Genomic DNA, 288358 nt, shown 5'->3' on the forward strand with positions numbered 1-288358 from the left:
TGTTCTCACAGACCACATTTTTATTTGTTTGATTACTGTATTTTGTATATTTTTTGTGACTTCACGAAGTGTTTGTCTATATATAAGTTTTTTAGCATATAATAATTATTCTGTTGTATGTTAGCATGTTTTGGCTTTCTTCAGGGTGCAGGTAAGATAGAAGGTTTAAATGTGGTGTGTCAAGTGTACCTGCTCCTTCTGTTGGGTGCTTCTCCTGTAGGGGATACGGTGTCTGTGCAGTAGGGGTGGTCACATGGAGCCAGGTGCTAGGCTCAAGTACTTGTGAGCACCTCGTCTCTGCTCAGTGTAATTCTTTCCCTGGCTGTGGGTGGCCACAGCACTGGTTAAGATGAGCACACCCCATTTGGAGTGCCTGGGGTCAGTACCCTGTTCCAGCTCCACACTCCAGCTTTCTGCACACCCTTGGAGGCAGCAGTGATAGCTCAAGGAACTGGATTCCTGCCACACATGGCACACCTGGATTGAGCTTCCAGTTCTTGGCACTAGCCTAGCTCAGCTGCTGTGAGCATGTGTGGAGGGAGCTGGCCCACTGGGGCTCTCTGTGCCTCTCAAATAAATCTTATTAAATTAAAGCAAATACTGTTTTTGGCTTCTGCCTCAGTTTCCAATATCTTTTTTTTTAATTGGAAACTTAGATATACAGAGAGGAGGAGAGACAGGAAGATCTTCCATCCGATGATTCACTCCCCAAGTGGCCGCAACAACTGGAGCTGAGCTGATCCAAAGCCAGGAGCCAGGAATCTCCTTCAGGTCCCCCATGCAAGTGCAGAGTCCCAAGGCTTTGAGCCATCCTGGACTGCTTTCCCAGGCCACAAGCAGGGAGCTGGATGGGAAATTGAGCTGCTCGGATTAGAACCAGTGCCCATAATATGGGATCCTGGCACGTTCAAGGCGAGGAATTTAGTTGCTAGGCCATCGCACCAGGCCTTGAACCATGATTTTCTTTGACACAAAACTAATGCACCAGCAACAAAAATGTTGGACTACATCAAAACCTGAACCCAATTATGTCAAGGCACAAAACCAACAGAATGGAAAGGCATATTACAGAATGGGAGAAAATGCCTGCCACTGTGTGACTAATAAAGGGTCACCGGGAAGACTACCTAAAGAGGGCCGCCTGCAATGCCTGTGTCCCGTAGGGGTGCCAGCTCAAGTCTCGGCTGCTCCACTCCCTGCTGATGCACCTGGGAAAGCAGTGGAAGATGTCCCAAATCCTTGGGTGCTTGCACCCATGAGGGAGACCCAGTTGAAGTTTCTGCTCTGGCTTCAGCCTGGCCCATCCCTGGCCATTGTCATTTAAGGAGTCAACCAGCAGATGGAAGATCTCTCTTTGCCTCTCTGCCTTTTAAGTAAGTAAATACATCCTTTAAGCTTTTTTTTTTCTTTTTGATTGGAAAAGCAGATATACAGAGAAAAGGAGATACAGAGATAAAGATTTTTAGTCCTCAGTGCACATCCCAAGTGGCTGTAATGGCCAGAATTAAGCTGATCCAAAGCCAGGAGCCAGGAGATTCCTCTGGGTCTCCCACATGGATGCAGGGTCCCAGAGCTTTGGGCCATCCTCTACTGCTTTTCCAGGCCACAAGCAGAGAGCTGGATGGGAAGTGGAGCTGCTGGGAGACGAACCTGCGCCCGTGTGAAATCCCAGAGGATGCAAGGTGAGGATTTAATCACTATGCTATCGCACCAGGCCTAATTAAATACATCCTTAAATTTAAAAAGATTATAAGGAGCCTTAACAAATCAGTAACAAAAGAGAAACAACCCATGAAAAACAGGCAAAGGATGTAAGTTTCTCTGGGGAAGATACAGAGATGGCCAAAATGAAATTATATCCAAAGAAACTAATCATTTAGGAACACAAATAAAAACTACAGTGACATACCACTTCATTCCTGTTAACATGGTGACTATTAACAGAAAATGACAAAGTGTTATTAAGGATACGGAAAAACTGCAACCCTTGTGCCCGGTTGGAGGTGAATGAAAACTGGTATGGCTGCTATGGAAAACAGTACAGCGGTTCCTCAAAAAAACAAAAAGGTAATTACCCTGTGATCAACAGTTCCACTTCAGGTTAATAATCAGAATTGGAAGCAGGGTTTCAAAGCTATTTGCATACCCTTGCTCAAATGAACAGTAACAATTCCTCTGGTGTGCTATTGTGGAAGCAAGCCCGGTATCCACTGGCTGCGTGTGTTTACATGTCAGGATGAGAGTCCAATTCAAGCCACCACATGGATCAACTTTGAGAACACTATGCAAAGTCAAAGAATCCAGTCAGAAAGGATGAATACAGCAGGATTTCACTCGTAGGAGGCACCCGAGTAGTCAAATGGCAGAAGAAGGGTTTGAAGAGTGTCTAATCGGTACTCATTTGGTTTTGCATAAACGAAAAGCAGGCATAGGGAATGATTGCGTAACAGTGTGGGTTACTTAACATGACAGAACTGTTCACTTAAATATGGTCAGAAGAGCAGATTTTATCAAAAATCTACTACAATGAGAAATCTTTTAAAATATACTTACAGGCATGAAAAACTAAAAATTATAGGCCTACATGTAGGAGGTAAAAACTACAGAACACTAAGTTACCATAAGGCTGGGTCAGCAGTGGCTTCTTAGGCTATACAGGATGCTCAACTCGCCAAGTCTCCAAGTTTGCTTCAAAGGACACTGTCAGAAAGTGAAAAGACAAGCTGAGAAAACGTGCCTGTCGTTACCCCACTTCGTTAGGGGGTTTGTGTCCATAAGTCCGCACGAACTCCCCAACTGAACACAGGCCTGATGAGCTGTGTAAGTATTCAAAGAGATGCAAGTGGGCGGCAAGCACAGGAAAACATGCCCCTCATCACTAGCCAGGAGGGAAACAGGTCAAAGTCCTAAGTAAAAGACATTTGGCTCCACAGAATGGCTGCAACCAACTAGATGGTAACAAATACTGATAGTGTAGAAATTGTAACCCTCAGTGCTGGTGGGAATGCCTAGTGACATGACAGCCAGTATGGTAAGCTTGGACTACTCCTCAAATGGTTATCGTGTGACCCCTGCAATCTCACTGTGGGAAGAGACCTAGAGAAATGTAATACAGATCCACATAAAATGGTTACTCACAGATGTTCATAATATTAGTCACAATTGCCCTCCCCCCAAAAATCCATCAAATGGTAAATAAATGTGATATATCCGTACCATGGAATACTCATGGATGATGACAAGTAATGAAGTACATATACTGATCGAACCACATACATGAACCCTGAAGCTGAAGAAGCCGGTCACAAAAGGCCATGTGGCACAAGGTGGATGACAGTGGATTCCAGGATTTAATGACGGCTGATGCCTGGAAGGAAACGGGGCCCAGGGAGTGACTACTACTCAGGACAGGTTTCTCTTCATAATGCCGAGAATGTCCTGGGATCATACAGTGGTGCAAGTTGTACAACTCTAGATATACTAAAAACCACTGACTGTCCATTTAAGGGTGAATTTTACAGTATGAATTCCTCTAGATCTCAGCTATAGAGAAGTCGACTTTTTTTAATTTAAGATTTTATTTTTATTGGAAAGTCAGATATATAGAGAGGATGGTCTCTTCTGTCCGATGATTCACTCCCCAAATGGCTGCAATGGCCAGAGCTGTACTGATCTGAAGCCAGGAATCCAGAGCCTCTTCAGGGTCTCCAGTGCAGGTGCAGCGTCCCAAGGCTTTGGGCCATCCTCGACTGCTTTTTCAGGCCATAAGCAGCGAAATGGATGGCAAGTGGAGCAGCTGGGATTAGAACTGGCACCCACATGGACAAGGCAAGGACTTTAGCTGCTAGGCTACTACACATGGCCCAGAAGTTGAGATTTTTATAAAACGTGTCCTAGGGAACTGATGTTTCGTGCTGCAGTCAGGCACTGCTTGGGATGCCCACATCCCGTTTCAGAGCATCTGGTACAAGTCCTGCCTGCTCCACCACTGATCCAGCTGCCTGCTCATGTGCACCCTGGGGCAACAGAGCATGGCTCACATATTTAGGTCCCTTCCTCCATGTGTGACACTTGGACTTAGAGTCCTGGTGTCCCAGCCATGGCTTGTGGGCATTTGAGGAGTCAACAGATGGGAGATCTCTATCTGCACTTCAAATAAAAGGAAAATTAAAACAAAATACACATCTTATTACTTTATCACTTTTAATAAAGGTTACAGCACTGACACGGTGCACAAGTTCTCTCTCTTCCCGATGCAAAGCAGCGCTCAGTGCTATCCCACCCCATTCCCACCGTGTCACAGGTAACTTCCAGAAAGCAAACCAACTACATGACAACCCCAGGGACTGAGATGTATAAAGCAGTCGTGACTTTTCACTACTCTAACATGCCAAAACTTAAAGCGGAAACTTGGATCTGTATTCAGCTGTTGATGAAGTGATGAGAATTAATTACTGTATTTGCAAACAGCTTCACCCACCTTTGCACAGTGCACAGCTGTTTACACCAGAGCCGCCTGTGCCTTTGGAAAGGGGGTTGTCCCTGCAGTGTGGTCTGGAGAGAGGGACCCCCATCCCCATCCCCTTTTCTGCAGAACTGGCCTTTAGTGCCATGGCAGGTGATCCAGGAAAAGCCAGAATTCTTTTAAAGATCTGATTAGTCTGGCTCAAGAAGTAACTGTTCTCCTTTGGGGTGACTGGCTGAGCACACAGGGCAGGACAGCATGCATGGAATCCTGGCAACATGCGGAACGCCCAGCAGCCATTTATGGCCCTGGAGCTATTCAGGCATCGAGGTGGTTACTTTAGCAAATCAGTGCAAATTCGGCATTTCTGTTTCCAGGAATTAAACAATTTATTTTAGAACTAAGTTGGACAGAGGGAATACAAAAATAGTTTTCCTCTAAACTTTCCCAACAAACCTCTGGACAGGCTCCACGTCATCAACTGTATCGGTCCCCTCAGTGGCTTTTACATGTACACGCTGCATATTACAAGGCAGGTTGGAATTGAACGGCATTCCCATTCTTGGATTCCAAACATAAAACCCATTGATTGTGCTCCCACCCAGCAACTATTCCAATTCTTCTAAAAATAACTTAGCTCAAAAGAATCAGTTTATGCATATTCAAAAACAGAACTGCTCATCCATTTTCTCCAGTGCCTGGAGGGCAAACCCGGACTAACACACACATGTAGCAAAAACTACTCTTGTTTTGCCTTCTCCATGTTAAATATCAGAAAAATCCTTTGCTGATTTCATATTGGCTTCAACATTATGATGTCAATATCCTTTTCTTCCTCTGAATCTTGACCTGGCATCCAGCTGAAAAATAAAGGTACAATTGAATCAAATTTGGTTCAACAGAATTAAACTTAACTTGGTAAGAGCTGTCACTATATTAGGGGAGTAAACTAGCTTACAGCCAAGCAAAAAGCCAACTGTCAGAGCTACCAAGAAACGGTACAAGAATAAAGATGGTATTCACCGGAGTTCCTCATAAGGACAATCAACAAGAATTTCCTTCTCAAGTACAATCCCAAGTAACAGTCCTTCCTTTCAGCTATCATCAGTGTATGTCTTCCAAACTCAGATAATTCATTTTTGTTAATATTTAAATGCTTAAATTGCCAACTATCGAAGAGGGGAGAGAGCCCCCGGCAGCACACTGCTTTCCCAGGGTTTAGTCCTGGGCCCAGGTGGCCCCTCCCAGGCAGCTCACTGACGGGTCTCACCGCGCAGCCACTTCGTAGGTAAAGTGAAGAGTCAGCGAGAATATAAGGCAACATCACACAGATGACAGTATCACTTCCCATAAATTCAAGAGGAAGGAATTATTTAGGGCAGCACACATCTAGACATAACAGATCTGCGTGTAATTGCCCACAATCTTTATCCACTGTGGTCAGCATTCGCTTGCACCCAGACAGAACTACTGAGATGCCCTTCTCCCTTCCACAAAGTCCTGGGGGCCAGCAGCTGTGGTCAGCACTGGGAGGGGGTGTGAACTTCCCTCAAGTCCCACCCAGTCTCACTGGACCAGGAACACCATCTACAGCCTTTAACTGTGCCACTACGACCTGCAATTAGTTTCAGACTTAACTCTGTGTAGGTAATTTCCAACACTGTTAAGTATCTTGAACCACTTACCATTGATCTTTTACACTCAAAGAAGGAGTACTTCAATGCTTGGCAGTGGCCTTCCTTCAAACACTGCCGGGGCGACTTTCCTTCCTGGGACACACAGAACAACGTGAATGCCTGGGAGCTCACAGGGTACCAAAATCACTCTCAACATAGCTCTTTTAGAATGTCATACCAAAGACAAAAATAGAAAATGAACTCATGTAAGAAACAGTTTTCTCTTTGTTCTGGTTCACTTTAAGGGGACTCTGAATTCTCGCATACACTGGTTTCTGCACATCATGTGCTCTAAACATGGTCAGTGTTGGCAGATGGCCAGATCTTTCTTGGGGAGTGCCAATCACACTCCCCCACTTACTGAGCCAAAACTACAAGGTACCCTTGTGAGGTGTTCCCAGATCTCCATCCTCATCTCGGTGAGTCTCCAAAGTGGAATAAAGGAGCAGGTTCCTCCCCAAATGAGGGATGTGGGGGTGGACACTTGAGGCTCCCTACTAGTTAGAAGCCTACCCCAGGCGCTGGTGCAGCCCCTGTCCAAGCGGCTGCCTTCCCCACGGTTTGCCAGTTCCTCTGCCAGCTGCCTTGGTGCAGGGCTCTGCCTACACGGACTCAGCTCAGTGGGAAACCAGCACATCACCTCCCCAGGAGCCTGTGCCCAGCAGGGTGTCCTCTGCCTGGGTCCTGGGCCAGAGGGGCTGTGGGAAGCAAGTGTCAACCTCCTGGAGGCTTGTTCCCTCTCCTGACCTCCCTCCACGTCACCCGGCCCAGCCATGTCGGGGCAACACTCCCACACCCCAGCACAGCACCCAGTTACGGGTCAGGGGTGTCGGGGGTCCACGGGGGACCGAGGCACACAACACGACAGACGCAAGCGCAGAAGGGAGAATCCCCGTTCTTGTTACACTGGAACTACATCCTAACACACCCCAGGTTGTTTTGATTTTTTTTTCTTCTTCTTCTCGAGGTCCAAAACCAACGTGGGAAGCGTCCTACCCACGTTCACCGAAGGCCGACGCTACCTGCAGCACGCAGTCCGACTGCAGCAGGCACGCGCCCAGGTCCTCCTTCACACCCGAGCACGCGCCGCCCTCGGGCTTGTCCTCATAATAGCGGGGCATGCCGGACTGGCCTCGCCGCCCACCCAGGGGCCCACCGGGCGGGCCGACGCAAGCGAGGCCGGACCGGGAAGAAGCAGGAAGTCAGGCGGTACAGCTTCCGGGGGTAGGGGAGAGCTGTCGGTCGAAGGAACTACAGGTCCCAGGGGGCGCTGCGCGCGAGGCGGAAGTGGGCGGCGGCGACGTCCAAGAGGCGCGCCCCCGGGCGCCGTCTACGTTGCGGGAAGGGAAGTCAGCCCTGGCCGGGCTGCGTTTTCTGGTCAGAGGCGGCGAACGAGGCCGGACCCGGGTCGTGGCGGCCGCAGGACTCGAGGTGAGGCCCGAGGAGCTGTCCTTCCATGGGGGCCTCTCCCCACAGCTCGCGCGGCCGGCGGTGACCGTGCCGCGGCCGGCCCTGCCGGCTGCACTAGAGTCGTCTCAGGAAATTCAGGACGCTCGGGGACACGGGTACGGCCCGTGAAGGAGTGATGTTTAGGGTACGCGTGTTGGGAATCCCGCGTGGGACTCGCCTCTGGTCCGGTACCCGCCGGTGTACCTGGCGTCATGTGGTAGTTTGGCGGAGCGGCTGGGCCCGGCCGCTGGGCGTGGTGGCCAGTTGGACCGGACGCCCCGCTGCCATTGCAGCCGCCTACCCGGAGCCCTGAGAGTGAAAGCCGAGGGGTTGGAGCTCCGCTCCGTCATGTTGTTCTGATGGGCGAGGGGCTGGCCGGACGCGGATGCACCTGCGCCCACTGCTGTAGGGCTTCCAGGTGAAGAGCGTGAAGCTGGGAACCGGAGTTTGCCTCCTCCCCGTGGTCGTGGCTGCTCCCCTTCGGCTAACAGCAGCCAGCTGGGAGGGTGTCCGAGGGCCGGCAGGTGTGTTCCCGGGGACCTGAAGCGCAAGTGCAGCCCCAAGGCAAGCCTCGGAGGCAGCGGCCTTGGCTTGTGGTCCCGACCCTTCTCGAAGGTTGCAGGGGAAGAAAACATGCAGTGTCTCCCGGTGACTCGGAAGGGGGCTGCTGCTGGTGACCGCGGGTTTCTTCAGCTTGTGCCTAAGTACCTTGTTATTGCAGGTTGGAAATGTTACCAAGCACCTTAGTGACTGCATCAGCCCATGGCAACGGAGTCCTGAGTTCCAGGGATGCAGCAAGACACACGGCCGGGGCCAAGCGCTACAAATACCTGCGGCGGCTCTTCCGCTTCCGGCAGATGGACTTTGAGTTTGCAGCCTGGCAGATGCTCTACCTGTTCACCTCCCCACAGAGGGTTTACAGGAACTTTCACTACCGGAAGCAGACCAAGGACCAGTGGGCCAGAGATGACCCCGCCTTCCTGGTCCTGCTTAGCATCTGGCTCTGTGGTAAGTGCTGGGCGCTTCAGATGAGACCTGCTCCCTGCAGGCTCTTCAGGGCACCCATGGTGGGAAGTGGGGGCTGTTTGGGAGCTGCTCCTTTTCTCTGAAGCCTCAGGAATTTCTCAGGGGAGAAGGCAGTTGTATTCTGTCAAGTACTGCGGGTCTATCTGTGTCTCCCATGTAGGTGGCAGGGGCCATCTTGCGTTGCTTTCCCAGGGGCATTAGCAGGGAGCTGGGACCTGGATGGTGGTGGGCCGTGGCTTAACCTACTACAGCTGACGCTGGCCCACTCCATGTCTTGTAACAACTGTGCATCAATTCCCAAATGCCAACTGACTCTGACCTGGAGTGCCGAGTCTGACAGTATGTTTGGCAAACAGGCACATTCGCAGTGAGTTCTGAAAATACTGCTGCCAACTTGGAAAACCACTTTGAACTTCTCCAGTGGGGTAACGGAAGGGCCCCTTTCACCTGAAGGGTGTTGTAAGATAATGATGTGTTTAGCGGTTTGCACCTGTAACTGGGCTTAAACTATGCGAGTGCTTTGAGCGCAAGGGCCCTCTTCAGTGAACCCCAAGGACCTCACTGGCCACGCTGCCCACCCGGCTGCAGTGCGTTGCCACCTGAGTGACACACTGTGGGGCCCTGTTTTTGTGTCTGTCACCTCTGCTCAACTCTGGGCATGTGGAGGGCAGGGAGGGGGTCCTGTACCGACAGAACCGCAGTAGAGTGCCTGACCGAATGTTGTCATCTTTCTTTCAGTGTCCACTATAGGATTTGGCTTTGTACTGGACATGGGATTTCTTGAAACAATAAAGCTTCTCCTTTGGGTTGTATTCATAGATTGTGTAGGTGTCGGTCTGCTAATAGCAACTTTAATGTGGTAAGTTTCATGCCTTTGTTTTTCTGATACTGTAGAAGCCTTCTTTTGATTCAGAGGTGTAACAGTTGGTGGAAACTGAAGCTAAGATAACTGAATTGAAGTGACCCATTTATCAGTAGTACTATTTTGAGAGATAGCTCCCATCTGCTGGTTTTCTGCCCCGGTTGCCTGGCAGTGGCTGGGACTGGACTAGGCTAAAGCCAGAAGCTAGGAACTCGATTCACGTCTCCCACGTAGCTGGTGGGGACCCAGCTGCTCGAGTCATCACCCCACCTTCCAGGATGCATAGCAGCAAGAAGCTGGAGTTGTCAGGTTCAGAGCCAGGCCTGGTGATGCCAGGCCAAACACCTGCCCTTGAAATGGTCATTTTTGACTGTCAAAATTATTGTAACTTGCCCTCCTCTTTTGGTACCTGCATCCTAAAATACTCCTAAGGGACATTTGGCCAATAGAATACTGTTTATGTCATACTAATAGGATTCCTGAGCTTACAGAAATGTTATGTATTTAGCCAGTGCTGCTTAAGTTGTATGATGGCTCAGCCTTTTGCCTTCATCAGTGGTGGCTACTCCTAAATGCACAAATGTTCCATAGTGTTTAGAATTGTTTAAATCTTCTGGGTATTTAACGGGTCTTACTTAAATCCTTGATACTAAGTGAAGTACACTTGAAGAGGGTTTACTTTTTAACTTTTGTTGCTTTCCTGCTAAGAGCACAGCGTTTATGGGTTATTTTGTTTGTTCTTAAAGCATTACTGGTCTGACTCTGGGGTTGATGTAACAGCAGCATCGTGGAGTGTGTGCTTCTCGTGTTGGGTGTTTTGGTTCTGTGTGACTGGCCTACTGCAGGAAGGGCAGTGGCTGTGCTGAGTGAGCTTAGTGGAGGATCCAGGAGGCTGTCAGAGAAAGGAGTTCAAATGCCAGCTCAGGCATTTGTGTGACATTTGGTCCCTGTCCCATTGTTTGCAGAGTTAATGATGTTTTTCTGAGAAGGTTATAAGATGCAAAGCATCTGGCTCATTGTGGAGTGCTATGTTAGAGCTTGTGAGTAAATGGAGGTGCAGGTGAAGCGTTCTGTGTTGGGGCTGTTGAGTTCAGGTGGCTGAGTGCTCAGTAGACAGGAAGGTCAGTACCTGCTGAGGTGGGTGACCCTAAACCAGGAGACATGGCTGGCATAATTAGGTGAAAGCTGTGGCTGTCTTTGAGCTCTTCGAAAGGACACCCTCATTCCAGACCTCAGACTGGGCTGCGGGAGGACAGAGCGCATCCCCTGAAGGGATGAAGGGAGAAGCAGAGGCCCTGCAGCCAGGATTCTGTAGGATTCTGCAGACCTGTAGTGGCACTCTGTGCCTGGCAAAATGGGGAATGTCTGGTAAGTTCAGTTGTTTGAGTGAAGCAGTGTTATTCTTTTTTTTTTTTTTTTTAAAGATTTATTTTTATTATTTTTTTTATTGGAAAGGCAGATATACAGAGAGGAGAGACAGAGAGGAAGATCTTCCGTCCGATGATTCACTCCCCAAGTGAGTGCAACGGGTCGATACTATGCCAATCCAAAGCCAGGAGCCTCTTCCGGGTCTCCCACGCGGGTGCAGGTTCCCAAAGCTTTGGGCCGTCCTCGACTGCTTTCCCAGGCCACTGGCAGGGAGCTGGAAGGGAAGCGGGGCTGCCGGGATTAGAACTGGCGCCCATATGGGATCCTGGGGGTGCAAGGTGAGGACCTTAACCACTTGCGCCACCGTGCCGGGCCCAGTGTTATTCTTTTTTAATTGTATTGCATTATGTGACACAGTGTTATAGGCACTTATTTTGACATTTTCAGATAAGTGGGACAGCTTACTGTGTCTCCCTCCCCTTACTGTGCATTTTGTATTTTTACTTCTTTTGAAGAATGAACAACTGGCATTTTTTTTTTTTTTATTGATTATGTTGCATTATGTGACACAGTTTCATAGGCTCTGGGATTCCCCCAACCCCTCCTCCTGCCCTCCCACCATGGTGGATTCCTCCACCTTGTTACAGTATTACAGTTCAAATTCAGTAAAGATTCTTTCTTTGCAAACATATACCAAGCACAGAGTCCAGCATCTTATTGTCCAGGTAAATTCAACAGTTTCTTGGGGAGACCATCTCTGGTTTGAAGGCAGAGCTGGCAGAATATCATCCCAATCAATTAAAAGCTTCAACATAATATCAACCACAGTTTACAACATTATGGAATTAATTGACATGGAATTGAGTAATTAGTATGTTAAAAAAAAAAGTTCTTAACCACATCCTGTGACTACTTCATTGACATTTCAATTTTAGTTTATACACAGAACCAGCTGCTATACACCTTAAAATGGCTATAGGGTACTATTCAGCTGTCTGGTGTTTATTTTAATTTTAGCAGTTTATAGTGCAGAAGCATAATTTTGCTGAACTTGGCAGATTTTAGGATAGTCTAAACTGGCTTATAACTCTAACAAGGCATATGTCAACAGTTGAGATGCAGAACAGTTTAGGAGGGGTGTGCAGAGAAGTCTTCAATGCTCTAGTGAGGAGTAATTAATCTTTGTGCTCTACCTACTAAGGTATATATGTGAATCCACGCTGATCATTCCCTGTCTGTTTCTAAGCTTTCCTTGTTGTTCTCTGTCTATTCTAATTTTTTTTGTTTGCTTTTTTGGGGGGCGGGGGTGTAGCCTTTGGAGCGACCCTGATGGTCATTGCAAGAGAGGTTGGGGATCCAAAGTTGGAGTTAAGTAAGGACCAGAGAAGCTCCTCTCTCTAGTCCTAAAGGAAGTTTACTGTTCTATTTCTGTAGACCACTTGGCTCCTGGCTGTTGTTCCGATGACCTTGGATCCTGCAAGGAAGGATTTGGGCTTCTTGCATCCCATGTGCTAGATCCAAATGGGGGTGGGTGACCTCTTGGCCTCTGAAGGCACTCCAATTCCCCGTGGTTTCTTTGGCAATTGGGATTTAGTCCTTGGAGCTCGTACTGATAGTTTTTGGTGAGGATCCAGGAGTCTTCAGGGTTGGGATACAAGCCTCCTCCTGTCTACCTGCTCCACTCTGGGGTCCCCCCTGCTCTGTGCATATGACCTCCTGTTAAGAGGTTGTCAGGATCGCTCTTGATTTCCCCTATATGTCTTTTTTTATTATTATTATTACATTGCATTATGTGACACAGTTTTATAGGCACTGGGATTCCCCCCCTCCCTTCACAAACCCACTCCCCATGGTGGATTCCTCCACCTTGTTGCATTACCACAGTTCAGATTCAGTTCAGATTCTTTCATTGCAAGCATCTACAAAGCAGAGTCCAGCATCTTATTGTCCAGATAAGTTCAACGGTTTCTTCAGGAGACCATCTCTGGTTTGAAGGTAGAGCTGGCAGAGTATCATCCCAATCAAGTAAAAGCCTCGACATTACATCAGTAACAATTTATAATGGAATTAGTTGACATGGTATTGAGTAACCAACATGTTAAAAGAGAGAGAAAAAAAGTGCAAGTTCTGAACCACATCCTGTGACTTCTACATTGACATTTCAATTATTAGTTTATATACAACTGGGTTCTATACACCTTAAAATGGCTATAGATTACTATTCAGCTGTCTCATGTCTATTTTAATTTTAGTATTGAGCAGTTTATAGCGATGAAGCATGGGTTTGCAGAACCTGGCTGTTTTTCCGGCAGTCTAACTCTATAACTCAAACAAGGCATATGTCAACAGTTTAGGTGAACAGTTTTAGGAGGCATGTGCAGAGAAATCTTCAATACCCTAGTGAGGAATAACTAATCTTTGTGTCCCACCCAGTGAGTTATAAGTGCATCCCCACTCTGTTTCTAAGCTTTCCTTGCTGTTCTCTGTCTATTCTAGTTTTTTTTTGTTATTGTTGTTAGTTTGTTTTGGGGGTATCTGGAGCGATCCTGATGGTCATTACGAGAGAGGGTAGGGACCCAAAGTCAGAACCAGGCAAGGACCAGAGAAAGCTCCTCTCCCTAGTCCTGAAGGAAGTTTACTGCGGACCGCTCAGTGCTCCTGGTTGTCGTTCCGATGACCTTGGATCCTGCGAGGCAGGGTATGGGCTTCTTCCATCCCATGTGGGAAATCCAAATGGGGGTGGGTGACCTCAGAGTTCTCGCCTCTGAAGGCACTCCAATTCCCCGTGGTCTCCTTGACGGTTGGGATGTAGTCCTCGGAGCTCGTACTGATAGTCCTTGGTGAGGATCCTAGGAGTCTTCAGGGTTGGGATACAAGCCTCCTCCTGTCTGCCTGCTCCACTCTGCCCTTCCCCCCCCCCCCCCCCCCCGTGCATATGACCTCCTGTTAAGAGGTTGCTGGGATTGCTCCTGATTCCCCTCATATACCTTTGTAGTTTTGCTATTGTCTAATGCTGATTCAAGTCTGTTATCTATGAGTTACCAGTTATGATCCTGATAGGTTATACATCTGTCTTCCTCACACCTTCTAGGGTGATGTAAGATTTCTCTGCTCTCCCTCCCCATTTCTGAGTAGCATAGGTCCTTACAAGTATATTAGGTTTTACAATTCTTTGATATAGATAGGAGCAGTCTGACTAACATTGATTGTTGATTCATTGGTTATTTCACAGTATCTTATTGCATGAGATAAAGGCTGTTGGGGGTTGAAATAATATTACTGTTTTTCGGATTGACATCATTTCATAACAGCCACATCAACAACAACAACAATAAATTCTATCACCCTGAAAAAATAACACGCCACTGAATAATCAACACCTGCATGACAAAAAAGGAAACACAGAAGTCTCTTGGGAAAAATGATGCCATCATATACTTTATGAGCACGTGATGAATTCTACTAGAGAATAGAGATTATTTGGAAGCAACCAAACTGAAATAAAAACATCAAAACACATGGGATACAGCCAAAAAAACAGACAGACAAAAAAAAAAAAAAACAGGATAGATTGGACTGTTGGAGTTACACTTTCCATGTTGGCTTCCTTATATGAGAGAGAATATATGATATGGTGTTTGTTCTTTTGGGATTGACTCATTTCACTTAACATAATGGTCTCTAGTTGGGAGAACCTGGTTGTAAATAGAATAATTTCATTCTTCTTAATAGCTGAATAATATTCCATGGAGTAGATGTACCACAGTTTCTTTAACCACTCTTCCTTGGACGCACATCTGGTTTGTTTCCTTGTCTTTGCCTTTGTAGATTGTGCTGCTGTAAATATAGGATTCCAGATCCCCTTCTCACATGCAGATTTCACTTCTTTTGGGTATATTCCTAGAATCAGGATAGCTGGGTCATATGGCAGGTTTATTTGCAATTTTCCAAGCACTCTCCATACTGATTTCCACAGTGGTTGTACTAGCCTACACTCCCACCAGTAATGAAGGAGGATGCCTTTCTCCCCACATCCACGCCAGCAGGTGTTGTTATTCAAGTTCTGAATGTAGGCCAGTCTCACTGGAGTTAGGTGGTACCTCAAGGTGGTTTTCATTTGTATCTTTCTGATGGCTAGGGAGCCTGAGCATTTTTGCATATGTTTGTTAGCCATTTGAACCTGTTCTTTTGAGAGATGTGTGTTCATTTGTTACCAGGATTTTTTTTTTTTTTTTTTTTTTTTTTTGCTGTCCCTGGGTTTCTGAAGCTCTTTGTAGATCCTGGCTATTAGTCCCCTATCACTTGTGTAGTGTACAAAAATTTTCTCCCATTCTGTTGGTTGCTTCTTCACTTTGTTAATTGTTTCCTTTGCTGTACAGAAGCTTTTTAATTTGATGTAGTCCCATTTGTTCATTTTGGCTTTGATTGCCTTTGCTTTAGGCGTCTTTTCTAAGAAGTCTTTCCCTGTTCCTTTATCTTGGAATGTGTTTCCTATGTTTTCCGTTAATAGTTTGATGGTTTCTGGGTGTAGATTTAGGTCCTTGAGCCAGTTAGAGCTAAGTTTCATATAATGTGACATGTGGATCTTGCTTCTTAGTTCTGCATGCTGCTATCCAATTGTCCCAACAGCATTTATTGAAGAGACCAGGTTTTTCACCTGGATTGTTTTCTGTTTTCTTGTCAAAGATTAGGTGACTATACATGTGTGGATTCCCTTCTGGTGTTTCTATTCTGTTCCACTGATCTTCTCTGTTTCTGTACCAGTACAGTATCTGTTTTGATAACCACTGCTCTGTAGTGGGTCTTGAGGTCTGGAATTGTGATTCCTCCAGCTTGATTTTAAATTTCAGGATAGCTTAGGCTATTCATAGTCTTTTGTGATTCCAGATGAACTGTTGTATCATCTTTTCTATTTCTGAGAAGAATGTTGTTGGGATTTTGATTGGGATTGCATTGAATCTGTATATTGCTTTTGGTAATATGGTCATTTTGATACTGTTGATCCTGCCAATCCAGGAACATGGTAAGGTTCTCCATTATTCAAGGTCTACTTCTATTTCCTTTTTAAGTGTTTTATAGTTTTCATCATAGATGTCTTTCACATATTTAGTTAGCTTGATCCCTAGGTATTTAAGATTCCTCTCCTCTATTTTAAAGGGGACTGTGCTTAAAATTTCTTTTTCAGCCCTGGAATTATTTGCATACACTAGTGCCATCGATTTGTGTTCATTAATTTTGTATCCTCTTACCCTGCCAAAGTCTCTTATGAGTTCCAATAGTCTCGTGACTGAGTGTTTTGGTTTTCCTATGTAGAGAATCATATCATCTGCAAATAGCAATAATTTCAATTCCTCACTTCTAATTTGTATTCCTTTCATTGGTTTTTCTTGCCTAATAGCTCTGGCTAGGACTTCCAAAACTATATTGAAGAGTAGTGATGACAGTGGACATCCCTGTCTAGTTCCAAATTTTAGCGGAAAGGCTTCCAATCTTTCCCCATTTAGTATGATGCTGGCATTGGGTTTTTCGTAAATTGCTTTGATTGTGTTGTAGAATGTTTTTCTATGCCTATCTTGTTTAGAGTTTTTAACATGAAGTGGTGTTGGGTTTTATCAAATGCCTTCTCTGCATCTATTGACAGGATCATATGGTTTTTAATTTTCAATTTGTTGATGTGATGTATCACATTTATTGTTTTTGCGAATGTCGAACCATCCCTGCATGCCTGGGATGAATCCCACCTGGTCCTGGTGAATGATCTGCCTGATGTGTTGTTGGCTCCTGTTGGCTAGTATTTTATTGAGAATCTTTGCATCTATGTTCATCAAGGATATCGGTCTGTAGTTCTCTTTTTCTGTTGTTTCTCTCTCTGGCTTTGGTATTAAGGTGATCTTAGCTTCACAGAAAGAGCTTGGGAGGATTGCCTCTTTTTCTATTGTTTGAAAACGCTTGTGTAAGATTGGGGTAAATTCCTCTTGGAATGTTTGGTAGAATTCAGCTGTGATGCCATCTGGTCCAGGACTTTTCTTGGTTGGGAGGGCTTTAATTACTGATTCAATCTCAGTGCATGTTATTGGGCTGTTTAGATTGTTAATTGCTTCTTGATTCAATTTTGCTGGATTGCATGCGTTCAAGACTATCCATCTCCTCTAGGTTTTCTGATTTGTTTGCATATAGTTGCTTGTAATAGTTCCTGATGATTCTTTGTATTTCTGAGGTATCTTGTTATAACTCCTTTCTCATCTCTGATACTATTTGATGTGTATTTTCTCCCTCCTTTTTTTGATTAGTTGAGCTAGTGGGGAGTCTATTTTGTTGATTTTCTCAAAGAACCAACTCTTTGATTGATTGATCTTGTGTATAGTTCTCTTGGTCTCCATTTGGTTTATTTCCTCCCTTATTTTGATGATTTCTTTTTTCCTACTAATCTTGGGATTTCTTTGTTGCTGTGTTTCTAGTATTTCAGTTGTAAGATTAGCTGATTTACTTGGTGCTTTTCTAATTTCTTGACATAAGCACTGATTGAAATGAACTTTCCGCTCAGCACCGCCTTGATTGTGTCCCATAAGTTTTGATAAGTTGTGTTGATGCCTTCATTTGTTTCAAGCAATTTTTAAATTTCCCCTTTGATTTCCTCTCTAACCCATTGCTCATTTAGTAACATATTATTCAGTGTCCATATGTTTGTAAGTCTTCCTTGATGTTTCAACTGCTTGGTCTCAAGTTTCACTCCTTGGTGGTCTGAGAAGATGCATGGTATGATTTCCACTTTTTAAAATTTTCTGAGGCTTGTTTTATGGCCTATAACATCATCAATTCTGGAGAAAGTTCCATGTACTGATGAAAAATAAGTGTATTCTCTGTAGGATGAAAGGTTCGATAGATGTTGACTAAGTCCATTTGCTGTAGAGTTTAGGTGAGTTCTATTGTTTCTTTGCTGAGTTTCTGGCTTTTTTATCTGTCCATTTGTTTTAATGGGGTATTAAGGTCTCCCACTATGATTGTATTGGAGTCTGTTTCTCTTTAAGTCCATTAATATTTGTTTCACGTAGCTAGATGCTTTGGCGTTTGGAGCGTAAACATTTATTATGCTGATCTCTTCTTGCTGAAGGCATCCTTTGATCATTATGTGGTATCATTCTTCATCTCTTCCGATGCTCTTCACATCAAAGTCTATATCATCTGATATAAGAATGGCTACACCTGGTCATCTTTCCTTACCATTTGCTTGAAATATCTTTTTCCATCCTTTCACTTTCAATTTTTTCCTGATCTTTGTTGGTGAGATGTGTCTCCTGTAAGCAGCAGATAGTTGGGTTTTGTTTTTTGATCCAGTCCTCCAATCTATGGCATTTGACTGATAAGTTTACACCGTTTACATTCAGCATTATGGATAAGGGGCAGTTTGGTCCTGTCATTTTGGCAATGTGTGTTCTATGATTGAGTCTTCTGTTAGCCTTCTAGTGGGATGTTCTCCACATTTGCCTTTGTTTCTGGTGGCTGCTATTTTTTCTTTCATGGGAACATCTTTGAGTATCATTTGTAGGGCAGGTTTAGATGAGACAAAATCTTGAAGTTTTTCTTTATTGTGGAAGAATTTTACTTCATTTTCAAAGACAAAGGAGAGCTTTGCAGGGTAAGTTATTCTGGGCTGAAAATTTTTCTCTTTTAGAATCTGGACTACGTCACTCCATTCTCTTCTGGCCTGTAGTGTTTCCTCTGAAAGGTTAGCTGTGAGTTTGATTGGAGTTCCCCTATATGACACTTGATTTTTTTCACATGCACATTTAAGGATTTTTTTCTTTTTGTTCGACTGATGAGAGCTTGATTATCATGTGTCGTGGTGAAGTTCGCTTTTTGTCAACTCTGTTTGGAGTTCTGTAGCCCTCCTGTATGTTATTTTCCAATTCTTTGCTCAGATTAGGGAAGTTTTCCTTTATTATTTCACTGAATACACCTCTAATCCCAACTTCTCTTTCTGCACCTTCTGGAACTCTCATATAACTCTTATGTTGGACCTTTTAATCATATCTTTTAATTCTTAATTTTTTTTAGCTTGACCTAGCTCTGCTTCCAGCTTTTTGCTTGTTCCTTCATGGTGACAGGAAATATCTTCTAATTCTGATATTCTTTCTTCTGCTTCATCCATTCTGTTGTTGAGACTCTCCACTGTATTTTTAATTTGCTCCACTGTATTCTTAATTTCTGATATATCTGCCTTAATTTGATGTATTATGCTATTTCTTCTTTGAACTCTTGTTTGTAATTCTCATTGTTGACCAGCTTTGGAACGAGTTTTCTGAGTTTTTTTTTTTTTTTTAAGATTTATTTATTTATTGGGAAGTCAGATATACAGAGAGGAGGAGTGACAGAGAGGAAGATCTTCCTTCCGATGGTACACTCCCCAAGTGACCGCAACGGCTGATGCTATGCCGATCCGCAGCCAGGATCCAGGAACTTCTTCTGGGTCTCCCACACGGGTGCAGGGTCCCAAGGCTTTGGACCATCCTCAATTGCTTTCCCAGGCCACAAGCAGGGAGCTGGATGGGAAGTGGAGCTGCTGGGATTAGAACCGGCACCCATATGGGATCCCGGTGCGTTCAAGGCGAGGACTTTAGGCGCTAGGCCACACCGTCGGGCCCTTCTGAGTTCTTTGTCCCCCATTTTCTCAATGTCTTCCTCAGAGACATTAACTCAGAGTGGGCAAAGTTTTTGCTCCTTTGTTGGAGAGTCTTCAGTAACATTCACAGTGCTTTTGTCTTGTCTTTTACCTTTTGTAGTTGCCGATCTGTTTGACGAAATCATCTCTATGGTGTATTACCTACAGGTCTATAAGTTGATTTTTATGTTCGATCAGTGCCCTGGATTTGGAAAACACAGCTGTCCTGAATAATTGCTTTGTCCCTGGCACTGATTTTGTAGGCAGCCCTGACCTTGTCGCCCCCTGCTGGCCGATAAATCTGAGTACCTCCTGGGGTTATTTTGGGTGGAGTTGGTCGCGTGCCTTGTACGAGTTGTTTTCTCTATGGAGCCTGTGCAGTCAGTGCTCTAAGATGGTGGTATTTTTGTCCCCAGGTCAGTTCTTGGGGGACTCAGCTGTCCTCCCTTCAGTGTAACAGTGTCTGGTCCCGTGACACTGTTATCTGAGAGCTGCTGAATAGCGCATGCGCAGTTCACCACTCCTCCCGCTTGCAGTTTATCAGTGTTCGGAGCACTTGCCACAGTGTCCAAGATGGCGCCCGTAGGGGCATCACCAAAGATCAGGGGGCTGTCGGCCATTAGCTCCAGGGATCACACAGACCCTACAGGCTGCAAGGCTGGTGCTGTGGGCTCAGCTCAGTGCAATTAGCTAATAACACGCCCACTCTGGATCTTCACTTGGGGTCCACACCCGAGATGGTGCCAGGTAGAGAATTGTGGCCGCTGGCTTTCAGCTCCAGGGACCACACCGACCCTGCAGGGAGCGAAGCTGGTGCTCCCCTCCCCACTTGGATCAGTTCCATGTGGACAGACAGAAAGGCGCCTCTGTGCCGTTCTGTAAATTCCGCGTTCTGCTGCCTCCACACGAGATGGCGCCCTGAGTCCCTTCCTCTCTCTGCCTGTGGCTGGTTCCAGTCACTCAGCTTGATTGTCAGCTCCCAGACTATACTCACTTTCCTAGCTCCCCACATGGACCCAGGCTCTCACCTGGTGGTCACAACATCTGTGTGGAGGCCACTGCTGGACGCCTGGCTGGTGCTGGAAACAGATCGCTGGAGCCTTGATTCCCCCTATATGTCTTTGTAGTTTTACTATTGTCTAATGCTGATTCGAGTCTGTTGTCTATGAGTTACCTGTTGTGTTCCTGATAGGTTATACTTCACGTCTTCCTCACATATTCTAAGGAGATGGAAGATTCCTCTGCTCTCCCACCCCATTTTCAAGTAGCTTAGGGTCTGAAAGGTATATTAGGTTTTACAATTCTTTATGTAGATCATAAGCCGTCTGACTCACATTGATTGTTCATTAATTAGTTTCATCACAATATCTTATTGCATGAGATGCAGGCTGTTTGTGGTTGGAATAATATTGCAGTTTACAGGTACTATTTTTTGGATTGACATTATTTCATCTTAAATTAAGGCAAACATGTGGTATCTAACCTTTTGGGATTGGCTCATTTCCCTTAACATAAATGGTTTCCAGTTGGGCCCATTTGGCCACAAAAAACTGCATTTTTTTTTAATGCAAGTTCTTTTTTTTTGTTTTTTTTAAAAATATTTATTTTATTTTTATTGGAAAGGCGGATATACAGAGAGGAGAGACAGAGAGGAAGATCTTCCATCCAATGATTCACTCTCCAAGTGAGTGCAACAGCCGATGCTATGCCGGTCCCAAGCCAGGAGCCTCTTCCAGGTCTCCCACGCGGGTGCAGGGTCCCAAAGCTTTGGGCCGTCCTCGACTGCTTTCCTGGGCCACAGGCAGGGAGCTGAATGGAAAGTGGAGTGGCCAGGACTAGAACCGGCGCCCATATGGGATCCCGGGTTGCTTAACCACTGCGCCACTGCGCCGGGCCCCATTTTGTTTTTTTAATAGCTGAGTACTATTCCATGGGATAGATGTACCATAGCTTTCTTATCCAGTCTTCTGTTGATGGGCATTTCGGTTGCTTTCAAGTTTTTGCAATTATTGATTGTGCTGCTGTGAACATAGGGATGCATATTGGTTTCTTGTGTAACAGGTGTTTTGGATATATTCCTAGGAGTGCTATTGCTGGATCATATGGTATGCAGATTTTCAGTTGTTTGAGTGTTCTCCAGACTGATTTCCGTGGAGGCTGTACCAACCTGCAGCCCACCAGCAGTGGAGTAGGATTCCCTGTTCCCCGCATCCTCGCCAGCAAGTGTTGTTGGTGGTTTTTTTGTATGTGAACCATTCTTTCTGGCGTTAGGTGGTACCTCATTGTTGTCTTAATTTGGATTTCCCTGATTGCCAGGAAACTTGTACATTTTTTCATATGTTTATTTGCCACTTAGGTTTGTTCCTTTGTGAAATGTTTGCCCATTTCTTGAGTGGCTTTTTTTGTTTTGGTGTTGTGGAGTTCTCTGTATATTCTGGAGATTAGCCCCCTATCACCTATGTAGTGTGCAAAGATCTCCCATTCTGTGGGTTTTTTTACTTTGTCGATTGTTTCCCTTGCTGTACAGAAGCTTCTTAGTTTGATGAAGTCCCATTTGCTTATTTTGGTCTTGATTGCTATTGCATTTGATGTCCTTTGCAGGAGGTCAGGGCCTACACCTAAATCTTGCAGGATGTTTACAACATTTTCTTCCAAAAGTTCAAACTGGTTTCTGAATGTAAGTTTAGGTCTTTTATCCATTTAGATTTGATCTCAGTGTATGGTGATAGATGTGGGTCTGTCTTTTTTTTTCTGCAGGCTATTAACCAGTTGTCCCAACAGCATTTGTTGAAGAAACCTTCCCATTTGCTTGGATTGTCGTCTTTTTGTCAGTGATTATTTGGCTGTATCTGTGTGGGTTCCCTTCTGTTGTTTCTATTCTGCTCCACTGATCCTCCTCTCTATCTTTGTGCCAGTATCAGGCTGGTTTTGATAACCACCACTCTGCAGTATAGGACTGGCATTTTCTTAACTGTATCCATGCCCTGGAATGGAGTGATATGTCCTTGGGTATTTGTGGTATACATGATATTTTTATAGTCTTTGAAGATTTTTTAAAATTATAATTCATGTGTTCACTGTAAATTAATGCCTGAACAGTTGTTCTCACGGCTGGATAGATGTTCCATTGGCTACTCCTTTCCTGCTGTTGCTTCTGATTTTCCTCACCTTTTTGTGGGGTTGATGGAGCTCTTAGACCTTGGATCTCATTTTCTTTTTCAGGTTCATTTTCATTTTCTTTAAAAGGCTGCAGAGGAGGGAGGAGAACTTCCATTCCCTCCCCAGATGTCCACAGCAGCCACATGTGGACTGCATCTGGGTCTCCTGCACAGGTGGCAGGGGAGTGACCACAGGTAGACTCGAGGGAAGGAAGCTGCATGTTTGTGAAATGGCAGTGGCACCTGCTCTTGGCAAGTTCAGTTTGTTTGAAGCAGAATTTTTATGACATTTTCAGATAACTTAGTGCCACCCCGCACGATGCATATCAGCAAGAGCTGGGTTGGGAGCAGAACATCCAGGAAGCAGACAAGGCACTCTGACACAGGCCATGGGCACCTCAAGCCACATGCCCACACCTGCGTGTGTTACTTAGGTGATGGCAAACACTGATGAGTCTGTACCTCCAGTTGGGACCTATGCTAAACTTGAGGTTTTGTGAACGGTGTCTTTTTTCCATTGTAATAGGCAACTTCAGTATGACACGTCTGACTCTCAACTCTGACGTAGTCTTCAGAACCACTGGAGAGTGGTTTCGGGCAGGCAGGCATTGAGTTTAATAGGTAAGACACCCACACAGCAGTACCTGGGTCGGATTCCTGGCCCTGGTCCTGCGGAAAGCAGCTCATGATGGCTCAAGTGACTGGGTTCCTGCCAGCCATGTAGGAAACCTAGATTGAGTTCCTGGCTCCAGCTCAGGCAGGGAGGAATGAACCAGCAGGTAAGCGCTGTCCATCCTGTCTCTCAAGTGAAACTTGACAGAAATGAATCACAAACTTCCTGCAGTTACCCCTCCCCCCCGCCCAGCCCACCTGTTAGTGGCACCTACATGTTCTGTTGAAAGCAAAAATCTCAAGTCACACTGGATTTTTTTCTCACTCCATATATATATTTTTAAATTTATTTTAAAGGCAGGCAGTGTTACATAGATAGAAGAGAGGGAGAGATAGAGTTTCCATCCGTTGGTTTACCCCCCAGATGGCATCAGTGGCCAAGCCTGGGCCAGGCTGAAGCCAGGAGCTTCTTGCAGGTCTCTTGTGGATGCAGGGTCCGAGGTAGCAGAGCCGTTTCCACTGCTTTCCCAGATCATAAGCAGAGAGCTGGATTTAGCACCTGGGACTCGAATTGGTACCCATGAGATGCTTGTGCTGCATATGGCAGTTTAAACCGTTGTGCTATAATACCCATATATGCCAGCCTTTGTTTCTGGGCTGTCTAGTCCATTAGCCCATGTCTGTCTGCAGGCCAGTGCCCTGCTGTTCATGGCTGTGGCTCTGGAATCTGTAAAACCCGCCACAGCATTTGTTTACAAGGCTTTCCTGACTACCTGGGAGCCCTGAGAGTCCTTGTGAATTGTAAGGTGGGTGTTTGTTTCAGCACAAGCATGGCTGGGGTTTTGAATCTGCATTGTTCTGTCATCTACAATAGTTTGTCTGTCCATGTTTTTATACCATCTAGTGTCAAATTTCAGCAAATTTTGTAGTGTTCAATATGCAAGACTTTCGCTGCCTTAGTTAAGTTTAAGGGCTTTCCTAGGCTATTAGCAGGGAGCTGACTCCAAAGTGGAGGAGCTGGGACGGCCAAGTCCCTGTGGGATGTTGGTGCTGCAGGTGCGAACCTCAGCCTTCTGCTTTCATCAGCAGTGTGTCCTCAGGTTAGCCAGCAGGGAGACTGTAAAAGCCAGCGGTCTTAAAATGGCCACAGGCATCACAAGATGTGGCCCCTGTTTCTTTTCTGGCGTCACCTGCTGCTTCTGAGGGGCACACCAGCCATTCCTTAAACAACATGCATGTCACTGCCCGTGGATCTTCCAGCTGCTATTTTGTACCCACCAAATTTCAGTCTGCAGTTCAGGTTTGTACTCTCCTCTCCCTCTTTCCAGTCCACAGTACCACTGGGCCTATTCATGGGGACTTCAGAAACTTCTTGCAGGATGCATAGATGTCAAGCTTCCTGCACCAAAATTTAATTACATTTGCCTAGAACTTTCTGAAGTATCATGTTTGTGTCGCTCTCTTCTCGGAGATTTTGTTATGGCTGTCTCCCTGAAATGAAGAATGCCGTCTGCCCCATAGGTGGTTTGTGAGTAGAGAATTTACTTTATTGCAGCATGAAACATTTTAATTGTTTTCCAGGTTCATCTCTAATAAGTACCTAGTGAAACGACACAGCAGAGAGTATGATGTGGAGTGGGGCTACGCCTTTGATGTGCACCTGAATGCTTTTTATCCCCTCTTAGTCATTCTGCATTTCATCCAGCTTTTTTTCATCAACCGTAAGTAGCAGTGACTTTTCAGAGTATCTCCAATGCCTTCATAATGTGTCATGGTAAAGACTGACTGTATTCCTCTCTTCTGGCAGATGTCATCCTAACAGACACATTTATTGGATATTTAGTTGGAAATACCTTATGGTTGATTGCAGTTGGCTATTATATCTATGTAACCTTCCTAGGTTACAGTGGTAAGTAACTTTAAAGTTAGTTTTGGTTATTGACAACATGGGAGGAGGCAGTTGTAACGTGACACTCTTAGCCTCACTGATGGAACACTTATATGCACTGTCCCAAGGGTACTTAAACTTGTGGTAAATGGAAATAAAAGATGTTTTGGTACAGTTTCTTTCATGAACTTTTTGAAGACCTCCTGTAACAGCATCCTCTTTACCTTAAGGCTTTGGAGGTTTAAACTCACCAGTTTTCATTAGCATTTCTGGTGTTTGTCCTTCACTTCCCCCTTAGCCTGTGGGCTTAAACAGCTAAATGAAAAGGAAGCAACAAATAGTCCTATAGCTCTGGCTGTAAATGACATTATCTTTTTGGAAGTAACATCTTATTCCCACATTCTGGATGTTTCTTTTGCAGCACTACCATTTTTGAAGAGTACAGTCGTTCTTCTCTACCCATTTGCACCTCTCATTCTGCTCTATGCGCTGTCCCTGGCACTGGGCTGGAACTTCACACACACACTCTGTTCTTTCTACAAGTACAGGGTGAAATGACTGGCAGCAGTGTTGGCGTAGTGACGACTTCTTGTAAAATCTGTAAATAAATCATCTTTGTAGATAACTGATGTAAAGTTTACGAAATTAAAGTATATTAACACTTGTTGAGTACATTCCTTAAAACTAATTAAGTGTACACTTCTGTAATAAATTTTAAAAAAGCAATACGTTATTCAGTTTGCTCATTCATAAATATAAAAGATGTGAAATTTTTAATAAATTATTTTTTGAGAACATGATTATGTATCTTTTTTGCCTCTAGTCTACCCCATTTTTGATGAGCTCTACCATAAACATTTATGTAGATCACATGATCCCAGTCTAAAAGCGAACACTCCCGACAAAGGCCTTGTGACCACTCTTATTTTGGGAACTAGAGCGTGCACAATGAACATCAATGAAATACTGATGATCAGGGCTGAAAAAAAATTGGGTAAGATGGTGACTAAGTTTAAAAAAATCAACTCATTTCAGTTCACCTGTTTTTATTAGAAGAAATCTCAGCATGACTTTTTAAGCTTATTTCAAATACAGATGAATGGTTGTGGCACAGAGAAAACAGTGATGAAAGGCACAGTCAACAGGACCAGTTATTTAGGTTTTCAATTATAGCAGCAAACTTCAAAATAAATAATCTTCCTTTAAAAATCCAACAGGTACCTAATAAAATATTACTACAAAGATTAGCCATTCAACCAGTGAAGATCTTTCAAGGGAAATATGTACAATATACTTAAGGAAAAAACAGCTAGTACATCTTGGCCAAGAGATTCCTCAGGCAGCTTCTGAAGCAGTGCTTCCAGAAACATCCTCGAATGTAATGACAGCCTAAGGGAAGTGTTTTGAATGAGTCACACCTTTTTAATTCCACAAATAAAAACATTAAACCGAGCTGATTTCTAAATCTTCCTCAAAAATTCTATCTACACTGGAATGAAAAGTAACAAATCTGCTGGCAGTGCATCTTACAGTACTGTCGGTATCAACCATATTTAAGGCTCAGAGAATTATGTCTTCAAAAGGTATTTTCACCAAATTTGAGCAAACAGCATTTCAAATAAATAATGGAATGCCAATCAAGCTATAAATACCAAACCTTTAATCCAAGACAACTTGAGTATTAGCACAAAACAACTAGGAAGCAAGTGACATAAAACACTCTCCCTAACATTCATGGATAGTAAAAGATTCTCATGTTAGAACAGTTGTAGCACCACTGGGTTTTTGCACTGCACTTACTTTCACAGCTCAGCTCACTGTGGCCTGCTAGTCCTTCTTCCTGCTTGTCCCTTCCACAGTGTTCCAGTTACATGCCCAAACTGGTGAAATGAGTGTTCTGGATAACAGAGGCGCTCCATGTACCTGCTGCTATGGATTCATTTAGCAAAATCCTCCATTTGGTTGCTTTTTTTAAAAAAAAATACTGTGGTATTAGACTTTTTTGCAATGTGCACATGGATCTATGAAACAGCAGTCACAGCATTGAACTGTTAAGATTAAAATGTCACAATTAACCAAATTTTCCACTAAATTTTATTACATAATCAACTCCAATCTCTGTTAAAAAAAAAAAACTGTTCCAAACTAAGTTCCCTTAACATATGATTGAGATTTCTGATCTTTGACAGTATTTAGCTTAATTTCCTTTCCTCTAGTGTATCTCATGTCAAGACTGACAGTAAATAATAACCAAAATACTAGTGAGTAAGCCAATATTAACCTCATTGACAGTTAATGGTTTGAAAACAGGTATTTTGGAAAATATTTGCAAAGTACAACACTCATTTGGCACATGCAGGATTTGATCTGTGCTAGATAAGCTAAATTTTGATTTAAAAAATTATAAGACCTTCATCCAGATTAGAATATCTGGTCTCTGCATTAGGACCGAAGTTATTTTTTCTCAGAATTTCACTGGCATTCTTTAGTACACTTCTCATAGTCAAAGCAGTGTTGATCACTATCAAGTAATATCACTAATTATATATTACTTCCGGTTCTTTTTCTGCAATCCCATTTTAGTAGTTTATAAAACACCACTAAAATACTACGGCTTTTTGTCAGCACACTTCTAGTGAAGACTATTTGAGTTCTCTGGCAGAAAGCATCCAAGATGATGCTTCAGTATGTGGTAGCAAAGACTATTCATGAATTCATCACAAAATACCCTACAGGAATATCTTTAGGAACTCAAGAATGAAGATTCTGCCTCTTTTGCACAATGCATTTGTTTTCTGTAACAGATTAGGACAGAGCAGCTTAAAACAACATTTACTAGCTCACAGTTCTGTGAGATCAGAAACCCAAGCGAGCGTACTGTACCTGGGTCCTCCACTCAAGCAGGATTTCATGAAGCCAGGATCAAGGTGTTTGCCAGGCTGGGTGTTTCATCTGCAGGTGACTCGACTGCCAAGCTCACTGTGACTGTTCCTATCTCCTTGACCGTCAGCCCATGCCTCAGCTCCTTAAGGCCTTCCCATCCGCCCCATGTGGCCCCTTTGACCCAAAAGCAGCAACAGTGCTTGAGCCAGCCTGAGAAAATCCTGTTTCTGAAGAGCTGAAGATCTGATTAAACAGCCCTAAATAATCTCCCCTTTGCTATGCAATTGGATATCAGCTTGGGTCACATTCACGGGTTCTCACACTGAGGGGATATTTCTATAACTGCCTACACTATTAATTAGAAGAATCTGCAAACCCAAATATAACCCAGCTTTTTCTGAGGGGCAGCACTGGTGGAAGACATTTTTTCATTCTCACAATAGATTTTTTAGAAGCTTTCAGAATCTTGCTGATGATTTTGAAAATAACCATATCATATAATTATTTACCAGTGCATCCACTACTTTGAAAAGCTATGCGGTACCTTTGTTCAAATAATCTTCAGTGGTTGACCATACAGCATTTTAGTATACATTTTAGCTGAAATAGTCCATTTGCATTAGTTTTTTCAAAGCTTTTCAGTTATACTATCTTTTGACTACCATGTATAATGCATGCAGTGGAAAATGCATGAGATGACAGCAAAAAACTTAGAAATCCTACATCCTAAACTTTCTCAACAAACACCAACAGTACACAGGATATATCCATGTATGTGCTTTAACCTCACTATCAAAATTTCCCAATTCTGACTTCTAAGATGTCTACCCTAGCACTCTGGGCACAGTCCTCTCCAACAGCACTTTCTGCAGTGAGGGATACCTGTGGTATCCAGTGTGCTGGCCACTGACCCCCTGTGTCAATGAGCACTTAAAATATAATTAATGTGACTGTAGAACTGAATTTTATCAAGCAGCCACCATGTCATGGCTCAGCCCACCCAGCATGGAAGTCTGAACAGTGTATGTGAGTTACTGTCAGATCCCAAGCTATGCTATATATATATTCTATTGTTTGACACTTTCCTCATTTGCAGTTTTGGTAACAGTAGTTCTACGTTGGCAGAGGTCAAGAATTTAACTTTTGAGTTCCAAGTACTCTTAATATCCAGTCTTGTGCCCTAACACTAATGTACTATCACAGATGCTTGTTATTGTCTAGTGTAGAGTTGGGCAATGAGGAGGCCACTGCCAATTAAGTCTGAGCACTTGCTGCAGTAGAAGCAGGCAGAAGTATGAATTACAGCCTCACCTCTAGAGCTTGAAGTTTGGGAGAAGAGAACACATCCCACAGATGCACCCATGACGAAACAACTAAACCAATGAGTACACCTGTACTGTGTGTGGCAAGGATAGGAGGGAAAGGGAGCTGAGAGACAAACAGGATAGGCAGACCAGTTGCTCACTGGACACCTGCCATGTGCCAGACACATCCCAGGTCTAGAAACAGCCAGTTGGAGGAAGGCAAAGGTGGATGGAAAGGACGTGACTAAAAAGGGTCTTTAGGAACAGGCTGCAGAGGGTGGGGGTGCAAGTAAACCTGGGAGGGGAGAGAGCCATGAGGACAGCTGGCTAGGCAGACTGCTTAAAGTAGCTGCAACAAATGGTATCAGGAGTCCTAGCATCTCTTCACTACATCTTCAGAGCATGACCTTTCTTCCTGAAATCAGAATTGGCTATTGAGACAACCAAACAATTCCAAAACCCCAGTAATTTAGTATGCTAAGCTGGTGCCGATATGGTCTTATATACAGCAGATATTCTGCTTGCCAGTGAAGTTTGTCTGTAGTCACTGGGCCAAGGAAATCTGACAAGAAAATCTGAACTTAAATAAAAGGCCTAAAAAAATGCCAGTTAAAAACTTCAGCCGGATATTAACTGACACAAAAATCACTACAAGCATCAAAAGTAATCCAAAATCAGAATTATAGAATAGTGGCAATAACTGCACTTTACCGATTTTTTACTTCATAACAACACATTGAAAGTGACAGTGTGTGAGTCTGCCCAGCACACTGGGCAACCAGCTGACGCCGAGCCCACAAAGCCCTCCACCAGGAGCTCCTCTGAGAACTCAGCAGGTCCATCTCTGCCCATCTGTAACATCCCTGCGACTGGGTAGTCCAAGGAGAATGGGAACTCACGTTCATCATTCATACTGTTCTCTTGTACTTTAGAAAAGATCACTGATTGCTGGGACTGAGAATATTCTTCATTTACAGTAGTAATACTCGGAATTACGTGCTTAAAAGAAACAGGCTTTTTTTGGACATGGAATTTATATATAACAGAATAAATCATTTTGGGAAAACACAACTGTTACAATCAATACCTTTCACCAAAACACCAATGTTACAATCTTGTTGCTTTTTTTTAAACTAAGCCACTTAGGACCCTTGCAATAGCATTACCTAACACGTTTCATCACAACTGATGTGTACAGGTATAAAAATGATCAATAAGAAAAGAGATAATGCACCTGAATTCACAGATTAAAAACAGACTAGAAAGGACAAAAGACACTGTCATCTTACATATCAAGAAATGGAACAAGTATATGTAATTCAGTATGTTGAAAGTTATCACCCTGATTTTCTGTGACCATAAGCTATTATGGTTCAGGTGGTTTGGATGCGGAATATCCTCCAAAGGATCAAATAGTAAAGATTTGGTCCTCAAAGTCCTATGTTTATGGTGCTACGGGGTGGGAACTTCATCCAGTTATGCTGTCTCGAGAAGAGGCCTTTGGAAGGTGCTCAGATTGGACGGGGTTGTCAGGGTGAACCCCTGTGGTCACATTCCCACGGCTTTCTAAGAGGACTCACAGACACACATGCTCCCTCTCTCCAGGGGATGCCTTGGCCAGTAACATCACCACCAGAGACTGAACCAGTAGGCTCTTCCCAATCTTGGACTGTAAACCTGCAAAACTGTGAACCCAAATAAACATATCTCCTTCACAAATAGATTGTATCAAATTTCGGTATAATAATGAGAAGCTGACACACGTACCACACACAGTATGGTAACATAACCCTCAAGAAGGATGTTGGTTTTTAAAATCTTGATTTGTAGGAATGACAAATGCCTTTGAGAATAGTTTGTTCAGAATCATTGCAATTATAAAAGTACTTCATTTAAGAAATCCATCTATAATCAATCTGAAATGGCAGTGCATTTGAAAAATGGCATTGATTTGTAATGTTTGCATTTCCAAAGAAAACATAGAAAGAACTTAAAAAAGCAAGGTAACTGGTTTTCAAAAAAAGTATCAGTCCAAAAATTTACTGCACAAAAATATGTACTTCTAAGGTGTTTCTAATAAATTAATTCCAGAACTTTTTATGTATATTTATATATTTATATATAATCCCTGATAATCTATAAAAGAGGGCCTATAATATTAAAATAAATGAAATTCAAAAGTACCCCCTTCATAAAATGTATTTAACATTAGTTTTTCTCAAATTTAAGGAATGTAACAATATGTACAACTCTTATGTATTAGTATAATACCAAAATAGTACAAGTCATATTAACAGGCTGTCATAATTGTAAAATGTTTGAGATAGTTAAAATCAGAGGACAGCATGGTTTCAGTTGTGTACAATTATCCATGGGAGATTCACTTTCCAAGTGGAAATGACAACCATATCTACAGTAGATCTCACAAGAGGTAGTGTTCAAGTTTAAAAAAAAAAAAGGTACATGCTTAACTGTCTTTAACAGATTCACAGGAAAAACTGTTTTGGTTTCATTGATGATCAATTTGTGACTTTTTTAATATGAATCTGAAATACAAAATAATGAAAGGCATAAGACAATTTTCAATTCCAACATGGCCTTAGATACAAAATCATAATGTCATTTAAAAATGTAGAGCGTGGCTGTTTCCGAGATTTAATATATTCTTACCTCATTAAGAATGGCCCAGACTGCAGAATTTTGAATAACTGAAAGTCGAAAAGCTGAAATGGGATTTAGACTAGGATCCACCATTCCTTCTGCAATACCATTCTCAAATTTTCCTTCAAAATAAAACATCAATAATTACTGAACAGACTGACATAAATACAACATAAAATGTCACTTGCTTCACATGTAACAAGATCTTCTAGGAGATGTATGTAGACAAAGCATGAGTGATCTCCCTCTCTTCCCAGTTCCATTTTCTTCCAACTCCTAAATTTTGGTATGAAGCAGTACATGCTTAAAAACATTAAAATCCTTTTTAACCTGGCAGAACTACGCTTTTTCTCAGAATTAAAGGCAAATTTGCATATTTTAAATGAATTTTGACTTAACCAATCCTTACCAAGTTATAATATATAATCAAGACATTTGGCATTTTGAATCTTAAGTCAATAATAACCAATTTTAATGTGAATCAGACACATGCAGTGTTCGACTGAGTAGGGGCTCAATCCACACATACTTTCTCATCGGCATTTCTAGAAGGACTTAAGAGGTAATATCTCCTCTATAAACTTTTTCTACAAAGGAAAGTCTTTGTGAGACTAGAGGATACAAGATAAATAATTACATATAGAAAGAAAAAGCCAATTTCCCCAAATTTTTACTGATGGAAAGTTGATAAATAATAAATGAGTATTTGGTTTACAATAAGCTGAGAATAATTTGATTCCCTTTGTGGAGAAATATTTCACTTAACTTGGTTTCAAAGTTGGACTATTATCAAAAAATGATTGTAACTGTTTATCTGTTTAAAAAAGCATTGCATAAGATACCAAAAATATATAAACAAACCTCATAGCCCCATGGTGGAACAGACTGATCCATTCACCCATGGAAATCTATACAGGAGTGAAGTTGAGTGAGCCAGACACATCCACATGGATGAATCTCGTGGCAAAAGTACAAGACATTACAAATACTGTATTTTCTCTGAAATGTGCAATTATATAGAAACGCACAAAACAGTGTAAGAAATGACAGGGTCACTTTGGGGGACTGTCATTTTTATTCCATGTTTACACTCCAGTGGAAATGTGGTCCTGTGATCTCTCTAGTTTTTACTTCCTGAGCATTACGGTTAGTGGCAAATTAAGCCCATGAGTATAAAGTACAACAAAACTATAACTGAAAATGCTGCTGAGGAGAGGGTGTCGGGGGACCAGGAATGAGGAAAGAAGTGTGCCTGTCTTCTTGGAGCTGCCTATGGAACGTATACAATATATTTTCTTTATGGTACTAAACAAGTGAAAAAAACACTGTAAACCAGAGAAAGAGTTATGTCAACTAATTAATAAAGTAGGACTGTGTGCCAGGGTTATGACTATGTAGTACAAGCACACATGGAAATGGCAATCATACCGTTCAGGACAGTAGTTAGCGTTGGGTAGAGAATGAGAAGTTATTAGGGAATAACTGAATTGGCAAATTTTGACCTGTTCAGATACAGAGATATTCATGATGTTACTACCTTTATCTTTTTATCTATAATATTAAAACATTTTTATATATTCACATTCCATATGCACCCATGTATTTTGTGCAATGAAAAACAAGATGTAGAGCAGTTATCGTTTGTGTGTGACTTTGTTCTTTTTACAAGAATACCCTCACATGAGTTTGTGTGCAACAAATCATACTGAAAAAGCATGTCATTTCAGGAAGTGTCTCTAGGAAACAGTGGGTGGGAGAGCAGAGGAGGGAGGGGTTCAGTTTCCTCTGCTAGGAAACAACGGGAGGGGTGGAGTAGGGGGCTTAGTCTCCCCTCTAAGTTTGCAATCTGCTTCAAGTGCACATAGGATCTTTTCAAACAACAATTTTAGCCTTTGTTCTTAACCCAGTGGTGTAATGGGTAAGCGCTGCAAGATGGAGGGAGAGGTGGAGAGAGAAAATTCCTCATGAATGATTAGAATACCCTAATGGTGGCAGTGGAAGACAGTTCAAGAATCCCACAGAGTCTGGATTCCCTGACCAGTGGCTGTCTCCCTCATCCACTAATTCCCTGCAGAAAGCTCTTCTGAAATGGAACTCTGTCACAAGTCCATCCATAGCTGCCACCCCACACACCCCTAGCCTACTCCATACTTCATCTACTGATGACCAGCTGGCTGACTCTGTTTCTAGCAGTGCCCTTGGGCCCTCAGGAGGGCAGTATGGGTGTCTATTCAGGATTCACAGGAGCTATCCATGCTTCTTGTTAAACTTCTAGCTGGATTTAAGTTTAGTTTGTAGTCTGCTATCACCTCCTACTGGTTTACGGCTAAAACCTTGAACTTCGCCCAAGTTCTGTCTCAACAAGTTAGTTGCTTTAGGGAGAACTATAAAACTCAGTTCTGGCCTGCCTCTCCTTGACAAAGTAAAGATAGACAGACAGACAGACAAAATAAATGAAATCTGTTGCACTCTTCTCAAGGTTGTCAGCAGGAACAGTAGTCCCTCCTGCTGGAGTGACACAGTACCCTATGGGGCAGAGTGCCTGGCCCTCTGATTCTATTGGCTTGCAAGAAGCAGTGTACAGGAGGAAGTCAGCTGGGCAAAGGAGACTGGGACCAAGGCCTCTCTCCCCGCTGTGGCTGAGGTGAGCTTCTGCCCTGTAACTGGCATTTGGGTTGAGGGAGGGGGCCCCAGATACAGGAGATGCTCCTCCAGAACTCAGAGCGGGGGGCGATAACAGATGCTGTGGCCTGCCCGCGGTGCTGAGATAACACAACTGGCAGGAGAGCAGGTCTCACCTCCCGCAGAGCACAGAGCTTCTGTCCTGCTCAGTCAGGTGACATGGCTGACTCAGTGGTCATGGCTGAAGTGCCACAGACTCTCCATGTGCTTAGCGACAGGTAACAAATCTTCATGAATACATTTTCCTGCATTTGTTTTATGCCCTCAGGACAATATTCAGAGATTTAAAATACTTAGTTTTTTCACAAGTCAGCCAAGAAGAAAGTCAACAAAAGGCCCCGCACTCCCATCCTGTAACACATACTTCCTTTCAAGTGAAAACTTTTTATATGCTGGTGAGACGCCATTATTTTTTATGGGTGTTTTTTGTTACATGAAGTCCTAGGTTTGGCAACCCATAAGTTTTCTTCTAGAAGAAGATGTCTTGGGTGGTCATTATCTTCAAATAACTGCAGGATAATAAATGTCTTACATATCAAACTTATTTTTATGCATATTTCTAGAGATAGGCAATATGAAATACGAAAACAACTAAATTCACCTATTCTGCAAAACATAGAAATTAGGATTAACATGCAAATCTTTTAGTAACAGCTGAATGGCATCAAATAACAATGTATCATATTTATCAAACCTTTAAGCTTAAAATGCTCTAGTGATAACTATAGTAATGTGATGTGTAGATGTACAACATCAGTTACTAATTTTTTTGCCAACTAAGAAAAGGATTGATGTTTGAAGCTAAAGGGAAATGTCGCATCATTTGTTGAGTCAACATCTAGCAAAGAGACGGGTCTGTGTTCACTGTGAAGACACATGAGAGGAAACGGCCTTCCTCAGGACTGCACACACACGAGGCTGACAGGACACAGCCCCACAGTAAGCACAGAGGACAGGATAGCACAAGGATAGCGGCTCATTGGGTGAGAACAGTACAAGGAGCAGCATCAAACCATCTCTTTCAGCAGGGAAAATGGCTGGAGCCAGGCATTCACGACAGGAGTGACAGTACTTAGTGCAGAGTTCAGAGGAAAGTAGTCAGATAGAGGGGGGAGTCAGATCCTGGGAAGTCAGTAAAATCTTCAGCCAGGGTCAGTGCTGTCACACACCCATTCTACAAAAGTAACTGTAGTCAGCAAAACAAAAGAAACAGGAGATTATCATCTTTTCCGTGATGCTGAAATACAGGCAAGGGGTATTTAGCACAAGCACAGTTGAGGTGACTCCAAACTCTGAAATCAACAGATTTTATGCCCAAGGACAGTGAGAGAGACAGAGTTGTTCAGAGTGACTCCAGAGGTTAGGCTGGAGTGACTAGATGTTCAGGGACAGCAAAAATCATGGTGTTCAATAGAGAAATGTATGGGGCCCAGTGCAATAGTGTAGTGGTTAAGGTCCTCGCCTTGACCGACCCGGGATCCCATATGGGCGCCAGTTCTAATCCGGACAGCCCTGCTCCACTTCCAGCTCTCTGCTTGTGGTCTGGGAAAGCAGTAGAGGACGGGCCAAAGGATGGACCCTGCACCTGCGTGGGAGACCCAGAGGAAGCTCCTGGCTCCTGGCTTTGGATCAGCACAGCTCTGGCCGTTGTGGTCACTTGGGGAATGAATCACTGGACAGAAGATCTTTCCTCCTCTCTGCATATCTGACTTTCCAATAAGAAAAAAAAAAATCTTAAAAGAAATGTATGCTTGTTAAATGCTCCAAGTAGGGGCGGAGCAGCACTGGAGTTGAATGTTCAGAAGGGAGGCATGAGCAAGAAGCATAAAGACTGACAGATGGATGTTACTGAGCCCATGGTAGGACAGATGGACCGAGAAAGAGGAATCAGTAAATAAACTACGCTTACACCTTTGTTGGGTCAAGATAATTTTAAAAATTACTACGATACAAGAACAAATAAAACTTGGTGCACATTGCTATCTGGAATCTTCACGTTGCTTCATATCTGAAAATAACTTGAAACAACTTTAAGGTGTAAATCCAATGAAGGACCTTTTCTGAAACACACATTACCTATTCTGAAGTAGCCATCTTCTAATCGTTTGTCTTTGGTTTCTTTGCTCACTTCCAAACCATCACTCTAAAATAAAACAGAAGCAATCTTATAAATAGTTCTACTTAAAACAAACCTAATATCTGATAGTTGTGACAGCTATTTTTGACCTGTCATTCCAGACTTGAATCTGAAAAACAAACCAACCCCCTCTTTTTTGGATTGGGCTTCTGGCCTAGGGGTTAAGAAGGCTGCATTTCCTGTTGGGGTACCTGGGTTTGACTCCCAGCTCTATCTCCTGCCTGCCTGCCTGCCAATGCAGTCGCTGGGAGGCAATGGTGATGGCTTAAGGGACTGGCTCCTGTCACTCACGAAGGAGGCCTGGACTGTGTTCTTGGCTGCTGGCTTTGGATCCACCAGATGGGTACATTTGGGGAGTGAATCAGAGTATGGGAGCTTGCTTGCTCCTTTTCAAATTAAAACATTTTTAAAAAGGCTTTTCAAAAACTATTATTTGCATCTGTATAATATATACACTAACATAACATTTTGGTGATTGGGAAATGAAATATTAAGTCAACTTAGCAAAATATAAAACTACAGAAGAGCTTATATGTTCACTTGAAAAAAATCTAAGCATTTTGTAAGAGATCAATAAATTAATTTTGTGGCTTATAATCAAGAAATTTTACAACACTCTGTAATTTGGAGATCAGATTACAAACAGCAAGTAAATATTAGCCCAAAGCAATAATTCATTTGTTTCCCTAGTAAAAATAATGTAAAAATGTATATTTTTCAAGAAACATCTAAACAAAATGAAGGATCTTATGATGGTGGCAAATGGGACAATGTAACAGGTATTTCATATTTCAAAGACAATGAACAATACCCACCACTAAATCTAGCAAATATTGAGAGGTTTTTTCCACCTCATAAACAAGAACGCCTTAAACCAAGTCTACTGGCAATCAGTGCCCAGGGAAATGTAAGGAGAAAAAAATCACCAGACCTTTAAAGGCAAAACTTCCACTGTTGTATTTAGCAGAATATCTCCAGGATGCTCTTGGTTGCCGCTGTGGAACAAATAACTGAAAACACAAACAAAAACAAAGACACCAGGTTTTACAGAGACCCAGGAAATATCCTAAGGTAAGCTTCTCCAAATACGACCCCAATTACAAAAAGCTGATGTATGAATATATATGCTTAATAGCTGGAGGGAATGTGAAACATGATCAACAGGCAAATTTTCTGCTTAACTTAATAATGTACTTAACAGTTTACAATGCTCTAAAAAGACAAATCTCTTGCTGGGGAAAAATTAAAACCATGGCTGTTACATAATACTGCCATCTCTTGGATGAAGAGAAGGACACAACTAATGATGAGCTCTGTGGCTTGTTTAATCCAATCTAAATAATTCTTGAATGAGATAACAAAAATAAGTTAATACCTTCCAAGTATCTCAATAACTCCGTTTGTCAACATCAAACAGACATTTAAAGAATGACTAGGTATGTTCTATATCATAAGTCTAAAAATATCTGGATATGTGTATAATATTCTTAGGTTTTAATGTATGTATGGGCAAGGGTGGAAACTATAAAAGACATGTGAAGGGTGATCACATCTAAACCTAATTTTATATTATGTTAAATACAAGTTTGGGGTTAGGGGGGTCAGAAAGAGCTATGTCTAAATCTTAAGTCTCTCACTTGCTAAATGTTCACCTGTAGCTTGTTACATTAGCTTTCTGAGTCTGAGTCTCTTCTGTCAATGCAGATATTCCCACCAACCTAACATGAGTGGTTTGAGGAACTTATGAAAACTGACAAAAAGCACCTTGCATATTAAAAAAAAACAGTCATCCAAGTCACAGCTACCATGTGACGGTCATATAATATATGTAATATAGGTGTTAGTGGTCAAACAGCACATTGTGGTAAGGACCGGGATTTTCAAATGTTAAACACGACAGGGGAACCCTGATAAGAAGCTCTTCCTGAATTATACCAGCACTGTCTGGTGAGAGATAACTTCCATTTCCCTTTCATTTATATTTATCTGAAAGGCAGAGAGACAGAAAATAGAGACAGACAGACAGACAGACAGGCAGACACAGAGCTTCCATGCCCCAAATGCCCACAACAGCCAGGGCAAGGCCAGGCCCAGGCCATGACCAAACTAGAAGTCAGGCACTCCGTCTGGGTCTCCCATGAGCATGGCAGGAGCCCAAGTACTTGTGCCTCAACTGCTACTTCCCAGGCACATTAGCAGGAAGTTGGTTTTGGAATGCACCATAATCGCTTTTTGGCCTTTTGGCTAAGATCAAGTGAAATGTGCCATAGTCGGGACTTGAACCAGGCAATTCGACATAGGGGCCCCAAGCAATGGCTTAACCTATTGCATGCTAGATGCTTGCCCCAAGAGATTATTTATTTATTAGAGATTCCTTTATTTATTTTTATTTGAAAGGCAAAGTTATAAAGAAAGATATATACACATACAAAAATTCCCATCCACAAGTTCACCACCCAAATAACTGTTACAGCAGCGGCTGGGCCAGGCAGAAGGCAGGAACCTGGGATTATATCTGGGTCTCCCACATGCAAGCATGGATCCAGGCACATGAGCAGGGAGCTGGATTGCAAGCAGAGCAGTTGGGACCTGAACTGGTGCCCACATCGGATGTTGGCACTGTAGAAAGTAACTTCTTATGCCACAATGTCAGCAGTCCCCAGGCAATTGCTACAAAGGCACTCTCATCTTGGGATGCTGATTCATCTAACTATGGGCTACTACTATCTCAGTTAAAGATGTTAAAGTACAGAGCAAGGGAAGCCATTATGGGTATTATCTGGAATTTAGATAAACTGATCCAGAGATGTTCACCTCTTCATTATTTATAGTAAAAATTTGATATCACCCCCCAAAACTTAACATTTGATGAAGTAAATGATGAGCTGCTATACAGTCATTAAAATGTATGTGAATGGCTGGTGTTGTGGTACAGTGGGTTAAGCCTTTATGATGCCAACACATTTTCAGAGTGCTGGTTCAATCCAGCTCCCTATTAAATGCATGTGAAAAGGCAGAAGATGATCCAAGAACTCGGACCAGCCACTCATGTGGCAGTCAGGACGGGGTTGTTGGCTGCTGGCTTCAGCCCGGCCCAGTGCTGGTTCTTGTCGCCATTTGGGGAGTGACATTGCTGGTAGATGGACAATCTCTTACTCTCTGTTGCTCTTTCAGATAAATAAATCTTTTTAAAAATAAGTTTATGAATCACTTATGATAGAATTTGATAAAAATACCACATGTAAGATTACATGTAGGGTGTAACATTTTATTTCATGCATTTGATAGGCAAAAGGACACAGATGAGGAATTAGAGTGTTCCATCTGCTGGTTTGCTCCACAAAATTTAAAACTCAATGCAAAGGCTCAACAGAGAGTGGAGAAGACAGGTAACAGTTAAATAATTTCGAGACAGAACAACAGAAAGTACATTATCTGAAGCACAAAAAGAAAACAGACTTAAAAAATAATGAAAAGAGCCTTAGGGGCCACCTGGAGTAGAAGCAAATATATTTGTGTCACTGGAGTCTCAGAAGCAAAAAGTAGCTATGAAGTCAAAGATTTGAGTAATCCTACTACTATTAAGGAAACTGAATTTGTATAAGACACTCTACAAAATTATCTCCAGGACTAGATTCCGGACTAGTGTAGAGAATTCTTCCAAACACTTAAAGGAAGAATTAACACCAATTCTATATAATCTCTTCCAGAAACATAATCTCTTCCAGCAACTTACTTCATAAGGGCATCTAATACCACAACAAATAAAGTCAGTCTAAAAACAGAAAAGTACAGATCAATAACCCTAGTGAAAATGGACACAAAAGTCCTTAGAAAAATTTAACAGATAATTCAAAAACATACAAAAACAATTAAATGCCATTACTAAGTGGAGTTTATTCCAGGTATACTTGGCTCATTCAATCTTCAAAAAAAATTTCATTAACATAATCCACTGTACTAAAAAAAAATAAGAAAAATAATACTTATACTAACTGGTGCAGAAAATGCAGGTCAAAATTCAAGACCCAGTTATGAAGGAAAAATTCTTACGACAGCTTCGCAAGGTAAGTACACAAGAGTCAAATGTATTCCCAAATATCAGTAATGAACACATATATGCTGATATTAAAAACATGACATAATTGCTGAAGAATTCATATGATTAGGCCTAAATCTAAAAAGCATGTAGAGGACTCATGCTCAAAATTACAGTGTTAGTTAAAGATCTAAAGAAAAAAACATACTATGGTGACTCAATAAAATCAAGGTGTCATTTCCCCCAGACTGACATACAGTTGCTGCTTTTAAGATTTATGTTTTGGGCCTGGCAGTGTGGCCTAGCGGCTAAAGTCCTCATTTGAACTCGCTGGGATCCCATATGGGCGCCAGTTCTAATCCCGGCAGCTCCACTTCCCATCCAGCTCCCTGCTTGTGGCCTGGGAAAGCAGTCAAGAATGGCCCAGAACCTTGGGACCCTGCATCCACGTGGGATGCCCAGAAGAAGTTCCTGGATCCTGGCTTCGGACTGACATAGCATCGGCCATTGGGCTCACTTTGGAAGTGAATCATTGGACAGAAGATCTTCCTCTCTGTCTCTCCACCTCTCTGTATATCTGACTTTCCAATAAATAAATAAATCTTTAAAAAAAAAAAAAGAGTAGGAGACCACCACCACCACAGGCAGAATCCCTGGCTTCAATCTCATTCTGTCGACACACTAGCCCTGAAAATGGACAGCAGGCTAAAACACATATACAAAACCACAACAAATTAAGAAAAAAAATATGCAGGAAAAGAATCTTTGAACCTTAAAACTAAGCAAAGAACTCTTAGACTTAACCCCAACAGCCTGATGTATAGAAGACAATTCTGATAAGCTGGATTTCACCAAAATTTAAATATTTGTTTTGCGAAAGATCCTGTTAAGAGATTGAAATAATTTGAGCAAAATATCTACAAATCACACATCTGACAGAAAAATCTCTAGTATCTAGAATATATAAGGAATGCTCAAAACAAAACCTAAAGCCACCAATTAGAAATAGAGTAAAAGACAAGAAAAGACACTTCCCCAATGAAAACACAGATGGCGAATGAGTACATGTGAAGATCTTCCCAGAGGATTTGTCACTAAGGAAACACAAAGGAAATCTACAGTGGACTCTCACTTATACATTTTATCTGGACAGCTAAGGATTTTTAAATGTGGTAACACCCAATACTGGTGAGGATGGGAATATTCATGCCATAGAATATTACTCAGCAATAAACAGGGATGAACTATGAACACACAAAACTATTTCAAACAAAATTTCAAGTACAAAACCAAGAATGGAAAGCATTTTTCTGACAAGGGTCAGGCAGATATTATATTATCACATCATTGGCAGATTATACAAAATGATCAGTTAATCAGCTTGTTACTTATTCATTGAATTCTGAGTTCCACCTGAAGTTGCCTTGGCATGGCCAGACCTTCCCTACCCATTCTAGACAGCTCTGTTAAACGATTAAAGATTACACACTGAGTGAGTTCACTTTTGCAATATTCTTAAATAACAAAGATCAGAAATGGAGAACAAGTTAGGATTAGGAATGGGGCTCTATAGGACAGAAAGAGGCATGGCTATATAAAAGGTAACATGAGAATTCTTTATTTATATTTATTGGAAAGTCAGATCTACAGAGAGAAGGAAAGACAGAGAGAAAGATCTTCCATCCACTGATTCACTCCCCAAGTAGCTGCAACGGCCAGAGCTGAGCTGATCCAAAGCCAGGAGCCAGTAGCTTCTTCTGGGTCTCCCATGTGGATACAGAGTCCCAAGGCTTTGGCCCGTCCTTGACTGCTTTCCCAGACCACAAGCAGGGAGCTGGAAGTGGAGCAGCTGAGACACAAACTGGTGCCCATATGGGTGGCAGTTGCAAGGTGAGAATTTAGCCACTAGGTTATTGCACCAGGCCCAAGAATTCTTAAGGTGAAGAAAACGTTCTGTATCTTGTCAAATTATGACTTCACAATATTTTACTATGGTTTAAAAGACATGGCAAATGTAAGATATCTGATAATTTCTGATTTTTAAATAGCTGCATGTGAATGTCTTTTCTCAACAATCAAAGCATTGTAGAATAAAAGATGAAGCTGTTGCCTTTGATAGTAGCATCTCATATGGGTGCCAGTCCCTGTTCTGTCTGTCCCACTTCTGATCCAGCTCCCTGCTAATGGTCTGGGGAAAGCAACAGAAGACGGTCCAAGTGCTTGGGTCCCACACCCACGTGGAAGCCCATGACGAAGTTCCCGGCTCTAGCTTCGTCCTAGCCTAGCCCAGCCACTGCAGCCAACTGGGGAGTGAAGCAGCAGATGCAAGATCTCTCTCTGTAGCTCTGGCTTTCAGATAAACTAATAAGCCTTTCAGAAACAAGAGAAAGAAAACAGTAGCGAATAATTTTTCAAAACACAGTGTTATGTAGTATAAAAGTGTACACTAAATGACAGTAAGATACACATATATTCATTTATATGTAAGGTATTATTCAGAAGTGTTTCTATGTGTTTCTTCAGCGATATTCCCATTGCTTAAAACAAAATTTCAATCTCTCTTTGCAATCATTTTAGGATAATAAAAAAATTTGTAACATCATGTTCAACTATCCATGTTTTTGACATTACAAAGAATTGCTCCAAATGATTTTGGATGCATTCTAAAAATCAAACTGGTTTTCATACAAAGACATATTACTTGCCTGTTAAGAATGCTACATAGAGTCTGGTAATGAACAAAACTTGGAAGAATTATGCAAACACCTATCAAATCTCTCATGGTATAAAAATAATATAGCACTTGCAAAACCATTAACTAGGAACAATCTTAAGGTCAAACTTATAATTTTAATCAAATTACTGTGAACTAATCAATTAGTTCTCAAAGTTTCATGATTCACATATAAGGATATGAAAACTAATTTGAAATTTTCAGACCTGCACATAAAATTATATTAAATAATTGTACTGAGTTTAAGTCCACACATACCAATAAATTTACCAAATACATTAATGTTGATATTATATACCAAAGCATTCATCCTATTACTGACTTTTATTAAATGTGTTTTGTAACACAACATCTTGGGACGATTTCCTCGCATCATGAATCACATTATGAGTCAGAGGTCTGGATTACATTTCAATAACCACCAACCTTTCTACATTGACTGGCTTATCAAATTTAAACAAGATGTAGTCTCCAGCTACTGGGGTTATAGCCCAGAAGAAATCCTCTCCCATGTAAGTTTTCTCGAGTGTATGTCCTTGGTAAACCTTCATGGAAGTTGATACCTCTGCAGGTGGGTTTACGTGGATTTTGAGAAGCAATGGCTTCATGTAGTCTTTATCCTAGCAGGAAAGATACACATGCTATTTAAAAACATATACAGCTCAGTACATTTAAGAAATTGTAATCTATAAGAAAACAGATCACCAACCGTGAGTTTCTGAATTTTTCCCGATAATGAGGAATGCAGACCAACATGTTGGAAAAGGGAAGGTCTGAAACGAATTCGCAGATTTGCTTTTTGTCTATCACAATGTTTCTAAATGTTAAAAAAAGAATTGTGTTATTTTTAAGCAATTATGAGAAATCATGCTCTCACCTGAAGCAAGAAGTCCTCCAGCAGTGGAGTGAAGACTTCAAATCGTCATTCCAAACTGCACTTATTTTGATGTCACCTTTTCTGGTATATTAACAGATTTGCTGCCTATCTGATAAACAGCCATAATCCAGAAACTTAATTTCAGCCAAGGGAAGAGTATAGGTTTAATTTCAACCATTCTCCAAAACATGTTAGTAATAATGATTAAATTGCTAATATTAAGATGCAAAAAAAAAAAGACTACAAGTTTGGTTCAAATATATAAATGATTAATTAGATAATAGAACAGATTAGAATTTCCAAATAAAAGGCATATTTTGTGACATAAAAGCAATTTGAGAGGTGAGACAAAAACTTGACTAGAAGCGGAGATACTGGACAAATCCATATCCACATAATTAAGGGATCATTCTGTATTTCAACTTGGGAATGTCTTGCTGCCCCAGTATTACATGGTAACCCATCTCATGTTTGGGTATATGGTACTGGATGGCTGCCAGATAGTAAGAAATTGTAACACTGGCAAACAGGCTTGGGTGGAGTGCTGCTTGAGTCTTGGCATGTGCAACAGGCAACCTTCGCAGGTTGTTACTCTTCATGGTCAATGACTTATCTAAGTCTGGGGCCAAATACATTGAAAAGGCATTCTTAAAACATACTTATTTTTGGAGATTTCCAAAAACTACTGGCTATTCAAATACTTAATTCTTTTCAAGAGATTTGACTTTGTTAATATTGTCATTAGATAACTAACAGCAAAGAAGTAAGGCGATACAGTGTATTTTGTTTTTGCCAATATGCAAGTGGGAAGAAGATAGAAAGCAAGGAAGTGAAGGAGAAAGGTGGCTCCAGTGAGCTGAATTGTGCATCTCAGTGATTTGATCTCATCAAGCCTAACTAAAGGGAATTTTTGGGTACTTGTCCCAAATTAGGCTTACATTAAGAAGGGGATATATGAACTACATTTCAAATATTTGAAAGTATACAGCAATGTGAAGTCCTTCGCTCCACAGGCAACGGAAGCAATCAGGCTTGATCCAGCAAGGCAGGTTGATGAGCATTGGCAAGAATGTGTGATGAAGGGTTTCCCAGACCATTGTCAGAGAATGCTCGGCTGGCCAGCAAAAATGTGGTAAGGAAGGCCTGAGGGCCACAGAGAAGCATGGACTAAAGCAGAGTAAGCGAATAGGTAACAATATACAGAGGGTTGAGACTTAAACTTATGAATGATTTAGGGAGTTTTCAGCTTTCTAATTTCTGTTATTTTTTTCACAGGCTTACTTTATAACTTACACACATATTAGATAAAAACTGTGCCAGATGAGTTAAATTCAGGTTTGGTACAGAAGTGTCAAGATAATAGTAACTTATCAGGATTCAATAATGAAAATTCCAGTAAATTACAACCAAAATATCAGAGTTTAGATCTTAAAAATGATTCAATTTGAATTTATATGTTTTTCATTGAAAAATACTGTTATTTTGCAACATTCAATGGTTTCCTCTAAACATGTGGTGCTTGACTTTCTTAACAAAGACAATGTAATTATAGCTTATTGGTACTGGCAAATGGTAGGTAGGGCATCAAAATACAGAATATAAAGTCATAATGTGAAATTAAATACGTGTGGGTTACAACGAATAACTCAACCCTACAATGATACGTGCTTACAATGTTTGCAATGTTATAAAGTGTCAGAAATCTGACATTCATTTTCAAGAACATGTATGTTCATATTATTTATATTTATACCAAATAAATTAAAATTTGTATTTTTCTAGATCAAAAAAAAATCAAGCTGGACGAGGAAAACCCATAACTTACTTTTAATAATATGATACTTTCAGAAATAATTACCAGTTGAACAATCAAAGCATAAACTATCACTTATTTATAGACCTGCCACCATCACCCTAATGGTAATTACACTGGACACAACACACTAAAGGTTGTGATCTGTCACTGTGTCGTTTACATTGTACTTTTATTCCTTTACGTATTCCCTTGAACAGTATTATTCCTTACTTCCAGATGTGTGGGAGTCTGATATTATCTCCCATAGCAACTTGATAGATACTTGACATAGATACTTGAAAGATACTTGACATAGAATATTAAGAAAAAAAAACCTGAAATAAATACCCAACTAAATTCAGGACAGATCAACATCTTTAATCAGTAGTAACTAAATATCAGAGCCTGAAGGGACTATAAACAGCAGTTCAGAAAATGGCTATTGCCCTACCTGCAATAGGCTTTCTGGCTTTAAGAGACTTCCCATTGCTAGTTAAAAGTCCTAATACAGGCACTCTTTTATTAGTTGGCAAAAGTGAACAGCTGAAGTGTTAGGTGGAAACACCATTTCCTTTTATCCATCTAGTTAATTTTCAGTTGGCAAAATCCAGCCCCGTAAAAGTCCCTTTCGAAGATGAAACATACTCGTCAAAAATAAAACAACTGTTTTATCCTCACAATTAGTTAACTTACGGCATCTTTTTCAGGGTTGCAGACTTTCACCCAGAGAATATGATCCAAGAGCCAATCAATGGGTTTCTCTTTATAAAACATAAATATGAATTCTACTATCAGAGTGAGGTCTGGTGCTTGAAACATTTTACCTGAAAAGATATTCTCAGTCAATAGCTGAATAAAGAAAACAGACTTCAAAACAAATGCTATGCAAGCAGTTGCTACATTATACTGTTCAAGAGAATAACACAGGGTTGCGGGGGTGGGAGGTGGAGTCTGTACATGTTCAGAGGCAGACAACATTTTTTTCCTGAAAATTTCCAAACCCCAGTGGGTTCAGTCCAGATCCAGAAAGCGTGCATACACAAGGCCTAAAAAGCCTGTGCTTTCATCTACATATAATTTTGAGTAATTGCCCTATTTCTATTTCCCCAAAACAAAGTAGCTTCAGCTAAAATATTCTCTTGAGTTGTCATGTGGGTAAAATAGAAGTGAATTTTTGAAATGATCAAAAAACTCACCAAATACCCCTGGCTCAGAGGATTCAACATGTCAGAGACTTTTCCTTCATGCTTTACTAAAATTCTTTCCATTAAAAAGGACAACACTGGGGTGAGGAGTGGGCCACACTAGTGCAGTGGGCTGTCACCATTTGGGGACATTTGCCTCCCAAACTGAAGTCCAGGTTTGAGCCCCGCTGCTCTACTTCTGATCCAGCCTCCTGATAATGCATCCTGGGGGGGGGGGGCACCTGCCATCAGCCTCCTGATAATGCATCCTTGGCGGGGGGGCACCTGCCATCACCCAAATGGACACCCAAACGAAGTTCTGGCTTCTGGCTCTGACCTGACTCAGCCCTGACTGTTGCAGACATTTGGGGAGTTTGAAAAAGAAAATGGAAGATGTTTTGTCTGTCTGTCTGCTATTCTTTTCAGATAAATGAAAAAATACAGAGTGAAAAAAAAGGAGGAGGGAAATGAGAGGTTTAGATTTAAAAAGTTATCTAAGCTGTAAGTGTAGGAGAGATTCCTAATTTTATTTTTCAAACCTTTGTAAGTTAAAATGTTTGACTTTTAAATTAACTTTTGAGATAATGATCAAAGGCACAGTCTCTAACAGTTAAAGTATTAAAATATTATAGTAGAGAAATGCCTCGAGTATTTTTGAAAACCTATAAATTTTCTTCCATTGTAGTTATATTTTTGGTTAGTTTAGAAACTTCAGTGGGTAGAGGCAGGAGTTTCAGAATGAGCACCCAACTATCCAACAAAAGAAACAATCAATAAAGCTTAACTCTCTGAATGACAACTGCATGTACTGCATAGAAATTCCAAGAGACTATGTATAAAAAAAATCTTTCTCTGGAATTCTTAAAACAACCCCTTTTGTGACAAAACAACTGAATAAATCAGATATACTCAACAGGACCATGGGGGGGAGAGCTGTAGAGATCTAGAATAAATTATACAATTCTACAAGTCTTCAAACTCTGCCTTGGGTTGACTTTCAGTATTTCAAAAAACAAATCAAATTTCCTTAAAAAAAAATCAAAGAAAACCAAACATTGCTATGGGGAAAAAAAGACAACTTTAGAATAAACAAAGCAGTTGATTTAATATTCTGAAAATTAGGGCTAACTGTGCAGCATTGTAGGTAAAGCCATTGTCTGCCAGGCCAGCATACATAGGCACTGCTCCACTTCTAGTCCAGTTTCCCACTAATGTGCCCAGGAAAGCAGCAGAGCATGGCTCAAGTACTTGGGACTCCTGAACCCAGGAGAGAAACTCAAAAGAAGCTCCGGGTTGTGGCTTCAGGCTGGTTCAGCCCTAGCCACTGCAGCCATTTGGGGAGTAAACCAAGTGAATGAAAGACAGCCCTCTGCAACTCTTCCTTTCAAATAAATAAATCTTAAAAATATATATTTTGAGTCATAGCTATTTTTTGGAAAAGTGATAAATATGGCAATTTTCTTACCAATGAAGCCCAACTGGGAAAACTCTAGAATCATCCAGTCCTCGGAGGAAAGTTGGAGTGCAAAATTTTTTATGGTGTTAAAGTAATTCTGTTTGACAATAATATCATCTTCAAGCTAGAGAAAATTAAAGTTACATTATTTTATCAAAATACATACATAAGACATTCTTGGCATGCAAAAATTTAAGCACACTTCTATCATGAAAAATCAATTAAAATATAAACATTTGGAAGCTGGCTTTCAGGCTAGAGGTTAAGACATACATGTCCCCTATCAGAGCTGCACTGATTCTTAGCTCCAGCTCCTGACTCGCGTCCTGCCAAGGCAGGCCCTGGGAAGCACTGGGCTCCTGCTCCCTGTGTGGAACACCTGCCTCCTGGCTCTTGTGGCCCAAGCCTGGCCATTGCCAGCAGATGGTAAGTGAACCAATGAATGAGAAAACTAACTCTCTCTTTGTCTCTCAAATTTTAAAAAATAATTTTAAAACAAAGAAAACAAAACATATGTAAATTAAGATAAAATAAATAAAAGCAGAAGATGCACACCACAGGTCACTAAACCACTCTGTGCCTATAAGAAATGAGGCCACTCTAAAGCATACGTTTATAGATCTGTCTTTTCTTTTTCTTATAGGAAAAAAATGTCTGAAAGTATTCAAGATTTTCTGCTTTTCACAAAATATATGCAGCCAATTGAAGTTACAGAAAAGCCATGAGCTTTTCTTCTCTGTCCTGTGCTCTGCTAGTCGAGGTTACCAAGATGCAAAGCTATAATGGATATGCAACACTTGCAGATCTATATAGATAGTTCCCATATTCCTTTTCCATTTTAATAAAAAAAGGTTATGTCATTGATATTTTTCTCTTATGGTATCACTACTATTTTTACAGATTAGTAAATATGTGTTTAAATTATGGAATTCAATAGCTGCACTGTATTCCATAAAACAGACATACTATAATTTATTCAGCTCCTCCCTTGCCATAGGCGAACATTACCTGATTTTTACCAAGCAGTATTGCAATGAAGAAACTTGCATCTACATAACAGTGCACTTCATCTCAGTAGGACAGATTTTCTTTCTGTATTATTATAGATATCCACACCATATCTCAAAAGAAAAGGTAACTGAAAGCCAGTCCTGTGGCACTCCCAGCAGTCTGTGGGTGGAGCTCTTATCAACTTAGCTGGGAGTGACAGAGATTAGCAATCCTGGCAACAAAGGTTTTCCCTTTGTCCACTAATTTTTAAAGTCAGAAGAGTACTTTAATATGTTATAAAATTTTTCCCTTTTCTAAATTTCACATCATTCTTTTTTACTACCCCATTTTGGATTTGACTTTTCATGTATATATGTGCAATGAGCTTTCTTATTCCTATTTGTAAAGAAATGGTAGTATTATTTGAAAAGATACAAACTGATCTACTTGCCAACTATTTGCTTTGAAAAGAAGCCGAAGGGACAACCAGACAAACCACAGACCTATGCTTGCATTTAAACTTGCTTTTTATAGGTTAGATGGAGGCAAATGTTTGGCATAGAGGCTAAGATGTTGCTTGGGGTCTTTGCATATCATTAGAGTCCTTGGTCCCAATCCTAGCTCCACTTTTTGTCCAGCTTCCTTATAACAGGGGGAGCACTATAAGACCTTGGAATGGTTCTTGGGTAAGATACCAAAAACACAGTAATAAAAGAAAAAAACAGGTCACAGGATGGGGCGTCTCATGCCTGGATCCCAGATGACAGCCACCATCTGCACATGGTGAGCTGTCCCCGGGCCTGCCTGGGCTCCGGGGGCTGCTCCCTTCGGGGTGAGTACACCGAAGGGGTAGGTCTCTGTGACTGGGCAGGTCTGGGACCCACCCGCCACCCTCACTGGGCGGTGAATGGTATTGGGGAGGGGCACGACCTTGGACCTGGGAGTTTAAATTTCCAGCAGCCTCCCAGCTGCTGGTGGGTTTCAGGACGGGGCGTCTCATGCCTGGATCCCAGACGACAGCCACCATGTGTAGATGGTGAGCTGTCCCCGGGCGGCCAGTGCGCCATGTGGTTCCAGGCTCTGCCTGCTGGCCGCCCGGCAGGGAACTCTGGGGTTTTGGTTCTTTGAGTTGCTACATAGTTAGCTCCAGGTTGAACCCATCATGCTTCTAGGACATGAAGCATTTGTAAAGATTCCCATTGGCAGTAACTCTTCCTTTGTAAAACTTGTAATCAATGAACAATGCTGACCACCAAATACCAGTCCATGCAAAAGCTATGGCTTGGGGCTTGTCCTGCAGAATTATATCATGTTACATGACATGATGATGGATCAGGAGAAGGGTCGCATTAAGCAAGCCATTACATTAACTAGCACTCAAGAACCATAACCCAGGGAAAATTCTGTGAGGGATATGTGGACCACATCCTGTGAAAATTCTAGCCCCACTGGTTATCTCAAGAGTTGGGGCGGTGATGGACTAAGCTAGGTGTGACCAAGGAGCCTGCCATCAATCACAGGCAAAGGAACCCCCAATAGTCTGGACTGGTCAAGGCAGCAGCACCCGAATGTGCATCCTGATTAGGGTGTGGGATGGGCCAGGCTGTAACGTTCACCAGCTCATACAAGGCCAATTAGAAGGCCAGACTGTGCCGGGCACTGGCCTAAACCCAGTGGCATGTATGAGAACTGGGTCTGGGAGTGGATTAAGTGGAGGAACTTGGGAAACTCCCCTGGCGAGTCATAACTCCCGCTGGTGAACATGTGGTCCAGAACTGGGGGTCGGACAAGCTGGGAAAAGTAGCTCCAACAGCTGGCTAATGTGTCAACTGGTAATGGAACAGGGTAGATCAGGCAGGACTGAGCAAACCTTAGCCAACAAGCAAAACTAGAGACCAGGACGGAGCACAGGTCATGCCGAGCTAGGCTCTTGCACCTACTGGTCTGCGTGAGCCAGGAACGCTAAGCCACAGTGTCTATGGCAGAGGTCAGGACAGGTGAGGGGCTGTGCCAAGCTGAGTCAGAGCAACCACTAGCATGCATGTGATCTATGGCTGGGAACAGGCCCGGCTGGGGAGCTAAGGGGACAACCCTAGCTGGGTTGAGGTTCCCACCAAGGGGTGTGTGACCTGGAATGTGGGCTGCGTTCTGATCGGGAAATGGTTGTAGTCTCCCTTGGCACAAGTGTGGACTGGGATTGGATGCACCGAGCCGGGCCAGACCCCAACACCCTCTGGTGTCCTGGAGGACTGGGATAGATGTGGGATGGACTAGGTCTCAAACCCCTACTGAGCCATGTGTGAGCCATATGTGGGTATGGACAAACCATGGCTGGGCTGAAACATCCAACAGCAAGGACCAGTTTGGGTTGAAGGCAAGTCAAGAAAAGCCATTGTTTCTGCTATGACAGGAGGTGGACTGAGTTGGGCTGGCTCATGGACCCACTGGTAAGCGTGAAACCTGGCATTGGGAGAGGTTCTGATGGAGGAGCCTGGGCAACTCCTCTGGCAGGACACAGACCCGGCAGGTAAGCATAAGAAACATGATAGGAAACAGCCCAGAACAGGCCACGGAAAGTTACCCACTGGCATACAATTGGCAGGGGTTGGGGGAAGACCAGGCTGAATCTGTCCACATCATCCACTGCAAATCCAAGCACCAGAACAGTGTGGGTCGAGCCAGGTTCGTTCGCAACAAAGACTAGTGCACAACACGGAATGCCAAGGTGAGGTTGCCTGTACCAGAAGGAACCGCAGCGCCCAACCAGCAAGCGTGAGAACCAGGAATGGAGGGGGCAGAGCTGGCAGGAGAATAAGGGAGGGTTCCTTTGCTGGACAGCTACTCCTGCTGGAGAGCGTGGGCTGGGATGGGGACAGACCAGACTAGGCAGGGCTACAACACCTGTGCGCCTCATGTGGACTAGATCAGGGAAAAGCCAGGTTGGGCTGATTATTCCTGATGGAAGGTCTTCTGTCTCTCCTTCTCTCTGTAAATCAGATGTGCTTTTCCAATAAAAATAAATAAATCCTTACTGGTGCAAACAAAATTAGAGTGGGTGAGGGTTGTTTGGGCTTAGTCACAGCATCAGCTGGAAGAAGCTGGCACTGGGGGCTAGTTCTGTCAAGTCAAACCACAGAACTATCTGCAGAGTGCATAATCTGGGAGTGGGAGAGGCCTGGGAGGGAAATAATGGGCTCCTCCCTCTTGGGTTACCACTTCCACGGGAGGGCATAAAACTAGGACAGCGGCTGGGGTGGAATGGGGTGTGGGACAGACTGGACTACTGCTACACATACTGGCAAACCAGGGTAGGGGGCGGGCCTGGTGGGGTTATTGTGGGTCGCTCTCACGAGGTTGCAGCTCCCACTTGTTTATGCGAGGGCCGAGTATGTGCTGGGCAGAACCAGGCTGGACTGCAACACCCATTGGTTCCAGGGGAAGTCGGGAGTGAAAACAGAACCAACCCAGCGATTGCAACCACCAGCTGATTGGGGCAATGGACTATGCCTGGCCCTGTACTTGGTAGCACATACAAGAATCTGGTTTGAGAACACCTCAGACAAAGTTTCTTTGGAGATCTCCCCAACAGAAATGCTGGTCTCAGAACCCTAACCAAGAAAAGAGAGAAGATAGAACAGGTCAACCAACCAACTCAGCTATATGTTGGCATCGACATACAAGGCAAATGGAGACTCTATGATAGACTATGTCAATCAGTGGATTCTTCAAAGACCTCATTGTGCTTGGAGTGACAAGATTGGCAACGATTCATAACTGCTGAAATATTAAAGCCACTTGAGCAAGAACCTCAGAGCATACCCTACATCCGGGACCTGGGGAGGGTGGGAAATTGGGTGGGCCTTCTCCCTTAATAACCCCCTTTAAACATGAAGGAAATAGTATGGAAAAAATAATAGTCTTACCCACTTTCCTATAGCCCTTGAACCTTTTTTACCCTAATTAACTATGTAAAGATTGTCAAAATTAAAAAAAAAGTAAAAAAAGAAAAAACAAATAGGATTATATCAAGCTAAGAAGTTTCTGCACAACAGTGGAAACAATTTACAAAGAATTAACAAATAGAGCCAGAGAAAAAATTCGCAAAGTATGTGTTTGATATATCCAGAATATATAAGGAGTTTAAGAGACTGGATGACAAAATAATATAGTTAAGAAATTATCAAGGATATAAATACTTTTCAAAAGTAGAAATAAAAACGGTCAACAGACACATGAAAAAATTCTGAGGATCACTATCAGGAAAATCCAAATAAAAACCACAATGAGGCATTTCACTTCATTCAGAAAGGCTACTATCTGCCCCCCAAAACCAACAAACAAGGCTGTAGAAAAGAGGGTGTACTAAAACGGTACTGATGGAAATGTAAGTACCATTCAGGAAAAAGTATGAAGTTACTCAAAATAGACATATTGCATCATATATCATACTTCAGGGAACATATCTAAAGAAAATGCAGCCAACAAATGGAAAAGATACCTAATATTTTATGGTTATCAGTAGCTCAATTCACAATAGTGAAGCCTCAACTTGGATGTTCACCAACTGGTGACTGGATAAAGGAAAATGTGGAATAAATACATGATCAAGTATTATTCAACCATGATAAAGAATGAAATCTTGACATTTGTATCAAAATAGGTGGAACTGGAAATTACTGTTTAGGTGAAATAAGCCAACACGGAAAGATAAATATATATTTTCTATCATGTGGAAGTTAATATACAGATTTAGAATATAAAAACTGTGGATGGCATACTATTTGATATTTATAAATACTGTCTTCACTAAGTTATATCAATTATATGATAATACATCCTTCTTTCACTTCTAATACTTGTTGTGCATCTTATTTTATGTGATATTACTTTTCCTATTTTTCAAGAAAAATAGTATATTTGAATAAGTGCATCATATCTTCTATATGAAGTGACTATGGCAAATGTTAAAAACTGTAAAGTCCTAAATTTTAAAAATGCCTCTAAAGGCACAGATTACACTGTGTTCCATAATTATGTTTAATTGTTAATATTTTAATGAAAACTTCGTGAGACAAAACTTGTACATATGTACATGTATATACTCAAAGCATAAATACAAAAAATCATATACATAGAGAAATTCAAGACCCTTTCAATCACAGTACCTTGACATTACTGTCTGTTCTAATGGGAAAATAAGCACAAAGGAAATTTCATTTAACAGTTTTAATGCTAGTAATAACACAGATATTACTACTGATATTTGGAAACTGTTTTGTATATACCTCAGAGTTTAAAAAACAAACAAGCCAAAAAAATTAAAAAAAAAAACTTATTTCATTAGCAACCAAGCCTTTTGGGCAGGAATTTAGTCTAGGAGTTAGGACTGCAGTTATAGTGTGTCTGGGTTGGATCCCCAGCCCTGGCTCCTGGCTCCAGCTCCCTGCCAAGGCTGACTCTGGGATGCGTCAGTATTCCTGCAACCTGCATGGGAGACATGACCTGAGCTCCTGACTCACTGTTTCGGTCTGTCCAAGTCCTTGCCACTGCAGTACTGTGAAATGGCAAACAGGAGCTCTAACTCTGCCTCTCACATTATAAGAGGCAAGAAAACAAAATCAAGACTTTCAGTGTAAAATAATACACATATAAATTCAAAAATATGGAGAATTCTATAATATTACATTTGAGTCAGAAATATCAAGACAAATTTGTAATCTTTTCCTCTGAAATACAGAATACCTTTTTCCCTGATGAAACCCTACAAGCAAAGACAGCACAACAGCAATGAGCATCTCATTCCTACACACCACACACCTCTAAAAGGACTAGTGCTGCCTGGGCACCGACTGATCCTGGATCTGAGCAGAAGATGTGTGAGATGATCAGAGAGCATTATAGTTGCTGAGGAAGCATATAAGAGCAAATCTGGACAGATTCTCATTGAATTATGATGCACCAACAAAGAACCATGACTGCAACACACTGCGGAAATTTTAAAATCCATAAGTTCAAGATAATTTTGAAGTGGCTACCATTAGAGAATGGCTAAAGTGCTACCTTTAAAAATTAATAAATATTTAAGTATTTATTCTTCTCTTTGTGAGCTGTTTTTTAAAGGTAACCTAATGGTTAATGAAGAAAAATTCTTTATAGAATTCAAGCTGATGAATGTACTACAGAATTAGAAAATCACTATTTAGAAACTTCTAATGATCTAGAGTAACATTATCTGTGGATGTTGAAATGATAAGCAGAATGGCTACTGAGGTGGCTGATGACAGAAGAGGCTGGCTTGCCCAAGCACTCATTTGTTGCATTATCACAGAAGGTGGGGCCATCTGACTCAGACATGATGCAAGGAAAGGGCTGCACAGTATACCCACCAAATGCCCGAGTCATCTAGCAGCTTCCAAGGAGACACTCCAATTCTCGGTGAGGCCTTGTATGACACTATCAGTGGAAACCTCATTCTAAGCCACAGGCATAGCATTTGGGATCATTATTTTTCCTTTTACCTTTGGGCACATTTCTGCGATGATCATAGAGTAATTCCTGACTCACCTGCCTTTGTATCAGTACCACTTTAAAGTCCAGGATGCGATATGTTTCCAACACAGGGATCTGTGAAGTCAGAGCCCTTACTATGCAGTCTAGGATAAATTTTGCTGCTTGTTACCCCCCAGTACCTCCCATTCTAGTTTTCCCCAATCTTCCCAGGTGATCCCTATCTTTTATAAACATTCTAAACTGGAGCCAACACTGTGGGGTAGTGTGCTAAGCTGGCACTTGCAGCGTTGGTATCCTTTATCTGAATATGGGTTTGAGTCCTGGTTACTCTTCTTCTGATCTAATGTTTTGCTAACACAGCTGGGACGACAGCAGAAGATGTCTCAGGTACTGGGGTCCCAGCCACCCACAAAGGAGAGCCACAGGAAGCTCTAGACCCCTGGCTTTGGTCTAGCCTACCACTAGCCATGTCAGCCGTTTGGGTAGTGAGTCAGCAGATGAAGATCTCTATTTCTTTGTTTCTTCCCCTGTCCCATCATCTTACCTTCCAAATAAATAAGTCATGGTTTTTAAAAGCATCCAAACCTAACCTTCAATTGAGAAACTTTCAGGCTAATAGATTTCTCCCTCAATGATTTGTAGCTTATACTAAACAAGTAAGAGAACTTCACACAATCTGATAATGTGTGAAGACTTAAATGTAAAGTAAATATCTCCCAAGGCATAATTTTTAGATAAATATAATTTCAAATATATTCACTGAACCTGGCTTTGAGACAGTTGGTAAATTAGGAACAATCTATACAACCAGCAATAAAGTTATAATATCTGAATAGTTAGCATTTCAAGAAGCAATTTAAAATACATATCAACCTTACCTGGCAAATAAAGCCATCGACCCTATGTCTACTGACAGCAAAAGGGGTTATCAGACAGTATGTATTATTGTGCAATATTTATTTTAGTTATATATTGGGCAACAAGATGCAAGAAGAGGAAACTCGGGCCCGGCGCGGTGGCACAGTGGTTAAGGTATTCGCCTTGCACGCCCGGGATCCCATATGGGCGCCGGTTCTAATCCCGGCAGCCCCGCTTCCCTTCCAGCTCCCTGCTTGTGGCCTGGGAAAGCAGTCGAGGACTGCCCAAAGCTTTGGGACCCTGTACCCGCGTGGGAGACCTGGAAGAGGCTCCTGGCTTCGGATTGGCATAGTATCGGCCCGTTGCGCTCACTTGGGGAGTGAATCATTGGACGGAAGATCTTCCTCTCTGTCTCTCCTCTCTGTATATCCGCCTTTCCAATAAAAAAATAATAAAAATAAATCTTTAAAAAAAAAAAAAAAGAAGAGGAAACTCTAGGCTTCCCTTCCCCCTCTCCAAGGGACACAGATTTAAAACCATTCAGGAGCCAGAGCCCCTCACTGAAGCACAAAGCCACATGATTAGGAAGAAACACATGACTTCTTTCTGGGCAGACAAAGCAGACAGACAAACATCCAACATTTCCACTTTTGGAGATGCATTCCATCTATCTTGTCCAAATCAAAGCCGTGACAAACAGGACACCTGGGAGGTCACCAAGAACAAAGGCCACCCACCAACTGACACCAGAGGCTACAGCAACACATACAGACACTAGGTGGAGCTCCAGCACTATCATATTACTTCAATATAAGCAAGCCCGCAGACATTCGGAGGAGCTCCTGAAGAAAACCAGCAACTCTCATCCCCAGATTATAAGTACAACTCCAGAGTGGATACCACCTTAGAAAAGACACAAGCTGGGCCCAGTGCAGTAGCTAGTGGCTAAAGTCCTCACATTGCACGTACCGGGATCCCATATGGGTGTCAGTTTATGTCCCCACAGCCCGCTTCCCATCCAGCTCCCTGCTTGTGGCCTGGGAAGGCAGGCGAGGATGGCCCAAAGCCTTGGGACCCTGCACCCACGTGGGAGATGGAGAGGAAGTTCCTGGCTTCTGGCTTTCAATCAGCTCAGTTCCGGCTGTTGTGGCCACTTGGGGAGTAAATTTGTCTTTCCAACAAAAATAAATCTTTAAATTAAAAAAAAATTCCTCAAATAGCTCAAATTTGTAATTAGAATGTTACAGTGAATGCTACAGAACAGAAAAACTGAAGAGATCCAGAACAATTATATCACAACTAAATACTAATTCTAGAAGTATATCACAACCAAATTCTAGAAGAAATGAATTCCTAGGAACACATAACTTGAGAAGACTGAATCATGAAGAAATAAAAAATGTGAACACTATGTGTGAAGAACTTAAAGGAGAAAAAAAATCAAGTAAGGGAAAGCAAAGGCCCAGAACATTTCACTAGAGTATTCTGATAAACATGCAAAGAATTAAGACCAATCCTCTTAAACCTCTCTCCAAAAACAGAAATGGAAAGAAGTTTTGCACATACTCTATGAGGTCAGCATCACTCTGAAACCAAAAATAGACAAAGATGAAATAAGACTACAGGCCAGTAGCCTCATGAAAACCAATACAAAAATCCTCAGCGGAACACCAGCAAACAGAAGGAAACAGTACGATGAAAATATTACACACAAAACAAGACATATACCTGCAATACAAGGATGCTTCAACAAGTAAAAAGTAATTAATGCTGGGTGTTTGGGGAGCAGGTAGGGAAATCCCAAACCCTATGGAATTATACCATAAAAGTTAAAAAAAAAGTAATAAAAAGTAATCAATGGTAATACATGTTAACAAAACAGAGAAAACACATCATCATCTCAACTGATATAGAAAAAGCATTTAACAAAATCAAACATACTTTCATAAAATACTCCACAATTTAGAAGGAAATTATCACCTCAAAATAACAAAAGTTCTATTTTCTTATACAAAGCCTACAGCTAATGTCACACTAAAATGGTGATATGGTGATTCATATCAGAGTTTCATTCTAAGGTCAGGAGTAGTATGAGGATGCCTATTCTAACTATAATATGGTACAGGAAATCCCAGCTACAGAAAGAAATTTAAAAGGAAAAAGAAGCAATCAAATTAGAAAATAAGATCACTGTTTACAGATTGCATGATCTCCATACATACAGAAGCCAAAAATAAATAAATAAATAAATAAATAACCCTATCAGAACTAGTAAATAATTATGACAAAGTTTCAGGATACAAAATCAGCACCTAAAGATTGGTCATATCTCTGTACATTAACAATGATGAACTACCCCCATCAAAAAAAAAAAAACAAACCTGGGAAAACTAAGCATTAAAGAAGGATAAAATATTTAGGAATAAATCTAAGGAGGTGAAAGACCTGATTACAATAAAAACTACATGACTAAAAAAATCAAGGAATACAGAAATGAAAAGACATCTCATATGAATTACAAGACTGAATATTAAAAATGTATATACTACTCAAAGTTATTAGATTTGGCCTTTTCAAAATCCCTACAGCATTTTTCATAGAAATAAAAAAAAATCCTAATCCTAAAATACACATGAAATTTTAAAGTATCCCAAAACCATCAAAATAATCTTTTTTTTTAAAACAGTATATTTTTTATTGGAAACTCAGATATACAGAGAGGAGAGACAGAGAGGAAGATCTTCCCTCTGATGATTCACTTCCCAAGTGGCCACAACGGCTGGAACTGAGCTGATCCAAAGCCAGGAGCCAAGAACTTCCTTTGGGTCTCCCACGTGGCAGGGTCCCAGCCTTTGAGCCATCCTCGACTACTTTCCCAGGCCACAAGCAGGGAGCTAGATGGGAAGAAGGGCTGCTGGGATGAGAATTGGCATCCACATGGGATCCTGGTGCATTTAAGGTAAGGACTTTAGCCACTAGGCCACATGCTAGACCCATCAAAATAATCTTGAAAAAGAGCAGAACTGGAGGACTCACATTTCCTGACAGCAAAATATCCCAGAAAGCAATGGTAGCCAAGTCCATCTAGCACTGGCATACAGACAGACGGATCAACTGAATGAACACTATCGCATATGTAATCATACAATCGTTAACAAGGATATCAGATTACACTGTAGGGAATCAACAGTTTCTTCAGCAAACTGTGTTGAAAAACTGGAAAACTCACACACCTAAGGAAGAAACTGGAACCACCCTGCTTTGTGCCATACTCAAAAATTAACTCTAAATGGACTAAAGCCTTAATTATAGAGCTAAAACTATAAAACTCTTGGAAGAAAACAAACACTTCGGGATTTGGAAATAGGCAAAAACAGACAACAGGACTACAAACTGAGATACTTCTGTTGTCAAAGGAGAACTGGAGAAAACATCTGTAAATCACGCATCTGATAAGGGGTTATTATCGAGCCCTCAAAATGAATTACTCCAGCACAGCAATGGAAGTCAGTACTAACCCAACTGAAAAATGGGCAAAGGACTTGAACAGACAATTCTCCAAGGATGGTCAAAGGACCAACACATGGAATGATGCTCAAGACCACTGATCATAAAACAAACGACAACGAAAACCACAATGAGGTACCGTCCTAAATTCATTAGGATCAACTCTATTAAAAACAACAACAGAGGACTACAAGTGCTAAAAGGATGCACAGTGCTTGGAACCTCTGTGTACACTGTTAGAAGGAATGTAAAATGGTAATGTCACTGTGGGAAACAGTAAGGAAGGTGTTTAAAAAAATGTAAATAAAACTGTCAAGCGACCCAGCAGTGCTACTTTAAGGTATATATGCAGAATTCAGAGTGTGATCCTGAAAAGGTATGTGCACACTCATGTTCACTGCAGCATACTTATTATAGACAAGACAGCAAGTACCCAAATGTTCCCCACAAGATGCCTGGGTATATAATATATACTCTATCTATCCATAGTTGGTTATAAAATATGTATTTATATATATTACCTTAGCCTTAGAAAGGAAAGAAGTTCATTACAAGTTACACAGGCATAATCTTGGAGGAGATTATGAGTAAAATAAGCCTGTCCAAAAAGGACAAATTTAGGCCTACAGCTGTGGCTGTTGTTACAGATTATTAACTGACCCTGCTTTGGGGAAGTTTTCCTTCAATTCCTGAATATTTACTCTTTCTATACTCAACAACAAAAAAATCAAATTTCTATTATTTCTTTCCCTGAAGAGAAACCTAAAATAAATTTTAAAACAATGTAACTACACTTCAAAATTCTCTATATGAAGGTCTTAACTATAATGTACTTACTTATAAATTTATCCTAGAACAAAAACAGCAATGCTCAACTGCAATAATACTTGAGACATGCTAAAGTAAAATGTTTATTATTTTGAAATTAAAATAAGACTTCTTCTAAGCTGTTTCAAGGAAATGTACTACTCACATCAAGGACTTTGTGTTTTTACATGCAAAACTCTTCAATGTGAGATCTCATCACTTCCTTCTCTCCCCATCCACCCTGTCCCTCCACCAGTTGCCCAACTACTTCCTTTTCTGAGTCAGGCACCAACATCCCTTTTTGGTACCTTCACCGAAATCTCCCTCAGGGAATGATACAACACATTTTTAACATGTCAGACTTAGTGTATTACACTTCTCCAAGGTATTTAATTTCTAAACAAGGGATAAAGATCCTATTTGGATAAAGAATGAAGAGAATTGTGGAATTTAATGAAGCTTAGAAGAGCTTCCTAGAATTTGTTAAGGGGTTGTTACCTTATCATTAAGGAAGTAATCTACTCAACACTGTAGCATCATGGAGATGCTGCTAAAATTAGAGCATTACAATTAAATGTCAACTTTATTACAACATAAATGTAGTATATTGTATTGTGATCTACAAAAATCATTTTTGTTATAAGACCACTTGAACAAACAGAGAAATCCTTCTTTTAAAACTGTCAAATAATTAAATTTTAGTTCTTTTTAACAGTGGAGAGGATTAGGAAAGAGGAGATGGAGGAAGGGGAGAAAAAAAGGAGGTGGAGATCAGTACATGTCACCCCTCGAGGGAGCTGGTGTCTGCATGGTCTCGGGAATAGAACCTCAGAGCCTGCCTTCTCAGGCATCACCTCTGAGGGGACTCCGAGCTTACAGAGCAGAGAGGGCTGCTTCCAAAACTGCTTGTTTCACAAAATGCTAGCGCTTAGAGGTATGGAACTTACCTGAATGTAATATATGCCCTTCTCCTGAGCATACATCATTAGAAAACAATAATCTAGATTTTGCTTTGTTCTCCATCTGAAACATTTAAAAAAAATTAATCAGAAAAAGAAACCAAATTATACAATTTAAAAGTTGAAGACAGATTAAAATGAAGTGAAATAAAATTAGATGTATAAACATCAACTGTCTACATAAAATACACATGACTGCATACATGATTATATATGTGTGATATACATGAATTTCTCTATATATTTATATTTGGGATTATGAATCAAAGACTCACACCTTTTTTCTAATGAAGACTTCATTCAAATATATGTAAGAATATGAAATCTCAAAAATGTCCTTCAAGAGGCCAGTGTTGTGGCAAAATGGAAACACTGCTACGTACAGTGCCAGCATCCCACCTGGGCAGTAGTTTGGGTCCCGGCCACTCCACTCCTGATAGAGCTACCCTGCTAAGGCACCTGGGCAAGCAACGGAGGATGGCTCAAGTGCTCAGACTCCTGTACCCATGTGGGAGACACATAGGAATCTCCTGGCTTTGGCCTGGCACAGTTGTTGTAACCATTGGGGGAGTGAGCCAGGGGATGGAATACAAATCAATCAATCTTTTTTCTGTCTCTCTGCCTTTTAAATAAATCCGTTTTTAAAAATGGCCAAAGGAAAAAGGGATACACTGTAATTAAGTCTGAGAAACACTATGCATGTATTTCCTATCTAGAAAAACATTAGCACATCCCAGGCACTGAAATATGCAGCAACGAAGGCCTGTGTTAAAAATAAAACTTTAGGGGCCCACCCTATGGTACAGCACTTTAAGCCACCACCTGTGACACTAGCATCCCATATCAGAATGCTCCATTTCTGATCCAGCCAATGATGCCCCAAGCACTTGGGCCTCTGTCACCACCACAGGAGACCAGAAGGAGTTCCAAGTTCCTGGTTTAAGATACAGTTTGCAGCCCTTTGGGGAGTGAATCTGTAGACAAAAGATCTCTGTCTCTTTCTGAGGTTCTGCCTTTCAAAGAAATATTCACTTTTTAAAAAAAGGGGGAAAAATACCCTTTAGACCACTATTTTTCCAAATATCATCAAATTGATGCTTCAAAATTGTATTTTTGGAGAACACTACCCTATTATCTAGAACAGAGAATCTAGGCATACATTTGTAACATTAGGTCTTTTCAGTGAATTCCTGGTTCCATCAGAAATACACTGACCAAACTGAACAGACATGCAGTCCTAACAGCCAGTTTAGCAAAAACACAATAAAACAGAAGCTTATGCTTTCATTCACACTAAGCAAACTTCTCCAGAATATCTCACACAAGTTGTCCTGAACTTAATTAAGCTCAGACAACTGAGTCTATGAAGAATATTTTGCCAAATTCAACACTAACATTTTTTTAAGATTTATTTTATTTACTTAAAACGCAGTTAGTCACAGAGAAACAGAAAGCTAGAAAGAGAGATCATTCATTCTGTTGGTTCACTTCCCAAATGGCCATAAAAGTCAGGAGAGGGTCAGGCTGAAGCCAGGAGCCAGGAGCTTCTTCAGGGTCTCCCACATAGATGCAGGGGCCCAAGCACTTGCACCATCTTCTGGATTTGAAGAGGGGCAGTCACGACCTGACATTGTGGGTGGTGGCTTAACCAGTTACACAACATGAGCACTCCCCCTTCCCCCCTCACCCCCCTTCCTCCACCAAAATGTTTCAAGCTTGATAAGAATTCCATTCATGAGATCTTACACTTACAAGGATGGAGGACTCTACCTGGCTCACCTGATTCTCTCTTTAGAGTCTCCAAATGTCTCCTTTAAATTTGTTAAATCAGGATAATAACTTTCAGGAGGCGATATGACTTCTAACAAGCCAGAACTGATTTCTTTGGAAAATCTGTAATGAGAAAGGTTAACTGAGTTAAGTTCTGTTGGTTTTTAATCTTAATGCTTTTACTGTTACTTAACAGAAAACACATCCACAATCACTTGGAGCAGGATATAATATTTTGGATACAAGGTGTTAAATTAAGTAGTTCTTCTATGGTTTTATTTGTCAGAAAATGCAAGCTTTCCAAAGGCTCAAGGTTTTTGCTTAATATTTTTGTAGCATAGAAAACCTAGCCCAACTGCAGACATTATAGTCTTAAGAAGTATTAGAACTTTCAAAAAATAAAGTCCAGAACATATGTAACTAAAGAAAACAAGTGTGTGTGCGCATGTGTGTATATTTATGCTAAAATCAAAGCTCCTTGATTTTCAGGTATCCTTTGTAGGTAATAGACTGTCAATCTAAGCCAGTATTTCTCAGCTTGTGATTCCTTCTCCAGATGTTTCTGTCATCACAGCTGTGGGCAGCACTTATATCTAGCGGGGCTTTGCTAAACATCCTACAACACACAGGGTAACTCCCACAACAAAGAATTATCTGGCCCGAAATGGCAACAGTCCTGAGGTTGAGAAACCCTTTCTAAAGGGATGGGTGGGTGTGTGTTTTAAGAATTTTACTAACTCAAATACGATTTCTTCCATATTTGCACGAGTCTCTACAATGTATGAATGGCTTTACAGAAATGTTCTAAGGCTTAGCTGCACTCTTTCTCTGGGCTTGCTTTCCTATGAATTTAGAAAGAAGTAAACTGACAATCGTGTTAGTCCCATAGACCTTTCCATGTCATCTATTGGAGAGACCAATAAAATGTTACTCTGTTCCTTTACTGAAGAAATCTATTCCAAAATGCTATGTCCAAATCTTGCCTCGTAATGTAGCACTTGAAGAAAATTTAAGCAAGTAGATCTTAAATTATGCATATTTTAAAATACTCAGTTATGAATTTTGATAACCAAATATGTTACATTATTTTAAATCTACAGTGCCTTCCAAATTTTTGCTTTCCCTTCATCTTCTTTTTTTTTTTTTAAATAGGAGGTAGGGCTCTTAGGGATGAAAACATACAGAATTCAATGAAGAAATCAGTTATCAAGGATAATTTCATATCATCATCAAAAGTACCAGGCAATATTACACGATAATAATATCCCAAATTTACTAAGCTATCATTTGATACCTGCTGTGTGCCTTACTCATAGTGAACTGGTACTCCAACTTTGCCAAACAGAGGAACTGATTTAGACAGTTTTAATTTGAGGTCTGTAATAATTTTAAAATGGCAACCTGACTGGATTGAGAAATATTCTGGATTTTAGCAAAGCATTATTTGAAGTATGTCTGCATTGAATTTCCAAACAAGATTAACGTGAGAGTCTGAGCGGACTAGGCGGAAAGACTTAGCCTGAAAGTGGGCAGGGATCCTGAATGTCTGGAGAGCCCAGAGAAAGCAAGCTGACTGTGGGAACTGGACACCCTTGACTTTGGCCTTAAGCCTGAGCGGCTGGCCTTTGGACTTCCACATTTACATCACTGGAATCTCAGTGGGCAGTCAGGCTTTGGCCTCACACTTGCACCCTAGACTGTCCTGGAGAAGCCCTTTGAGCTGAACTGAGCCATGCTACTCCAAACTGCTGATGATCTTTCAGGGACTTGTCAGCTGCCATAATCATAGGAGCCGATTACCCCCACAGAGCTCCCCTCATGCCCTAAATGCATATCCCTTGGCAGCTCTAACTAGTACAAAGCTTGAAGCTGAATGATGAATATCTTATCTGCCAGGAGAAAATTTGTTTCATACATTGGGTTGGACAAAGATTAAGTAATCTTGTGTTATGCTGTGTTCATTGGCTTCAAGATTAAGTACTATTATTTGACAATGACAAATGACAAACTTACTAACAAATGACAATCAAGTCTTTTTTTTATATAATGAAATACACCATCATTCCATGAGATGGTTGGATATCAACACCAACTTTACAACTCCATGAAAGTCCAGTGATGGGTGGTCTAATAATTATTAAAACTTGGAGCAATGAACTACAAAGGGGACATTTGCTTTTAGCAAAAAGCCATAAGATAACAGTAATTAAAATATTTTCATTGCAATAATTAAGACAGACTTACTCTTTCTCCAGTTTGGCTATAACACCATGTACATAATCAATATCTGTCTGGGAAAGAAAAAACATTGTACCTAAATTCATGTTTTTAAAATTTTGTTCAACTTTTAATATTGATCTTAAATCAATGATTAAAAATTTACATTAATTTTTCAAACAGCATATGTGATTTGCATTTCCATATTGTTATATTGTGTTGCACAGTTCATTGTGTACTTATTGATACTTACTGATACAGATCTAGATTTTACAATTTCGGTTGTCTATGTGCAATTCTGTAGAATAACTGAGCACAGTAATTATTTCCTCTAAAATAATCAAACTCGGTAGTAATGAGTAGTGGCACTGATTTATATAATATCAACAAAGGTTTTCCTACTTGGACTCATAAAAGCTAGATTCAGATGTGCCTGCTATTAGACTATCCAACTTGAAATAAGGCATTTCTCTGAACTTAACAGAATTTCCCATTCTATTAAACAAAATGAAGAAGGTGAATGGAAATGATATCTCAGGGACCATAAGATGAGTTGATAAAATTATAAAATAAGGGTTCTATTGTTATACTTCAGGCAGTAATAATTAATATACATTAATATACTCATACTGAGAATTCAAATCAAGAGGTTAGAAATGTTTATCAGGGGGCCAGAACCATGGCTCAGCAAGCTAATCCTCTGTCCTCAAGCACTGGTATCCCATATGCACATTGGCTCATGTTCTGGCTGTTCCACTTCCTGTCCAGCTCCATGTTTACATCCTGGGACAAAAGTGGAGGATAGTTCAACATTGTGGGACCCTGCACACACGTGGAAGACCTGGAGAAAAACTCCTGGCTCTGTATAGGCTCAGCTACAGCCACCTGGGAAGTAAGCCAATGGACAGAAGATCATTCCTTCTTTGTCTCCTTCTCTCTGTATCAATCTGCCTTTCAAATAAAAAAATACATCTTAAAATGTTTATCAGACCCGTATACTTTTAAACTATGAGAAAGTGAAAATCTCACATTTACTACTAATTAAAAATACAGTGACAACTTATATTTAATCAATTAAAATGCAACAAGACATAAATATGGTTTATGTTTAAAAAAGACTGCAAAACCGTACTGAGGAAAGCAAACACAAAGTTACAACTCAATCGTAGAAATTATAAAGCATCAAATTATTAGAAAGACACTTTATGACAGGTTTTCTGGAAAGATGTTTTACTATTAATTTGCTTATTTAAAGTAATATCAACTTTCATTGTTGAGTTTAAAAACTTAGGCAACAGGATTACATCCTGGAGTCAGGTGTCCCCTGTGGGTGACTCTTCCAGTCCCAGCTGTTTCATCTATGATCCAGTTCCCTGCTGGTGGCCTAGGAAAAGCAGAAGATGGCCAAGTGCTTATGCCCCTGCCACCCACACGCAAGCTTGGGACTTGACTTTGACTTTGACCTGGCCAATCCCAGGCCACTGCAGCCATCTGCGGCGTTAACCAAAAGATACAAGATTGATCTCTCTCTCCTCTCTCCCTCACTCCCTCCCTCAATCTGTGTGTGTGTGTGTGTTACACATGTGTCTCCTGCTGTCTCTATAACTCAAATAAATAAATCTCTAAAAACAAAGACCCTATCCTTCAATAGCATCAGCATCATGACACAGAGGTTTAAACAGCTTGCAATTCCCTGTTGGAGCATCATTTCAAGTCCTGTTGTCCTACTTCCAATCCAGCTTCCTGTTACTGCACCTGGGAAAGCAGGAGATTGCCCAAGTACTTGTGCCTCTGCCATGTTTGTGGAGACCACGATGGAGTTCCTGGCTCCTGGCTTCAGCCTGGCACATACCTGACTGTTGCAGGCATTTGAGGAGTGATCCAAAAGATAGAAAATCTCTTTCAAATTCCCTTTCCCAAATCTCTCTCTCTCTCTCTTTCTCTCTATATCACTCTCATAAATAAATCCTAAAATGAAAAATTATAAACTTCAGCTCTTAATAATTATTAAAATTAACTGGAATATTAATCAAAGCACTCTGTTTAGTGATCTCTTAACGAATTATCAGCCATATGTTTGACCAACAAATATCCACTCATCAGGCTATAATTTTAGTGCATACAACTGACTACGTTTCATACAAATTTTACTGTACTTAATAACTCAAAACTCAATTGGATAAGCATTTGATGTGCTGATGGTCTGCCAAAGAAACAAGAAAATAAAAATGAATGAGACCAGCTTCCTATGCCCAACATACAATCCAAGCAGGGCAGCCAGAAGAAGCTTCTGTGATCACAGATGTGTTCGTTATAACAACACATAATCAAGTTTACAAAACAATGTGATCCAAGCACAATACACATAATCTGTTTGCTGCCTCTGAGTAACATTTATGAGTAAGATTCAACTAAACAATGCAACTGATAGTGCTTTTATCAAAGAGAACCAAGCCTTGCTGGTAGGTAGGACCTGTGAGGACTATTCTCAGACTCCTCTGGAGAAAGTCAAACTTACACTAGGTCTATGAGCACATGACCTTCCAGGGGCAGATACTAAGATCCTGGGCTTGCTTTCAGAGAATTTGAGGTAGACTTTTTCCGCAGATATTTTAAAAGGCATGTGGAGACTATTCAAAGGTAATATCATTACCTGAATTCTGAACGTGTATCTGTGAACTTAGAACTGGGATATGAATATTCCACTAACAGGTGAACATTATGCTTGGGACAGGTGGAAAGGAAAGCAGGTACACAAAACAAAAAGAGGAAAGAGCTTTTTCCCTTTCTAGAATATCAAGTGCTTTTAATAGTTAAGTAAAAGGAAACACTGTTATTTTAAGATAAAGAGAAATTAGTGATGTGTGCTACAACATGAACCTTAACTACATCACACTAGGCACCAGCATTGTGGCACAAAGAGTAAAGCCACCACCTGTAATGTCAGCATCCATGTGGCTGCTGGTCCCATGAGTACCATCTCAGATCCAGTTCCTACTAATGGCCTGGGAAAAGCAGGAGAAGATGGCCTAAGTTTTTATGGCCCTGCCATTCATGTAAAAGACCTGGATGAATCTCCTGGCCCCAGCATGGCTCGACTACAGCCACTGCGGCCATTTGGGGATTGAACCAGAAGTTGCAAAACTGGTTTTTTTTTTAATCTGTTTTTCTTTCTGTAACTTATTAAAGTAAATAATAAAATCCTTTAAACACACAAATACACAAAAAAAAGCACACTAAATGAAACTAAATCACTAAATCAGTCACAAAGGACCAAGTCATATTATGTGACTATATTTTTATGTTATATCCCTAATAGAAAATCTATAGGGAAAGAAAGTGGATGCCTAGGACTCAAATTCTCCACCATGAGAAGTTCAACTAGTGTCACCACAGGTCAATATATCTTTTGAAGAACAATGGTCCACAAAATTGAAGATCAACAGAATAAAAATGGTCTCATTGCTGCTCCGCCACTCCTCCTTGTATTCCAAGCAGATACAGTGCCAGGCACACTATGTTCCTAAGGCCAACTTATACAAGAGAAAAGAACCAGATGCAGTTCACTAACATTGAGGTGTGTCCTGGAGAGCCCTGCCCAGTCTCACTTCATGAGGAACACTGGGAGTGGCAGCACAAATGTACCATCTGGGGCTAAATGAAAACAAAGAAAGGAGGCAGAGGCCTCAGTGATGAGCATGCGGGTTTTCGTGACACTCTGTTCTCGGGCCAGCTGTGACCCTTGATCGTAGACAACCACTGTCTGCATAATCCATCCACAAAGCTGAGTTGTTTGCCCACAGAAAAGTGGGCAGTTCAACCTAGCTTGAATTTCTAGAGGGCTATTCTCCAGGTCCTGCTTTCAAGTTCTCTCCAACAATCTCACCTAAACACAAAGATACTCACTTTCACTCATTTTATAGAATTAAAGGGGCCAGACTTGTTTGATCAGGACTAGGAGGAGCAGCAACTTCTTAACTCAGCCAAAAACCCACACTGTGGCTCTATCCTGCTCTGCCTGCTCAGGGCTCATCACCAGCTGGCCCTTCCAAAACCACAGGTTAAATAGTGAAGTTCTGTCCCTGCCAAAGAATGCTCACAAAGGCCTCAGGAAGGGGCTGGCTCCTCAAATGTGGAACAAGCAATACAAAACCACAAGGATCTCTAACAATTAGGCAATTAAAAAAAAAAAACTAACAGAGCTCTACTAACGGAATAAAGAAATGGAGCCGTGTGAAACAACTGCCAACAATTTAAAATATCCTCTTAAAGTAGTTCAGCTGTGGTGTAAAAAGTAAAGCCTCTGCTTGGAACGCCAGCATCCCATGTGAGTGCGAGCTGCTCCACTTCTGATTCGGTTCACTGCTACCGGCTTAGGAAAATAAAAGGAAGTGGGGAACTGGCCCAAGTTTTTGGGCCCCTACTCCCACATGGGAGTCCTGGCTGAAGCACCTGGCTTTTGCTTTGGCCTCACTCAGGCCTGGCCACTGCAGCCACCTGGGGAATAAACCAAGAAATGAAGGATCTCTTTCTCTGTCATTATCTGACCTTCAAATAAATGAATAAACTTTTTACCCCCCCCCCAAAAAAAGTAGCTCAGGGAGCCACAAGGATATACAAATATAAAATTAAATGAACTCTTGAAAATAGATAAAAATATAAGAAGTTGGACAAACAAACAGGAACAATAAAAATGAACCAAATAGAAATGCTAAGGAATTTGGATTGAACTTACAACTGTTGCTGGAGGACTACACCACTGTTATAATATGGGAGGAATGGTGGGGTGGGAAGGTGAGGAAGAGAGCAGGGAATCCCTACACCTACAACACTGTATCATGTAAAGCAATAAAATTTTTAAAAATGAATGAATTGAAAAATGCACTAGAAGGCTTAAAGCATAGACTCAGATAAATGAATAAACGAAAAGCATTTGACATTACCCAGTCAGAGAAACAAAAAGGAAAAAGAACTGAGGGGCTGACGTTGTGCCACAGTGGGTTAAGTTGGTGCCTGAGATGGTGGCATTCAGGTGCCAATTAGAGTAAGAGTTTCCCCACCTCCAGTTAAGTTCCCTACTAATGGCCTAGGAAAGCAGAAGATGGCCCAAGTGTCTGGGCTCCTGGACCTCACATGTGAGACCCAAGTGGAGGTCCCAGGTCCTGGCTTGAGCGTGGTTCAGCCCTAGTTGTGGCCATGTAAGGAGTAGTGTGAATCAGCACATGGAAAATCAGCCTCTGTCTCTCTCCTCATAAACCTGCCTTTCAAATAGTTCTGTTGTTGTTGTTATGCTTTTTAAATAAAAAATATCTGAAAACCATAGGAGATCACAAGAGACTGCAAAACTGGAGTTGCAGAAGGAGAAAAAGGGGTGGCAACATTTGACACCAGTGGCCCATAAAAGCACGGGTTCCAGTCCTGGCTGTTCCACTTCTGATTCAGTTCTCTCTAATGTGCCTGAGAAGGCAGTGGAGGAAGGCCCAAACCTGTGGGCCTATGCCACCCACAGAGCATACCCAGATGGAGTTTCTAGGTCCTGTTTTGTCCTGGCCCAGCACCAGCTATTGCTGCTAGCTGAGAGATGAACTCTGTCTGTCGGTCTCTGTTGTAATGCTGCCTTTCAAGTAAATACATTTTTTTTCAATTGCAAAAAAGAGATAAAGAAGGCATTTATATGACAAAGGGGTCAAGAGAATATAAGAATTGTAAATATATTTGTTCCTAATATCAGACATCTAAATGCACTAAACATACACAAAATCTAAAAGGAGTGACAGACTTCAAAACAAAAATCATGGTTACCAAGGACTTGCTGTTGTGGCTGATCATAATCTTCTCCTATGTGAGCACTGCAATCAATCAGCATGCAACTGCTTCTTCATTTCTTTACCAGCCTGTGAAGTTTGCCTTATGCATGTGTGGCCTGATACATCAAAAGACTCAAAGGGTGTGTGTGTGTGTGTGTGTGTGTGTGTGGTGTGTGTGTGTGTGTGTGTGTGTGTGTGTGTGTGTGTGTGTGTGTGTGTGTGTGTGTGTGTGTGTGTGTGTGTGTGTGTGTGTGTGTGTGTGTGTGTGTGTGTGTGTGTGTGTGTGTGTGTGTGTGTGTGAGATTGTACCTTCTCTAACTCTGAAACTTCCAGATGCTCTGTTTGAGATTCTCCCTTCTGTGAGGTGAGCTGGAGAGCACTGCCCAGCAGAAAGCTGTAGCAACCACAATGCTCACTGAATTTCTGCCTTACTCAGGAAATGACACGTATAGGTGCTATCCAATGTTTCAGAGTGGCTTTTGCATATATTTTCTCCTGTTTTTTAGCTGCTTGTATCAGGGAGATAAGCCCAGTTCTTGTGAACTCCATTATGCTTGGAAACATGACGTCTACATAATAAGGAACCAATGAGAACTCAGTGAAGACAATTTGTACAAGCGACAAATCAAAGCCTACAAGGATAAGCAAGTGCCAGAATGGGGCTGGCAGCTTGCAATAAACTTTGTTTGCCTAGGACTCAAAAAAGAAGATCCATCAAGTGATGGATCTTTATACTTTAAATGTGATGCAGACATACGCACACAAATACCAACACTAGCCTTGTTTATGAAACCCACGAGTTGTTGAAAGACAGCAAGAGTTAAGACAGAGGAATCTAAAAGGTTAGGCAAAAGAAAAAAAAAGACCACTTCATTTGCAATGCATCTGTCACCAGCCTTTCCTTCCACCAGACAGAATGCTGATGCTACAGCAATGGCTCTCAAATAGCTCAATCAAAATAAAAATGTCCATCATTTGACTACCTGTAACCACCTCTATGAAAATTATCTTAATTCAAATATCACCTGGATTACAAAAAAATTTCCTAAGCATTCTTTTGCTTTTGCCTTTCAGAAAGCAGCCAGTGAGATCCTTTCAAAAGTACTTCTGTTATTCTTGCCCAAAATGCACAGCACAAATGTCATCATGAGAAAACACTAGATCATTCCAAAGACATTCTACAAAATATCTGGCCAGTACTCAACAAAGTGGCCACATTCATGAAAGAAGAATCCCCTCTCCTTTCAAGGCGTGGTGAGCGTGTCTGGCAGTTTGTCAATGCTTCTGGATTCCATCAACTGTGCACTTGGCTGCTTGGCACATCTGACCACAGAAATCCAAACACAACTTGTCAAGCACACTAGACAACCTCACTTACACCATACACAGTCTGTGACAGCAAAGAAATCCGGGACAGAAACCTTGTCCTACCCCCTTGCAGGTTTAAGTATATATAACTGTTCCAGATCCCTCTGTATACATGTATATATAAATATAAAACAGAATGTATAATATATACATAGGACTCTAACTACTTTGCATTTTAATAGTTTCATGAAATAGAAAGGTTTAGCCAAGAGGAAACTTTGGCTTGAATGTGGGCTTGGGATTCTTTTTTTCCTCCTATGCTGGATAAATATGCCTTAACAATCAACATAATTTGGGAGCTGGGTTCTTGTTTTGAGTGCCAAGTGCATCTCTTTATGGCTAGTTAAATTTCTTTCCAAGCTCAGTTACGCCTTCAGACCCTTCACTGACCATCTGCCTTATTTATCTTACAGCTGCAAATGTGACTGAAAAGATGAAGGGAAGAGGCCAACAGACTCAAGGTACAAAACTTTTTAACTTGAAACTTTTTAACTTGAAATTACCTAGGTAAATGATGAGAAAACTATTCCCACTGTAGTTATTAAGATGGCCTGAGTGAACTGAATAGGGAGTTCACTCCAGTTCTTACTTTACAGGTGGCCATATCTCTAAACTTTTTAGAATCACTGGCAGCTTCAGTAGAGATCATGAAGCACATGGAAGGTCTGGCAGCAAAAATTAACAGCTGCTCCACTTTCGATCCAGTTCCCACTAATGGCCTCTGTAAAGTAGCAAAAGACTGTCCAAGTGTTTGGGCCCCTACCACCTATGTAAAAGATTCAGACAGATCCTGGCTCAGCCCTGGACATTATGGCCATCTGAGCAGTGAACCAAAGGGGGATAAAAAATGTCTCAACTGCTTTCTCTCCCTCTAACTCTGACTTTCAAACAAAATTACTGAATATTAGGGAAAAAAAGCAGAGAAAGAAAGGTTTTAAAACAAGTGAGGACAAAGAAATTCTGGAGAAAAAAAATCAAAAGTAAGTCCAGGGTACAAAAGCCTTATCAAGACTTTTCAAAGTCAGTTTAAAGTAGACATTGTACAGGTAATGTTCTCACACTCTCTAAGATGAAATATGATTACAGATGTTGGGTAACCAACCCCAAAAATGGACAGAAGAAATCAAGGGGAAACAACATTTGTAAATACAGCTTTTTAAGTAGTTTACTTTTAGAAGCATGATAATGTTCACATACTCAGCCCCACTGCCCCCACCCTTTGATAACTAAGAAGTAGGATGAACTAAAAATAGAAAACAATAATCAACTTAATTTTAACCACATCAACAGAGACAGAAAGGAAAAGAACTAACACAGAAACTGCAAAACAGTACTTTGGATACTGTAAGGCTAATGACAAAATAAACATAGATAAATATTATGCTCTAATTACTAGTACAAACTATTCTAGGGGATAGATGTGAGCAACTGAAACACTACCTAGGACTAAAAAAGTCAAACAGATACATTGTGAATCATGAAAGCCAGGTCTCTCATTGTTAGAAGAAGAAAGCTGAAACATTAAGGGCTGGGGAAAGACTGAATGATTCCTACAGCACTAGAATCAGAGGTATCACTTTAAACTAGTGACTTTTTTTTAAAAGATTTATTTTTTTATTTTCATTGGAAAGGCAGATATACAGAGAGGAGAGACAGAGAGGAAGATCTTCCGTCCGATGATTCACCCCCCAAGTGAGCACAAAGGCCAATGCTATGCTAGTCCGAAGCCAGGAGCCTCTTCTGGGTCTCCCACGCGGGTACAGGGTCCCAAAGCTTTGGGCCATCCTCGACTGCTCTCCCGGGCCACAGGCAGGGAGCTGGAAGGGAAGCGGGGCTGCCGGGATTAGAACCAGTGCCCTATGGGATCCCGGGCGTGCAAGGTGAGGACTTTAACCACTGCGCCACCGTGCTGGGCCCTAAAATAGTGACTTTTAATATATACAAAGAGATGGACACACTTACAGAGATGCATGCACATGTATTCATGCACTGAAAGTCAGGGACAGAAGCAATGATCCCTCAGGAGCAACAAGCATCTCTAGCAACCAGGTTTGGTTTCCAATGGCATCTTCAATTAAAGATACCAATTTCTTTGGGGAAACAGCTATTTCCAGGGTTGAGATAAACCTAGAACACTTCACACTCCCAAATGCAAGGAAAAATGATGGGGGCACACCAAAAGACTCTAACAGCTAATTATGGAACACTTTGAGCAATAAAAGAAAAGAAGAAAATTATCAGCAACAAATTAACAGTAACAGCAGTTACCAGCAACATAATTAAAATGGAGGGAAAGGATAGTTCTTCAAAGGAGTCCAATTCTTTGGCTTTGGAGACACTGGTAAACACAACAATAACTGTCACAGGGAAGAGTCACCAATTCCAATTTGTGCTAAATTAATTGGTAAAAACTTAATGATGAGAACCACCAGGGTATTTGTATGATCTCTGAGAATCTTCCAGCAAGTCGGCTCTTAAGTAACTTGGCAACGTACTAGCTATTCAAAAACACCTGGCCACACCACCGTCATCACATGATGGAAGCTAATAGAAAGCCTGGAACAACGATCACACCTGCTTCTCCCTAACCCTAGATCCTTCCCACCCTGACTATGTAAACATCATCTTTAAAAAAAAGAAAAGGTAACGAGAAAATCAGCATCACTTACATCATGTAAATTTTAATACAGAGTGCTGAGAAAAATTCCACATAACTTCTGTGGTATTCCAACTAAAAATCTACAACTTCAATTCTGAGTAAACAGCGGGCAGGTAACCACAAACTGAGACATTCTATAAAAAATCTAGTGTCAAGGTCACTAAATGCCATTAGCATTATTCAGAGAAACCCAAATAAAGTGTAAACGTGAACTGCTCACTTCCTGGTACTGATAATTATGGTTATAGAAGTTAATATCTGAAAACACAGGCTGAAGACTTTTGGGAACTCTGTACCATTTTAATCAACTTTTTGCAATTTAAAAATTATTTCAAAAAATTTTAAAAACTAGATGCAACAATTTTCAAGAAATAACCAATCAAGAAAACTAAAAACTTTATGAATTAGATGTTTGAAAAACTCCATTGATCAGCTCAGAGAGAAAATACACACTAAAAATACAGCCTAATAATAAAAATATTACAGATAAACACCTACAGCTAACATGGTGGTCAGAAGAAATTCATTTTTAAAAAATATTTGTTTTTATTGGAAAGTCAGATATTCAGAGAGGAGAGAGAGAAAGGAAGATCTTCCCTCTGATGATTCACTCACCAAGCGTCTGCAACTGCTGCAGCTGAGCCAATCTAAAGCCAGGAACCTCCTCCAGGTCTCCCACGCCAGCGCAGGATCCCAAGCCTTTTGGTCGGCCTCAACTGCTTTCCCAGGCCACAAGCAGGGAGCTGGATGGGAAGCAGGGCTGCTGGGATAAGAACCAGTGCCCACATGGGATCCCGGCATGTTCAAGGGGAGGACGTTAGCTGCTAGGCTACCGTGCTGGTCCCGAAATTCATATTCTTATATGATCAGGCTTATATCTCAGCCTGGCCAGACCTGGTTGTTGTAGCCATTTGGGAGTGAAACAGCAGATGGGAAGAGCTTCATTCTCTCTCTCCCTCTCCCCAAATCCATGCCCTTCAAATACATAAATCTAAAAACTAAAAATTTTAAATTATATAAGAAATACTACATATAAGGGCACACACACACACACAAAAAAAAAAACCATGAAGGACTTCAGCTGCTAGACTACTGTGCCGGGCCCTATAAATTTTTTTTGAAGTACCATTATACTACATTGAAAAATATTTAATAAACAGTTGGGAAATCTAGAAAAGTAGTAGTTTTGGAAAGCCAGATTAATTTAGCTATGGAGACTAAGAGCTGTCCACAAAACATTGAAATAACATTGTCAAGCAGACAACTAGAAATGGGTGTTCAAGGAAGCCCTTAAGATTCTAATCCAGGGCCGCACATGGTGGCTCTGGCGCAAAATCCTCACTTTGCACAGGCCAGCATTTCATATGGGCCAGTTTGTGTTACGGCTGTTCCACTTCCCATCTGGTTCCCTGCCTGTGGTCTGGGAAAGCAGTAGAGGACAGCCCAAAACCTTGGAACCATGTGGGAGACTTGGAATCAAATTCTGGCTTCTGGCTTGGATTGGTTTAGCTCTGGCCATTGCAGCCACTTGGGGAGTGAATCAGAAGGCAGAAGATCTTTCTGTCTTTCTCTCTGTAAATCTGCCTTTCCAATAAAAACAAATAAATCTTTTTAAAAAATCTCAATCTAGGGGCCAGCATGGCATAGCACGCCAATCCTCCACCTATCACACAGACATCTCATATGGGAGTTGGTTCTAGTCCCCACTATCCACTTTTGCTTTAGCTCCTTGTTAATGACTTGAGAAAGCAGAGGAAAGTAGAAGAAAGTAGCCCAAAGCCTTGAGCTCCTGAGCTCACGTGCGAGGCACAGAACTCCTGGTTCCCAGCTTCCGACCGGCACAGCACCAGCCATTGCAGCCGTTTGGGGAGTGAACCAGCAGATGGAAGATGTTTATGTTTGTCTATGTCTACATCTCTCTCTCTGTAACTATTCCAAGGACAAATCTTAATCAGAAAACATCCTGAAAGTGGATCACAGTCCCAGCCACAGGATATTTACTCGATAATAGTGTTAAACGGGCCTACGCCCACCAGCTGAGAAAATTCCTAATCAAGGTAAAATCAGATTAAGTAATTGATAATTTTTAATTGGCTGATGGCAATTAACGGAAGTCTTTAATTCTTCTGGCCATGACATTTGTATCCCACATTTTCAGCTCCCAACTGAATTATGTATTCCTTATATATTTTACAATATACATGCAGAAGCTATACAAATATGTCTGTATGCTTGAATATATTCCCACCCTTGCAAACTAACGAAGGGATCAGTGTTTTGAAATAGAATGTTAAATCACAGTGTATACTTAATAGCTATTAAGTATATCTTAATAGCCACTGCCATGTTCCTAAGAAGATTAAATTAATTTCTATCTGTATTCAATAAATGATTGAATAAATTTAATTACTTAAAATGTGAAACTTCTACAAAAGGCCAAAGTAAAATAAGCAAAGTAAATACAAGTAACAAACTGGACAAAGTATTTCAGAGTTATTTCCCTAACATATATATGAAAACTTCTTAAAATTCAAGTTACAACGAAACATGAATACAGGTTATAAAAATACAAATGGTAATAAAACATCTAAATCCACATTGTAATGAAATCCAAATTAAAGAAAAAGTATTATTTTTTAAACATCAAATTGGCCAAAAAAAAAATCAGTAATAACAACAAAGACAATGGTACTTCCAAAAAGCCTGTGGGGAAATGGAATTTGAAAGTTTAGTTTTGTGTAAAACAAAAGAAATTTGGAATCCATGCATAATTTTTTCCTAATATGTCAGTCCATAAACACTTATGTTACCCTTGGGGCTGGATAATCAAGCTCTCTCACTGATTACCAGAAGAGAGGTAAGATGATTCAACAACATGGCATTTGGCCTACATGCTGTCACAAACACTACTACTCCTGGTTTCAACCCACAGGAGAAAAGTGAAGGCAAACAAGTTAAACTAACACAGAAAATATTACCCAATCTTTACTTATTAAGTTTCTTTAAAGCCCATACAAAAGCGCATTCAATTATAATTTGTTTAGATGTATAGAGTAAAAATAAATAATTACCTCTCCAATGAAGACTACTATAACACAGTCCTGCTTCTCTTCAGGATACAGATTATCAATAAGGGAATGGAGAGTTTCTATGAGGTAAGACTTAACTTCTCTCTTCACTGTAGGAATTCCCATTACTATTGAAACTGCAACAGAATAATTTAGTAATTAGAAGATTTCACAAAGAAAAATATACGAAAACATTATTATGAAAGCATTATATTCAAACTGAGAGTACTGAAGGATAATATATAGATATCTAGATATTAAGCTCCAGAAAGCAAAATAATCAAAAGCTCAAAGGCAATACCTATTAACACTGTGAAATTTTTTTTTTTTTTTTGAAAAGCAAAGGGAGAGAGAAAAAAAAACAGAGACAAATTCTATCAAGTGGTTAATTCCTTAAACGCCTGAAACAGAACAAGCTGTGCTGGGTCAAAGACAGAAACTGAGAACTTCATGCAGGTTTCCACACATGGAGACAGGAACCCGAGTATTTGGGCCATCACTGGCTCTCCATCTTCCTAGGCATATTAGCAGAAAACTAATGTCTTTTCCTCATGGTTTAAGAGTAAGAACAAAAGTAAAGGAACTGATAAAACTGAAGACATTAAACCTCACAATGAAAAACAAGTGGCTATAAAGTATAAGCAGCAAATTTTACAATACATCCAAAACTTGCAAACACTAAATATGTGTTAGCAGCTTACAGGAATTTAGCAACTGAGATGGTGGTTAAGAGCCCCATGTCCCATGTCTGAACAGAACACAGGGTCCTGATGCTGACTCCATTTCCTGACTCCAGCTGCCTACTGACACAGACCCTGAAAGGCAGTAACGATGGCTCATGTAGTTGGTCTCCTCCAACTAGGAGAAGCAGATTCAGTTCCTGGCTTCCAGCTTCAGATCCCAGCCACTGCAGGCTTTGGGTAGTGACACAGCACACAAGATCTCTCTTTAATAAGTAAAAATTTTAAATAAAAGATTTGGTGTAACATATAGCAGCTTTAAGCATATTATGCACTTGCAAGGCTACAAGATCACTTATGTCATTTCCTTGTTAAAAATATATAACCTCAATCTAAGTATAAAAAAACCTCAAATTCAAACTTGGGGAAATTCCACAAAATAACTAAATAACTAGCCTATACCCTTTAAAGGCCATGAAATACAAAGAACAAGGAAATGTTCCAAATAGTTAAAAATTAAGGAAACATGACAATTAAATGAAATGTAACATATTGAATTGGTTCCTAGAACAGATTAAAAAGAAATAACGAAAAAAGACAGTCTGAATAGGCACCAATGTTAGTTTACAGTATAGTATTAACATTAATTTCCCAGTTTTAATCTCTAATATGTAAAAACTTCATAAAATCATTTATTATTGTCTAAAACTATAGTTAACCTATCAGTTACACTTTTTTAATGATTTATTTGTTTGAAAGTCACAAAGGCATTGAGAGACAGAGAGCAACATCATCCATCTGCTGGTTTATTACCCAGATGACTGCAATGGTAAGGGTTAGGCAAGGCCAAAGCAGCAGCTAGGTGCTTCTTCAAGCTCTCCCACATGGGCAGTCAAGGGTCAAATACCAGGCAGGTAGCTGCCCTGGAAGTGGAGCAACAAGGACAGGAACTGGTACCCACATGGGATGCTGGCTTTACAGACAGTCACCTTATCCATGAGGCCACAATGCTGGCTCCTACATCGCTTGTTTTGAATTCCAATTTTGTTCCCTCTCGATTAACACATTTGAACAGTTTGGAAACGTGAATTTGACATTTATTGATATGCAATTTGTTCTCTGAGACAACACTTGCTAGGTTAACATCTGAAAATTGCACCCTGCAATTTTCAGAAAGCTGAATAGAACCATGTAGAAACAGACAAAATATATACACCTCAAACACCTACTAGCTTTCTCAGTTCATTCCATATTACCAGCCACATCCATTCATGCTAGGGATTATACCTCCAGTAGGAATTCAGACATCCAACACTATCCCAATTCACTATAACTTAGAGACAAACTTTCTACAGCCACTTTAACAAGCTAACCTCAGGTCTACAGCAGGTCTACCATATTTATAATATTTACACATTTCATAATCATGTGACAGGTAAAACAGTGCTAACATTTTTTACTATGACTTTTTTTTTAAGTTAGAGTTACAGGAAGAGAAGGGGAAGAGGGACTATGTCTTCCATCTACTGGTTTACTCTCTGGATGGCAGTAACAGCTAGGGCTGGGGCAGGCTGAGGGCAGAAGCCAGGAACTTCAAAGGGCCTCCCAGATGGGTGGCAAGGGCCCAGATACTTGAGTTGCTTCCACTGCTTTGCCCAGGTCAGCAGCAGGGGACTACAAGTGGAGCAACCAGAAGTCAAACTAGTGCTGACAAAGGATGCCAGCATCTCAGACAGTGACATTAACTGCTATGCTACATGTCAGCCCTTGTTTTTGACTGTTGTGATCCTAATCACATTTTGCTCACTCCACTGCACAAGTCATACAGCAAAATAACTTTTGAGGAACACATATGTTGTGTTATATAATTGACTATATTCTCCATTAAGTTTTCAAAAATTACTATCTTAAAATCTTAATATTCTGGTGTTACGTATCGATACAAAAATATTTTGTAAAAATATTAAATAAAGCCATTTGTGTCGGGTGAGGGACCTGAGGGATGGCACCAGTGGGGACATGCAGGGATCTGCGGCTTCACATCCAGGCAGACAGCAAGCTAGGGGATTTCCCCACGTGCTTGGTCCCGGGCAGGGTAGGGGGTCCCTGGGTTGTTGGCATGCTGGCCTGGTGTGCTGATGGACTGAGCTTAGGGAGGGTCCTACACCAGCACATATGCCAGGAGCTTTGGACCCTAGTGGACGAGCAGAGCTATAGGTTAGCACACCACCACACCAGAAGATTGAGTTTTGGAAGGCTGGGCTGGGAAACCATGCACTACCAGGCACAGGGACTGTGCACTGATCAGGAAAAGGGACAGGGAATGTGTGGGAGGGAGGATTGCTGAGGGAGTATGTTACAGGTGAAGATTGACTTCCGAGGGACTTTAATTGACAAGACCACTGTGCTTCCAGGTTAGCAAGGGGGGCTGAGACCAGGTGATTTGGAGGGGGGAAGCTGGAGGACCGTTATGTGCCAGACAGATGCACCAGCACACACGGGAAATCTGAGTTGGGCTAGTTAGCGTGGATCACCACCAACCACCAATGTACACTAAAGCCATATAGGGCTGGAATTCTACCTGAAAGGGCTAGGTCACAGTACCTGCCAGTCAAAATCAGAACCAGGGGATAGGTAATGTTAGGTTGGGGCATGATACTGACCAGCACATGAGAGAACCAGGTCTGGGGCAAATCCTGTGGAGGATATGTATGCCCACCTCTGTGGAACTGCATTTTCCAATGGTTTACTTATGTATTGGGGTTAGTGATGGGCTGAGCTAGGCATGACAGTGGAACCCTTATCCTCATGGGTATTTGAGTAGAGAACAAACTGCACTGGTCGAAGTTGTAGCACCAGCAAGCAGACCCAAGAATACAGTGTGGAGGCAGCCGGGGCCACAATATCCACTAGCTCAGACACAGGCCAGGACAGAGGAGGCAGACTATGCCAGCTAAGGGCCTAGCACCCACCAGCACCTATGTGACCTGGGTCTCGGAGTAGGGCTGTTGGGGGAGCGTGGGAAACCCCTGGTGGGCCATAACTCCTGCTGGTGAGCATGTGATTAGGCCTGAGTGTTGGTAAGGCCATGTAACATTACTCCACCTGTCAGAAAGTGTGTAGTTCTAAAAAGGGGCAGACCAGGCAGGCCTGGGCCAACCTTAGCCCACTGGCATGTGCGGCAGCCATGCTAGAGTGTGGGTCACACAGGGCTACACTATCACACCTACTGGTTTGCATGAGCCAGGGACAGGAATAGAGAGGGCAAGAGAAGGTTGGGCCAGGTTGCAACATCTGACAACAAAGGCCAAGACAGAGGATGGGCTATGCTAACCTGGGTCAGAGTAACTACTGGCATACATGAGATCTGTGGCTGGGAACAGGCCTGGTTGGGTTGTGTTCTCATTGTTGAGTGTGAGAGCTAGAATGGGCTGGCGATCTTGGCTAGACATGACAATAGTGTTCCTTGGCATGGATGTGGATTAGGTCTGGGGTGCATCAGACTGGCCTAGACTCCAGCACCCACTGGTGCTTGTGAGAGTCAGGGTGGGTATAAAATGGGCTGGCCTAGGTCTCAGCTCCCACTAAACCACACAAGAGCCATTTCTGGGCGTGAAACAGGCATGGCTGGGCTGTAGTACCCAACAGTAAGAACCAGAATGGGTGTGGACCAGCTGGGCAGGGCCACTGTTCCTGCCAGGACAGGAGGAGTACTAAGTCAATCTGGACCAAGGACCCACAGGTGTGCATGTGCCACTGGGAAAAGACCTGATACAGGAGCTTGGGGAAGTCCTTGTCAGGATACAGCCCCTGAAAGTGAGCCAAGAACCAAGGCTGCAAGCAGCCCAGACTATGCCAGGTTACAGTACCCATCAGCATACGTGTGGCTCAGGTCTGGGGTCAAGCCAGGCTGGGCCAGTTCATAACACCAATTTGCAGATCTGAGAACCAGAACAGGATACAGGACAGGCCTAGCTGGGCTGCAACAACAGCCAGTCACATTAGGGCTGGGACTGTGGATTGGCAGGGCTGAGGTAGGCTTCAGCACCCACCAGCATGAGCTTGGATTGGGGGCATACTTGGCCGGGCCAGGCCAAGCTACAGTACCCACAGGCAAATACCAAGGTGAGGTAGGCCATGCCAGACTGAACCACAGCTCCCACGGACACACATGGGACCCAACAGAGGGGGAGGATGCATGCTGCGTAGGTAGACTGCGGGTGCTCCCCTGCTGGGCCACTGCTCCAACTGGTGACCATGAGAACTTGGACCTGGAGCATACTAGACTAATAATTTCTACAACATCTGCTGCCCTGCCTGTGATTGGGTTAGGGGGAGAGCCAAGCTGAACTGACTATACCCATTGGTGCATGCAAGCCAGAGTGAGGACAAGCTAGTTGGGCTTTGCTGTAGCATCTGCTGGCAAGTTCTGGGACTGGAGCAAACTTTGCCAAGCTAGACTGCAGAAACAACTGGAGAATGCGAGATACGGGACTGAAGTCAGACCAGAAGGGAAATGGTAGGCACCTCTCTGATGGACTGCAACTCCCACTGGTAAGCATCAGAATCAGGGCTGGAGATGGGCTTGGCTAGACAGGTGGTGGCATCCGCTGGCATGAGTGTGGGCTGGCTAGTGAGGTCACTGAATCTGATGTGGGAGAGAATGGACCAATCTGCTGCACATACTGTGAAGTACAGGAAATAGGGCTGGGCCTGGGCCTAGTGGTGGCTATGGGGGTCATTCCTACAAGGCTGCAGTTCTTGCTGGTTATGTGAGGGCTAAGCATGTGGTGGGCAGGGTTGGGCTGGGCCATAGCACTCACTGGTTTATGTAAGAGACAGAGCTGGAGTCTACAACTACAACAACCAGTGGGTACGTAGGCTGATGTGGGTGCTGGACTGAACCAGACCCCATACTGGCAAACACACAAGAGTCAGTGATCCTGGGATCATTTCAGGAGAGGTTTCTTTGGAGATTCCCCCAAATGAACTGTGTGAGAGCTGGGCCTTCTCTGGCTTAGAACAGTGGATGGCATATCCAGATGCACATGGAGGATATGGCAGTGCACTGGAGTCTGCAGAGGACATCTGATACCAAAGCAGAGAATGGAGGGCAGAACAAATTGGTTAACTACCCAGTCAAGTGTTGACAGCAAATATCTGTGAATGGAGAATCTAAGGTAGACTGTGTCAGCCAATGGACTCTGAAAGGATTTCCTCATCCTTGGATTAGTGAGATCGACCACACTTGTGACCTATCGAAACCACCTGTGCAGAACCCTTGGCACATGCTCCACATTGGGGATCATAGGATGACTTCAAGTGGCCGTTCCCCACTCCTGGGTACTGAGTTGGTTGCGAGGCTAGGTGTGGCTTCTCATCTTCCCTCTCCCCCCAGATACAGGAAGAAGAAAAATAAAATTTAGAAACAAAGGTCTTATCAACTTTCCCCTAATCCTCAACCCTCCCCACCCTGATTAATTATGTAAATATCATCAAAAACAAAATTTTAAAAAATAATCTATAAAAATAAAAAGGTATTAAGAAAATTATGCTAACAATTGATTAGAGATGCTGTAAGGTATTTGTAATTCATAGAAGTCTAAAGCTAAAAGTGGGGGTATGTACACTTCACATACTGACTAAAGTGCTAGTCTGGATGCCAGCAACCCATTTGGGTTCAATTCCCAGTTTCACTCTTGATTCAAGCTTCCTGCCAACATGTACCCTGGGATACATGTTATACAAGATATGGTTGAAATGGCAGGTTCTCTACCCAAAGCCTTGGGACCCTACACCCACGTTGGAGACCCAGAAGAGGCTCTGGGCTCCTGGCTTCAGATCAGCTCAGATCCAGCTGTTGCAGCCACTTGGGGAGTGAATCTTTGGATGGAAGATCTTCCTTTCTGTCTCTCCTCCTCTCTGTATATCTGACATTCCAATAAAAATAAATAAATCTTTAAAAAAGTGTAACTTTAAAACACAGTGATACAGGCCATTGTTGTGGTTCGGTGGGTTAAACCACAGCTACAATGAGAGCTTCCCATATGAATGAAGGTTTGAGTCAGTGCTGCTCCTCTTCCAATCCAGCTTCCTATTAACATGCCTGGGAAAGCAGAAGATGGTATAAGTGCTTGGGCACCTGACAGAATCCCAGTCTCCTGGGTTCAACTTTACCCAGGTCTGGCTGTTGCAGCCATTCAGGACGTGAACCTGTGGAAGGAATATTTCCTTGTAACCCTGCCTTTCTAATAAATAAATCCTTCATTAACGAAATAATAATAAAGTGAGGACACTTGCAGATCATGGATCAACTAGTCTACCACCCCGATTACAGGTTACAAGGCATTAAGGGACTGTCCCAAGGTCCCATGCTACATTCCTCTCTTCCTTCTCAGGGATAAAGAGTTGTCAAGGACTCAAAAAAGAAGTAATTTGCTGTACTTATTCTGTAGATGGCTACTGAACACCTATTAATGCAAGACATTATTTTAGGTGTCAGGTAAATTAACAGTAGCACAAATAAGGTTTCTGCACTTATAGACTCTTCCCTCTAGAAAGGAAGGCAGGGTAAAAGATAAATAAAATCATAGAAGATGACAGGGACTATTCCAAATAAAATGTAAAGCGGATTGCAACGGCAGAGTGGTATTGCTCATGGAAGGTCTCTCTGATATCATCTGAGCTTGTAAGCACTATAAGAAAGAGATGGAAAAGGTCATTTCAGAAGAGGAAGAGGGTGAATTTCACACAAATAGCAAGAACAGAAAGCATCTAAGGAAAAACAGATCAAGACAGGGGTTATATCATGCAGATAACTACTTTTGAGTGCAAAAGAAAGCTATTATGAGATTGTAAGCAAGGAAATGACATCATCCAAACTGTAATTTTAAGAGATTACCATATTTTGGGCATAGTAAAAAGACTATTTTAAAGGAGAAAGCATTTTTGGGAAAAACACTATATTAACTAGCTGAATTAGAATGTCTGAAGAGGAAAGATGAATGATGAGATTTAAGGGATCCTTACCAACAATGCTGCAGACGGGGATAAGTGAGGAAAAATGAGGAACTAACGGTGAGCTGAGTAAGCAAATGGGGTATCTCACTCACAAAAACACATTCTACAGAGTGGGTTCCAAACCAAAATTCCTATTTGATTGTGTTATTCTGAAGTTCCAAAATACAAGCTGAGTTACCCAGAAATCAAATTTCCATATGCTTTCATCTATTTCAGGATTTAAATTTTAACATACTTAGAATATAGAATAAAAGTCCAACAACTGTGTTGTGAGGCATTCCCAAGGAAACATTAACTCTCATAGAGTTAAAGCACTTTGTTTATGGAAACAGCAATATACTTGCTGAGTCAGGAGTACACAAACAAAAGTGGTATGAAGTCATAATACAAATTCCCTATTCCCTCCCCCTCCCTGTTTGATTTCTGTTAAGTTCAGACAGCATGCTTATAGAATAAGCACGGTTTCCCAAATACGCTTTGTTTTAGAACTGAAATTATAATTCTTCAGTTTAAGGCATTCAACAACTCCAAAACTAAAAATGAAAGTACTAATTTTAGTCAAACCTACAGAATTCAAGCAACTGTATCTGTGATAATTTACAAAATTACCACAGAAAAGAACAGTTCTCCCTATCTTGTGAACTCATACTGCGACTGCACCTCTTGTTTCCTCCCATGACTGAAGAGCAGCAATCTGCAAGACAAGGTAGATCCCTGCATCCTGGATCTCTGATCAATCAAGGAAGTAGAAAGCCCACCAACCCTAACAGACATGCACCACAAGCAAAAACAAAGTAACTTTTGTTTCATTGAGATTCTGGAGCTGATGAGTAGCAGCATTACATGTCCATCTGTTCTATTTGATATCACATTCTACTACTTACAACCTAGGAAATGTAAGTGCTTCAAAGGGCTAGAGTCCAGAAGGAGAATATCAGCAACAGGAACAGCGTGTTCATACTATCCTTCTAGGAGGAGCCAAGTACACCCGAGAACCAAGCAGAAGTAGAGCCAAAGGGCTGGATTAAATACATTGTTTCGATGATTAAATGTCCAATATTTTTAAGTCAAATATCAAATTGTACAATTATCCCTACTGCACACTAGACAATATGAAACACAGTTATAAGCTAGGTAAGACCCCTTCTTCATAGTATTTATAAACTGACAGAGCTATTTATTACTCTCTTTCACTTTCCTGAAGAGGTTTTCAAATTCTAGTACTTAAGAACAATCATAATTTGTCTCAATCTTTAATTACCTCCAGTCATAACTAAATCATATCCCTTTTTAAATGTGTACTGTTAGTTAAATATTTGTTACGTACCAAGTTTCCTTATGGTTTGACTTTATTACTCACTTTTCCCCTTAGATTTCCTGACAATTTCTTCTGCCTATCGGCAATTCTTTCTTTCCTGGCTTCCCTCTGGAAATTACTGCTAAAGGACCAATGAGACATAGCTATAGGCCCTAGGGCATCTCATCAACATATTTGCAAATAATGACTCAAAATTAAACCAGCTCAAGTATTTTCCTTGGTCCCTACATCTAAACATTTAGTTGCCTATTTGACATCACCCACTGCAGTATCTCAAAATCATCTCCAAATTATACCCAAAGTTATATCTTCTTTTACACATCAATGTTGTAAGACTGAGAGGCTGCCCCTATCTCAGTGAGTAGCAATCACGCTGCTTCTCAATTCAGAAACCTAGGACTTAACTCTTGTCCAGCCCTCTGACAGCACTACATCTTTTCCTGTGTGCCTACATATTTTCCAAACAGCCTTTATATCCACAGTATTCCTTATATCCCTCCCTACTGCTGCCTGGTCCAAGTTCATCCTTTTCCAAGTAGATCTCTAAAACTTCACTGGAAACTTTGAGGCTGCTGCTCACTTTTATCTACTCTTCTTCCCACATCCTCAATCATCCTGTAGCAAATGTGATCTCTGAAAAATCGAAGTCTTATGGGTCATCTTAAATCTGCTCTGTTCAAAACTCCTCAGTGTCTTCTTACCACTCTTGGGATTAAAATAAAACAAACACAAAGAAGGCCTACGTTATCTGGCCTCAATTTACAACTCTAGTGTACTCTAGTGTCAGTCTTTCCCATGCTATCTCTACTTCCACACTAAACTGCACACATATTCTACTGGCCTTAGATCAAGTGTTTTTAAGACTCCCCTAAACTCCTTAATTAAGTCAAATGCCTTTTTTGGAGATTCTCTAAATTTCCTTTATATCATTAATTAAAGTTGCAATTACACACTTATTTACATAATTGGTTCTTTGACTAAGACATATCTGTTTACTCAAGTGACGTTCACTAAGTCAGTGTTCTATTGGGTGAGTCATTCTTTCTCAGTCCTTTAAATTACTGTTGTATTTTTAATTACATTCAGTTTTTTAGTACTTAACAGCAGTATTAAGCAGGTAGTATTTCTAAAAGGTAGAAAAAACACACAGCTAAAAAACAAAAAATATTCAGATTCAGATTTAAAAATTTGCCTTCCTGGCTTGGCGCAGAACAGTTAGTAACTCTCCTGCCTGAAATGCCTATGTGCCCAGCTGCTACACTTCTGATCCAGCTCCCCACAACCGCCTGGAAAAGCAGCAGAAGAGAACCAAATGTTTGCAAACCGGTTATCCATTTGGGAGATCAGTATGGAAGCTTCAACCTGTATGGAAGCTTCAACTTGGCCTAGCGCTGGCAGCTGCAGTCGTCTGAGGAGTAAACCAGTTGGAAGATTTCTCTTTCTGTCTCCTTCTTTCACTCTCTTTTAATACAAATTTATTTTTATTTAAAAAAAAAATCTTCCTAAATCCTTAGGCAGTGTTTCCTAATATTTTTAGTTATAAAATCCTTTGAATATTCTGGGGAAGCTGACATCCATAATAGTGTCTTGGATTTTACAGAATACCAGGCTTACATTTTTTTTTTATTTAAAAAATATATTTGAAAGAGAAAAACAAATCTTCTACTCCCCAAACGCCTATTAACTGCTGGAGCTGGGCCAGCAACTCAATCCAGGTCTCCCAAATGGGTAATAGGGAAGCAAGTACTGCAGTCATCAACTGCTTCCTTTAGGGTGTACATTACCACGAATGCTGCAGAGGCAGAGCCAGGACTAGAGTCCATGCATTCTGATGCAGGATGTGGGCATCAGAAGCAACCGTTTAATTATTATGGCAAATGCTCACCCTCCCTCAATTTATAAAACAAAAAAATCAGGAAGGTTAAATATTCGTCTGCCTGAAATACAGTTTTCATGACACTTTTTTAAGCGGTATTACTTTGGTCTAGAAAGAAAATGTGTAAACACTTCCAACATGGAATTTATGCGCCCAAAGCTACTCTACATAAATAAAGGGTACTGTTATTCTTTAAACTGCCAGACTTCTAATAGTCAACATAAAATTCACAATACAATTAAGACTGGTGGTATAACAACATTAAGAAACAAAATAGACATACCTCCTGTTCTTCCATTACCAATCTGCACAGCAGGTTGAAGGCTTCCTTCATTTTTCAATAAATGAGGCAAATGATAATAAATACTTGGCACTTGAAGAGATTTTTTGCTTGTTAACTCTTTTAACAGTTTTATGGTATTATCTGTAATACAGAAGTTCAATCAACTACAGGAACATCTTGTTTTATAAAATGAGAATAAAAAATTGTAATAACTAAAGAATTTTTTTCCTAATTTCACACTTTGGTGAGGGAAATTCTCCATTCAAAATGAAAAAGACATGTTTGCAACTCAAGTATCATAGTTATGACACTGAGAAAACAGACTGAGGAAAGCCTGAATATCCATTTATAGAAAACAAAACAGCACTTTGATCACCAGTAACTTTTTTTCTTCAGGCATTTTTATTTTATACGAATTTCAAAGATATATTTTTTCTAAAAACTTTAAGTGTTATTTAAACAGAAGAAATGGGGAATATGTATTACAGATAACTTACAAATTTGTTCCATTAGAGAAACCAATGAATCATTAATAATATTAATGAAATAAAAATTTGGTGACATAAAAATATTACTTGAAATTCTTGCCAAACTAGCATTTATAATATGTGTGTGTATAAAGTACATATACATATATGTAATATAAAATAGCATGATTTAACCCAATGATACTATATTATGATCCTTTAGAAAGCAAAATTAGTAATGACTTTCTTATTAGCTACAAAATACTAGCCTCATATCTAGTCATACTGTAACCCATAAAAATAATTATTAAATACATTAATTTATCAATCAGATTAAGAAGAGCAGAGGAATGGAAAATAACTGGCATCTATTTTACTCTGACCAGAAGTCCTCAGGGAAGGAATAAGTCAGACGCTTCCAAAAATATCCATCATATAATCATATTACTCTTTATTACAAATCATTCTTAAGTGTACCAATTGCATCTAATAGTTTAAAGACTTTCTCAGAGCCCATCTTAAGTCCATGTGAGTCACAAAACAAATATAAAGCTAACCTCATTTTAGATGTTTTAAAAAATGTAGGTTCTTCATTATTATCAATGAAATATATACAGCTAAAACTTAACTATTACTCTTAAAATCAGATATCTCAATTAGTAACAGTTATTTTATAATTTATCAGAACAGAATGTTTTCGGTAATTTTTGTTGCTAAAAGGGATAACAGCATAACTGATGTACTATTTTGCAGAAATTGAGATTTATTTCAGTTATTTAAAAATACTTTTTATACAACAACAAAAAGTTTGTACCTGAAAACTTATTTAATGTATCCTTACTTCCATTTGTTTCTGCTCCTACATTCCTGAACTGCTGTACAATGGTATTTAATTCAGAGGTGCGCTGTGAAATTCTATGTTCAGCAATTCGAAGGCGTTCTTTCAAAGCAAGAAATTCTCGTTGGTAAGCAATCAATTTTTCTAGAAGCAAAACCAAAAAGTTGTTAGTGTATTTCCACCAAAAACAGCAAAAAGTACAATAGTCCAAATACAACCATAAGATGAGGACTGTTTAAAGGTTAGTTTTTCAGAAGAAAATTATTATTTTGCAAGTAGAATAGTATAGACTGCCAGGTCCAGAATACTGTAGATAGAGCAGATTGGTTCAAGCACACCACACTAAAAAAAAATAATAATAATACAGGGTAGAGTTTAGTTCCTGTTTGGTAAACTCACACCCCATATGGGAGTGCTGGTTAAGTCTCAGCTTCTCTGCTTTGACTTCACTTCCTACTGAAGCCCCAACATAGGAGGGAACTCAAGTTCTTGAGTCCCTACTAGACCCAGAGAGAGTTCTGGGAATTAGGCTTCAATCAGGCCTACAAAGAACAGAAAGGGTCATTTTGGGGAGTAAACCAGCAGACGGAAAATATTCTTCATATTAAAATGTGTATTTGGAAAAAAACCTGAAATACCATGACTGCACTGTACATTCAGTTGTTTCCTTCTTCATGTGTACAACATCAGAAGCTTCCATTAAAAATTAGACAATGCCTCAATGTTGGTTTTTAATTATCATATGCCAGGGCCAGCATGATAGCCTAGCAGCTAAATCCTCAACCTGCATCTGCTGGGATCCCATATGCACACCAGTTCATGTTCCAGCTGCTCCACTTCCCATCCAGTTCCCTGTTGATGGTCTGGAAGAGTATTGGAGGACGGCCCAAAGCCTTGGGACCCTGCACCCTTTTGGGAGACCTGGAGGAAGTTCCTAGCTTCAGATCAACTCAGCTCCCACCATTGTGGCTTTCACTATTGCACAGTGAACCAGTAGATGAAAGATTTTTTCTCTTTTCCTTCTCCTTTTCTACTTCCTCCTCCTCCTCTGTAAAATCTGCCTTTCAAATAAAAACAAATTAAAACAAAAACCATATGCCACTTTAAAAAAATCACAACTCTTTTAAAAGAAAGTATTTTTTAAAATACTTATTTACTTGAAAGTGCAACAGAGCACATGAAGTTTTCCATTTTCTTGTTCATTCTCCAAGTAGCCAGTTCTGGCTTAGACCATAGCCAGAAGCCAAAAATTTCATCCCAGTCTCCCCTATGTCACCAGAGGCCAAGTACTTGGGCCATATACTACTAATTTCCCAGCTGCACAGCAGGAAATCGATATAGAAGCAGAGTAGCCAGATTTGAACCAACACTCCTAATACAGAAGACTGGCTATACAAGTAGCAGCTTAACTTATTATGTCACAACCCAGCCCCTGGAAATGAACTTTAAAACGAACTTAAAACTTTGTCTACAAGTGAGAATCCATAGTATACAATGATAGAATATGTCAACAGGGCACAAGAGGCTATCCAACTAATTCCACTGGCCAAAAACAGAAATTTTAAACATCAAAATTAGATACAGATAACTACAACTCAAAGTAGGAAATAATGAGTCTATACTAATAATAAAGATATAAAAATCAAGAGGGAAAAGTTTTTACAGTAGAGTGTCAATAAATGTACAAAAAATGATTGTTGTTGGAAAATCACCATTTTGCTACCATTATGGAAATAACTAATTTAGGCAAGAATCAGAAACGGATGCTAAAACTAGCACACACAATTCAAAAACGGATACTAAAACTGGTAAAATCCGGAGAGGAACAGGATATTTATATCACCTCAAAATATCTTCTGACAAAGTCTTCATTAATTTACAAAAGGAAAACAATCTTTCCAGAGAAGTCTGGTAGACATTACCTTGATCAAGTGATCCAAGCTCAGGTCAGTAATCATGGGATAATGATAATGTCCCCCTTAAAGTTAAGCACAGAAGACACCTCCCAATGAAATGTTCTGCCAAAGCTGCATCACCTAAATCTAATCTCAAGGAAACATCATACATATCCCAATTGGGAAGCAATGTATAAAGCACATGACTTATACTTCCAACAATGTCAAGGTCATCACAAAAGCTGAGGAAATGTCCCACGGTAAAGACTAGTGGAGCTTGGTTACTGAAATCCAGACACAGCTGTGGACTGGATCCTGGATCAGGAAAAAATAAAAGCTATCAGAATATTACTTGAAATTTTTAAAAAAATGACTAGATAAATTATGACAAATTTCTGAATTTGACACTTGCACTGTAGTGACACAAAAGACCATCCTTATTTTTAGGAAATGAACACTAAATTATTTAGGGATAAAGGCACATGATCTCTGCAATGGGTCTGGCAGGAAGCAAAGACTTACAGGCAGATGATGAAGGCAAGATGTTCACAATAGGTACATATTTTGGCATGTGTACATACAACTCTTCATTTCTTCACCTCAGTATTTTTAATATAAAGTTTTTAAAAGGGAAGCAGAAGAAGATGACTAATACAGGTTCAGTCTTTCCACAGCTCTTGAGTGATCAGAGGGTTTAGAGTTTGAAAGCAACCTCTCTACATGTATTCATTTTCTTGGTATTGTAAGTTACCCTCCCAGAGGCCAATTTCAACCAAGTCAAGATAACCATGCCTAGCAGAAAGATACCTTTACCCCAATTCCAAACAGTGCCCCACTTCAAAGTGAACTGGCCAAACTTTTCAAAAACTAATTAGAAAAGTTCCACTGTGCCCATGGACTATGGAATAAGGTGACAAGTATTTTCTTTTTGGTGCAGATGCTATTCTTAGTCCCTAATCCAGCTAGGGAAAAGCTCCAGAAGGGGTCATTTCCCATCTTCTCACATCCGTCCTTTGTTGCTGACTCCACCCCTCTATATTAAAAAGTGTTCCACTACATCAGGGAAAATTCAAACTCCACACAGAAAGTGAAGCTAGCGTTCCAGAATTTTTATAATTTCCCTGTAATTTTCTCCAGTCCCCCAAACCTATCCTGCACTGTGACAAGGAGCATATTGGCCTTCAATTGTGTAGTTCGAACTTTAACATAAAAAAAATTCCTTTAAATAATGATATGTGCTTAGCAAGTCTCTATTTCCAACATTAGCAGCAAAATTCTTACTTACATTTTTCCTTAGATCATTTTAAACAGCATCTGGGGGTTGGGGGTTTGTGACAGGAAATTGTGAGAGAAAACTCTTCACTACCATCATACTGAAGTTACTGGTTTTGTTTTTATTTAGATTGAATTTTTAAAAAATTATTTATTTGAAGCTAAGAGAGAAGAGAGAAATTTTCCATCTGTTAGGTCATTTCCCAAATGGCCATGAAAGGGTTAAGCCATCCAAAGCCAGGAGTTTCATCTGGGTTTCCTATGTAAGCCATTTCTTCTGCTTTTCCTGAACTACTAGCAGGAAGTTAGAATGGAAATGCAGTTTCTTGGACATGAACTGGTACCCGTATGGGATACCAGCATCACAGGCAGCAGTTTTTACCTGCTCCAACATGTCAGCTCCAGAATCTCTTTTTACACTTAAGATTGTGAGCCTCATAAAACTTCCAAAGGAATAACTCACAATCATATATTATCAAGTAGAAACAGTAAGCCTCTGAGTCAAGTGAAACTTCTAATATCTGATCATCTTTTAGATGACAATGTCAATTTTTAAATGGCCCACCAATTTAAATTACAGCTTTGTACACAAAATTCTCAACAATAAGTTCTACAGCTGACTAAGATGAAAAACACACTAATAAGTAATTCCCAATGTATAATAGATAAAAACGGGAAAATAAACCTTTTGCTCAACCATTAACTACAACATGCAGAGGATACTACTGAATTCTACAAACTAACAAAAACTAGTTCATGTCGGAAACAAAAGCACTAAAACTTCTTTTAATTTCCCTAATTTTTACAATTTTATAATTGAATTAAACAATATAACTCTGATACTGGGAAGAATGTTGAGAAACTATCTGGTCCATACCTCCATCCTTTAAAATTATACTGAATTCGTTCATTTATTTATTTATTTTAATTAGGATTGAGGAAAAACGAGATTCCAAGATTGACAAGCTGCACTTTTCAGGAAGTTTTACCTTTGAAAAGCAGTTCTCAAGAAGAAAAAAAAAGTCTCATTCTTCTTATAATCATTTTAAAATAGAAAAAAAAAGACCTATATTAAATTGTTGGATATTTCCTACTTACAAACTTTTTGAAAGATGAAAAATAACAGGACTCAGAAAGAGGTTCAGGAAAATGAAAGCCTAGAAAAGTCAACAGATACCATGAGCAGTTCAGCGGATGGAAGAGCTTTCTGTCTTTTCATCTCTGCAAATCTGCCTTTCCATAAAAATGAATAAATCTTAAAAAATGTTGATAACCAGGATCTATAAAGAGATCGGGAAATTTAACAATAACACAATCCAGTTAAGAAATGGACAAAGGGGCCCGGCACGGTGGCGCAAGTGGTTAAAGGTCCTCGCCTTGCACGCCCAGGATCCCATATGGGCGCCGGTTCTAATCCTGGCAGCCCCGCTTCCCTTCCAGCTCCCTGCCTGTGGCCTGGGAAAGCAGTCAAGGACGGCCCAAAGCTTTGGGAACCTGCACCCACGTGGGAGACCTGGAAGAGGCTCCTGGCTTCGGACCGGCATAGTATCGGCCCGTTGCGCTCACTTGGGGAGTGAATCATCGGATGGAAGATCTTCCTCTCTGTCTCTCCTCTCTGTATATCCGCCTTTCCAATGAAAAAATAATAAAAAATAAATCTTTAAAAAAAAAAAAAAAGAAATGGACAAAGAACACTGAAGGAGCTGAGTATGTCAGTGGATAAGGAGGCTTATTACAAGCCAGGAACTCTTGGTGCAGTGATGCATCTTGGAGCAGGCAAGTCCCCATGCCATCTCTACCCTTCATGCCTCCCACCAGTCCTAACAGGAGGAGGCCTTAAACCCAATATTATCTCTTCTTTTTGCCTTTTTTCGTGGTAAACTGTTAATCCCCCTTTCTGGCTTTTTTTCAATTTTAATTAACATAAGAAAAACAATTCTAGAGACTGTTAATTTCACCCAAAACAATGATTAAGCAGATCTTTGATACCCTGGCTTTTGGGGACATAAAAGGCTGTGTACTCTTAGACAAACTGCATCATCCTGCAAGTGTGGATGATGGCCACAGTGCAGATTAAGAAAATCATTTCTCCATAAAGCAGTCTCTTTGTTCTCTGTTTACTCTATTGTGACATCTGGCTCCACAAACAGGGATTTGAAGAAAAGAAAATGGAACTTTCAAGGTAAGCAAACTTTAGGCACTTCATAATGAGAAATTTTCCTAGTTCTGAAAGCAGCATATCACCTGCTACAAGAACTGGTCACAGGAGTGGGGCTCAAGTTCACCACAGCACTTTTGAAACCGTATTTGATGCTGTTGGTCGTCATTGCTACTGATTTCACCCTACCGGGAAGTGTGTGCCTAACTACAAGGTCTAAGGTTTTGAGGCACCAAAATGGGCCCAGCAGAGAGAAGTGATTGCTGCCAAAGTCTGGACTCTGTGCTCTTTGATATCAATGATAGGCTTATAGACATCTAAGGAGATCATCACTAACATGGAATATAGACCAGAGTCTCCACAAGAGATGAGAATATATCAATCCACAGAAGAAACTACCAAATATAGGGAAAAAAGGAAAAAAGAAGAGTATCTAACCCTGTGGTAGAGTAGAAAGCCTCTTCTGCAAGTTCTGTATTATTCTGATTCTAATGATTATTCATAAAGGGAATCAGATATTCCACAGTCTGATGATGATTCAAACGGGAAGTCAGATTTTGTGATTAGTAAAGTATAGTATAAAAGTTTACAAGAGTTAGCTACAGAAGTAAATAAAGCTAGAATGTTAAAAAAAAGGGAAGGAAGGAACAGGAAAAAGAAAGAGAGGGAGGGAGGGAGGGAGGGAGAGAGGGAAAGAAAGCAACCAGAGCCTACAGCTCTATCAGATATTGTCATTACTAAAAGTGCAGTACAAAAGTTTACTAAAGGAGATATGAAAGTAAGCTAGAAAAATGGGTAAAACTGACATACAAGAGAAAAAGGAACCAGAGCCTACAGCTCAAGTCAGCTAGATAAATGAAGCAAGTTGACATACAAGAGAAAAGGGAACTGCCACCTACAGCTCCATGGCCCATACTCCCGCTGCCACTGCCACCTCCTCTGCAGGCTCCCCTGGCATGAAGACAGGCACTGCATGCATACCCTGTAACTACTTCACAAGTCCCCGCTGGACAAGCCTGCCCATAATATCCTACTGGAATTATTAATTACGAATGGAATAAATGGAATATCAATGTCTTTAAAAATTCTAAGAAAGCCACATCTACCTATGGAATGTATCCCACTCATACTCAGGGCTTGTTAAATACATTGTCACATGCTCAAAAATTGGTCCCTTATGATTGAGAGTTACTACTAAAAACAGTACTGGAGTCGGGAGTGTATATGCAGTTTAAGGCATGTTAGGAGGATAAATTCAAACAGCAGGCTAAGAAAATCCAAGAAAACAATGCTGCGATTACCATGGAATCATTAGTGGGGACTGGACAATGGCTAGGAGCTCAGGCACAATTGATATAAGACGCCAAACTATTAATCAGGTCCGACAATGTTGCATGTGAGCCTGGGACTGCATAGAGGAAGCAGGAAAGGTTCATCATCCTTCTGTGAAGATGGTGCAGGGCCCTAACGAACCTTACACAGACTTAGTCTCCTTTTTACAGAAGGTGCTCCAGCAGGCTATTTCCCAGCCAGATGTCTGGCATCTGCTGTTACAAATCTTAGATTATGAAAATACTAACTGTGATTGTCAATGAGCCTTCTACACAATTAAACCAGCCAGAGGAAGACTAGCTGATTATATGAGGACATGTATGGCTATTGGTTTTGAAGGGTATAAGGCTAATTTACTAGCTGCTGCATCAAGCACAGAAAGCAAAATCAACTTAAATGTTATAACTGTGGCAAATTGAGACATATGCACAAAGACTGTAAGAAACGAAATATGCAGAAATCTGGTGAACAAGGGAAGCCTGAGCAAAACCAAAAGCGGCACCTAGTGGTCCTTGTCCAGTGTGTGAAAAAGGATTTCACTGGATTAACGAGTGTGCCATTCCTAATCTGACATTACTGGCCAACCCTGCAGGTAAATGGGAACTGGGGGCTAACTCAAGGCCTCCCTCAAAAAATATTGAGACTTTTCCTGAAAGCCTAACCAATCAGCAGTCAGGAATACACCCAATTGTTTCTGTCCTATGGCATGTCACCAGAACAAGCACAGCATTAGACCTACCACTAAGGAAAAGGAGGACATTAAAACCTGAGGAAGGGGCCCAGCGCGGTGGCGCAAGTGGTTGGGGTCCTCGCCTTGCACGCCCGGGATCCCATGTGGGCACCGGTTTTAATCCTGGCAGCCCCACTTCCCTTCCAGCTCCCTGCCTGAGGCCCGGGAAGGCAGTCGAGGACGGCCCAAGGCTTTGGGACCCTGCACCCGCGTGGGAGACCTGGAAGAGGCTCCTGGCTTCGGATCGGCATAGTATCGGCCGTTGCACTCACTTGGGGAGTGAATCATCGGACGGAAGATCTTCCTCTCTGTCTCTCCTCTCTGTATATCTGCCTTTCCAATAAAAAAATAATGAAAATAAATCTTAAAAAAAAAAAAAAACTGAGGAAGGAACAGAAACTCTTCCCATAGGAAAATATGGGCTGTTACCCTTTGGATCTGTGAGACTATCGTTGGGCCGAAGCAGCATGGTAACAGCTGGGCTGGGGTAGCTACTGGGATTATAGATGAAGATTTTAAAGGGAAAATTAAAATCATGGCTCATACTGAAAGAGAAGTACAATTGCTCTCTGGACAGTGTGTAGCACAGCTGCTTTTACTGCCTTATAGAAAGGGAAACACCCTCAATGAACAGTGAATGGGGGTATTTGTAAGCCCCAATAAAAATATTTTTTTTATGAGACCTGTATCCAGAAAGGTTGCCCTCAATTAACATTGGATATTAATTTTTTAAAAAGATTTAAAGCACTTATTGACACTGGAACAGATGTTCTATTAAAGCACTGTATTTCTGGCCTAAACAAAGTAAAAAGTATCAGTTACATTCTTAGGAGTTGGACAAATCTCAGATGTCTGGCAATTTAACATATACTTACTTGCAATGTAAAGAACAATGAGTAACCTTTCTGCCTTATGTAGTATACCTAGGATTTACATCAGGGTTGGGATCTACTTTCTAAATTACATACAAGTATTGGCATAGAAGGCTCATCTTCCGCTTGGAGAATGATAAGGCCCAAGGGAAATAAAGATCATTGATCTAAAAGATTGTTTTTTCATCATTATTTTACATCTGGATGACAGAGCTGCTTTTGACTTTACTTGCATATAATCACAGTTACCTGACTCCCCAATATCACTGGAAAGTTCTCCCACAAGGTATGCTTAATAATCCAACTATGTGTCAGTACTATGTTAATCAACCTTGGCAAAAATTACATATTACTTTCCCCAAGGTTATGATAATTCATTATATGGAAGACATGCTTTTTGCACAACCTGACACTTATTTCAAGGTGCTAATAAAAGCAACTACTTCTATTTTTCAGGCATATGATTTTATAGTGGCCCTGGAGAAAATTCAATATACAATGCTTTTTCAATATTTAGAGTATAAATTACAACAAATTCAATTGCCTCAAAGATTCTCAATACACAGGACAAATGATTTTCATAAACTGTTAGGAGACACTAACTGGTTTTGCCCCACCTTAGGTATAGCCAATCATACTTTATCTCACTAATTTCAAATGTTACAAGGTAATTTAACACTTGATAACCCCTGGTCCTTAATGCCACAAATGGAGGAGCTACAGCTTATAGAACAACATTTTTCTAAATCATTTGGATCCAATGCAAAGTTTTCAGCTTATAATCAACCCTACACAATAGTCTCCTATGGATATATTTTTCAACAGTCTCATATCACTGAGTGAATTTTCCTTCCTAATAAAATTGCCATAATTGGCACAGCAAGGTTGAGACTTTGTCAGCTGTGTGAGCTGATTTTTCTATAATCTTTGTGCCTCTTTCTTTGCAATAGTTGGAGCAATTGCTGGGTAATAGCACTAAATGGCATTGCATGCATGGAATTCTTAGGTACTTTTGAGAATCATTTCCCAAAAGACACACACACAATTTACAATATTACTATGCTGAGTGTCAGGTCCACAAGCCCCAGGGACGAGTGGCAGAGTGGCGGGGTGACAGGAGGGTCCAGAGGGGCACGGGTTGCCTGGCCCAGATCCTTGGGCCCACCTGTATGGTAGATGCCAGGTCCATGAGCCTCAGGGCGGGAAGTCCAGCGGGACCTGGGTCACTGGGCCTGGGTTCTAAAGTCCGCCTGCTAAAACTTGTCCTCCTCAGTGGAACAGAGTAGTGGATGGCAGGCCCAGATGCACATGAAGGATATGACAGTCCATTGGAGCCTGAACATCTCATACCACAGCACAGGAAGCAGAACAGAGCAAATCGGACAACTACCTCAGCCAAATGATGATAGCAAAAATCTGGGCAAATGCAGACTCTAAGGTCAACTATGTCTGCCAGTGGACATTGGAAGTGTTCCCTCATCCTTGCATTGGTGAGATCAACAGCATTTCGGAACTATCAGAATCACTTGGCCAGAACCCTTGGAGTTGTGCCACATCAGGACCCTGGGCTGATACTGGGCGACCATTCCCCATCCCTGGTACTGGGGCGGTTAGGGGGCAGGATATGGCTTTTCCCTTTCTCTTCCACCTTTGTCCAGACACAAGAAGAAAATTTGAAAACAATGACCACACCCACTTTTCCTTAATCCTCAATTCTTCCCATTGTGATCAACAATGTAAACATTACCAAAAATAAAAATAGGGCCTGGCCAAAAAAAAAAAAAAAAAAAAAAAAAGACTTCACTGAGCCCTGCACAATAGTCTAATGGCTAAAATCCTTTCCTTGCATGTGCAGGGATCCTATATGGACACTGGTTTGTATCCTGGTTGCTCCACTCCCCATTCACCTCCCTGTTTGTAGCCTGGAAAAGTAGCAGAGGATGGTTCAAAGCCTTGAGACCCTGCACCCACATGGGAGACCTGGAGGAAGTTCCTGGCTTCTAGCTTCAGATCAGCTTAGCTCTGCCTGTTGCAGCCACTTGAGGAGTGAACCAGAGGATGAAGATTTTTCTCTCTGTATCTCCTTCTCTCTGTATCTCTGCCTTTCCAATAAAAGCAAATAAATCTTTTTAAAAAACGATTTTACTGATTTTAGACGCCATCATTTCAACTTGCCCTGTTCCTAATGCTCCTGCTTATTTTAGAGATATTAATGAGGATGGATTGGATTTTTTGGCCCTGGTCAACAAAAAACTGTATCAACAACTTATTCTTTAACTCAACAGGCAGAGTTAATGGCAATAATTTTTCTTTTTACAGCATGTTCCTTCTGTTCAACACTGTGACTGACTCTCAATATTCTGCTTTCATAGTGTAACATATTTTATACTGCTCATATTTCTTCATCCTCTTTACCTGTTAATCAAGTATTCATTTCTTTGCAGCAGATCTTACACCAAAGACAGTATCCTCTTTATATAATGCATATTAGAACACACACTGATCATCTTCCTGGCCCCTTAGCTGAAGGAAATCATGCCACTGATCAACTGACTGCCCATATGCATTCTAATGTCATTGAATTTCATAATTATTCACATGCTACTTGGAGAGCTCCTAAAGCTGGATTTAAATTGGCCACACAAGAAGCAAAAGAGATTATATCACAGTGTAACATCTGTCAAAAGTTTAATACATCACATCTGCCTCAAGGTAAGACACTCATAGTAATAACTAATGGCAAGTGGATGCTACTGATTTTCCTTATTTTGAACGTCTCCATAAGTTACATCATACTATAGATACTTTCCTGGCTATCTTCTGAAAAAGTTTCTGCAGTTATTCAACATTTATGTAAACAGTTTAATATAATGAATCTTCCCCATACTATTAAAACTGGCAATGCTCCTGTTTATCACAGTAGTTCTTATCAACATTTTTTTTTACATTTTTACATTTTTAACATTAAACAGGTTGTCAGCATCTGTTACAACTCTCAAGGACAAGCCATAATGCAGCGATCTCATCACACATTAACAACTATGTCACTTAAACTAAAAGGGGGAGATGGGAATCTGAGGATGATTCTAAATAAAGCTCTTTTCACTTTAAATTTTCAAAATAAAAACTCAGCAAACCTCTCCCTTGCAGACATTCACTTCAGCCTGGGAACTAAAGTGTCTCCAACAGAGGGGCATCCATTTGGTATCACATTTATATGTTAAGGAAATGTTAAGGTCTTGGGGTTGAGACTATGCTCCTATTTTCAGATTCTCGGGAACAGCGATTACCAGTTTGGGGGCCACAATATTGCCAGGAGCAAGAGGAAATAGTTCAATCTGGAGTCACCACGGGAGGAGATGAGAAAAAAAATGATCATATTGACAAAGGTAGCCTGCCAGGCAACTGAAAAGGCAAAGCTCCCAACATGGGGTCAGCTAAAAAAGCTTACAAAATAAGGCACAGATGTGGTGTGGAAGACAGAGCAGGATCTAACTCCTGAAATACTCTTTCTGGCACAGTTAGCTATTATGATGGTGGCACCTACAACAACTGATGTGAGTAATCACACATATTGGGCTTATGTTCTACATCCTCCATTAAACAGGCCTACCACATGGCAGGATCTGATTGTATCTGTGTATGTTAATGATTCTACATGACTTCCAGGTCCCTTTGATGAACAAGGACCATTAATACCCAAGAAGAATAAACTGTATATTCAGGAAAGTATGAATTAGGCTCAGAGGAAATCCCAATATGTATTTGGGCTGGAGATCATTGCCTACAGCCTGAGACGCTAGCACGTATGACAGTCCTCAAAATAAAACCAGTATCAATGAAGGAAAAGCTTTTTTTTGTTTTAACCTGTATGGTGTTCAATGGTTCAATAACAAATGGCTCTGGTGCAGCCAGAGTTCTGTGTTGCATACTACTATTTGATCATGGCACTGATTGGCTACAGTGGGTCTCCTGTATAGGACCAAAAACTCAGCAGACTATTAGTATTTCCTATGGAAATGCAATAGATCAAACCAGAGTAAATTGGAAGGAAATCAGCTATGATGCTATAAGGTGAATGACATAAGAAAGGCTCACTGAAGTTCATCAGATTCTGTTGTTTGGCATGCATGAGGAACAGCTGTGCCTTCTCCTTATATTTCAGGATTTCCCCATCAAAGTCACACATGAAAACTGGTAAACACGATACCCTATGAAAACATGGACTGCGTCTGTTTCAACAGTTCTGATAGATTTTCAGTATCATTGAAAATAAGCTCCACTGTGTATACTCAGGCATGTGTAAGATTGCACTTTGAACTAGTAAAAGGAACTTTACAAAGGAAGATTACCATGGGACTTTGGTCATGTGTTAACTGCGTTGTTTACTTGCTTTATAATCCTATTCCTGTAAATTTCTCTCATGAGTCTATCTACATTTCGAGAACTCGTGTAGGTATATAGATTCCTGTCTGTGTGGCAAAGCCTTAGGAAGAATCTCCCTCCTCGATGTTACACACCCTTATTCCAGAGCTGAAAAAAAGAGCAGAGAGATTCATTGGAACATTGAGAGCTGCAATTCAGGGAGCCACTGCAATCATAGCCACCTCAGAGTACTTATGGATGACTCAACTATATGCTGAGGTTGCTGATCCAGAATCTGCCACTTCGTTACTAGGTGATCAATTGCAATCTATTAATAGATGTTAGCCCTTAAGTTGACTGAAACTTTTGTTTGGTAATGCCTTTAACCTGGAATAAAACTTTTCCTTTGGGATATAGTTAAGCCTCATTTGAAAATCCATGGCAATGTCGCTGCTGAAACTGCAGAATTAACAGGCTTTTATTCCTAAAACTTTTGAAAAAAAAAAAAAACTAAAGGAAATTTCAGGGGTTCATTTACTAGAAAACATTGTCAGTGGCATTTCTGCCTTAAATATCTTTAATAGACTTGGCTATTGGAGTTCAGGATTGCTGTTTATTTTTGTACTTATTCTTGTCTGCTTAAAATGTCTTTCTATAGTCTGGAGGCAAATTACGCAAATCCAAACCACAACTCATCATCAACAACCAGTTAATATAATCAGGCTTCAAAATAAAAATGACAACGGGAGATGAAGGAGCTGGGTGTGTCAGTGGATAAGGAGGCTTATTACAAGCCAGGAACTCTTGGTGCAGTGATGCATCTTGGAGCAGGCAAGTCCCCATGCCATCTCTACCCTTCATGCCTCCCACCAGTCCTAACAGGAGGAGGCCTTAAACCCAATATTATCTCTTCTTTTTGCCTTTTTTCGTGGTAAACTGTTAATCCCCCTTTCTGGCTTTTTTTCAATTTTAATTAACATAAGAAAAACAATTCTAGAGACTGTTAATTTCACCAAAAACAATGATTAAGCAGATCTTTGATACCCTGGCTTTTGGGGACATAAAAGGCTGTGTACTCTCAGACAAACTGCATCATCCTGCAAGTGTGGATGATGGCTACAGTGCAGATTAAGAAAATCATTTCTCCATAAAGCATCTTCTCGTTCTTTGTTCAATCAATCGTGACAGACACAAATAGGCATTTTTGAAGAATGAAATTCAATCGGCCAACAGACATTCAGCAGGGAAACACAAACAGAAAACACCTCACCCCAAGTAAGATAGCTATAATCCAAAAATTTTAAAATAATAAATGCTGGTAAGGATGTGGCAAGAAAGTATCCTAATCTATTGCTGGTGGAAATGTAAATTAGTACAACTGTTAAGCAAGACAGTATGGAGACTCTTAAGAAAAACAGATCTACCATATGATCCAGCCATCTCTCTCTTGAGAATGTACCCAAATAAAATTAAATCAGTATATAGAAAAGCTATTTGTACCCCCATGGCTATTGCAGCTCAATTTACAACAGCTAAGATGCAGAATCAACCTAATGTTCATCAACTGACCACTAGATAAGCAAAATGCACTACAGAACACTAATCAGCCATAAAAAGAATGAAATTCTGTCCTCTGCACAAGATTGATACAACTGGAAATCATATGCTTAGCAAAATAAGCCTGTCTGAGGAAGAAAATACGTTTTCTCTGCTATGTAGTACTATCACAATGAAACAAAGCTTGTGATTTGACCGCTATCTTTAGCCCTTGCTTATATTCCTGTAGAACTGGGGTATTCCTAACTTTCTACTTGTTGAGTACTATCCCCAGTAGTGTATTTAAGCCTCTGATTATGGAGGGGACTGAAATTGTGCTTTTGTAAAAATTAAGAAAAAAAAGAAAGGGAAGGAGTTTAAGGAACAGAACAGGGAGGGAGGGAAGTAAGGTTATCTTTTGGGAATTGTACCTATGAGATACATGAGCTCTATTCTTTATGTAATGAAAATCAGAACCAAAAAAGAATGGACAATGAAAAATTACAAACAAGACCATGTATTTCACTGTTTTCCCAAACTTTATCTTACAAGCCATCTGGAAGAGCTTATTAAAACTCAAAATTCTAGACTCCACCTCCAAACATTCTGCTTCAGTGGATCTGAGGTGGTGCCTGAGAATTTCTTACAGACTTAAGAAATATTGCTGATGGCAGTCCAAATCCACCACTGAGAAGCTAGGAGGATGCTAACAATGTCTTTTTTAAAATATATATTTTTGATAATCTTACATAGTTGATTAGGGCACAAAGGGTCAAGGGCTACAGGAAAGTGGGTAAGACCATTGTTTCTACTCTTTTTTTTTGGTATCTGGGGTCAGGGGAGAAAAAAAGGGAGAAGCCCACCCAGCCTCCCACCCATCCCAGGTCCCCAATGTGGGACATGCTCCAAGGGTCCTATTCAAGCAGTTTTGATAGTTCAACAGTACGGAATTGCTGCCAGTCTCGCCATTCCAAGCACGATGAAATCTCTTCAGAATCTACTGGCTGACACAGTCTCTTCATGGTTGGGGTTCTGAGATCACAGTTCAGTTAGAGGGATCTCCAAAGAAACCTTAGGAGGTTTCTTTGTCTGAGGTGATCTCAGGCCTGATTCTTGTGTGTGCTTGCCAGTACAGGGTCCTGCACAGTCCATCGCCCTAGTCAGCTTATAGATATGCTGGTGGTTGCAATTGCTGGGTCAGTTCTGTTTCCAGCCCTGTCTTCCACACGAACCAATGGGTGCTGCAGTTCAGACTGATCCTGCCCACTTAACACTCGGCCCTCACACAAACCAGTGGGGAGCCTAGTTGGGGTGACTCCACATAACTCCCACCAGGCCTGCCCCCTGCCCTGGTACTTGCCACTATGTGCCGCAGACTTATTTAGTCTGTCCCACATCTCATTTAGCTCTCATACATATCAATGGGCATTGAAGCATTACTATTCAGCCCACACACATACTGGTGGGTGCCTTTCTGTCTAGCCACCCCTGTCTGTGTCCTGGTTTTCATGCTCTCCAGTGGGAGTGGTAACCCAAGAGGGAGGTGCCCACTATTTCCCTACTAGACCACTCCCACTTCCGGATTATGCACTCTCCAGGTGGTTCCAGAGTTTAACTTGACAGAGTTAGCCCCCAGTGCCAACCTCTGCAAGCTGATGCTATGGCAAAGCCCAACCAACCCTCTCCCACTAATTTTTTTTTTTTAGATTTATTTATTTATTGGAAAGTCAGATATACAGAAAGGAGGAGAGACAGAGAGGAAGATCCTCCATTTGATGATTCACTCCCCAAGTGAGCGCAACGGCCAGTGCTGTGCCGGTCTGAAGCCAGGATCCAGGAACTTCTTCCGGGTATCCCACATGGATGCAGGGTCCCAAAGCATTGGGCCATCCTCAACTGCCTTCCCAGGCCACAAGCAGGGAGCTGGATGGGAAGTGGAGCCACTGGGATCAAAACCGGCGCCCATATGGGATCCTGGCGCATTCAAAGGGAGGACTTTAGCCGCCAGGCCTTCTCCCACTAATTTTTGCTTGCACCAGTCGGAATAGTCAGCCCAGCCTGACTTTTCTCTGATCTAGCTCACATGAGGCCCACAGGTGTCATAGCCCTGTCTAGTCTGGTCTGCCACCATCCCAACTCACACTCTCCAGTGGGAGTGGTTGTCCACAGGGGAGCCCACATTCCCCCTGCCAGCTTTGCCCGCTCCCTCCCTGGTTCTCACGTGTGCTGGTTGGGCACTGCAGCCACATCTGGTATGACTCATCTCACCTTAACTTTCTGTAATGTGCACTGGTATGTGCTGCGACCAAACCTGGCCTGACCCACACTCTGTTCTGGTGCTCTGATTCGTCAGCGGGTGTTGTGAACGGGTTCAGCCTGGTCTGTCCCCAACCTATGCTAAGTGTATGCTAGTGGGTATCTTTCTCTGGCTTGGTCTGGATTGCTCCCTATCATGGTTTTTGCACTCACCTGCAGGGACTGCGTCCTGCCAGAGGAGTTTCCCAGGCTCCTTCATCAAAACCTCTCCCATTGCAAGATCTTACACATACTGTAGGGTCCATGGACAAGCCCTATTTAGTCCACCTCCTGCCCTGGCAGGAACAGTGACCTTTCCTTACTGACCTTCAACCCATTCTGGTTCTTACTGTTGGATGTTTCAGCCCAGCCAAGGCTCATCCATACCCAGACACAGCTCACACATGGCTCAGTGGGGCAGAGACCTCGCCTAGTCTGTCCTACATCTATCCTGGTTCTCCAGAGCACCAGATGGTGCTGGAGTCTAGTCTGGTTGGGTGCGCCCACCCCCAGTTCATACTTGTGCCAAGGGAGATTGCAGCCACATCCAGACCAGAATGCAGATCCCAGTCAGGCCCCTGCTTTCACCAAAGGCAACCCCAACCTAGCAAAGGTGTACTTTCACAGCTTCCCAACTGGGTCTATTCCTAGCCCTAGATTACATGCGTGCCAGTGGTTGCTCTAACCCAGTTGGCTTAGCCCCTCACCTGTCTTAGCTTTTGCCTTTGACACTGTGGCCTAATATCCCTGGCTCATGCAGACCAGTCAGTATAAGAGCCTAGCTCGGCATGACCTATGCTCCAGCCTGATTTCTGTTCTTCCTTGTGAGTTGAGGTTTACTCGGCCCTGCCCAGTCTGCCCCCTTCCAGTTGCAGCTCAACCCATCACACATCCTATTTTAGGATGCACATTTGGGTGCTGCTGCCTTGACCTGCCCAGACTGTTTTCGGTTCCTTTACCAGTAAGTGATGGCAGGTTCCATGGTCACACCTAACTCAGTCCATCACCACCCCAACTCTTGAGCTAACCAGCAGGACTTGTATTTCCATAGGGTTGGGCCCATATTTCATCCACAGAATCTACCTCCAGACATGGTTCTCTCATGTGCTGGTTAGTGTCTTGACCCTGCCAAGTGTGACCCGTTCCCTGTTCCACCACTCAGATAGTAGTACCTAACCCTGCCAGACATGCCCCCAGCCATAGCTTTCATGTGGATTGGTGTGTGGCAGTCAGTGATGCTCTAAGCTAACAGCCTATTTCAGGATTCCCATGAGGGCTGGTGAATCAGTCTGGCCTAAATAGATCTTATGGACTCTCCCCTCCAAACCACCAGGTCTCAATCCCCATGGCTGCCAGAAAGTTCCGTGACCCCGTCACTGGGAATCATCCAGGATTCATCCCTCACCTACACTCATACTGGGCTTATCCATGGATGTCCCTAGGCAGCAATTACATACCCTAAAAACCCCACAGCTCGCCGGCAGGTGGCCAACAGGCAGGGCCTGGCACCAAATAGGCACAATGGCTGTCCAAAGCCTAGGACTTGGTCACCACCTGGCAGCAGTGACCTTGGCCTGAGTCCTGAGCATTGGGTCCAGCCTAGCTGAGGCACCCCCTGCAGCAGCCAGCAGTAGGAGGCTCTTCACCCCAGCCTCACGGCCGAACACTGCCATGGCTCTGATTATTGCAAGATGTTTGAGGCTAACAATGTTTTTAGGGTAGTCCTAGACTAAAGCAATCTGGAAACTTAGGTAGTTGTTCTCTCCTATCTCGTTGTTCTTCTCTTTCCCTGCAGGCCACAAAGGGATCCAGGGAAGAAGTGGCTGATTGAAAAGCTTAGGTCCATGATTCTCAAGATTATAATTAGCGGAGATAGTGTCAATACAGGAAGAGTAGGATGCCTAGACTTTCATGGTACCCTCACCTGGCAGCCATGAGATGCTGCAGACATACTTCTACTCCTCCAAAATACTGCCATCAAAGACCTCCTAAGACCACTGAAGTAAGCTACCGAGTCTTAGGTCACTCAAATGTTCCAGCTACAACTGAAAATCACTCATCTTAAGAACATAAACAAGGAAAATCTTAACTTGAATGAAGAAAGACTTGAATGAATAGAAGCCAAATCAAGATGACTCAAAAGCTGAAATCACATGATAACGACTGCTTTAAATTTTTAAAAAGGTAAAAAATCAAGATATGTTGAACATGAAAATTTTAGAACAGAAAATACAATTAAAACAAACAGAAAATAGAAGACAGAGGAAGGAATCAGTAAACCTGAGGATGACCAAAAGAGCTAATCCATGTAAGAAGAGACTAAACAGATGAAGAGAGAAAATTAAAAGTATCTGGAATTCTGGAACTATAACCAAAGCTGAGATATAATATTCCTACCAATATCCCAGAAGCAAAGGAGAAAAAAGGATGGGTCAGAAAAAAGTGTCTGAGGGAACAATGGTTGTAAGTTCACAAATTTAGCAAAGACATAAAGATTTAAGAAATCTCAAACAAGCTTAAAGAAATGTATGCCTAGAAACAAAAACAAATTCAAATCAGACAAAGAAAAAGATGCAATGGGGCCCAGGCACAGTTGGTCAGTGGCTAAATCCTCACCTTGCATGCGCTGGGATCACATATGGGGGCCAGTTCATATCCCAGTTGCTCCACTTCCCATCCTTGCTTGTAGCTTGGGAAAGCAGTAAAGGATGGCCCAAAGTTTTGGGATCGTGAACCCATGTGGGAGACCAAGAAGAAGCTCCTAGCTCCTGGATGAGCTCAGCTCCAGCTGCTGCATCCATTTGGGAAATGAACCAGCAGATGGAAGATTTTTCTGTCTCCCCTTTGTGTAAATGAAACTTTCCAATGAAAAAAAAATTGATGAAGAAAACAAATTGAATGACAGATTTCTCATCAGAAACCATGGGAATCAGAAGGATGTGTTGTAGCACTTCACCAGTATTGAAAGAGCCACAAATTTCAAATTACAAATTGAAAAAGTTATTCTTAAGGAATAAGGGGAAAAGAAAAATATTTTCATATAGAAAAAATAGGTAGAATTTCTCATCAGCAATTCTACTCAAAAAGAATGACTAAAACAAGTCCTCAAAAGACAAAAGGAATGGTAAAAGAAGGAATCTTAAGATGCAAAACCACAGAACTGAAAAGGCAAATGGGACCTGAAGAAAAATTCCCATTTGAATTTGCCAAATCATGCCTGATCACTGAGAGAAAAAAATTTAACATTACTTATGCAGTTCTCAATGTAAAAGAGATATTTGGAACAACTCTTATAAAATGGAGAGGATAATGGACTTAAAGTAAAACAAAGTTACTATATTTAACTCAAACTGATAAAGTTGTGAACACTGGTACACTGTGATGTATAATTATTTAATGTATAGCTTTTCTGTACGTATTATCATACACAAATAGTAATATAGTACTACAAAAACCATTAAAATAGCTACACAAAGGGATATACTAAAAAAAACTACAAATAAGTCAACAGAATTCCAAAATTGTTCAAGTAACATGCAATAAGTCAGGAAAACAAAACCGGGCTAGATTCCAGCACCCACTGGTGCTCATGAGAGGCAGGGTGGGTGTAAAACGGGATGGGCTAGGTCCTGGCTCCCACTCCCCAAGTGAGAGCTGTGCCAGGGCATGAACCACATGTGGTTGTGCTGTAACACATTAACAGCAAGAACCGGAATGGGTGTGGGCCTATTGGGCAAGGCCACTGTTCCAGAAAGGACAGGAGATGGACAAGTCAGCCTAGGCCAAGGATCCACTGGTATGAGCAAAATCTGCTACTGGGAGATCTGATAGAGGAGCTTGGGGAACTCCTTTGTCAGCATATAGTCCCTGAAGATTAGTGCAAAAAAAAAACTAAGGCTGGGAGCAGCCCAGACTAGGCCAGGTTACAGTACCCACCAGCATACATGTGGGTCAGGACTGGGAGCAGGCCAGGCTAGGCCAGTTCATAACATCCACTGGCAGATCTGAGAACCAGGATGGGGTACAGGACAGGTTGCACAAGGCCACAATATCAGCCAGGCCACATCAGGATTGGGACTGGAGGTTGACCGTACTAGGCTGGATGGCAGCAGCTGCCAGTGTGAGGTAGAACAGGAGGTAGACCAGGGCAGGCCTGGCTATCATACCCATCAGCAAATGTCAAGGTGGACAAGCCATGCCAGACTGGGCTGTAGCTCCCACCAGCACACATGAGACCCAGTGGATGGTGAGAGCCCAGCAGGGGAGCAGTGAAGACTCCTCTGCTGGTTCATTGCTCCTGCTGGTGAGTATGAGAGCTAGGACTGGGAGAAGACCAAGCTGGGCAGACTATAACACCTGTTGGTCTACATGTGAACTGGGTTAGGAAGAGAGCTAGACTGGGTTAACTGATTGTATCCACTGGTGTAGGCATGAAACAGAGTAAAGGCAGGCGGGTTGGACTTTGCAACAGCATCAGCTGGCAAGTGCTGGGACTGGGAGCAAAGCCTGTCAAGCTAGACTGCAGAATTACCTAAAGATTGCAAGGCCCGGTGTAGAGAGTGGGTCCAATAGGAAAGCTGTGGACACCTCTCTGATGGGCTGTAATTCCCACTGGTGAAAATGAGAACCAGGATTGGGGCAGGCCTGGCTAGATGGGTCATGAGGTACCCGCTGGCATGAGTGTGGCTGGAGGGTTGAGTTGGTTGGTTTGAATTAGGTTTCAATGCCCAATGATGTGTATGACATCTGAATGGGATGTAGAACAGACCAGAACAATCCACTGCACGTGCTAACAGGCACAGGAACCAGGGCTGGGGGCCAATCCAGTGGGGGGTTCTGGGGGTCATTCTGACTGGGCAGCAGCTCCTCCTGGTGTATGTGAGGGCCAACTGTGTTGTGGGCAAGGCTGGACTGGGCTACAGCACTCATTGGTTTGCAGAGGAGGGAGGGCAGAACAAATTGATCAACTAGCCCAGCAAAACTTGACAGCAAATATCTGGACAAATGGAGACTCTGAGCTGGACTATGTCAGCCAATTAACCTTGGAAGAATTTCCTCATTCTTTCAGCAGCAATATCAACAGCATCTCAGAACCCTCAGAGTATGTTCCACATCAGGGATCCTGGGATGACACTGAGTGATTGTTGCCCATCCTGGGTCCAGAGGAGGTTGGGAGGCTGGGTGTGGTTTCTCTCCTCTTATCTCCCTCTCCCCCAGATACAGGAAAAGAAAAAGACAATTTGTAAACAACTGTCTCGCCCACTTTTCCCTGATCCTAGACCCTTCCGACCCTGATCAACTATGTAAAATCATCAAAAATAAAATTTAAGAAGAAAAACAAAACAAAAAATCATGACAGTAAGGAATAATGGCAAACTTAATTAAATATGACATATCAATAGTAACATTACATGTAAATGGTTGGGGCCTGCACTGTGGTGTAGCAAATTATGCTTCTGCCTGTAGGGCCAAAATCCCATATAGGCGCTGGTTTGAGTCATTTCCAAATTGGCTGTTTTACATCCAATCCAGATACCTGCCAATGACCTGGGAAAGCAGAAGAGGATGACCCATGTCCTTGAGTCCCTGCCCCATGTGGGAGATCCAGAAAGAACTCCTAAAACCAGATTGGCTCAGTTTCAGACATTTTAGCCATTTGGGGAGTGAACTAGTGGTCAGAAGATTCTCTCTCTCTTCTCTCTATAAATCTGTCTTTGAAATAAAAAAAAAAGGTAAAATGTTTCAATATATCAATTAAAACACACATGTAGAAGATTTTTAAAATGTGATCTAATTATATGCCATGTACAGGACACAGTTATACCACAGAATGCTATTTAGTAATAAAAAGGAACAAACGACTGAAAAAAAATCCCAAATTTGGATGAATCTGAAAGCTATCCTGCTGAGTAAAAAAGGCAAATCTGCCATACACTGTATGCATGCTTCCACTTATATAATATTTCTAAAACGATAACACTATAACAATAGGGTCTGGTGTAGCAAGACAAGCTGCTGCCTGCAACTCTGTTGCATCCCGTATGGGCACTGAGCTTGTGTTCCAGGATTCATTCCTGTTTATGGCATTCAATTACTCTCTAGATATAATATTTTTAAGCTTGAAACCTCTCAATGTCTTCCTGTTTCTCTCTCCCACATTATCTCTTAACATTACCCAACACTTGTGAACTCTGCTGGCACAGAATGTATTTTATTGCCATTAGCTCATGCTGTCTGCTCACAAGTTACCTTTTACAGCTGACAAAACTAACCATCCTTCAGAATAATCCATGGTCGTCTTCCTGTGAAGCCCTCTGACCTCCATCTTCTGCCTAATTACACTCCTGTTTTCCTCACTATGGCAGTGTGCTACAGTTATATCCATCTTTCTTTTGACCTACTCAACTCAAAGCGTCTTGTTGGCAGGAGTTCCCAACACTGTCCCCAGATACAGTGTTTTCTTAGAAGGGCTAAAAAGATTACCATTTAGTTGGATCAGCAAAGGGAAGAAGTCAGAAGGAAACCAAGGTATTAGTTTCCAAGAGCTCTTACCAGTAGAGATATATAGGACACAATTTCTCCAGTAATTAACTTTGAAGCACATGAAAGTGACGTCTACCAGAAAAGCTCATTAGAGATTCAATGCCCAAGGCTGTCACTAGGAGCTGGTCATGCAGATACCCTCTGATCACATAATATTAAAATTCCAGACTCCACAAAGGAAAGCAAGTGTTCAGTATGACCGGCATGGTTTATACAAACAGCTAAGGCATGAAGAGCCACTCTAATCATGCAGGGAATGTTTCATATCAATGTTTATAAAGACAAGCACCCAGATGCCAGCCAAGAGCCAACTTTGTGAGCAGGCCTTTCCGATGATAAGCAGCCTCAGATCTACTATGTTAATTCTTTTTGCACACCAGGAATTATGTTCATCTTTCTCCAACAATGCTAAAAAATTGTAGAATGCCAGGCAATTGGTACTACTACCAGCCAACTGAAGTAAATTGTCCTAAATTTTAAAGATTGTAAGAAATGGACCAAAAAAGTCTATACAAAATTTTCATAGCATTATTTATAAGGTGATGGTGATTAGAGAATTATGAGTTATTATAGTTGCATTAAAATTCATGGCACAGGAAACAACTGTGATATAGTAATATGTACATCGTATCAATTAAATTTTCAAAGGAAATAAAGTAGTTCTAACACTTTTTGTTCCTTAGAACTCCTTTACATTCTACAAAACTAGATGACCCCAAAAATGTTTGAGTTTTATCTACCATTTACCATGTTAGAAATAAAAATCAACAAAATATTTAAAATCTCATTACATACTAGCATAATATTTCATAAGAAATAATTTTCTACAATGAAAAATAATTTTAATAAAAAGAGTTGCATCTGCTCAATTCTCTTAAAGGTGCATCTTAAGAAAACACAGTTTAATTTTATTGTCTACTATGTCATTAACATTTTTTTTTATTTACTTGAAAGTCAGAGCTGGGGGTAGGGGGACGGAGAGAGTTCATCCACTCACTGGTTCATTCCCTAAATGGCACAATGCCCAGGGACAGGACAAGCCCAAGACAGAACCTTTTTCCAGGTCTTCCCAGATGGGTGACAGAGGCTCAAACACTTCGGTCATCTTCTGTTGCTTTTCTAGGCCATTAGCAAGAAGCTACATTGGAAGTGAAACAGCTGTAACACAAACTGATGCCCATATGGGATGCAGGCACTACAGACAACTATCTGTTATGCCACAAAGTTTATTTCTTATGGGTGTATAAAAAATAGTAAAATAACATCTAAAAATCTTTATTACCTTCTTGGAAGGATATAAACATCTCCAGAGGTCCCTAGATTCCACTGTGAAAACCACTAATCCAAATTTTTTTTTTCAAAAATACCAAAAATGTCTGTAGGCACTAGATTCCCTTTATTATTTAAGATCTCCAGTAATTTGCAATCCAATAAGAAAGACTTATGTGGGGCAGGAGCAGTTGGCACAACACGCTAACCCTCCACTTGTGGTGCCAACTCTCATATGGGCACCAACTTGTATCCTGGCTGTTCCACTTCCCAGGCTAATGGCCTGGGAAAGCGGTGGAGGACAGCACAAGTTCTTGGACTCCTGTACCCATGTAAGAACACAGAGAAGCCCTTGGCTTCCAGCTTTGGACCAGCCCAGGTCTTGCCATATCAAACATTTGGGGAGTGGACCAGCAGATGGAAGATCTGTCTTTCCCTTTCTGTTTCTAATTTTTTACTTCCAAGTAAAATAAATCTTTAAAAAAAAAAAAAAAAAGACTTAGCTAAGGCCAGGCGTGGTGGCCTAGCAGTTAAAGTCCTCACAATGAACACAACAGGATCCCATATGGGCACCGGTTCTAATCCTGGCAGCTCCACTTCCCATCCAGCTCCCTGCTTGTGGCCTGGGAAAGCAGTAGAGGACGGCCCAAAGCCTTGGGATCCTGCACCTGCGTGGGAGACCTGGAAGAAGTTCCTGGCTCCTGGCTCTGGATTGGCGCAACACCGGCTGTTGCGGTCACTTGGGGAGTGAATCATCGGACAGAAGATCTTCCTCTGTGTCTTTCCTCCTCCTCTGTAAATCTGAGTTTGCAATAAAAATAAATAAATTTTTTAAAAAGACTTGGCTATAAGTCTCTTTTATGGTGTTCTTGTTTGCTATTGGTTTAAGAGTCCAATGTACCTTTATCCATGCATATCATCATATAAGGAGTCTATAACTGAACAATGACTCATATTCCAAAAACCTAATTAGTAGCCTTTCTAAAATAACACACACAATGGGGGCAGACCAGACTAGGCAGGGCTACAACACCTGTGCGCCTCATGTGGACTAGATCAGGGAAAAGCCAGGATGGGTGGATTGTCCCTATGGGTGCAACCTACAATTAGAATGGGAGAGGGCTGTTTGGGCATAGCCATAGCATCAGCTGACAGAAACTGGCGCTGGGGGCTAACCCTGTCAAGTTAAACTGCAGAACCACCTGGAAAGTGCACAATCCGGGAGTGAGAGACCTGGGAGGGAAATAGTGGGTTCCCTCCTCTTGGGTTACCACTCCCATGGGAGGGCACGAGAACTAGGACGGGGGCTGGGGTAGCTAGACAGAGAGGCACTCAACCACACCCGTGAACGCTTGACTGTTGAGCTGGTTAGATGGATCCAAGCTTCAATGCCATTTGCCATGTACGAGAGCCAGGGGGGATGAGGGACAGATTGGACTGGTCTGCCACACATACTGGCAAACCAGGATAGGGGCTGGGCCTGGTGGGGGTTATTGCGGGCCGCTCTCATCAGAATGCAGCTCCCACTGGTTTCGGTGAAGACCGAGTATGTGCTGTGCAGAACCAGGCTGGACTGCAACACCCATTGGTTCCAGTAGAAGGCAGGGCTGAAAACAGAACCAACCGAGCAATTGCAACTACCAGCTGACCGGGTGATGGACTGTGCTGGGCTCTGTGCTTGCTGGTGCATACAAGTATCTGGCCTGGGAACACCTCAGACAAAGTTTCTTTGGTGATCTCCCCAATTGAAATGCCAGACTCAGAACCCAAACCATGAAGGGACAGAAGATGGAACAAGTTAATCAACCACCTCAGCTATAGGTTGGCAACAAAATACCGGGCAAATATAGACGCTATGATGGACAATGTCAATTAATGGATTTTTCAACAACCTCATCGTGTTTGGAGAGGCAAGATTGGCAGCAATTTCAAAACTGGTGACCTATTGAAACCACTTCAACGAGCATCTCGGAGCACGCCCCACATGCGGGAGTTGGGGTGGGTGGGAAACCGGGTGGGGCTTCTCCCTCAATATCCCCCTCTACCTCAGATATATGAAGGAAACAAAAAAATAAAATAAAATAAAATAACACACACAGTAAATCACTTAGCTGATGTTACATAAGAAGCCAACATTCCTAACTTAGTCTACCGTAATATGCAAGCCTTGAATAGCATCAGACACATTTCAACAACCTGTAAGCACACATATGTATGTACTACCAAAGAAGCTTTCTAGCCTGGAAAAAGTTACATTTGGGGGGCTAACATTGTGGCACAAAAGGTTAAGCTATTTGCAATGTTGGCATCTCGTAGGAGTGCTGGTACAAGTTCCAACTGCTCTGTTTCTGATCCACTCCTTGCTAATATGCCTGGGAAAGCAGCAGAGGATGGCACAAGAACTTGGGCCTCTCCCACCCACAAGGGAGAGTCAGATGAAGTTTCTGGCTCCTGGCTTTGGGATGGTCCAGCCCTAGCCAATGTAGCCATTTAGTGAGTGAACCAGTAGAGCAAGATCTCTTTTTGTCTACCATTCTCTTTTCATTGCACTTTTAAATATATATTTTATAAAAGAAAATTAAAATTAGATTAAAAGGTGTTTTAGGAAATGGATACTAAGCTAACAGCTAAACATAAAAACAGTATCAGAAGAAATTCAACAGCTAAATCTGCCAGTCTAAACATACAAATAAAAAGTAGCACTGGTCAATCTCACTAAAATTAGGTATGCATTGTAGCTTCTCTTCAGTTCCTAGTTTCAAATTAGCTCCTTGTTGATGTAACCCCATGACATTAGACTTTTTTAGTCAATATGGCAAAATGTTTAATATGCCTTTATGTCAACATGTGCATATTTAGAGCTTGAGATGCCTACATGTAATGAATTTCAACTGTGGATACATCTCAGAAGTTATCTAGGGAAGTAGTCACAAAATGCCTGGGAACTACTAACTTGTAACAAGGCAGAGGGAAGAGGCCCACAAATATTCTCCCAAAAAGCCAGCTATAAAGCTGACACAAAGTTTAAAAAAAAATTACAGTGTTATAGAAGTCAACCAGAGAATTCAACAGATGGAGAAGTATTTGTGAAAATCACTGAACTTCCAGGAGGAATAGCACAGTCTCCAGCAGTTGCCTGCATCCCTCCGTAGCCCTGTAACATCAGCAGTTCAAAGAGCAGAGGCCTTGAAATCCAGCACATTGACGGTCTCTGCCAGATGAGAATGACTTGATGTGAATTGTTGTTAGTCCAACTGACAATCTCAAGATAAATGAAGAGTGATAGCCAGAGCCCGTGGAAGCTGTTCTATTTGGGACAAGCAAGGGACATTCCAGCCAGAGACTTAACAAGGAGTTTCAGAAAGTGAGACAGCTGAACGGGGCTTAAAAGGCTTTCCACATATTCTACAGTGCTTGGCAAGTACGAACATACACAGCAGACACTACACTGGGCCCAGGCCACCCACGCATGTCTAGCCAATAGAACCTGCAACACACAAACAGAAGAGCTGAAAAAGAAGCCAGAACAAAGTCAAGTAGGAGCAGACCTAAAAGCAACCCAAAGGATAACTGCTCTCCACTACACAATCAATAGCAAAGAACAGACTCTTCCACTCCGAGACATTTCACTACAACCAATTTTCAGCTGAAAACTATGCTATGCAGATACAGAACCAAGTCCTTTACAAACCCAATCTTAAATAAATATTCTAAAAATAAGAAGTTAAAATGAACTAAAGTATTCACTGTGAGAGAGACAGACTTTAAAGATATAGTCCAATTTGTTTACTAAACAAATGAGCAAACAAAACCACCACCACATACAGGAGCAAAAATAAGACCCAAAGCTACGTCAATACATTATCTAAATACAAGGTCATCAACAATAAATTCTAAGATAGCCAAAGAAAAAAGTCTGACACAGAAAGGGAAAAACCAACAGCAGTCAATACAAAAAGACTAAGTATTCCCAGCAGCTGGAGTTAGCAAATGAAGACAGCAACTACATATATGGCAATAGAACTAAATGCAACCTTTTTATTTTATTTTATTTTTATTGAAAGGTTAGATACACAGAGAGGAGGAGAGACAGAAAGGAAAATGTTCTGCCCAATGATTCACTCCTCAAGTGGCCACAACAGCCGGAGCTGAGTCAATTTGAAGCGAGGAACATGGAGTGTCTTCTGGGTCTCCCACGTGGGTGCAGGATCCCAAGGCTTTGGGCCGTCCTCAACTGCTTTCCCAGGCCACAAGCAGGGAGCTGGATGGGAAATGGGGCTGTCGGAATCAGAACTGGTGCCCATATGGGATCCCAGCATGTGCAAGGTGAGGACTTTAGCCACTAGGCTACCATGCCAGGCCCAAGGCAACCATTTTAAAGAACTAATGCAAAGTGTGATAAAACTGATCCAAGCAACAGACAATAAAGAAACAGAAAATGGAAAACAAAAAGGAAATTCTGGAGCTGTAGCTTAACTTAAAAATCCTGTAAATGGGGTTAATCACAGATTTTAGATAGCAGAACAGAAGAATGAATACACGAATTTGAAGTAAAGTTAACAGAAATTATCCAATCTGAAGAACAGAAAGAAACACATTTTTTAAAAAAGCTAACAAAATCTCACAGTATGAGATAGCAAATGTGGTTAGAAGGGGAAAGAAAAAAGAAGCAGAAAAAACATGAAAATGTAACTGTTTTCCACAAACTTGAAATCAAGGGAGACTTTCTCAATTTGATAAAGAATGCTTCCCGAGGCACAGGGGTGGATCAGTGGCAAGGACCCCACGTCCGCATCGCAGTGCTGGGTTCAGTGTCTGGCTCTTGACTCCAGTTTCCTGCTGCTGCAGACCCCGAGGAGTGCACCCACGAAGAAGTTCCCTGAACTCATTCTCAGCCTCCCTTGTGGGCATCTGGAGAATGAACCGGTGAATGAGAACCTTCTCTTTGTCTCTCTTTCCACCTGTTATATCATTTTAAAAATCTACCAAAAATCATAATTAAAGTCACACACTAATAGTAAAAAAAAAAAAAAAGGATGTTTTCCACTAAGGCAGGATGTGCACTGTCACCGCTACCATTTACTGCTGTGTTGTAAGTCCTAGTTAACACAGTAGAATAGGAAAAAAGGGTTTAGAGATTTGGAAGGACGAAATAATCCTCTCTTCAGGATGACTTTAATGTAAGTAGATAACATCAAAAAATCAACCACCCTTAAAAAAAATCTCTGGAACTAATAAGCAATTATATACTAAGGTTGAAGTATACAGATAATTTACAAAACTCAACTCTTTCTTGTATATGAGCAATGGACAATGGGAAGTGAAACTAAAACAATTTACAAAAGCATCCCCCAAAGCAAAATATTTGAGTATAAATCCAATACTAAGATAAGTACAGGATTTATATGCAACAAACTTCTGCAAAAGAAAGACCTAAATGAATAGGTATTTCACATAATTTTTTGTCAAATTCATCTATTGAGGAAAGAAAAACAAAAAAAGCTAATTCCTTGTAAATATCTTTTCATAGGAAAGAAACCTGAACTCAGAAGTTTGCATATGAATGTTCAGTTTCACATCAGAAATCAATTAATATGCCACATTAATTGAATAAAGTGGGGGGAAAAGCACATGAAAATCTCAATAAATACAATCATTTGATATCCAATACCCATCATGATTGTTGAAACTATTAACAATGTAGGAACTTCCTAGTTCCAGGTTGAGAACTTTAACATAGTAAAGGGTAAGTATTTAAAAACAAAATCTTTAATTCACATCAGACTTAACTGGTATCTATTCTCATAATTTATAATCAACACTGTCATTGTAGTTTCTAGCCAGGACAACAAGATAGAATCTAAAATAAGTGTTTAAACTTTCTAAAGGTGGGCACAGGTAACAAAGATGAGGACATCTATCCCAACAGCCACTAGAAGACACGGGCTACTAGAGGAGAGTGAAATCTCAAAATTTCAGAAGCAGAACATCTGACCTAAAATTCTTCACCTACCCATCAAGCAAATGTGAATCCAAAATCACACACACAATAGATAGATACAGTTCCTAGGAAGCCACTGGAGAATACGCCCAAACAAAGCAAAGGGATAAGTTAACAGAGACAAACTTGAAAGTCAGAGAATCCCAATAAGAAGACAAAGGGAACTCAGATAATGTTGAAGGGTGATCCCAGACTGACAGCTCTCCAAGAGGTCCCAAAATGGACAAGACAGAGCTTCAGGAGATTAGCTGGAAGGAAAACAGAACTGATAGGTTGCCTGATATACTTTTTTTTGATCAACTGGAGCTAAATCCCCAGAGAGGCCTCCTCCGCCTAATCATATCTCAATAGCCCTCAGTCCCACCAAAGTCACTTCATATTATCTTTTTTATTATTATTAGTCAGTATCCATGGCTATTTAAAATAACTTATCTTTCTTGTTAAACTATTGTACAACACCTTCCCCCAAAGTATCTGGATAAATAGTCTGTACAGTAGCAAAGATGTCACCTACTTTGCTAACCACTATACCCTCAGTGCTTAGTGGAACAGGACCTTCAAAACACTCAATAAAAACCAAGTGAACAAATAAGCCGAGCCAAAGAGAAAAACAGGAATATGAAAGAAAGCTACTTACAAATCAGAGTACCATGCCAGTAAACCAAGAATATCAAGAATATCCTGAAGCTGGGATTAGTAAATTTCCCTTCAAGATCAAGCTGTTATTGAGGTAGCTTAAGCACTGAAACCAATAAAATCACTGTTTCAGGACTCCAAGACAGCTACACATATTAATTTCTAGAGTATACCAAAGGAACATCAGAGGCACAATTAACACACAAGAAAGAATGTCTAAAAAAAGTAATAGGAGTGCAGCTGGAGTTCTTATTTCTACTTTATCCTTAACCCTTGTTTTCCAACTCAGGTACACTCAGTCCAGAAGGGGACAAAGGATAAGAGGACTTATTAAGCCTCTAGTTGTTTTTTTTTTAATAACACTTAAAAAGAGTTTTACTTATTTTTATTTGGAAGGCATGCTTACAGAGAGAAGGAGTGACAGACAGAAAGATCTTTCATCCACTGGTTCATTCCCCAAATATCTTCAATGGCCAGAGCTGAGCCCACTGAAAGCTGGGTGCTTCTTCTGGATCTCCCAGGTGGGTGCAGGGCCCCAAGCTTTCAGCCATTCTCTGCTGCTTTCCCAGGCCACAGGCAAGGAGTTGGATGGGAAGGGTAGCAGCTCAAACTTGAACTGGTATCCATATTAGATGCCAGCACTACAGGGGGAGGCCTATCTTACCATGTCATGGCAACGGCACCAATTTCTAGATTTTAATCAGCACATTAGCAGATAGCTTCCTCTCATTTATACTTTAGTAAAATTCTAGTCACCTCCTTAGAAAACATTTGCTTTCTCCTTGATGTTCACACTTCAATATTAAAGCACTGATTTTAATACTTATACTTTTCCATTTAATGTATTTGGTTCCACATATGCAATCAGTGTACTGGATCATACACTCTCTCAGTAACTAGGTTCACAGTGATTCCGAATGACAGTTCCAGATCACTGTGTGCTCTAACCCAGCACAGCGAAACCAGTGCAAAAGCAGTTATTGTCTATACTTTCAGTGCAATGATGGGGTGACTACACATGTACCTTTGCTTGGGACAGTTACAATTTACAACTCTCACCTCAATATAATGGTTAATGACACCCCCTTGATTCTCAAATCTCACAGTTTAGTCAACAAATATGATCAACCAAACTACATGATAAATAATGTCCACTTAAAATTTAATCTGAAATGAACTGATTAAGCAATGAAAGAATAGTCTATATCACTAGGCACAAAGAAGTATACTCAAGCAATGAAAATGAGGAACATAATGTGTATGCTAAATATTGTCAAAAAAGTACAGATTTTAATATTGTGCCCCAAACATTTCCTAAAATGTACAAAGACAAAAAAAAAAGCCATGTCAACTCTTGTAAATGCAGGATCCAAATCGTAAAATGTAAGCTTCTGAATGAACAGACATGAAAATGTAATAAAAGACCTAGTTAAAAACAACTGGGGGCAGAGGGGAATGCTACTGTAGGTAGTTTAGTAGGTTAAACTGCCTCCTGTGACCACAATCATCTATCTGGGCACCAGTTAAGAGTCCAGTGACTCTACTTCTGATCTAGCTCCTTGCAAATGCATCCTGTAAGCAGAAGATGGCTGAAGTGCCCAAATCCTAGAACCCACATGAGACACCAGGATGCAGTCCCAGGCTTTGGCTCGGCCCAGCCCTGATCTAGTTGCAACCATCTGGGGGGTGAACCAGCAGAAATGCCGTTCTAACTTGCCTTTGAAATAAAATAAGTACACCTTAAAAAAGCTTAGATGAGAATCTTGATAGGATTTAGACAAAATAATGGTATTAAAAAATAGCCATGAAGATCAGTAAAAATGGTAAAGTAAGAACCTCAGGAGTGCATCCCTCCCCGGAAACACCAAGAGTGCTATAAGGGTGGAAAAACAAGATGGAGAAAACATGTAACACTGCATCTGTAACTTTTCTAAGCATACAAAATTATACATACACACACTACATATACACATACACTCAGGCACTGTGCTAATGATGTTTTGGATGCATTTCTCAGAAAAGATCCTTGTTACTAAGCAATGTATGACTGTACATATAACTTATGTATACTTATAGAAGGATCCTCAAAAAATTAACAGAAATGTAATTATCAAGAAAACTACACCTGGATTTTTTAAAAAGTATTTACACCAAAACAAACTTACATTTTAATTCCATTTTCAATGGCCTTTAAAGAGTACCTTCATCTGCATAAATAAAATTGTAAAAAAAAAAAAAGAAAGAAAGAAAGAAAGAAAGAAAAGTCCTACAGTAGTACACAAACCAAACTTGATGTAACTTGCATCAGTCAAGGGACAAGAACAAAACACGGGTGAGATTTGAGGTAGATCTCCCACATTGTAGTTATGAAACAATGAAAAGAAGTAAACACATAGGGCCCGGTGCGGTGGCACAAGTGGTTAAGGTCCTCGCCTTGCACGCCCGGGATCCCATATGGGCATCGGTTCTATCCTGGCAGCCCCACTTCCCTTCCAGCTCCCTGCCTGTGGCCCGGGAAAGCAGTCGAGGATGGCCCAAGGCTTTGGGGCCCTGCACCCGCGTGGGAGACCTGGAAGAGGCTCCTGGCTTCGGACCGGCATAGTATCGGCCCGTTGCGCTCACTTGGGGAGTGAATCATCAGACGGAAGATCTTCCTCTCTGTATCTCCTCTCTGTATATCCGCCTTTCCAATAAAAAAATAATAAAAATAAATCTTTAAAAAAAAAAAGAAGTAAACACATAAAAAAATCTAGGTAACAGAAATTTGTGAGTTACTGACTATGCTTTTCCATTCACACAACAAACAGAAGTAATTTAAATGTTTTTCAAACAGGGTAAGGTGGGTTGAGGGCATGGTCTCTGCTCTACCTCAGTTAGAACTCAATCCCACCCCACGTTTATTAGCTGCTAGCAATCACTTCTTCTTGTAAGTACTCATGCTCACAGAGTTCCCAATGAATTTTCGTCACCTAACGACAAGCTCTGCAACTAGGAATATCCATCTTCTTGCACTTAAACAAAAATAGCTATGTTTGCCTACATTTTAATTTCTATACCACTCCCAATATTTACAACTCCTCCATCTATCATCAACAGTGGAATAAAAAGATAAATAAAAAGTCTCTATACTAGTTTCAAGTGCAAAGTGATTTTTCCAGAATCAAAGGATAAGCTACAAAAGAACCAAGATTTCCAGAATCTTATTTCTTTCTTCCTAGTGATAATACTACAATTATTCTTCAGGAAAAGAAAACCATAAGGGCTGGCACTGTGGCAGTGGGTAAAGGTATAACCTGCAGTACCTGCAACCCATGTGGGAAACCATTCAAGCCCTGGCTAACCCCACTTCTGATCTAGGTCTCTCCTAACGCACCTTGGGAAGCAGAGAAGATGACCCAAAAGCTTGGGGCCCTACATCCACATGGGAGACTCAGAAACAGCTCCTGGTTTCAGACCAGCCTAGCTCACGTCATTGCAACCATTTGTGGAGTAGACCAGTGAATAAGCTCTTTTCTTCTCTAACTCTGGCAGATTTAGAGAGCAGAGACAAAGATCTTTCATCAGCTGGTTTACCCCCAAATGTATACAATAACCAGAGCTAAGCTGACTCAAAGCCAGGAGTCAGGAGCTTCTTCTGGGTCTCCTACATGGGTGCAGGGTCCCAAGGCTTTGGGCCATCCTCTGTAGCTTTCCCAGGCCTTAAAAAGGTTGCTGGATGGGAAGTGGAGCAGCCAGGACAAAAACCAGCACTCATATGGCATGCTGGCACTGGTAGGTGGAGGATTATCCAGTTGAGCTACCATGCCAGACCCAAATATATCATTTTTTTTTTAAAGAAAGTCAAAACAAAATTGGAAGAGCCAAATTATGACTATACATACTCTGTCTTTCCTTTGAGGCAGAGAACCAAAACTGCTATTCCAGAACTGGTCATCTGCAATCTCTCTAGTGTTTTTGGATCATCTCTATGATTACATCCAAAAATAAAGTATTAAAAATAAAAATTCCAAATATTCTAGGTTATATCTGACCCTCTGTATTTCTTTTAAAAATTTCAAGGTAGCACAAGCTCCACATTTTACATTTTCTATTCCTTAAGATTTTTATTTAATTAATTCATTTAAAGGCAGAGTTAGAGAAGAGGTCTTCAATCAGCTGGCTCGCTCCCCAAATGATCATAGTAGTTGCAGTTGGGCCAGGCTAAAGCCAGGGACTTCTAGGTCTGCCATATGAGTGACCTCAAGCATTTGGACCATCCGCCCATGCTTTCCTAGGAGCATTAGCAGGGAGCTAGATCAGAAGTAGAATAGTTGGGATTCTACTAGCTACAATATGGGATGCCAGCATTGCATTACAGGTAGTGATTTTATCCACTATGCCACAATGTCAGTCCCAACACTATAAAATTTTAGCTACTTAAAATTTTTTTTATCAGCTGTCTCAGATTTACCTGACTTAACTCTATCATACACACCAAAATATGTAAGTTAAGAAAGCCTATTAAATACTTCCCTGTGATTTGTTCAATGCTAAGACTATTTCAGAGAACACAACCAACAACAAGATGCTTTCAGGTCCACAATAAAAGGAAAGCTTACAAGACTGGTAAGATTTACTAAATCTGACATCGTCATTAATAATACTTTATCTTACTCAAAAAGCCACAGTATTTGGCTCAATATCAAAATAATAAATCTAAAACCTTAAATCATCACACTCTGTAATGATTCTAAGCTTGGGGCAACAGGTTGGCCAGGAAGGATTGAGGTCCTATCCACCTTTAGCTCTGGCACATATTTTATAAGGCAGGCATTTTAACAGTTATACACACTCTCAATGCAAAGAGGCACTACCATTACTCAAGACACATACTTAACATCTCTTCCAGAAATACCGGCAGTCAACAATACAAATGCTCCAATTTAAAAGGAACAACAGTGGTTTTTGTCTTTGCATATAGTATGTTTTAACTAATGGTAGTATGAACTAACTTTTAAACCTAAAAAAAATCAGCTTTATTACATTAAAAAAAAAAAGTTAATGCGAACAGAGCCACAGGCAGTTTTGGAACAATCCTATAAGGAAGATACATTGGGTGGCAGATAACAGCACACATCCAGAAGCTCTTCAGGAAGGATACATTTTGGTTTCAGAAGTCAGTAGGCAGTTTGAGAATGGATGCAGGTGGAACAAGCTATGTGGGTCTGTTACAATTTGAACATCCTGACTCTAAACTCAGAGAAGGTAACTCCAATGCACTAAATTCATGCTACTAAGAGTGTGAAAATCTAATCCAATCCCAGAGGTCACAGGTAGGGGGGTGATTAGACCACATTAGGTACTGGGTTTAGCCCCCATGTTTGTATCCTGATGACTTTATAAGGAGACAGACAAACACAGCAAACTCCCAGCTCATACTGATGTTCTGTGCCACCGGGGTGAATGCCAGCAAGAATTATATCACCAAAGGCCAAACCCATAGGGCTTGCCTTGTGAAATCTTGAGAACCATGAAATAAGTTTTTTGTGTCTTTTTTAGTTTCCTCAAGTGTTTCATTATAGGGATAAAAGGTTAATACATAGACACACTTGAATTTGGACTTTTATTCTTCTTGGTCATCCAATAGATTCAAGAATTGCTGATGGCCTGCATATCCTCATGTCAACCAGGGATACTAATACTCATCTCTTCCTTGGAGATGTTGTGAGGACTCAATGGGTCCAGAAATGTAGTCAACAAATGGTACTCATTGCTCCTAACCACTACTTCTACGTCTACTGTCAGTCCTGAGACTTATTTCTCCTGAAAAGGCAGTGATGGCAGCAGAATAAAATATCAGCAACATCATGTCTCAGCAAAACTCTGCAAATAAATTGAACTTCACTATTGATTAAAGGTTAAAACAAAACACTTTTTAGATAAAAGTGTTCCGGGGGCGTGATCTTGCTGAACTACAAAAGAAAAAAAAAAAAAGAAAGACCCCTGAGAAACACATATATGACACACTTGAAATTCAGTTTAATACTGTTATATTTCCTGGAAAACCTACTTCTTTTCCAGAACACACACAGATTTGTGAAATTTTTGAGAAAAAAATTTGCTGTTTTGCAACAGCAACTAGGCTGTCAAGAAAAGCATCTCCACAAAAGGATGAACAAAGGTAAGTTCAGGAAACAACTGGCTATTTGCCAACATGAGAAGGAACAAACTCTACTCAGGAAACTCTTGCTATCCCACTTGACTCTTCACATTCTTCAAGGAACAAATGTGAAATGCCAACTTTCCCTATAAAATCCAATCCTACTGGGACTGATGAACTCAAATGCATCAATATAGAACAAGCACTTAGGATTTCATGAAACCAGATCTAGAAAAAAACTGTATGCTTTAAAGCAGCATGATTAAATTATGAAAACCGAGGGGGAGAATCAAGATGGCGAAATAGCGTAAGGATACATTTAAACAGATGGAGAAATATTAGCCAGTGTGAAGCAGAGAGGGCACATTCCAGGAAATAGCAGAGGACAGAACAACAGCAGAGGGGTACCTGGAGACTGACAGACACAGGAAAGCAGCAGACAAACGGTGTAGAGTTGCAGTGACTGATACTCCAGTGGCATTCAACGAACAGCAATCTGAACTCCACCAGCAGCCAGAACTTCTCCAGCAGCCAGAACTCCACCAGCAACCAGGTGGGAAGGGAATTTCACTGGGAGCTTGGGAGGTGAACCCAGACAAAGAACTGCTTGTCCTGCTGGTCTGTTTGATTTGACCAGGAGCAGAGACAGAGCAGCAGGCCCCAGACAGGCGGCGTGAGAACACGGTGGATTTCACAGCCCAGTTAGCCCCCTAGAGCCGAGTTGGGAGCCATTTTGTTTAAGGAGGCAAAGGCTATGGGACAGGACTGTGCATGCACCGAGCAGGGAGTAAACTCACTTCTGGCTCAGCAAACTGTAACAACTTGGCATCCTACAGGTTACAACCAAGACAGGCCCAGGTAACCCTCAGCCTGAAGGCCAGCAGATAAGAACTTTAGCAGTAGTACATCTGGCACCATTTCTTACAGTGTGGAAAGACTGCAGGGACAACAGTGCACTGCCTGGTTCCACAGGAAAATAACACTGACTGTGGCATTGTATGGGTCAATATAGGTCCGTGTAGCACCCAGATCTAACGTCCAACAGGTTCCAGCAAGATCACCACCAACAACAACCTAGCTATATAGGACACCAGGTGTCTCCCTAATCCTGAGACCTACTCCAACCAGAAGTGGGAGAAAGACTGTACAGACAACAGTGCAGCCTCAGCACAGTATCACAGGAGGTGAAGATTGGTGAGCCAGGAGCTGGGGTTACAAAGACCATGGTGGAAATCTAACATAAGAACCCAGACCTGGAACTTGCTGGAGGGAGTGGTACAGCTGGCTGCAAGCAAATAGCTGTGTACCAACTACAATAATTATATCGAACTGTAGACCTGTGGGTGACACAGCTTAAAAACCTGCCCCAAGAAGAAGACTCTGATAACCAGAAGTACAATGGCCAAGAGCAAAACAAGAGGCAGAGGAACAATGAACATTACTGAAGACTCTCGTGCAAAGGAGCAAAAGCCTTTGCCAACATCAGAGTTAACTGAGGAAGACACTGAGAAAATGGGGGATACAGAATTCAAAACACTTGTTATAAAGCTTATCTACAATGAGAAGCATGTAAAACAGGAATTCAAGGAATTCTAGGAATACATCACATTGGAAATGAATCAAATGAAAGATGACATATCAGAAATTAAGAATACAGTGGAGCAAATTAAAAGCACAGTGGAGAGTTTCCTAAATAGAATGAAGGAGGCAGAAGAAGAATTTCAGAATTGGAAGATATTTCCTGTCACCAGAGGGAAGCAAACAAAAAGCTGGAAGCAGAGCTGGATCAGGCCAAGAAAAGTATTCAAGAATTGAAAGACACTATTAAAAGGCCAAATGTAAGAGTTATGGGAGTCCCAGAAGTTGCAGAAAGAGAAGATGGGTTTTAAAATGTGTTTAATAAAATAATAAGGGAAAATTCCCTAATCTAGAGAAAAAATTGAGAAACAACATCCAGGAGGGGCATTGGACTCCCAACAGGATTGACCAAAAGCAATCTTTACCAAGACACATGATCATCAAGCTCTCTTCAGTTGAACATAAGGAAAAGTTCCTTAAATGTGCACATGAAAAAGATCAACTGACATATAAAGGAATGCCAATTAAACTCACAAGAGACCTCTCACAGGAAACTCTACAGGCAAAAAGAGAATGGAACGACATATTCCAGATTCTTAGAAAACCTGTCAGTCCAGGATAAAATACCCAACAAAACTTTCCTTTGTCTTTGAAAATGAAATAAAATTCTTCCACAGTAAAGTTAAAAGAATATGTCTCTTCCAAGCCTGCCCTACAAAGGATACTTAAAGATGTTCTCTTGACAGAAAAAAAGGAATAGTGCCCACCAAAACCAAAGGCAAAAACAAAGAACATCCCAGTAAAATAACAGAAACTAAATCAATGAACAACCTATTGTTAAAATGACAGGGCCAAATTATCACCCATTCATATTAACTCTGAATGTAAATTGCTTAAACTTATCAAGCAAATGTCATAGATTAGTAGAATGGATTAAAAAACAAAACCTATCTATTTGTTGCCTACAGTAGACACATTTCACCAACAAAGATCAGCAGAAACTATATCTCATGTCTCTTCAAAACACTCTTCTGATTAAATTCATCAATGACTCATAGATCATAGAGTAGCATCATTTTCTTCAAGAAGGTTTTTGATTTTCTTTTTCATTTCTTCAATGACACATTAGTCATTCTGTAGCATGTTTTTTAACTTCATGGTGTTGTTAATTTATTTTTTTTTTCTTCCTGTTGTTGATTTTGTTTTGTGGCTTTTCATTTAAAGGGATGTATAGTAACTGTGTAATGGAGGCTATCATATCCAGATATGACGACACAATGCAGTATGCATCTCTACTTCCAGGCAAAGATGGACTCCCAATGAAACTGCTAACCATGTCTTGACAACAGGATGCTGGACTCTCTGCCATTGTCCATGCCCATAATGATGGACATATGTAAGAAGAATAGTAATGCTATAGGGGGACTCCGTGAGGGGGAAGGGAATAGGGAAGGAAATAAGGGAAATCCCAGGGCCTATGGAACTGTATCATAAAATGATAATAAAAAGAAGTAAAAAAAAAAAAAATTAGGAAAACCAGCAATGACTGTTTCTTAAGTGCAACAGTAACATTTTTTTTTTCAATCATTAGGTCTCACAGGCACAGGAATTTTGAGCTAATGTAACTCCTAATAAGAGGAACAAGTTAATGTAAGTCACAGCTAATTACACATCATCTGACAGGAAAAAAAATCAAGATGGGTCTGGAAGCATACAAATATGATAAGCAAGGATGTTTTCAAGGATGTCTGGGAAAAGTGCTAAGCAGGTAGTGCAAATAACCTCAGATGGCCCCAGAAGCCAACCATTCATTCAAAGAAAATTTTATTTAGGGCCTGTATATTTACTTTATAAACTACTGGAAAAAAAAAAAACACTATTTAAAAACAAGGTTGAAGGCCTGGTTCAATGGCTAAGGCCTCATCTTAAAAGTTCAGGCAATCCAGATGGCCTCTGGTTCCTGTCTTAGCTGCTCCACTTCCCATCCAGCTCCCTGCTTATGGCCTAGGAAAGCAGTAGAGGATGGCCCAAAGCCTTGGGACCCTGCACCTGCATAGGAGACCCAAAAGCAACTCTGGCCATTGTGGCCATTTGGAGAATGAACCAGCAGGTGAAAGATTCCTCTCTCCTCTCCATAAAACTGATTTGCCCTTCCAATAAAAATGAATAAATCTTCTAAAATAATTAAAAACAATGTTGAATGCAAAAATGAAAAGAAATAGAATGTGCTTAATTTATATTAATTTTTAGACTTTGCACAAGTAACCTTTTTGTTATTTAAGCATCTTACATTAAAAACACTCAACAGTATATTTTTACAAGTATAGGGATTCACCTCTCCCCCTTTCCTCCTCTAATATGTTCGTCTGCTTATAAAGTACACGGTAAAATTTTCTATCTACCTACAGAAAACAAGAAATGAGACAAACAGGAAATCTTGTGAAGCTCACGGTTTTGGAACAAAGTAAAAAAATGTAACAAAGGGAGAGAGATAGAAATCAAGTCAGTGATCACATAAAGAAGCTGAGTAAAAAAAGAATATTCAATGATGTGTTCTAAAGTAATCAAGCTCCTAGACTAGATTTCTTATCTCAGAAAAAGAAAACTTGAGTTGGACTTTTAATAAAAAATTCAAACTGGGTGTGCTTAAGTTTGTAATATCTCTCTATTGCAATATCTCTCTACCAAGTGAGGTTAATGACAAAAGTGCGCGCGCGCACACACACACACACACACACACACACACACACACACACACACACACTCCTGTTCCAGGGTTGGTTACTTGGCTTGGCACACTAATTCTCCTTTGCTCCCAGTGTCCCAAATAAATGCTAATTTGTGTCCCAGTTGCTCCACTTCCAATCCAGTGCCAGGTGATGACCTGGGAAAGTAGCAGAGGATCCACATGGGAGACCTAGAGGCTTCTGGCTCCTGGCTTTGGATTGGCTCAGCTCTGATTATTGTGGCCACTGGGAAGTAAGCAAGCAGATCAAAGACTTCTCTCCCTCTCTCTGTCTCTCTTTATCTCTGCCTATTTGCCTCTCAAACAAAAATAAAATAAACCTTTTTAAAAATCCTCTTCCAAAAGGAAAACAACTAAAATTGCTATAATTGGAAGACCCAATTAACTTAACAAGTTTAACTGCCAAGAAACACATAACAAGTAGCCCAGACCAGAATATTTTGGATAGGTAAAAAGGTTCCCATCATACTTCCAGTCAATAACCCTGATCTTGTTTGGCATGACTGGCCTCAGAAGACATTCACTTTTTCTCTCACCACTCTAGTAAGATTTCTTAAATTCCAGACAATAAGAATTACCATAACCATGGGGAAGTATAGAAGTAAAAGAAATGAAGCCCAGGATACTGATCGTTTAGAATACACTTATATATAAATGGGATAGTAAGTTTTTGCAGTACTTCTTTCATCTACTGATTGAGGTGTTTGAAATTCAAAAGTACCAATTATATTTTTAAGTAAATTTCAAGAGAAAAAAAAAGATAAGTTCACATCAACACACAAAACGTTCAAGTCTAAAGAGACAAGGTATTTAAAGCAGAAAAATGTAAGGGACAGGCATTTGTCTCAGAGTGCCTGATACTCCGCTTCACATCCACCTTCCTGCTAATGCACCTACAAGACAGCTGATGAAGGCTCAAGTACCTTGGGTCCATGCCACCCACATGGGAGACTCAGGTGGAGTTCCTTGCTTGGTTTTCGCCTAGCCTAGGCTGGTGTTAAAGATATCTGGGCAGTGAACCAGAAATTTAAGATATCCACATCTGTCTCTCCACCTTTCAAATAAAGTGAAAAAGAAATTTAAGTAAAATTTACAATTAAGTAATATGAGAACAATAAACTCCTCCCCAGCCCTCTGGATCTTTCATCACTTTTACCGCAATCAAGCGTAAGTTTCCAGTTCTTAAACTCTCCTTGAATTAGTATGTTGATTATAACAAAATGCATACCTAAGGTTGGTAACTTCATTTTAATAACAGAAAGAGCTTTGTACCTAGGCAAATGTTACACTGCTGGAGAAAATCAGCCAGTAGCTGGCCAGCATTCTTGGTCTAGTTAGTACCAAATTTGTGTTAACTATACAATATATGTGTGCCAACACAGTTGCCTATTCTATTTTTTTTTTAAAGATATGTGGGGAAGGTGGGGAAGCCCAAGCCAGGACACACCAGCTCAGCCCTCAGGTAAGGGGGCTGCAGATTGCCAGGGGAAGGGGGTCTGGGAATGTATTGAAGTGGAAGCGCCTAAAGGCATGTTTGATGGGGGAGGAATGACTTCCAGCGGCTTCCACAGAATGGGCCACTGCACTTGCAGGAAGATGAGGGAGCTGAGATGGGATGGTTTAGAGGGTGGGAAACCAGAAGGCATACCTGGGTCAGGCCAGAGATTGCCATCCACTGGTGCAAGCAAAAGCAAGGTCTATGGAACACACCTGGGTGAACTAGACAACAGTATATGCCCACCCAGTGGGCTACATCATGCTGGGCTGAAGCACCCACTAGAACATGAAAGAACCAGTTCTGGGGGCAGATTCTGTAATGGATTTGCGGGCTTGCCTTTGTAGGACTGTAGCACCCACCAGTTTGCATGGAGAGCTGGGGGTGGTGACAGGGTAAGCTAGGCTGGACCATGAGACTCGCCTGACCAAGGTGCTGGGGATAGCTGGAGATTGGGTTACATTAAGCTGCAGTACCAGCTCGCATATGAAAAGGCCAGTACGGAGAGCAGACCATGCCAAGCAGGGCCATGGTACCCACCAGCATGCATGAGATCCAGGGCTGGGAATGGGCCTGATAGGAGAACTTGGGAAACTACCCTGCAAGACTGCAGCTCTCACCAGTGTGAGCACAAGAGCCGCTGTTGGGGCAGGCTAGGTCAAGCCAGGCTGTATCACTTGCTAGCATTTGTGTGAACTGGATCTAGCGGCAGGCCAGGGTGGGCCAGGCTGCAACACCCGCTAGCATGTATGAGAGTCAGGGCAGGATGTGGGTTATGCTCAGCTGGGCTAGGCTACAACATCAGCCAATGTTAACAAGAACTAAGACTGCAAGCTGACCATGCCAGGCTGGGTCAAAGCACCTGCCAACCTGCATAAAATCCAGGCAATTGGTCTGGTAGAGGGAACTTTGAGGGACTCCCCTGCTAGGTCATCACTCACACAGGCAAGTGTCAGGACTGGGTGTGAGCCATATTAAGCTGGATCACAATACCCTCTAGGAGGCATAAGATCCAGGGCTGGGAATGGGCCATCGTGGGGGAGCTGTGGGCACTCCTCTGCTAGGCTACATTTCCCACTGGTAATCATGACAGCTAGGACTGAGGACAGGGCAGGCCAGGTGGTAAAGGCAGCAGGACCCATTGGTATACAGGTGGGCTGGGGCTGGGGCTGGGGGTGAGCCAGGCTGGGATAAGCAGTGGCACCCACCTCCCCAGTGAAAGCCAGGATGGGTACAAGCTAGGCCACAGCACCCATTCTTGAGTGGCAGGACTCGGGGCCAGCCTGGTCAGGGTGATCTACAGCATTGTTCAGCACACACAAGATCTGGGGCTGGGAGCAACCTGTTAGAGGAACTTGGGGAACGCCCCCCACTAGGCCACAGTTCCCACTGGCAAGTGTTGGGACTGGGTGTGTTGTGTCAGTCTGGATTGCAGTAATGACAGGTGCAAGATCCAGGGATGAGAGTTGGCCTGGTAGGGGAACTGTGGCATACACCTGCTAGGCTAGTGGGGGTTATTGTGGGTCACCCTAATCAGACTGTGGTTCCCCCTAGTGTGCATAAAGACCAGGCCTGTGGCAGGATAGCTGGACTAGACCATAATACATAACAGTTCACAGGAGAGATGGGGCTAGGGAAAGAAATAACCAATCGGCTCCACCACTTCTAAGTGCATTGCTACTACAGGTGACGGACTGAATGCAACCCTTAATTGACTGGTCCATACAACAGTCAGTCTGAGACTATCAGAGGTGCAGTATTTTGGAGGACTCCCCAACTATACTGTGAGATTCAAACCTCAATCACAGAGAAAATCACAGCATATGTGGAACAACCTTATGTTCCAGCACTGGACCTCCTCAGTTGCTGCTGTCTGTGCAGTGGACACAGGGTACGGGATAGCCAGCTCCTCTGGACCATCAAAGAAAGTAAGCACTTTGTTGGAAGATGGAAGGTAGAACAGCTTGGACAACTCTCCTGGCCAATCTTTTTAGTATGTTCCAGGGTCTGTGGATATACTAAGGTGGACTTTGTCAAATAACAGACCTTAGAAAGATTTTTCACAACCCTGGAGCAATGAAACCAACAACTTCTTAGAATTATTAATACCAGTCAAGTAACACCCTCGGGAACACTCTTCCCCACATGTGGGTCTCCAGGGAGTCATCAAATGACTATATTCCATCCCTGGGTGCTGATGTAGTCTCTATGGCAGACACAGGAGTGAAAAACACAAGCAAGCAAACAAAAAAACCACTTATCCTCTATGCCTTGACGCTCTCCACCATAATCAGAGGCTCACATGAGTGTGCATCCCTTTCAACTATGCAAATATTAATAAAAAGACAAAGAAGCAGGCTGGGGCCTGTTGCAATGGCTCAATGACTAAATCCTTGCCTTGCCAGCACTGGGATCCCATGTAGGTGCTAGTTCATGTCCTAGCTGCTTTACCTCCCATCCAGCTCCCTGCTTATGGCCTTGGAAAGCAATAGAGGGCAGTCCAAAGTCTTGGGATCCTGCTCCTATGTGGGAAACCTGGAAGAAGCTCCTAGCTCCTGCCTCTTGGCTTTGGATTTGCTCAGCTCTGGCCGCTGCAGCCACTTGGGGAATGAACCATACATGGAAGATCTTTCTCTATGTCTCTCCTTCTCTCTATAAATCTTATCTGCCTTTCCAATAAAAATAATTAAATATTTAAATGAGAGAGAAAAGGGGGCTGATGCCATGTTGTAATGGGTAAGCCTCTGTCTGTAGCACCAGCATCCCATATGGAGCAAGTCCTGACTGCTCCACTTCTGATCCAGCTCCCTACCAATGCATCTAGGGAAACAGCAGAGGAGGACCCAAGTGCTTGGGCACCTGTACCCTTGTGGGAGACCCAAATGTAGCTCCTGGCTCCGGTCTAGTCCAGCACTGGCTGCTGTGGTCATTTAGGGAGTGAAGCCACAGTTGGAAGATGGATGGATCTTTTTCTCTCTGCCTCCACCTCTGTCTCACCCTTCATGTAACTCTACCTTTCAAATAAATTAAACAAACTTTTAGAGAGCCAGAGAGAAACAGTGAGAGGCCAGAGAAGGGGAGGAAAAGGTGGGAAAGAAGAGGGAAAAAAAGGGTGGGGAAAGAAGAAAGCGAGAAAACAGGAAGGAGGGAGAAAGAGATTATATTGTCTTAACCTTGCACAGTTACCGTACTCAAATGACAAGTTTTGTGTCTATCATCTTAGGGAAGACAGCAATGTATAGAGGTAGGAGAAGATGCAAGCAGGAAGGCTAAACAAACTGCAATAAAGCAATAAAATCCAAGATCTGGTCCCTTCAGAGATGCACTACAAGAAAGAAAAGTTGCTGCCACAGCAGACACTTTACTCAGTGATAAACTGACCACTTGGATCCCAGATTCCCAAAGAGTACCTGGTTTAATATCTGACTCCTCTGCTTCTGATCCAGCTTCCAGCTGTTGCACATCCTGGGAGGCAGCAAGCAATGGCTCAAGAACTTGGTTCCCCACCACCCACATGTGAGACTCGGACTGAGTTCCAATCTAATGATTGTTGTGAGCACGATGGGATGTGAATCAGCGGATGTCAGTTTCCACTTGTCTGCTTTCTACCTTTCCAAAAATAAAATGTAGCTGACCCAGCAACTCGTAGGTAAAATGTTCAAAGAATTCTGTCCCAGTGTACACTAGAAAGTAGCACTACCTGTCTTCTGGTATACACTGGGACACAATGGTTTGAATTGCTGGCCTTTGTTACACAGAAATGCCTTTGTGACAACTTGCAGAACTACACCAGAAGATCTGTGTATTTCTTAACTGTATCTGGTACTTGAATTAGAACACTGACTTAAACAGTTTTTTTAAAAAATAGGAAAGAAACAGCTCTGAGACCATAAACACCGAAACCAGTTGCAGTGAGATGAATTCACATGCCAATTCTCCATCCTCTTTGCTAGAAAACCAGCTAATATCTCAACCACCAAAGGAGAGGGAAAAACACTGGCATATGGACATTTACTCTTTTTTAAATTAGAAACATAAATTGAAAAAAAAAATAGTTACTGTGATTTATTCCAAGTTACCTCTTACCTTCCTGGTGGAACAATAAAGAATACAGCTTCTAAAAAACTGGTCTTTTATCTTGGTTGCCAAAACCAAATAGCAAGCTTAATGGGTAAACAAAATACGCTTTTACACAAAGAGCAACATCTACATTTTCTGATTATTTAAATTTAATGTTAATCAAATCAACTGTTCCCCCCGCCATTCATGTTTATAATGTAAGCAGTAGTAACTACATTTTTTTTTCAAAAATTAAGTTCTTGATTGCCCAGAGTTTGGGCAAAAAATTAAAGCTAAAATTTTAAAAAATTAGAAAAAATAAATTTTCATTACATAAAGCCTAGCTTAGAAAAATATGTGATTTAAAAAATGTTAGATGAGTGGATTATGAATAAAAACTGAAATGCTCCGAGAAAGAAGAGTAGTTGAATAAATCATTGTATATGCACAAAGTAGAGTATTATGCAGCCATAAAGAAAAAAGGGGCTGAGCCTTCAGCCAATAGGGACGCCCATAGTCCTGCAGGAGTGCCTAAGGTGTGAGCCCCAGCTTCAGCTCCTAATTCCAGATTCCTGCTAACATGGACCCTCGGAGGCAGTAGGGGACAGCCTAAGTACTGGGTTCTTGCCACCCAAGTGGGAGACCCAGTCAGAGTTGATAGCTTCAGCTTTGCCTAGTCCTGGATGTTGTGGATATATGGTGAGTGAACCAAATATGGACAAGTTCTCCCTCCTTCCCTCTGTGGGTTTTTTTTTTTGTTGTTGTTGTTGTTGTTCGTTTGTTTGTTTTGCCTTCTGTAGTTCAACTTTAACCATGACAACACCAGCTCTGTTGAAATCTTTCAAGAAATCACTTAAAACATTTTAAAACCATCAGAAGGTTAAAGATCAAATTAAGAAATAGCTATTTATGAAAATTAAGGGTAGTGAACTAAAGGAACTCCCTTCCATGCCCACCCCAAGTAGCAAGGCAGAAATTCCCTTCCAGATTGCTGCAACCAAAGACACAGGACTCTCCTGTTTCCCTCCAGCAGTCTCCTCCAGCTTCAGCCTGGAGATTTCAAACTGGGGAAAGCAGAACTTCAGCTCTCCCTATTTAGTCCTTCGCTGCCTGGTGCTAATCCCAGGCAAGTGCACTGGAGAGGTGGGGGGTTCCGGAACAAAGGTTTTACTCTGCAGCATGGTGAGTGGATCAGACACCACAGCCCCTTCCTGGACTTGTGGGGTACTGGCCCACAGCTGGTGAGGTAGAATAAAAAAATGCTAAATTCCTGCCCTCTCATTTAGTGCTACGCTCCAAGATGCAGGAGGGCTCTTCTCTGAGAGAAGCCTGTCATTGTCCTCATAACCACTTTCAAAATTCAGGCTCAAGAATTTCTGCCTAAAGACATAAAATAGCTCCTACTCTCTTCCCAAAGGAAGTGGCTTCTTTTGCAACTGAGCACAAGAAAGTCAAGTCGAAGAGTCTTCTCAAAAACAATGGATATTGTGGTGACAAGAATGAAAAGAATCAGGATCTTGTGGGCTGGCTAGTTTGCAGGAAAGAACGGGGAAAATGGCAGCGTGGTGCCCGCCTAAGACAAATATCAACCACTGAGCTCAGAAATTCTTCAGGGCTGATGCTGTAGAATAACAGCTAAAGCGGCCACCAGCAAAACCAGGATCACATATGGATACCAGTTCAAGTCCCAGCTGCTGTACTTCCAATCTAGCTCTTTGCTACTGGCCTGAGGAAAGCAGCAGACGACTGCCCAGCACTGCCCCTGACACCCATATGGGAAACCAGGATGAATTGCCTGGTTTTGACCCAGCCATGCACTGGCCACTGCAACCATCTGAGTAGTGAACCAGCAAATGAGAGCTGTCTCTCCCTCTCTGTAACTCCTTCACATAAACAGGGAAAAAAAAAGTCTAGGAATCCTATGTGCCAGTCATAACAAGCACCTCACACTTTCAAAGCATAAATCTCTGCTCTCTTTCAGATCTTAAAGCTGCATGTGCAGCTCTTAGTATGTTTACTATTCTCCATTCTGCATCACTTGCAAATTCATCCTTCAGTCTACCTCCTCTGTGCAACATCCACTGCTCTTCGGGGCAGTAGGCCAATGGCCAAGAGGATAAGCTCTAGAACCAGTCAACCTGGATCCAAACTCCAACTCTACTACTTCACAGAGGACTCTGGTAAGCTTTTCAACCACTCTGCCTAGTTTCCCCCATCTACAGAAAGGAGGTAAGACCACCCAGGGTTGTTATGACGAATCAATAACATAATACATGTAATACGCTTTATAACAGGATAAGCACTATGTTATTCTATTTCAACATACCTAATGGTAATAATTTTTTAAAATTTTAATTTTTATTTGAAAGTCAGAATTATAGAGACAGAGACAGAGATCTCCCATCTGCTGATTCACTCCCCAAATGGCCACAATGGCTGGAGCTGAGCCATTCCAAAGTTGGGAGCCAACTGCTTCTTGTGGGTCTCCCATTTAGGTGCCATCCTTTGCTGCTTTCCCAGGGCATTAGCAGGGAGCTGGATCAGAAATGAAGCAGGCTGGACACAAATCTGCACCCATATGGGATGCCAGTGCCATAGGCAGAGGATTAGCCTGATATGCCACTGCACCAGCCCCTAATGGTATACTTTTTAACAATGAATCTTTCCCCATCAGTCCCTGAACTGCAAGGGCATAAAATTGTTTGTTTCCATATTCACAGCACAAAATACATAGCTAGGCACAAAATAAGTACATGCAAACAACTAAAGAAATGAATAAAAAAATAAACGTTTAGTCTGGCAATGTCAAAGGTTACACTCTTTTTAAATGGAAATCAGAGAGGGCCAGCATTATGACTTTATGGGTAATACTGCCACCTGCAACCAGCACCCCATATGGGTTAGGATTTGAGTCCTGCCTGTTCCACTTCTGATCCAACTCCCTGCTAATACAACTGAGAAAGCTGCAGAAGATGGCCCAAATGCTTGGGTCAGTGTCACTCATGTAGGAGACTTGGAAGAAGCTCCTAGGTTTGGTCTGTCCCAGACACAACTGCATTTGTTGGGAAGGAGCCAGCAAATGAAGATCTGTCTCTCCCTCCCCATCCTACTTCCCCACTCCGTCTTTTCTCTCGCAGACTTCCTCTGTTTCTCTTTCTCTGACTTCTCTCTCATTCAGACTTTCAAATAAGCAATATTTAAAACAAATTTTAAAAGAGCACAAGACTTATAGATACATCAGAACTGAAAATATGAATCAGACTTCCCTGCAAATTCTAGGCTGACTGCCAGAACTATCTAGAAAGAATCCAAATGCTTGACAGTTAGAGTAGTTACATAAATGATAACAACTCAACTCAGCACAGGGAATTTTATATAACAATTCATCAGTCCTACACTGATACCTGAGAAAGTCTGGACAAAACACCAGGCAGGAAGAGAGGAGAATGCCCAGAAGGACCCCATGGCTATTAGAACAGCAGCGTGTGGGCCTAAGACTCTATGCTGAAAGAGTCTTTACATTTAAATTAATTTTGAAATCTAAATACAACTTACACTGTTAAAGGATGCTTACAATGCATTTATATAAGAAACAAGATAAAATGGGATGGAGTCAGCATTGTGGTGCAGATTAAGTAGTCATTGCTTTATCATGCTGGTAGCCCATATCAGAACACCAATTCAAGTTCTGGCTGCTTTGCTTCTGACCCCATTCCCTGTTAATATGTGTGGACAGGCAGCAGCAGATGAGCAGAGTACTTGAGGCCCCCGCCACCACATGGAGACCCTGAGGAAATTCTGGGCTCCTGGCTCCAATCTGGGTCCCAGCCATTAGTGAACCACTAGATGGAAGACCTTTCTCTGTCTCTCTCTTCCTCGCTATGCCACTCTGTCAAATAAATCTTAAAATAAAAAAAACAATGTTGCCCTTAAAAAATTTCAATGTAATGAAAATTCCAAAACTTTAAATTCCTTAACACACAGTAAAAAGGGTCAAGTTTCTTGAATAATATAATTTTGTAAATAAATACTTTGCTATTAGGAGAAAAAAAAATCTGTGTACTTGTCTTTTTGTCAATTCTCTTACTTCTTAGGTAGACTTTCAGAGGTGTTTTGGTTACTGTTCACGTCAGGGACAATCAACAGTTTGAATTAAATCAGAGTTCTTCCTGAATAAGCGTTCTCATTTGCTATAATAAAAAACAAAATCTAAAAAGTATTTACTTGTACTCAAAGGTCTTTCAAGAAGTTTTACATTCACTTCACGTCTAAGAGTTTTCTCCAAAATTAAAACCCAACTTAGAGAATGGTAAGGAATAAGAATATCCTACTTGTTCGAAGCCCAACTACTCTAACTGGACTCTTACAAATTAAATAGGTATCTTGAATCCTCCAGCTTTTCTCTCACTAGCAACATTCCTTAAATTCACATGAGGAGCCCAAAAGCGTAAACAGAAATTCACTCTAAATATTTTCTCTACAAAAAAGGAAAAAAAAAAAAGAGGATGCATTATTCCTGAACCTAGTTCCAATCAACAAATCTATAACTTTCCTTTCAGATACAGTACAACAGATTAACTTAAAAACACCTTTCTAGTATTCTAATCAGAATTTCTCCTCAGCCTCCCCTTAAATACCTTAAATATTTTTGCCTAAAGTCCAGTCTGTCAAGGCAAGCAGTAGAAATTTTTAACTACTTAGCCCCAAATCTTCAGCATAATCAGCATGCAAATTTCATGAACACAGTACATCCATTCTCATGTTTCAGAAAACAGCCAGTATATGAAACTTCCTGAAACATTTACGATGCTTAGCACATCAAAACAACAAGAAAAACCCACAGAAAAATAAAATACCCAAACAAAAACTTATTCACTGTGGTTGTCAGGTGTAACAAACCATTGATCATTATCTGTTCTCCCACTGCAATTACAAGAACTTAAACACAAAGCAAACACCTGTCTCCTCTGTCCAAGAACAGCATTTCATATTTGTGTCAGAAACAATCGGCCAGTGGAGAGCATGCAATGTGCAGGTTGCCAATGTTTAACCATATTTAACACAAACACCTACGTACCCTTCACAAAGCAAGAGCCCCGCTGCACCTCATGCAAATGTTCAGAGACAGTTTTCTTACCTCTCCCATTTTGCCATGTAGTATACCAAGACAAGGTAAGGAAAGAAGTGACAAATGCTAAAGCAGTGGTTACAATTCCATTTCGGAGCCTCATCTCATTTCACCATCACATTCGTTCATATATTTATGATGACAACCAGGACTGCTGTTTTTCTTTTATCCCAAAGTCAATGGAATTCAGTACTTCTGGCTCTAGGCCTGTAAAGATTTACTTGAGCAGTTTATTTCAGATGCTTTGCAGAAGGCATCTAAGCAGCAAAACAACTGCTACTCAGGACCGACCAGGTCTTCACACACTGATGTCTCAGGCTTTCTTCTTTCCTGCAAGGACTGGGGAGAGAAAAGAAAAAAACTCTCATTCAAAAGTTCAAATGGGTTTCTTCCTTTATAACCCACCATTATTATAAATGGACTTTGCCTGGGCTAACCTGGATCTATAAAGATAATCTCTGCATCTAACTTACTCATTTAATATTTAACAGGTCTTCAAAAAGTTCATGGAAAATACTATCATGAAAAACTGCAAGCCTCTCAAAAGTTCTTGTATTACAATAAGCTTACCTTTTAATTCCATCTGTTCACAAACTTTTTGAAACATCCTATTAGAATTATATAGTCTTTCTTCTGCAAGAAAAAAAGGCTTCATACTAATTCCTTCCCCACTATTTTGCCTCATGAGCGAAAAAAAAAAAAAAAACAACAACAAAAACTATTCGTGGTTACTTGTTTAAAGGGAGAGGTTATGAGGCTCACAGATTCCAAGATGAGAGCTCTAATGATCACACAATGGTTCTGCCTAACATAACCTTCATGCTCCCCAATTTTCCTATTGCGTAACAAGTAATGCTTATTAAAAACATAAGAAATCAGGGTAAGTGTTGTTGAAGTTAAGCTGCCACTGGGAAACCCACATCCTGTTTCTGAGTATTTTCCATCAAGTCCAGACTCTGCCTCTGATCCCGCTTCCTGTGTCCTGCACATTCTGGGAGGCACCGGGTGTTGGCTCAAACAGTTGGGGTTCTGCCACCCATAGGGGAGACACATATGGAGTTCCTGGCTCCTGGCTTCAGCTTGGCTACTGTGGACATTTGGGGAGTAAACCAGCAGATGGAAAACTGGTATCTCTCTAGCCTTTCAAATAAACAAAAGTAGTTTTTGTTTTTGTTTGGTTGTTTTTGCTTTTAGTGTAAGATATTGACAAGACTACAATATATGATTCAAAATACCTGGGTCCTAGACTCAGCTCTGTCATTACTGACAGACCTTTGGTTATATCCCTTTATGCAGTCCAGCACTTTCATCCATAAAACGAGAAAACATGTTCTGTTCTGTTCTCTTTCATATGCGATCAGAAGTAATAAATTGAAAAGTTGTAATTTAGTTTGCTGTTTATTATTATCCTTATTAAAAAATCTTTTTCCTAGTGACTAATTTAATCCCAGGGTAAAAATGAGACTATTTATACATTCAGCAAATGTAGCAATTCAAGGGCCAGAATTATGGCTTAGCAAGCTAAGCCACTGCCTCAGACACCAGCATCCCATGAGGATGTCAGTCTGAATGCCTGATATTCCAACATTTCACTGAGCTCCCTGATAATGTGTCTGAGAGAGAGCAAAGGAGGACGGCCCAGTGCTTGGGCCCTTGCGCCCAAGTGGGCAGCCCAGAAGCTCCTGGTTCATGCCTTTGGCCTGGCCCAGCAGTGGCTAATAATAGCCATCCTGAGAGTGAACCAACTGATGGAAGATCTCTGCAATTCTACCCTTCAAATAAAATTATTCTTAAAAAAAAAAAAAGCCATTTCTAGGATGTTTTAACTCAAGAAATCTGAGAAAACACTACCCATCTAACAAAGCAGCTGAGAAAATAGCAAGAAATCATGACTTACACATGGTGTCAGACTCATCATAGGTTTTCAATAAATGTTAACTATATATATATAAAACAGTATCAACAAATATGTGGCCAGCCCCTAGTTCACAGCTGGTCTCATTCCTGGGTAATGGTAGGCACTTCCAGATGTGCACTGTTTCCTGGGGGTCTTAGGGTACCCCAAGATGTACTTTACAATATACTAAATGACATTCTACTGGGATGAGTTAATGCATCTCCAGAAAGGCCTAGCAACCCCAAGGGACAATCCTCTCAGTGGAAGAGTAGAGCTACCATTTGCAGGCAATTGAGAAACTACTCTCTCAGCTGCTTCTTAACACCGAACGTTACTGGAAATCTCCACTAGCTTAGGAAAACCACAGGGACACTTAATGATGATGATGATAGCCACTACAACTCACTAAATATTCCTTATGTACTGGGCCCATTAAATGGCTTAAAAGGTCACAAGTCCTGAGGCAAGCATTATTGACCCTATTAACAATAAAGATACAAAGCCACAGAGAAAACCCTCATCTGTGTGACTCCAAAGTCCAAGCTCAGATCTACCACTCTATTACCACTCTTTAGCTCTCAATTAGCTCAGCTGCACATGATCATACAAAAAGACGCGCCCAGTCCAGGCCAAGTCTCAGGTGGAACTGGAGAACATCCCCAGATTAAGTTTTATCAGATACTAAACAAATTTTTTTTAAAAGCTATATTCTGTAACAAACATGGGTCAATTATGGAATAATTTAAAAATCCATAAGGATTAACAAAATGTAAATATTTTAAGCAAATTTCTTAACTTCCTGCAGCCTTTGGCTGATACCTTCCCCTACTCCCAAGTAAATCACACCTGCTAACCTTCCTTGATCAGCACCTGTAACTTCTAGTTGAATTCTAGAAGCACTGAACCCCAACTCAAGGAGTACTACAACACACTACTCCTAACAATACAACCTAAGCACAAGTTCTCAAAGTTAGCATTGCTTTCTACCTTCCACAGTTAGTAAATGTGCCTAGGTCTGCAGTTTAGAAATGAAGTGTTCATGACAAAAACAAAGTATAATTTTAATTAAAGTCCATAAAGTGTTTATCTTAAATCAACAAGCACCCAACAATGAATTCTCAGTATAAAAACAGAGGTGAGAACTCAGTGCATTATGTAATACGGAATCTTAATTCTGGTGTAGCATTATATAAAAAATGCTTAGAACTTCGTTGCTATATTCTTGGACCTACTTATCTTACTTCAGAAAATATCGTGTTCTAGTAAAATGTCCAAAAAGCACACCAGTTATTAGAAAAAAAGTAATAAAAGAAATAGGAAATCACTAATAAGGGATATCTTAAAATTCAGTTGTATTAAACATAAACCACATGATAGCCTGTAGTATAAATAGCCAGACACAAATAAAATGAACTCCAAACTCAAAAAAAAACTACAGCCACTTTATTCCTAACACATGAAGAACATAACGAACACTAACTATTGGGGCTAGGAAGGTATTAACTCTGGACTGAAGAAGATACTTACATGAATTCTGCTAACAAAAAAAGACCTGATATTTTGCAAGAAATACATGAAAGGGTTTCCCTCAGAAAGAATGAAGTCATATATTTTTAATTAGGGTTTCCGCACTAATGAAGTTTAACTACATAGCACAAGTGAACAAAATCTCCAGATAAGAGCAAAACCAAGGAGCCACAGGCTCGGAAATCTTCAAAGGCGGCTGATCAAGCCACTTGTAAGACTCAGGTGACCCACATTTTCCATCATTTCCCACACGTGCAAACATTTTAATCCAACACCTTAAAAAAAAAAACCAGCAAGACTACCACTAGATACATTTGAATCTAACATACAATAAGGTTGAGGTCATCACAATTAGCCATTTCTGCATCCCTCCAAAAATGAATGCAACTCTCAAGCCGGACCACACAGTCTGCCTTGTTAACAGATGTAACAATATTTTTGTGCACAAACCTTTACTTTATCAAAGTGTGGTCTGAAATGATGGCGATCCCTTCCGTGGCTGAGGACTCTTGGCTGGACACCACCCCGGGGCCTGAGGGCCGACAGGCTCCATCCAAGGTAGCCACAAACCCATGACGTAAGCCTGGCTCACTTTCTTCACCACAACTCATCTGTTTTTCTTTTCCAACAAGATAACGTTGGCCTTGCCATGCTGCTTACATAATTTTATCAGCCAGTACGGATTTACACTTGTAGGAACAAAACACCCAGGTCATGATAACCTGTGAGTAAAACTCTTCTTTCCCTCTCCCCCGCAAGCCTATCGGATTCTCCATTCAGGAGTCCACAAACACACTCCTCAGGCCCTTTATCTTTCATGCAAGAATCCCTCTGACAGCCAAAGTCCCCCCTCTTCCCCGACAGGCAAGTACTAAAGACACGCCTCGGACCCATTTACTATTCGCAATGGAAGCGAGGAACGGGAAGCCCGAGAGCGCGCAGCGTCGTGAGGGAGAAACTCGGGCTTGCCAAGGGGTTCCAGCTGCTAGCTAGTTAGCTCACAAAAGCACATCTCCTCAGCAGATGTGCCACCTGAAACACCTCTCAGAAACGAGCCAGTGGGGGCGGGGGGGCCTCCCCAACACCAGGGATGGACCGAGGCCTGGACATGGGGGTGCGCTCTCACGCAGGACCAGCAGGTCCTGTCACTTGGGATGACAACCCGCACCGCGGCAGTGCACCCCGAATCCCCCCGGCTCGGGCCGGCCCTCCGCGCCCCGCTGGCCTCGCCCGCGCCCCACGCGCCCCACCTGGCCCGGCCCCGCCCGAGGACGTGGGCTCGGCCGTCCGCCGCCGGGTCCCGCCGACAACTCTCCCTGCCGCCTCCCACCTCGCTCACATCCACACACTCTGCCGCTCCACTTTTTCTCTCCAAGTCGACGCGCCCTGTCACGCCGAGGAGCGCTAGCCACGCACCCGGGCGTCCGGCCGGCACCCGGAGAGCGCGCGACAACCGAGCGGGGCTGGAGGAGGAGGAGGAAGAAGAGGAGGATGAGGAGGATGAGGTGGCGGCGGCGGCGTGGAGGACAGGGCGCCCCGCCCCCGCGGCCCAGCCGGCGCCCCGACCCGACCCGGCCCGGCCCGGCCCGGCCCCGAGCGCGCCACGGGCCACAGCAGCGGCTCCCCGCGCGCGCGACCCAACACCCCCCGGCCGGGCCGCGCGGCTCCGTTACCAGCAGGTGGATCTCTTCCTTCCCCACGGACGCCGCAGGGCCCGGCAACCGGCGCCGCCCCTCAGCCCCGTGCCCTTCGCGCAGCCGCCCCGAGCTCCCCCGTCGCCAGGCAGGCCTCGCGCCCCGAGCCCCCTCACCTGCCGCTGGCGTCGGCTGTCGGAGCCGCGGCCGCGGGCCGGAGCTTCTGTGGCCGCCGCCGCCGCCTCCGCCCCCTCCGCCGCGGCTCCGCCCCCCGCCGCGGGAGCGCCGCCCGTCCCGCCCACGACCCCGCCAGCCATTGGCCGCCGTCGCCGGCGCGGTCAGCGACTGGGCGCCCCGCGAGGCCCAGGGCCGCCGCCAGTGGCCGGCCGGGCTGTCACTTAGGGAGAGTGGGCGAGCGCCGTGGCGCAGCCTATATAAGTCTCGCGGCACGCCGTCCCGCCTACCTTTACTTGTCACCGGGAGGTGTGGAACCGCCGTTAGGTTTTGGGGGTGTACCTCCAGCCAGTCCGCCACCACATCTGGCGTTAGTCCCCGCTGACGTAGGCAGAGGCGGCTCCGGCTGCCGACCAAGGCCGTGGTGAGCCCGCGGCCTCCGCGGCCGGGTGCTGTCGGAACCCCGCGGGGAGCATGAGGAGCACCCCAGCTCCTTGCCTTCTTCAGCGGCGGGTTCCGTTCCCTCAGCCGTCCAGCCTAGACTGCCTAAGTGGGGAACGGGTTGTGGCCCCAGTCAGTCACCCCACGGACAGCTTTAGCCATGAGCACTGCTATTCCCAACTTAGCCATGAGGCGGCCCCGGGGCTCAGGGTGCAGGGCTGACTTTAGCAACTAGGAGACAAATAAATTATAACTAGGACTTCACATCGTGCTACCGACCCTGACTTTTCCCCCACGCCACCATGTTCTGGACCTCTTTCTTCTGAGCTCCCTGCACTCCCAGTCTGTCATTGTTTAATAAAGTTTGAGGCTAATTTCCGAACCTTGCAGAGACTCCTCCTATTTTTGTTAGAATCCATATGCACTAGCAGTAGCTACCGTTGGGCACAGCACCTCTAGGCTGTGCATGGTGGTAAGATCTTTCATTGCATCATCACGGTTTAATCTCCATTTTTCATATGACGAAAGAACGGGTGAAAACATACTCAGGATGTCACAGCCAGTCCATGGTACCTGCAGGTTCAAACTCAAGAGGAGTGCTATCTTTACTGCTTTGATAATCGAACAGCCCTGCAAGATAATTTTTTTTTTTTTTTGAGATTCAGGAACCAAAGATCAAGGAGACAGCCTTGTCCCTGCTAAGTTCCTAAGGTAATAAATAGATTCCAGTCAGAAAACAATAATCCAAAGACTGGACACTCCCAGAGATGCACCCATCAGTATGGGTCGTTTTCTCAGCAAAATTGCCTTGTTTTTGTTTCAAGATAATAGTGATTAAGAATCAACTCTGACATAGATTTTTTTCATCTTCTCCCTGGTGAGTTGCCACTCTGTGACTGTTAAAGCAGTCTTAAGTTCAGGAGATGACACATCGCATTCCTCTTGGGGCCCCCCATGGGCTTGGGGGAACAGAGAAAAAGGTTTGTCCACTGTCCAGCACCATGAACCAGACTTAAATGTAACAACCTTGGTGTCTATATCTTCCTGCTGTGGGGCAGCCAGGTTTCCTATGGTGTATGAAAAACACACTGCAAGGTAGCAAGGTGGTGCTGGATTCCATGGCCAGAGGTAAGCAATAAAAATAGAGACCTCCCCAGAATAAAATTTTTGGTTTGTTGGATACATTTGGCCTAAAGTATCTGGTAATAATGGGTGATGCTAGGCCTAGCTATACATACAGTGCTCTTAATGACAAATAGGCAAACTATGTCTTGCAGATGGAATATTGCCTTTTGAGAGAGAAAGAGAGAGAGAGTGGAGCCATTTCTCAAAATGAACCTAAACACCAAGTGGCACAAGTAGGTATTTTAGAGAGGAACAAACAGAGGCCCCAAGAGAGTAAGTCGTTTGGCAGATACAAATAGAAAGCTAGGCAAATAGCAAAGGATCAAATTATCAGAATTAAACCTCATCTCTCTTTGATTCCAGAGCACTGGCACTTCTCTCCCACACTAACTTTCTGCTCACTTTTTAAAACTACATAAAATAGATTTATGTATATATACACGTATAAAATATATATTATGTCGTGTATAATAAATATTATGTGTGTGTATATGTTTGAAAGGCATAGCTAGAGAGAAAGAGGTCTTCCTCCATTTGCTGGTTCATTCCCTGGGTGGTAAGGGCTGGGCCATACTGAAGTCAGGAACAAGCAGTTTCATCCACATCTCATATATGAGTACTTGAGGCCCAAGCCCATGGACCATCCTCTGTTACTTTCCTGGTCACGTTAGCAGGGAACTAGATTGGAAGTACAGCATCCAGAACTACATCCATATGGGATGCTGGCACTGCAACTTGTGGCTTAACTTATTGCGCCACCATGCAGTCCCACTGTTTACATCCTTAGCAACTGAAAATATTTTGTTGAGTGGATTATTATGTTTCTCTCCTCTTGTCCACTTTTTTTTTTCTGTTGGTAAAAGGAGGAAATGAAAGCATTTCCAAACATGCTATAAGCAGACACATGTCAGAGGAGAGAGATAAGCTGAGAAGGACAATCTTCAGTTACAGACTAAAGATTATGGAGTTTATTCAGGAAGAAAGCAAAAAATTTCCCCCTGCTCTCTCTCTCTCTCTCTCTCTCTCTCTCTCTCACACACACACACACACACACACACACACACACACACACTGTTTTCCTCTGGGAGCAATTTGATATTTTGTTGCAAATCTAATTGGCAGCAAAATCACACGGTTTGGGAGGGAAAAAAATCTGGTGATTGACTTAGATCTGTGTCAAACTCCTCACACTGATATTTAGGAAAAGGGTAGATTTCACTCAGTTGATGTAAAGAATTGGAATGCCATGGAATCCTGCATTAAGTTCAGGATCCAGTTTGGTTGATGATGCTTCTTAATAACAGTACAGTGTCTTGGGTGTTCCAGCTGCACCCATGGTATCTGTTTAGCAAAGTCAGTGGCTTTCTCAATTTGACCACATCCCATGTACAATTATATATTTATTGTCTCTCTTTTAAATTTTACTCCTTTATTGAAAGGCAGAGTAACAGAGAGAGAGAGGTTGAGAGATTGAGAGAGAGTGCGATCTACTGATTCATTCTTGAATGCCCACAGCAGCCAGGGATAGACCAGACTGAAGCAGGAGGTAGTAGCTCCATCCGGGTCTCCCTTATCGATGGCAAGAATACAAGTCCACGAGCCATCTGCGGCCTCCCAGGTGCATAAGCAGCAGTAAGCTGGCTGAACCGAAAGAAGCAGACCTGAAACTCCATCCCAGATACTGTCGGTGCAGCATTCCAAGCAGGGGGTTAACTTGCTAGGCCACAATGTCCCACTTCTTTTACTTAAAAAAAAAAAAAAAAAAAAAAAAAAAAAACTTTTCTATGATGATTCTCTTTCTCATTTCTTCTGTACTTAGGCAGTTTCTTTTCTGACCTCTCCAGACCAGTCTTTTTTTACACTATCAGAACTCTACCTGAGAAATTTTGTGCCAATCATATCACCACTTTATAGCGAATTCCTAACGAAGCTGCTGTGTTGGGGCTGTCCTTTTCACACACATGTTCATTATTCCAAAGACTCTTTCTGGGTACCTGTGATTACAGGGGTGTGTAATTAAGCCCTAAAAGGGTGTGCCACAAGTCCACAGTGCTAAGACAGCTGATAAGATCCAGCCAACAATCAGCTTTTCAGGGAAGGGACACCTTCCTGGAAGTGATATTTGAGCTCAAAGTAGAGAACAGGCAGGAAGCGATTCTCTTCCTTTTATCTCTGACTGTGAGTGCTTATTGCTGGTGCCAGGCTTATGTGAATCAGCTTCCAAGAAATCAAGTACAGGATCTCTAATTCTCGTCTTTTCTACTCTACTCCCCCTCCATCCATTAACAACCAACCTTACATCATTTATGAGTGTTTATAAATTCTGAGATTCTGATTTCTTGGCTGCTGGCTCACATGGGATTTTTTTCAGCACTCAGGTTTCAATTACGTCAATTACATCAGGAGGTTGTCTCTGGATTTAAAAATGGTTGATGTGGCAATGGTAAGAGACCTCTCATTTTAATAGATAAATATGTACTCTATCACTTCTGCTAAGGAACTCATGAGACTGGGCCCAGAATGGGCAGTCTAAGAGTCTATTAACTCTGTGTTAGCTGGGGGGTGTTTTAGACAAGGCATACAAACTTGTAGATTCAGGGTACATGAGGCCCAAGAAGGCACAGAAAATTCATATAGGAACCACTTCCTCAGTTAATAGTCAAATCTAAGTGAATATGAAGGTCTAAGCAGGTGAACAGAGAGCTAAATTACTGTTTTTGTTCTTCCTCCCTACACTTCTGCCCATAACTACTTGAAATCATCTTGGATGCCTTACCTATTTTAAACTCACAGCCTTGGGAAGATGTATCCATAAAATTATTCAAACAAAAGCCAAGTGGTACTGATACAAATCAGAAAACTGTATTGCCTTACTATGTTCAAATGCTGTGGCCAGGGGTATTTAGATAATATATACAAGACATTGCGAAAAATCCTTCAAGAAAATCCCAAACAAAAGAGAATGTGATTGTCTTACTGGGAACAGGCCCCCTTCCCTATATTACTAATACAATAAAAAATGGCTGGTGGAAGCAAACGTTCTTGCCAAGAGGCAGGCCTGGAGGAATCATTCTTACCTTGTGAATGACTTAAACACAGTGCTTGACTGAGTCACTCAGTTTTATTATATTGGATGTACACAAAAGACAGAGTGGAAAGGAACTGTGTGCCAGAGAATTATTAAGCTTTAGGGATTTCTTTTTTTTTTTCTTTCTTTCTTCTCCTTTGTGAATCTGATACTTGTAAAAGATGCTGAATCAACAGCCCTGTATCTGAAACTCTTCCATGCATAAATTTAGTTCTAGCAGTTCAACTTGGCTACTCCAGCTACTAATCTTTTATTCACATATATATATATAACAGATACTGACTGCCAATGTTGGAGTGATATGGACAACAGAATCCAGGCTTGCTCTTTATGGCTTCAGATGTTTCTTTCTTTTCCCATTTTAGTGCACCTGACCATGCAAGTAGGTGTCAGTAGCAGTCAGTTGGAAAAAAAAAAAAAGAGGAAGAAGCCATGATAGATATTTTGGACAAGAGATATACTGAAGACTGGTTGTGAAGTTGCTAGAAGAGATGAAGGAACCAGATGAAAAAGGGAAAAAGAGGAAAGGATGTAAGATTAATACACAAGAATCAGAAGCTGTTAACACCCTTGGGTGGGAGACCTTGTGTTTGCACCTGCTAAGGCACTATTGGAAAACTATTATTATTGCTTCCAGAATGCTGAAGCCATGCAGCCTCAGCTTGGGCCACTGGAGACAGGAATCACTCCAGCTTCGCTACTCTTCAAACTATTGCTGACAACTTCTAGCAATCGCTACACTATTTAAGGAAAGCAGAAGGAGCAAAGAGACAAGCTCCCAGTTCCACTCTCCATAACCACCTCCATCAGTGAGTGCCCTCTCCTGGTTGAACCCAGCAGAAAACAAGGTGGAGACAGAACCCAGGCAATGCAACTAGTTAACCCCCAGTATCACAGAAAAGGCAATAAAAACCATAGGTAAATAACCAACCCCAAGTGGGAACAAAAACCCCTGTATTTGGCACAGTGGTAAAGATGCTTCAGTTAGAGGAACATCCATCTAAGACCTTACTCACCTCATGCCTGCTCACCGCTAAAGCTAAGAACTATATTTGACCCTCCACCCCTCCTGCTGAGCCTGGCTCTCTAGTCCCAGGCCCACCCCATGGTACACAGAGCAGCCTCTGATGGACTGATAACTCAACCCCACTTCTCTGCCCTCTTTGGCTAAAACATCCTTCAAGACTCCCAAGGAAGTCTTCCCTTTTCCACAATCCTAGGAAAGGGACCCAACCACATGGCAGCCCTACTGCTGCCACTGCCTTTATCACATGGTAGCATCACCTTGAGCTACTAAGCTGATAGTTCCCCTGTAAGTATGTATCTGGAGCAGCTAGAACAAACAGGAAAGACAAGCTTGAGAGCCTCTCAGACTCTGAAGAGGTCAGGAGAGACCTGGGGCAGCCAGAGCTCCTCGGCTGCCATGACAGGTCCAGTCTACAAACTTCCTCTAAATAGCCTTCAGTAAATAGCCGCTTGTTTCTGTGTTTTGCCTCCCACCTTGAATTTTATAGTGGTCTAAGATTAGAGTTACAAGGCTAAAGACAGGAAAAATAGGAAGAGACAGAGAGAGAGAGACCTTTGGAACATGGCTAAATGTTCTTATATTAGTGTCTTGGAGACCATTAAAAATGCCAACTCAGAAATGAACTGCAGTGAAAACTAAGGTGCTTGTTCAGAAGAGACTCTTCTAGAATTCTGAACATTCCATTCAATAGACTTGTTCCAGTTAGCATCTGTGCAAGGTACATGGGAAAACAGAGACAGCAGTTAAAAAAAAAATCAAACTGCCCTCTAAAAAGATAATCTTTGCTTCTGGAAGTATCAGTGAAACGGCAGGATCACTCTTCACAGAACACACGGCAGGCCTAGCGTTTAAAAAAAAAAACTCTAAAACTATTTTGTCAGCAGTCCATTTCCTGTACTTCACAAATGTTTACTGGCGATTTGTGCGATGAGAGTGAACTGCATCTGGTTCTGTACAGGAATAGATGTTTACATCTCACGCTGAGGGTGAGGAGGGTGTCAGACAGCAACGAAACTTATTTTCACTTTTTCTTTTCCCCTTGAAAGGCAGAGAAACAGAATTCTTCCATTCACTGATTCATTTCCCAAATGTCCACAACAGCCAAGCTTGGGTCAAGCTGAAGCCAGGAGCCAGTAACTTCAGGTCTATGTCTCCCACTCGAGTTCTCCCCAGGAGAACATTAACAGGAAGCTGGATCAGAACTGGAATAGCCACACCTGAAGCCCAGCTCTCCCATGTTGAATGAAGACATCCCAAAGGACAAACCAATGGCTACATTACAAGTCTGCCACCAAGCAAATCACTTTAAAAGAGATGTAAAAACAAAGAAACAAAAAACCCTGGACACAGCTGAGTTATGACACAGAGGCGTCAATGTAGAGGAATTCGCAGCACGTGTCAGCCCTTGCCCTTGGAATCTTGCTGGTTCGGTGCCTTGGCCCGTCTTCCACCCGGCCCACTCTGCTTTACTCAGAGCCGACTGAGGTCACCAACTGAACAGGAGCGCCATCCTTTCATTACTGAGAGCCTTTTGTTCCTGTTGCTCTTCCTCCTAAGGACTCCATGTTACAAACTTTTGCATACCAAGTGAAGTGAATGTATTGGATATTCTTTCTCTAGTGTTAATCAAAATAGACAGTTACTCAGATATTGAATTTAGGACAATGAGGTGCCTCATACAAAGATGGACAGCTCTGGACAGGAACCTTAACTTTTTATATCCTTTCCTGTAGGAATGCCTTACACTGGACTGGGACCCACAGGATTCATCAAAGCTTTTCTTCACTGGCCATTGAGACAGACATGCAATTGAGTTTAGTGTCAGTGCTGAAGCAGAAACACAGACGAAGGAGTAGGCAGAAGCCTTACATGAACCAAGACATAGAAGCAGAGAAATGGGCCATAAAAGGAAAGAAGCAGCTGATTAAGAAAGCAGAGACCTGCAGATTGCAGCACAGTGGTGAGGCAATGCTGGAACCGTCATGCAGCCCCAGTGCCAGTGGGGCAATCGCATGCAACCAGCTGGTTGTGGACAGACAGACATGAAACCGTCCATGAGAGGGCAGGACACTCTTTTGGGTTTCTGCTCTTCCAAGGATGCACCATCTTAAGACTCTGTGTGAAGGGCAGTATGATGGGTCAGGCAGCTAAGGGAGGACACCAGATATTCAGGTTTTTCATGAAGGATTCGGAGTTCTGACATCACATATACAGACTGAAATACTAAGAATAAGACATTCTAGAATCAGAGGCATGCACATACTTTTTGGATTACCCATGGTATATCCAGCATGCTCCATATTCCTGACATTTGTTAAACAGAGAAGTAGGTAATTGTATTGATTTTGAAATTTGAATGTAAGATCATTGGGATTGAGCTGAAGGGTACCAAGGAACCAAGGGTACTTGGAACCAAGGTTCCAACGCTGAGCAAGGTACTTAGGATTCAATAAGGTCAAGGTCTAGACATGTCTGACTTGTCGACACAGAATTTAAAATCATCAATGGAGATTATGAAATGGTCTATTTCTAGTAGGTGTGATCATAATTGTCCTTTCCATTCATTTGAGTGAAAGCTAAAATACTGCTAGAGGATTAGACCACACAAATAAATCCTCTCTTTTTTTTTAGCATTCACTGGGACCATCTATGTGGTGGTTTTTTTTAAGTCACTTTTTAAATTCTCTAACTTGAAACCTATCTTCTTGTCCACATTGCCATTAAGCAGTAACAGAGAGGATGATATTCACATACATGGGGTGTTAGACTATGAAACTTCTAACAGAATGTGAATTTGGATTTGTAATGAAAAAAACATATAGATATAAGAACTGTTCCTCACACATGGGAAAAAAGAAAAATTGGAACTGTATTGGGAAAGTATCCAAAAGAAAGACCTCACCACAAATGAGAACTGAGTTATTAGAAAAATCTGATAAGAGGAAAAAAGAATTTTCCTCAAAGAGTTAATTATCAGTATATTTTATTGTACCATTGCTCTTCTAAAAAGGGCCCTACATTTTACTGCCCACTATAATGGTTTAATAATTATGCCTAATGACCTGAAAATCTTTCTCCTTTCAATTGAAAATATCAAGCTTGCAGCCAAAGGACACAAGCTGCAGAAGGCATTTGGCCCAATTGTTAAGATTCCCATCTATTAACTGGAGTCCCTGGGTTCAAATCCCATCTCTGGCTCCTGATTCTACCTTCCTACCAATAGAGAGTTTGATGGGCAGTAGATAATAACCCAGGTAGTTGGGTCCCTGCCACCTTTGTAAGGCTATGACACTCCTGGCTGGGTCCTTTGCTCCTGGCTTTGGCTGTAACTATTTGGAGAATGTACTAGCAGGTGAAAGTATTCATTAATTTATTCTCTGTGTCTCTGTCTGTCTCTGCTTGTTGAAAAAGGAAGAAGGACCCATGCTGTGGTATAGGGGGCTAAGCCACTGCCTGCAGGACTAACAACCTAAATGGGCACCAGTTTAAGACCTAGCTGCTCCATTCCTGACTCAGTTCCCTGATAATATTACTGGGAAAGTATCACATCCAATGTATGGGCTATCCAATGTATGGGTCCCTGAAAAGGTAGAAGACCCAGGAGAAGCTCCTGGCTTCCAGTTTGGGCCTGGCCCAGCCCTAGCCATTGTAACCATTTGGAGAGTGAAGCAGTGGATGAAAGATCTCTTCTCTCCTCTTTTTCTCTCTGTCTCTGTAACACAACCTTTCAAATAAATAAAATATTTTTAAAAGAGAGAAATAAATGAATTTAAAAAAAGGAAGGACAGATGGATGGACACAAGAGGGGCATAGAAAGAATATGTACCAATTCCTTCAGCTTCCAAGCGTTACAGTAAAAGTCATCATCTTGGCCTCTGGAGAAAGGAAAAAATCTTGAGGAAGCTTCTTCCTCAGGGACCTTGTGCTTGCCACAGTGGCTATTTAATTATATATCATACCTTCATCACCTCTTCATTGTTCTGCAAATATTTACTGAGTGTTTTCCTTAGGCTAGGGTCAGACACTGTGTGGTATACACAGCTGAATGTGACTCTTCATTATGTCTGGGGTGTAGGAAAAGAGCAGAGAGATGGCAAGAAATGAGGTCATGGCAGGAGGCCCCGGGTTGAGCCTGGCCAGGGTCCTCTAAACTGCCCTCAGCAGCACGCTCTGGGATGGCATAGGTGGAGGAGAGCGGGGACCTGAAGATTCATGTCCAGGTGAGGAATCACTACTGAGGGACTTCGATAGACAAGGCCACTGTATGCAGGTAAGTGAGTGGGCTGAGACCATGTGGTTTGGAGGGGGAAGTGCGAGGAACTTTAAGGGTCAGACCAAAGCACCAACACATGTGGGAAACCTGAGCTAGGGTAGTTAGCACCAGCCATCACCAAATACCATTCACTGGCACACACTAAAGCTAGGTCTAGGGGCCTGCCTGGCAGGTCTAGATCAAACTACCCACCAGTGAGAGTTGGAATAGGGAATGGGTAATGTGAGGCTGGGCCATGACATTAACCAGCATACAGAGAATCAGGTCTAGGGACAGACTCTGTGTGTGTGTGTGTGTGTGTGTGTGTGTGTGTGTGTGTGTGTGCATGTGTGCGCGGGGGAGGGGTGGTGGTGGTATGTGGGCTCACCCCTGTGAAACTGCAATCTCTGTTGGCATGCACAGGCTGGGAACAGGCCTGGTTGTGGAGCTAAGGGACACCCTAGCTGGGTTGGGCTTCCCACTGGTGAGTGTGAAAGCCAGAATGGGGGCAGCAGGCTGGACTGGACATGGCTGCAGTGTCCCTCAGTATGGGTGTGGACTGGGTGTGAGGTGTGTCAGACTGGTTTAGACACTAGTACCCAGTGGTGCTCGTAAGAGCCAGGGTGAGTGTAGCAAGGGCTGGGCTAGATCTCAGCTCCCACTGTACCATGTGACAGTAGTGTCTGGGTGTGGACCAGGTGTGGCTGGGCTATAACACCTAACAACAAGGACCAGAATGGGTGTGGGCCAGGTGGGCAAGACCACTGTTACTGCCAGGAAAAGAGGTGGACTAAGTCAGCCTGGCCCAAAGACCACTGGTGTGTGAGATCTGCCAACGGGAGGGGACCTGATAGAGGACCTTGGGGAACTCTTCTGTCAGGTCACAGTCTCTGGCAGGTGAGTGCAAGAATCAAGGCTGGGAGTAGCCCAGCCTAGGACAGGTTGCAGTGCCCAAGCGCATATGTGGGAAGTCGGGTTTGAGGGTAGACCAGGCTGGGCCAGTTCATAGTACTCACTAGCAGATCTGAGACCCAGGACAAGCTGGGTCCTGCTGCAACACCAGTCAGTTCACTTTAGGACCAGGACTTGGGGCTGGCTGGGCTAGGCTAGGCTGTAGCACTCACCAGCATGAGCTGGAACTGGGGGCAGACTGACTCGAGCCAGGCTGTAGCACCTGATGGTAGATGCCGAGGTGAGGCAAGCCATGTCAGTCTGGGTGCACCTCAGAGGTGGGGGGGTCTGGCGGGGCCTGACTTGGGTGGCCTGGAGAGTCAATGGCACCAGGAGAAGCTCACTGGCCACCTGGTGGCATGCTTGTGGGGACTTGGTGTGTGGGCTTGCAGGGGTCTGAGGGATGGCACAGGTGGAAGGTTACAGGGACCTGAGGTCTCAGTCCAGGATTTGTGGTCTGACTGTGCATGTGTCAGAACTAGGCCTCCTCAGTGGAAAAGACAGAGCAGTGGACAGCAGGTCCTGATGCAGATGGAAGACATGGCAGCCAACTGGTGCCTGCAGAGGACATGGAAGGAAGACAGAACAAATTGGACAACTACTTCAGCCAACAATGACAGCAAAAATTTGGGTGAATGGAGACTCTAAGGTGGACTATGTCAGCCAATGGGTATTGGAAGGGGTTCCTCATCCTTGGATTAATGAGATTAACAGCATTTCAGAATTACTGAAACCACTTGGGCAGAACCCTCAGGGTTTGTGCCACATTGAGACCCTGGGTTGATATTGGTTGATATTCCCCATCCCTGGTTCTGGGGCGGTTTGGAAGCAGGGTATGGTTTCTCCTCTTATCTCCCCTCCTACCCCAGGTACAGGAAGAAGAAATAGAAACAATGCTCATACCCACTTTTCCCTAATCCTAGATCCTTCCCACCCGGATCAACTATGTAAACATCATCAAAAATAAAAATAAATAATTTGTTAAAAATTTTTAAAAAATGAGGTCATGTGGAAACATTAGGACTGGGGTAAGTTGTAGGTTCTGGTGGAGAGGGTAGGGGACACGGGCTACAGTTAATGGATAATGTGAAGCCCCTGGGGAATTGTGAGAGCTGCGGGTAAGGAGATCCTCCTGGTGACAGTCACATGGTGAGAGAGAGGGGCGGGAGCTAACCAGTCCTGACTGGTCCAGGGCTGCTGAGAAGACTCAGAGAAGCTGCCTTGGGGGAAGCAAAGCTGGCCCTGAGAGTTAGAGCCCAGCCTCAGGGGTCGTGGGGCATTCTAAACCCAAGCAGAGTGCGGCAAGGATGTCTGGGAGAAAGATGACCTCGGGTCAGCTCTTCAGGCACTGGGTTGTGGAGAGACTTAGCACTGTTTTTCTTGGGTAGGAAAGGGGAAGTGAGCATTAGAACTTCAGAGAAAGATCAAGTGATACAACCGAGATGAAGAAAGATAAAATCAGGAGGAGGTGCAGGGCTTACTTCCTCCATTATTGTCACTTGACATTCATCCTGGGGATGGCCATGTGGCCATTTATTAAGGATTGAGAGGGAGCAGGGAAAAGCAGGAAACTTGGGTCATGTTTTTGCCAGGGTGGAATACAGGTTTTCTGATTTGGGGGGGTTTGTTCCTTAACTTTCAAAAGTTCATGCATTTGAGAGGCAGACATGAAGGGGAGAGAGAATGTTTCCATCTGCTGTTCTACTCCCCCCCAAAATAATTGCAATGATTTCTTTGTTGTACTGGGGCTGAAGTGGGGGCCTGCAGTTCAGTCAAGTGACAGGGACCCAATAAGTTGAGCCATCATTACAGATTCCCATGGTCTACATCAGGAGAAAGATGGAGTCAGGAGCCTGAATCAAGACTCTAGTTCCAGGCATTCTGTTGGAACATGTGAGCACCTCAATCAGCATCTGAAATGCTAGGCCAAATACCCAACCCTCTGATTTTGTTTCTAAGGTAAGAAACATTGGTAGATGATTAAAAAGAGAATCTAATGATTGAATCACAATCTCCCCCATAACCAGGCACATCCTACTGGCCATTCCCTGTGGACTTGCCAACTTAATATTTCTAACCCTTCCTGAGATCTCTCTGATATTTCTAGAATCAGAGATAAGGAAGAAAAAATAGCTAGCATCCCCAGAGTACTTGCACTCTGCCAGGCATCAGGCTAAACGTGTCACACATGCTCATTCATTGAATCTCAACAGCAGCTCTAGAGATTTGGGACTCTCAGTTTGCCTATTTACAGATGAGGAAACTGAGACAAGAGAAGCAAAAGAACTGAGCCAAATGCAGGCAGCTGGAAGGAGCTGAGCTGGGTGGGATTCAGTTTGAGGCTCCTCGTTATGATGCCAGCCTGTCTCCAGTCACTCAAGGGACAATGGCAGTCGTTGGGGTCTTGCAGAAACTAAATATAATCGTATGATTCATTTTATTTATATTCTAGCCTATTTTAGGGAGTGAGTTCAATATCACTGTTGCTTCCGGGTCAATGGCTCTGTAGGCAAGTTCAAAATCCTGCCAGTGACAGAGCCTTAAAATCAAGGACTTTCAAGCTAAATGAGACCTCGAGGTCTCTCTGGTCAAGTGCCTTCTTTTACATAGGAAATCATAAGGCAGAGCAACCAAGAGTGTCTGGCCCAAGGTCCATGTCATGGCTAAGATCCAACTGAGACTGAATTCAGTGTCTGAATTCAGTGTTTTCACTCCGTACCTAATGGTTCTATAGTACAGTAAGGAAGGGGGAGGCTAGATGAGACATGGAGTGGGTGAAAGAAGAAGACAGCCAAGGTTAGGCTGTACCCTAGAACCCAGTTCAGGGTGAGGGTTGAGTGGCACTGGCCTGTCCCCATCTCAGTCTGCAGCCCATCTCAGGCCTGTTTCTGAAAGGTGGCCCTGAGGGTGCACTTTCCACCCAACCACTTAGCAGAGACTCCATCTGTTTTCTAGCACCCTTTCTTCTTTCCCCTCTTCATCCCTCTGCAAGTCTTAACACTATGAATGCCTACAAGAAAGTAAGTGCTGATGAAGTGACAAAATCTGGTACATCAGCTCTTTATTCATGCGCTCAAGTGAATTGATCTGCACATGAGTGAATGAGCAAAGAGGAATGGAAAGGAAAAGCAACTCCATGGATCTCCCCTGAACCTGCCAGGGGAGGGAGACCATAACTGCAGCAGAAGCTTTAAGAAGAGTCATACACCATCTGTATCAGTGACTTGAACCATGCTGTTTTGGTCCTGGGCTCGTTAAAGATTCGTCTACTTCTTTTTAACATCAGAGCACCCAGCCAGTGAGGTGCAGCTGGTAACTTTCACATTTTAATGGCATTTTATCTTGCTGCCAACAGGGATGCAGTAATGTGAAAACACTAAATGTGTGTGTCTCTTGCAAAAACTTTCCACAGGGAGGAAAGAAAAAATAACCTTACTGTGCATACATGGCTATTCCCTAAACGGCACTGCACATGCACCAAGAAACAAAAGGCACATTTTGCAAAATAACCATCTCTCCCAAAACTGTTGCAGTTGCTTTGGATGGTGTTAACACCTATAAGCAGGAAAGGGAGACTCATTACCACCCAATGATCATCTCTGCACTCGATTTGGGGGTGTATTATGGTCTGAGACCATGCTATTTGTATAACTAAATGACAAGGAAAATACAAAAACACTTTTCATACCCACAACATGACCGGCTTCCAGCTGGACCACGGGAGTGTTCAGAACAGGCAGTTACTGAGACAGGTCTGATTGGAGGTGCTATGGGAAACCCAACTATAAAAACCTTTTTTTCCCCTTGGGGCTTCTCTTGTGCTTGACAAGCCCTTCATTCTGTTGTTCAGCTGAAGGATTTCTCCCTTCACTGAAGAGTGAATGCCTCTGACAAAGGACACGACTTTGCACCAAGGTTGACAAAAGCCCGTAGGCACACATAGGTAATCGAGATAAATATTGCTTGTTTGCATTCCTAGATGAAAGCTATAAAAGTTAATCTCCTAGAAGTCAAGAGTAGAATAGCTGTCATCAGAGGCTGGGAAAAGTAAGTAGCAGAAGGGGACTCGGAGATAGTTGGTGAATGGTTACAAACTAATGGTTAGACAAAGGAATAAATTCTTGGGTTCTACAGTGCAGAAGCGGGGGTGGGGGGGGGATAAGTTAACAGTAACTTATTGTCTACTTCAAAATAACCGGTAAAGAGGATTCTGGATGATCGCAACATAAAGAAATGATAACATTGGTGATGGATAAACTAAGTACTCTGATTTGAGCCTTATACTTTGTATACATGGAATGAAAAAATAATCACACTGCACTTATATATGTATGGCCATGATTTGTTAATTTTTAAAATCAAAAATAGTGTTAAAATGTCTTTAAAGAGTAATCAGAATCCAGATAAGGATTCTACCTGCTTGAGCATAAGGCTGAGTGGAGGCTGGATCTCCAAGCCAAGGAGGCAGAGCAAGTCACAGAGGCTGGGTGACAGGCAAAGAGGCAGCCATCACACAGCCGTGACCGACTGCCGCCTTCTGAGAATGGAAGCCCGTGCTAGCCACATCTTCTGCTTTTTTTCCGAAGAAATGCAAGTTATGATTCTAATGTTTGTGTTCTCTGTTTTAAAATAGCAAGAGGACTAGACAGAGCAAATTTTCTGGCCACATCTGGCCTCAGCTTCCAACCTCTGTGAAACCCTGGTAGATCTCACCAGGGTGCCTTCCTGTGAACTTACGGCAGGGATCATTGCCCCTGGTTTGAATCCCAAACTTGGCATTCAGGATCTGTGTCATAGTTGACTATTTGGCTCGTATTTTTATTCATACATGTGTTACATATGGTTACGTTATATATTACTTTATATGAATATACTGAATCACCACATACGTAAAATAGTATTTAAAAGTTCATAGAAAAATGGTAATTAAAAGGTGAGTCTGAGATGATGAATACACAAATTACCATGATTTAATGCTTACTGGTTGCATTCATGCACTGAAAATCATCCTGCAGTCCTGCTGAGGTCCCACATCCCATGCGGGAGGGTTGGGATTCAGTCTCCATCCTACTCTTGATTGCAGCTTCCTGCTTGTGTACACCTTGCAAGTCAGCAGTGGTTGGTTCAAGTGCTCATATTCTTGTCACCCACGTGGAAGGCCTGGCTGGAGCTCTGTGTTGCAGGCTTCTGTGCAGCCCAGCCCTGGTGGCTTTTGGGTACTTGGGGACGGAAAAAGGGGAAGGAAGATTACTCTGTCTCTATGTCTTTCACAACCTCTGTGGTGATTCCATGATGTAATAAAAGACTATATATAGTTGGCATGTAAAATGCAACTCTAACTTGGCAAATAGCAAAGTCCATACGTGCACTGTGGAAGACCTGCACAGAGTACGGCCGAGTTCTGAGACGGAGGGTCAAGGGAGAGCTCCATTTATGTCTTTCCATTTGTAACCACCGGTTTCCCCCAGGACCCATGGACTCCCAGATCTGATATCCTACTCAGGTAGGATTTTCTACCCCACTTAGCAGCTCTGAGCTCTGAACCAGGCCCTCTGTGAATCCCCTGGCACCATGTGTGATACATCGATGGGCCGGGACCTCCTGCCTTCCTTCTGTCCTGTCACGGCCCTTGGTTGCTTGCCCATGCCCTCTCTGTCTCTTTCATGGCCCTCTTTGTCTTTGCACACACTTGCCTTTGCACCAAGAGCGTTCCTTCATCTTCACATCTGCCCCATGTGAGCACCCAGGGAAGAGGCACATGCAGCATCTTATCCAGCTGTTCCACACTGTAGAGTGTCATAACCAGGAATTAGTAGACCCTCTCCCAGTACATGTGAAGGCCCAGCTTCTGTCCCTTTTTCCTCCTAAAGCCAAACTCACAACTTTACAAAAACATGAGTGTACTTCAAAAAGTTCATGGAAAATGGAATTAAAAAATAAGGTTATTCTGGTCCAAGAAAATTTTAAAATCCAGACCTTTTTTCCCCCATAATATGAATTTTCCATGAACTTTCCAAAGTCCCTTTATGTGTATGGACTTTACAAATTTTTGCATAAAAAGAAACTTAGCATAATAATTCCAGGTTCATGTGCCAGCTGCTCCACTTCCAACCCGACTCTGTGATTATGGCCTGGAAAAGCAGTGGAGGGTGGCCCAAATCCTTGAGTCTCTGCATTCTCTTCGGAGACCCAGAAGAAACTCCAGGCTCTAATCAGTTAAGCTTGGCCTATTGCAGCCATTTGGACAATGAATGCCTTTGAAATTAAAAAAAAAATAATCTTAAAAAATATTTTTTTAAAATTTCATTTGCATGAAGTCTTCAGAGCTGTTGAGTATGTCTTCTCCCAGTTCCCTCCCCTGTTTGGGGTCAGAGATCCCTGGGCTCACAGTGACTGTGGCTCAGCTCTCAGACTCAACTTCTGCCCCTCTCTTTCACTCCCTACCCTGCTAACTCCCATCTGTCTGTCTTTTGGAGACTGTCATGGGTACAGGAATCTCATCCTTTCTCTCCTACCTCCTGTGCAGACAAAACCCTCAAGACCTGGGCCTTCTGGCAGAGTGCTACAGTAGCCCTGACAGTCTCTACCTCATACAGAAGGGTAACAAACACATCCAGGCTTGGCTGAGGGGCTGAGCCCCAGGCCTGGAACCGCACCCCAGAGAGCAGGCAGAAATGAGACGTTAGGCTTTTAGGTTTTATTGAGAGGGAGGTCTGGGGAGTGGCAGGGGTGGGAGAGTACTCCATCTGCTCTACGGGAGGAGCCACAGACTCCTCCTGGCACGCAGACCTGCCATGAGGACTCATTCTCCCACCTTCTCAATAGTACCTCCTCCAGGAACATTCCCCTCCCCATCCCAACCACCCCAAAACACCATGCACACACGCACTTCTCTTTTCCAGTGCCAGTCAAAACAATAGGCGCCTTATGAAATCAAAACATTTCATAAAAGAAATATGTCTCTTTAACATGAAGACCTCAATTTCAATAAGGCATATGTAAAAAGAAGCCCAATTATGCCCTGACCTTTCTGGAACAGATCTTTATTTTATTTAAAATGAGATGGGATGGCAATGTTTCCCCCGGTATCTGCTGAAGGGCTCCCCTACATATAAAGGTGTTATGTTCTGTTCCCCTAACCAGCCAGACCCTCCCCCCCACACACACATAGACACACTGCATTCCTACATTGAAGTTTAACCTTCAATGTGATGACTTCTGGAAGCAGGGCCTTTAGGTGGTAATTAGGTCACCAAAGTGGAATTCTTGTGAATGGAATCAGTGTCCTTCTGTGAAAGAGCTCCAGGGAATTCCCTTAGTTCTTCCACCACGTGAGGACAGAGCAAAGAGCTGCCAAAGAAAGAGGGAGCCAGACTTCACCAAACATTGAACATGCCAGCACTTTGATCTTGGACTTAGAAATACACTTCTGTCATTTGTAAATCAGCTAGTTTTGCTTATTTTAAGATTCAAGAGGCAGAGAGACAGAGTTCCTACCCAAATACCCACAACAGTGGGGCTTGGCTAGGGTTGGAGCCGAGAGCTGAGAACATAGTCCAGGTCTCTCATGTGAGTATTAGGAACCCAGTTTATTGAGCCACCACTTCCCAGGCTTAGCAAGCAGGTGAAGTCATCAGGTTAAGACATTCTGATGTGGTGGAAAGACATGTATTTTTAAGATGTGTTCATTTTTATTGGAAAGGTAGATTTACAGAAAGATCTTCCATCTGCTGGTTCACACCTAAGTGCCTAGAATGACTAGAGCTGAGCCAATCAGGAGCCAGGAGCTTCTTCCTCATCTCTCACATGAGTGCAGGGTCCATGGACTTAGGCGTCTTCCGCTGCTTTCCCAGGTCATAAACAGGGAGCTGGATTAGGATGTAGTTCCTGGCTCCTGGTTTCGAAATGGCTCAGCTCCAGCCATTACAGTCACTTCTCTCTGTGTCTCCTTCTCTCTGTAAATCTGTCTTTCCAATAATTAGTTAAGTCTTTTTTTTTTTTAAGTCTTTACTAAGGAAAAAACAAAAGATGTTCATTAGTTACCTTCTATCTTAGCCCATTCTGGCTGTTATAATAAAGTAATACCTTCAAATTTCTTGTTATGTGAAAGAAGAATAAAGCCCCCAGTTAGTACTCCCCAGCTTTGGCTGCCCATTAGATTCACAAGAGGGGTTTCATAAACTATTGTTGTGTTAATCTCTCCTTAGTAGATTCTAATATAATTGATATAGAGTACAGGGGACATACAGTTTTTTTTTTTTTAAGTCTTCCAGATGACTCTTGTGTGTCAGAAGTTGAACACGAGGGCTAGCATTGTGGTACAGCAGGTTAAGATGTCTGCATCCAACTTCAGAGCACCAGTTACAGTTCTGGCTGCTCCACGTTAGACTCAATTCCCTGTTAGTGGGCCTGGGAAAGCAGCAGAAGTTGGCTCCAGTATCTCAGCCCCTGCCACCCATGTGGAGGCCCGTGGAGCTCTTGGGTCTTGGCTTTGGCCTGGCCCAGTTCTGGCTGTGGTGACCATGTCAGAAGTGAATTAAGAGATGGAAGATCTGTTTCTCTCCCTCTCCCTGTCATTCTACCATTCAAAGGAAACAAATAGTTCTTTATTTTAAAAACTGCTGAAGATGACTATATTTCTTCAAGCTTCCATTTTTCCAAATTTTATGTTACTTTCAGCCAAATGCAGTGTCTCACAGACACTAGCTTCTTCTTTCTCTGAGGAACAGTCTGCCCCTACGCGTGATGCGCACAGATACTACACAGAGTTAATATGCAGCACGAAGCAGTGAATGGATATCTTAACTAGGACTGGTCCAATAACGACACGCTTAGCAGCAAACAGAGAACAACATCCCAGCCTCAGAGCAAAGCTTCCTTAAAGAAAACATAAAAAAGCATTAAGCAAAAGAGAAAGAAGTTTGAAAATATTTGTCATTAAAATAAAAACACTTTTGCTCACCGAAAATTACTAATAAGAGAATTGCAAAGAAAGCCAAGTATGGGAGGAGACACTTGTAATCCATATATCCAATGAAGAATTCATGTCAGATTATATAACGAATCTCAATCTGACATCAAAAGACTTGACCAAGTTTATATGCATGAAATATAATATCTCACTGGCCTTACACATAGGTAAAAGTTCTCATGCTTCCAAACTCTAATGTGATAGCATTATACTTTCTTGTGATGTGAGATGGGTATTACATATTTTAAAAAAAAGACTGACATTATCAAACGTAGCTGAAGACATGGCACAACTGGTAATCTCCTATGCTGCTGCCAATTAATACAACCACTTCAAGAAATGGCTTGGCAGTATCTGTAAAAGTTAAACCTTATATCTTTTGAAAGGGAAATAAGAGAGGGATTTTTAGATATTTTTCATAAAGAGTCATAAAATCATTCTCCTGTCCCCAAATTTAAAAGACTTTTTAGATACTTTTAAAAAGAGAAAAACACGCCTGCAACCTTTAACATAGTCAGAGCTGGGGAACTCAGTAAATGTCACACTGTGTTTTTAGTGATGACACGTGGCAGTGCCATCCTGGCACAGGAACAGAAATATTCATCCAGCATAAATTATAAGCGGTCTTTGAGAGCACACCCCTGGCAGGAAATGCAGTTGCTACAGTCATGTTTATATTGGCAGCAAACAGCCTAACTTCACTGTAATACTTAGAGCAACTTTGGTTGCAAGTGGCAGAACTCAATTAGAGCAATATTCAGCAAAAGGGGGGATTTTCTGGAAGGTTGCTAGGATAGCTGTTATGGGAGAGTGGGTTTGATGATGAGATTTAGAAACAGCTCAACCCATAGTTCCCTGCATTGCCCTCCCTACCTCAGCTCCATGCATACCCAGGTACGGCCTCATTCTCTAGAAATAGCAGACCTGCCTCTTTCCACAAAGTCCCGAGTTATAGCTCTGAGTGGATATATCTCACTGAGTGGATACAAGTTCTCTTTCATTCCTAGTTTTAAAATCAGGAGGAAGAAAGCTGATGAGCCCAATGTGGGTCAAGATCCCATCCTTGGACCATACAAGGCAGCATGGTGTGAGTCCTGCCAAGGGAAAAGACACTGTAGATGGCCAGCTCCCACCAGGCGCCTGATGCTACAGAAGCTTACTGTGGCTAGAAGGCAACTTTCCAAAATGCCTACTCCAGAGATACCATGAGGATGAGCAGAAGCAGTGCCAAGAAACACAAGGCACCAGATGGCAGAACAATTGGGAGGTGACATGCACACTTCAGGAAAATTTGGATTTTACTACCAAAGTACAAGTTAGGGGGTTGGGTTTTCCTGTATGACCCATTCTCCAATGTAAGCTTTCATAGGACTGGGGTAGAAGCAAATCAGCCAGATCCCCAATTACTGGACACTTTGAGAGGTATCCACAGAGAATCTGGAATGTCTAAAACACTGGATGTGTGGCAAACTCTGTAAGCTACAAAATGCACCTTGAGTCTTAAGACCAGGAAGCAACATGTACCCAGAATACAAAATGTGAATCATCAAAATGCACTACATCAAAAAACATGTGGGCCATGCAGTAAGCACTGAAATAGAGTGTGAGGAGTACTGGCTGAGTCCCAGTGACAAAGTGTGGGGTGACAAAATTATTCCACAGTCTGCTGGAACCCTGGGAAAATTCACTATGCCCAAAGCATGGACTCAGCCTGCTAAAGACAGTTAACTTGGGATTTCCTAAATACAAAATGTGTGTGTGTGGTCTAAGATAAAATACTGGGACAGACATGTGTGCTGTCAAGCACTAGACATTTTCTGTGAATCGGCCATATCTCCCAGAGTAGGGATTTGGCAGCTGCCTAGAGAGATCTAAACTGTCATCCTAAGATCACTAGTCCCGGATATCTGGGTTGGCCGTTCCCTTGAGGAACAAACTCAGTGCCTGTGGCTGGCACTCTCCAAACAGCAGTAAAGGCTTGTGTTTTTAAGACATCTTTCATCTTTCACCCTCCCCAGTACTTTACAGGAAGTTGCTCTTCTCATACAGTTACTGGTAAAGCAGGTGAGTTGACAAAGGGGTGGACTTCCTGCTCCCTCTTGGGGTTTGCACAGAGGTGGAAGCAAATTTACTTCACTGGGTGCTTCTCAGTCCGCTGCCTGTGTTTGCAGCTGTCCTCTTTCACCTCCCCAAAGAGTACTTCAAGTAATTTTATAGTAAGAGTGTAGTTCCCCACATTTTGACTCCCAGGCATCAAGACAGTAATCCATGTGGCAAAAAGGGAACCCTCATACACTTTGGTGGCACTGTAAATAAATCCATTCACTAACAGATAGTAAGAAAGTTCCTAAAGACATTTAAAAAAAAATAGAACTGTCATGACATTAAAAAAAAAAAAGAAAGAAAGAAATGCCATGACTGGGTATCCCCAGCCAAAGGAGATGAGACCGGTAGGTGAAAAAGATATCTGCACTCCCACTTCTTGTAGCTAAGATTCTGAGTCAGTATCCCTGTCCATCAGTGTATAAATAGACTCTTGTTAAAGAGGCATACTCGATAGTGAGAGACTGTTCATCCTTAGAAGAGAAGGAGATGTTGTCATTTGTGGCAACATGGATAAACTCGGAGGGCATTATACTAAGCAAAACAAGCCAATTGTGAATGATCTCGCTCATAAGTAGAATCTAAAAATGTCAGACGTACAGCAGCAAAGCAGGATGGTGGCTATCAGGGGCTGGGAGTAGGGAGACGTTACCGAAGGCTGTGGCATTTCAATTGGATGAGAGGAGTAAGTTCAAGATATCTGTCGCCCTGCACTGTGACTACAGTTAAAGAGAACAAGTGAATACTTAAAAATTGATAAAATAGCAGCTTATACATTCATTAAAGTGTTATATGGAAATATCTTGCACACCCAGCCATGTACAATTTTTATTTGTCAATTTTTTGAAAAGCGGTAGACTTGATCTACCTTCTGTGGACAAAGGTCAGTTTGTGGCTCAATCAATGCTCCAGGAAAAACAAACAAAAAGAACCAAAGGAGCCGCTTGTTATGTTCCAACTAGTTGATTAGCTGACTATATTCTTAAACAATTCAGTTGCATGTGCAGAAACAACCCATTTCTTTGGGACACCCAGGCTTGTTATCAAAGACAGAGCATTTGGTTGGATGGCAGTGAGCAGGAGGAGGCAAGGGACGTTGTCACACAGTCAGGCCCAGCAGAGGAAGTGTTTCCAAAGATGGCAGTTGCATGGAGAGCTGGGAACAGGGTAGGAAGGTCATCATAGTGCGAGTAAAGACAGGCAGATCTCAGCCACATGTGAAGGTTGGGGTGAACCAACCCACACCTCAGCTGCCTCCCTACTCAGTGCTGCCTGAAGACAATGGAGAACCCCCAAGCTGGGATTCCTCCCCTCCTCCATCCTGCCAAACCACCATTGCTCTGGCAACAGGGTAGATGACACTGATGCACATTTTCCCAGAGATATGGGGAGGTGGTCATCAAAGAGCCATTACAGACTCCTGTTCTCCTCTCTTGGAGTCTAGAGAACTTTGAGATACAAAAAGGAGGACAGAAAAAGGAATGATTAAGAGGAATATGGGACAGGGCTCAAAGTGGAAAGTGGCTGACTCATTTTGTAATGAGCACATAGCTATGTATTGTATAAGGAGAGATGAGGGGTAAATGGAACGATAACTAGGAATATAGAGGAAATAGGAATGCTTACAGACTAGCTGAATTGGACCAACAGATGGATTCTTTCAGCCCAAGATTTTTTTAAAAAAAAAAAAGCAGGTGTTTTTCACTTTAAAATGTGGGAATATGGCTTTCTGTGACTTTCTGTAACACCATGTGTGGCCTCACAAAGCATCAACTTGCTTGGGTCATGGCTTCTCCTGTAGATGTTCTTCCATGGGACTTGGTCCCCATCACTCTGTTACCTTAACATCTCCATCAGCATCAATGTTTGGGTCCCAGAGCATATGAATTGGTCACTCCTGACTGAAACATCTGCAACACGAAGCTAGAAGATGAATGTGTAAGTTTAACAAAAAGGCCACATGGTTACCATAAATTTCTTTGTAGGAAGAGGAGTCACATAAATCAGTCCCATAAATTACCTTGACTATTCCATTAAATACTCAAGAGTATTGGGATAGTCCCTGGAAGAGTTCATCTAGCAGTTGGACAAGGAAGCCTAATTCCTATTGGCCAGTTGAGCACCAATCACATCTCTGGACCTGCATGGGCCCTCAATACAGAAAAGATGAGAGTGGGTTCTATGAGTGGGTGTTGGCACCTTATAGCTTACCAGCTTCGGAATCAGAAAGAAAAGCTGCAGAACTGTCCCTAATATCAGCCCTCAACATGAAAGTGCCATGAAATCCATGCATAATTCACATCACAACCAGATGGACACTCAGTGAGCTTCAAGGGGAATGAATCACCTTATGTGCATTTGCTGCCTAAATGTCAGTGTGTCTTTTCACCATTGGCCATAACACACTTTATGGACAGGTGCATTCTCCGAGGCTTCTGCTTTAGGCAAGTCAGCTTTAGAATCTTGGCTTAAGCTGACCCTTTCTGAGTTGCTGTGTAAAAATGCATACCATAAGATTTCAAATAACACATGACTTAAAATTGCCTGCCCCTGGTAAAAAGGAATTTGAATGGAAATAGAATAATAGCTGTTCATGTGTCTGGACCTTGCAAATGAAAGGGAACTTTAGTGGTCTGATGAGGAAAAAACACAGGGTGGTAGGATAACCATGAACCTGCAGAACACTGCTATCTTGGGACTTTTACATGCATTTTCATATTGACTGCCATTAGCAGATGTAATGTAGAAATGTAATGTGAGCCATGTGTGCAATTTTAGATTTTCTAGTTACCACATTTTAAAAAGATAATATTCCAAAATTTAGAATTAATTTTAATGATTGTTTAGCCAAAAATAACATTTAAATGTGTGATTGATATAGAGACTGCTGAGATATTTTGCATGGTTTTTCATTCTTTGAAGTCTAGGGCATCATTTTCATTTAGAGTACATGTCAGTTTATTCCAGCCCACTTCAAATGCCCAATACCCACAATGCTGTGATTGGAAACAGTTTGTTCCCTCGAGGGTTGAAGAGCTGGAAACTTGGCCCTCAATATGGTAATGCTGAGACATGGAAATTGAAAGAAGTTGGCGGGGAGGGGTCTCATAAATGGCCTTTAGGACCATTGAGGTCAAGCTCTTAGAAGGAATTGAGGGATTTCTTTTGGAGCCCTGCTTAGTGCTCATGAAAAGATTGTTATAAAAGCCTGAGCCTTGAGGCTGGTGCCATGGTGCCTTAATCTGCCTGTGGTGTTGACATCCCATATGGGTGCTGGTTCCACTTTTAATCCAGCTCCTTGCTAATTTACCTGGGAAAGTAGCAGATGATAGCCCAGGACCTTGGGTCCCTGTGCCCAAGTGCCAGACCCCGAAGAAGCTGCTGGCTTCTGGCTTCAGATTGGCCCAGCTCTGATTGTTGCAGCCATTTGGGGAGTAAGCCAGCTGATGAAAGATTCTCTCTCTCTCCACTTTCTCTCTCTCTCTTTCTTCCCCACCCCCTCTTTGTAACTCTGACTGAGCTTGACCCAATCCTATTATTTCCTACATCAAGATGCAATCATTTTCTTCCACAGACATTCCCACGATTGCCATCTGCCATTTTGGAACTTGGCCTGTGGATCCTCAACAGGGCTGAGTGATGTCAGTACCATTGCCAGGGACCTCCAAAACTGTGCACTCAGCCAATTTCTCTTCTCCATAAGTGGCCTGCCTCAGATAATTCAATATAGTGACAATAAGCTAATACTACACATACTACAGTAGCTCCAAGAGACATGCACTCACATATCATGGTCTTGGGGCAAGTGGTTAAGTTCTCTGGGCCCCCATTTCCTTATCATGAAATGTGGAGAATAATATGCAACTGAACTCTGTTTAGTTCCTCCTAGGGACATAGATAAGAGGTAAGCACAACACACAAGGGTCAATGTTACAGAGTGTAGGAGTATCTGTATATGCAAATAGCAAGATTATGATGTGACATAAGTAGGAGTTGTGTCTGCGTTCCAGCGGACAAAGATTTTTAAAACCCATTTTCACAGCCATACACATAGGGGTAGGAGTATTACAGGTCTGGTCAGTTCCAACCCCAGGCTTGCTGCACCTGGCCAGACAGAATTCTGCTACTACCAGCATCCTCTATGAGGAACTGAGGACACGGGGATTTCTTCCACTTCATCAAACCAACTCACAATTTCTCTAAGATTTCTGCATCAGAAACCTATTTGCAGTTAGTACTGTACCAAAATAACAAGGCACATGCAAAAAAATGCTACACCCAGTTTGTAGTTGTTCAATTATATTCAGACTAACTAGGTTGCATTTTAAATGTAATTATTCAAAGAACTGGTACTCTTCAGCAAACTGTTACCCAAGAAAAGTTAGCTAGAATGAAAATTTTGTAGAATCTCTGTGAGAAAACAAGAAATCCCAGGTATAGAACAGGATACAACTGAAAACAAACAAACAAACAAAATGACTTTGGAACACTTGGCTCTGCCCCCATATCTTGTCTGGGCCATATTTTTGTTTGTAACTTGTCTCCTTATCTTTGAAATGGGAAAAATATGTACTTACTAGAGTTACAGAATGGTTCTAAAATTCTAGCACAACAAATGCTAGTTCTGTTTGCTACCTTGTGTAAAAGGATGAGGTGAAACAAGAAGAATATGGGCTAAAGTTTTAGGTGGTTTTAGTGCTTTGTGGCCTAATTTTTGTAATAAATAACGACAAGTGCTTTCTAATTAGGAAAATAACACATTCATTATAGAATACTTGGAAAATATAGGAAAATATTGATCAACATTTATTCTAGCAACCAGAGATAAATTAGATTCATGTCTTTACTTGCCTAAAGCATGTCTGTAGGTAAATATTTTTCTTTTTTCTTATCAAATACGGGTAATACTGTTTCTTAAAATGTCATATTTTTTTTTTCGCTTATTTACTTTTGGAATTGCCCTTATTTTAAAAAGATTACTTGAAAACATAATCTAATGGTTAAATATTATTTCACCATATGGGATGCAGTATGTTTAATTTAGTCCATTTTTGGACAGTTATGTTATTTCCATATTTTCTTTTTTAAAATTTATTTTATTCTACTATTTTATGATACAGTTTCATATGCCCAGGGATTTCCCTTTCCCCTTCCCCAAGTCCCTTCCCTCCCTGTCCCAGCTGATTTCCTCTATATTAGTACAATGGTATAGTCCTTCATAATCAGTCATAAGTCCATCGTTCTGCTATTTAAGTGTATCCTGACATGTTGGGTATGGACAATGGCAGACAGTCCAGCATCCTATTGTGAAGATACATTTAACAGTTTCACTGGGAGTCTGTCTTTGACTTGGAAGTAGAATTGCAAAATGCATTATATCTTCACATCTGTACGTGATAGTCTCTATTACACAGTTACTGTACAGCCCCGTAAATGAAAAATCATAAGACAAAATCAACAACAGGAAGAAAACTAGAAAATTTACAATAAGACGTTAAATAACATGCTACTGAATGACCAGTGTGTTGCTAAAGAAATGAAAATCAAAAACCTTCTTGAAGAAAATAATCATACTGTATGACCTATGAGTCAATAAAGAAATTGATTAAAAAAAACTTTTTTGAAAAAATGAAAATAAAAACAAAAATAACAAAATCCATGAGATACAGCAAAAACAGTATTGAAAGGTCCATATTTTCTTACACACAAATTTGCATAATATTCTTGCACACAAATTTCACTGCACACCTCTTGATATATTCAGGATAAATTCCTAGAAGTAGCATGAACAATTGTAAGGACTGCTAAGTTATTGCTACACATAATACACTTTTGTCCTTCTGAAAGATTGCAATAGTTGATGACACTACTGTAAATAACTGATCATTTTTAGGTCATCTAGTCTCAGAATTGAATGATCAACTACTTGTTTGTAAAAACGAGTCAAGAATGGATGGATTGTAGGTGTACATAAGGTTTCTATCTATCTCTCCATAGAACTCTAGATACAATTTTGCAATTTTTGCAATTAGGATGCAGGATCACAGAAAACTGGGAGTGGGCCAGAGACTTTTCCGAGAAGGGAAATGCATGAGGCCAAGAAACACTCAACAGCCCCGGGAGGTCAAACACAATTCAGCACCAAGAATGAGGAAGTCCCACACAACGTGACAAGATGCTGGGTCAGCCACAGTCTTAAGATGGAAACATGGTCCAGACTTGACTTCCGCCCTTCACTGATGAGCTTTCTGGCTGCCTGCCAATCATAGTCAGCTAGAAGCAGAACACTATGGGAGGAATAGCAAACCAAGAGCAAAGTGATGGTGGGAAACCAAGACCCATATGAAACAAGTGGCTGGAGGAAACCAATCCAACACTGAGCCTGCTGGAGACCTGAGAAGGAAAGCAGTCTTTGTGGGTTCCTGGGTCACTCAGAAAGGAGTCAGGACCATGGGGGGTGCACCTGGAAGGCAGCTCCATACTCCCATTTAACATGAGTCAGTAGCTGGCACTGTTAGTGGCAGGTTCCAGATTATAGGAAGATTAATGTCAGAATGGGAAATTTGGAGAAGATGATATTAAATCATTCATTTACATTTATTTAAGCAAGTGTTATATGCAAACCATAATTCCTGAAGATATAGAATCACTATATAACTGTCAATGCTTTTGGTAACTTCAGGAAAACTCATAAGGTAACTAAAAATAATCTGGGAAAGTAATTCTCTAATCCTTGCAAAAGTAAACACCCGATCTTGTCATTGGGATCCCTCATTTAACTAAACCTCCCTCAAAATAAACATTGAATAGTTTTTCATAAAGCTATGGGTTAGTAAAACTTTAACCACTGGTTCCTGGTTGGTGAATCACAGGCTGTGATTGACATGAAAGATCTTCACATGAACAAAGGCTCTACATTTAAATAAGGTAGTCAACAAACCAGAAAAATACAGTCAGGACAAAGCATTTTCAAAGTCTGGCCTTGAGCTAGTGTATATTTTCACTGAGGATAATAGAAGAGTATACAAATAGATGAATAACAAACGCAACCTAGTATAGGGTTTTAAATGCCAATAGTTATTTATCTAAGATATGGTAGGGAGAGGGGGAGAGAAATCAACAGCGGTAAACATTTAGAATTAAGTTGGATAGTTTGGTAACATAAGTATCCTTAGCTACAAAAAACAAATTAAGCAAACAAAAAGATGGAGTAAGCCTACAGATTAGTGAAACATCCACTGCGTGGAATCCCCAAGAACAGGTCACTCTGAGAGTCAAGTAAGTTTCTAATTCCTGAGACACTTGAGGCACTTCTCTTAGGTTTATCTCTTCTGAACGGGACTGTTTAAAAAATACATTATTTACTTCTCCTTCTTAAAGAACAGACAAATATAATATACCCATTTCTTGATGACTCAACCACTTACAATCAAGATTGTATTTCAACTCAATAAGCACTTATAGAACCTCCCTACTTCATACCAAGCACATGTTGACATTTAATCACTTTTCATTTACTTTAAAACTGGTTCTCAGAAACATGTTAAAGGAAAGCAGCAAGCTACAAGGGAAATACCTATTGCATAATTTCATACAATACATAACATTTCCATATATTTACTTATTCAGATGTTAAAGGCATAGGTACCAACAGATGTTCCTGCCAGATGAGGCATTACTCAATGATCAGTTTTGCCTAAAACCATAGAAAGGGAAAGGTAACAAACATTAGGTGAGTACCCACTGTGCACTACATGCCTGGTATTCAGTATCTCATTTAATTCTTATACTCACTGCATAAATAGAAATCTTTTGAAAAGATCTATTTATTATAAGTCAGAGTTACAGTATGGAGTGTGTGTGTGGGAAGAGGGCTGTGGGTGACAGATGTGGGTATGGAGAAAGTGAGAGAGGGAGAGAGATTTTTCCATTTGCTGATTCATTCTCAAATGGCCACAATGACCAGTGCAAGGTCATGACAAAATCAGGATCCACCAGCTTCAACCAGGTCTCCCTTATGGGTGCCAGGGACCCAAACACTTCAGCCATCTTCTACCACTTTTCCCAGGCCATTAGCAGGGAGCAGGATCAAAAGTAGAGCCACCTGGACATGAACTGGTGTCCATATGAACTGGATACTGATACTGCAGGTGTCATGATTACCTGCTATTCCATAATACCAGCTCCCAAATAGCTATTGACACTATTGATACTTTCATGCTGTAGATGGGGAAATCAAGGGTTACATAAATGATGATGATGATAATGCTTTTACATAGATTGGCAGCATGGCAGACTAAGGTCATGTACTAACTCATAAAACCTGCACCAGATACCATAAAGAAATTACCAGGATGATGTGACATGATATGTGAGGAAACCAATGCACAATCATTGACCTGTCAAAGGGTCACATTATTTAAGCTGCAGATCTGGGATGCAAACAGAAACAAATCTAACCCTGGACTCCCAGACTCCCAGACTTTACATCCCTTTCACATGTATGCTGTCCACTGAGAACACAGCTAAGGATCCTAGCAGTCCTCATTTTGAACAAGAGGATGAGCTATACACAGCGTGATCAAAAGGACGGTGGATGAATTAGGAGGAGTTCATCCCTGGTTTTGATCAGGAGGTTGGCTCCTTTGGGCTGGCATGAGGGGCACTGAGGGGGTTTAACCAGGCTCTTCAAAACCTTTCTACATAGAAACACAGACTTTAAATGCTATTGCCTAGGCTAAAGTTGTTCATGATTTAGCATGTAGGATGGCTCTTAATAGTTGTGAACCACTGCAAGGTTGTGTGTGACTAAAATTCCCGTCTTCCTGGGCATTGCTCTTCCTCACACTTGAACCAAGGATATAACATTTAGTCAGAATAAATGCGGTGGAACAGGACAGAGAACCTAGAGCAGTTTGTAAGCATTGCACTCTTGAGTTGGGGTCCTTTTTATAGGATTTTACACAGCAGCTTTTCCTGCAACACTGTACTCAACAAACAAGGAATCTTAAAGCTGCATGAAGCCAGAGTAAGTCCAACTTTTAAAAATCTATTTTTAAAAATGTACCATAAGACTGAGGTTTTGCACTAACAGGTTTACTCCCCAAATGTCCTCCACAGCCAGGGCTAGGCCAAATTGAAGCCAGGAGCCAGAAACTCAGTCGGGGTTCTTGTGTGAGTAGCAGGGACCCAAGTACTTGAGCCATCACTGCTGCCTCCTAGGGTGTACGTTAGCAGGAAGTTGGAATGGGAAGAAGAACTGGGACTCAAACTCTGGCATCTGGATATGGGTTGCATCAAGCACCTGGCCTTGTGTCGGAGTTTTGAACACAATGTATGAAGATGGAGGTTGCTTTGGCAGGATATGTCCTTGCCTATTGACCTGCAAGCCCACCTTTTGGACAGATCTTGGACACTCTCTTAACCCTTGCCATAAAAGTCCTGGCAAGCTGCTTTTCTGGAAGACAGCCGCCTTTGGAGATTCATACCTTCTAGCTGTCTCCTCCACCTGACATAAATAAACAAAACTTCCTTCTAATTAACTCCGGCTTCAGGCTGACTACCTGGCCGCCCCTAAGTGAGGAACACTAAAAACACAGTTAAGGTGGCAGAGACTAGAGGGAGACAGCAAAGGTCTTGGGCCTTTGGGAGAGGTCAGGTGGACCCTGAGAAGGGCAAGCCTCCTCTCCTCTGCGATCGGCCCTGGGCAGCCTGGGGCTCGGCTTTGGAGCTTTGGAGCTTTGCAGGTTTGGGGTTTCGGGGCTTCAGCACAGACTAGGTACAAGTCTCCTGGTCCCATCCTCCTGATCTCCAAGGCTGCCTAGATGGGCCAAAGTATTGGACTAGAATGGTCATGTCCACATGGGTGGCTCCTCCTTCTGTGGGAGCAAGGACATTCTTCTTACAGGGCCCCTGGGGAAGAGGAGTATGGCAGCAAGCTGCTCCAATTCCCACAGTGTTAACAAGACGAGCCATAAGTTTCTGGCATGGCATTGTCTTCTTTCTGCTCCTAAAGTCATCTGGAGCCATGCCCTTGGCCCCTGTCCTCCTTGTGAGACAAGGCCAACTGACAAGGCTGCTAGTGATCTGGTGGGAACTGTGCTACCTTGTTTCCACTCTGACTGGAGAGTGGATTTGGTAGAATATGTTGAAAAACTGGGCCCGGAGCAATGGCTCATTGGCTAAGTCCTCACCTTGTACATTGCTGGATTCCATATGGTCTTCGATTTATATTCCGGATGCTCTTCTTCCCTTCCAGCTCCCTATTTGTGGCCTGGGAAAGCAGTAGATGATGGCCCAAAACCTTGGGAACCTGCACTCACATGGGAGACCCAGAAGAAGCTTCTAACTCATGGCTTTGGATCTGCTCAGCTCTGGCCTTTACAGTTACCTGGGGAGTGAATCAAAAGACAGAAGATCTTTCTTTCTGTTTCTCCTTCTCTATGTAAATCTGCCTTTCTAGTAAAAATAGACAACTTAAAAAAAAGAATATTCAAAAAAACTCCTTTTGTAGCCTACAGAAATTATATGCATCAAACCATTACCACAGTCCCACAAGGTATCTGACAGAGTATTTGCCAGACACTAAGTGTGCTACCCACTTTTAGAGGTGGGGAGACCCTGGCGAGTGTGAGGGAGGCAGAGGATTGAGAGAGGTGATCTTCAGGCCTTATCCATTCCCAACAAGTGCAAGGAGAAATGCCAACCTTCTCAGGGTGGAAGTGCTGGTTGTGGCCTGAGCAGGGTGTGGTGGGGAGGGAGTTAATATTTGACTCCTTAGTCCTATGACCGGAATTCAGAGGGCATTTGGGGAAGACTGATGTGCCAGGAACCTCTCAGTTTGGCTTCTCATGTCCTGGGGCCACATCCTTGCCAGGAGCAGAGGAATACATGAATCCATTGATAATCTTCTTATATCACGAACGTCTGAAGCCCAGCTTCCTGCTTGTGTTTTCAAAGAAAGAAGACCAGTATGTCAGGGGTAGGGTGGGAGGCATGTTCGTGGAGGCATGTTCGTGGGAGGAAATAGAGGAACACTCACAATGGCACCAGACACAGTCACAGAGATGGGGGTGCAGAAGGCACATCTGGGCTGCTCTAACAAGACCTCCCAGGCTGGGGGACTGAAACCACAGAAACTGACTTTGGCACAACTCCAGAGGCCGCAAGGCCTGAGACCCAGGTGGCTACAGGCTGAGCCATTTCTGAGGTCTCTCACCTTGGCTTGCAGACAGCTGTCTTCCAGTGGCTTCCTGGGGCCCACCCCACCTAATGCACTCATCTTTTCAAAGGCCTTATCTCTGAATACATCAGTCAGATTCCAGCATGTTTTAAACACTGAAATCCACCTTATTTGTTTGTTTATTAGAAAGGGGAGAAAAGGAGGAAGAGAGGAACAGAGCCACAAATCTTCTGCTGGTTCACTCCTCAGTGAAGCCAGGAGCCAGGAACTCAATTAAGGTCTCCCAATGGATAGTAAAAATTCAATTATTTTCAGCCATCACTGCTGCCTCACAGGGTACAAATTAGAAAGGCTGCTGGAATCTACAGAGCTGGAACTTGAACCCAGGCACCACGGGATGCCCTGGTCCCTGGGTCAAGTGCATGTGCACCTGAGCGTCATAGTCAGAAAGGAGCAGATATTCCACAGTTATTCCACAGTCTTTCCCTGATACTCCACAGTTACAAAAAGTCCTCAAGAGAGGGTCCAACTCCAGGCTAATTTAACAGTCATTAATAATTGATAATGCTCATCCCTCATGGATTGTGTGCACACTGCTTGAAGTCCCAGAAATTAGCAATAATAAAATTTCAGCCTAGGATAAAACTGAGTTAAGAGTTGCTCTGCCTCTGTTTTACATGTTCTGTATCAAATATTCATCTCAAGTCATAAACTCATACACAAAGATGTCCCCCAGAGGCTCCCATCTATAAACATCTAAATGTAATAAAGGAAATAAAAAGTAATAAACAAATCACAGCAAAGTGATCGCTTGTCACCCAATGAATAAATTATGAGAGTAACAGGTTAACACGGAGAGTTTGCCCAGGACAGGAAGGGGAAGAGGCTGGCACCCACCTCCTGCTCTGTTGTTGGCCTCGACAGGTGACTTAGTACCAGCAGCTTTTCTCAGGCACCCACTGAGCAGCGATCATTTGACACATGCTAGGATGGTCTCATGGCCATGAGGGCTCTGTGCACCACAGGTGCTCCTTCCTCACATGCCTAGCTTTTCCTGCTCTTTTCACGTGATTCTGCATGAACGAAAAGAAGTAGAATGCAAAGGCTTTACATTGTTAGTCCTGCCAGGACTTTCCTATTTCAAACCAGATACCCTTAGTCTCGTCTCCTCTCCTCTCCTCTCCTCTCCTCTCCTCTCCTCTCCTCTCCTCTCCTCTGCTCTCCTCTCCTCTCCTCTCACCTCTGATTATTTTTTCCTACCCAGCCCCTCAACCAACCAACCAACCAACCAACCAACAAAATCTCTCATGGTTTTTTCTATCTATATCCTATCCTCATCTCCTTAAAAAAATGCACTTGGACCCAGTGCGATGGCGCAGTGGTTAAGGTCCTCCCCTTGCACGCCCGGGATCCCATACGGGTGCTGGTTCTAATTCCAGCAGCCCTGCTTCCCATCCAGCTCCCTGCCTGTGGCCCGGGAAAGCAGTCGAGGACGGCCCAAGGCTTTGGGACCCCGCACCTGCTCCTGGCTTCGGATTGGCACAGCATCGGCCGTTGCGCTCACTTGGGGAGTGAATCATCGGACGGAAGATCTTCCTCTCTGTCTCTCCTCTCTATATATCCGCCTTTCAAAAAAAAAATCCCCTTGATGAAAATTCCCAGTTTGGGTTCCAGGCCAAGACCCTCCTCTGAGCTGCAGACACACACCTAAATCCTTCACAACCCCATGGGTTATGAACCTCAGCAGTCCCTGCCCTGTACTGCTCTTCCTTCCATCACAGTGTCAAAGGTCACATAAACCACTCATGTGTACAAGACAAAATCCCAAGAGGCTTCCTTGATTCTGCCTGTGTCCTCACTCCCTCAGTCCAATGCTTTGTCCTTTCCATTCTGCCTTTCAAATGTATACACAAATATTCCCACCTCTATCCATCGTCTTGGTCACAGCACTGGTCCAGTTATAATCATCTGCAGCTGAGATGCAAAGGACAGTATTCCAATGGGTCTCACTATCATCACGCTGCTTATCCCAGTCAGCACCCAGAGTCACTAAATCTGCACCCCCAATCTGCATGAAGTTCCTCAGCTGGTGCCTCAGGCACTTTTAGCACTTTTAGCACAGAGGTCCCACCTAACTACCCAGCCCCATGCTCAGCCATTCTCTCTTCGCTTAGGACACTCTGGCCAGACTAGTCTCAGTGAGATTCTGGGCCAACAACCTTAGCATTGCCTGGACCATATTGGAAACCCAAGACCCACTCCAGATCTACTCAACCAGAGTCAGAAGTGTGATGAGATAACCAGGTGTTTCACATAAAAATTAAAGTTGGACCAGGCTCCAGAGAACAGAGATGGACAGGACTATATGCATCTGCTATCAATTAGAGGGGCTAATGGATGGGTCCAAGCATCCACTGGACATGGAGGGTGGACGGATGATTCACAGGTATCTCGACGAGGTACTTGGATGACAAAGTACCATTAATTGAAACAGGGTTTCGAACTGTTCCACTTACACTTTTGATCCCAAAATGTGTTGTCGACATCACACCAACTAGGCTGCTAACTTTCCAGGCACAGCTCAGTTCACTTTTGGCATAGTCAGCTTCAGAGCCCTCACGTTAAGGGCTCTGTCCTACAAGGCTAGCACAACCTCAGAGGTCAATTGTTAGGTCCTGGGACTTCTGACCAGCTGGTTAGGAATAGGTAGCTCCCATGACCAGGGTTTGGAAATTTGCTGGAATAGCTCGCAGAGCCCAGGAACACTTCAGCGTTGTCCCCATTTTCCATGGGGAATCTGTCCCCAGGCCTCCAGTGGGTGGCAGAAACTTCAGGTATCACCAAACCCTATAGTTTCGTGCCTTTCCCGTCTTCACTAAGTACCTAGTATGCACGGTGCCTCTGGCTTTGGCAATTGAAGATGCCTCAGCAAAAGCAGCACAGTTCTTTCTTTCTCCTTCACAACTTCACAGACAGATGAGCTCTTATGGTAGATTTTTGCAACATCAGCAGATGGTGTTTTTTCTTCCCTTTCCTTATAAAGTCAAGAGTTTCTACCTTTTCACTTAAAGGAACCCTTTTGTGGCTTTTCTTTGGTATACCCAAGTTGCCAGCCATCAATGATTCTTGCTTGTTGGGGTGTTTACGAAGTGAGATAAGTGTTGTTTGAACCCAAGTATGTCATGGCTCCCTAGTTTCAATTTGATAACCAAGATGGATACTAAATGATTAACAGGGTGGAAAGAGAAGATAGATCAAGATGAAAACTCCCCAGTGATTTCTCTTGGCTTCCAAAATAAATTGTAAACTCCTGCACACTATGTTGCATGATGACTTCCTGCTCCCTGCAAACTCACTCTTGTTCATGGCTTGAGTCTCAAGGCCCATGTTACCTTTCTCACCGCCCCATGGGTCCTGACAGCAGACAGACGTCTTAGTCCATTTGGGCTGCTCTAACAGATTATCATAGGCAGAGAAGGAAAGCAATAACAGAGAGCTGGGAAAGTCCAAAGTCCGGGCACCAGCAGATTACAGCTCCTGCTCAGGGCCTTGTCTCAGTGTCACAGATGGCACCATCTCACTGTGTCCTCCCATGGGAGAAGGAGCAAGAGACCTCACTTGGGGCTTTCTCTTAGGAAGACACGCTCTCCAGAGGCTCTGACTCATGATCTCATGGCCTCCAGAGGCCTCACCTCCCAGTGCTATTGCAGTGGAGCTCAGTCTGAACTTGCAGGCACATAAAATTCAGACTGCAGCGGTCAAGGCCTTTCTTGCCTGCCCCAGCATGGCCATCTGCTGTTCTGCAGCAGTTGCTACCATGTCCCATGCCACATAAAGGCTCCTCGGCCTCTGCCACAGGACTTCAGGGTCTTCTGCCTCAGCAAGAAAAGCCCACTGAGGGCAGAGCACACAAAGTAGCTGGCTCGCAGTGGGTGTCCAACATGTGTGTGTCCTGAGATGCTGTGGCAGAACTTAGAGAAGCTTGCGAGCTAGCCCCAGAAAATGCAAACACAGCTGCTGCTTGGTTAGAAGTGTCTGCTTGCTGAGTTGGAACTGGTTTCCTGTGACTGCTGTATGCTGGGAACTCAGGCAGGCACGGGGATTTTAAGAGGGATGCAGGCTGATTTCTGTCTTTAGTATCAGCCTCACCCTTTCCAGACACCCTCCAAACAGGGTTCACGAGCCTGACCTCCACAGGTAGGTCAACCACAGCCCCAACCCTTTTCTGACTCACTGAAATCTAATTAATTATTGTTTTCATATTGTATGCTTCTCCATAGCTCAGCTACATGCACAAGGTGCTAATCTACCTTTCCATGAGATATCCTGGATCTTGGACTGTGAGTCTCTCTGGCAAGAAGATAAGGAAGGGACTTTGGGATTCTAGCCTTTGGCGTGGGGCCTGCTGGAGTCCCTCCAGGGTCCCTCTGGGGAGTTGCAAAAGTGACGGCAGGAAAGACTGTCCCTTCATTCCAGATTTTCCATCTGGGGCTGTGCAAGGTGCCAAGTCACACAAAGCCTGTCAGGCCAGAATCAGGTGTTAGCATTCAAATTGGGTGAAAAATGCCTGCAGAGGGGTCCCCTGTCAACATCGAAGCACCGGCAGAGTGTCCTGGGCAAGAGAACAACCTTGACATTGGAAGAGAAGTTCCAGGTACCTGGCCTGCCCTCCTGATCTGCCCTCCTGCCCTACTTGTGTGACCCACACTAGGCAGTCCCATGCACGGTGCGGGACGGCAAAGGAGGAAACAGCTATGGGCTTACTTCCCTGTGTAGTCAGCTCCTGAAACTACCCCACGAGGCTGTGGTTGGGTTTTGACAAAGGTAGGGAACTCTAAAACCCTGCAATGGAAAGGCCCACTGCTATCTGCGGCCTACTTGGTGGCAGACCTGGGTGACTTTTGAAATCTTCAAATGCACTCGTAGGGAGTGCACACATGTACTTGTGTGTGTGTGTTGGGGATGGGTTGTCCTGAACCTCTCTACTCTCCAAACCTTCCTTCCTGAGCTAGAGGCTAATGTCGTGAGGGGTGACATGTTTACCAAGTCAGGTTAAACACAGGGCTATGTTCTAGCCTCTGTTTAATTGATTGATTTATTTTAAAATTTCTTGGAGGAGCTGGCACCAGAGTGCCGAATCCCAGGCGCCAGGGTGATGACTGGACTCACAGCTGCTCTGCTGGAGGCAGCTCCTTTCTTTGTTATTTATTTAGCTTTTTTTTTTTTTTAAAAAAAAAAGATTTGTTTTATTTTTATTGGAAAGTCAGATATACAAAGAGGAGGAGAGATAGAAAGGAAGATCTCCCATCTGTTGAGTCACTCCCCAAGTAGCCACAACTGCACTGATTCAAAGTCAAGAGCCTAGAGCCTCTTTCAGGTCACACACGTGAATGCAGGGTCCCAAGGCTTTGGGTTGTCCTTGACTACTTTCCTGGGCCACAAGCAGGAAGCTGGATGGGAAGTGGGGCTGCCGGGATTAGAACTGGTACCCATATGGGTTCCTGGCACATTCAAGGCGAGGGCTTTAGCCACTAGGCTACTGTGCCAGGCCCCTAGCCTCTATTTTAGAGCAGGAATCATTGCCCACATTGTCTAGACACCTTTCAATCCCATAGTTCCACTCCAGTATCTGAGCAGTGGGTAACTTCACGTTATAGAAAACACACTTTCTTGGCAGTCATGTTTAACTCACCTGTGTCTGAAGGGAGGAGTAACTGTGGCTGGTAAATTCTCAGTCTGGACAACCCATGTGGTCACTGCACAATAAAATGGGTGAGGTCAAACAGACAGCTATTGTCTTTATAATACATCAGAATTCAGTGCTAAGTGATACAGTAATGGGTTCCACAGAGAAACAGACCCATAGAAGATACATACTTTTCTCAATGAACAATGATGGGGTCATGTCCCAGGAAGCCCATAGTTCATCTAACCTACCAAGGCTGATAGTTTAGCCTCACCTTGCCTTAAATATACCCAGAACATTTATGCTAGCCTAAAGTTGAGCAAAAACATGTAAAGCAAAGCCTGCTTTTTAAAAATAAAGTGTTGAGTATCACATTTAATGTACTGGATTTTGTGCCTAACGTGAAAAAGAGAGGGGCTGTAGGGGACTCATCATTAATGTTCACAGCTGAAAACACATCCCACCTGAGGACGGTTGGGAATGCTGGACTGGACGTTAATTGCTAGAAGATGAGGACACTGTAGCCACAGGGTCATTGATTTCTGACTGGGGGCTGCTTCTGCCCAGCATTGTGAGATGATCACATAATGCATATTGCTAGCCTGGGGAAAGACCAACATTCAAAATTAGATGCACAATCTCCACTAAATGCATATTGCTTTTGCACTGCTGTAAAGCTGAAAAATTGTACATGAAATCGACCTGGTAGGCCAGGGGCTGCCTGTGTGAATATACTAAGAGGCATGTATATATCAAGAGGCTGACTGCAATGGCTAGGTTCATGTCACTCTAGAGTCTGAGCAGACCCACGATTTGCGGTGTGCAAGATGCAGACCCAGGACGGTGAGGTAGAACTGCAGCCTGAGAACTGGAGAGACAGTCATATAAGCTGCCTTTAAAGATCTGAAAACCAGGAGACAGATGTTCCAGCTCTTGGCTGGAGATAAGGCGAATCCTCCATCCCAGTCTCCACTTTATTTTCTGAGAGTAAGGTGGTGGCTGGGAGAGAGGGAGAAGGAGGTTTGGAGGCAGAGAGAGATGGGGGGAATGGGGAGAGGGAGAGAATCTTCCATTTACAGTCACCCTCCAAAACGTTGCAATGACTGAGGACTGGACAAAAGCCAAGGTTGGGACTCCACCCAGGTTTCCCACGTAGGTGATGGGGGAACCCAGCTATGTGAGCCATCACTTAGTGTCTTCCAGGTCTGCACTGGCAGGAAGCGAGAATCAGTAGAATCAAGAGCTGGAGCCAGTACTCAAACCCAAGCACACAGATGTGAGATGTGGGCATCTTAACCACCAGGCCAAACACCTGTCTCTCGCTTCCACCCTTGTTGTCTGTTCAGGTACTTGGCAGATTGGTTGATGCCTACTACATTGCTGAGGGCCAACTTCTTTACATGACTTACCAATACCAATAAGAGTCTATTCTAGAAACATTCTCACAGACACATCCAGTGATAATACTTAATGAGCTTTCTGGGTCTTCCATGAGCTAGTCATGCAGATACAAAAAGGAATTATCACAGGTGGTCATGGAGATCCCCCCACTTCAAAACGGTAGCAATAAAACTATGCAACACCCATTTCACATTGTAAGAGAAGGAGCTCAGGAACTGCTGTACCTACTGGCATCCCTCAAATGAAGCTCGTGGACTGGTGTACCCTGAGACAGCACCAGGAGCAGTTTATCATTCCCCAAGTCCAATTCCATCATGGATGTGGAAGCTGAATCATTATGATTGGCAGGTGATATGTAAGTGGTACCTATTGAAGTGAAAAAAAAAATAGAGAGAGAAGAAAAATGCCCTGGCTTCTCTTCTATTTTACATAACATTCTTGGTATAGCAATGTTTATACACTTTGTAGATAGGATATAAGTAAACACTGTGGAAACACATCTGTATAGCTTCCAAGATCTTAATGAACATGGCAATTATCAAAGGCCTCAAAATGCTTCAGCATTTCTTCTCATGGCTTCAGAAACACAATAATAAATCTGCAGTTGCATTTTTTTCCAGAGGAAATGTGAAGTATAAATCAGTTGCTCATGACCAATTCATTTATTTAATTATTCCTTGGGATTTATAAATGGATACAATTAATTTGAAGATGCTTTCCCTGGCACATGCTGCTCTGGATGGCTCTTATGGAGAATTAAGTTCCTGGAACCAGTGACTCACAGTGTTTATTTCTGTGCCTCTTAGACCAAGCTTTCTTCATCTCAGAAAGTCAACTCCTTCAGCATTGTATTTTATTTTAAAAATTAGTTATTTATTCATTTGAGATACAAAGACAGAGAGACAGAGTTCGAGATAGACACAGCGAGACAGAGGGGAAAGAGAGTGCAGGAAGGGTCAAGAGAGATAGCGAGACGGGGGAACATGCATGCACATGCTGATTCACTCCCCAAATGCCTACAAAAGTCTGCTGTGGGCCAGGGCTGCAGCCGGGACCTGAAAACTCAATGCAGGTCTCCCACTAGGGTGAGAGGAACCCAGCCACTTGAGTTATCAGAGGAACCCACTCATTAGAAGGAAGCTGGAGTTAAGAGTTGGAGGTGGGCAGAAAACCCAGGCACTCTGAAAAGGGATGTGGCCCTCCTAACTGTCACCCTAACTGCTGAGCTGAATACCTGTCCTTGCTTTGGCATTTTGAATGGGACTCATCCACTGGGTTGAGGTGCCACAAGGACTTTTTCCACCAAAGGAAAATCTCTCAAGGTGACAGGAAATACTAACTTGCTCAACAATGCTGATTAAGAACTCTTCAAGAGAGTTCCTAGAGCCTTTGCTGGGAACAGCAAGCCCACAGTTTGAGCCATGGGTTTGAGCATGGAAGTCTCATTGGTAGAATGTACCTCGCCCCTATGATGTGTAGGTTGGACTGTTGTTGTTATCGCTTTCTAGGATGTTAACATGATCAATGCTATCAATGTACTGGGAGAAAAGAAAAGGCAGTTCTGACTAATGGGTTAAGAAGGTTCTCTCAATTCTCTCTAGAACATAAAGAATGGTGGCCATTTATTGTTTTGATAATAACAAGAAATTAATGAAAATAATATCTGGGAGTGGTTGGTGTTGTAGCATAGTAGGATTAGGCTCTATCTGTGGTGCTGGCATCCCATATGGGCACCAGTTTAAGTCCCTTCAGCTCTACTTCTGATACAATTCCCTGCTAATTTTCCTGGGAAAGCAGTGAAAGACAACCCAAGTCCTTGGCCCAAGTCCTTGCACCCATAGAGGAGACCCAGAGCAAACTCAAGGCCTCAAAGTAGTCTAACTTTAGTTATTGCAGCCATTTGGGAAGTGAATCAACAGATAGAAGATCTCTCACCTTCCACCCCTTATCGCTCTGTAAATCTGCCTTTAAAATTTAAAAAAAAAGTAAGTATTAAAAAAATATTATCTGGGAGCCTTTTATAAGCTATCAACATTTTTAATCAGCAGAAAAATACAAGCAATTGTACATTTGATAAACTAAGGCAATTCATGCCATATATGTGTGTGAATTTTTGGTTTAAGTTTTTGTCAAAGAGAAGATGACTTGAGAATTTTAACCAGTGGGCAAATGTATCCTTCAGTTTTGCTTCTTCAGGCTGCTGCGGGTGATTTAAAACAGAAGCAAGCTAAGATAAAGGACTGACATATGCCTTTACCTTGTCTCCTTCCCATAGTTTTGCTGAACATGGCACAAAGTACAGTAATTTCCACCAGAGAGCCGAGACCAGAGAGGGTAGCAGTAGCAGAACCAACTTTGATGTCCTTTGGAAGGTGGGAAGCGGGCAGGTTGACACGGCTGAGCTTTCTCCAGCAGATCCAGCTGCAGAGAAGAGGATGCAAAGGGAAAGCCGGAAACTGAGCCTTACTCTCAGGTCCTGGGAACCTCTGGGTACAGAATTCATAGTCACAAAACCATGGGAAGGGACTGAGCTGGGACCACTTCAGCGTAGCCAGCTCACAGTGCCAACACCACAAGTTACCCAGGCTAAATGACACCGTGGAGTGGGGTGAGGGCGGCTAGGTCAGTCCTAGCTCAGAGGAACATCCTCCTTGTCTGAGATCTGTGAGTCATTGTTTCCACTCTGAAATTCATGCGACCAGTTGACCAGATCCTCTGTCCATGGGCTAAGCTCTCCTGTTCTGGAAGGAAATTTAGGGGATAAAAGGGCTACACAAGTCAGGAATAAGCCACAACAACACCCCCAGCATCTCGGAGCAATCAGTCTGGTCTGCATCCATAAATACTGAAAGAACTGTTTACCATGATTCAAACATCACACCACACATACATGGATAGAACTGTGGCATGGTACCCCCATAAACATGGAATACGTCAAGTTTCATTTAAAAACAAAAATTAACAATACTATTGGTAGTATTGCCAGGATGAGAGTGAAAATTAAAAGGAGACATGATTTTGAGTATTTTCTGGAGGATAAAGGAAACACGTTGACATGGTTTCACTGCTTAGAACATTCCCTGTGGAGCGACAGATTTCGTTTTAGTGGATGGTGTTTATTTCCTCAATTATACAACTTAGTTTTTAAGTGACTGATTTTGCATTATTAAAACATTTCTTGGTTTAGAATTTTTAGAATCAATTTCTGGTGAGTCATCATAGACCCAGCTAATTTAGAAAACCCAGCGGAAACGTTACAACACAGGAGTTGTAAAAGCAACTGTGGCAGTGACAGAAATGGCACACGATCGGAGAGGAGTGGGTGGTGCTGGAAGGATGACAAGGTGGGCATGTCACTGGGGGAAGAGCAAGGGGAGCGGTTCCCTGTCCACGGGACCTTTCAAAGGTAAACAAACAGCCAAAGCACAACTACAAACATTTATAGAAGACAAGTCTCATGGAGCGGTGGCTGCAGTGGCAATGTAGGCTAGCTTTCTCATGTTTCATGGGAAGAATCAGTGTATATTGTGTAAGAGATTAGAAAATCAAAAGAAATAGTGACAAACATCTTATTCAGAATTATGGGTGTAAGCACACCCAAAGTGCAGGAAAGGGGGTAAATACGGTTGCTCTGGAGACGGGGACTGCTTCTTGGGATGCAGGGCTTTGCTCTTCCGTTTAATATTACTCTATAGCTCAGGATCAGCAAGCTGTGATTCTTGGATCAGCTGCCTGCTTTTGTAAACCTTCACTAGAACACCATCACAGCCATTTGTTTAATGGCTGATTTGGTAATAACAATCCCAGAATTAAGCAGTAGTGACAGAGATTACATGACCCACAAACTAAAATATTTACTCTCTGGTTTTTCCACAGAATAAAAGCTTACTGATATCTGCTATAGACTATGATGTTAAAAAAAAACTGGATATGCTTTATATGAATAGAAAAGGAAATTAAAGTGAGGAAAAAGTTAAAAAATCTCCACTTTTGAGAATCTATTTCCTAAAATCACTGTGAACTTAAACTCTAGGTAATAAAAGCTCTAACTTCATTCTTAAGTTGCCTCTATGTGCGATGCCTTCCATTCTGGAAATGGATGAGTCACCGTGCAAGCCATAGGAAGCTGTGGACTCAGAGGAAGCTGCCATGCACTTCACTTTTGTCCCCAGCAAAGAAGCTGGTTTGCTAGAATCTCTTTAATAGCCAGATTTTGTCTCAATCCTCATGACAATCTTGTAGAAACTCCTTTGGAATCAAAAGAAGTGTGAGCCGGAAAGCCAAGGAAGCAGGTGTCCTCGGACCACAGAGATGATATTAGGACACATCAGGGGAAGGCTCGGAGGATGGCGCTGCTTCCCAGGGTGGCTGACTGGGGCCACGGCTTCAGTGAGGGACACTTAGGCGCTCTGAGAAAACACTTCACTATGTGATGATGTGATGTTGCAACATAGATGCAAATGTGAAATCTGCAGGCTTGGGGGCATTAGTGCTATGTAGAGGCATCTTTCTTCTGACTGCTACAGCTTTCCAGTTCTTGTTTTTTGACATGTGCAACAGGAAAAATCTGAAGCTTGGACAGATTTGTTCAGTTCTCACAAATGGCACTGTGCTCATTCAAAGCCCATTGCAGACTGCCTTGAGTGGGGGCCTGCTATCACCTTCGCAATAAGGAAGACATTAAGGCTAACTATCGGTTAGTGACTAATCTTGCATCCATCAGAAAACTGAGGTTGCCAGACAAACATGATCTGAGCATTTACTAACAAGAGATGAAAGCACAGGACACTGTGTTAATTGAAAATATAACTTTGGGCCCGGCGCAGTGGCCTAGCAGCTAAAATCCTCGCCTTGAACACACTTGGATCCCATATGGGTACCAGTTCTAATCCCAGTGGCCCCATTTCCCACCCAGCTCCCTGCTTGTGGCCTGGGAAAGCAGTCTAGGATGGCCCAAAGCCTTGGGACCCTGCACCCATGTGGGAGACCTAGAGGAAGTTCCTGGCTCCTGGCTTCGGATCAGCTCAGCACCAGGCATTGCGATCACTTGGGGAGTGAATCATCGGACGGAAGATCTTCCTCTCTGTCTCTCCTCTTCTCTGTATATCTGATTTTACAATAAAAATAAAATAAATCTTAGAAAAAAGAAAAGAAAACTTTGTTGGAAATTTAAAAATTGACAACAGTCGAAGATGCACTAAAACAGTGTAAACTCTTGTAGGATTTTCTGGCCAGAAGCAGACATTGCTTAATTTGACCAAACCTACATCCAATAGCCTTCCTTTGAAACACAACCCTTCATCTGCAGACAGAAGGCTAGGAAAAAACAAAAACAAAATCCCTGTAGTCTGAAGTCACAGGTGGGATTCCATCTTCAAAGGAAAACGTGTCTTTGTGAAAGTCACCTCTATGATCTAGGAGCGTGGTGCCTGGCTGAGACTGAGACATGACCAAAATGTCAGAGGACGTCATGTCCTCCCTCCACAGTACTAGCTAGCAGTCAGTAAAATCAACAGTGGAAAACAAACAGAGAGGCTAGGAAAACACTGCTTCTCTGGGAGCCAGGAAGAGACCCAAAGAGACGGAGAGCACATGTTTAGAAAAACTCTCCAGAAAGCTAGCCCATACCATAAACCAAAAGGTTACTAGGGACACTTGATGCTAGCTGTGCATGCAAGAAATATCACACACAGTTCAACTTTTAATAGATTTTCACAACTCCCCACGTTAAAAGTCTAGGAGAAAGAAAAAACATATTCGTCTTCAAACATAAACGTATCCTGATAATTATTGTTTCATTCAATTATTTCCAGCTTTCAACCACCCAAAAGAGTGATAGCACTCACAGAAAGGCAGCAAGAAAGAGAATGAAGATATAAGACCATCACTGGAACCAGACCTACATATGACTCATGCTAAAACTATCAGACATGTACTATGTTAAAGGATCTAAAGGAAAAGGTAGACAGCATCCAAGAACAGACAGTTTGAGTAGATTAGTGAAAACCATCACAAAGAATAAAATGGAGATGTAAGAAACAAAACCAATGTGGTAATAAGACATGTTTGGATGGGCTAATCAGTGTAACGTACAGAACTCAATAAGGAGTCTGAACTTGCAGCAGGTGTTTGGCCTAGCAGTTATGCTGATTAGTACATTCATATCCCACATTGGAGAACCTGGGTTTAACATGTAAGCGTCAGCTTCTGACTCCTGGTTCCTACTTCTATAGACCTTGAGAGGCAGTGAAGACCCAGTGGTCAGACTGCTGTCACATACTTAGAATATCTGGACTGAGTCCCTGGATCCTAGTTTGGTCCCAGTCCTGGTCATTGAGGGCACTTTAATTTTCAGAACAAAGAAGATTCTGAGGCATAGAGACATTTCATGGTGATAAAAGGATAATTTTTTAAGAAGATATACTCTACAGGTTTGCATCTAACAATACAGGCTTAAAAAAACACAAGGAAAGCCTGGTAGACTTAAACTAGAAATATTATATGAGTAGGAGAGCCAATTACTACTTTTTTGGCAAGTCAATTGACCTAGTTGACATATGGGAAATTCTACTCCTCAAAAACACTTTCTGAGTGCACATGAAATATTTGCCAAGAATATGCGTCATATTCCGGGTCATACAATGCCCATGAAAAGCAATTTTCTACAAACTAGGTAGTTTGGTCTGAATGCACCAAAGAACAGAGTGAGTAGTCTGGAATGAGAGTTCTTTAGTTAATTTTGATTCTTTTTCCTACATATCCCTTTTTTTTTTTTTTTCTCTGCAGGCCCTCTGCTCCCACTGAGAGGCTTTGGGCTGAACTCTTAAGAAACTGGAAATAAAAAAAAGGTGGAGTGTGTACAACTGAGTGATGTTTTCTTATGGACTGACTGTGTGGACACATTCGTTAGCTCCATACTTAGTGTATTCATCCATTCAGTGGAGATTAACTTGGCATCTACTCTGTACCAGGTACATCTCTGTGTCACCTGCTGATCAGGGCACAAGCTTATAGTTGGCAACAACAAGGCCAATAGCTTCCTTGCAAAAGGAGCCTCTGGCCTTTTGTAGACTAAAGCAAAGTGACATTAAAAGAACTGGTGTGAACGATAGGATTAGAACTTATTGGAAACTGGGGACAGAGGAGAAAATTTAAAACAAGGAATTATGCTGATCTTTCTTTCATCAATGACCAGCCAGAAGTATCAAAGCTTTTGCTTAAATAAACTGGCCTTTAGGACTCATTGCAAAGACTCCAAACTAGGAGGTACCCAAAATGGCCCCTTCTCCCAGTCCAGACTCCAAGAGACAACCCCAGTCCTTGGTGTTTGTATCATAAAAAAAGGTCTGCAGACCAGGCAGCACCAACAGCAGAAATTTATTTTCTTGTAATTTCAGAGCCTAAAACTTAGAAATTTAAATCTCAAAATCTGAGGTGTCATTTGGAGTCTCTCTCTCCCTAGCTTGAAGGTAGCCCCCCCCTTTTTAAACTTGATTTTCATTTTATTTGAAAAACAGAGAGACGGAGAGATCCTAAATCTTCTGGTTCACTCCCTCACATGCCTGCAACAGCTGGGACTGGGCTGGGCTGCAGCCAGCTGGGAACATCAATGACCATGGCTATGGGCTGTCACCTGCTGCCATCTGCTCTGATTTCCCTGGAACCTGGGGAGCCCACGTGGGATGCAAGAGCACCTGTTCCTCACAGGGGAGCTAGTAGACAGGGAGGCAGAGGTGGAAACAGTGAAAACAATCTCATAATCTCCCCAGCCTCCCTCCTTGGCGAAGATGGGGAATCTAAATTTGAAGGTTTCTGCTTCTCAATGATTGGGCTTATTTTGCCCAAAAGGATTCCCTGGTGTTTTGCTTCTAACTTCCTTTGCCACAGGAGCAATTTTGCATTTTTCTAAATTTGATCCCAGAATTCTTGTCTCCATGGGGAATCATTCAGGGGCAGCTTGTTTCACACTGGACAGTGGACAGCATGCTGAATTGTGGTCTTTCTGTGTTTTCTGCAAATGCAATCACAACCATCAAGCTGTGCACTCTGCAGGGAGGCCTGTGGAGGCTGCGAGGCCCTCTGACTTCCCTCTGAGCCTGCCAGGTGCTCCCAGGAGCGCTTAATAAGCAGGCCCCGAAGCACACCCCAACAACAAGCCTGACTATTGTTGTTTGTCAAATATTCTGGGCTTCATAAACACGGCTCTCTTTCATATTCATGCTAATGAGGACCATGTCCCAGTGGGGGAAGGCTGGAAGGAAACTAGACAGCATGTGGGAAGCAAATAACAGCTACCACAGAACACCTGCCCTTCCACCGCAGCCACAGGCGTTCAGGCTGCATTCTTTCAGCCAGTGGATTCTGAAATGTCCATTCACCACAGATTACCCTCATCTGTGAAGGAATAGCCATTCTGTCTCCACACAGGGGTTACACAGAACCGGGAGGGGGAATGGAGTTGGGGTGGGGTTGGGGAAACAGATCCACATTCCTCTGGCCCATCAAATATGTCTGTTGACAGAGCCCGGGGGAGGCCCGTGTTCTGTCTGTCTGGTTCTGCATGGCTTCCTTCTGGTGACAGCAAGTTTTCATTTCATACTGAATAGCCACATAAGAGCCTATTTAAAAATTCTTTTCTTCTAAATTTATTGTTTAAAATTCTTAATATGTAATCCTTGTACATTCTTTATGGGGTGCAGTACAATATTCTAACATATCTACACAGTGTCAATAAATCAAGCCTTTCCATGTCATCGCATTTGGAGCCTACCTGCTCCTCTCTTACAGTTCTCCAGGCAGTAGAGCATCCCTGACTGTGCCCTTTAGTCACACCATCATGTGCTGGACTTGCTCATTCTGATGGCTTTCTGCACCCATTACCCAACTTCTCCCAGCCTCTAGTATGGGTTACTTTCTGGATGACTCCTTGGTAATGATCAGTATGGAGAGGAGTACACCAAATGCCTGGACCACTATTGTGTTCTAGACGGAGTAGCTCCATGCTGGAGAGGTCATTCCGGCCTAACTTCTTGGCAAGAGTAGAGATCTACCCAGCGTCAGCTGCATGACTGCCCTTCCTCCGGTTCCAAAGATCTCATTCCCAGCCAGGCAACCTGCCCCGTGCTGGACAATTCCAGTGCTTCGAATGTGCCTTTCATTGTCCTGCTCCTGAACTTGGACTACAGTCCTAGCTCTACTCGCTGTGCATAGAGCAGGTCAATCCTCTTCCCTCTTCTACCCATCTGATAATTAGTCACTTCTCATGCCTTTCCTTGGTTTTTCTGAGTCAAACATCTCCGTCCCTTCTCTGCAGACTCCTCCACAGGGGACTGTCTCATCCCGTCATCCTCCTTGAAGGCTTTACTGGGGCTGCATTAGCAGCGATTCCAAGGCAATTCACCCAAGCAGCGGATGGGGGTGGGATAGAGGTTGGCAGGAGGCTTCAGCCACCAGCACCATCAGCATTGCTTCAAGCCTCTCTGGAGGCTGCTTGAATGTCCTCAAGATGAGGAGACTGACTTCATTCAGAACAGACAGTCCAAAAAGTAATAATGCTTTTCATGACCTAGCTTCAGATATCAAGACATTATCACTGCTGCTACATCTCTCCTCACCCGCTGTGTCACTTTCTGAGATTCTGGTCAGTCCTGATCAACCACGGTTCATAAATGTTAAATAGAAAACTTCAAGAACAAACAGTAAGTGGCATGAAGCTTGGAGTAGTAGGATGAAATCTTGCACTTTCCTGCTCTGTCCCTTCCAGTACAGAGATTGGCCCTTTGTTCAGCAAATCCACGCTGTATTCATTACCCACCCTTTAGTTAAATATCTATTTTGATTTAACTGATTGTTGGGTATTAAAGTACCTGTGTTCAATGAGCTCATTTTACTCAATAGTGGCACCGGAGCACAAAAGTGGTGATGATGGCAATTTAGATATGCCACAAAAAAGCCACAACATGCTTCCTTTATATGAAAAGGTGAAGGCTTATCATGGGTGAAGTATATATGAAACTCGATGCCATGTAGTTTCAGGCATCCACCAGGGGTCTTGAAACATACTGTGCATGGAGAAGGGGGTGGGACCACTGCTGTTAGAAGTAAGCATTTGGGCTGTCTCACATTTAGGAAGAGGAATTAGGCTCTACATTAAGAACACAGGCTGTCAAATTGGTGGACACCTTTTAAAATTATTTCCTTAAATATTTAAATTTAACCACACCAGGTGCAGCACAGTGACCTAGTAGCTAAAGTCCTTGCCTTGAACGCACCAGGATCCCATATGGTTGCTGGTTCTAATCCCGGCAGCCCCACTTCCCATCCAGCTCCCTGTTTGTGGCGTGGGAAAGCAGTCGAGGACGGCCCAAGGCCTTGGGACCCTTCACCCACGTGGGAGACCTGGAACAGTCTTCTGTCTCCTGGCTTCGGATTGGCGCAGTACCGACCATTGCAGTCATTTGCGAAGTGAATCATTGGATGGAAGATCTTTGTCTCTCCTCCTCTCTGTATATCTAACTTTGCAATAAAAAATAAATAAATCTTAAAAAAATTTAACCACACCATGATAAAAATATTCTTTGTCTAAAAATATTTTTCCTATTGTCATCTTCTAGAATCTAATAGAAAGATGGAGGTGTCTGAATTTTCCCCCTTTGATGTTCCATTTAAGACAGATACCTACCTAAAATCCATCTCATGGTTTGCATTTTTCTAAAAACCCTAGGAGCACACACAATGCTATGTTCCCCATGCTTTCTCTCTCAATGGCTTCTTGCCTTGTGAAACAGGTGACAGTCCACTCCTCAGAGGATAACAGGAAGCCTGGGTTATGCTCAAGCTAGCAGCCTTGCCCTAACTATAGACGATAGCCAGGATCCTAACAAAAGGCTAATTCCAACTTGGATGGAGCAGGGAAGGTGAGCATTCAATTTTACGCTGCTTTACGATGTATTGTGACTGTCTCCATTTCTCCCCGTCTCTACCATTACTTCAGGCCAGGCTGCCATGAGTGGGTTTATGTGCCTCTCTCAGCCAATCCCTTCCTAACCTTCTGAACTCAGTAGCCTTTCTGCTGTGACAAATACCTTTTGCTTCAGTCTGATAACTGCACTGATGGCTTTCCTTCATGTTTTACAAGTATTGTTTACTCCCCAGATCAGCTTCTACCTACTTTCTCTTTAAGCCCTCGTGGAGTGTCCAAGCAAAAGTATTAACTAAATGAAGGACTGGAAATGCCACAGAGTTCAGACAGGTGCTCATGACTTTTTAAAAAAAGTACAAAGTAAACACCCCTCGTTCTTCTGAAGTCCTCAGAAGCAATTGAGGAATATGTTTTTCTCCAAGATACAGGAAACATGAAGGTCAAGTTCAGTGCTACTGTTGTCTGTGAGGATACATATTTAATTCTGCACCAACGCTTTTTAAAAACTGCTATGATTTATTTACCAAAGAGTGAGCGTATTCCAGCTACTGGTTCTCTTGTCAAACTCCTGCAAAGACTAGGGCTAGTCTAGGCCACAGTTAGGAGTCTGGAGCTCAGCCTAAGTCTTTCACACAGGCAACAAGAACCCAACTCCTTAAGCCATCAGCTACTGCTTCTCAGAGTCTACACTGGCAAGAAGTTGGAATCAGGGAAGGAACCAGGACTCGAGCCCAGGTATTCTAATAGAATAATGCAGGCTAAGAGCCAGTGTCTTAACCATGAGGTAAAATGCCTGTCCCACCAAAGCTTTTTAAAAATGAGGGGTGAATAATGGATTAATGGACCATGGAGTCACTTCTTTGGTGCCAAAACTGCTGTGGGATCTTGCACGAGTTACCTTAATCTCAATGGAAGTAAGCCCTTGTCCCAAAGACTGTGGAAAGGATTCTAAATAACATGTATGGTATATTCAGAGTAGTGGTTAGTCCCGAAATTGCTCAATGTTTTACTTTCTAAGAAAACTATGACTTGTAATTCCTTGGGGGCTCCTACTATTACCACTGCCCCCCAACACTTTCCAGTCACCCCTAAGTCATGTTATTTGCCTCAGCTCCTCTACTTATGCATGCAATAAGGGCCATCAACTCAGCAGAGGGTGCACCTGCTCCCCAGTATTGTGAAAACCTGCACCCTTCTAACTCATCAGGTGTCAGAGAAAACCAAATCAAGGCTTAAAATACCCAGGAAATGGCAGCTTCTGTCTGAACAAAAACCCATCTGAATATTTTTGATCTTAGGGTGAAACCTCCTGCTTGGAAACGGTTCATCTGAAATGTTCTGCTATTAGGAGAAATTATTGTTTGGAGGCTAATAATGGCCAATGTGGTTTTCTTTCTAGTTAAAACAATTCTTGTCTAAATTGTTGAGGCAAAGCTAGATGGATGGAGCTCTCATTTAGAACACATTCACTGTGGAATTTAGTATTGATGTTCTCTAAGAGGATGTGATTAATCAATCAATTTGGGTGTGAGAAATGAACTGTCTCAGGACTTTTTCATTAAAGGTAGACTTGGGGAAGCTGTGTAGTATGAATAGCCAGGAAAGATAATGTTCATGAAGATGAAAAGTAACAATAAATAGAACAGCCTTTCAGTTACATAAGATCAAAGTATAATATTTCATGGGGTCATACTGATTCTGCTTCCAGATACATGGACATAGACAGATAGTCCCACAGAGATAGGCTCATTCCAAGGAACACCTTGGAACTGTGGTCTCCCCGGTCTGACTCCCCTGCATGCTTCTCTCATGGGTCACACCACCTAATGCACTGATAACCTGATTTTCAACAGAAAAGTGCAGGTTAGACTCATTAGATGCTAAGGAATTAATACTTCTTAAGGAAAATCTGCATTTTAATTCATTCTATCAAGTAGTTGAAAAGAAACCAAATCCTATGCTATTTTCCATCTTTAAAAAAAAAAAAAGAAATGCTAAAATTTTTACTAGGGGAAAAAAATAACCTCAAAAATGCATACTCCCTTATCTCACACCTCCCTGCCAAAAAACAAAAATCTGCAAGACAGCAGGCCTTTATCCTGGCCTGGCAAGGGAGAAGCATCGTTTAACCACACTGAGGTGTCACAAAGTGGACATGACTTGAGTAACGAGGTGCCCACTACCCACATGGGAGCCCTGGATTACATTCCTGACTCCCAGCGCCAGCCCAATTCCCACCTATTAGGCATTCAGGTGGTGAAGCAACAGATGATAGCTCTCTATCTCTTTAATTCTGCCTCATGAAAGTAAACATGAAAACCAAAACCAAAAGAGGTGTCCACTGAATTAAAGTCCACACACGCACACATGCACGCAGGCACACGGCATTGACGTCAGTGTTGGAGGATGTTCTCTGAAGGTGGGCAGAAACATTTAGACATCCAACAGGGGCAGCGTTGGAAACTTTTTATTAAACAGGCAATGCATTGTGCAACGGTTAAGGACACAGATGCCTAGTGGAAAAGTTTAAAAATTATTCTTGGAAACAGTCTGTGAATGGCTGAGCCCTGGTACACCTCCTTTCTCTCCTGCTTTGTCTTCAGGAAAACACATTGGTCCATAGCTGCGCTTGGAAACGGCATCCCTGTTTTACCATAAACGTCATGCCTAGAAGTAAACACGAAAGGGGAAGCCAGGCTCCGTGGGCGAGGCAGTGACTGGTGGTAGCGCAGGCTGGCCTCCTGGAAAGGCTTTCTCCCGGTCCTGCCCGGTGTCTGGTCACACATCCATGTTGCATCTCTATTCCCTTCCTCATTGGAGGCCTTGTTACACAGGGAATTCTGACAGCCTCACACGTACCCCTCTGGGCACAGGGACTCGTGCCTGGCAGTCCTCAGTGTTCTTGTCTTGAGCCCCTTGTGGCTCAGGATGATGGCTGTGCATTGCACTTGTTCCCTTTGCTCAAGTCTGGTTCTCTCCTCCTTCCCCTGCTTGATGATAAAATCCATCTCAAGTTTCCCTGTTTGTTTGCCGTGATTCATCGGCACTTTTTTTTTTTTTTTAATGATGTGGCCTGGCAAGGGAGGCACATTCATGATTAAGGTGCTGCAATTCTATTTTATTATTTGGGGCATGTCACTCCAGGCTTGAGATTTCTTTCTGGCAAGTTCCATCCAGGATGGCTGATCCGCACTGGCGTAACTGGCCCTCTTGAGCTGATGCAATTCCTCCGTCATGGCGGCAGCCTGAGCTGCTGGGAAGCAGACAAAACAAACAGAAACATGAGACTTGGGTTTAGGTTTTCACTTAAGTCCTTTGCATTTCTTTAAACATGTCAAGGTCCTCACTGTGTTCTCAAATGTAAAGCTTGTTCATGTGTAAGCAGGTATATAAAGACCGAGATGTACAAGGTGCTGTGGAGGTGATTATGAGGCTCAAGGAGCAGGCTCACATGATTCTGACCATGCAGTGAGGCGAGAGAAACTTTTGGAAGAAAACTCCTCGAGCTGTGGAGCCCGGCTGCAGAGCAGGGTGACAACCCGGCTGTACCACTCCGGGACTTGGGTATCAAGGTATCTCTGGCTACCTTCAAAATAAATTCTATCTTATGGACACGGATATAGGCACCAGCTGGGGCGATCTCCCAAACACTCAGCTCCAAGAAGGCACAGGCAGGAGGACACATTCTACGGTTCCACTGATAAGAAGCATCAGAAAAAGGTGAACCCAGGGGGTTACAAAGCATAGACATGCAGGTTGCCTGAAGCTGGTGTTAGGGGTGCTGAATGGGGGGACTGTTTGGGTACAGGGTTTCAATGAAGGGGGAAAGAGAAAATGTCCTCAACTCAGATCATTCTGATTGTGAAATACATGCTCACAACTCTACTCCCTGAATTACCCACTCACAACTGGGGAACCTGGGAATGCCCACACCCTGATTTGAGCAGCACATACTGTATGCAAACATGAACGCATCCCACAGCCCCTGGGCATACTTGTTCATCAGAACCAATTTTTAGATGGTGCAGCAGGTGGAAAAAAAAATCAAACAGGTGAATTTTATGGTAGGCACATTCTAGCTCTGTAAAAGCTGTGTCAAAAAGTTCCCTGTGCAAGAATTCCATAAGGCAAGGCCACACGAGCAGGAGCGACACAGGAGGGTGACTTCCAAGCGTTGAAGAATGCTGACAGGTGTCATACCCAGGTTCTGATGGGACAGTGAGATTCCTCTTTGCAGTCCCTCCTTGAGGTTCAGCTTGGTGCCCTGCCTCCCACCCATGTTGGGCTTAGCAGGGGTGATCAGGAAGGACTTGCTGCGGACAAAGTCGGCTTGCTTCGTGGGCTCCTGTTGGGACACAAGAAAGACACGTGCTGTCTGGTCACCCAGATGGGGCGCAGGTGGCAACACAGAAGCTGAGAGGCCTGGTTGGTTTGTATGCACAGCTGGTTTGGCTTGGTAAGAGCTGTTTTCAGTGCAGAATACAGAATGGGACCCCGATTTCCAGCCCTGAAGCCTCAGGGGAGGACTAAGGAGCCTCGGCAGGCAGCAGGAGCAGGGCACGACCTGCAGCAGAGCTGCTGAAATCACTGCTGGGTGTCTAGCTGAGCAGTTATTTTAACCTCCTTCCATTTTTCCCAGCTGCTGAGCTGCGTTGCCTAGGAGCAGGGAGCAGAGAGCTGCCTCCACTGCCTCAGTGACTCACGGGTTTTTCTGTGTCTTCCAGCAGGCCAGTACATATGCAAAGCAGGCTGGGTGCTCCACCACAGGGGACAGTGTTGGGCAGATCATTGATTTTGCTGCCCTGACTCTCACTTGCATGTCAGCCATCATCACAGGCCACCGTGTTAGGACAGAACGGTCATCCTGAGGGTCCTCACCCCAGCCCTGGGGCCGGCCCCTCCCGCATCCATGCAACACACACAGGACTTGGTCTAAGCACCTGGACTCTTTCAGATGCCTTGGCTGGCTTTCCCGTTTCAGACTTCAAGGTCTGCACCCCAGGCTTGTCTTCCTGGTTGGGGGGCTGGTCCGGGGCCCCTCGCCGCTTCTGTCGAGCCACGGTGATCCAGGGTGGTGTGGGCTGGGTGTCAGTGCCAGACCCCGATGCTGAGGGAGGCAGCCCTTTTTCTGTTGGCAAAAGTATAAGGTTAGGCATGACAGCCTCACCTGCCTCTTCAGCCTCATGTTTGCTTCTGCCTTGGTTCCAGGAGGCAGGGAGTAGAACAGAGCAGGGATTTTGCCCTCTTTTCAAAGATCAGTGAAGCCAATTGTTCCCCTGCAGTCTGAGTAACAACAATTAAATGTAGCTGCCTTTGAAGGGCAATGTGCATTTCATATCACTGTGTGTGTGTGTGTGTGTGTGAGACACAGACAGACGCAGATGAACTTCCATTCACTAATTCACTCCCACAAATGCCTGTGATGACTGGAGCTACAGCTGGGGATGGGCCAAAGCCAGGAACTCCCATGACTGACAGGTATACAACCACTTGGGCCTCACTGCTGCTCCAAGGGTGTGCAGTGGTATGAAGCTGGCATGGTATGAAAGAAGGAGATGGAGCCGGGAGTCCAGCTGGTGGGGGAGATTCACCCATCTCAACTGCAAGGCTAATCTCCCACCCCCAATGTGCAGTTTACAGCCATCTTGGTTCTAGAGAATCCTTTCTGGAAAGAGATAAACAGTAAGTCTGTGAATAGATGTCTTTAATAGACTCAGTTACTATGAACCAGTGCGTACCATGTGACTCCTCATTTGCCTGAATGTTGTAGACACCTTACTATTTGTATCTTATTTTTTTAAAAAAGCATTAGGAAATATACTTTTTTCTTAAAATTTTATTTTATTTATTTGAAAGGCAGAGTTATAGAAAGGGGGAGGGGAGGAGTGATGGAGAGATCTTCCATCCACTGAGTACACTCCCCGCATGGCTGCAATAGCCACAGCAAAGCCAGGCTGAAGTCAGAAGCCAGGAACTTCTGCCTGGTCTTGCTCACGGGTTCAGAGGTCCAAGCACTTGGGCTATTTTCTGCTGCTTTTCCACAGTGGCAGGAAGCTGGATCAAACTGGGGCAGTCAGGACACGGCGCCCATATGGGATGACAGCCCTAATCTCTCATTTTTTAAAATGGTAGGGACCAGTGTTGTGGCATAGTGAATAAAGCTGCTGCATGCGAAGCCAGCTTATTAAAAATCTATTTATTTTTAAAAAGTACATTTATGTACCTGAAAAGGAGGCAGAGAGAGAGAGAGATCTCCCACCTGCGGTCTCATTCTACATTAATGCCTGCCAATAGCTGGGACTCAGCTAGTTGTGGGTGGCAGGGACCCAGTCACTTGAACCATCACTGCTGCTTTGCAAGGTATGGAACTGGGAGTGGAGCTGACACTCTTCAGGGTGTGCACCCGACGCACTTGAAGAGGTATCCTAGGGACTAGGCCAATGTCAGCCTCTCAGGCTTATCTCTGGTGGACCAAACTGGGGTCAATCTCCCTCTTTCTTACTTCTCACTTATCTCCTTTTTCATATTTTAATATGATGTGAATTTATTACCTTTACCAAGAGAAAAGAGAAGTGAGCTTATTTTATGCCCATGAAACTTCTGGTTTAAGTGCTTCCATTTCTGATTCCCTCCTACCTCACCCCCATGATCCTAAACCTGCCTGCAACCCAAACGAAGTAGACATTGACCTCCTGCACTCCTGGCCCCTGTGCTGGCCTGAATCAGTCAGGCAACTCATGCAGGGGCTACTCTCCAGCAGCCCACCAGCAGTCCCAGCGTGAGTTAAGGTTGCTGCATCCTGGGAATATCCAGATCTGACTTTCTTGTTTTTCTCTCTGCCCCAAGACCAAGATGGAGCCTCTTTGGTGCCCTGGTCAGTAAGAAGGGGAGAAGGGCAGGAGCCTCCATTTTTGGTGCTGCTGTGTCCCTTGGAGGGTTAGGGGGTTCTAGCCTCTCTCTCTCTCTCTCTCTCTCTCTCTCACACACACACACTCACACATTCTCTCTCTCTCTCTCTCTCTCTCTCTCTCTCTCTCTCTCTCTCACTCCTGAGGCTCAGAATGGCTCTTGAGGAGTGAACCAGCAGATGGAAGATCTTTCCCACTGTCTCTCCTTCTCTCTGTATATCTGCCTTTCCTTTTTTAAAGCCTTAGATGCATTTTGACCTCTCACCATGACAGCATGCAGGCCCTCTCTTTCCTTGCTGTGCTAGGACAGCCCCGCCCTGCCCCACCCAGTCCTGTCCTGCTCTGCCTTGACCACTGGATTCTGAAGTATCTAGCCACAGCTCGGCACTTCCCCCATGCTCTCTCCCCTCTATCTCAGCCGCTCAGTCTCAGAATTCACGCTCAGTCCAAACTCTGCCCAGTCCCCACTGCCAGCTCAAAAGACCTTTAGAGGTAGCCCAGGCTACTTGTCTGGGCAGCCCAGCTTTTGTTCAGGCCCCGGAAGCATCTCCCACCTCGCTTTGTGCTGTATAAGCTACCAGGCTGTGAGCGAAGGTGCTCTCTGCTGTGTGTTCACCCAGGAGGGAGCCGCTCCCAGGTTTATTTTTAAATAAACTGGGTCTGGCTGTGGCTACATTCTCTGTCTTCTCTTCCCTTATGGTAGACAAAAGCATAAAAAGGGAGAAAATGTTTCCCATAAATCCACAGCCCAAGGCATTTGTGTTAAAACTCGAGCATCCTCTTTTAATTTTTCTTGGTTACACTGAGAGCTCAGAAACGCACCCGCAGGGCTCATTCCCAGATCTTGAAAATAAAAGGGGGCTCCAACAGATGGGATTAGCAAGTTCACTTTGGTGCAAAACGTCTGCATTTTCTCAGAGAGACTTCCGATGGAAAGCGGATGCTCCAGGTGGGCTTTTGACTCCACAGGGGAGAAGCTGGCTGGGATGCAGCACCGCTTGGGGTCAATCCCTGGCTCCTGGCCTGCCTCCAGCGTCCCACCAGGGTAGACCCTGGGAGGCACTCCAGTGGGGGACTCAGCCTGAGTGCCTCACTCCTGGCTTTGCCCTTGGCCCTGGCCCTGCCCACTGAGATCATTTTGGGAGAGTGAATCTGTGGGTGGGTGCTCTGTCTCCTCAGATTTAAAGTAGGATGTGTCATCGTTATTTTGCACAACTGCCATGAAGCCAGAACAGCCAACACTGCCTCGGGCCTTTAAGAGAGGCAGTGACAATCCTGTCACAGCTCTGTGTCACAGGACCCACCTCTGCTCCAGAAGTGTTTTTGTGCCTGGCTGTACAGTCCACTCCCCGAAGCAGAGATGGGGCCTGGGGACACACTAGGACTCACTCCCACTGTAGGGTCACAACAGGCTTCCTGGGGGAAGGACTTGGGTATCTTGGTTTTGTTACATAGTATTGGGTCCTGGCTTACACAGTCAGCTCTCCTGATCCTGCACACAGCCCACGAGCAGTCTGAGATCTCCCCACAAAGGCAGGCTTGAGGTGTTTGCCTCAGGCATCATCTTGAAACTGGGCTGAGTGTCTCGACATAAGAGTTTTTTTAAAGAGCCAGATCTCACTTAGACAAAAAGTTATTTGAGAGGTAGAGGAGAGAGGAAAGAAAGGAAGGAGCAGAAAAAGGGAGAGGGATGGGGAAGATGAGAAAGACCATCCACCAGTTCACTTCCCAGATGCCTGAAATAGCTGAAATTGGATGCAGAAGTGGCAGCTGGGAACTCAAACAGGGACTTTCTCTTACACGGCAGGGACCCATCACCTGCTGTGTTCCAGGGTTTGAATTAGCAGGAAGTCAGAGTCAGTTTTACTGCGCAAATGGCCACAACAGTAGAAGCAAAGCCAGGTCAAAGCCAGGAATCAGGAGCCTCTTCTGCTCTTCCATATGGGTGTAAGGGCCCAAACACTTGGGCCATCTTCCACTGCTTTCCAGGGCACATTACTTTTTTTTTCTTTTAAAGATTTATTTGTTTTTGTTGGTCAGGCAGATGTACAGAGAGGAGTCAGAGAAAGACCTTCCATCCACTGAGTTTATTCCCCAAATGGCTGCAATGGCTGAAGCTGAGCCAATCAGAAGCTAAGAGCTTCCTCTGGGTCTCCTTATGAGGGTTTAAGGTCCCTAGATTCAGCCATTCTCCACTACTTTCCTAGACCACAAGCATGGAGGTGGATTGGAACTAGGGCAGCCAGAACATGAACCTGTGTCCATAGGGGATGCCAGCATCACAGGCAGTGGCTTAACTCGCTACACAACAATGTCAATGCCCTAATTCCCATTTAAAATGACAGGCTTGTGTTCCACCTCCAAGTTCGACATATCACTACTCTTTCATTATTCAACATATACAGTCCATCCTCATTCACCAATTCCATATTTGTATTTCTAACCCCCAATCAATAGTCATCCTGTGTTTGAAGTCATCTGCAGACACATGCAGGGTGGAAAAACTACACCAAACCAAACAAAAAAACTTGAGTTGCCCAGTCCATATGTTTCATTCTGAAGTCGAACCAACTATACCCTGCCTTCTGATCTCAGCTCTTACACTGTTATCACCTCCTTTTTGTGGGCTACTGTGGTGCCTTGCTGTTGGGCCTCTGGCGGGGTGAGTCTTCTGTTTAAAATGGCCCCCAGTATTAACAGAGAGCTGCTACCTAGTGTTGCTCTGTGCAAGACACCTATGATGTGCGTGCCTTACAGAGAAGACGTGTGTTAATCAGGCTGCTGTGTGCGGGTCTGATGTTAATGAGCCAGCAGTGTATGTTATGTGAGGCATCTCTGGACAGCAGCATACATCAAACAAGGTTGTGCAGGTTGCGCTGGAGCCTCACAGCAATGCAGCCTTGTACTTCACTCAGGAACACCACCTGCTTCAGGACTTGGTAAATCCAGTGTTTGTGTGGTGATGTTTCAGGTCATGACAACCTCAGACGCGCAGACAGGAGTGTAACTGTGAGCGCCCACCAGGTGCCAGGCCTGTGGTGGCTCTAGATCTACAGGTGAGAAGGACTCTGAACCTCCAGTAGATGCCCCAGGCTCTCTGGCAGGATCCTTGGAGACCAGAGGATCCTTCTGCAGCCCACACAAGATCCACAATCCAGGGAGGAGCCCCAGAACCTGCAGGAAGAGGGCACAGATGGGGCTCTGAGCCACTGGTCTCATTTTGTTTCTTGATGGTGAGTTCAGTGTGGAGAAATTCACTGGGTTTCACACATGTGATCTATGCACTTCTCAATAGGTATAATATTCTTCAATAAAAAGCTATAATGGGTAGGTATTTAGTTTAGTGATTAAGTTATCCTGGGGCTGGTATTGTGGTATAGCAGGTTAAGCCACAGTCTGTGACACTGGCATCCCATATGGACACAGTTTGGTGTGCCAGCTGTTTCAGTTTCAATCCAGTTCCCAGTTTCCTTCATGGGAAAGCAGCACACACAGGCTGGTCCAAGAGCTTGGACTCCCGCAACCATATGGAAGATTTAGTTTCTGGCTCCTGGCTTTGGACCAGCCCAGTTCTGGCCACTGCAGTCATTTGGGGAAAGAACCAACAGACAAAAGCTCTCTTTCTCTGCAACTCAAGACAATTGGAAAGTGAAAGCAATTGGTGGGAGCCCTCTTTGGTCTCTTCAGTTTCACACCCAGTTCTGTATCCTGATTTCAGCTTTGTACTGAGGCGGACCTTGTGTGACAGTGATGGCTCGAGTGGCTGACTTCCTGCCACTTGAGCTGCAGCTTTCCAGACTCAGCCCAGCAAGGCACTTGGGTAGTGAAAGCAATTGGTGGGAGTCCTCTTTGGTTTCTTTCTTTCTCTGCCTTCCCAATGAGTAAGTAAAAGTAAAGAAAATTAGGGAACAGAATTCCCTGGAAGCTTGAGAGAAAGCAGGAAGGAGAGCTGGCTCCAAGTGCACTCAGGGACAGGAGGCAGGCAGGTACGCACCACAGAGCTGTTTGCATGCTGCGATGCAACAAGGGGCCAAGGAAGGCCTCGGCTGCAAACAGGGCTCCTTGTCCTTTCCAAGGGTTGCTTGCCACTCACCCGGCCAGTCTGCCACTTCCTCCCTCCGCCCCCACTTCCTCTGCAGACAGAGGCCGGCCACAGCCACGTCAACAGGGGCAAACACTTTGCTGCTCCACCTGCAGACTTACTTCACATCCTGGAGCTGAGATGGTGCACCTGGGAAAGACATCACCTGTGTCTGCAGCCTCTCATCCCATCACCACACCAGACCACCAGGGCCAGTCAGCCCACCTGCACTCAGAAATCCACTTTCCCCTGAATTCAGGTCTACTCTCTTGCAATCTTAAATCCTCATTGGGCGGGAACAAAAGCCACAGTTCCTTTAAACTGTCCTGGCAGGTTTTTCCGACCTTGAGAGGTGACTACCAGTGAGGACTGAGACAAGGCCTCTTGCCTGGCATAGTGGACCGTCTCAGTGACACATCTTATACATTCACGCACACACAGCACACTCTGAAGCAGCATCTCATGCTCTCTAACTAAGCCAGTCCAGGCCACGAGGCTAGGAGAGTCAGGTTTGTGTACCGGGGGGAATGGCCAGCCCTCAACATTGTGCCTTAATACAGGAGGGAGTCTTGACCCATATGGGGCTCTGAATTTTACTCTGTTAACTGTTCCAGACTCCAGCTGCAAGGCTCTGGAGGCTCTGATGCATATAGTTGAGACCTTTGAGAAGATGCTCATAAAAACTGTCCAGGTTTTGACATGAGGAGAGGCCAGGTTCCCAGTGCAGGCTGTGGATGCTGAGATGCTCATCCTTTGACCTCAGGTGTGTGGCTGTCCAGTGCTCTGCACATCATGGCTGGCCTGATCCTAGGGTGGCCCAGCCCAACACATCTCCCAAGCCAGACATGGGCCTCAGAGCACAGAGTTAGTCTGGAGTTCCCCTAAAAGCAAACTGGCTGCACTGTCAGTTTGTGCAATGAAAGCAAGGCTCTCAGTAGAACGTAGTGGCTGAAGCTTATCTCCCAGCCCTGAGACAGCGGCCTCCACTACCAATCAAATAACGCTCTTAACACTGCTGGGTTCAGTGGAAGCCAGGAACTCAATCCAGGTCTCCCATATGGGTGACAGGAAACCAATTACTTGAACCATTGCTGTTGCTTCTGATGATACATGTGAGCTGGAGTCAGGAGCCAGAGGCCAATATGGGACGAGCTATACACCCACTCCCTAGATACGCTATTGGGGTAATTCTTTACATTTAACAAGGGCTGTTTAGTGACCCAAAATGTGATCTGTCTTTGTGAATGTTCCATATGCACTTGAACATCGACTGTGCTATGACTGGTGAAGTATTCTATAAACACCAGTTAGGACAACTGTTGACTTAAATTCAGGACTTACATATCCTTCTGGAATACCACTCTAAGATGACCAAAGTCTATGACTTTGTCTAATTCTCTTCTCAGTTCCACCAGGTTTTGTATTATGCATTTTGAAGCTCTGTTAAGAGCATACACATTTAGGATTACAGGTCTTTGGCAAACTGGACATGATCACTTTGCCAATAGGATTCAATTATCATTGCGTTATACACCATTTTATCCAAGATGGTCATTTTTCTGAGACTTTCTTAGTATGAGATCAATACAATCACTCCAGCTTTTCCAGTTCTAAAATATCTATTTTAAGCAGATATTTCTATTTCTTTGCAGAGAATTTCATTCATTTCAAGAGTGCTTATTTTTGGAATGTGATATAATTGTTGCTTGAAAAGTTTTTTCTAATAACTTCAGCACCTGGATCAACTCAGAATCAGTATTATTTTTTTTTATTTTCCTGATTCTTTACCTGTTGGCTCATTTTGGCTTGTACCCTTTGTATTCTGAATATTCTGCTGGTCAGTCTCATGGATGTGCAGCTAAGGGGTGAGTCTAGGACTTCAACTATACATGCAAAGGATCCCTGGTTCAGGCATCTCTAATTTTCTTAGTTGGAAAGCCATGGTCAACCCCTCTGCATTGTTTTGCACTTGTGTGACTGAAACTCTGTGGGGCAGAGCGACCAGGGAGCAGCCTGCAGGAGTACTGACCTGTCCTGTTGCCAGTGCTGGTGAGGGTATGGAGCATCCAAGGGTTTTCAACACAGAGGTGCTCCTGTTGGGGGAGCCTGGAACAGGGCCTGAGGACTGCAGGAGCTCTGCCATCACCTTTGGCCAGGGGATGGGGGTTAGGAGCTCACTGGGAATACAATTGGAAGAGTCAAGAGCCCTGACACAAGGGACACTAGTGCCACTGCCACCAAGACCAAAGTTTCAGCTTCTTGCTGGCATGTGCCTGGCACAAGTAGGAGAGGACCCAGAGCATTCCATCCTGCAGAGATGCTGCACCCAGGAGGGGCTTGCAGGTGCTGAGCTGCAGTAGGGCCACGATGGGTAGGCAAGCCTTGTCCTGCTGGGGCTGGTGGCAGCAAGAGCTCTGATCTTTGGGGTTTGCTAATACCAGCAGAGGCAGAGTAGGCAGGGCAGGCCTCTGTGCTCACACTAACTTGCCGAGTGACTGCTGTGTCTTGACCCACATCCATAGTTCACTAGGTCTTGTTCACTTCCCAGGGTCTATTAATTGGTAGCCACTCTGTGCCTTTCAGCTGGGGTTTTGAGAAGTAATAAGAGAGAATTGCCAGTCTTCTTAACATGTTTGCAAGCAGTGAAATTGCAAGGTGGTTTTTCTATCATTTTTAGGACTTTGAGCATTTTTTACTTCAAATGTTCTTTAACAGCTGGAGTGTCTGGACAGATGGACAACTGAGAAGGGAAGAAAACAAGGGGAAGAGGAGCTGTGGAGAAACTCAACTGTGAGTGCCCAGGAGTTGACACTCTGAGGTAGCTGGCTGCTGTGGCTGAAGGGGTCAAGGCAAGAGGGCATTCTGGGAACAGGTGGGAACTGGGGACGTGTGTCTTATGTGAGCAGATTCGCAGAGAGGTCCCTGTGCTAGGAAGTTTGCTAGGGTAAGACACCCACGGCCTGAGGGATACAGGAAAGGTGGTGACACAGAGGTTAGAGTGCTAACACTCTGACAGGACAGGGCTGAGAAGGGAAAGATGATGTTCTGAAGACCCATGGCTGCAAGGTAGGTTTTTTTTTTAATTCCATCTGGTTCCTGACTTCAGCTTCCTGCCAGTGCAGGCCTCGGGAGTCAATGCAGATGGCTCAAGTGATGGGGCTCCCAAGAACCACAGGAGAGCCACAGACTGTTTCTGGCTCTTGGCTTTGGCCTTGTCTTGCCTTGGCCATTGTGGGCGTTTGGAAAGCGAACACACACAAATAAGTGAAAAAGATGTTAACAGATAGTTGTAGTTCTTTGAAAAGAATCGAAAAAGATATGTAGTGTTATTCAGTCTACATAAGGAAGGGATTGCTGCCATATATAACACTGCTAAGGCTGTTAACGCTAAGTGGAATTGGACAGCCACAAAAGGACAGATGCTCTCACTCACATATGGAATCTAAAATAGGGACATTGTAGAATCAAAGAGTGGAATGTTGGGTGCTAGGGATAGTGTGGAGGAAACAGAGTCCTTATTATATGTGTATGAAAACTCCTGTTACATAAGTTCTAGAGATGTGCTGTATAACACTGCCTATAGCCAAGAGCCCTGCATGATCCTCCAACAATTTTATTGTGACTGTATCTCTTTGAGGCCAGTGCTGTGACATAGTGTGTCAAACTACCACTTGCAGCTACCCACTATGAGTGATGGGCTCAGGTGCCAGTTGTTCTACTTGCCATCCAGCTGATGAGCACAGGAAAAGTAGCTGGAAGATGGTACAAAGGCTTGGGGCTCCATCACGCACAGGGGAAGGGGAGACCTAGATGAAGTTCCTAGCTCTAAGCTTTGGTCTGGCCCAGTGCTGGCCATTGCAGACATTTGAGGAATGGACTGATAGATGGAAGATCTTTCTCTTTCTCTCTGCCTCTACCTCTCTCTATATAACTCTGCCTTTCAAATAAACAAATACATATCTCACAATGAATAAGAAATCAAAAAGACATGGATGCATTTTTAGCATCATGCATGGCCTAATCCAAACCCCACAACTTAATATTAACCAACAAACTTACATCTATCTGAAATAACTGCGTCATCAGAGAAAGGTGACACTCCCTGACTTAATCCCCCCCAGAAGCTGACTCTGACACCTAAATACAAGATGAGCATCTAGCTGCCTGCTTTCTAAGGGAACTCCTGAGGGTAGGGCTCCCTAAAATCCTGCATCTTCTGAGGCCCAAACAGTGCTTGCATGTGGCAGGAGCACATTAAATATTTGCAGAAAGAGGGAATATATGCATGAGTACTGCAGCCTAGGGAAAGAGGATCTGAGCCCAGGGTGTGGGGTGTGTCACATGTCACCAGTCCTGTTTGCAACAGGTAAGCTGGCACTGCAGGCCAATGCTAACAGCCACAGCAGGTCCTCAGGTGAGAATGGTGTTTCCTGACTACTCTCCCAGCCACCAACACGCAAGACAAATCTCACAGACCCACATCCTCTAGCACAGTAAGACGGTAGACCAGAAGGAAAGACGAGTAGGTTACAGCCAGGGAAGACACTGAAGAGTGACAATTGTCTTCCAATGCATTTTCTGCATTTGACAATTCTACCAGCCAAGTCGCCCAACCCTCTTTGTCCGCATTCTAATCCTGTATGCAGAAAGCTGCTTCCTAATGTGTAATTTCGACTCTGGAATGGGTTAGCCCAGCAACAAATGTGTGGTTCCTGTGCAGATGAATGAGGCACATAATTCTGGGCCTTCTCTCTCCCAAGAAAGTAAGCTACAGCCCAGGTCTGCAAACAGCTGCCTCTGTGTGCCAGTGCTCTGCTGGGCTTGCGGTAACCACACTACTGGCCCCTGAGGATCGCATTCCCCTGTTTACAACAACAACCACTGCACTCTTCCTGCTGTCCTCGCTGCTCAAGGCTCTGCCCTTTCCTACAAAGAAGGGAGCACAGGTGTTTGGAAGCCCGAATGCTGGGAACAAAGCAGCTTGAGTCCCCACAACAGAACCAGTAATCCAGATGGGAACTCTGAGCAAAGTACTTGCCACCACAAGATAACAAACAACAATAATTAGGTCCTTTCCGGCAAATGGAATACTGTTGTCATTGAGATTTTTATTATCTGTATGCTTTACATAGATGAAATCGCCTCCAGCTGCTCTAACTTGGGAGCAATATGGAGAGTAGCAGTAATAATCGTGAATTAAACCCACAAAGAAGACTCTGTGTCAGGGAGGGCATGGTGTGGGTTCCACCAGCACCCAGCATCGGGGCAGGTGTGGGCTCCAGAGATTCTGTTCCAGTCCGTGTGAGGCAGCCCTTGGATCCCAAGGATCAGGGTGGGTTCAGGCAGCACTTACATCATGTTCTATCACCTGCCTCCCAAATACCACATGCCCTGAAAATTACCCGAGAGATGTGGGTAATTCCTGCCCTCTCTTTGAATGAGTATCAAAGTCATTACCCTTGCTGATAAACTAGCCCAGATTCCTCCACTTTGGAATTCACCTGGCTGTGCGAGATGATTCTTTTGAAGTGCTGCTGTTCCACAAATATTATAAAGAAAACTGCACTCTTTGCTGACCAAGCCGAGCACTTTGAAGGGAAGAAAGCCTCCTTAGGCTTGGGTATTACCCTCTGCAGTGTCCCTCCCTGCTCTGTGAACTTGAGCATCTGATGTGAAGTTTCATTCATCCAGCAAGCCCTAGGGAGACATTTCCAATTCTAGGCCATGCAGGTGAATGGTGCTGATGGCAGGGATTCATCCATGCAAACTCCCCTTTGCCACATTGGTGGCTTTTTTTTTTTAAAATAGCAGCTTTAATACCTTGCTGGAAATCTGCAGGGCAGGTCTTCCATTACACCCTGAATATAGGGCATACAGGCAGATACATTAGGGATGCCCCAGGGCGCCATCCCTGAATATCCTAATGTAGTGACAGCAGAGGTAGCAGCAAAAAATCCTGACAGAGCAGCCTAGGGGTCTAGGGATCAGGAAGACCACCTGTGGGGAGCTCTTTGCCATTGTGTGGGTCCTTAGCTGCCCTTGGGGGAACTCAAAGCGCTGTATCCACTGCACCTGTGCTAACCTCCTAAGTGGGAGACACAGCATCTTCAGACCTGTTTTTCTGCTGCACTGAAGAGTTCACTTTTGCTCTTGTGTGTGCAATTTCTTTTCAGGGTGCAGGATTCTCTACGAGCCACCAAATTTCACTTCCTCTCTGCTTTATTTAACTGAAGTCCTAAGCACCTACTCAACCCTTAAAATAGCCAGAAATTTCATATATATATATCTATATATATATATATATATATATTTTTTTTTTTCGCCGGGGTGGGGGTGTGCAGCACAATGGCTAAATCCTTACTTTGTAAGCAAGCACTGGCACCCCATAAGGGCCGGTTTCTGTCCCAGATGGCTCTACTTCCCATCCAGCTCCCTACTTATAGCCTGGGAAAGCAATAGAGAATGGCCCAAAACCTTGGGACCCTACAACTCCATGGAATACACAGAAGAAGCTTCTGCTCTGAGCTTTGGATAGGCTCAGCTCTGGCCATTATGGCCATTTGGGGCGTGAACCAGAGGATGGAAAATCTTCTGTCTCTCCTTCTCTCTGTAAATCAGATGTGCTTTTCCAATAAAAATAAATAAATCCTTACTGGTGCAAACAAAATTAGAGTGGGTGAGGGTTGTTTGGGCTTAGCCACAGCATCAGCTGGAAGAAGCTGGCACTGGGGGCTAGTTCTGTCAAGTCAAACCACAGAACTACTTGGAGAGTGCATAATCTGGGAGTGGGAGAGGCCTGGGAGGGAAATAATGGGCTCCTCCCTCTTGGGTTACCACTTCCACGGGAGGGCACGAAAACTAGGACAGGGGCTGGGGTGGAATGGGGTGTGGGACAGACTGGACTACTGCTACACATACAGGCAAACCAGAGTAGGGGGCGGGCCTGGTGGGGTTATTGTGGGTCGCTCTCACGAGGTTGCAGCTCCCTCTTTTTTATGCGAGGGCCGAGTATGTGCTGGGCAGAACCAGGCTGGACTGCAACACCCATTGGTTCCAGTGGAAGTCGGGAGTGAAAACAGAACCAACCCAGCGATTGCAACCACCAGCTGATTGGGGCAATGGACTGTGCCTGGCCCTGTACTTGCTAGCACATACAAGAATCTGGTTTGAGAACACCTCAGACAAAGTATCTTTGGAAATCTCCCCAACAGAAATGCTGGTCTCAGAACCCTAACCAAGAAAAGAGAGAAGATAGAACAGGTCAACCAACCAACTCAGCTATATGTTGGCATCGACATACAAGGCATACGGAGACTCTATGATGGACTATGTCAATCAGTGGATTCTTCAAAGACCTCATTGTGCTTGGAGTGACAAGATTGGCAGCGATTCATAACTGCTGAAATATCAAAACCACTTGAGCAACAACCTCAGAGCATGCCCTACATCCGGGACCTGGGGAGGGTGGGAAATTGGATGGGCCTTCTCCCTTAATACCCCCCTTTAAACATGAAGGAAATAGTATGGAAAAAATAATAGTCTTACCCACTTTCCTATAGCCCTTGAACCTTTTTACCCCAATTAACTATGTAAAGATTGTCAAAATATAATAAAAATAAATTAAATAATCTTTAAAATAAATAAATGAATAGATAAATAAATCTGCCATGGAAATCCTACTGGATCCCTCCCCATACACATGTTTTGTTTCCTGGCATGTTGATTTCTACGAATAAGATGACACCAGCAAAGAGTCTTTTAGTCTCACTTCAAATGCCCGTGTCCCAGAGAGTCCTCATCCCTTTGGGATCACTGCAAACAAGAAGTGACAAGTGTCAATGCAAGACAAAAGCTAACTACTCTGTCTCTGCTCATCTTAACAGACAGTTACCCTCCATGATTCTTATATCCACCATCTCCCTTTCGGAACAGGAAGTAAATGTTGGCTCTCCACTGCCTGAGGGGCTTCCGTTTTACCAAGACTCATGACTCTAGGAGCCCACGAGATCCTTTCAACATACACAAGGCAGGTCTACCTGAGCCTGCCCCGAAGTGACAGGGAGGAGAGGCAGAAGGCTATTGCTAATACACAAGTTGCTGCTTCCTTTACCTCCAGGTGTAGCCAGGCCTTGAGCTAGCCCAGACATAAGGCCCTGGGTACTCCCACACCAGAGCACGTGAGCCTGTGTGCTCGCGCCTCCCTGAGATCTGCGGTCTTACTGAGTTCCTAAGATATAAAAAGTGAGAGAAGCATCTGAGTGATCCTCTGGGAGTCCCAGCAGGATCAGCTCTGACATTCCCCTAGTCCGCTCATGTCTACACAGCCGATTTCTCTGTTCTTATCGAGCCCTGGTATCTCATTCCCCAACGTCCACTCTCTGCCAAATGAGATTATCAGCAGCACTAAGAGAGTTTGACTCTTTCTTGCAGTTTCTCTGCATCAAGGTGCATGCTCAGGGAGCAGACATCCCATGAGGTGTTCCCACCATACGGACCCCTGCTTGGCCCCTTCCCCACCACACGTGCCCGCCAGGATCTTACCGGCTGCCCTGTGTAGTGACTTCTTCTCCACTGCCCTACTCTCCTTCCTGGAGTCTGACGGGGGGATGAGTTTCTCTGTTTCTCCGGGGCTGGCTTCCAGAGGCGCAGGTGGATGCGGGAGTGTGAAACTCTGCAGAAGCGGCTTTCTGGGCAGAGGTGGCTTGGAGCTGAGCTGCTCCGGGGACCGGGCCTTCACCTTGCCTTGGTCGCTGGGGGACCTGGCACCTCGAAGCACAGGGGCTGCCCCTTGGGGAGCTTTCTCATCTTTGGGGAGCAGCGTCAGCCCTCCTCTTTCCAGTCGGACCTCGGCACTGTACCGCTTGATCCCCTTGGCTTCCTGGGAAGAGCCTTCTTTGTATTTGAAAGACAGAGAGGTGGACCTCAGCTTCACTGGGAAGGGGTTTCTGTCCTCAGCTGGGGCTAGCTCCTGAGCAGCTGGGCAGGGCTCTCTCGTGCTGGGTGTGATGGACACTGCCTCCTGTGGGCTCCCACCCTGTCCAGCCTGACTGGCTGCTGTGTCGCCAGAGTCCTGGAGGTCACAGACTGGTGGCTTCACAGGGTCCAGCTTCACGATCTGGGGTTCAGGAAGCAACTGGAGGTCATCGAGAGCTGCCTCGCTCCGCCAGGCCAGGCCGCTCTTCAGCAGGGGCAGGCGCATACTGGAGGGGCCAGTGGGACCAGGATGTTCCGGCAGCCGGGAGCCACCTGCCTGAGGCCGCGCCCTGCACGAGGACACGGAGAACTTCTTCACGCTCCGCAGCTCGCTGATGCCACGGCCTCTGCCACTGCCTCTCTCGGTTTTCCGCTCAGGCACTGCCTTCTGGGGACCCTCTCGTGGAGACTCGGCCTGCTCAGTCTTGGGATGTTCCAGGGGAATTACCTCTCTGTCAGGGACACAGAGAGGAGTCTCTGCTAGGGGGGACTCCATAGAGGCAGGCGCAGGGGGCCCACTGAGGTCCATGCTCACGGCTGAGGCCTTGTGCTTCAGGCAGCTCTTGGGCATTGGTGGGCTTGGGGAGGGTGCTGCGGTAGTGTCTTGCTCAGCCTGTTCAGGCCCATGCACTTTCAGTGTGGGTTCTGCTTCCTTTGGGATGTTTCTGTCTGGCTCCTCCAGCTCAGATGCTGGCTCTGAGGTGGAGATAGTGGCGGTGATGGTCTCAGGAGGTTTTGTGTCTCCCTCAGGGCAGTGGGCAGCTAATGGGCTTTCCACGTCTCCAGTATACACTACCTCTTCTGCACACATGGCTTCCTCTGCTGTATCCACAGCCGGGAGAGCTGGGGCGGTGGCAGGCAGCACTTCCTCCTGATCTGCACTATTGGGCCTGGGGTGTACAGCGTCATCAGGCAGACACGGGGTCTCCAAGCAGGGAGCTGGGTCTGATGCAGGTTCACTGACCTCTGGGGTTGTCGGGAGGCTTAAGGGTTCATCTGCAGGGGGGAGCCCTTCCTCCACACTGGCACTGAGTGCTGGGGAGTGCTGTAGGCGCCCGCGCCTGGCACGGGGCCCTCCAGGATGCAGCAAGGTAGCCAGAGGCCTGGGCTCAGGGCCTCTGTCTGGGACCCAGTCCTGGGTCCCTTCCATTTGGATCTGGGGCAGTGGCTTCTCCTCGTATTCCTCCTCCTCGGGTGTGCAGGTCAGGTCACTCAGGGACTCAGACTGTGCCCGCTAAGAGAAACAAAGAAAAGACATCAGCACTGCTATGAAAACAAGAAGCCAATGACCTCCCTGCTTTCTTCCAGGCTCCAGAGTGTTTCGGGAAAGCATCCAAGCTGGACATTCACACACAGGTGTCTTGTCTACATCTCTCCCTTACTGGTCTGCCAGGACTACTGACTCACAAAGTCAGTAGCACAACAGCAGCTACATCCCCAAAACAAAATTTCCCCTCTGACTGTGGGACTGAGCTGCCAAACCAGCAGACAGAACCGAGTGGAGGCAAGGGGACTGACGTCAGACACACATCTGCCAGGCCTCCTGCTCTAACACTTGTGATCTCACTCAACTGAGGAAGATAGGGGCCAGCACTCCCTCTTTTTGCACTTGGAGAGAGCTAAGGGTGCAGAGGTCAAGGCTGAACCAACAGGTTGCCCAGCTGAACAGCTGTGCTCTATGTGCCTCGGCAGGGACGCACCCTCACGTGGCCTGGCCTTCCTAAAAGACAATTCATGTCATGGCAAACATGGCCAATGACGGCCTATAGAACACAATCTGACATCTATGGCTAATAAAGTCCTGTGTTCTCGAGGCTTAAGCTGTTTGTTCTGCTCCACAATGAGGTCAAATCAAGCCTCCACCATGACCCTAGAAGCTGGGCCTGAGTGCCTGTCGGCCTCCCCACCTCACCCCACCCCACCACCATGAACCTGCTAGCACCCTGTGCTCCACTAGCACTGCCCCCCAAGCCCCAGAACTTGCTCCAAATTCTGCCTCCTGCTGCCTTAGCTTACGCCCTCCCTTCCCTGGCCTCCCAAAGCCCGGCTGGCCTTGAGGCATTCTTCAGAAAGGTTCCTGGACTCTAGTCCAGCTTCCTCCTCCTTGTCCCAAAGTCAGTCCCAGCTCCCCTGGAGAGACACGGGACACCAAGGTAATCACATATTTATCAAAAGCAGTATGTGAAAATGGCCAAAAGGATGAGAGGGATTAAGGCTGATCTTTTTCTAAAGTTCATGACCTCAGACTTCTCCAGTCATCCAGGCCATTGCATAATCACCTTTTTCGTCTCCCTTTTCTCAAAAGCAGGAAGCAAGACTCTCCATGGCGTGTTTGCGATAGGTTTAGTTGCTACTCTATTATTTTAACATTTTTACCTGGCATCTGCTTGCTTACAGAACAACCAGGTGACTGTGAAAACAACACCTAAGCCAACTCCTGCCCAAACACACAGTTTTGTTCTTTAGGATTTGAAAAGAGGAAGAGGTGTCAAGAAATCAATAGAGGGAATGTTCTAAAGCTGTGGATTTTCAACTTTGCCATGACACGGGCATTTTGCTACTGCAGGGAAATGTGGAGAGTTCTTCAGATGCAGGTTACATGTTAAAACGAAGGATTTGAGATCCCAGAACAAGTGAGTGGGAAGCTGGGGAGAAGGTCTAGCTCGGCTGCATCCTGACTGAGGCACTGGCAGCTGGAGGAGGTGGTCATGAGACCAGGCTGGATGGAAGAATGGCTGGCTGGTGAACTGTGGGCACTCGACTGCTAGACTGTACATGTTGGTGAGCAGGAGTACCAGGGCTGGGTGAGTGCCAAGCTTGACAAGGTGGCAGCAACTGTTGGCATAGGTGAGACCTGTCTGTGGGTAGATCTGCCTGAGCTAAGTTGCAACACCTGTAGGTGCGTAAAAACGTATGAACAGTCATTTCCCCCTAGTTCTTAAGACTCAGGCTCCAGATGATGTGGCAGCATGTACCTCACCCACCGGTACATAGCCAGAGATTACCTGGCCTGGCAAGGACAGCTGTGCTGTCCAAACAGAGGGATGCAAGGGGACCCTGAAGACGTGTGGGGGCTGAGGGGTGAGGCAGCAGGAGAAGGAGAAAAAAGCTCCCGTGCTGTGAGAGATCAGAATTGCAGGGAGAAGCATGAGGCACTGCTCAGTTAAGGCCAGAGGTGTGGCCAGGCCCGGGGTACGTGGGCAGCAGCTGGAGCAACATGCCCTTCCTTCCCTCACCTGGAGCAGTAAGCGAGCTGGAAGCTCCCTGATTCCTGACAGGGGCTGGGCAAAGGGGAGGTCCTGATAGTTGGGAAGCAGTCTAATGAGCAAGGGGCAGAGGGGGCTGTGGAAGCTAAAGGACAGAGGTTTTCTGCTTACAATCCAAGAGAGGATGGAGGGACAGTGATGCTTCAATCCAGGTAGGAACATATGGACAGCTCTGGTAACTTACCATACCCATGCTTGCTCCAATTCAAACAAGTAGGGCCAAGAAGGGTGGGGACAGACACGGAAGTGGCAGGGTTGGAATCAAGCAATGAATATGTGTGTATGTTTATCTAATTGACTACATCATATTTCCTGTTTGTCCACAAAATGGGGTTTCAAGAATGAAGTTCAAAAGCCAACAAAGACAGCTACAGTTTCGCCCTGGATAGTAAGGGGAAAGATTGTAGCAGGGGCTCCTGGCCAGGCTGTAGCTGGTGGCACATGCCCCTACCACAGCAGAAGACCTCCCAAGAAGATAAAATGCAGACAGGAGAGCCAGAAGGGGCTGGCTTACAGCCGTTGCTCCGCTCAGAACAAGGATGGGAGTTAACTAGGCCTTGTTCCGCTCCCCCAGAACGCAGCCCTAACCAGTTACCAGCTGGTATGAGTTTGCAAAAAGCCCCTTCCATGTACCCAAGGGAAAACTCCCCCTCATCAAGGAGTCCCTGGAATCTTGAGTGGACACGGTCACAGTCAGTGTCTGTGCCTGATGCCTCTCCTGGGTGCTGCATCTACATCCCAGTATCACACTGAAGGGAAGGAGGGAGACAAAGATGTTGGCCTGGGGGGCTTAATCTTTCGTGCCTAAGTTGATCCCACACCTTTTTCCTCACTTTCTCCAGAGCTGAAGGCTCACAGGCCCCACCAGGCAGGGAGGTGGTAAGGGTCCCATACACACTTCAAAGCCACAGAGTGCATGAGACCCCAGGGAGGGTAGAGAGGCCAGGTAGGGCTGGGCCAGAGGTGCCGAGTCAGCTGTGCAATTACCGAAGACAGCCGCCTCATCTTACTGGAGCGCTGGTTCCGGGGCTTTACCAGGAGCTTGTGCTTGGCCGCAGAGTTGTCCAGGCAGGAGGAGGACTCTGGAGGGTAACTGAAGTCAGCCACGGGGGCCAGGCTGCTGTCCGAGGTCCGGGAGGAGATGGCGGCATCGTTCGCATGGTCTGGAGATGGTGGCCGGGATGAGGAGACGAAGGACACCTTTGGTGGGACAAGGAGCAAATGCAGCAAGCATTAGCTTCCAGCCTTAAAGTGGAAGTGGGAAGTGCCAACCTGTGCACCCTCTCCTCTCATCATGCTTGGTGCCCCCATGCTGTCTGAGCGTTCTGTGGGATGACGCTTGCATGTCTCCCCTGACTCTCCACCGGGCAGGCTGCAGGGCATGTCCTCCCTGAGAGAGCTAAGCGGCTGGGGGTTGAAAGTGTGGAGCCCACCCGTGCAGATCTGGCACTCCTCTCTGAGGCCATGGAACTTGGGTCCAGGCTCCCTTGCAGGGCACCCCTGCCATCACCATTCTTACAAGATCCGGCACAGCACTTTAGACAAAAGGGTGACTTTCTCTGATGAAAGGGACCAGCCCTATTTCTGCAAGAGTAGAGTCACCTGTGCCTGTCTCTGGAAACCCAAGAGTATAGACAGGGGGTGGGATTTTAAGAGCTGGAGCCCACCACTTGGCATTCCACCATGGGAGTTGTGTTCATTCTAGAAGGTCTCTCACTCATTCTCTGGGTGATTGGCTTTGAGTCTCTATCTGTTAAGTGTTTCTACTTTAGACCTTAGCTGGGAGGCACTGACAGTCAGCAGAGAGAAAACATGTCCCAAGGAAGAAAAGGGATGCTGGCAGCTGTGGGCAACATTTTGAGACACTCCTTTCAGCGAGTGCGCTCCGAGAGGACTCAGCATCTGCCACTGAGGTCCAGGAGAATGTGTAGTCCAGGGCAGTGGCCTGGATACACAGGACAGAACCTGGGAGATGCTGGGCTCTGGTTTAACCAAAATCAAGCAACCAACAATCTATCTGACCAACCTTTCCATTCAAGCACAGTGCTCGGAATTAGGATCAAATTTACATTTCAAACACAGCAATGTGATTTTATTTACCACACAGGGATGAAGCAAGTCCCAAGGAAAACAGTCTTCTGAGAGCACAAAAAGTGCTGGGCTGGGCCAGTGTTAGCCCCTAGGCGAGGGACCTTGACATGGGCTGACCTTCCCCGACCTCTGTCCTATGTGTGAACCCTTCACTGATATTGTCCTATCCTCACCCCACCCCCCTATACCACATCCTCAGGAACTCAACTCCACTGCCATTCTAAGGGTATTTGGGTCCCAGACAGATTGACACCCTGTGACCAAGAGTCTGAAAAATTTCTGTCTGCCATCAGTAACTTGAGCACACTGGGGCAAGGTCTGGGGAGTGTGAGGAGAACAGGGGAGCTGCCTTGTGTTAAAGAGGGTGACTGGCAGCATTCACCCAGCTGTCACACCAACCCTGTTGGCTCCCAGCACCCCATTTCCCATGGAATTTATGTTTCTAGATGATTCTGGAAGCAGAGGATTTAGAGGTTGAATGTGTGGCCCTTGGCTGCAGGGAATGCAGCAGCGTTTTCAGAATGGCACTGTATAACAGCTGCTTTCCAATGTCCCACCTCAGAAACAGGGCCTCATCACTGTGGAGCAGGCTGAGTACCAGGCCAAAAGCCAGGGAAGTGGGGGTGAGCCCTGCCAACCCTGTTGCAAAGAGGAAGCACCTTGTAAGCAGGAGGCCTGTACTATGTCAGATTTACCTTTGAAATCATCAAATTCATGACTCGTGTGGTCATGAAATTTTTATTGCACATACTTCCTGAGAAATTTAGCCTGCCAGGAAATATCACCTTGGCCACATCCTCAAACATTCGCCACTAAGGACATTTATTTCACCCCCACAGTAATCTGTCAAGCATATAAGTCTGGGTAAGGTGTCATCCAGGAAACAAGGAAGCCACAATATGTCCTCTGTGATTCAAGGCATCACCTGTCAGTCCTATGTCATATAAGCATGCTTGGAAAGGGCACACTGTTGGCCCCTCTGGGTTAGCCAACAGGCCCACAGCACATTCTGGTGCCAAGTGCAATCACTGGCTCTTCATGTTGGGGAAGCAGCAGCCTTACTAAGTCTTAAAGCATGTGGTTTGGTTTCCTATAAAGTGGGTAGATTGTTTGCATTACCCAATAACTGATGAAATCTGAGAACATTTTACAAGCCTGGGGGCGGGGAGGACCCAGGGGAAAAGGGAGGTGAAGGGCTCCCCTCTTAGCTCAGTGAGGAATTGGTGCTTTGTGACGTCATGCAGGTTTGCAGCTGGGCCTGTTCTGCAGTGAATGGGATTGGAAACTACCCGTGTTCTTTCCCACCTGTCCCAGCCAAACGCAAAAAAGTGGTGTACTATGAGAGTCAGAGCTTTGTGGGACGGGAGCAGGCAGAGGACTCAGGCAGCCCACCCTGGCCGGCCTCTTATCCTGCAGCCCAGAATATACAAAGTTACACCTGCTTCCCAGACAGGAGTCACACAGCTGCACACAGGAGGATTTTCAGGTGCTAAGGGGTACAGGATTGGCCTGACAGCATCCATACTACCCTTGCCACCCTCTCTTCCTTCTCCTTGAGGCTGGAGAACAGATGTGTGCATCCTACCACCTTCAGAGACCACTATGGGGCTAGGCAGGGGCAGACTCAGCTTGAGCTGTATTCTTGGGGAAGGGTGGGATCCTAATTTTCTGGTCTGGTCCGTGTGAATCTCCAAGCCCAGGGCTGACTGAAACGCAGCCACACCATAATCCTTCTAAGTCTATGGCATTCTGGGAAGCCACAACTACACAGAATAATCAGGTGCAGGGGGCCTTCCCAGTGTCCAAGGTTAGAGTGGCTGCTGAGTGTACTTAAGGACAGCATAGAATTTGCAGGATGAGGCTGCCATATGCGGTCCCTCAGCCTGGCCTGGAGTAAACAGTGTTCCAAGCAAACAGGTGCATGGGTGCCAAGTGTCAACCCTGGCATGTGTCTTGGGCATAACTCAGGTAACTCCAACTCTGTCCACCTCCAAGCAAAACCTGCCTCCATAGGGAAGGTGTTCATCTAGGGCATCTCTTCTAAATGAGCACCTTGTGCTGCAGTTGATGTTCTGACCACAATGAAGTGACTTGTCTAGAAGCGGCAGCAGCCTCATGTGCTCACGGTTTAGGCCTGCAATGAGCTCAGCTCTTTGAGTTCCTCCTTTGTTGAAGTCCTAAACTCTCACCTGCTTGGCCAGTGCCTGCTGCGACATACCTCACATTTCCAACTCTAAACCAGCAAGTTCTTCTGGCCCTAAGATTCAGACAGGATTCTGCAGCTGACGTGTTGTGTGTTTATTACTTCCTTCCTCCGCAGTCCAAATGTCATGAAAACAAAAAACAGACCCAAAGATGTTTCCTTTCTTTGGAAAGGGGTTCTGGGTCATCTTCTCAGGAAGGAAAGACAGGTACTGTATTCTAACAGATCACCATCACACACACAAAAAATGTCACCCATACCACACTTCCTAACCAGACCTGAATTTCTCCTCAAGGAAAAAAAAAATGAAAACACAGCTCAAGGGCTGAGAGCAGGCTCCAGTGTCCTGGTCTTACCCAGGAAATCTTGGGGGAACACACACACACACACACACACACACACACACACACACAGCTCTAGACAGCTGCCCCCTTTAGTAGGTACTGATGGAGACATTTGGTGACACGGGGTGTACTTGCCTTTATGGTTGTGCTAGGACCCGCGTCATGCAGCAGGGACATTTCAGGGGGGCTATGGGGCAGTCCGTCATCTTCAGAGCTCATGCCAGCATCTTCTGCTCGCTTGGCAGGAAGCCCCCCTGGAGGAGGTGGCCCCAATTTCACATTACACTGGATTTTTAACTAGATCAGGAACAAAGAACATGTACTCTAAGTAATGTCATCGGCAAGCTCTATCAACATATCCTCCTGCTCTAGTTCATTTGTTGGCAGGGGCAGGGGCATGGGGATGGGATATTTTCAACAGCCTTGCACGGGGCAGGGGACTGAACTAGAAGGGCGTGTGCTACCAGCACACATTGCTGAGCTGTTATCCAGAGTGGACATCCAGGGGTGACCTGGTGCATTGAGATGCTGTGATGTGCACTTGACTCTACTCCACCACATCCACCAGAGAGACTCAGCCACAATGACCCAGGAAACGTCTCCAACCACCTCTGCCAGGGGAATGTTTACCTGCAGAGCTTTAATCCGATCACACACGTTCTCCTGGGAAAACACCCGCACAGGTCGAGCTGGGTCCTGTCCCGACTCGGGGATGAAGATGCTGTCATGCGAGAGGGCCCGGCTGCCCATCGGAGTGCCTCTTGATTCCCTAGGAGCAAGGAGCCACTGTGAGACCCAGGCTACCTCCTGTCTCACCAACCCTTGGCTGGGGGCGGGAAGGGAAGGGGGGTTTCTCAGGATGAAAAGGGAGGATTGGAGGGTAAGGAGTAGAAGAGAGGTGGAAAGAGACAGTAAAGGGGCACAGGACTAGCTGGACAGGAGGGATGACGTTGACTATTCTATAGCACAGTAAGGTAACTACACTGGAGAGTAGTTAATTGTATATGTCAATGATCTGGGAGAGAGGCATTTGAAGCAATAAATTATGTCCCCCAGTTAGCCTTATCTCACCCTTATCCATTGTATATATGTATTAAAATGCCACACTTTGTACCCCCTAAATGCCCCAAATAGTGTATGCCAACCATAAGCTGGAAAAAATATATTAAAAAAAATGCTGCTGGTGGGTGATGTTGCCAGTTGGAACACCCACGTCCTGTGTCTGAGGGCCCAGAGTTGAGTCCTGCTTCCTCCACCTCTATTTCTGATCTGGCTCCTGCTAATGTGCCTGGGAGGCACTGGGTGACAGTCCAAATGCTTGAGCCCCTGCCATCCATGTGGGAGACCTAGATGGAGCTCCAGGCTCCTGGTTTTAGTCTGGCCTACTTCTGGCTGTTGTGCATTAATTCAGGAGACAGAGCCAGTAAACAGAAGACCTTTTTCTGTCTCTTTTTTCTGTATTGCTCTTTGAAATACATCAAACAGATAAATAGCTATTTTACAAAAATGAAACCTTACAATAAGCCCTCTGCTTTGTTGAATACCACAGGCCACTCTCAAGGGCACTAGAGACAGAGGAGCGTCCTAAGAGAGCTGCTGGCCAGGTGGTTCTGTTGACATCAAAGACAGGGTTGACAACATGTGAAGTCCAAGGCTGGGGATGTACAGAAAGGAAGAGTGGGCACAGGCCAGGTGCCACAGAGGTTGGGAAAGTTGAGAGCAACAGATCCTGATGGGCTGGAGGTGGAGGCCTGCCTCGTCATGGCATCCTCACAAGACGGTGCAAGAAATGAGAAGGGCAGACCTGCAAGACAGTGCCCTCGCATGGCCTGTTCAAGCCTTCTGAGCTGAGGTTCCTGGGGAACACAGCACTTGCGCCCCATCTTCCAAGCATTCTCTCTAGCCCCAGGGATCTCATCTGGGCCTGAGCCCACAGGCCCTGAAGGTGACGTGGACTAAACTGTCAGACATTGTAAGCAGCTGTGGCTGCCCGAACAATAGGGGGAAGGAGATGACTATGTCTTGATGAAGGAAGAAAAGCTGGCCTCTGCCCACGTTGGACACCGGCCGGGCACCGAGCCCTCCCCCAGGGCTCCCTCCCTGGGCATCCTGTCCTCTGTAGGGGCACTGGGCATTCTGGGGCATGGTCCCACCCTACTGAAGATCAAACTGTTGGGTAAGTGGTGCTTCCTTTTAATTAAACTCTAGCTTGTAATACTAAGCTTGCGAGTGGGCACCCACAGCCCTCAGAGGGTGTGTTCCCACATTTCCGAAAGGGAAACAAGCTAGGCCCTCCCTGCCAGCAGCCACTGCCAGCATTACAATGCTCATGTTTCCACCTGGCTTTTGCTCCAGCAAAGGAATGGCCCACAGCTCCCCCAGAACCCCTAAACCCTTGTTCATGCTTGAGAATCAGGACCGTGGCCCAAACCCCTCCTTTAGGGTGCACTGAGGGCTTTTACCACCCTGAGAGGTCTCCACAAAGACACACCAAGGACAACACAAAGGATGGGAAGCCATCCCGTGTCCTCCAGGAGGTGTCTGAGGAATGGAAATCGTGGAGCATCAGTAGATGGGCAATTCGACCACTGGCCCCGTGGGTGAGATGGCGCTCTAAGACTGAGTGACAGCAGGGCAGAACAATGCCCGTGAGACATCAGTTCTGTAAATGTACAAGCACTCCACAGTTTGCAGAAGATGGACTTAAGAACCTGAGTTTCTTTTGGTGCCGTTCCCCCCCATAATTTGTAGGAAACGTGTATTGTAAAAAATTTGATCTGGAGTTCAACATTGTTTTTGCTCCAAAATCAATTCCTATTTTTTAATTCCACCTTCCCATAAACTTTTTAAAATACTCTCGTACTTTATGAACATATCTGAACATTTATGTGCTTGCTTGTATTTTAAAAATAAAAATGGAAGGATATGTAAATAATAAAAAGTGTTTGCTGGAAAAAAAAATACTTTTTTCAAGGAGAAACAAAGGACAAAGGTCCTTATACTTACACATTTGTCTTTGAAACTATAAATATTTTACATAAACAAAAAACAGAATAAAAAAAGAAAAAAAAACAGCTCTAAAAGTAGAAAACAAGTATAAACAAACCAATCTAATTTTATATCAGGTTGTTGACATAACTACACAGAGAAAGGAATGATGTCAAGTGACTTTATGTTCTCAGCTTTTACTTTTTCTGGATGTTGAAAAATTTGAGAGGCTGGGCCCGGCGCGGTGGCGCAAGTGGTTAAGGTCCTCGCCTTGCACGCCCGGGATCCCATATGGGCGCTGGTTCTATCCCGGCAGTCCCGCTTCCCTTCCAGCTCCCTGCCTGTGGCCCGGGAAAGCAGTCGAGGACGGCCCAAGGCTTTGGGAACCTGCACCCACATGGGAGACCCGGAAGAGGCTCCTGGCTTCGGATCGGCCTAGTATCGGCCGTTGTGCTCACTTAGGGAATGAATCATCAGACGGAAGATCTTCCTCTCTGTCTCTCCTCTGTGTATATCCGCCTTTCCAATAAAAATAATAAAAATAAATCTTTAAAAAAATTTTTGAGAGGCTAAAAGACAGAGACAGAAACTGACAGAGGAAGAGGAAACAAGACCTCCCATCCACTGGCTCATTCCCCCAAATGCCCTCAGTCCAGGCTGAAGCCAGGAGCTGGAAACTAAATCAGGGTCCACCAGCTGTTCCTAGGGTTGGCACTAACAGTAAGATGGAAATGGGAGTAGAACCAAGACTGAAACCCAGGGGCTAGGATATGGCATTCGGGTCTCTAAATTGCCAGGACCAACACCTAGCCTGTACATAACTTTTGACTCTCCATCCTGAAGAAGATACAGTCCAAGAACAACAATAGTAAATAAAAGGATGTCAAGTTGCACCTGCTTCTCCCTTTCATATTAACACTGACACTACAGCAAGACAACAACCCATACTCGGTAGTTTTATTAATTTGGTTCTTGTTTTGATCTGGCCCAGTCCTAACTCTCCTGGCTTTCTGGAGAGTGAACCAATGGATGGAGGATCTCTCTGTAGGTAATTCCGACTTTTAGGTAAGATAAATAAATACATCTTTTTTTTTTTCATAAAGCAAAGGTAGAACATGTTTAGAGTACATAGTCTCTGCTGGAGAAAGAAGATAATGAAATTATTATAGGATAAAGAAAATAAGTAATTGTGGTAACACTATTAAGCTTTTTCAATATAAGAAAAAAAGAATATAAAGAATCAAAAAGGTAAACATTTCCTCTTATTAAACTTGGACTGGAGATGAATGGATGTTTTACTTCCTCAAAAAACAAAACTTATTTTTAATTATATCCACTGGGAAGGTCTAGAAACAAAGTCAGCCTCCCAGTAATGATCACCTCTGGCAGCCAGACTTACAGTCTTTAAACTCCATTCCACATTATTCAGAAGGAACCAGGTTGGAGAACAAAGACCTGATTCGTTTGGGGTGGGCAATATACAAAGGAAGCCCAGGAATTCCCAGCAGGCCAGAAAGCAAGGAAGCTTTGGAGGCAAGTGTGCTCATGAGAAAGGAACCAAGAGTCAACATGAAGTCACCTTCAGGGGCCAAAGAAGGGACAATGTGAGCACGGACAGGAGTCACAGCAATCATGGGTTAACACAAACCAAGTGCACAGAAATCAGCAAGTCCACAGTGACACATGAGGAGACAAAAACAAAGAAAGAACAAAAGTGTCATTAATAATTATGGGGAGTTGCTATGGTACCAGGTCATCACTCTGAGGACAAATCAATAAAGGAAGATCCACACATTGTTCTGTCTGTCCCGTGCAAACTGTATTTCAGTGCCCCCCAAGCAGTGATGAAGAAAAGCTCTTTGTCATGGGAGAAATCTAGTTAGCAAATGTGAAATAATGGCAGAATTACAAAAATCCTCGTTTTTGCAAAGTGATTACAGATCACATCGACAGTTCCCCAAATCCCAGCTATGACTCTTGTGGGTTTTCTTTTTAGAAAGGTATTTATTTCAAAGGCATGCTCTCGCTCTCTCTCTCTCTCCCCACTGGTTCACTCTCCCAATGCCTGCCAGAGCTAGAACTGGGCCTGGCTGAAGCCAAGAAAGAGCCCACAACTCAGTCCGGGTTTCCTATGTGAGCAGTGGATATCCAAGTACTTAAATTGCCACCTGCTGACCTCTAGCATGCCCAGTAGCAGGAAGCTGGAATCAGAAGTGGAGTTAGGACTGGAGCAGAACGGCTTGGTTTTAGTTTCACTAGAAGGTGCACAGCCAGACTGCACAGGTCTCCTGGTGTGATGGCACAGGACACACCCATCACCATCTTAAACCTACATCCAACAAAACATCCAGATCCAGCTATGTGTTTATGGGAAATGGAGAGACACAGGCACGTATGTCCTCCACTCAAATGCCCTAAGAGAAAGCAAATCCGAACTCCGGGATGCTTCCAGTGCAAAGGGTTTTGCTCCTGCCAGGGATCAGTGACACAAAACAGAGGGGTGAGTCACCTGTAGATTGAGAGGCTGACGACATGTGACCACACAGAGAGTGACATGACAAGTGGAGATTGATTTTTAAAACCCACAGAGCCCCAAGTGGTCTGGCAGCCCCAGTGAACGTCAGCAGGCAGAACCACTGTGCCCACAGCCATGGATGAGAAGGAGCTGCACACGTCAGAGGCACGCAGAAGGAGGCCTCTGTGCTTTGGGCTCGACTGTGCTGCTTCCAGAAAATGCTATGTGCCTTAACAGCCCATTGCTGATCTTTCTTTCTTAGTGATCTCCCAGAGACAGGGTGTATGTGTATGTGTGTACCTGTATGTGGAGGAGACTGTGTGTGCATATGTATATTGGTATGCGTGTACACCTGAATGAGGAGGGGACAGTGTGTGTGTGTGTGTGTGTGTGTGTGTGTGTGTGTGTGTGTGTGTGTGTGCGCGCGCGCGCGCGCGCACGTGCCTGTATGTGGAGAGGCCTGGGCAATCTCCCGCGGGCTGGACTGCTGATGACACTGAAACATTAGTGTTCTCAAGATAGCGTCTCACTCCCTGAGCATTTGGAACATTTTGCTTGTAAAACTGTGTACACAACTCCCCACTTGGAGCAGAGAAAACAAAAAAAAAAAAAAAAAAAAAGGAAAATCCTCTTTCCTTTTCGGTCCTTTGGCGCCACCAAGCGGTCAGTGTAATTCCTACTCCTTGAACAAGAGGTGAACAGGAAGATGGAGCAGAGGGGACAGGATGCCAACACTGGGTTGTTCGAGTGTCAGACGGTATCACCCTGTGGTCTGTACCCCAATTTCGAATGACATAATGCACTGCAAAGTTTTGTCCTAAAAAATCCCAAGCTGTTAAAGATGTAAATGTTGGCAAAAAAAAGAGAAATATCTTTTTCCTTTTGGTCTCAGAAATGTTGGGATAATGCAGCATGTGTATTGAAACGATATTTTGATGTAATGCAAGTTACAAAAGTAAGGTTTTCTTCACTCAGTTCCCCAAATTTTTACGCCTGTTGCGACTGTTCTTCTGTATGTCATTTTGGGATGATTTTTCTAGGACTAATCAGCAAGAGGGCTTTCCCCACCCCTGCCCCTCTCCTTCTTATGTCTCTTTGAAAACACTGGTATGAAATTACTCACAGTTGCTTCAATTTCAGAAAAATGTGCTTTTCTAGCACAACATCCAGGTTCCTACGAGTCTAAAGGCAAATGAAACTATTCTAAGCCTGCTACTTTCAGGGGAAGGATGGTGGGTACACTTCAGATCTCCCCTAAGATTCATTTTCACTCATTCATAAAGGGCTATTTCAAAAATCTGTGGCAAAAAGGAATTAAAAAGTAAAGTTAATTTGGTTATACATAGGGGTTTTTAAATATTTGTCTATTTATTTGAAAGTCAGGATTCGATTGGAGAGAGAGAGAGACAGAGAGACAGAGAGAATATGTTCCACCCACTGGTTGAGTCTCCAGATGTCCACAACCACCAGCCCTGGGCCAAGCTGCAGCCAGGAGCCAGGAGCTTCTCCCAGGTCTCCTATGTGGGTGCACTTTGGTCATCTTCTGCTTCTTTCCCAAGTGCATGAGCAGGGAACTGGATAAGAGGAGGAGCAGCTGGGTCTCAGACGTGCCTATACGGGATGTCAGCACTGCAGGCTGTGGCTTTACCCGCTATGTCACGCTGCTCCCCCTGCCCCCTGCTAACCCCACCCCAACTCCCCAATGTGTACTTTTTTTAATTTCCATTTTCATGAACTCCCTGAAGTCCTGCATGTGCAGTACTACTTCTACCAATGCCATTGTGAGTTTTCCTTTTCACAGCAGCTACCAAACCATGTTTTTCCCCAGGTTTTTCCATCCCTCTCTGTTGGAAAAGACAGAAAATAAAACTTGTGTGGAAGACCCTCTGGACCAAATGAATTACCTAGAAGGCAAAAAAGACCCAGAAATCCTGCAAGTTCACAAGACAATGAAGTAAAGCACGTGGGTCCTCCTGCACCGGGAGTCCTCTCCTTGGCACGGCTCAAGGATGGAAGGACGGAAGGGAAAAGTACTTACTCAAGTTCATCCTCGGATTCGTAGCCCACGGGTCCCGACTCGATGGCAATGACCTCACTCTTGGCCTGACTTTGCTTCCAGGCGCTACTGCCCGTGGACGAAGGAGATTCTTTCCGCTTCTTCTTCCCAAAGAACTTCTTAAAAGTTTTGAATTTGGATTTTTTCTTTCCTAAATAGATGTTAAACACGACAACAAAATAAGGCTGTGAGTGCACAGGCGTGCACACAGTGGTGAGATGCGCACATGAAAAACTACTTCACACCGTAGTTACTAACTCCAGCAAATTATCTCTACCTTCTGGAAGTACATCATATGCCAGTTTCACACTCTTGGAAACAAACCCAGATCTCAGCTTATTGACATCTGAGTAGCCAGGCCAAGGATGTCTTAAAACATGGTCACCCAATCAATATACACACAACTTTCCTCTCATGTGAAATGAAGCTTTAATATCACACACACACACACACACACACATATATATGATTAAAGGATAGTCAGAGGGTCAGAGGGGAGCTGGCCTCAAGCTGGCAAGAGGTGGCTGGCTAGAATATCAGATGCCACCATGAGCTATCAATTCCTGATAACCAAAAACTCCAAACCATGATGATCTCCTGAGTGGGAAGGTGTGCCCAGGCTGAGCCTTATTCAGCCACACTTCCTGGATTATTAGAACTTTCCTTATTAAAAAAAAAGCACACACTTTATTCATTTATTAATTTATTTAAAAAGCAGAGTGGCAGTAAGGAAGAAATGGAAATCTTCCAATTGCTGGTTCGATTCCCAAATGTCTATAACAGCTAAGGCTAGACCGGGTCAAACTCAGAAGCCTGGAACTCCATCTGAATCCCCACCACGTGGATGGCTGGGAACCAAGTACTTGGGGCCACCATCTGCTGTCTCCCAGGCATATCAGCAGGAAGCTGGATCAGAAGTAGGGGCAGGACTCAATCCCAGGGATGTGCGCAGAGGCTTACTTAGTCACACCACAATACTCAGCCCATGAACTGCTATAATTTATGAGGCTTTTTAACATTTTGTAATCACTTCTCTTGTATCACCTTCATTTCCATACCCAGATTCTGTCACATTTAGGACTCCACAGCTTCATTTTAGCAGGTCAGCATCATTCCTTTCCTTTGGCACACTGACAAGAACTGATAATGGGAGTCAGTAAAGTGAGGCAAGAGGTAAGCCACTGCCTGCAACACTGGTGTTCCACATGAGTGCAAGTTTGTATCCTGGCTGCTCTGTTCCTGATCCCTCCCTGCTAATGTGCCAAATTACCCCAATGCTTGGGACCCACCCGAGGCTCCTGGCTTTGGCTTGACACAGCACTGATCATCGAACCAACATATGGAAGATCTCTTTCTTTCTGCAACTGTCTTCGAAATAAATAAATAAATAAATAAATAAATCTTTAGAGAATTGATAGTAGAAGTATTCAAAATGACTGTCTAATGCATGCTGAAAATTTACTAAAAACAATTTAGCTAAAGTAGTTTGCTTCTACATAATTTAATAAACTGAATTCCTTTCCAAAAAACCTAGAATATTTACATTTTGCTTGCCTGAGTGTCCCCTTGGGTAACTGGCATGATCTCGTGTTCATGTGCATAATCCTTAGTCACCCTAGAAGTTCCTACTCACTTTGGGCAGAGCCGGTCCCTTGTTAAAGGGATGTGAGTTGTACAGGAAAATTTCCTTACAAATGAAACTTATCTAACTTTGATCATCAAAAATTTCTTATGTTGGGCCCGGCGCGGTGGCGCAAGTGGTTAAGTCCTCGCCTTGCACGCCCGGGATCCCATATGGGCGCCGGTTCTAATCCCGGCAGCCCCGCTTCCCTTCCAGCTCCCTGCCTGTGGCCTGGGAAAGCAGTTGAGGACAGCCCAAAGCTTTGGGACCCTGCACCCGCGTGGGAGACCCGGAAGAGGCTCCTGGCTTCGGATCGGCATAGTATCGGCCCGTTGCGGCTCACTTGGGGAGTGAATCATCGGATGGAAGATCTTCCTCTCTCTCTCTCCTCTCTGTATATCCGCCTTTCCAATAAAAAATAATAAAAATAAATCTTTAAAAAAAAAAATTTCTTATGTTGTTAATAGACAGTTTTCAAGGAAGGATAATAAGCTTTGATAATTAGTTTGAAGAAAGTCTTCGTTTTGTTCAGGAAAGCCCCTAGCCTTTTTGCCTGCTTCACCAACTGGTACACACTCCTGGAGCTTCACCATCTTGACACAGGCCCCGTCCATGGCACAGACAACGTGGAGAGCAGCATGGCTCCCAGCTCCCGAGTGTGACTGTTCAGCTTGCAGCGGTCGCCAGCAAATGTCTACATCCTGCTTCTCTTCCCGCTAGGCCTCGTAATCAGCCTTCACCGACAGTCACAGGAACGCTCTGCTTTCTACTTCTTGACTTTTTTAATTAAGTATATTTTACCAGGAATTATTCTTCCCCCAGTTTCTAAATGTACTGGCAAAAATTATGAACATCTCCTTCATGTCATGGCTTCGGCAGCAGTGGAGTGATGCTTGTGTCTCAAGCATGGTGTGAGTTTTGCCTCATTCCCATACTCTGCCTATTTCTGGCCTTGATCAGTTGCACCAGAAGTTAATCAAACTAGCTGCCTGGGGAAAAGTCTAGTGGCAGGGGTGTGCTCCAACAGTCAAGATGCCGGCTGGGATGCCACAGTCCGCATTAGTGGGGCATTTTGGTTCAAGTGCCATCTCTGCTTCAGACTCCAGCTTCCTGCTAAGGCAGCAGGTGGTGGCTCAGGTACTTGAGTCCACCACCTATACAGGAGACTAGGGTTGAGTCCCAGCTGTTGTAGGCATTTGGGAAGCAAACAAGCCAGCGACGGCCGTCTCCCCTTTTCTGTTTCTTAAACTAAACTAAACTAAACTAAACTAAACTAAACTAAACTAAACTAAACAACCAAGTGAAATTTGGCTTCATTATTTATCTCCACTGAATGCTTATTTTATGTTCTATTTGTTTCTGTCCTTAGGTATACTTTTTTCTTTCTTCTTACTTCTTTGGATTTGCTCTGCTTTTTAAAGTTTTTGGAACAAATACTTCACTTTTTAACTTTTAAAATCATACATACACTTAGGACAATATATTTGCCTCTAAATGTGTTTTAAGTGCATCTAATTGCCTTGACAGGTAGCATTTTCATTAATACTTGGTTAAAATTATTTTTCTGGGCCCAGTGTAGTGGCTTAAGTCCTTGCCTTGAATGTGTCTTCCCTTACGGAGACAGTTCTAACCTCGACAGCTCCACTTCCCATCCGGCTCCCTGCTTGTGGCCTGGGAAAGCAGTTGAAGACGGTCCAAAGCCTTGGGACCTGGAGGAGGCTCCTGGTTCCTGATCCATGCAGTTCCAGGTGTTGCAGCTACTTGGGGAGTGAATTGGCAGATGGAAGATATTCTTCTCTGTCTCTGCTTATCTCTGTAGATCTGACTTTCTAATAAAAAAAAACTCTTGAATCTCTAATATGATAATCTCTTAGGTCTGTGAGTTATTTTTAAAAGTATGTTGCTATCTTTTTTTTTAAAGATTTATTTTTAAAGATTTATTTATTTTTTATTTTTTCATTGGAAAGGCGGATATACAGAGAGGAGAGACAGAGAGGAACATCTTCCATCCAATGATTCACTCCTCAAGTGAGCGCAACGGCCGATGCCATGCCGATCCGAAGCCAGGAGCCTCTTCCGGGTCTCCCACGCGGGTGCAGGATCCCAAAGCTTTGGGCCATCCTCGACTGCTTTCCCAGGCCACAAGCAGGGAGCTGGAAGGGAAGCGGGACTGCCAGGATAGAATCGGCGCCCATATGGGATCCTGGGTCATGCAAGGCGAGGACCTTAACCACTTGCGCCACCGCACCGGGCCCCAGTATGTTGTTATCTTAAAGACCTGGAATTTTCTAATTTTTGTTACTGACTTGTAGCTTAACCACATTTTAGTCAGAGAACAGATTCTATGATCTGAATACACTAGAAAATCTTCCATCCATCAGTTCACTCCCAGACAACAGCTGCAGCTGAGCCAATCTGAGGCCATAAGTTTCCAGGTTTCCTGCGTGGGTGCAGGGTCCCAAGCTTTGGCCTGTCCTTGACTGCTTTCCCAGGCCACAAGCAGGAAGCTGGATGGGAAGTGGCGTAGCTAAGACATGAACTGGTACCCATATGGGATGTTCGTGCTTGCAGGTCTAGAATTGGCCAATTGAATCATCAGGCCAGCCCTGGAATGATCTTTCTTTAATAGTCAGTAATTCCAAAGAACAAAAGGCATATAAGATCTTTGACTTGTTTTTATTAATCCAACCGTTGTTATGGGAATGTAAGTGGAATGATAATATTAGTTGTTTCATTTAAAAATTAAGGAATTACTGGGTTATATTTTTATAGTTGTGAATAGGTGAATCTTAAATTAAGGATTTAGGAAAGTTGTCTGTGAATGGATAGAAAAAGAGTTACCTCGTGGCCAGCACTGGGTTCCAATTCTGCCTGCTCCACTTCCAATCCAACTCCCTGCTGATGGCCTGGGAAAGCAGCAGAGGATGGCCTAAGTGCCCAGGCCCCTGCCACCCATGTGGGATTCCCAGAAGAAGCTCCTGGTTTCTGACTTTGGCCTGGCTGAGCCCCAACTGTCTGGGGAGTGAACCAGTAGAGTCTCTGTCTCTCCCTGTCTCTCTGTAATAACTTTGACTTTCAAATAAATAAGTCTGGAGAGAGAAAAAAATATCTTGGGAGCACTAGAGAAAAGGCAGGCAGTATAGCCATCCATCAGTTGCACTCAAAAGTTTGCAGTAAAAATGCATTACTAGAAATAAAGAGGGATATTTCACAGAAGTTTCAATTTCCCCAGAAGAATCACAATTTGATTCTTCTACGCGCCAACTTCATGTCGAAAGTTACAAAGTGAAATTGATAGTTAAATATAAAATCTTCAATCAGAACGAACACATCTCTACCAGTGACTGATAGAAAAAAACTTTTTTTAAGTTGGTAAAGAGTTAAAATGCTTGTGTAGTACAATTAGAAAGAAAAGGGTCATGTTTTCATTGACATGTACATAAATTTTAACAATATGCACTGTTCTGGGGCTGGTGTATGGCTCAACTGCCTAACCCTCTGCCTGCAAGCGTTGTCATCTGGCTCATGTCCTGGCTGCTCCACTTCCCACCCAGCTCTCTGCTTATGGCCTAGGAAAGCAGTGGAGGATGGCTCAGAGCCTCGGGACCCTGCACCTGCATGGGAGACCTGGAAAAAGCTTGTTGCTCTTGGCTAAGAATCAGCTCAGGTCTGGCCGCTGCAGCCATTTGGGGCATGATCCAATGGGTGAAATATCTTTCTGTCTCTTCTTTGTAAAGCTGCCTTTCCACTAAAAATAAATAACTTTTAAAAAGATCTTCCTTCCTACTAGTTTCTAAGCCTTACCTTGTGTTTGTTCTCTCAGTACATACCCTAGACATTATATTACTGATGTGTTACCAGACCAGGACTTCACTCATTTTTATGCCCTAATATTTTCTTTATTCCAGCTTTACTTAGATGTATCCACCCATGCTTCCAAGCTCCTGTCTAGGAAGATCATTCTTCTGTCTGAAGGCTGATGCCTTTACAAGCTGCTGGGGGTCTGCAGGTCCGAAAACACCGTGACTTCTTCATTCTTGAACTTGATTTTTCCCAGGTCTAACAGTCCTGACCAGCAGTTATGTCTTCTAAGGATACAGTGAAGCAATGACTTCTCTGTTGAGAAATCAGTTGTCAACTTTTGCTGCCTAGAAGGTAATCTGTTTCAGATTGATCTAGAAGGCTTTTTGTTTTTTCATTTTGATTTTGGTTGTCTGGTGTTTCACATTTTGTGGTTTTTCCTTGGGATTCATTTCTTTAGCCTGAGCATAGAGTATCCTTTTACTCAGTTCCAGGACATTCTGGGTTCCAGTGTTTGTCACACCTGTCACAGTTCTGTGCTTCGTGTCCTCTCTTTTGTTTCCATCTCTTTTTACCAGTCTTGGCTGCATTCTGTTTCATTTCTGGTCATCTGTGTTGAGCTGTTAAAATCTGCTACCAAACCCATCCACTGCAGTTTTAACAATTATATCTATTTCAAGGAATTCATTTGACAACATTTTAAATCTGCTCTATCATTTTCTGAGTTGATTTCAGAAATGAAACAAAGTAAAACCCACTGTTTCTGGGGGCACAGAGAGGGCTAATTATCACCACAATCAGGCCGAGATTTCCTAAAGCTATTCTTGTGTCCTCCTCCTAACCTCCTCCCCTACTCCTAAGCCCTGGCGCCTTCTCTGTCCCTACAGCTTTGCCTCTGCCCAAAGAACCAGTGCCTTCAGCATACACGATGCAGTCTGTTCACGGTGACTTCCTTCATTTAGCACAACACATGAGAGTTGTCTATTGCTGACTGCAATTCCAGGACATGGATATAGCAGTCTGTGGAACTACTGAGGCAGATGAAGGACATTCAGTTTCTTTCTTGTTTTTGCTACACGCTTTTTAGGCAAATGTCTTTTTATGACAAGTATCTAGGAGTGGGAACTGCTAAGTCATGGGGCTCAGTCTAGAGTTAACTTTATAGATGCTGAGATCATTTTCAAAGTGGCTGTAGCAGCCTGCATCCCGGCCCACACTTGCTGTTGTCAGGATTATTTTCAGACATTCTGATACGTGTGAAGTGGTGGCTCACTACTGCTTCAATTTGCATTCCTTAAGCATTACTGGATGCTGAGCATTTCTTGACACCCTTACTTGCCATTTGTAAATATTGTTAAATGTGGCATCTTCAAAATTTTTTGCCCACTGGATTATATTCCTTATTTTTTACCTTTTCTAGTTCTAAATGTATGCTAGGTAAAAATATTTCATCAAGCATGTTTACAAATATTTTCTCCCAGACTGGGACTTATCTTTTATTTTATCAATAGTGCCTTTCACAGGAAAAAAAAAAGTTTTAAGTTGCAAAGTCAGATACACAGAGAGGAGAGGAGAGAGAGAGAGGAAGATCTTCCGTTTGATGATTCACTCCTCAAGTGAGCACAACAGTCGGTGTTGCACCAATCCGAAGCCAGGAGCCAGGAACCTCTTCCAGGTCTCCCACATAGGTGCAGGATCCCAAGGCTTTGGGCCATCCTTGACTGCTTTCCCAGGCCACAAGCAGGGAACCGGATGGGAAGCAGGACTGCTGGAATTAAAACCAGAGCCCATATGGGATTCACAGCATGTTTAAGGCGAGGACTTTAGCTGCTAGGCTACCATGCTGGGTCTTCTTGTGCCTTTTTTTTTTTTAATTTACAGAGTTTTAAATTTACATATTACTATTTGTACAAGCTGCGATGTCTGGATCAATGTTTTCTTCTAACATATGAATGTCCTGTGGTTCTGGCATCATTTGTTGAAAAGACTACTATCTTCAATAAGCTTCCTGTGCCACTCTGTAAAACATCAATTGATCAAATTTGCAAGTTTACTTTTAGATGTTCAATCTCTATGCATCTGTCCTCTGATTAATACCACTCCATCTTCTTCACTGTAGTTGTCTAGTGAGTCTTCAAACAAGGTAGAGTGAGTCCTCCAAGTTTGTTCTTTTCAGAATTTTTCTTACCTATTCTAGTTCTTTCCTGTTTCATATAAATTGTAGACTCTGCTGGTTAACATTTGCACAAAAAATTCCTGCTGGGATTTTGATTGCTTCATTTCCATTCCTCCTCTCCCTCCTCGATTGCACTATGTTATTTCAAAGCAAATCATCCTAGACATTGTTGCCATTGCATCCCTAGCAATTTGACTTCTTTGTAAATTAAAAACAGAAACAGAAACAAAAACAAAAAACCTGCCACTCTCCATCAAAGTCAAATAAATGGTAACTGATCAACAAATCTACTGCAGAATGCTGAGTTAACTATATCCCTTCCTTTTACAACTCAAGTGTAAGCGTTCTGCAGCTCAATTTGGGATGAATGAGCATCTTAGCAACACTGAGTCTTCTAATCCATTTAGCGTGGTCTCTCTTTCCATGTATTTACATGTTCATTTCCTTGAGGAATTATTTGCATTCTTTGGTATATACATGCCATATGTATCTTTGTTGCATGCATACATAAGAATTTCAATTTTCCTGAATGCTGCTTTACGTGACATGCTGTAAGTGCACTTTTTTTTTTAAAGATTTATTATTTATTTTTATTGGAAAGTCAGATATACAGAGAGGAGGAGAGACAGAGAAGAAGATCTTCTGTCCGATGATTCACTCCCCAGGTGACCACAACGGCCGGTAGTGTGCCAATCCAAAGCCAGGAGCCAGGAACCTCTTTCAGGTCTCCCACACAGGTGCAGGGTCAAAAGGCTTTGGGCCATCCTCGACTGCTTTCCCAGGCCACAAGCAGGGAGCTGGATGGGAAGCAGGGCTGCCGGGATTAGAACCAGCAACACATGGGATCCTGGCATGTTCAAGGTGGGGACTTTTAGCCGCTAGGCCACACGCCAGGGCCGACATGGCACTTTTTTTAAAAATGCAAATTTTTAATTTGCATTGCCAATATATAGGACTATAATAATTTTTTTTGTGAAATGGTATTATACCTCCCTAAACCTGTTTAAGAGTTCTGACTTTTTTGGGCATATTTTATATAAACATATCATCTGAAAAAAAAGAATTTTATTTCTTCCATTTCGATGCCTTTTGTTATTTATTCTGTTATTGCATTGGCTGGATGTAATGCCATTTTTCATAGCACACTGGAACTTCCAGATATTTTAAACTTCTTTGTTGTCTTCATAGTATGCGTTGCTGTTTTATAGTGTGTCCCTGGTGTTCAGGACATTTGATGCTTGCATGAATTCATTCCTCTTGTTTCTGCTGTGTATTTGTTTGCTTAGGTTGATGAACAAAGTAGCACCACAAAGTGGGCAGCTGAAGCAACAGAAAAGCCTTGTCTCACACTGTGGAGGCTGAAGGGGCGTCATCACAGTGCCGTGTAGTAGGTGCTTTCTAGGGGGAGGGGTGACAGAAAACTCTGTTTGTGCCAGTCCTCTAAGTTCTGCAAGTGTGCCAGCAATTCTGGCCGTTCCTTGGCTTGAGGATGTGCTATCCTGATCTCTTCTATCATCTCCACATTATGTTCCTTTCTGCTCCCAAATGCCTTTTTTTTTATAGGAACATCAGTCATAGTGGATGTGGAGAAGTCCCACCTTAGTCCTGTATGATCCCGTCTTAACTCACAACATTCACAATGACCTCACTCCCATCTAGGATCCCAACCTGAGATACTGGGGACACAATTAAACTTGGGGCATGCTGGTCTTCATTCATGGAGCTCATGTGCTTTGTGGCCCTGGCTGTTTGGCTATCACTGCCACAGTGCTTGTCAATGCACTGAAAATGCCATTTTCTGTAATAACCTGAAGTTCAGACAGGAGGCGCCTGATAGCCAGTCTACGAGTACCAGGCTCATGGATTGAGGTGCTCTCAATTACCTGTGTGGTACAATGCCAACCTCCAAGTCTACACTGGGCTGGTTTACCTGGGCTTCACATACCTTACTGTAGGCAGGGGGTAACTGTCTAGAGATAGCTCACCTTGTACAAGCCCTGTCCTGAGTTCCCGACCCCCTCGCCTCCCCACCTCCACATGAGGACATGAAAATGAAATTCAAAATTCCTGAGCCTGCTAAGTGAAGGCAAACATCATTCATGCTCACCAGCCTCTCCAGATTTCCATTTTTTTTCAATTCTAGTCTCATCTTACTTTTATAAAATATTTTAAAGAATGTTCCTGTATAGATTTTGACAATTTTAAGCAAGGGAAGATTGATCAGAATAATTAAACTCACTGCTATTCAAAAAAAGGATATTTGCTTTTTTCTAAAACTGACTTCATTCAGTGCTACAACTAGCATCTACTGAAGTCGATTCCAGCTATGAAATCAGTTTTCAGACAGCATTTCCTTGTTAAAGTGTCCCATAATAAGAGAAAATCTGAGAAGCCATCTTATTAGCATTCATCTACTTTCAATTTTTTTTTAAGATTTTTAGATATACAGAGAGAAGGAATTACAGAAATATCTTCCATCCACTGGTTCACTCTCCAAGTGGGCACAACAGCCGAAACTGAGCTGATTCAAATGCCAGTAGCTTCTTCCAGGTCTCCTTCGCAGCTGCAGGGTCCCAAGCCTTTGGGCCATCCACGACTGCTTTCCCAGGCCACAGGCTGCAAGCAGGGAGCAGGATGGAAAGCGGAGCAGCCAGGATACAAACTGGCACCCAAAAGGGATTCTGGCACATGCGAGGTGAGGATTTGGCCATTAGGGTATTGTGCTGGGTCCCTCTTAAATTTTTTTAAAGTTTTTTTTTTTTTTTGAAAGGCAAATTTACAGAGAGGAGAGACAGAGAGAAAGATCTTCCATTCACTGGTTCACCCCCTAAATGGCTGCAATGGCCAGAGCTGAGCTAAGCTGAATTGAGGAGCCAGTGGCCAGGTCTCTCATGAGGGTGCAGGGTCCCAAGGCTTTGGGCTATCCTCCACTGCTTTTCCAGGCCATAAGCAGGGGGCTGGATGGGAAGTGGAGCAGCCAGGATGCAGACCAGTACCCACATGGGATGTGAGTACTTGAAGGTAGAGAATTGGCCTGTGGAGCCATTGTGCTGGCCCCTCAAAGTTAATCCAGAAAACTTCATTTTATGTTTGGGTTTCCCTGGTGTCTATTAAAATGGGTCATGTGGCTATAATATAGAGCAATGAGAAAAAAATCTATCTACAATACATAAAATAGAACCTTCAGTGAAATTAGTATCTGAAGCTAGGCCAGCAACCAAAACTTAATATCACTGGTAGCTATTCATGTTGAATTTGGTCAAAGAAAATCACTAATGAGGACCCGGCGGCGTGGTCTAGCGGCTAAAGTCCTCACCTTGAATGCGCCAGGATCCCATATGGGTGCTGGTTCTTATCCCAGCAGCTCTGTTTCCCATCCAGCTTCCTGCCTGTGGCCTGGGAAAGCATTCAAGGATGACCCAATCCTGTGGGACCCTGCATCCACGTGGGCAACCTGGAAGAGGTTCCTGGTTCCTGGCTTCGGATCAGCGCAGCACCGGCCGTTGTGGTCACTTGGGGAGTGAATCATCGGATGGAAGATCTTCCTCTCTGTCTCTCCTCCTCTATGTATATCTGCCTTTCCAATAAAAATAAATAAATCTTTAAAAAAAATCACTAATTCAATTATGAGTTTATTCAAGTAATATTTGGAGACCTTTGCTACTAAAACAAGGGGAGAAAATGGTTAATATAAGGAAAAGGTATGCTATAAGGAGATCTGTGTTTTAACATCAACTGTACAACTCCATCACCATACATGGCAATGTATAGTGTCCATAACTCTTAAAATGTGGTACAAGGTAATGACTCATGGACTTGGAATTTAGTTCAGGAGAGGCTGTGACAAAGAGTTCTTGAAGGGGAACAGGGTCAAAGGCATTCTTGATGGAATCATTTATTCCTGGGTGGTCATTCTCTTGCCTATTTCTCCTCCTGGCATCTCTGGATATAACTGGATGGCACACACATTCCTTCCTTTGCTGTCAAGTCAAGCAAACCACGGCAACACATTTACCTCCAGGACAAGCAAGCAGGTAGAGAAAGCCCTGTGTCTGACAGAGCAGCAAAGCAGCACTGAGGCTACCCCCATCCCCCAGAGGGGCCTCGTGTGAGATGGCATCACAGTGCCTCAGAGCCTCGCGGCGTCTCAGCATCCTGGGAACCCAACCCCAACTCTCCACCCTGCCAGCCTTTCTCAGGGTCCTCTCTCCATACCACAGCCCCTCATGGATCCTAACAGAGCAGGGAGGATGGGGCCTTACCTGTGCTGTCATCTCCAAGGCCTTCTGCAGTCTCCCGAAGCTTGATGTCCAGCACTCTTGTGGAGATCATGTCCGGATCACTGAAATCAGATAGAAATTCATGTTAAAGGTCACTATAGAACGGAAGTCACCCATGAGAGAAATGGTGGTAGGGTTTGCTTTTGCCCATGGCCTGGTCTATGATACCTCACCAAAGACAGCACCCAAGGAAGGCATTGTGCAGAGGTACCCAAAGTGTCCACAGCCACAACAGTGGTACTCTCACTCCTCCTACAGCAATTCACCAGGAACAGATAACTGGAACAAAGGCCTCTCCAACTCACACACGAGGATCATGTTCCCTTCTTTCAAAATAAAGGTAGGCCTCAATAATGTTGTTCTCTTACTGTAGAAAGTTTGCAAAATGCAGTCAACAAAGATCACCCATAATCCCACCAACCTAGAAACCACAGATAGTGTTTAAATCTACTTCCAATTTTTGAGTACATATACATGTATCAGAAATGTCATTAACATTCTTTATAATTGTTATTTTAATGGTTACATAATATTTTCAGACATGAGTATAGCTGTGCCATCAAGCACAGAGATTCTATTAAGCTAGCGTCAAATTTCTTTTATGGATTTGTGAAAATTTTCAAGCAAATACAAAAGCACAGAGAACATATAATGAACCTAGCATGGCTATTCTTGTCTCATCTTTACTTTTCCTCCCCTCTCCTCTCCCACAAGATAACTGCAAAGAAAATCATGCCAGACACTAGCATCATTTCAACCATAGGCATCCGACTTCTTCCTAAATAAAAAAATGTATGACCCTTCAGTAAAGTAAAATAAATGGTAACTACTCAATGTTTCTGCTACAGAATACTGAGTTATGTCCTTGCCTCTCCCAGCTCATCTAAACAAACCATTTCTTTAGAAAGAGGTCTCAGTGGTAGGCATTCTGAATTCTCACACCTAAAAAGGGGCTTGAGGATTTAATTAAACAATTCATACTTACCACTTTTACATAGCACATAATGAATAATCATGGGAGAAATACAAAAGAAAGAAAATACCTAACAGAGGAAATGGGCACGTGTTTGAGCCAGCACCTGTTCTAATATTTAGTCTTCCTTAAATATCAGCATTAAAGTGTTCAGTTCATTTTCTTTGCCAATAAACTAATTCCCAAGAAGCTCAGAAAAACTTCTCCTTTGCCAGTTCTCCATTCTCATAGCATTTGGTTTTGGGAAAATGTCTGTCTTGTGTCAGTTCTGCTGAAAAATCCTTGTTGGAATCTCCCCAAATCTGACTCATGATCATGCAATCCTTATATACAAAATGAAGGTTGAACAGAAATAGTCTTTTTCAAATCCCGACCACTGTTTCAGGCTTCAAGGAACATCCTTGCTTGTATTACCTGTTTTCATTTTCAACAGTGTTGTCCAGTGGCAGAATGGTTACAATAGTTCAAGAAGACGGTCCAATCCAAAGGCCCCAATGTTTCAGAGCTCACCCTCTCAATGCTGAAGACTTTAGGGTTCATCAGAACTTTCTGGTCCCTAAGTGCCCTGTGCTGTCAGAACATTCGCAGGAGGAGGCAACAGAGAGAAAACATCAAGGAACAAGAGGAGGAGTGAGAGTGACGAGGGTTGGTCAGCAGGCACCGGCTGTTACCTGGGACCACCTCCCTAAGGTTGTCACTGACCCAGAAGACAGATATGCCAGAGCTTTCAGCTGCTTGAGTTTGGAATTCACTACCACAACTACAAACTGCCTACCAATCGTGCCACATATTATCATGTAACTTATCTCACTTCCTCTCCAAGGATTTTCAGTGTTCCTGTTTTGGAGATGAGATCATGTACCAGATGGTGTCCCATCCAAGGTGGTAAAGCAGACACCAGCCTTCACACTCAGGTTGACTGTACACACAGCATGTGCAGATACTTTAGGGACATAGGAACACAGGGACAAGTTGAGACCACCACAGTTCCTGCTTCCTGCAGGTGCTGACTCAGTGAATAGGAAGGTCCTGGGCTGTGCCAGAGGGGACCCAGAGGAGAATCTCCCACTGAAATGGCTCCCTGCCAGAAGCCCCAGAAACCTACCCACAGAGTGTGATGGGTTATCTTAGCACGAGGCAAGGAGTTTGAAGCTGCCAAGGATCAAACTCTGGATTCTAGATGTAAAGTAGGCAGGTGCCTTCCAGAAGTGCTGGGAGTGTGCATGGAGGTGAGACAGTCAATGAGCCCCTGTGGGAGGGTGGTGAGTAAAGCCCCTCCCCTGTTTCCATGGCAGTTCACAGGCTCAGGACTGCCTCCCTCTGGCTTAACGATGTTACAGTGACAAAGCCCATTGGCTAAGAGGTCACGAGCAGACACAGGGCAGGAGGAGTTCAAGATGTCCAAGGCTCTCCTGGAGGTCCCTGGCCCCATCCTCCCTGCAAGCAGATGCAGACAATATCATCAGTGCCAAGGCTTCACCAGATGCCGATGGATTCACTCAAGGGGGCAAAAGTCATGGGGACAGCAGATGGACATCCCAAATGTCCATCTGAGCAAGAGTGTAACACAGTGCACAGAAAAAGGGCAAACTCAGACAGCAAGCAGTGTTGGGGCTGAATCTTTTCCAAACCACCACCTTCCAGTGCTGGACTTCAGCCTCCTTGTCTACAAAAGGCGGACAGTAACACTTCAATTAAACTGACCGGACACAGCCTCTCGAACAAGCACCGTGTGGGAACAGCTGTCAGTGCAGCTCATTTCCCACTGGTTGTCCCTGTCTAAGCAAACAAAACAAAACAAACGGCACCTAAGACACACACAACAGACCCGCCCTGGCCACTTCACCTCACCAGGATGCAGCCTCCCTGTGCAAACAAATGGCTCTCTTTAGCCTCTGTTATCAATCATGAGATGTCAGTATTCCTAGGTGATTCTGAGCTTCCTAATTCCTGCAGCCGCTTGGAGTCAAACTGTTGCCAGGTAACCGACAAAAAACATGTTCAAGGTCAACCAGGAACGTCTCACCAGTCAGCCTATAGAGGGCTCAGATGTAGAATGGTCCCCTTCACATGCATATTCTAAGGGGAAACAGTTCATGGCTGTGATAATGGTAAGTGGTGCCCTGTTAGGCCAAGTTACTAGCCCTTCGGATCCCTCACCCTCAGTAAGACCACAGCAAAACATAGAAGGAAAACCACAGTAAAGACAGGCACTGTGGCACCTCCCCAAGCCCTTCCAGTACTGCAGTGGAGCTCACACCAGGAAAGTACTTCTTGTTCTCAAAGTTCAAACTCAAGTCAGTCCACCCAACATTTCCTCCAACCCCTGTTGTTCTGATAGTTTTTACATCCAATTAAGGAAAACTTACTCATTTGGGTCTAACTCTGGGCCTGTGGAATCTCTTTAGGGCTTCTAAGGAACTCTGCAGCACACAGCATAGATCATTCTATACCTGGGTGCCTAAAGCATCCATTGGAGTCTTAGAACACTTTATGGGGTTGGGAGGAGGGTGTCCAACTTCCTCATCCTCTACCCTGACTGTGGCCATCGGCTCATTTCTATCTGACAGCACAGTTCCAGCATTAGTTGCAATGTCTACTGGGAGGAAACAAACAAACAAATAAATAAAAGCCCTGAAAATATTTGTTCACATGGAGAATGAAAACAGGCTTACATGGGTTATTTCATAATTTAAAGATTTATTTTTTTATTATTTTTTCATTGGAAAGGCAGATATACAGAGAGGAGAGACAGAGAGGAAGATCTTCCGTCCGATGATTCACTCCCCAAGTGACTGCAACGGGCCGATACTATGCCGATCCGAAGCCAGGAGCCTCTTCCGGGTCTCCCACGCGGGTGCAGGTTCCCAAAGCTTTGGGCCATCCTCCACTGCTTTCCCAGGCCACAGGCAGGGAGCTGGAAGGGAAGCGGGGCTGCCGGGATTAGAACCGGTGCCCATATGGGATCCCGGGGTGTGCTAGGTGAGGACCTTTAACCACTTGCGCCACCGCGCCGGGCCCGGTTATTTCATAATTTAAAAAAAATTTTTTTATTGCAAAGTCAGATATACAAAGAGGAGAGAAGACAGAGAGGAAGATCTTCCATCCGATGATTCACTCCACAAGTGACCGCAATGGCCGGTGCTGCGCCAATCTGAAGCCAGGAGCCAGGAACTTCCTCCAGGACTCCCACACAGGTGCAGGAACCCAAGGCCTTGGTCTGTCCTCGACTGCTTTCCCAGGCCACAGACAGGGAGCTGGATGGGAAATGGAGCTACCGGAATTAGAACCGGCATCCATATGGGATTCCCGGCATGTTCAAGGTGAGGAGTCTAGCTGCTAGGCCACCGCGCTGGGCCCTATATGGGCTATTTTAAAGGTCCTAGTCAACCACTTGACTCATACAATGCAAAGGAAAATATCTATCTCTTGCTATATCCATCCAATCATGCAAAATGACGAAAGCCTTTAATATTCAGCCCTACAGGTTATCTAATTCCATGCCACCCTCCAGACTCCTGTTGGGTTCATTCACAACCTCCTGAACTTTTCTGTCCTGACACCCCAAAATATTGTCACCAAGAACTCAATGGGTAGCAGTTGTTGAACACATCCCACCCAAGGCTAGACAGTCTTCACAATGAAGACATTCATAGTTCTCTTACTAGTGTCTGGAGCAAAGAATCAAATTCAACAACCAAACAAGGTAAGGGGCTTCAGGGATGAGTGTTCTTTGGGATTTTTGAATATTGAGTGCTTAACTTGAAAAGGCAGTGGAAAGCGCCACTTTCAGCTCATCACTCCTTAATCCAGCCTGAGTGATCTAATGTATCTAAGGGCAGCCTTGAGGAAAATGGGGTACCTTTCACTATCCTCCCCTCAGCATCCCTCTCTCCTGTCTGTCCAGGGCAGGTTCCACGTGGAATCTGCCTCTTTGCAGGGTCTCTCACCCAGCTCTCAGGCCAGTAAGAGCAATGACAATGATCCTCTCACAGGCAGCTGGGTTTGAAGTAGAAAAATCCAACAAAAAATAACTGCCGGCATGAATTCGAAACTGAAAAAAATCCCGAGGTAGGCAGAACATTGTCTATCACAGTAAATCTTCTGCATATAAAAAGGATGAACTGTGGGCAAAAATCTTACAATTACATGAAGTCAGTGATGAGCAACTGAAGGCAGGCAGAAATTAGAGTGGAACACACACACACACACACACACACACACAGAAAGAGAGAGAGAGAATGAGAATGAGTGAATGTGTTTTTATCTGCTGGGAGCAGATACCTGTAACGGTCAATCTGAATCTGGGAGCCAGGAAGTCAATCCACTTCTCCCACGCAGGTTGCAAGAATCTACTCACTTGAGTCTTCACTGCTGCCTCCCACGGTCTGCATTAGCAGAAACTGAACCCAGCAGTAGAGCTATAATGAACCTTGGTACCCCAATAAGGGATGTGGGCACCAAACAGCCACTCTTTAAGGCTTTTCAACAGAGGGAGCTCTCAGGTTTGAGTAATGTGGTGAAGCTGGCACTCAAATACAAGCTGTACCTTATTGGCTTGACAGGTCAAAGAATGGAGTTTAGATCACCAGAGCAAATGGAAAGCCAGCAGAAATGTCTTGGGAAAGAGAGAATCTCATGGGGCTGGGGGAGGATGTGTTGGGGCACCACTGAGGGCACATCTGACAGGGAAGGAATGACTTCTAGGGGCTTCCATGGACTGAACCCATTGCACTAGCAGGTAGGCGAGGGAACTGAGTCTGGGTACTTTATGGGGGGAGAAAACCAGAGGGCATGTCTGGGTCAGGCCAATGTATCCGCTCACATGAGAGATCTGGGCTGGGAAGCAGCATAGCCCACCACCCATGAACATACATGAGAACTAGGGTTGCAGAGTATGCTTGGCTGGGTTAGGCGGCAGTACCCACCCCCGGGGGTTGGGGAAAGGAGTGGGCCATGTCAGGCTGGGTCTCAAACTCCACCAGAATGTAGAGAATTGGATCTGGAGACAGATTCTGTGGGCTTGCCTCTTTGGGACTGCAGTACCCACAGGTTTAATAAGAACAGGAGACGGTGATGGGCTGAGCCAGGCATGATTGCAAAATCACTGACACTCATGAGGGCCAGGGCTGGGAGGAGGCCAGGCTGGGTCAGGCTGCAGTACCCAGTGGCACATGCAAAAGCCAGTAAGGAGGACAGACTATGCCAAGTAGGGCAGCAGCATCCACCAACACGCACAAGACCTGGGGATAGGAGCAGGCCTGGTAGGGGAAATTTGGGGATTTCCCTACTACGCTGAAGCTCCTGGTGAGCTCTAGAGCCAGAGCTAGAGGTAGGCCAGGCCAGACTAGACTGCAGCTCCTGCTGGCATACATGTGTGTCAGGTCTGTTGGTGGACTGGGTTGTGCCAACTCATAGCACACACTAGCATGAGTGAGAGTCAGGACAGGGTGAAGGTCAAGGAGGGTTGGACCACCACACCTGCCAGTTCACATAAAGGCTGGGGCTGGGGATGGGCCAGTTGGGGCTAGGCGCTACACACACTGGCAAGAGCTGGGACTGGAAGCAAGCCTGGCAGAGACAGGCTGTAGCACCTGTCAGTGAATGTTGAGACTGGGCAGACCATGCCATACAAGGCTGCAGAACCTGCTAGCATGTGCAAGACCTAGGGCTGGGAGTGAGCCAGTGTAGGGGAACTTCAGGGACTTCCCTATTGGGTCACTGCTTCCAGTGGAGCATGAGATTTGGGATTAGGGCCAGGCTGGGCTAGGCAGCTGCACCTGCTGTCAAGAACAGGTTAGAGAACTCCCCTGGCCAAGCTTTGTAGCAAGTGTTGGGGTGTGTGAATGTAATGTGGACTTGAATCAGCCAATAGACCTTGGACTTTCTCGACCCTGGTGTGATGAGGCTGACAACGCCTTGGATCATTCTTCCCACATTAGGGTCTCTAAGGCATCAACAAACGACAATCCCTCATCCTGGGGTGTTGATGTAGTTTGACAATAAGGAGTGCCTCTCCCAACCCCTTTCCCTCCTATGGACCCAGGAGAAAAAATAAGATAAAGAACAGAAATATTTTCCTACCCTCCTTTCTCTATACTTTGACCCTTCCCACCTACATCAGAGGCCCACAGGGGCACACATCCTTCTCAACTATGTAAACAATATTAAAAATAAAACTAAAATTTAATTATACTAAAAAAGAAACAAACATACAGATAAATAAACATATGGAGAATCAAGGGTACAGAAAATGAGACAAAATGTGGGAGACTGGCAAGTCTTGTAACTTTATGTTCAGTATTGCATAAGATGAAGTTTTCTAAGAATGATCAAAACAGGGAAGAGGTAGGACTCCAGAATGAGAGTGTGAAGAACTTGGTGAAAACAAACAAAAAAACAAAACAACTACAAAACACACACACACATACACACACACACAGAAAAGCCTGACTCATACTTACAGAAAGACAGGTCACAGCAACTGTCATTAAGAGGACACAGGTGTAACTCAGCAAACAGAGCCTTCAAGGCAGCTAGCGTAATCCACTCAAATATTTAAAGAAAGCATGATTACCAAGGCTCATCAGAGTATCAAAAAAGTAGAAAGTATAGAAATAAACAAACTAAAAATATTGGAGTTTAAAAGTACAATAATGAAATGAAATAAGAACATTAAACAGGAAGAGACCTGAGGTGTCAAAAATATAAAGCGATAAATGCAGTGTGAAACTAAAAATAGATCTGTCAAATGACTCAGCTTTCTCACTTCCGGGAAAATCAGCAATGAAAGTGACCTGCACTCCTTTACTCGTAGCGGCTCAATTCACTTTCACAACAGGAAAAAAAAAAAAAGGAATCAACCTGGATGTCTGCCAAGTGACAGTTGGAAAAAGAATGAAATCCTAACATTTGCAACAAAATGGTTGCAAATGGAGATTATGCAAAGTGAAATAAGTCAGACCCAGAAAGACAAATATCACATTAACTCTTATTTGTGGAAGTTATTACATACAGTATAAAAGTCGTGTATGTCATATAATTTGGTAGTCAGTCATAAACATTGCTTCATTGAATTATACTATGTAGATGACAGCATGCTTTGTTCTCCACATTGTGATCAATTTCATGAACCCTTCTGTGATGTTCATACCTGTGTCTTCAAGAAAAATAGTATAGATGTACACAACATATGCATTTGAAGTAAATGTGACAAAATGTTTTCAAAAATTATCATTTTTTAAATGTAAAAAAAATCACAACAGCTTCATGCCTACCTCTCCTCAGTGAAACTGTCAAATATTTTATATTGTCTATGTTTTAGTTCCCATAATTAAATTGATTCATATTTTACACAATGGAACTTTAATTCAGTTACTAGAAAAAGGGGGAGGAAATTATATTAAAAAATACTGTCTCTCGCAATTTCCTACAAAACTGATTTCATGGATACTCTATGAATAGCATCTCCACACTCTATGATGTTAAGAACCAGCAGATTTGAAAACAGATTAATACAGAGTTACAACTGGAAGAAAAAACAACGAAGAAGAGGAGTAGGTGTTTGGCCTAGCAGTTAAAACACAAGTTAGACTGCCTGGACTTGACGCTCAGCTCTGGCTCCTGACTCTACTTTGCAATCAGCACAGACCCTGCGATCAGTGCAGTGTTGATGGCAGAGGTGACTGGTTCCTCTCACCCATCAGGGAGACCTGGATTGAGTCCCTGGGTCCCAGCTTCAGCCCTGGCTTTTGAAGGTATTTGGGGGAGGAGGGAAGGGAGTGAACCAGTGCACAGCAGTGCACTGTTAATTTTCACTTTTACACAAACATTATTTGAACAATAAACAGAACCCCAGGGAATTTTAGGACATAATTAGATATACCAATATTTAGAACAGGAGTCCAGAAGGAAGAGGAAAAAAAAATGATAGGGAAAATATTTTAAGAAATAATGGCTGGAAATCTCTCACATTTGATGAAAGCATATCTAATAAGCTTTAAAAAATTCCATGTAGAAGAAATGCAAAAAGATCTGCGCCAGGACACATTTTGGTCAAAATATGACCACTGAAAACAAAGAAATAAATCTTGAAAGTAGAGAGAAGATTTAGCCTATATGTGGAAATCTAAAATGAGCAACTAATTTCTCATCAGCAACAGTGGAGGCCGCATGGCAGTAGGATGACATTCTGTAGTGCCAAAAGAAAACGCTGTCAGCCAAAAATCCTGTACCTGACAAAGCTGCCCTTCAAAATGAAGGGGAGCTAAAGGCAGCTAAGACAAGCAAACACTTAAATGATATATCCCAGCAGCTCTGTCTTCACAATAACTACTAAATGAAACTCTTCAGGATGCAAGTGATACCAGACAGCAACCTGAACCCACATCTAAGAAGTCAAGCTAACATGAAGACAATGGTGTAGAATATTATAAGACCCAAGTACTGGGCACTTCTTATTCTTCCCTTTAGTGATTGATCTGAAACACAACTGCAGAAAATATTCAATAATCGCTTTACTTGGGTTATACCAATACAGAAAAGTAATGTACTTGACAATTACAATGAAAAGGAGGATAGTAGAAATGAAAGCTATTGGGTCTTGCGTGATAGTGTAGTGGTTAAGGTCCTTGCCTTGCACGCACCAAGATTCCATATGGTTGCTGGTTCTGGTACCAGCGGCCCTGCTTCCCATCCAGCTCCCTGCTTGTGGCCTGCGAAAGCAGTCGAGGACGGCCCAAAGCCTTGGGACTCTACACCCATGTGGGAAAACTGGAGGAGCACCTGGCTCCTGGCTTTGGATCAGCTCAGCTCCAGCCATTGCGGCCACTTGGAGAGAGAACCATCAGATGGAGGATCTTCCTCTCTGACTCACCTCCTCTCTGTATATCCACCTTTCCAATAAAAATAAATAAATCTTTTAAAAAAGGGAATAAAAACTATTGTGTTGTAAATTTTTAAAGCTTCATGTTTTCTTGATGATTCAACATTCCCACAGCCAGTCTCTGAAAAATTCCAGCCCAATATAACTCAATGCATCAGTGTAAATAGGCCAGTTCTTACAACTTCTTTTTGCTCTCTCCTTACTGACAATGACTGTGATATTCAAATGAACCAGTACATTTCTCCCATGCCTTTTGCTTGTGAATCCCATCCTGGGATAAACAAAAGCATTTGTCGAGTCTACCTTCTCTCATCTCCCCTTCACCCTTCTGGGCTGAGCCTTCTCCCAAGGAGTTCTTCCAATATGAGATCACTCATGGCATGGCCACCTTCTTTGACACCTATGAGCACAATAAACTGTTCAATGCAATGTCCCTCAAGGTGCAATTTCTATGAACATGTTGGGAATTATTCCTAAAGATCTCACAAAGGACCTTACTATTGCAGTTATAAAAAAAAAAAAAAAAAGACAAAAGGGCTGGCACATCGGTGTAGCTAGCTAATCTTCAAGCTGCAGTGCTAGCATCCAATACGGGCATCTGTTCAAGTCCTGGCTGCGCTAACTCCAGTCCAGCTGTCTGTTTATGGCTAGGGAAAGCAGTAGAGGATGGCCTAAGTCCTTGGGACACTGCATCTATGCTTCAGACTGGCTCAGCTTTGGTGATAGGTGACCATTTCTGGAGTGAACCAATGGATGAAAGATCTCTCTTTCTCTCTCTAACTCTGATTTTTGAGTAAAACTAAATACATTTTTAAAATGAAGATATGAGAGTCAAGATGGCGGAATAGGGTAAGGACACGTTTAAACAGACAGAGAAACATGTAATCAGGATGAAACAGGAAGATTCATTCCAGGAAATAGGAGAGGACAGAACAACAGCAGAGGAGACTGACAGACACAGGAAAGCAGCAGACGTAACAGTGTGGTGTTGTGGTGACTGATATTCCAGCAGCATTCAGCCGGTGGCGATATGAACTCCACCAGCAACCAAGTGGGAAGGGACTTTCACTGGGAGCTTGGGAGGTGAACCGGAAAAAGAACTGTCTGTCCTGCTGGTCCGATTAATTTGACCAGGAGCAGAGACAGAGCAGCAGACCCCAGACAGGCAGTGCGAGAACGGGAGAACAGGGTGGGTTTCACAGCCCAGTCAGCCCCCTAGAGCCGACTTGGGCGCCATTTTGCGTAAGGAGGCAAAGGACAAAGGAAAGGACTGAGCATACGCTGAGCTGGGAGTGAACTCATTTCTGGCTCAGTGAACTGCATTAACGTGACATTCTACAGGTTTCACCCAAGACAAGTCTGGGTAGCCCTCAGACCTGACGGCCAGCAGATCAAGAACTCCAGTAGTGGTACATCGTGTGCCATTTTGTACACTGTGGCAAAAGCTTTAGGACTGCAGAGACAACAGTGGAATGTGAAAGTCATTCACAGGATTCAGAGGCAGATTTGAGAGCAGACTGAAGAATCAGAAAACTTGAATGCAAGACAAGGGAAAATATTGATTCTAAGAAACAGAAAAAAAATATATATATAGAAGAAAAATAGGCAAAACCATCAAGTGATCCAGAATAGTCATTGTTGGAGACTTAGAAGGATTGTAGACAATTGAGAAAATAATGGCTGAAAACTCTCAAACTTGATGAAATACATACATATAAACATCCAGGAGTCTCAATGAAATCCAAGAAGGATGAACTCAGATCCACAGTGAGACATTACCATCACATCAGAGACCCCTGAAAGTAGGATGAGAGACATAACGAATGACATACAAGGGATGCTCAGCACATCTATCATCAGAAACCTAGGAAAATTATTGGTTGACATATTCAAAGTGTGAAGAAGTAAGAATCCTGTATCTGGAGGAACTGTTCTTTAACAGAGACCGAGAAATCAAGACATTCCTAGATAATGGTGAGTAAACTCATTATAACAGAACTGGTCTACAAGAAATACTCCAGAGGATGGCAGGTTGGAGCGAAGACGTGAGGGGTTAACCTGAAGTCACTGGAAACAAGAAGGTTTTCAATGTGAGGCTGGTGTTATGGTTTGAGTTATGTTGCCACTTATGACACTGGCATCCTACATCATAGCACTGGTTTGAGTCCCAGCTACTCTGCTTCTTTTCTTTTTTTTAAAGATTTTCTTAAGGTATGAGAAGTCCCAGAGGCCCACCAATCTTTTCTAACAGATTTATTTATTTTACTTGAAAGTCAGAATAACTGAGAGAAAGGGACACAAACAACAACAGATATCTTTCATCCACTGGTTTACTCTCCAGATGGTCACTTCAGCCAGAGCTTGGGCCAATCTGAAGCTGGGAGCCAGGAGCTTCTTCCAGTTCTCCCACATAGTACAGGGGTGCAAGGTCTTGGCTCATCCTCCACTGCTTTCCCTGGCCTTTGGTTGGGTACAGGATCAGAAATGTAGTACCCTGAGCTAGAACCAGTGCCCAGGGAAATGCTGGTGCCACAGCAGATTATCAGCAGGGTAAGCCATCGTGCTGTATTCTACTTCTGATTCAGTCACCTGTTAATGGCTCTGAGAAGGCAACAAAAGAAATCCCAAGTCCTTTGTCCCCTATCACCCTTCTAGGAGACCAAGATGACGGTCCACTTTCCACACTGTGACATTTAGGTGTAATTCCCATCTCCAGGATTTGACTCCAAATTCCTGTCAGTGCAGACACTGGGAAGCATCAATGATGACCCAAGTTATTGGGTTCCTATCACCAAAATGAGAGATCTGGATGGCATTTACAGCTGTGCAGTCCCAGTCCAGTGCCAGCTGTCACAGGCATCAGTAAAGTAAACTGGCAAACATGATCTCTCACCATCTGCTTCTCACTCAGTGTTGTTTCTCTGCCTCTCAAACAAGTACATATATAAGAATTGAGATGTATTAGTCTCTTAAGTCATCTGTGTGTGGGGGGTAGAAGTATAGTTATAAATTGTTGTTCCAATAATACTAGATTTTACAATTCCCATGTATTTGGTTTTGAATTTTATAAGATGTGTTTATTATTTACTTGAAAGACTGAGAGAGATGTCATCAACTGGCTCATTTTCCAAATTCCACAACTGCCGGGGGAAGGCTGGGCCAAAACAATGCCATCTGGGTCTTCCAAATAGAGGACAGGAACCCAATCACTTGGGTCATCCATCATCTCCTGCCTGTTGGGCACACTTGCAGGAAGCTGGATGAGAAGCATGAAGCAGCTAGGTCTAAAACCAGGCACTCTGATATGGAATGCAGCATTCGTGAGCACAGCTTAACCCAATGCACAACAATTACCCCACTTTTTTTTAAAGATTCATTTATTTTTATTACAAAGTCAGATATACAGAGAAGACAGAGAGGAAGATCTTCTGTCCGATAATTGCCAGGAGCCAGGAACTTCCTCCAGGTCTCCCACACACGTGCAGGATACTAAAGCATTGGGCCGTCCTTGGCCACTTTCCCAGGCCACAAGCAGGAAGCTGGATGGGAAGTGGGGCTGCCAGGATTAGAACCGGGGCCCATATGGGATCCCGGCCGCATTCAAGGCAAGGACTTTATCCACTAGGTCACGCCACCGGGCTGCCGGGCCCACCCCACTTTTTAAAATCTATACTCTAAAACTAGTATTTAACTTCTGTTTCTGACTTCACATTTTGCTTTCAGTATTTAAGAAACGAATGCATCTTCAAAGTATCTATATTTTGTATACGAAAAGTATAAAGATAATTTTATAATATGAGTAACCGAAGAAAAATGAGATGAGAGATGTAAAGGAGTCTAGTTTTGTGTGTTATGAAAGGTAAAATAGTATATAACTTTGGGATAGCAAAAGTAATTTCCATGGTAACAAAGAAAATAACTATATAGTATGCACAAAGGCAGTGGGAAAGGAACTTAAATGTTTCACTACAAGAAAAGCAGCTAAATACATACACAGGAACAGTAATGCATAGAATTTAAAAGATATAAGAACGTTACAAAGCACACAGAAGACCAGTATTAAGATGACAGCAGTCAGTTCCTCCTTATCAATCAGTTATGAAATTTCTGCCATACATTATAGTATGGATGAACCTTTAGGACATTACATTAATTGAAACAGATGAGTTACCATAAGACAAGTACTGTGTGATGTCACCTACATGAAATAGAGGAAGAAGGTTTTGTGGGTGAGATTTTTTTTTCACGTGTATAACATTCCCATTTTATGAGAGCAAAAGTGCTTTGGAGATGGGCAAGTGTGTTGATGACTAATCTAAACACAAATACCACTGAACTGAGCATTTAAAAAAGATGAAGGTGATATCTTGTGTGTATACTCTCTCCTGTTTTTTTTTAAGAAAAAAAGTGACTCAGAAATTCCTGCACAAGTATTCATAGTAACATTGATCAATAATGATTAAAATCAGAAATAGCTCAAAAGCCCACCTATTGATGGATGGGCTAGAGATGTGTTCTGTACATGTACTAGAATGTAAGAATGTAACAGTAAGAAGGACTTTGAAGTAGCAACACCTGTCACAAAATGAACAGATGCTGAATACGTTATGCGGAGTCAAGGAGCCAGTCATTAAGATCACACACTGTATGATTCCATTTATATGAACTACCCTGAAGGGGCAAATCCGTAGACAGACGATGGGTTACTGGGAATCTGAGTGCTTGCAAAGATAAGGAGGAGTGGGAGGCGAGTGCTAATGAGCATGAGATTTCTTTTTGGGGAGATGAAAACATCTTAAAATTAGACTGTGCTTGTGGGTGCATGATTCTTAAAACTGAGGAACTTTATGCCATGTACATTATTTGTCAACAAAGCTATTGGAGGGAAAAAATGTGGTACCAAGAAAGAAAGACAAAAGTGAAGACATTTTTAGAAAAAAAGACAGGCTACCTCTAAAGTGTCACAGCAAGAAGGATAATACATGGGATGGAAGCTTGATGACATGGAAAGTTGGACAGCAAAGTACATGTAGGGGAGGTCTAAGTGTTGCCCACAGGAGGAGGTGGGCTGGGTTGTGTGAGCATCTGTCAGAAGTGCTTCCCATCCATAGCCCACCCACCTTGCAGGTGCCTCACCTCAGTCCTACCAACCATCACCCACCTTTCCACATTCAATTTCCATTCCCCCAGAAGACCCATCTGCCCCTTTGGGATGAGTTAGGATCCTGTGTGTCATGCTGCAGGAGCCACTGCACCTGTTTTCACAGAGCTTGCCCATATTTATGAACTGGGACTTCACAGAGTTTATGGAAAATGAGTGTAAGAAAGAAAGAAAGAAATCCATGCCCAGTTGTTACACACGAGACATTTTCATGAGCTTTCTGTATATAGGCTTGAGTGACTCTTTGATCCAGGTCCCTTAGGCAGACTCATGCCTGTTGACATTCCCTATACATTGAACCAATTTTTTCTTTTCCTGAGAAAAAAGATGAGAATACATGATGACCACTGTTCTCCAATGAGTCATGCCAAGATCAGCCTGGATTTTTTTTTTTTAAGAAAAATCAGCTTCATATTACTGAAGCAAATAGAGTGGAATGCTCACAGGGTTCCTGTTTACACCTAGTGCCAGTGTGCTGTGTGACTGGGCTGTTATCCTCAGGAGCAGGGGGGCTGGGCGGCTGGGCCCAGCACAGAAAAGCAGCGCCATCTACATGGGACCTCATCACAGCCAACCACTTCACCTTGGAGGTAACAGATGAAGGCCCTGGTGTTCCCTGCAGCTCACCTGTCAGGAAGAACAGGGAGGGATGAGCACAGACTCATGTTGAAGCACAGCAGAAGACGAAGCCCAGCCATCTCATAAACAGAGGCTGACCCTGGAGAATCTGCACATGTTCAGTGACAGAGTTCTTTACAGAGTGAGAAGACAGCAGAGGACCTCCCTAGCTGGTCAGCTCTGAAGTTTGCTCGTGTCCTGCGCCTGCTGTTCATCTTGTTTCAGAAACAAAGCTTTGGCCTTGAGAAGTGAGCCCAGGGAACACAGGCCCACCCGGCGCTGCCACATGGGGGTGCTCATTATGTGCGGTTAAGTGGATGAATGAACTAATAAGGGATGAGAGCCACTTGTGGGGAACACTTGTTAGATGCAAGAATCACTTCCTGTGAGGAAGTGGGACACCATCAGCTCTTCCCGTACAGTCCCCTAAGCCTCCGTGCTCTCTGTCGTGAACAGCCTGTGTTCCTGAGACTTTCTGTGCCGAGTGGCCCAGCAGAGCTGACCATGAGATGCTGTGTGTGCCCCTCAGTTTGGGAGCGAGAGTCAGAATCCACTCTATCCAGAGGGCCCTATCCAGAGAGCAGGGCCCTATCCAGAGAGCAGGTTTCCTTCATAAAATCGAATTTATCCACAAACTTTTCAAAGCACCTTCATGTACAGCTCTGAGTCCTAGGCAGACTAAGCCCATTCCAACACACCTGACTATAATTCACTTCTTAATCAAGTAGGATGGCTTGGCCAAGACAAACCTGTTCTTACTTGGCTAGAGTTTAAATGTTTTCTTATCAGATTTGAAAAACATTAGTTTAGACACTTCTTGGTTAATAGAGCAAAACAAAAACAAAAACCACTAGAAATTTTACAAAAATATTATTACAGTATTAAAAAGATACATCAACATTAGAACTTTAAACTTTATGGCCTTATTTTTGAAACTATTTGCATCATTCTTGGAGGAAGATGACATAAATGGGTTAGTTCTTACGCTGGGAAGTAAGTGGAAATGATGCCATCTAGCTTGGAAGCTTTCAGTCTCAGAGTTGTCCCCTGTGAAGACTGTTACACATACACACACAAACACACACAAAACTGACAGGTCACACGGAGCAGTTTCACGAGAGCTAACTTATTTTTAACTATGAGTTTACTGTAGAAATAAAGTCGCTCTTTTTTGTTTATATAACAAAAATAATGTCTAACTTACAGAGAACGTTATCTATTCAATTGACATTTCTGCATCATGGCAGATACAAAGCTTTGTTTGAAAAAGAAATTCAGGGTTCAAGAACTATTAGTAAGAAGACATAACTACAACTTTATCTTGGCCTACTCAAAATATGCAGCATTAAACAGTGGGGTTGAAGAACTATTCGTAGAAAGATGTTTATGGAAAAGTAACCATGAAGAAGTTCCCACTCATGGGGCTTTACCCAAGACCAGGCCCTATGCTCAGAAGGAATCCTTTAGTTGTTGGATTACTATACCTACATGGCAAAAGAAGAAAACAGGGATATGGGGGGATGGATGGATTGTCTGTCCCAAGCCCTGAGAGCCTATACTCCCTGCCAAGATGTGTGTGTGTGTGTGTGTGTGTGTGTGTGTGTGTATGTTGGTGGGATCCCCTGCAAAGATGCAGCATGGATGTTCCAGAGTGTCCACACAGCTCAGGTGATGTACAGATAGGACAATAACCTGGATTGACAGAGATGCCATACTGGAAGTTTTCCATTTGGAGTAACAAAACACACAATTTGGTTACTTGTGCTAAGTCAAGGAATTAACTCTACTTTCCTCTGTGCCACTTGTGCATGGAATCAAAATGTGCTGAGAGCCAAACTCAACCCAGGGCTGTGGCTGGCGGCTGTGAACAAGCCTTTTGTGCAGAGCTTTAGGCACAGACATAATTCTAAGGTCCTTTGGCATGGAGCTCTGCTGCCACTCAGGTGTATCAGCTGTGCCTGGTGGCTCCAAGTAGCAATTAAGAGTGAAAAGCTGTCTACCCTGCTCTCCTCCTCTCACCTTTCATTTTCCTCTGTGTGTGAGAGACGGGGGATGGGGAGAAGAGAGGTCATAAATGAAATAAAGAAACAAAATCATTACTTTGCTCCAGAACTCACACAAGTCAAAGAGGTACAATCCAGTCATGAGACAAGGAAGTGCTAAACATGACAGAGCACTAAGTAGATCCCGGAGGTGTATCCTTAGCCACCCACGATGGGGGGCACCCATAACCTGCTGGTGACAGTCCAGCCTCCCCTCCCTGTTCTTTCCCCCTCCCCTGACCTCCTTGCTCATTGGGGCGCACCTGGGGTCAGGCCTGACGCACTGGTAAAAGGCAGCCATCTTCTTGAACGTGACGGGAACCTCAGGCTCCTTCATCCTCCTGCAGAAACTGGCAGCGGGGAGACAAGTTGGTTTCTTGTCCTTCTGCAAATGACCTTTGGCTCTTGGGAAACCTCTGGGTGCTGATCAGGAGCCTCGGCCCTATCTCCACCAGCAGATCTGCCGGGTGTGGTAGCACCCATGGGCCACCAAGAAGCAAGGCTCCCGCTGGCCAGCCAGCCAGCAGAGAGCAGCTTGGCAGGCACCCAGCAGCAGCAAAGGTGTCTGAGCTCTCTGTGTACTTCCTTCTTTCACCCTAGTCCCGAGGGCTTGGCTCCTCAGGGAGTGGGTCTGCAGTCGTCACCTGCCTCCCTATGATTGGAGGTGCTGCTGAATTGCTGAGAACGAAAAACAACATGCTCCAGCTTTGTTTTATGGCACTCACCATGGAAGCAGGCAAAGGGCAATGAGAGGAAGAGGCTGCTGTCCCCACCCAGAGAGGGCAGATCCGGGAAAGTAAGATCCAGAGCCACAAGGACCTGTAGTAGGTTTCAAGCCAGATCCACCTGAGTCCAGGGCTCCCCTCTCTCATTCCAACCACCCCTGACGCGCTTTGCTTCCTGCCAAGCCAGTGGCTAGGTCAGGGGGCATGCGTGTCTCCCTGCACACTTTATCTCTAGCTGTAGCTTGCTTTTTATTTTTTCTTAAAGGTCCATCCTTTGAGGTTAGATGGCACCCTAAATGTTTTCTGAATGGCTTTCTTGGGACCTACCAAAGGCTCATTTTACTCAGGGACCTGTGTACCCCATCCATTGTGCCACTGATAGGATTTCCACCCTTCCCATTGAAGCTCACACCTGGCAGGTGTACAGGCCACGCCCACCTAAGATAAACCACCCAGACAGCCTGCCTGGCCAGGTTCCTCACCCTATCCACATGACAAAGCCACCTGGTCTGGTGACTTCCTCTCTGATTACCTGCTGTTGCCACTTCAAAATAATAGACTTCTGAAAACAGCATTGTGATTCTGACTCAAGTCCCTTCCAAGTCTAAAGCCTGCTAACTACCATAGAGTCAGCAGTTTCTAGGCGATGTCTGGAGTGTTGATGGTAACTTGAAACAACCAAGCGGTGCGACTGTGTTACAAAAACCCTGGAGTAGGCAAGACGCTAGGGTGACTTTTGAAGATGCTTCCAAAATAATCTTCATCTTGCTGTTCTGTTTTTCAAAATGCAATTGTGTTCAGAGTTCTAGTGCAGTGGTTTACAATGTAAAGGAGAAAGTCTAACAAACACATTTGACAGTAACAAAAGAAAGCAGACTTCAGAGAACTTGGGCATCAACCACCATGGAATGAAAATCTGCTGGAAGACACCCCTGCTAACAGGTCAGCTTTCTCCCAAAGAGACAAACAGGCTGGCAGGGAGTCCCTGTCTCCTGGGAGGCAGTCCAGTGGCCTGTGCAGCAAGCAACGATTATTGAAGGGACAGGGATAGGACAGGTGTTTCTAAGGACTAAGCTCACATGGCAGTATTCTCTGCCCAGTGGCATGGACAGGGCAAACCCTACAAGACAAGACCCACAGTGGCAATTTTATCTGCTGGGGTCCGTGCAGTAGGTGTGGATGACACGAAGGTGGGAAGAGAAGAGCTCCCCTGTTTGGCAGCGCTTAGGGGAGCTTCCAGCTGTTCGGCAGGGCCCAGCGGATTTCTCTCTGAGCACCTTGACGCTGTTTCACCCCTGTTTGCATGGATACTCAAGCACCCCGCTAAGAATTCTGTAATCTATTGAGGCATTGTTGTTTGCCCCAGTGAGACAGTTTTTGCAACCAATGTGAGCTTGAGAGTTAATGTCACTGATAATGTCTTGGTGAGTGGGCCTTTGACAATTTACATACAGGAGCACAATTAGGCCCATGCCATTTTTGGACATCTTAGTGGGTACTTAACCATTGCCTCAGAATTTGGCCCAAGCATGTAGCACTCCTTCTGGGAAAGGGCTTGAAAATATCCTAAATATTAAGGCAAATAATGGGAGTGAGAGCTGAAACTGCTATGACAATAAATAGTTATTGTTATCTCAAAGGCTAGCATGTCTTTACAATTTTTTAGAGCATAGAAAATGCAATTGTTTTAGTTGCTTTTATAATTTTGAACTAGAGGAATTAAGGATGTTTTTATTATGGAAATAGGCTTTTAATTATTGTTTTATTGTTTATGGGGTTGTAGAGCCTATAGTTGTAGAGGGATTTAACATTTGAAACTTCTGTCTTGGATTTTACATTTTTTCCCTTGTAACCTATTTTCCCATTAAATAATGGGTAAATTGTAGAAATAGAAATGTGGTAGGAATGTACTACTGATTACCAGGTAATTGCATGTGCCTTGGCCTTGGTATCCTGGCTGTCGCTCCATGGCTACCACTGAAGAAAGAATAATGGCATGCTTTGAAGAATACGAATATAGTATTTTGCAGAATTATCTTTAGGGGCACCTGCTTAGCCCTGAAGTGCAGATGGAATGACCAAATGTCTGTACATGCCCCCTTAGTCTTGAAGTAAAAATAGAACAATTAGTTATTTGTGTAGAAGCTTGTGAGGTGTCTGAGTAGATAAAAAGGACAGTTTTTTCTTGAGCTGTTGCGAGAGTGCATCAAGAGACAGGGTCTGTGTCTGTGTCTTTCTTTATCTCCGACTCCACGCACCCTTTCTGAGCTCCGAACTCGGCTGGAGCTGGACCCCAGCATTTACCCTGCTCAGAGTCAGCCAGACAGAGCTTGAGCCCACCTCTGCCAGTGTTATCCCCGGGCATGTGGCCTGTTCTCTCTTTGGCAGCCTCATCAGTGCTTTGACCCAGGGGTGACCAAGTATGTAGGATGATACCCAGTGTGGTGCCAGTGCCCCAACAGGATACCATTCTAGATTGACACCAGAACTGCCAAGGGATGCGGTGTCCCATCCTATGGTCATACTGCTGAATGCCCAGAGTAAGAAGATGACTGCAAAGCCAGGCAAGCAAGATGTGATGCAGGCAAACTCAGCCCACACTTGTGTGCACACACACCATATAAGCATGTCACACACATTAATGCCCTCTCACTGCCTTCTGCACTTTCTGCTCCAGCTCTCTATGCACAGTTTCCACATCTCACATCTTTGTGTGACTTTAACTAAAGTGCTCAGGAATATATTTTCTTTGCTTTCTTTTGTGGGGCCCAATGTCAATACAATGAGGAAAACTCAACAGGAAGCCTTCTATGGGAACAATAGCAAGGGACTGACGGAGCTGCTCAGTGAGAAATCTGACACTCACCTCTTTCCTTTTACAGAAATTGCCTCCTAAGAATCCCAGGCTGAATCTGAGTGACCCACCAACATCCATCCTTTCTGGGTTGCCAGTCTGCGAACATGCACCAAAAGCCTTCAAAATCATCATTCTTGTTCTTCTAGTTAATTCCACATCTGGGGAATTTGTCCCGAAGGGGTCATCAAGCACCCCCAATCATGGAATTCTGAGTTCTGGAAACATTCTCCCAGATTCACCAGGAGGAAGACCAAATGGAGACTGGTTATGGTGTCGGGGCACAGATATACAAGGGAATGTTACAGTCACTCCATACCATGTCACAGGAAGATAAGGACTGACATGCCAGAATGCCCACACGACACTGCAAAAACAGGAGAAAACAAGTGATGGCTGTGCTTTTACAAGTGAGTATGTGGGTGAGCATTTTGCCTGGTGGTTTAGCCTCCAGTGTTGAGCGACATATATTCCATATTGGAGTGACTGAGTTCAAGTCATAGTCTGCTCCTGGTTCCAGATACCCACTAACATACGTCCTGGGAGGCCACAGGTGATAGTTCAAGTACTTGAATTCCTACTACCCACTTGGAAGACCTGGAGCTCTTGGCTCCAGGATTTAGCATGGCACAGCCCTAGGCATTGCAGGCACCTGGGGAGTGAATTAGAGAATGGAAGCTCTCTGTCTGCCTGGCTACCTTTCTCTATCTCTCAACTAAATAATACAAAAATATTAGAAGAGTGCCTGTGCAGCATGGATTCTGCTTCAGGAAGTATGGGCCAGAGTTTAAGGTACTTTTTGCATTTCTAACCAGATCCCGGTGATGCCAACAATACTGTCTCTGAACCTCCAGTGGCATGCTACAAAATGTGTGCGGGAAGAACCAGTCCTTTTTCTTTCCTTTTTGTTTCTTTTTTTCTAAAATGGCTTAATACATAGAAGACACAAAAGAGGGCCACAAACTATGTGAACAGAAGTCATCCCTGGGACACGGTGTTGTGTACATTTAAATTTTCTTGTGTTTGTCTATGCTTTGTAAGTTTTCTGACTGAGTAGGTATTTTGTTCATAATTAGAAGAAGCTCCAACACTTTCTTGGAAAGACAGGCAGTGTGATGTAAATAACTTGGATTTAGGACTCAAGATTTGAGCAGAAATTACTTTTTCTCCCTGAAGCTTGGTTTCCTAACTTGGAAAACGTAGAGGAAGGCTGTGAAAATGAAAGCACATCCAGTGTGTACGTTTCTACCCAGTGCCTGGCACCCGAGAGGAATCCCCCATGGCAGGGTGGCAGAAGCCTGCGTCTATGAAAAGCGTATTTCTGTGTTTTTTTTTTTCAAACGTTTGAACATTGACACTGGTTTTCTCATTTGTCTCCACATTACCCCTGCAACAGAGCTGAAGGAGAATCAGCCACGATGGTACTTCAGTGCACTGCAGAAACAGGGCCTGGGGAGCCTCTGGACCATGTGCCCCTTAGCCCATCCTTGCCTCTGAACAGTAACCCCTGCTCACTTGTGGGGTTTTCAAGATATCACAGTGTACCTCTCCTCTTGTAATATTCTGAAACTCCAAACTGTGGAAATAACTCCTGTCAATACATTTCTTTCAGCTCCAAAAGCCATGTGACTTTTGAAAATGCTTAGATTGGCTGTTTACGATGGTGGGGAATGAGTTAGGAAATGGGGAACTCTTTCCTCCACTGGGTTTTTGTCTGTGGAAAACTCGTACACATACATCTGCTTAATCTACTTCCTTTTCTTGATTAATATCCCAGTGTGACACTATAGAGAATCTGGCACCCATCATCCTTTACACTGAAATCTAATGAAACCCAGAATTTGGAAGCAGCAATCACAATCACACCATGCCCACAGCTTTTCAGAGTTCTTTCCATTTGTGCCTAACCATGTTGGAGCACCAGGTCACACTCAAGAGCAGCAGCCCAGCTGGGAGATCAGGAGATAGCTCTGTACATGCAGCTGGGCCCAAGTCACTCCAACCAGGGCCACAGGGGGCTGGATTGGACACTCTTAGCATGCTCTAGAACTCCCTTTCTGCCCAATATGCAAAGTCCTTCAAGAGCTTTTTCTTAAAGACAGAAACCATGTAGTCTCTTCCAAAATCCTTTATTCATATACACTACAGACCTGGAGGCTGCTGGGGGCTCCCTGGAAAATCTCCAGGCAAGAATTGGCTCAGCTGGTGGTATCTTTCTGGTCTGGGGTCAACCTACCACTGTCACTAGCTGTTACTCCATCATCCCACCTCAAGTGACCAAGATGCAAAGAAAGGTTCATAATGTCTACAGTTCACCGCAGTGAGGCTTCCACTTGAGGTCACAGATTCAGACCCACTACTCATTAAGGCTATCTACACTCACCCAAACCTGCTCCTCAGATCAACGAGAGGCCAACCCTCAAAGAGCCCTGGGAGAGCCCTCCAAGACCTGGCCATATGGAGCCCACATATCATGGAGGCAAACACAGCTCACATGTTAATAAGCATCTTAGGAGATCACATTGCATCTATAGGAAAACGCCACGCAAGCATCACCTTCCAAAGTCCCCAAGCACCACCCTCATTGTCAAGGGCTAACAGGGCCCCAGCAGATGTACACCAGTCACTCAAGGGAGAGGGTGGTCCCCTTCCTAGTCAGCAGTGCAGGCACAGCTGCAAAGACTCAGTTGTCCATTCATGTGCGTGGTTAGTTTGTGTAAAAACACTATGAAGATGCCTGGCCTCCTAACTCTCCATTCCCTGTTCTCCTTCCCACAAGACAGAGCCCTGCCAGACCTGCCTGCAAATTAACAGCTCCCAGCTTTATCATCTCCGACACTGAGCTCCCTCGGTGACATCTGTCATGTTTCTCAGTCACTTGGGATGGCTGTGAGGAGGCAGGTGCCCGTTCTCACTGACAGAGGGAAGAGGGAAGGCTCCAGCTGACAGAAAGAGAGCAGGAGAGAACAGAGTGAGCCTGGGAGAGCCGGCTGTTCTCTGACTCCTAGCAGCTGGTGGCTCTGTGCAGAACAATGTTCGGGAACTCGCAGCCTAACGAAGACAACGCAAGTCAGTGACTCAACGCGGAGGCATCAAGTACCACTCGGATGCACTGCAGGAGACTAAGGAGACGGGCTTTGGGAATAAGGACAGACGGAAATAGAGATTTGCCACACACAGTGAGTGTCAGTACTTATTGCAAAAAATAGACGTGACAGGAACCAGCCAGCTAATGAAATTCCACATCTGCCCCAGTGATGATCTGACGACACAGAGGCCATGGGTGCCAACGTCCAGCATGTAGAGCACATCAACACGGCCTGCCTACCTGCCTGTTCACTTGCCTATGAACCAATCCTCACGGTACCCATCAGCTAGCATGACCCCAGGTGCAGCCCAGACCCTGCAAATTGGTTTCTGACACTTGGGAGTCAAAGCCAGAAAGTTCCATCTATCTCCTTGACCTGGAAGGACCTCTAACTTTGGAGTTGGATGTGAAAACCTGAGGAAATTGCAAAATTATTGAAAACAAATTGTGTGGCTCTACATGTTTGCCTATATGCTGTTAAATCCAGAGTAAATTGCAGGTGACATTTTAATGCCTTTATGCATCTAACCATCACCTTGCTGGTTTCCCCAACTTAAACGACATTCTGTTTTAGCTAAAAGAATGTCTGCTTTTCATCTCAACTCAGAAATAGTTTAGACAACCAAGATAAAGCCTCTATAGGACTTAAATCTTCTGTTCAGTTATTTCTACATTTTCCCATTTCTGTTACCAGCTGCTGACATTTAAGGAAGGTTCCTTACCCAACAGGGCTTGTCCCCTAAGACCGTGAGCTTAGTCAGGGCCAGGCTATGTGGAAATCAGTTTTGTGCTCACAGCAGAGATAGCACGTGTTGGACCCTATAGCCCCAGACCAATGATCACCACAGGAAAAGAAGGCTACATGGTAATTCCTGGTACTCTTGTTGCCAGTCTCCTGTCCCTGGCAGACATCAATGACCGATCACAGTATTGTCCTTACTGAAGACTGATTACAGAAGAGTACTCCAGGCGGCTACTGCCAGCAGCTCAGCATGATACTTGGCGAGAAACATGCTTCCATTGTTAGCAGAAATAGCAACAACTCGGCAGAACTCCATGCTGGCCTGGGTTCTACCACTAACAAGTCACCATACTAAGCTGAGTGACTGGAGACAAATCTATGCCCTCCCTCCCTGGGCCTGCCTTAATTGTGATGCACATGGCTTGGACTCAGACATTCAACATTCTAGTGCATTACGTCTGAGAAACACAGGTCTGTAAAACTGGCACAAAATTCCTTTGGATGGGCAGATGTTTCACTCAGCCAACACATGAAACATATGGGAAATGTGTATTATGGGAAAACTATGTGTGGATTTCAAAATTTTTGCACCAATAATAAATGTATCTTTCAGTTTCACTTTTCCACGAACATTCTGAAGCATTCTTGTGTGATCACGCCTTAGTATTCACAGGGGATTGGTTCCAGGAGCCCTCGAGCACATCAAAATTTAAAGATCCTCAAGTCCCCTATGTAAAACTGCATGACAGTTGCAGATAACCTACAAATGTCCTCTTGTACACTTGAAATCATTCCTAGATGACAGACAATGCCTACTACAATGTAAATGGTGTCCTGTATTGTTCAGGCAATAATGACAAGGAAACAACCTGTACATGTTCAGTCCAGACCCAACGTTTTCCAAAAAGGCAGAGCGAGAGAGACATGCAGAGTGACTTTCCAAAATGGCCTAGGCGGAGTGAGGCCAAAGCCAGGAGCCTAGAACTTCATCCAGGTCTCCCATGTAGGTGCCAGGGGCACAAGTATTTGGGTCATGTTCCGCTGCTATTCTAAGCACATTAGCAGAGAGCTGGGATTGGAAATAGAAGAGCTGGGACTTGAACCCTTGCTCCAATATGGGATGCCAAGTCATGGTACCACAATGCCAGTCTCTTCCCAAATTTTTCTGACCCACAAATGTATACTTCACATCCAGAGTCCATGGTTATAGACACAGTGGACAAACTGTATTTTAAAAACCTGGGCCCGGCGCGGTGGCGCAGTGGTTAAGGTCCTCGCCTTGCATGCCTGGGATCCCATATGGGCGCCGGTTCTAATCCCAGCGGCCCCACTCCCCTTCCAGCTCCCTGCCTGTGGTCTGGGAAAGCAGTCAAGGACGGCCCAAAGCTTTGGGACCCTGCACCCGCGTGGGAGACCTGGAGGAGGCTCCTGGCTTCAGGTGGGCATAGCATCAGCCGTTGCGCTCACTTGGGGAGTGAATCATCGGACGGAAGATGTTCCTCTCTGTCTCTCCTCTCTGTATATCTGCCTTTTCAATAAAAAAAGAATAAAAAGAAATCTTTAAAAAAAAAAACCTAATACTCCATATACTGCCTATTTGTACTCTGGATAAATGGAGTGGCAATGGCATGATCACAGAAAGTCCCTCCTGGCCCACCAGCCTCCTGCCACCCCAAGCTCAGGGACACAGGCAGCCACAGCTGCTATTCCACACACTGGATTCTTGGGGAAAGGCCCGTTCCTGCCCTCATCCTCATACGTCAGCCACCTTACCATGCCCTGCACAAGCTGTCCCTCTCCTCTCAGCCCCTGCCCCCTTAGCATGTTTAAGTTCTGCACCTGTCTCCTCTAGATGTGGAGCTCCTGGGAAGCAGAGACCAGATCTTTTCATTTGTTAAGTACTAATGTCCACGCATAATAGGGACTCCATAATCTTTTATGAACCTGTCAGCCTCACCCCTCAGGCTTGTAAAAACCTATGGAAAACATCCACAGGCTAACAATTTTGTTAGCTTTTTTCATAAAGTCATCACTTTGCCTCTGTTTTGTATCTTTCTATATGTTCGCTGAAATAATTGACTTCATTTGCACCACTGGGTAAGACTCCCTGAGAAAAGGGGGCTGTGTGATTCAGATGCGGGGGCTGGCTTGCCTTGACATAAATATCTTCCTCTTTTGTAATTCTAAGACATCACATTTGCAGGGTGAGGGCAATATAGAAATACATTTGGCTCATTGTGTGAAGACACCTAATTTTCTAAATCATTCTAGCCTATTTTAAGAACCTAAAAAACATCAAAGTCTTCTTTTTCTCAAGTATTCCCAAGGGAATGGGTAGTATATACAGATGCCTCATAGTCAATGCTACTGCATTGTTTTGTGGGTCCTAGCTGGCCTCCTTGAGGCCAAAATCTTGATAATCTGTTAGGTCCCATGGGGCTGAGCACACAGTGGGAATACAGTGCTCCAAATGAAACAGGCAATTCTTCAGTTGATAGGGGTTATCTGTAGAGACACCAATAGGATTATTAGTACTGCAATAGTTGTGCAAGTGTGTGCACAAGACAGTGAACCAAGGAGGACAGGATGTGAGGACCAAGCAAGATCTCGTACACAAACAAGGAAGCTGGGGATTTCTCAAACTATACTCTTGGGATAAAGCCAGCCCATGATGACAGAGGCAGCTTGCTATGCACCAGGAACTGTTCTAAACAGCTGATTTGTAAGGGTACTATAAAATATTCATGGAAAAGGTAATGAAAAGAGTGTTGTGGTGCAAAAAAATTAACATCATGCATAGGAGGGCATCTTCAAAAAATTCATTGACACAGTTATTACAAAAAGGTTGCACATGAATTTCAGAAATATTTTGCACCAAAATAAATTTAATGATTTTATGTGTTTGGAAGACAGAGTCACAGTGACAGACATAAACATCCACCTAACTGGTTCACTTCCCAAATGTCTGCAGCGCCTAAGACTTGATCAGGTTTCTTGTATAATTGGCAGGCATGCAACTACCCGAGTCAGCATCTGGATTTCCAGGTGCACATTAGCAGGAACAGAGTCAGGACCTGAACCTAGGAACTCAAATACAAATACGGGAGTCCTGATCGGCACCTAAACTACCAGGCCCAACTTACCTTAAAATTCTAAGTCCCTAAACTCCTCTTTTAATTTTTTCCCATAAGCTTTTGGAAGTGCTCTCACATGTTCAGGCCTTCAGTGGTAGCTGAGCTGAATCTTGGCCTTTACTCCAAAACAGGAGACTGCACTGCTCACCAAAGGCCAAGTCACCAGATGGCAGTCAGCGACAACAAGAAGTACCAGGGCTGGCTTAGGGGGAGAGGGCCTCCTGACAATGTTCATAAATGATGACACTTGTGCTTCTCAGTGTATTCGCTAGGTGTGTGACATGGGGCATTAGCTGGATTTCCAGGGCTCTGGCAACAAGGTCAGATGGCCAACCAGAACAGGGAGGCAGCCAGGCTCTCTTTCCACTCCCTTTTCTGGGCCAGTTTCTCTCCCAGGGTCTGGGTGCTGCCATGAAACTCACCCAAGGGCAGCACTGAGTATCTGAGACAGGTTTGCAAAGTGGGGAGTGGAGGACATACTGGGACAATTCCTCTCCCCAGGTGTTCCTACGTGTCTGATCTGTCCTCTTCCTTGCACAGGAGCACCAAATGTACCCAGCCTGCTCTTCCCCTAGGGTTGTGAAGATAAATGGATACTTACCCAAAGACGCTGGGTCTCACCTCATCTGGAAGTCACCACTCTCGTGACAGCTATCAGTCCTGTATCAAGGATCCTGGTAGCTTGCTGGTTGACATATGACGCTCAGCACCTGCTGAAACCCCATGACCAAACCCGAGGCAGGCCCAGGGGCTCAGGGCTGTGACGAATGTTGCAGGCTGATGTCTGATGGCTCACCAAAATGTTCAGAGGCTGGTGAAGGGGATGCTGCTTTTTCAAAGGTCCTTGATGCTCAAAGTGCCCACCAGGTCCAGCAGCCTCGGCCCCGTGGGGCAGCTGGTGAGTGATCCTGACCCTAGGGCTTCACCTTGACCTTCAGAATCAGGTCTTGCACTTTCCCAGGCTTCCCAAGTGATCTCTCTGCACAGTCAAGGCTGAGAAGCACAGCCCGAGATTAGTTGTTCTCAATCTCCTGTGAACATTTAAAACAGATGTTCAAGCTATTTATGACCCAGTCCAGTTGTTGGCACTGGGGCACAGGTGCCAATAACATTACAGTTCCCTTGGGCCCGGCGCGGTGGCGCAAGTGGTTGAGGGTCCTTGCCTTGCATGCCCGGGATCCCAAATGGGCGCCGGTTCTATCCCGGCAGCCCCACTTCCCTTCCAGCTCCCTGCCTGTGGCCTGGGAAGGCAGTCGAGAACGGCCCAAAGCTTTGGGAACCTGCACCCACGTGGGAGACCCGGAGGAGGCTCCTGGCTTCGGATCGGCATAGTATCGGCCCGTTGCGCTCACATGGGGAGTGAATCATCGGACGGAGGATCTTCCTCTCTGTCTCTCCTCTCTGTATATCCGCCTTTCCAATAAAATAATAATAAAAATAAATCTTTTAAAAAAAAAACATTACAGTTCCCAAATGATTTCAAAATGCAGTCAAAATAGAGAACTGCTATTCTAGAAGTGTGCTGAGACCTTTGAAGGTTAACTTCATGTGTTTAACTGATCCTTCAGCTGTGACACCTGAGAGACTACCCCACATGTACAATGATTTGTTTTTAAATCATGGAAAATAGGGTCCAGCCCAGTAGCCTAGTGGCTAAAGTCCTCGCCTTGCATGCGCCGGGATCCCATGTGGGTGCTGGTTCTAATCCCGGCAGCTCCACTTCCCATCCAGCTCCTGGCTTGTGACCTGGGAAAGCAGCAGAGGACCACCCAAGGTCTTGGGACCCTGCACCCATGTTGGAGACCTGGAAGAGGCTCCTGGCTTCATATTATCACAGCTCCAGCCGTTGAAAACATTTGGAGAGTGACTCAGAGGATGGAATATCTTTCTGTGTCTCCTACTTTCTGTATATTTGACTTTCCAATAAAAATATCATGAAAAACAGAAAATAAACATTTATTTTGGCACAAAAATACATATTTTATATTTTTTGAAACTCATGCTGGGGCCTGTAGCACTGGCACCCCATGTGGGAGCCATTTCGAGTCCCAGTTGTTCCACTTCCAATTTAGCTCCTTGATTGTGGCCTGGGACAGAATAGAATGGCCCAAAGCCTTGGGCCCCTGAACCCATATGGGAAAGCTGGAGTAAGCTCCTGGCTTCTGTCTTCAGAGCTCATCTCTGGCCATTGTGGCCATGTGGGAAGTAACCTGTGGATGGAAGATCTCTGTCTCCCTGTCTCTCCTTGTCTCAGTAACTTTTTTAGATGAAAATTTCAAAAATCCATGCCTATAAGGGGTCCTCAAAAAGTTCATGGAAAATATTATAGAAAGTGCACAGATTTTTGAAGAGCTGTGATTTTTTCTGGATTGCTGAAAGAAAATATTCTTATTTGCTGATCCTGGGAAGATGTGAAGCTAAAGAAAAGAGAAACACCAAGAGATGATCAGAGAAAAGTCCAGCTGGGAAATCTACTTGGAGTCCCGGGTCCAACTCTTCCTAATACCAACTACTCGTGACTCTCTAGTTATAGCAGCCACAGATCAAGAAAGCCAAACAAGCCCTCACAACATGAAGGGCTGAGTGATGTCAAATCCATCAACAGGGCTGGCTGAGCAACATCAACTGTTTAAACTCTCTGAGGCTGCATGGGAATGCTTTGCTTGGTTCACTTGGTACATCTACTGGAGAACAGGGTTTAGTTCATTATCAGGACAGCTGGCCCTGGACAGGCAGAGTCACACTGCAAGGCAGTTATCAGTAAGGGTGGAGTCTGATAGATTCTAGCAGGACAGAGACATGACTTCTTTGCATGAGGGCTATTTTGGATGGCTCAGGTACCAGCAGAATTCCATGCTCTGGCCCATGCTTTGCACGTGTCCAGTGCATCCTGATGGCTTCTTCCACCAGAGAGACAGAATCTGGCAAAGGAAGAAAGCCTTAGAGCTAGACCACTCAGGTAGCAGTAGGAAGGTCCCTGGGGGGAAAGAGCCGTGAAGAGTGTTTGGGAAGCAAGCCTTGGGTGTCTCATGTGGCATTTACAGCCCATTAAGAACAGAGTGGCAGAGGAAATCCTGTGCTTCATGAATGGCCTACATATGTCACCAAAACCATGGGATCACAACCAAGGAAGAGTTAGCACCAACTCAGAGTGATAGGCACAGGGACACATGGGTGGAGATCTTGAAGGACTGGACAAATGGCCTTAAGGACCAACTGTGTGTCTCCCATCCAAGTACTCAGGCTCCACGAGCTAACTTCTGAGCTTAGGGGCAACCTCCTGGGTGCTGGGACATGAAAGAAACACCAAGTTAGCTGATGTGAAAGTCTCAGTGGCTGTAAGAAGAAATCCAGCTGAAAGCTTGGCTTCTCGGGCACCTGCCCTGGTGACCTGACACCTGCACACAGGGAGTTCTCCCTGGGACTCAATCCACAGCAGGTGCTCCGGGAAGGCAACAGTATATGCTGTTACTGCCTTGGAGAGGGCAGGTTTGCACAAAAGCAACACAAAGCACAAGTGTGATGGACCAGAGATGATAAAGCTTTGCCTTCCTAGTGGAGGGCTAATTGTGTGCCTGAATACACGGAGAGGGGCTACCTGGCTGTTCGCCCTGTTGTCCTGTTGGCACTTCTCTGAACTGGGAAGTACTTTAGCTGCCAAAGGGGACAATGAGGTTTGCAGCACATGCTGCTGTTTTGTACTGGAGGAGATGATGTCATGTGTAAAGGAGGACTGGAGCTAATAGAAGGGATCATTGCTCACTGTTATTTTTGGTATCTCTCAAAATGCAGCACATGGGCACCCACCCACACCACCTCCACACAGACCTGCTCTGGCTGTCCTGTCCTAACGCACTGGGATTCAAATATAGTGCCGCCTCCAGAAGATGGTGTGTGGCTGGGGAGGCAGACAGCAGCAGACATGCAGGCGCCCTCAGGCACCAGGAAGCACAGAAGCCAGAGGGAGACCATGTGGGTCAGAACGTGGCACTTGGGGGGCCCTGGAAACCTTCTGTGCCATGAAGGAATGGCATCAAGTCAAAGAGAGCTTGGAGTGGCAGCCAGTTTTCTGTATTCAGAGGGCCTGCACAGTGTGCAGAGCAGGGACAGGGGTGGCCACAGGTTGTCTGGGGCCTCTTGCAATCCACACTGAGATCTTCAGAGGAAAAAAAAATGCAGAGTTGGAAGCAGGTACAAAAAGAGTTAAGATGCTGGGGCTGGACCTGATCTTAACCTTCTCCCACAGTGATGCTTACCTGGCCTCACCACCAAAACATTCCTGCTCCATCACCGTCAATGTGACCCAAATCCAATGGCGAGAGGAGCACAAGGATGCTGCTAGACTCCCACTATAGACTGTCGTCTTAAGATATATAGACTGAAATCCTAACCCCCAAGGTGATGGAATTAGGAGGTGAAGTAGGAGGCTAGGAGGTGCGTCCACAAGAGGTGATTACATCACGAGGGTGGGGCACTTTTATAAGGGATTAGGACCTTTAGGAAAGAGGCCCTAGGAACTGCTCTCATTCCTCCCCCCAAGTGAACCTATTCTAAGAGGCATGTCCATGAAGCAGGAAGTGGGCCCTCATCAGACTGTGAGTCTGCAAGTACTTAGGTTTTAGACTTCCTGTTTTGCAGAACTGTGAGAAATGAGTTTCTACCATTTATAAAGTACCTTATCTGTGGTACTCTGTCATAACAGCTCAAGCTGACCAAAACAGACCACCCACCTCCTGCCCCCACCACTGAAAGATGGAAAGACAAACTTACACCTTCTGGAGGTAACATCAGATCCTATCATTCATTCTCAAACCCTGAAACCAGTGGCTTCTGAGCTCATAGGCAGGTGGAAAGAGGGTGCCTGGAGCATAAGGGCATCAGGATGTGGAAAGGGGAGTGCCTGTGGCTATTGGCATTTGTGCTACAGGATCATCAGCAGGAAACCAAAGTCCCCGTGGTTATAAGAGATGCCCTGGTCAAGACACGAACTGGAATCTGATGTTGGGGTCAGCAACCACAAAGAGTGCATGAGACACGTGCCTCAGGTAAGAAGGCATTTGAACTTCTGGACAGATAACAATGGCTTAAGACCCTCATAAAGATCTCTCCTTTTGAAAGAACCAAGAGAAAGAGGAGACAGAGAGAGTGTCCATCCTTGAGTTCACCCTGAAAATGGCTTCAGTGGCTGGAGTTGGGTCAAATTGAAGCCAGGAGCTTCATCCAGTTCTCCCCGATGGCTGTAGAGGCCCAAACACTGGGGTTGTTTTCCACTGCTTCCACAGATGCATTAGCAAGGAGCTGGATTGAAAGTGGAGCAGCTGGAACATAAATTGGTGCCCATATCACAGTCAACTTAACCTGCTGTGCCACAAGTTTAGTTCCTTGGTCCCTCTTTTGGCTGCATGCCTAGGAGTTGCTAAACCAAGGGAGATGTTGGCAGGCAAAGCAACTGAATCCTCCCCCCCCCTTTTTAAGCAATTTTATTTTAACATTTCCTCTACAGGAATACATAATAGCCAAGAACCATAATGCTGCCGTTGGAGGCATGTTTACAATTCAGAATGAAATCAGTATTACAAAAATAGGATTGATGGGCTGTGGCAAGAACTTGAAAAAATAAACTCCATAAAACTCATTAGGAAGAACAAGAAATGCAGATGAAAATATGGCCTTGAGAAACTCAGAACTCAAGAGGTTGTAAAAACTGGAGCTCTTACCTGGTAACAATCCAAAACAAAGATTTTTTTTTTCTCAAGCCATGGAATTGAGGTTGACAGATTTTATACCTTGCCCCAGGATACAGAGTGATTGAGTGGCAAAGTTGAACTCTCTTTGCTAATCAAATATGATGACAGCAAACATTTGACATGATTTGAAACACATCTAATGATAAAGATCAAAAGCAAGTGGGCCAGAAAAAAAACAGCAGAACAAGGAGCCCAAAAATTCTCTTCCTTGGAAAAGCAAAGAAAGTCACCATCCCCTTTCAGAAACGAATTTTACATAATTCTGGAAAGTAATGTGACATACCAGCCACACAATATGTCTCATACACCTATATAGCTACTGAATAGCTGACTGTAACAGGGGACTCTAGGGAGCACATATTCCAGAGAAACAGCTGACTTTGAGCAAGAACAGTGGGCTTTGTGGCATTTAACTTGCTGTATTCAATCCCCTGCTCTCTAATTCCATGACAACAATGAAAACCAACAGATTCACAGCCACTTTGTCAACCAGCAGCCTGGTGGCCATTGGTCTGGAGAAGAACGAAGTTCAAGTTTCTTCAAAGCTCCATTCCCATAGAACCTGCTTGGTGGTTCCCAGGAAAATTTCAGTTGCAACAAAGCAAAATCTCTCTGACTTGAGTCAGAAATACCCACTGTGAAAGTCTTTTCCTTTCCACTAGCGTGCTTGTTCAAGATGATTATAGGCAAATACTGTTAACTTCATGGCTACTGGAGGCAGTGGACAACAGTCAGGACAAGTAACACCTAAAAAGTTTGAAAGAAAACAGCATATTCCTGGAAGAATATGTCTCCTAGAATAATATGGCCTGCCTAGAAGGCCACACACACAGGCCTGTGTGACACTCAAGAAGCATCTGAGAAGTCCCTACACTCACCTCTGGTTGGCTTTGAGGCTGTGCAGCTGTAGGAAATGGGGGCTCAGAGCTGTCAAATGAATGTTGGACTGTTAAGAGAGAGTCCAGACGGACGCACAGCCTTTCAGCAAAGACTTACTGGTTTAAATTCGTAATAAAATCTCTATCCAATCATGACCTCATTACTAATCTAACCAAGAAAAAGCTCTAGTGGCCAGACATGACACAAATATAAGCTTTACAGAATTAGTTCAGAAAAGTCACCAAACACACCAGCACAACAAATACCAATAAAACAAACTGTAGGGGAGAAAGATAATCTCACATCTCTAGTTTCCACATAATATTTTAAAATTTTCAACAAAGAATTGTAACATAAGAGAAACAAGAAATTATTCTACTTAAACCTATGCATATGTGGGGTTTTCACAAAGCTCATGAGATGTACATTATGAAAAAGTATGCATGGATGTCAGAATAAATTGATTTTTCAATATCATTTCCACAAACCTTATAGACTGCCTTCATATACTAATGGGCATCAGACAATATTTCAAATTCACATGAAAAGAGAAAGAGCACCAGCTCTTTTGCATGGGTAATTACATAGGTAAATATATAAAGAAAATGCAGAAGCACAGAAATCACATAGATAAGTATGCAAAGGTACATGCTACTGCAATAAACACAAATGCATTTTTTGTAGTCCTTTTTCCTTCTGATTTTAAAGACTACATAAAACAATGATTACAGATCTGTGTTGAAGAGCACATGCGATGGAAAGATAAAATGAGGAACAATGGAGGAACAGAGGAATTAAAAAGGTACAAGACATACAGAAACCAAAGAACAGATGTAAATCCCACCTTCTTTAATATGTATATTAAATATAAATGGATTAAATTAGAAGGCAGAGATTGACAAAAATAAATAAAATGATCTAATTTAATACACTTTAATTCAAAGATACTAATAGATTAAAAACAAAAGGTAGAAAAATGATAAACCATGAAAACAGATATAAAACAGAGATAAAATGTCTATGACAATGATATACATGTTTAAGACATGTTTAAGACAACATTGCTATAGGCAAGATAGGAAAGTATGCAACAATAAAAGGGTCCATCAGTCTAGAAGTGACAATTACACACAATAACACATAATACCAAAGGTCCAAGATATAACAAGACTGATAGAAAAAAATAGAGATTTCATCAGATTTTTTATTAATTACTGAAGATGAAATCTCTATTTTTTTCTATAGAAACAAAACATGTGAACAACATGATTAACTCAACTGAACAGGAATCTATGGAAAACTCACCCACAAATAGCTCTTCTTAAGAGCAAATGAAATGTTCTTCAGTTGAGCCGTAAGATAAGTACCAATATATTTATAAAGATTATGATTTCATGAGGGTGCTTTGGAAAATGGAATCAAAAGAGGGGTTTATTTTGGAGCAAAATAAGTCATAAATCCATGCATGCAAGGCATCTTCTAAAAGTGCATGAAAAACATGTACTTATGAAAAACCATGTATGTATTTCAAATTTTTGCACCAAAGCAAACTTCTAGTTTCCTTTTCTCTCATTTGAAAGTACACTCTTCTTTGAGAACAAAATTAAATTGGAAATCGATAATGGAAAAAATTTGGGAGATCCACAATTACATGGCTATTAATCAACATACCTTCAAATAATCACTGGATCCAAAAAGAAATTACAAGGGAAATTAGAAACTACTTTGAGACTAATAAACAAAAACATCACATGCCAAAACCTATGAAAAGCAGCTTGAACTGTGCTTACAAGGAGACTTACTACCATAAATGGCTACAGTAAAAATGATGAAATATCTCATCCATAAGCTTAAATATCTACCTTAAGAAATTAGAAAAAAAAAAGAAGAAGCAAGCTAAGCCAAAAGCAAGCAGAAGAGTAATAAAGATTAGAGCACAGAGGTTAGTGATCAGTCTAGTAGTTAACTCTAGTGCTAAGCAGAGACAATTGCCTCTGAGTGCCTGGGCTCAATGCCCAGATCCAGCTCATCGCTCAAGTGTTCTACTAGGCAAACCCTGGGACACAGCAGGGATGGCCTAAGGAGTTGTGCCCTTCCACTCAGATTGACTTCCCAACTCCCAGCTTCGGCCTGGTCCAGCCCCAGTTGTTGCAGGTATCTGTGGAACAATCTAGCTGGAAGCCATATACAGAGATCTGACAGATAATTAATGAAATCAAGACTACAAAGAATTAACAAAATTAGAAGCCGATTCTGTAAAAAAAATCAACAATATTAATAACTATTTTGCTAGACTGACCAAAAAAGACTCAAATTATTAAAATTAAGACTTATATGGCCCATCACTACTGATTACTCCTACAGACACAAACTAACAAAAATGACTAAAAGGGCTCGGCTCCATGGTTCAATGGCTAAATTTCTCAACTTTCATACCCTGGGATTCCACACCAGGATTCCATATGGGTGTCAGTTCATGTCCCAGATGCTTCAATTCCCATCCAGCTCCCTGCTTGTGGACTGGCAAAGCAGTAGAGGATGGCCCAAAGCCTTGCGACCCTGCACTTCTGTGGGAGACCCAGAAAAAGCTCTAGGCTTCTGGCTTCAGATTGACTTCAGCTCAGCCACTGTGGCTACTTGGGGAGTTAACCAGCAGATGGAAGATCTTTCTCCCTGTATCTCCTTCTCTCTGTGAATCTACCTTTCCAACAAAAATAAACAAATCTGTTTTTAAAAAGTGACTACAAGAAGAAATGGAAACTAGGAATAGATCCATAATAACTAATCGAGAGATTGAGTGTGGAATTTAAAAATTATTCCAGAGAAAAGTCTAGGCCCAGAAGGTTTCACAGGTGAAGTCTACCCAATATTTCAACATTACCATCGGATACACAGATTCCTTTCAAGGTGATAAAAAATGCTTTGGGTACTGATGATAGTTCAAAAATTTTTTTGGAGATGTGAATTACATCTCACTTGTTTAAAAGCAGAAGGGAGATAAAAGCAATCCAATACAGTCTTAAAAATACAACTCCCATACCTTTCATCTTATCTAATACTCAAAATTATTTTGAAAGTGGTATGCAGATCATAAGTCCTTTCCTTTGTAAACCTAAAAGTAAATAATTTTGTTTAATCTCTCCAAGCTTTTTCTTCTACCTGTGAAGGTTTTCAGTAAGTTGGAAGGCATGAATTAGATTAACAGAAAGTATATACAGATACATAAGGTATATATTGGAAGTATAAACACCCACACACAACTTAAACACGAGAGTCTTCAAGAAGCTCATGGCAATGTATGTTATGGAAAAATCCACAAGAACTTAAAAAATTTGCACATCAAAATACGCATATCTCTTGTTATTTCTTAGGTTTTTTCAGGGGTAGGTGTATAAATTCCCAGAGCGGGATGGTCTATGATCTTTTAAAAGTCCATAGAAAATGTGTATTATGACAAATAATACATGGAATATATTTTAATGTAAGAACAAGTTAAATTCATGCATTTTTTTTCACAATAGACACTGTCAATAAAACCTTTGAAGAACCTCTTGTGTACATGGATTTCAAATGTTTTTGCACTACTACAAATTTATCTAATTTAATTTCATGAGTCTTTTGGAAGTGATTTTATATTATCTCCATCTTTGATGTATATAAAGTTCCATAAAGCAACATAAAAAAACGTAATTCAACTGAAAAGTGAACACAGGTTATGTAAAAATAACACACAACAAAAAAAATGGCCATTAAGCATATTAAAATAGACAGCCTTACTAAAAGCTAAATATAACAACCAGATTTTTGGAAATTAAAAAAGGTAGACACCATTCATTGTTGGCACAGAATGAGACACAGTCATTCTCATATACTGTTGGTAGGAGTTTTAAAATAATACACATTCCTTGGACAACCATTTGGCTCTTTCTAACAAAATCTTTTTTAATATGTGCTCTAAAGACAGAGAGAGAGTTAGAAAAACCTCTTAGTCACCAATCCACTCCCAAAACATCCATAATGGCCAGGACTTGTCAGGCCAAGGTTAGGCATTGGGAACTCAATCCAGATGCATCACACGGATGACAGGGACCCAACTATTGCTCCCAGGCTCTGCCCTGGCAGGAAGCAGGGGTCAGAAATCAGAGCCTGGGCCTGGCATTGGATCCAGGCACCACAAATATGGGACCCAAGCATCTTAATCCATGTCTTAATCATTAAGCCAAACACCTGCCCCTCCAACAGAATCTTAAGTATAGGAGACATAATTAATTTAATCTAGCAATCCTACTTCTGCGAATTTACTGTATAAAAATACTCAGAAAGGTACACATAAAGATTCATAAATTAACAAATATTGTTTCCAGATGTCAGGTTAACATTTAAAAAAACATCATAAATACTGCTAAAGAAATGGTTACTGACTAACGACTGCTTAAACGAGTAGATTTACCTATGAGAGTGTTTTAAAAACTTCATGAAAGTAGGTGTTAGCGTGTTGCAGGTCATTAAGCCACCGCCAGCATGCCCACATCCTAAATCAGGGTGCCTGATTCAAAGCAGGGCTACTCTGCTTCCAATCCAGTATCCTGGGAGCTGGCAGATCATGGCTCAAGTACTTGGGCCCTTGCCAAGTGTGGGAGACCCAGTAAGGGTTCCAGGTTCTCAACCTCAGCCTGTCCCAAGTCTGGCTGTCACAGATATTTGGGGAGTCAACCAGAGAATGAAATATAAGATCCTCTCCTCTCCCCTCCCATCCCTTCCCCTCTCCTCTTACCTTCCCATATCTTTCCTCCTTTCTGTTGCTTTATCTTTCAAAAAAGAAAATAAACTTTTCTTTGAAGTTAATGAGAAATTGAATTAAAAATGCATTTTGGAGAAATACAAATTTATACTTCATGCATACAAGGGGCTGTGAAAAAGTTAACAGACAATGTGTATTATGAAAATCTGCATAATTTTTTTAAGTTTTACACCAAAATAAGCATCTTGCAATTCTATTTTTCATGAACGTCTTGGAGTTCTCTTCTACTGAAATAAAGGTATTTCTAAAATATATTAGGAGGCTTTAGAAACGATCTAAAGAAAAACATGCAAACATAATATGACTTCATTTTTGCAAGCAGGTGTCATGGTTGAGGGAGGCCCTTCCCAAGTGTCTCCTCTCCACTCTGGTCATTTCCAGGGATAGTGTGGGGAGAGGAGCACAGGGGAGGAAAATGGGCTTCCAATAACATCCTCCAAAGAAATCCTCTATATCAAAGATTACACTTTATTTAAGACATCTTATTTGAGAGCCTGACATGACAAAGAAAAAGAGCTCCCATCTGCTGTTTCATTCCTTAAATTCCTACAAAGTCAGGACTGAGTTAGGGAAAAGTCAGGAACACAATCCATGTCTCCCATGTGGATGGCAGGAACCCAACGGTCTGAGCCATCAATGCTCTCCTTAGGGTCTGCACCAACAGGCAGCTGGAAAGAGCAATGGGAGCCAGGAATTGGACCCTCGCACTCCACCATGAGATGCTGGCATCTGACAGAAGTCTGAACCACTAGGCCACACGTGTGCCTGGCCCACACCACACCTCATCAAAGATTCAGAGGCCAAGAGTGCAGAAGGGGCCTCATTTTGACACCTTCCTGTGTACAAATACCGAAAAGATCTGCAAGCACATGCAATGTCCTATCTCTGAGGATGGGATTATAATTTTTACTTAAAGCTTCTGTAATTTCTTTTTAAATTTTTGTATTTATTTTTATTGGAAAGGTGGATTTTCAGGGAGAAGGAGAGACAAAGAAATATCTTCCATCTGCTGGCTTATTCCCTAGATGGCTGGCAATGGCTGGAGCTGAGCCAATCCAAAG

General features: G+C 43.4%; 4 protein-coding genes across 6 annotated transcripts; 1 reads left to right on the forward strand and 3 right to left on the reverse strand.

Moving 5' to 3' along the window:
- Window positions 1-4192: 4192 nt before the first annotated feature.
- LOC121165199 (cytochrome c oxidase assembly factor 5) lies at window positions 4193-7332 on the reverse strand. Its single transcript, XM_040993770.1, has 3 exons — window positions 7164-7332; window positions 6151-6234; window positions 4193-5325 (listed from the first exon to the last, which is right to left on the reverse strand). Exons 1-3 carry the CDS (start codon window positions 7260-7262, stop codon window positions 5284-5286), a joined length of 225 nt encoding a protein of 74 aa, XP_040849704.1. The 5' UTR covers window positions 7263-7332; the 3' UTR covers window positions 4193-5283.
- Window positions 7333-7468: 136 nt separating this feature from the next.
- Window positions 7469-25892, forward strand: UNC50 (unc-50 inner nuclear membrane RNA binding protein). Its single transcript, XM_040993774.1, has 6 exons — window positions 7469-7572; window positions 8312-8598; window positions 9355-9475; window positions 24857-24996; window positions 25083-25184; window positions 25585-25892. Exons 2-6 carry the CDS (start codon window positions 8319-8321, stop codon window positions 25719-25721), a joined length of 780 nt encoding a protein of 259 aa, XP_040849708.1. The 5' UTR covers window positions 7469-7572; window positions 8312-8318; the 3' UTR covers window positions 25722-25892.
- Window positions 25893-26192: 300 nt separating this feature from the next.
- On the reverse strand, window positions 26193-149246 carry MGAT4A (alpha-1,3-mannosyl-glycoprotein 4-beta-N-acetylglucosaminyltransferase A). Of its 3 annotated transcripts, none has more exons than XM_040993771.1 (16): window positions 149201-149246; window positions 143976-144305; window positions 91894-92061; window positions 90613-90753; window positions 79439-79572; window positions 66561-66607; window positions 64326-64439; window positions 62535-62610; window positions 48925-49039; window positions 46969-47099; window positions 44313-44420; window positions 44030-44223; window positions 37762-37840; window positions 36770-36836; window positions 32021-32133; window positions 26193-31896 (listed from the first exon to the last, which is right to left on the reverse strand). In XM_040993771.1, the coding sequence occupies exons 2-16, from the start codon at window positions 144067-144069 to the stop codon at window positions 31870-31872; spliced, it is 1608 nt and encodes a 535-aa protein (XP_040849705.1). In that variant the 5' UTR covers window positions 144070-144305; window positions 149201-149246; the 3' UTR covers window positions 26193-31869. The 3 variants fall into 3 exon arrangements, with proteins under 3 accessions (XP_040849705.1, XP_040849706.1, XP_040849707.1); XM_040993772.1 differs by lacking the exon at window positions 149201-149246 and adding an exon at window positions 148641-148740; XM_040993773.1 differs by lacking the exon at window positions 149201-149246 and having other exon boundaries at window positions 91921-92061; window positions 143976-145052.
- Window positions 149247-202808: 53562 nt separating this feature from the next.
- CRACDL (CRACD like) lies at window positions 202809-265619 on the reverse strand. The gene is made up of 10 exons (XM_040993375.1): window positions 265591-265619; window positions 247632-247711; window positions 235754-235922; window positions 228843-228981; window positions 228348-228509; window positions 224562-224774; window positions 219877-221542; window positions 205287-205474; window positions 204547-204691; window positions 202809-203596 (listed from the first exon to the last, which is right to left on the reverse strand). Exons 2-10 carry the CDS (start codon window positions 247699-247701, stop codon window positions 203460-203462), a joined length of 2889 nt encoding a protein of 962 aa, XP_040849309.1. The 5' UTR covers window positions 247702-247711; window positions 265591-265619; the 3' UTR covers window positions 202809-203459.
- Window positions 265620-288358: the final 22739 nt, after the last annotated feature.

The sequence above is a fragment of the Ochotona curzoniae genome, unplaced genomic scaffold (genome assembly GCF_017591425.1).
Source record: "Ochotona curzoniae isolate NIBS_2020 unplaced genomic scaffold, NIBS_Ocur_1.0 contig_883, whole genome shotgun sequence".
NCBI lineage: Eukaryota > Metazoa > Chordata > Mammalia > Lagomorpha > Ochotonidae > Ochotona > Ochotona curzoniae.

What these genes read in the sequence shown, in the direction of transcription:
- LOC121165199 (XM_040993770.1), bottom strand. Translation starts at nt 7,262, where the DNA reads ATGCCCCGCTATTATGAGGACAAGCCCGAGGGCGGCGCGTGCTCGGGT. An exon ending in AGTCGGACTGCGTGCTGCAG is followed by an intron (nt 6,235 to 7,163) that starts GTAGCGTCGGCC and finishes TGTGTGTCCCAG; the next exon opens with GAAGGAAAGTCGCCCCGGCA. An exon ending in TTGAGTGTAAAAGATCAATG is followed by an intron (nt 5,326 to 6,150) that starts GTAAGTGGTTCA and finishes TTTATTTTTCAG; the next exon opens with CTGGATGCCAGGTCAAGATT.
- UNC50 (XM_040993774.1), top strand. Translation starts at nt 8,319, where the DNA reads ATGTTACCAAGCACCTTAGTGACTGCATCAGCCCATGGCAACGGAGTC. An exon ending in GCTTAGCATCTGGCTCTGTG is followed by an intron (nt 8,599 to 9,354) that starts GTAAGTGCTGGG and finishes TCTTTCTTTCAG; the next exon opens with TGTCCACTATAGGATTTGGC. An exon ending in CTAATAGCAACTTTAATGTG is followed by an intron (nt 9,476 to 24,856) that starts GTAAGTTTCATG and finishes ATTGTTTTCCAG; the next exon opens with GTTCATCTCTAATAAGTACC.
- MGAT4A (XM_040993771.1), bottom strand. Translation starts at nt 144,069, where the DNA reads ATGAGGCTCCGAAATGGAATTGTAACCACTGCTTTAGCATTTGTCACT. An exon ending in TACATGGCAAAATGGGAGAG is followed by an intron (nt 92,062 to 143,975) that starts GTAAGAAAACTG and finishes TTTTGCTTCTAG; the next exon opens with AAAAATTGATTGCTTACCAA. An exon ending in GAAAAATTCAGAAACTCACG is followed by an intron (nt 44,224 to 44,312) that starts GTTGGTGATCTG and finishes CTTTCCTGCTAG; the next exon opens with GATAAAGACTACATGAAGCC.
- CRACDL (XM_040993375.1), bottom strand. Translation starts at nt 247,701, where the DNA reads ATGATCTCCACAAGAGTGCTGGACATCAAGCTTCGGGAGACTGCAGAA. An exon ending in ATCGGATTAAAGCTCTGCAG is followed by an intron (nt 228,510 to 228,842) that starts GTAAACATTCCC and finishes TTCCTGATCTAG; the next exon opens with TTAAAAATCCAGTGTAATGT. An exon ending in AGATGAGGCGGCTGTCTTCG is followed by an intron (nt 221,543 to 224,561) that starts GTAATTGCACAG and finishes TGTTTCTCTTAG; the next exon opens with CGGGCACAGTCTGAGTCCCT.